Raw genomic sequence first — 236,957 nt, forward strand, 5'->3', positions numbered from 1 at the left:
AGACTGTGTTTCTCAGACAGCTGTGCTCTTTGAATGATCAGGAATGGTATTTCCAGTATGCATCCCTTGATTCATTTATTCAACAAATATTTATTGAGAGTCCACTGTTCCAGGTTCTGAAAATACTGCAGTGAAGAAAACATAGCCCCTCCTGCTGTCCATCTTATAGTTTACTGCCAGCAGAAAGACAATAAACAAACATATAATTATAGGTCAGGGGCTTTGAAGAATAAGGATCAAGAAATAGAAAATAATTGAGCCCAAATTTAGGTTAGATGATCAGAGAGGTCTCTGAATGCAGGGATAGAGGAAGACGTGGGGCAGTCAGAGCAAGGACCATTCCAGACAGAGGGAACAGTAAACAAACTTCAATTCTGACTCAATCAAGAGCAGTATGTTGCATAAAAACTCTGATCACTTCTGTACAGCACTTATTTTACTTCAAAAAAGAGTTTTTACAATGCATTGACTGGCGCAATAGAAACTTAAACTCATAAAAATATTGTATAAATTATTCTGGCACTTTTCAGAAGCCTTAAATGGACATTATCATACTTATATTTAGGGAAATATCTTAGTTTATGCATACTTATGCAAAACAAAGCAGAGCCAAAAAATAATCCCATGCCAAGTTACATATTAAAGTGCAAAATATGAAGTGCTTGTTTTTCAAAACCATGATTAGTGACAAAATGAAATGAAACATGTAGAAACAGTAACACCTCTAGAGATAAAATATCCTTTCTGCTGAAGCAGAATGCATGTAACTGGCACACCAGCAATTGTGCAAACAGGTTACCACGTCTGTATCAGGAGGACAGTATTCCTGAGAGTTTGGGCAAATCCATGCTTCATTGTGTCAGTCTGAAGACAAGATCTGAATGCAAGTTTTCTGAACTAGAAATTCAATTTAAAGAGATAAAAACTAACCATGAAGAAATTGAGAGCACAGACTTACTGAATTCAAAAAAATAACTGCAAGGTCATGCTTAAAAAGACACATTCTCTCTCTCATACACACACACACACACACACACACACACACACACTTCCATTAAGTAAGCCCAGCTCATCAAGTAACCTTATTTTGTACTTGGTAGACACTACCTGGAGGAAAACTGTGGCTGGTCTCAGGACTTTTTAGTCACTCACAGGTAATAAAAGTTCTTAGATGAGTAATAAAAATGTCCAGTCCTGCATAATTGTCAAAACTCTGCATGTGACTTAACATTAAGGCTGTTCTGTTTCACAGTGGTTGGGCCTCCTGAATGCAGGGAAGCCCGGAGTCAAGCAACCATTAAGAAAAGCTTGCAAAAAATAAAAATAAAAAAATAAAAAAAAAAAAGAAAAGCTTGCGTTTTCATTCCTCATCATCCATTCATGTTTCAGTCTTATTGATTGCCTATGTTAGGATCACAGGAAAGGATGGGGGTTAAAACAGGACAGTCTTAACTTGCCTGGTATGCACCTCCCAGGTGTTTAAAGCAGCCCATTCTCCAAAGACCAGTCCACTCCATCCAGTGGGGACTTCTTACCTGCATTGCTCTGGATGCAGGTGGCACGTTCTCCTCAGACCTTTGCTTATGAGCCCCTAGGCATCAAGTGATCATTCTCACTTCTCTCTGCAGGATATCAGTGGTCCTCCTGGAGAGAGTTATAAATGACCCACTTTCTCTTACGTTTTTGCAAGTCCCATGTCAGACCTATAGAAACGCTCTTTCATCCTTTGCCCTGCCACACTGTGGGAACGCAGGACAGCCACATGCTCACCTCTCTTTGGCTCAAACACCAGCAACCCACCAGCCTAACAATTGCACTTCTGACTCCTCAGATGGAGTAAAAAACCAGCCAACTGTGTCCCCAGCTGCAGGGACCCATTGATGTACATCTTACCAGGTTTGAAATGATAGTCAGGGACTGTCAACAGACATTATCCAAAACCTGGAAATAAGTTAAAGGAATAATTACATGTCTTTTCAGATACACTCTAAGAGCCCACTCAAAGGTTATCTTATCCTCTAGGAAAATGTACCTTTGTGTGATCATCTTTTACTAACCATAAAGCTCTGTTTCTGTGAAGTTACATGTTAATCGGTAGGGTTTTTTTCATCTACAATTTTCACATCATTTGCATCTAGATTTTTGAACCATCCTGGTAGTTCCGTCCTCAATGAATAAAAGAAACATGTAAATTCTATATTCATAGAACATCATGTTCGTAACTCTTGAAATTATATTTTGATAGTAGGTACCAAGCCTTCCTCTTCTGAAGGGAGATGGGACACAAGGCAGACCAGAAACTGGCCAAAAGCACTCTTTCAATCTTCACTCCACTCTTGGCTTCTCAAACTTTTTTATAGTTAGAAGTTGATGGTCAGTTCAGGATTGTAAAACAGTTTTCCACCATCTCGCTTTTACACATCCTGAAATTTAGCTTTACTTTGAAATGGGGCATCTACTTTCTTCATGCCCCGGCAGACACTGACTATGTGTCCTATTACATATGTACGGGATTTTTCATATTGTCAAGGATAGCCAAGTTTTAGAGGCAACATAAAATTACAAAAAGATTTCTCAAAAATATAAATTAGTATGATATAAATATATTTAAATATATCTTAAGGACTAAACTTAAAAAGGAAAAAGAAGAAACTTGTAGTTAGGAGGTGAGATTGTCCTTTTATAATTTTTCTCAGCATTGTAATTTCTGGCTGTCACCTATGACACAGAATTCTTCAGCAAATAAATTTCCATAACACAAGGCAATGATCACTGATGTTTCAAAAGTGGAGGAGAATCATCAGGGCATATGATAAATTCCTGCTTCCTGCAATGTGCAGTCCTTTCCCAGTTGAAAAATAAATGTATAAGCTTTTTGGATGGGCATAGTGTTTTTAACCAGCATTTATTCAACACCAGCTCTATTGCAGACACTGCCCTTAAGAGGGACACAAATAGGAACAAAGACTGTATCTCTGCCCTTGAGGAATCCATTGTCTATTGAGGGAAGTGAGAGATAACAAATAATTAATATGTAATGTAGCAAGTATTATATTCACAAAGTATGGGAGCAAGACGTGTGTGGCATGGCCAGAAGTTCTGGGTGGTTCAAACATACCATGTGTGGCAAGGAGATAGGATAAAAAGCTGTGCTGGGGTCAAATTTAAAAGCACCTCAGACATTACACTGTTCACAATGGAAATTACAAAATTGTTTTTAAAACAGAAATTAATCATCTCAGTATGCTTATAACAGCATCTTTTAAAGATAATTCTGGTGGTAATGTAAAAATAGAGCCAAAGGAGAAAATGGAGACAAAGAGACACGCTTAAAATATGGTTATATTAGTCTGAGATAGAAATGATGAGTCTGGAATAAATCAACGCAGAGGGCACAGGCCAAAGATAATAGATTCAAGGGGATTTCATAAACTCCAACAGGATTTGAAGACTGAAGAAACGTGGTTGTCGAAGAACAGGGAACAGTTCACAGAGTGCGGATTGAAGAGATGGCACAGAAATGAGTTCAGTTTTGAAGTTTTTACTTTTGAGATAGCAATTGGAAATAATAAAAAGTAAAATATAGGTCAAGTTTTTGGGAAAGTGATGGGGTTGGCCGTGTATATTAGAGTGTCATCAGCGTATAGAGAGTAACCAAAGCTAAAGGAGGAGTTTTGAAAACGTCCCAGGAGCCTTCAAAAAACTATGGAGGAGGGCTTCCCTGGTGGCGCAGTGGTTGAGTCCGCCTGCCGATGCAGGGGACACGGGTTCGTGCCCCGGTCCGGGAAGATCCCACATGCCACGGAGCAGCTGGGCCCGTGAGCCATGGCCGCTGGGCCTGCGCGTCCGGAGCCTGTGCTCCGCAACGGGAGAGGCCACAACAGTGAGAGGCCCGCGTACCGCAAAAAAAAGGGGGAAAAAAACAAAAAAAGAACTATGGAGGAGGTGGTTTTGAGAGAGACATTCATCCAACATTGCTAAAATAGATGGGTATGAAACTCATACTTGGCATGTTTTATCCAGCAGTGTTCATTGCAAGGTCCTCACAAATGAGCATGACACCCTGAATGAATTTATTAATGTGATCCTCATTTATTCTCACTGTCATTCATATATTTACCACTGAGAAGCATGGACTACATAAGTGGTAAAAAAAAAAAGAACTGGCATTGGTCCCTGAAACATGTGTTGCCAATACAAATACACCTACATACAACTTAGGTAAACAGGTTCAGAGTAGATGAAGATAGAACTCAGATGAACTAGAAAGACACTTTATTTGAACATAACATTATGTTCTTTCTTTTTTTTTACTATATCCTCTAATTTAATATGAGGTTAGTATTTCTTGGTACCATCCAGAGATGAATAAACACCTATAGTGCACCAATAATCTGACCCTCGTTTCCCTCCCTTTGCTTGGCAACAATCTGTGAGCTTTGGCAGCCATGTTTTCCTGCACTACCCAGCCCACTCTTGTAATGATTTAGTGGACAGAGTCCATAAATAAGTGAATAAATTCAAACAACATTCTTTCTCGTGAGAATGTATATTTGAGACTGAGAGAGTGATTCTTGGGTTAACGATATTCTGCCATGTCGACTAGAAAAAGAAAAACAAAAAAAAACGGAAGGACAAAAGTAATTTTAAAAAGGAAGAAGGGAGAGAATTTTATGGAAGCTTTCCCTTTCCTGAGGACTAGCTACATTCTAGCCTTTGGGTTCCATGATACACTCTTATATCCTTAAAATAAATTTCCCTTTGTTACTTAAACTGGCATGGCTTGATTTCAGTTGTACAGAAAAAAGAATCTTGACTAAGACGACTGTCAGAATTGTAATATTAAAGTAACTTCCTTTATAAGGCAAGTCCAAAGTTAGATTCCCAGAGAATTATTTTAAACAATGGTTGAACATTAATCTATGTCTCTCATAATTTTAAATTAATATTCCTACATATACAAAGATAGGAAGGTCATTTGGCATTCTTTTGAAGCCATTCTATTAAAAAAAAGGTAAAATCTCTTGTTTATTTTTTAATCAGATTAATTTCTTAGTTTATTTACTTTAAGTGTAGCTGTGCTAGTTTTGCTAGCAGACAGTTATTTATAATTGATGTAGCTTTAGGGAAAAGCTAACCTTAAAAAGAAAAAGGCTGGCATTTCAGAGAAAAAGACATTCATTTTGATCCTTGACAAGTTTTAATAAGTGTATCATACTGTCTTCTTGAGATTTATGCACTGTTAGCTGTAGTTCATTTGGAAAATTTGCATTTTTTCTCTTATGCACTCAAGCTGGGAGGCACAAAACAAGAGCTATAAGGTTTGTTTGACAAGAGATGTCTAACAGTAAATTTCTTTCATCAACTTTATTCTACAGCTCTGATCCCCAAGGGCATATTTTTCAGCATATTTTGTGAAATATTTTATAACAGCCTTACCTTTTGCAGAAGTTGCTCCCAAAGCATTCCAAAGGAGCTGTTACAACTCTCTCCACTATAGAACAAACTAGATTTACCATTCTTATGCCCACTGTGAGTTAACATGACCTATGTATCCATCTTCACATTAATTCAGAAAACCATACGCATCTAATGTAGCCAGCTTTCATGAAGGTGTAGACATTCACCAAATACTTCTTGAGGACCTATCATGTCCCAGTTACTTGGATAAATAATGGCTACAATGATGAACAAGACAGATTTGCATTCTGTCCTTGCAGAAAAGACAGTTTAGATGGGAGGTACAGACAAGAAACTCAGAATATTAACTACTAAAACTGTATGAGAAATAACATTCTAGAAGCAAAGAGGAAGGAACCTAACCCAACAGCTGAGGTTCAAGAAAGGTTTCTTAGCCTAAGTGATGCCCTATCTGGTTTTGGCCCAGTTGTTGAGTAAGAGCTCCAGACTGGTTTGGAGAAATGGGTGAAATTAGGGGGTATTCTGGGTAGAAAAAAAAGCATAGGCAAACATCCCCACGATGAGTTAGAATATGGTTAAGTTTAGAGAATCTAAAAACGTCCAGCATTACTGAAACTTGAAAGGGACTTAGGAGAAGTGGGGAAGAGGGAGAAAAATAGTGACAGTCACACAACTTTGGCAAAGGGGAGAATAAAAGCCCATTGCTACAGTCAGGCAGATACTAGTGGCCTAGGACAAGATAGCACGATTAAAAGAAAGTTTAAGGATTCAATATTTATATGAAAAATTCATCAGTGGACTTGGAATTGATTAGATGAGAGGCTGAGGAATAAAGGGTGATCCTTAGTATCTATGGACCTGAAGATAGGATTTTTGTATTTATGTTCATGAGAGATATTGGTCTGTAGTTTTCTTTTCCTGTAATGTCTTTTTCTGGTTTTGTTATAAGGACAATGCTGACCTCATAGAACGAATTAGGAAGTATTCCCTCTGCTTCTATCTTCTGAAAATAATTGTACATGATTGATATAATTCCTTCCTTAAATGTTTGGTGGAATTCACCAGTGTATCCATTTGGGCCTGGTGTTTTCTGTTTTAAAAGCTTATTAATTATTGGTTCAGTTTATTTAATAGATATAGGCCTGTTCAGATAGTCTATCTCTTCATATGTGTTGGCAAATTGTGTCTTTCAAGAATTCAGTCAGTTTCATCTAGGTTATTAGATCTGTGGACACCGAGTTGTTCTCATTTTGCCTTAGGTGGCTTGGATAGAAGCTTATTGATTTTATTGATCATTTCAAAGAACCAGCTATTGGTTTCATTTATTTTCTCTATTGATTTCCTGTTTTCAATATTATTGATTTCTGCTCTAATTCTTATTTCTTTTCTTCTGCTAACTTTGGATTTAATTTTATCTTATTTTTCTAGTTTTCTAAGGTAGAAACTTAGGTGACTGATTTTAGATCTTTTCCCCTAATGTATGTATTCAATACTATAAATTTCTCACCTTAGCATTGCTTTCACTGTCCCACAAATATTGATAAATTGTGTCTTCTTTTTTATTTCGTTCAAAATATTTTTTCATTTCTCTTATATTTCTTCTTTGACCCTTGTGTTATTTAGAAGTGTGTTGTTTAACCTTCAAGTATTTGGAGACTTTCCAGCAATCATCCTGTTATTGATTTCTAGTTTAGTTTCATTATGATCTGAGAGCAGACACTATATGATTTCTATTATTTTTGTTACTGTGTGTTTTATGGCCTAGAATGTGCTCTATCTTGGTGAAAATCCATGTGAGCTTTATAAGAATGTATATTCGGCTCTTGTTGGATAAAGTAGTCTATTGATGTACTTTATATCCAGTTGATTGATGGCATTGATGACTTCAACTCTGTCCTTACTGATTTTCTGCCTGTTGGACTTGTCCATTTCCAATAGAGGAGTGTTGAAGTCTGCAACTATAATAATGAACTTACATATTTCTGCTTGCCATTCTTCCAGTTTTTGCCTCACATATTTGAACACTGTTGTTAAATATAATATATAAATATTAAGAATTGTTATGTCTTCTTGGAGAACTGATCCCTTTATCATAAGGCAATGTCCCTCTTTATTCCTGATAACTTTCCTTGCTCTGAAGTCTGCTCTGTCTGAAATTAATATTACTTCTGCTTTCTTTTGATTAGTGTTAGCATGGTTTATATTTTTCCATCCTTTTACTTTTTTGTATATGGGTCTTTATTTTAAGGTGAGTTTCTTTTAGACAATGTATAGTTGGATTTTGGTTTTTGATCCACGCTGACACTCTTTTAATTGGTCCATTTAGACCATTGGTATTCAAAGTAATTATTGATATAGTTAAATTAATGTCTACAAATTTGTTACTTTTTTCTTTTTTTTTTTTTTGCTCTTGTTCTTTATTATTTTTATCTTCCACTTTTTTCTGGTTTTAATTGAGCACTTTACATGATTCCATTTTCTCTCTTCTCTTAGTATGTTAGTTTACCTTTCTTAAAATGCTTTTTAGTTGTTGTCCTAGTATTTATCATATACATTTAGAACTAATCCAAGTCCACCTTCAAATAACACTAAACTGCTTCACAGATAGTATGAGTACCTTATAATAACAAAATAATCCTAATTCTCCCCTCACCTCTATTATATCACTGCTATCATTCACTTCATTATATATACATATGAATATATATATATATATATATATATACAACATTGAATACATTGTTGCTATTATCATTTTGAACAAACTGTTGTCTGTTAGCTCAATTGAGAATAAGAAACATAAAAGTTTTTCTTTTATCTTCACTTATTCCTTCTCCAGTGTTCTTCCTTTCTTTGTGTAGATCTGTTTCTGACCTATACCTTTTTCCTTCTCTCTAAAGAACTTTTTTAAAACATTTATTTCAAGAAAGTCTACTAGAAACAAATTCCTCAATTTTTGTTTATCTGAAATATTCTTTACTCCTCCTTCCCTCCTGAAGGATAATTCTATGTTAACTCTTAAATTACAGAATTCTAGGTCAGTGGGATGTTTTTCTCAACACTTTAAATATTTCATTCCACTGTCTCCTGGCTCACATGGTTTCTAAGCAGAAATCTGTCTTTACTCCTCTCTAGGTAAGGTGTTTCACCCTCTGGCTTCTTTATCTTTGATTTTTTTTATAATTTGAGAATGATATGCCTAGGTAAAGTTTTTGGCATTTATTCTGCTTCATCCTCTCTGACCTTCCTAGATCTGTAGTTTGGTGTCTGACATTTATTTGGGCAAATTCTCAGTCATTATTGTTTCAAATATTTCTCTCTTTCTTCTCCTTTTGGTATTCCCAGTGCATGTATGTTACACCTGCTGTAGTTGTCCCATAGCACTTGGATATTCTGGGTTTTTTTAGGCTTTAATCTATTTGTTTTTCAGTTTTGGAGGTTCCTATTGAGATATCCTCCTGTTCAGAGACTCCTTCTTCAGCCATGTACAGTCCACTAATAAGTCTATCAAAGGCATTCTTCATTTCTGTCCCAGTGTTTTTGATTCCTTGATTCTCCTTGATTCTTTCTTAGAATATCCATCTCTCTGCTTACATTGCCCATCTGTTCTTGCATGATGTCTTTTTTATTCATTAAAGCTCTCAGCATATCAGTCATGCTTTAAATCCTCTGAACTGATAATTCCAACATCCCTGACATATCTGGGTCTGGTTCTGATGCTTGCTTTGTCTCCTTGAACTATGCTTTTTGCCTTTTAGTATGTCTTGTAATGTTTTTCCTGAGAGCAGGGCATGATGCACTCGGTAAAAGGAACTGGTGTAAGTAGGCCTTTAGTAATGTACTGAAAGGTGTGGGAAGAGGGGAAATGTTCATTTTATGACTAAGTCTCAGTCCTTTAGTGAGCCTGAGCCTCTGGACTGTGATCTTCCCATATGCTTCTCAGTTGTTCCACCTCCCCTTCAGCTGGGACAGAATGACTGAAGCAAGCTGGAGTTGGGTATTTCCCTTCCCCCAGGTCAGTTAGGCTCTGCTAAAACCCCAGCAGGTTAGACTCTGATTAAATAATTTTTGCTAAGGGTGAATCTTCTGAAGAAGAACAGAAAGCTCTGGTATATTTAAAAACAATTTTTTCCCCTCCCTTTGCCAAAAGCATAAAGGGTTTTCCTCCAATATTCACTGTGAGAACCTGGTAGAATTTCAGGAGGCAAAACACACAAAAGTGTGCGGTCCCTCCAATGACTGGGTCCTTCTGGAGTTCTTAACTTTGTGAGTTGTCTACACTGCACCTCCTTCAATTCTTCAATTACAGTTCAGGTTTCTTGGCCCTGGCACTGGTTCCCAAGGACATTTCTGGTCCAGAAAGTTGTGATTCTCTGTATTTGCCTATGGGTCTCTATAATTTGGAGGCAGTGGTTGGCCCTGTGACCTCACTTCTCTTGCGGATCTAAGAAGCACTGCTGATTTTTTCAGTTTATTCAGCTTTTTACTTGTTGTTAGGACTGAATGGTGACTTCCAACCTTCTTGCCAGTAGAAGCTCACCAGACCAGAAACCAGAATCCTATGTTTGTTTTTTTAATAGTTCATATGAGACAATCATAAAAATTTGCAAATCTTAAACTTGCATTTACTTCATAGTGAGTTTAAACATTTTCTAATGGCCATTTGTATTTCTAGTTCTGCAAAGTGCTTCTTTTCAACATGATTGATTTTTAATTGTTACCATTTGGTCTCTACTGTAAATAAGGTCATCTTTTCTTTCACCCAAATTATTGAGATATATACTTAAAATGTAATACAATAGATTACACACATTTTAAGTTTACAGCCAATGAGTTTTAACAAATGTGTACATGTAACTACCACTAAAATCAAGATAGAGAAAATATATATCATCCCCAAAAAGTTCCTGCTTGCCTCTTTGCAGTTAATACCCCCAAACAATCACTGGTCTGCTATCTTCCACTGTGGAATAATTTTTCCTGTTCTAGAATTTATTATAAACATAAAGTTTGTTCTCTTTTGTGTAAATCTTCTTTCACTCAGCATAATGTTTTTGAAATTTTTCCATGTTGATGTGTATATGAGCAATTTGTTCCCTTCTGTTGCTGAGAACTATTTCACTGGATAGATATACCACAATCTGTTTATACACTCACCTTTTAATGGATATTTAATTGTATCTAGTTTTTGTCTCTTACAAATAAAGTTACTATAAATACTTATGTGAAAGCATGAGAGTTCAATTTGCCACCACTTCTTTTATGGGCATGACCTGGAAATTGTACGTATGCCTTCCGTCTATATCCCATTAAACAGGGCTTGGTCATGTGACAACACCTGGCTGTGAGGGAAGCTGGAAATATAGTCTGTATCTGGGAGACCAGGTATCTGTCTAAAACTCAGGGTTTCTATTACAATGGAAGAAAGTCAAGATGGAAATGTCAGGGATTGTCTTCATGCAAAGGGGAGAAGTCTAATCTGGCTTCTAGATTTTGGATGGGTGTTGGTGCCATTATCTGATTTGACATTTAAGTGGATGGATGAGTAAACTGTTCACTATAACACTCTGATATATTTCCAGCGCTGATCAAAGCTGAGAATATAAATTTGGGCATCATCAACATATGGATGGAATTTAAAGCAATAGGATGAGATAAGAGTCCCTAGGGAGTAAGTGTAAGATATGGTTTCTATCTGATGATGCAATGATTTCACCAACTGCTTTCAGAGCCCAAAATATAACTATCGCTAGCAGAAGACTAGTTAGCCTAAAACAAAACAAAACAAAAAATCCTTTTACCTGGTAATATAGTAAACTACTTAAGGATTACATTTCCCAGACTCTCTAAAAGGTAGGTGTGGCTGTATGACTAAATTCTTACGAACAGAATGTGAGTGAATCTCCAGTCTGGATGCCCATCCCCAGACAGACTCTTCTATAAAAGGAAAAACTAACTTCTTTCCTATTTAAAGCCACTATATTTGAATTTATTTTTAGCAGCTTAAGTTTTTATCTTCAGGATCAGATGGCCAGATTTAATAAATAATATTAAAATTTGTCAAAGGCAACGAGTAAAAAAATTGGGATACTGACAAAAATTCACTATGAAGTCAGGAAGTTGTAGACCTGGTGTTTCTTTTATTAAGTTCTGAGGACCTTTTCCATCAGGATCACCACAGATCCTTCTTATTTTTTCCAATACAGATTTTGGGCGTCCACCTTGGATTTACTGAATCTGTCTCCTAGAATCTTCATTTTAGTAAGTTCCATAACTGACTTGATATAAAATTTTTGAAAATCAACTTTATAGAAGGACATTAGAGCACTATTTTCCTCCCTCCTCAAGTAAATTAAATATAACTTTGTAGTAAGGATTTGTCCTTGGGGTAGAAAATTTATTTTACTGTAACAATAGTCAGGAACTGGTCTATCAGATTACTGTAGCAGCTTAATTTTTAACTGATTCAAGAAGTATATCCAATTATTTCTTATGCTAAACTAAATGAATCTCCACTGCCACTCATTTTATTCATTCTTATTGATTTTATCACAATCTTGGGATTTTTTTTAGCATTATTTATTTGGGTTTGGTTTTCAAAAAGTATCAGGTTGCTAGTATTTCTAAACTGCTCCAAGAAATAAAGAATATTACTACCTTAAAGAATATTAATGAATATTTTCTTCATATACCTGCAATTCTTTCCAGTCATTGCCTCAATTAATTTTTGATGCTAAAGTTTAATAAATAATATTAAAATTTGTCAAAGGCAATTAGTTTAAAAAAAGATAGCTAATGTGGTTGTCCTCATTTCACTGAAGAGGAAACTGAAGTAGAGATATAATTTGCCTATAAGGAAACCAAATTAATGGAGAAGGTGGAAGTAAAATGCAATTACCTCACTTCTGTCTTTATTGAACTATTGAATTACAAGTCACAACCAATTAAAAACATGATGTAAGAGCTAAGCAGTATAACCTGTTTATCATGTAAACTATGGGCCCCAAAAAACTGCCCATTAGCAGTTTGTAAAATGTTTCTTTTAGTGAATTTTATTGACCTTTTTCACTATTAAGTTTACATAGATATACATAGATATAGACAGACAGGTGAAGATGTAGAAACTATTTTTAAAATAGAAAATATATTCACTCCAAATTTTCCACACTTATCAAATCTGTTTATATCTGGATGTATTTTTTCCAGCCCTTTCTCCATCCATATCACTAATCATTTAATTTTCACATAATTGTGATCAAATATAAATTCAGATGGCATCTAAAAAACATAGTGTTTCTCAGCACAAGTGAAATTCAACAGAAATCCATTGGGTGGAGTTGTACAATAGCTTAACATTTCGAAGTATTTCTCAACTGTGTCTTTTTAACTTTTTCTCCAGTCTTTATATAGCTTATGGCTAAGCAATATTTGCTATTTGAAGACCTAAAAAATATTTTATTCCAACTAGAAATTGTTTGGAGATTATTGGTTTAGGCATTATTCTCTTTTCTGATTGTGTCTAATACAAGTCACATGCAATTTAGAATTTAATAATCCTGTCAAAGAATATAGTTGCTTATTTTCCAAAAAATATGCAGATTAATGAGATTAAATAGAAAATAACAACTGGCTTGGTAAAAAAAAAAAAAAATGCTGCTCTGTCTTTTCACCTCTCAAACTCATGTTTTTTCTGCCATCAAAAAAGACAGGTAGGGGCTTCCCTGGTGGCTCAGTGGTTGAGAGTCCGCCTGCCGATGCAGGGGACACAGGTTTGTGCCCCGGTCTGGGAGGATCCTACATGCCGCGGAGCGGCTGGGCCCGTGAGCCATGGCCGCTGAGCCTGCATGTCCGGAGCCTGTGCTCCGCAACGGGAGAGGCCACAACAGTGAGAGGCCCGCGTACCGCAAAAAAAAAAAAAAAAAAAAAAGGTAAGCATCTGATATTCCAGCTCCTCTGAGACAAAATGCTACGTACCCCAAATAGGCAAGGTTTCATTAATGTTCATCCATTCTAATACATGCTACAGAAAGTTGCCAAAAGTTTTACATATTCTTGAGGAACAAGCTCTCAAAAAAGTTTTGTACCTGCATACACAATCAGGTTAATCTCTCTCTGGCAGAATTTCGGACTTAAGTGTGCATTAATATCAAGGACCCAATCTTAGAAATTCTGATTTAGCCATAAGAGGTGGATCTCAAGAATTTCACAGGTACCTGCAATAGTCCAAGGATCACATGTGAAAGCACCACCCTGAGGGAAGAACAAAGAAGATGGGGACTTGGCCTCAGTTAGTTCTCAGTCTTGAGCCATGGGAGGAAATAGAGGCATATTAAAACTGGCCTGTGACTCAATTAACCCTCCAATTCCGTTCATTCATCTTCTGAAGGAAGAAATAAAATTTTCTCACTTGCTCCCTAGGGTTCATTCCCCAACCCTCTCAAAAATGCACCAGCTACTTAAGTCATTTAGAAGAATGAAGGCCAAGATTGTAGTGGGAAAATGATGAGATATAGGAATTTACAGATTGTTCTAGATAAGCATTTTCTTTGATTCGTTAGGAATTACTAAAATTCTTTCTTAGGAAAAGATAATGTTCTTGAATATTCTGCTTTTTTTTCTCACAGTTTGTATATAATGGTTATCAATTTTGGTCCTAGCTGATTTCACAAGTAGTACTGGTCTTTTTATGCAGGAATAAGGTTGTGAATTTTCTTTTGCTGGGTATGCAGTAAGTATAGGCAGGATTACTAGTGTTAGAAAGCAGCCTGGCACCATGGAAAGATCATAAAGGATCCTGAGAACTGAATTTGAATCTTAATTCCATACGTAGTAGCTGAGTAAAAAAGGGGTAGGTTCTTGACACCCATGAGTTTCAGATTTGTAAAATATCAATAATAGTGCTTTAACAACTTCGTCATGATGGTTGTGATGAAGTTCTCAAGAGAGTAAATAATAAAAATACTTTGTAAGCTGTGAAATATTTTGAAAATGACAATAACCTTGTTTCTAACAACACATTCACACTTACAAGTCATTATCCAAAAGACCACTGGCTGTAAACTATGCATATGAATTGAAGGCTGGGAGTCTGTCAAAATGTTCATCAATGAACAAGTAAATCAACACTGAGCACCCTTTCTGTTTTCAGTGCAATGTCAACTCTGATACAGCCATTAAAGATATATTCCTCATGGGCTTTCCTGGTGGCGCACTGGTTGAGAGTCAGCTTGCCAATGCAGGGGACACAGGTTCGAGCCCTGGTCTGGGAGGATCCCACATGCCGCGGAGCAACTAGCCCCGTGAGCCACAACTACTGAGCATGCGCGTCCGGAGCCTGTGCTCCGCAACAAGAGAAGCCGCGACAGTGAGAGGCCCGCGCACCGTGATGAAGAGTGGCCCCCACTCGCCACAACTAGAGAAAGCCCACGCACAGAAACGAAGACCCAACACAGCCATAAATAAATAAATAGATAAGAACCTATTCTAAAAAAAAAAAAAAGATATATTCCTCATGGTCCAGGTGATTACAATAGAATTACAGAATATTAGAGTGAGAGACACCTTATAGGTGTGTTTCTTGATCATAAGACTCACTTGGGGTGTTTGTTAAAATCTCCAGTTTCCTAGCCCCACATCAGATCTAGTGAATCAGAATCTCCAGGAGACCTGAGAATCTGCATTCTGTAATAAATACAAGGATATTGTTATGATCAGAAACAAAAACCTAGGAAACTGTTCCTAAGCCACTTTTCTCCGAACTCCTATACAATGTTAAGTATTGCTGAGACAATACCCTTTAACATTTTGTTGACTTAAAAAAAAATACATGCACTACGTGAGAGCTGCGAGTTAAGTTTTTTGGGGGCAAAATGAAGACTGCAGCCCTGGAGAGCGCGTTTCAGATAACTCTGAAAAACTGCTCCAGGTGAGCGGTCGAGCCGGGATATATAGGAGGTTTTCAACAAAGGACAGGTAGTCGGGGACGTCAAAAATTATTGTTAATTGAAGAAAACCAGATATCTCAAGTTGAGGAATTTAGCGCTTTTCTATGTATGGGAAGATGCAAGAGTCTGGGCTCACTGAAATCATTCCTCTGATGTGCACCTCAGCTCTCTGGGGCCAGTATCCTGACACATCCTGAGTTTCCTCAGGGCCCACTACAGGGAGTGGTTGCAGTCTGATGGCTGTTAGATGGCAGGGATTCTTTTCAGCCCTGAGTTTCCTCGTCTCATGTTGGAGGGTTGCAATCATTGATGATGATGATATCCTTTGTTTATTGATATGGCAGGAAATATTTCATTTCTCGGTTTCAAAGGGTAATGTATTCTATCATTAGTCTTTCAGTCAAAGAGTTGGAAAGACAAGATCACATACATGAAACAGCAGCAAGCACTGTAAGTGGCGAGTTTTGTGATGAGACACACTGATGCTATGTGCTGGACACCTTTGCTCCGAGTAATGTGGACAAAGACATACCCCAAAAATAAAAGCATCTAATTTGGTCTGGAGAGCATGACATATGTGCTTCTACAGTCATAAATATTCAAAAGGAGTAAGGTTTTTACTTTCTTATTTTTATGACAACATCAATTAACCTATGAGTGACATCTTTAGAGCTCATACCACACCCACGCCAGACACTGTAGAAGGAAATAGGAAAAATTACATGTTGGTTTCCTCCATTCACATGTGGCCCTGAGCTTCCTCAGAGCAGGCACCATGCCTCATTTTTCTACCGGCCCCCTTTGCTCTGGGACGGAGAAAGAGCTGCACCTCCTTTCCCAACTCCAGCGTATAGAAGACCAACTTGGGTCATGTTTTAAGAGGCTTTGAAATAGCTAAAACGTCAACACCTTGCTTTACGTGCTCCCACCTTCTCCCTTCTCCTCCACTCAGTACAGGCTGGACGAGGAAAGCACCAGCGCCTGCCCCCTCACCATGACGCTGCCATCCTTCTCACCCTGCCTTGCCGACATAATTGTGAAGTTTACATGTACTGGCCCGGCCTGAGGCTCACCTAAGAGGCAACTTAAACCAGCTTCACCGTTATCAGGGTGCACACTTTTTTCCCTCTTCCTTATATCTCTCTCTATTTGATTCTGGCCCATTTTGCCTTTCTGCCCACACACATCATAAATTACCAGTTTGGAGGCGCGAAGGCAAAAGTATGGAATTAAGAGAGAAAGCCACGTGGCCTGCTTTGGTTTGAGGGTTTGGCTTACTTGGTATATAAGGAGGCTTATTGCTTTCTGAACCATCTGACATTGCTGCAACATCCAATCCCCACGATTAGTGAACTTGTCTCATTGTGCAGAGCATAGAACAAAAATGTCAGTCCTCCACAGATTAAGGAAAAAAAGGACCTTCATCACACAGAGTTTAGGAAGTCCTGATCTAGATAATTCTGATGCAGATAGATCACGCACCAAAATTTGAAAAAATATGCCATTAGGAAGTTCCATGAAAATCTTAATTCGGTCACATTTGAAATGTATTTTATGTGTATAGAAAAGAAATATTGTGTGTGTGTGTGTATTTATTTAGTTATTTATTTATATATCCAAGTGGTATCCAAATGGACTCATAGCTTTCAAAAGGTAGGTAAAATTGAGATTCACAAACCTAGAGATTTTTGTTATATCTTTATACCTAGATGTGACCTATCTTAAGAAGTAGCAGCTCATTTTGTTTTCTTTTTTTTTGTTGAAACAGGTCATGAATGCCTGGGCATGTTATAAATATTTATGATATATGACTGAGAGTGTGCAAATGACAAAGTCCTTGCAAAATAAACACAACGATCATGATACACTAAAGTCTAAAGGTTTTGTCAATGAACACTTTAATTGGAAAAATTGCATTAGCAAATTTTTTGTGTCCTTTTCTTTCGAAGAGCAAAAGGTAAGGAAGACTGAGATATATCAAAATGACCTCAGAGAACTTAAATGATCACGATTTGTCTCTGCTTTTCGTAGGACTTAAATAAAATACCACCACAATGTCAGATTTGGTTGTTGTCACTGGAGAGGAAAGACCAGGGAGAAAGGCGATGTGCCCTAGTCTCATATGGTAATCATGACACCGCCTACCTGTTTTTTTCTCTTTCTTAATCATTAAATCCTTTGAGTATCTCATTTATAAACATGCAGAACTCAGTTACTCGCCTGCAGAATTGTTGAGATATTCGTTAAGCACAGAGATTCTTGGTGGTAGAAGGCTGGCTCCTTTCCACAAACTCTTTTTCTACATCTCACTTGACTTCCCTCATTTCCATTTCTTTGCACTTTTCAGGTTTTTTCTTCAGCCACCAGTTGAATTGCTAAGTTTCATTTGACTGAGGAAGAGCACTGCCCTAGGCTTGCAAAGATACACAAGTCACCTCATAGACACTGTATGGATGAGACATGAAAATAAATAAATTACTCCCTATCCCATTTCAACGTAAGTACGCACGCGCATGAGTGCGCGCGCACACACACACACACACACACACACACACACACACTTTTCCTCTTCCATGTCATGAGAAAATTATCAGATACATGTTATTTCCTTACTTTATCTTCCTTGAAACACTGCTTAGTCTCATATATTAATATTTCATTCCCAAATATAACATGTCAAAGTGGAGAGTTGTGTTGACCAGCAAGAAGTCAGAAGGTAAGAAATTGCCGTGCTACGAGAAAAACTATTGTTAGTACAGCAGACAATAAATAAAAGGGAAAGGCAGGAGGGAGCCTTTATGCTGAGAAAAATGCAGACGATGACAGAACTTATAAGGCTAAGAAAAAACAAATCATTTTTAGGAGAACTTTCACTCAAAATGGTTTTGCCTTTCAAAAGGAAAAATGCCCTGCTGAATCAGCAGCCTTTGGGGGGGGAAATCTTATGCGGTTTTCTAAATACTAAACTTAAACTCACTGGCAAAAAAGAAGGTTGTGTTTGTATGTAAAGTGAGAATGAGTTTAAGCTTGGCAAGTTTCAGATGAGGACAATCAAGCAGAGGGGTTGGGGAGAAAAGAAACAAAGCACTTTTGGGCTGGTGGCATCCTGACGTACAACAGAAAAATCCACATAGTTGGGAGTGGGCCCATTTCACCCTTGCACTTTGTTTCATGGGTGTGCTACAAGATAAAAAATGAATGAGTTCTAATTCTTGCTCAGTCATAGAGCCTTTCAGTCAAGCAAGAAAACAGATAATGGACCTCTACAATGGAAAATTGATTTGTGGGCTCTCAAATTCTTCATTTTGTTTATGTTTCAGAAATTTATAGATGTGTAAGGATGTCTTACTAGGTTTTTTCCCCCTTTTCAATATTTTATCACAGCAAAAAGGGATAATTTGACTATCACTGTGAAATGCAAATTTATTTTATCTTGAAATGTCAGATATACTATTGTCAATCTACAACAAACATAAAAAGGAATAAGATTCTCTGAAGGACTGGATAACATAGGCAATAATATGCTTTTACTGTGGAAAATAAACCCCCCCCTCCTTCAGAAAAATATTGTCTGGATTTTTATGAACTTTAAAATTACAGGCCATAAATTGTGATATGTATGTTGTATTAGCTAAGAAATATTTTCTATATCTAGTGAATTTATTATGTAATATGTACAAATCAAATATATAAAAATTTAATGAGTGTTTATAATCACTGCTGGTTGGTATTTACTCTAAATCCTTCTCTTTTTTGTCTAAAGAATTATGATAGCACATGAAAGAAAGTTTAGTTTTAGATATCTGATATTTGCAACCTTTTAGCAAAATTTAAGGACATGTGAGACACCAGAAATATATTGTTCTTAAATAGGGTATTATCGTAGGCCAGTGTGGCTTCATTCCAAACCTTGTACAGGAGTAGATAATTAAGAACCATTGTTAAACTGATGAGAATGAGCAAATATCAGACACAAGAAAAGGTAATTTACAGAGATAATCCACGCAAAAGCTAAAGCTGCTGAAAGTTTGATTAAATCACGACAGCTGTTGTTCATTCACTCACTCAGGAACTCATTCATTCAGTCACTCACTCAATAAGTCTCTTGTGAATACTTCATCACAACAACTATTTTGTTAATACAGCACAGGGACAGTAACTGCCATTTATAGAGTACCGGTTATGTGTCTGGAGAACAGGAAAAAGATCAAGTTAGAGACAATGGCAGCGACTGAAGTCATTGGAATTGTTGAAATAACCCAATGAGAAAAGGTAGATGATACAGAAATCTTGAACTCTGTCATAGAAAAGGTAGACAAAGGATAAGCACCCTGAGAGGGAGACTGAGAAGGAAAGAATGAGACGATGACCAGAAAAACTATGTCACAAAAAAAAAAAAAAACAAGGAAAGAGATTAATTCGAAATGAGGATAGTGTCCAAGGGAGCTAAATGCTGCAAGAGAATGAAGATTGAAGCACATTCATTGCACTTGGGGAATAGAAGATTGCTCCCGAACTCTAATAGGATATTTTCATGAAGAGGTGGGATGGAAAGCTGACTGCACTGAATTGCAGACAGAATGAGAGATGAAGGTGAAGAAAAAATTAATATAGATTTTTCTTTCCTGAACTTCTAAACTGAATGGGAACTCCTGACCTGAAATTAGTAATTGAAGAGGATATTCCAGTGAGTCGTTGTCACCAACAATTAAAAAGCCTATGATGTAGCACAGGGAGATCAGCTCGGTGCTTTTTGCCCACCTAGAGGGGTGGGATAGGGAGGGTGGGAGGGAGACACAAGAGGGAGCAGCTATGGAGATATATGTTTACGTATAGCTGGTTCACTTTGTTATACAGCAGAAACTAACACACCATTGTAAAGCAATTACACTCCAATAAAGATGTTAAAAAAGAAAAAGCCTATGATGAGAAAGATGCAGTAAGCACTTTCTCCAACTTAAGCAACCAATAAATTCTTCCCAACTGGAAAAGAGATGATCATAGCTCCCTTTATGTTATGTTGATTTGCAACCTAAGTGACATCTTCAGAGATAATTAGCCCTTAATAATATGCTTTTATGAGCACCACTTCTGTGTGAAGGGTCTAGGTAAGGCATACATTTATAAAGAAGAATATCAATAAACGCTTAAAGGCAATTTGGGCAAAAGCCAACTTACATTTTTCCCAACAGTGGAAAAGTTTAACACATCTTTCTTAGTAATTTATACAATGGAGACACTTTCCAGGGAGCTCATGAGATCGAAAGTGTGTATGGAAAAGATGTAAATGTTAAGGGAAAACTAAACTATAGGCCCATTAATAAGATGTTTCTTAGGATGGTCCCCAATGTGAGCACCATGGATATATCTAGGAAAATGTTTTACACTTCAGATTTCACTGCAGATTAGTGAGCTCTCTCCGTTTTTCTACTGTGATCTCTAGGAAGGAAGGAGAAGGGAGAGGGAAGGACCTTGAGGTGTGGTAACCAAGAACTAAGCCCTAACATTATTCCTGAAAAGAAGGCAAGGAATGGAAATTGTGGAAGGTGGAAAAGTTCTAATTTTGTGGGTAGGACTTAGCATTTGAAAAATAATAATCTAACTCAAGAGATCAGTTTTCTCCTAGTAGCTCCTCAGTGGCCTGTCTGCCTACTGACACAGGAACGGGGAGGACAGGCTATTGCTTGCGAAGCTGGAAGCTTTCCCATTCAGTCCACCACTAGGAGCGCCTTCTGCCTGTTTGCTCCACTCTCTGTCCTAAGTGGCTACTACGTCAATGTTTACTTGATCTGCTGGGTGGCGCCAGATCACCACATAACTACAGAATCCCAGCAGCATCAAGCATTTCAAAACTTCAAATGCATAAGTATAAATGTACAACTTTCACTATATTTAAAAAATGTTTCCAACAAAATCCAAATAACGATACCAGAAAGAAAGAGTATGAAATCTCTCAAGTGTAATACATTAATTTAAAATAGTTTTTTTCTAAAGTTAATGCTAAAACATTTTTATATAGAAGGAATGCCCAAAGGTAATGTCTGTATCTACATGACTTTTCCAATCAGAGAGGCAAATAGAGGTGCAATATGGTTTATGAAAACAATATCCGAGTGTTATAATTACTGATACGCTCTCAGACGGTTCTGGGAAGATCTTGACCTGGTCTTACCACAAGCTCAGTGTAACATCTCCACTGTGCCCCAGTCCCTCATAGTGCCTCCAAGTTTATCTTTGGCTACCATATTCTCCTCCAAACTTATTTTAGGCAACTGTAAACTCAACTCCATATCCAACTCATAATCAGGCCCAAGTAGCCTACAGAGAGGGCTTATTCACTCTCTCCCCATTAAAAATATTCTTGTCGTATGTCCCATACTTTCAAGTTTTCACTAAAGCAATAGTTACTTTATTGAATTAATTATGAAGAAAATGTTCTGAATGATTCTATGGTAGATACTGCTACTGGTCTATCAAAATCCATACTCCTGTTTTTCCATAGTAATAGGGTTCAAACTGGATATGTGGCTGTCTAGCTAGAGACTATGTTTTCCAGATTCCTTTGCAGCTGGGATGTGACTTAGTTATCATCAAGGGACTGTGCATGGAAGTGATAAGTGCAATTTCTACCTCACTGGTTTAAAATAAAATTGCCTGTCTTAGACTTCAGCCAGAACATGGACTTGTGGCAGTTCAGCTTTTATTGCAGAGATGAAGACATTTCCTAGGAACTGACAGATCTTTTAAAGTCATTGTATTTAGGACCTACTTTTTTTAAATAGCAATTTAGCCATTGCTTAACTAATACAGATGTTAATAGAGCAGTTAGTTTCATCTCCCACGTTTGCATTTTTGACACAGGTGGCCCAGAGACCTATTTACTTAATGACAAATAGCACCTCTACTACAAGAATTCTCCACACCTAGCAAGTCAACCATGTCCGCTACTCTCCCAGCACTAATGATTCGAAGGAAAAAACTATGTCTTTCTAGCTTTAGCATTTAGCACAGGTTTTAGTACAATGGTAGGTATAGAATAGATGTTTGCATAGAATAGATGTTTAAAAATATTGGGAATAGGAAAGGTTTACAGCCTTTAAAGTCCTGCCACATTGGCAGCCACCTAACCTACTTACACACAGGGTGAGCCCTGAAAAGGTTAGGCTTTATGAGAACTACTACTGCTACATTGATGGATATAATATCAAGCCAGAAAAAAGACCCTACGGCTAATGCATCCACATTTTGACCTGCCAGAAAATGTGGCAGCTCATCAGAAGATCAGCAGTAATATTGACATTGCTAACTTTACTGACCTCTGAACTGTGCTTTAATATTAGGTGTCATAAAATTACAGGAATGGTGAGATACCTATAGGCTTAATTAAAAAAATACTGTGGAATTAATTTACCAGATGAAAGATAATAAGAAATTTGAATCTTTAGCATTCATGTCACTGTCTGGATGCTGTATTAAAGCAATCATGGCTCTCCCTGGTGCCCCATCAAAGGCTGTGTTTGGATAAGTTAGGACACACCTGGGCAACACTGACCTCATTTAAGCATTATTCTCTAAAGGACACTGCTTAAGAGCATTTCTTAATCTGCTCTACACAATAATCTTAGCTTCAGTTGTGTATTTGGTCTGCCAAGTCTAGGTACCCATCTATAACAACCCTGGAAAGTGATTTTTGTTCTGGACTTGATAATAACAGCAAAATAAGTCATGAAAGAATGTATTCAACCTATAGTTTTTTGACTTAATATATGCCCAAGAAATACAAATAATATCTTGATGGTAATTTTCAATGCCTCTTCACTAAAATCAGAGCCAAGTGTAGACAGAGAAAATGTCTCTCAGGACCCAGGATAAGTCTAAGATACAGGATGGTCCTAGTCTACTGTTCTCTGAGTCTTAGAGTGAGCCCTTTCTCCTTCACTCTTCTTTGTCAGGCATTTTTTTAGATTCACTTTCCCTTGCTTTGGAAGATTGAATATAAAAGGGATGACAGGTAGCTCTGGGCTTGGGAGAGATATAAACAAGCTGCTCTGCCGGATCTGATTCCAGTTGAAGCTGCCCTATCATAAACCAGAGGATTTCATTTTCGTCTCTTTCTGTCCAGTTCAGCCTATGAAAAAAATACTTTAGAGTTAAGGCTAAAGGTCATTATTAATAAAGCATTTGCATTTTCCTGGTCTGGAAACTCCTAAGAATCTGGGCATGCTGACCGCTAATATTTGCAAGTCCTTGGGAAGAGTCAAATGGAGGCCCACATACCATATGTCCAAGTATTTAAAAGTTATAAATCCAGCCAAAAATTTAAAGGAAATATGTCTATTCTCTTACTTTAATAAATAAAACTTCAAAATAACCTGGAAGGCCAGATTTGAATTTAGAATTCTTGAATTAATTGGGTTCCTTTAGCAAAATAGGGCAGCATAAAGACAGCCAGCCCCTCATCCCCAAAAGGAAGTAACCCACACTTTTCTCTTTCACCCTGCCTCTGGCTCACTCTGGAAGGAGTCTGGTTGCATGCCCATCCCAACCTGTGAGTCCAAGCTCCATCTACCACCCTGCAAATACCAGTCCTTTGGCCCTTTCTTGGGTCTCAAGATGGTCCCTCTAGCTGTGCAACAATTCTTAGAGGGAACAGACGCTTGGGAGTGCCCTACCCTAACGTTGAAAGAAGGCTTGGGACTGTTTGGGAAGTGAATTCTAGGATTTCAGGTATCCAAAGCATGATCTAAAAGATCTAAAAGAGAGAGTTCCAAGCTCTGGATGGACTCATTCCCTTGGTTTTGCAGATTTTTAGCTCCTTGGTCAAAGGAGGTTTATAACAGGGGACCCAAACTTTCTTGCCTGGGACTAATTGTGAATCTAGGGCAGCAGTAGGCAGTCAGGAGAAGATTTGGAAGTTGGGTTCTGGTCCTGTTTCCTAATACAGCCACCTGATTTCAACATTTGGGAAAGGATCCTTTTGAGTATATCAGTTGTGAGCTGTGTTATACAATGGCATGGGGATTGATCACATCAAATCAGGTTCCCAAGACTGGTGAAAGACTAGGAAGAAATAATTTGAGGCAGAGCTATGATAAGCATTGGAAATGAGAATTTTAGAATTGTTTACAAAAAGAACTATTACTAAAGCATATGTCATATTGCCCTAGTTACTAAATTAGTCTAATTAAGATCTAACTCTCTAGTCCCAAGTGTAGAGCTATAGAAATGATTTTTTTTCCCCTTTAATTAAGTGGGTACTTACACAGGGACATGTGTAAGACAGTACTGATAAGACACAGGCAAGCCTGAATACCACTTCCAATTTCTCCCTTTAACTAGAGGAATCAAGGACAGTGCATGGCCAAGGAAGAGATTTGGGTGTTACATTTTTTCAGCATTCTCTAGGCAGGATTGAAGAGGAGTAGATCGCATTCGTAAACAGTGTTTTGGCTCTTCCAGGAGAAGCCCATGGTTGCATGTCAGACCAAATTGTTCGTGTCCTGCTGACTTAGGCTGTAAGGGTAGGATGGCATTTAGGCCTTCCATTTTATGAGTGGAATTGGGTGTAATTCTAACATCACCAACAGTGATGAGGCACTCTGACAAACAGCGTTCTGGACAGAGCACTTTAAAAAGGGATGCCAATGCTAAAAGTCAACCACAGGCTCCCATTTCAGACTTACAGATATCACCAGTTATTTTCTCAGGTTGCATCAGCCCCCATTTATATATAGGTTCTGATTCACTTAAGTGAGAGTCTGGTGCCCAAAGAGAGAAAGTTCATTATAACATAGCAATTGCTTAGGGAGGCCCAAACTTCATAAAGAGAACTGTCCAGGGGACTTAACACCAAAACAGATACCTACAATGATATGTAAAGAATGTGGTTTATGCCAGTTACTAAAACTGCAGTGATTACGTGCTGATATCATGATTGACTGAGACTCTGGGTAGGGTAACTAAGTTACTTAGATATAAGTAGAAATCTGTACCATATAATTACATATCTCTTATTTCTAGTGAAAGGCAGTGTTTGTCCAGCTCTCAAGGCACTCCTCTGAGACCTAATTTATATTCCATCATGAACATCAGCCTCTAAATACCTGTAAGCAATAACTATGTTAATCAGGGCTGAACATATAACCCAAATTGGGCTAATCAGATTATTGCCAGCTGGAATAATCTGGAATCGGAATTCAGTGATGCTAGCCAGCCTCTGCTGGTGGGTTGGCTTGTAAATGTGGAAACTTACGTGGGAACTTACTTCATACTTAACCATATGCATAAAGCAGCAAAAAAGCTGATCTACAGAGACAAATGAATTTATCAGGATCCCAATGAGAAGCAAATATGAGAAACCATAGTGTTCCAAAAAAAAAGGATAATGCTTTAATAACCTCCTGAACACTTGATGTTGGTTACTTCCAGTTTCTTGTCCTTCCTGAAACTTGGTTGCAGTTTCTCCCTTGGTAATCAAAATATCCCTATATCCTCAAATAAAACCTCTTTCCTGTTTCAGCATGGTAGGTTTCTGTAGCCAGAGAGCCTTGACTAAACATTACTTGAATTTCTAATTTACCCTGTAAAGAACTCCGCAAACACTGGGTAGATAAAGATGAGACTTGCTCTTCTTTTAATGCATGTTCTCTACAAAACAATTTCGATGATGTTTTATTTCCTCAGAGGAAAAAATACAAACACACACACATACACACACACACGTAGTTTTTTTAATTGCATTAACGCTCTGTTGCCCTTCCTATGCCTATATTCTGCTCTGTAGTCATGCTCTGCAGTCCATCTGTCCTGCAGTCATGTAAAGGATTTTATAGCTATTCTGTTTCTTTTTCTGGTATGAGAAAAAATTGGGGGGCTGGGGCACAGTAGTACTTGAAATAGTTACCCACATTATGTAGATATCTCTATGATGTGCCTATCTCACATTACCATACACTCCTGGTTCCCAGACTTATGCTGCTACTTCTTCCACCCATCAGTCATCTCATTTTTTTGTTTTTGTAATCTTTAACCATCTCATATCAATGTGGCCTATGTAAATATATACTAGGGGTTTACAAGAATTTTGGTCTCAGTGTATCTTTCCACACTTAAAAATCACTGAGCACACCAGAGGTAAATATTTTTCATACTAAAGAATAAAACTGAGCAATTTTTTTAAATATTTATATTAGTTCATTTTAATATAGCAATAATAAACCTATGACATGTTAACATAAATTATGTATCTTTATTTTAAAAAACTACATTTTCCAAATTTTAAAACAATCAAAGGGAAGAGTAGCAGGTGTTTATATTTTTCATATCTCCTTTTTATATCTCATTTAATAGAAGACAGCTATAGTTTCGTATCTATCTGCATTCAATTTGTTGCAATATCATATATTTTGCATGTAGCCTATTGAAACTCCAGTCCACGCTCATGAGAGACTGAGAGTGAAATGGGCAAATACCTTCATAATATTATTATGAAAATAGTTCAGACTCATAGAGTCTCAGATACTTTCAAGAGTTCCTAGACCATACTTCAAAAAGTGCTGCCATATACTATAAAACCACAATATTAATCTAACAATCAAAAAATAAAATATTAAATATTTTACAAAACATAAATCTTTCTGTTTTGGTTTTTAACTAAACTAAAAAAATTCACATATTTGTGGCACCTTATACCACTAATTTCTGAAGGGAAAATTACTTTCCTGTTATAAATTTGCTAATGCATAAAATACTTTCGTGAAATTTAAATTGAGTCTGGAAAAGCTTATATAATCTATCCATATAGTGGACTAGTTTGTTAACTTTTCATTGTCTGATAGATAGAATGAATAAATTAGTAACTTACTTTATTAAGTGTCTTAGAAGTCTAACATTACCTTTTTCCTTTGAATGCCCACATACAGAATTGGACTATTCTAGCATTTTTCAATTTGATATATTTTTTATCCTAACCTACTGGTACAATAAGTATATAAATAAATATACTAGTCAAAATCGAATTGCAGAATTCTATAAATCTCTAAAAGGAAAATGTATGCTGTGATTTGGTACATCTGAGAAAGCTCAAACACCCCAACTCCCAAATTATCTTTCTTCAATAATCTCTAGATAATTTGATCCAACACAATTTCCTCTCTTAACAGTCTTTTGAAAATGCACCAGAGTAGAACTCCCTTAAATATATTCTATCTGTTCTTAGATGATTAGTTCCATGTCAAATTCAATATTTATAAAGATATAGAAAGTTACCGCCTATTCTTTTCTCCACTCTGGGCAGGTACAACACTTCAAGGTGATGTTAAGGGCTGGGAAATCAATTTAAGAAGTAGCTTACCTGGATTGCAGTGAAACATTGCACAAGACATGGAGGAAAATATGTATCTACTTTTTCCCTGTTGAATTCTAGATTTTTTTTCCAAGGTGGAGACAAGATGAGAAAATATGGATACTAAACTAAATAAGTAACTCTTTATGTTGACTTTAACGATCAGCAGGGAAAGCAATGTCAGCAGCTTCCAGTTCCTTTAAGACTTAACCCTTTTACATGCAAATCATATTCTTCCCTTTCATTTTCTGTATATAGCTGAATTTTCTGTCTTTGGCCTTGAAAACTTCAAACTGATCTGCAAGTCATTTATGGCTACTAAAATAAAACTCAACTCTCTTTAAAGTCAGGCAACAAAATCCAGATCACAGCAACATAATAAAAACGTTAACAATGACCAGCACCTAATCAGAATCACTACATACGCAAAGAAGCAGAAATGTGATCCATCAATAAAAGGAAATCAACCAAAATAACAGTGATAATGGATTTAGTTGACAAGGGCTTAAAATAGCTATTATAAATATATTTAAGGATCTAAAGGAAAACTTTTAAAAAATTGGAGAAAAAGGAAGGTTTTTTAAAAATAAAACTTCTAGAGCTAAAAATATAATATAATAAAAATTTTACTAGATGGAATTCAGTGAAGATTAGACCCTACAGAAGAAAAAACTAATGAACTTTAAATATATTAAAATGGAATCTATGCAAACCAACTTATAAATAAAAACATAAACAAAGCTACAGTGTCCTGTGGAGTGATGCAATGCAGTTACCATACATGCAATTGAAGTCCAGGTGGGGAGAGGAAAAAATGTTTGGAAAAATAATGGCCAAAAATTTCCAAAACTGATATTAACTATTAATCCATGAATCCAATAAGGACAACAACCCCAAGCAGAATAAACACAATGAAGATAACATCACAGCACATTGTTATCAAATTGCTGAAAAGCAGTTAGAGAACAGGGCCACATTACCAAAAGGAAACACTTGAATTGTGCATTTCTCAGTCTCAAGAACTGTGAGAATTAAATGTCTGTGTTAAGCGCACCCAGTCTATGGCATTTTGTTGTAGCAGCCTGAGCTGACTAAGATACAACACCATAGGGATGGAATTACTGAGGGAGATTGAGTCTCTGATAGTCGTGGGACCTCTGTTCCAGCCATGGACTGACAGCCCCCAGTCAGTGAACTTTTGTTATTTTAAGTCACTATTTTTTGAGTCACTGTTATTCATGGTTGAAACAAATTCTACCTTACACAATTATCTACAATTTTGGGGTCCTCATACTGTCTGATAAGGCAAACATATACCTGAATTGGTGACTAACAAAGTTCTTTAATAACTTCGATTTGATGACGCCCTCACTGAGCAACTGCCAGGACGCAGCAGAGTCCTAGGTCCTATGAGAAACAAATGTGAATAAGGCTTTATTATGATGCAGTTAAAAAACACACAACTCTTCCTGGGCCCATTGTTATATGAGCAACTCAAATAACTCTTAGGATACAGGGGAGAATGTTGGAGGGAAGAAGTAGAAATCAAGAAAAACTTGGATGGCATTTTTAGGAAAGGAAATATTTGGACTAAGTCCTGACGCTCAATTAGAGCTTTGACAGACAGAAGAGTAAAGCATTTCCAGTCAAAGGAAGTAGCTTTAGTAGACACCACCCAAGGTGAGAGATCAGAGAGGTGCTGGATGACCAAGCACAGATGAGTGAAGCTTAGTCTAGAAGCTAGACTAGTCTAGAAGTCTTAGTCTAGAAGTCTGGGATTAAATTATGAAAGACTTTGAATATTGGCTGCAGAGTCTTGGTTTTATTCTTCATGCAATGAAGAGTCATCACCTTTGTAATTTATTTACCTCCTTTCATTTGGATTCTTTTTTTTTTTTTTTCCGTGTCGGGTCTTCGTTACTGTGCGCAGGCTTTCACTAGTTGCCACAAGCGGGGGCTTCTCTTTGTTGCGGTGCCCAGGCTTCTCATCTTGGTGGCTTCTCTTGTTGCAGAGCATGGGCTCTAGGCACGCGGCCTTCAGTAGTTGTGGTATGTGGGCTCTAGAGCACAGGCTCAGTAGCTGTGGCGCACAGGATTAGCTGCTCCGCGGCATGTGGGATCTTCCTGGATCAGGGCTCAAACCCGTGTCCCCAGCAGTGGCAGGCGGATTCTTAACAACTGCACCACCAGGGAAGCCCCCCTTTCATTTGGATTTTAAAGTAATCTTTTCTTATTGGCCTTTTTCTTCACTGAATCTTGTGTTCTGGTGGCTTCTTTCAAATCGTACTGATTATTGGATCATTCTAATTATAGCAAAAAAAAAAAAATCATAGAAGAGAAGCAGTTTATCTTATTTCAGTGGTTCTCAAAGTATGGTTCCCAGACCAGTAGCATCAGCACCATCTGGAAACTTGTTAGAAAGGTAAATAGTTAGGACCCAATCCAGACCTCCCAGGGTGGTCCTCACCTACCCTGAGGTAGGGACCAGCAATCTGTGATTTGACAAGCCCTCTAGGTGATTCTGATGCACAATGAAGTGTGAGAACTACTGGCTTAGTGATTAAGATGTGAGGTCTGGAGTCAGAGAACCAGAGTTCAAATACCAAATTTATACTCCATGCATGCCCTTAAGCAAAGTATCTAATATTTCAGTTTCAATTTTCTCATTTTGCAAAGGGTGGGGCAGAAATGTGAGGATTATGTAAGATGCTGTATATACTTTACTCAGTGATAGTAGGACCTCTGTAAATATAAGGTATAATTAATTACAAAATTGAAATTTAATTGCCAGAAATTTTTCTCTGTATTCTTTCATGGATACAAAGAATATGAATAATGTGATACAGGCCATGACAAGCCAAAGAATTCAAATCTAATATGTATAGAGAATCCAAAAGAAAATCTGTTTTGATCTCCACAAATGCTTGTTGAGATCTTCTAAAACCAGCTTTTTTTCTAACATTTTCTGTGAATCATTGAGCACATGCTTTTAAGAATCATTAGCGAGGCCACATCTGCATCCCTTGCAAGTAGGCATAATTTTTTATATAAGTCAAAAATCTTTTCATGACAAATCTTTAAAGATACCCTCAACCACCACCTCCCACTTCCACACACACACGCACACTACACACACACACACACCACACACACCACAGACACACCACACACACACCCCACACACACACTACACACACACCCCACACACACCACACAAACACACCCCCCACACACACCACATACACACACACCACACACACACCACACACACCACACACACACACATACCCCACACACGCACCACATACACACACCACACACACACACCACACACACCACACATACACCATACACACACACCACATACACACACCACACACACCACGCCCCCCACACACACTACACACACTGCACGCACACACAAACACACCACACACACTACACACACACACCACACACACCATACACACACACCACACACACACACCACACCACACACCACACACACACACCACACACACCATACACACACACCACACACACACACCACACCACACACCACACACACACACCACAAACACACCACACACACACCACACCCCCACCACACACACCACACACACACCACACACACCACATACACACCACACACACACACACACCACACACCACACACACACACCACACACACAAACACCACACACCACACGCCACACACACCACACAAACACACACACACCACATGCACAAACATACACCGCAAACACACACCACACCCCACACACTACACACACCGCACGCACACACACACACAACACACACAAACACCCACCCACACACGCACTATACACACACAACACAGACACACCACACACACCACAAACACAACATACACACACACCACACAAACACAACATACACACACACCACACAAACACCACAACACACCCACACACCACACACACACTACACGCACACACTCCCACCACACACACACCACACATACCACACACACACACTACACACACACACCCCACACACACCCCACACACACCACATACACACCACATACACACCACACACACACACCACACCACACACACATACCACAGCACACACACATCACACACCACACACACACCACACTCACCACACATCACACACACACCACACACACACACACACACACCCCACACACACACACACACCCCCCACACACAAACACACACCGCAAACACACACCACACCACGCCCCCACACACACACTACACACACTGCACGCACACACACACAACACACACAAACACCCCACACACACAACACACACATGCCACACACACACTACACACACACACCAAACATACACACCACATCAAACACACACACAGCACACACACAGCACACACACACCACACACACACCACACACATGCACAGACACACCACACACACACCACACACACACCATACACACACACCACACACACCACACACACACCACACACACCACACACACACCACACACACACACCACACACACACCACACACACACATACACACACACACCACAGACATACACCACACACACACACCACACACACACACACTACACCACACACCACACACACACACCACACACACACACCACACACACACCACACACACCCCCCACACACAAACACACACCGCAAACACACACCACACCACGCCCCCACACACACACTACACACACTGCACGCACACACACACAACACACACAAACACCCCACACACACAACACACACATGCCACACACACACTACACACACACACCAAACATACACACCACATCAAACACACACACAGCACACACACAGCACACACACACCACACACACACCACACACACACCACACACATGCACAGACACACCACACACACACCACACACACACCACACACACACCATACACACACCACACACACCACACACACACCACACACACCACACACACACCACACACACCACACACACACCACACACACACCACACACACACATACACACACACACCACAGACATACACCACACACACACACCACACACACACACACTACACCACACACCACACACACACACCACACACACACACCACACACACACCACACACACCCCCCACACACAAACACACACCGCAAACACACACCACACCACGCCCCCACACACACACTACACACACTGCACGCACACACACACAACACACACAAACACCCCACACACACAACACACACATGCCACACACACACTACACACACACACCAAACATACACACCACATCAAACACACACACAGCACACACACAGCACACACACACCACACACACACCACACACACACCACACACATGCACAGACACACCACACACACACCACACACACACCACACACACACCATACACACACACCACACACACCACACACACACCACACACACCACACACACACCACACACACCACACACACACCACACACACACACCACACACACACCACACACACACATACACACACACACCACAGACATACACCACACACACACACCACACACACACACACTACACCACACACCACACACACACACCACACACACACACCACACACACACACACACTACACCACACACCACACACACACACCACACACACACACCACACACACACCACACACACACACCACACACACACACACACACACCACACACACAGAGTAACTAGGAGGTAAAGCTGGTTTTATATTACGAAAAGAGTCTCAATCAAGAAAGCTATGTGGCAGCCAGCAAAGCACCCCATTAGCGAGCTCTCTGCATTTTACATCCTTTCCTCTCTTTTGGTGAAGATACATTTTTACCATGGAGCTGAGCAGCTAGCATGGGAAAATGCAGTGGATCATTCCTGAACTTCTTTCACAGAATTAGCCAAAATGAAATAGCATTCCAGAATCTGGTCTTACCAGGTGACAGCATCAGGATGAGAAAACGTACAGTACAGACTAATACATGGAAAACATGTATTAAAAACATAGGTGTACTACTTACTTGAGCACTAGGTACCTAGCTCCTGTGGCTTAACATCACATGGTATATTTCTTGTTCCTAGTAGAGTCCAGTATGGGAATCCCTGGTCAAGGGTGATGGGCAGAGAACAGAATGGTTGTGATCCATGTAATTATTCAGGAACCCAGGCTGATGGAGATTTGTCATGTTCCAGATGCCTTGTAAGGCTTTCCACGTCATCCTTGATGTTGATATGCAGCCAACAGAGTGAACAAAAGAGAAAGAAAAGTAGGCCAACTTGCTTCCTCACCACTGTGGCCAGAAGGGACACATAACATTTCTGCTCATATGCCACCTGGTGAAGACAGGTCAAGTAGTCTACCAAGTTCAAGTTCAAGAGAGATATGAAATGTAGTCTCTAGCTAGATACTGGGTCTGTATACACATGGTTTACTTTCTAGGTTATCACAGGCAACAGTTACCAAATAGTTCCACAGCTTAACAAACTCTGCTGCTTTCAACCTGCTCTGTCTGTGTTCTTATTGTTGTTGTCATTGTTTTTGCTGTCCAACTACAAATTACACCACATACTTTCCATACTTTACAAAAGCATCCCATTAAAGGTACCAAATTAACACCCACTATTGTCACTTAAAAGCTCTTAAATTTCAATGAAAATGTAACTCTTCCTCACATCAGTCCCAGGCCGGTAGGTATTCCTGATCGACTTTGGCCCCAGCAGCAGAGAGAATCTGGACACACGATGACAGAGGAACCCAGGCTAACAGAGGCTCTGTCATCTTCTAAATAGAGCTTCCAGGGTGTCCTTGAGTATTGGCATCTAGCTGGTACAGGAGAAGAGAGCAGTTAGAGAGGGACATTTATTTCTTAATCATTTGGGCTCACAAGTGACACACTCACCTCCACTCAAATTCCACTAAGGAGAAATAATTACAAGGGTCCACTTAGATAAATGCAATGGTAGGAGAAATGAAGTCCTCAGCTAGGCTGCCACTGCCCAGCAACATCTCTGCACCTCAAAACCACGCTCAAAAGTCTTCACTAGATAGGGGTCTCTGCCACAATGGTAAAATTGTTTTATGTGCGTTCTATTTTTAAAAATTAAATCTCAAATTTATGAAGAAACAACTGTATCATTTTTTATAACCTATATGAGAAAAGATCCGAAAAAGAGTTGATATATGTATATGTATAACTGAATCACTTTGCTGTACACCTGAAACTAAAACAACATTGTAAATCAATTATACTCCAATGAACTATTTCTTTAAAAAGAAACAACTGTAAATAGTTAAAGATAATGTCATGGATCAAAATTCTACTGAGAGATACATCCTGGATTTTTGTTTTGTTTTATTTTATGAAAAAACACTGCTTATAGACAATATTGACTCAAAAGACATTTTTCCAAATGTATCTTTGTTGAGAAGATTTACAAACATAGGACTTTGGGAAAAGGACTTAAATAGGATTTGTCCAACTTTTCACTGTACAGGTGAGGACATTGAAGTTCCAGAGAATTGAGGTGACAAGCCAAAAATATAACGTTAGGCAGTGAAACTATATATCATCTTTCATTTCCTTTATATTATATGCCATCAAGGTGGTGACTTGAGGCATCAAAAAGAGAAAGAAACTAGACTTTTGACCTCTTGAATTTTAGGCTTCAGATTTAGAGATGATCAAACAAGGAGCCAGAAAAAAAAGGAATGGCAGGAGGAAAAAGTGCTCTGACAGGGCTTCCCTGGTGGCGCAGTGGTTGCGAGTCCGCCTGCCGATGCAGGGGACACGGGTTCGTGCCCCGGTCCGGGAAGATCCCACATGCCGCGGAGCGGCTGGGCCCGTGAGCCATGGCTGCTGAGCCTGTGCGTCCGGAGCCTGTGCTCCACAACGGGAGAAGCCACAACCGCAAAAAAAAAAAAAAAAAAAAAGAATACAGACTTTGATACCTAAGACAGGAAGCTGATATCTAAGCTATCTTAGATGGATTGTTCTACCATATTAATATTAATATCTTATGTAAGTTCACTACTTTTGATTCATGTATACTCTATAAAAATACAGAAAGAACAAAAACATTTAATGCATAATTTCATTTATTTATGAATACAGATTAATAAAGGCACAGTTTAAAACAGAAAAAGATATATAGAAAATATTTGATGATATTTTGACAATCAACTATTTTCCATATTCTGAGGCTGTGATTTTCATTCACAGTGAATCCAAATCTCTTGCCTTCATCTTCTGGGTGTCAGGATTTGTCACCCTTCCCATAAACAAAATTGAATCTAGGAAAAGAAAAAAAAACTTTCGGAATTTCTGGAGAAAAAAATGACAATAATATTTCTTAATATTTTAACAAATCATTGTCTTTTTTTCTCTATATGGTAAATAAGCAATGTCTAATAGCAAAACCCACTCCTTTGTCTAAAATAGATAATTATATCATTATTAATCATTTTCTGATAATTTATGAAGTAAATTAACACCCACAACAGCTTGTCATGGAAAATGCATTAGTCCTGTTTTTCATAAAGGAAAGCAAAAATAAAGTGACAGAGAGGTGTTCTTCTAAATATAGAGACTCAGTCAGGCAAACTTAGAATAATAAAATGGTCATGAGCATGGACGCATTTTAAATTTAAGGTATTAGCAGTCATCTCTTTATGCATGTAATATAAACTACTGGGGTTAAAAGTGCAGCTTCTCACATCTCTTCCTTCAGCTCTGAATCAAAGCTTACTGCTAAAGACAATATTTTCACATCTCTAGTGCTTTCAAATCCTCACCGGTGATATAGTATAAAGCATAAATGTAAACACGTAAACATCTATTTCCAGCCATTCTGTGTGTGCAAGTGAAAAGGAACTAAGAACTAGAGGACAAGACAGAAATAAATATGTTAAAATGCATTCACCTTTCTTTTCAACTAGGGTAAGGGAAGTGGCTCTATGTCAAGCGTTGCCTTGAGTTATGTCCCTTAAAGTCATATGTAATAAAGGTTTATTTCAAAAGTGATAAAATAAAATTTTACATAATGTTAAAGCTTACATGTATTTGAAATAACAATGGCAGAAATGAAATAGAAAGGAAGAACACTTTTTCATTAACTCCTTACTGTTCAGTCCAAAGACAGACACAGTCTTAGAAGAGTCAATAACATGGAAATAGACATAAACTCTAGCAGATTTTTTCTTTTTATGATTATAATTAATAATACTTTGCCTCAAAATTCTCAGAATAATTCCCAAAACACAAGAAAACAAATACTCTATTTTTCAGATAGAGAGAGATACATAAATAACTTCCTCAGGATGTATACTACATTTAGCCACAATAGGAATCAGTAGTAACTCTTGTGTCTTTATAATTCTATGGCATTAAAATGCTTATCAGAATTGCTTGCTTGGGGAATTTTTCGAGTAACTTTCATAGCAACTAACCTCATACATTGAAGTTAATAGTTTAAAGTTTTAAACACTGAGAAGTGTAGGACATTACATAAAAGCCATTTGTCCCAGCCTTTTTAATCTGTTTTTTTGACCAAGAGAACCACATTTTGAGTAGAGTCTTCATGCAATCACCAATCTACTCAGTACTAAATTGGACAGATTAGTGAAATCTTCCTTGACATAGTCACAGTGGACTCACAGGCAGGCTGAAGCAGAAATCATTGTTGTTTCCACATTTCTTTTCATGCCCACTTCTTAAAAAGTGTCCCTCATATTTAATCAATATAGTTATAAAACATCTCCATCAGATGGAAGCAGTTTTTACTTCATAATGTAAAAATACAATAGCATAACCAAAGCTAATGACCTAGATAAAAAGATTTCTTAGTGAATACCCTGCAGTCTGCTTCTCCCTTCAACCCACGACCTGAAAAATTTATAAACACAACATTTTTTTATTATGTATGGAGTACTGTCAGTTTCAAAACCATGATTCACTACTTTCTGAGAAATGGCACATTTCATGTAGCATCTTTGACAATTTTCTTCTGAAAGTCTCTAACGCTGGCCTATACCCGCAGCCTAAAAGAAGAAAAATTGTTCTTCATTTCCCTAGAAGTTTGGCTTGGTAAGAGGTTTGGATGAATATACTGAAATATATATGATAGGAAGTCAAATACTGATAGGAAAATACAAGTAATGTATGGATTTTGCATAAGAGGATTGTTTGACCAAAACAAAATTTAAAATTGAGGTAAAATTGGTTGTACTAAATCTAAACTTATTCACCCTCATACTCCAGAAATTGTCAAATGAATATATTTTATATAAATCATTAAGCCATTTAGTAGTTTACTACACCATGCTAAATCACCAGCTTCATTAATCCCAATGATTTCTTCAGTTCATTTGTGAGACGAAAAATAAATAAATCACTGAATGTGTATTGTCTTAAGGTAATAACCCATTCTACATTTTATATGGCAACAATTTACAGCCTCCAATAAATGAGTGACCATTCATTTTAAACAATACTTTAAGGGAGTAACCCTAGTTTAGAAAGTCTCATTACAATAGAGATCATAAAACAGTGGAAATAGCCATTAAGGGTCTGATAGTTAATTATTATCATAAATAAATAAATAAGTGAATTATTTTGGGTTTTGAATTTTCACTGCTGTTTAACTGATAGCTATTACATGTCCATAGTCATCAACTTGGAAAATAAAGAGTAAAACATCATTATGCTAAACACCATTATTTCCCAGTGTATTAATGCCCAATGAGCTTCATTTCTTTCTGTTCTCCATACTCAGTAGTTACACACTGATGGCAAGAAGTTAGAGTTACCCTAAGGTTAAAGATGTATAGATCAAATGACATACTCAGAATATCTCGTAACACTGACGTCCACTACTAGAATTGAAGTTGTGTTAATACAATCTCAGCAAATCTGAAACTGTCCCATTGTTTCCAAGATATAACTTTTAGAAAGGTCATTCAGCATTAGTTTCATGGAACTTAAAAAAAGTGACTGATATATCCCTTAGGGAACCAATAATATCAGTATTGCTAGTTAATCTAACAGATTCAGATTCTGAAATTAACTCTGTCTCTTCTCCACGTAAAACAATTTATATAGAGAAAATTTCCATTTTTCTTCCTTCATTTATTCAGTCGTTCACTCATTTACATTTATTGATGTATTCACAATGAACACTATGTGCCAGGCAGTGTCACAGGTTTCATATATTCTTTTATTTAACTCTATAAGTACTAATATTATGTTCAAATAGGAGGTGGGGAAAATAAGGTTTAGAAAGTATGTGACTTGTCTTACAACTATTAGTTCATTAAGCTGGGACTTGAACCCCAAGTCCAAACCTTCAATCTCTAGGGGCACTGATATTAAGTGCAAGGCACTTTGCCAAATACTGGGCTGGATAAAGAAATGAATAAGATATCATCTATTTTCCCCTGGTTTAGAGTCCTCACATGGCGTTATGACTCCTGAGAAGTCCTAAATATACACTTAAAGAAAGTTTCCTCACTGTATCCACATTTCTGGCCTCTCTTTCTCATAAGAGAAATTGCAAAAACATCTACTCGGACAATCTACATTTACGTTGCCATCGTGTCTAACGCCAGTCCAATCGACTACTACCCCTACCTTTTGTGCCCCTACCTTTTGTGTATTATCTTTCACAATTGCCCAGATTGCAGATTTGGAATAATATTTGACTCCTCCATCCCACTCAGAGCCTATAGCTAGTCACTTATTCTTTTAGAATCTACCTAGGAAACCTTTCACAACCGTGCAACTTCCAATTTCCACTCCCACAGTGGCATCATTGAAAGAAGAGTTGACTTCTGAAACAAAAATGTCTTATTCTCACTATGCCACTTTTCAGTTGTATGACCTTAGACAAACTACACAACCTCTCTCTGAGCATCTATGTCTTTATTCATCAAATATCTAACTTATTGGAATGGTGTTAGCTGTCGAGATTGGTATTTAAAATCACCAGCACATATAGTAACTATCTCGGCAGCTATCACTACTATTGCTCTATTTTAGGTAACTGTCATCTCTTAACACACAATGCTTGGTACAGAACAAGCACTCAAGAAATAGACACTAAAAAAATTTTGAAAAAAATTAAATTCAATAAATTGAAATAACAAATGATCTCAGATGTATAGACTGAGATTAGCATCTAGGACTAAGTCTATTTAACTTAAGCAGTCCCTCCAGGGAATTCTCAAAAAGGTACCTGTTGGGTTATTCTTCAGAATAAACAGAAACGGATGGTTTGCTATAAATTGGTTTCGAGGCAGACTCATGATCACAGGGACGTGTATGCCTATGAAATAGAGACAACAGTTATTTAGATGTGCACATTAAAAGATCAGTAAAGAAATATATCCATAATATCCGTACTATTTTTTGGAGACAGAAAAGGTCATTTTGTTTGAGAAATTAACATGTGGAAAAATAACCATTTTCTAAATACAAAGAAATTTGGAATAAATGTAAAGATCAAAGATCAGAAGAATAAATATTGGATTACTCACTGAATAATGCTAACTTCACATTTATGCTCAATGAAGAAGAAAACCAAAACTTGTTTCAGTTTAGTGAAAGCAGTTGAAAATTTCATCTGTTAAGCAGTAACTTTCTGCTCACTTTTTATTTGCATTATATGATTTATCTCATAATTTTTCAACTCCTAATTCCTAACCAGGTATGTTTGTACTTTATTTCTATTCTCCAGGCTTGTAGTAATCACATCTGACTTCAAATTTATTTTTTTTAACTTTTCCAAAATTATTCTGTGAGCTCAGAACTTTTAGGATTTGCGCTGTGAATGTGTATGGGATTTTTATTATGATATTAGAAGTTTGCTGCCTTGACAATTATTTACTATAATAATTTGTATCATGCTTCTCCATTGTGGCATTTATCAGTATTTCAGAGTGGATAAATTTAAATGGCTGGATTGTTTTTCTTTCTAGATTAAGTATTTCTGCACTCAATTCAGATGTTTTATTTACCAGTAATGTAATAATTTTGTATAATTTTTTCAGACCTACGAAAACGGTTTTTAAAATGCAACACGTGATCAGAATTGAAAAACAAAGGTAGAGAAGGAAAAAACTATCCCTCTACGCTTTTTGTTTGTAACTGGGGTGTGCAAATTACACTGACAAAAGACAGATGAACAAAATCAATGGTTTTATTTTGTATCCACACAGGAGCTTCACAGAAAAGAAGTGAATACCCAAAGAAGGGGTTATATCATTTTAACAAAAAGTGGTAAATTGTGGAGAAGTGACTACACAAAGGAAAAGGGGTTTGAGTGTCAAGGGGTGGTAAACTGTGGGAAGGTAAATGTATGGGGAAAATTAATGGTATATAAGGATTATTTAGTAAGGTTTTCTTATGCAGACTTACATCAGTGCCCACTTTCATCTCCTATGCCAAAGGGTCCTTCTCTTGGCATGGAAGACAAGAAGGGAGATACCTCCACAAGGGAAATCTATGCCCTGATTTTAGACATGTAGGAGGAGGGTAGAGAGCTCTTTTTGTATCTGCTGTTTCTCAACTGCCTCAGCTCAAAATAACTCTTCTGCAAAAATGGCATATTTCGGGGTGGTGTATTCTGATCCCCTGCACAATCCAAAATAACCTTAGTAATCATAAACGCATGGCATTCTCCTACCTGAAATAACAGGGCTATGGTAACCAAATGACCAGTGAATATAGACACATGTCTGAATTAATGAGATAATACAGAAAAGCATAGTCAGGATCACGCCCATTCTCATTTGGGCGAATACTTGAGTTCTTTTGTTCCTAAGCATCCATTGAGTAGATGCCTGAAAGTCAAAATACTCACACTAACTATTTAAGTGTGATACATCAGGGTCACTGCTGATCCCTTAATGATGGTTACATCCTCTTAGAGAGCTCTACACTTAAAACAAGAGGCATCAGGTGATAGCAGAAAGAGTTCTGAACTTGAAGTAAGGGAACCTGATTTCAGTCCAAACCCTACTGTCTATTATTAGCATGACCTTAGGCAGACCACGTCACACGTGTGCCTGTTTCTTCACCGACAAAATGAGAGGTTCAGACAATGGTCTATAAGGACTCTTCCAATTCTGTGTAAAAGCAAGTGGAAAATTTGTCTACTTGAACTAGCAACTTCATCCCAAAGCCACCTTTGATTTCTCCAAGGATTGTAATAGCTCATCCCCTCCAATCTAAGTTCCTTGAGCACAGTAATGCAAAGTCCTTCAGGAGATGACAAAACAGTAGTGGGAGTCCAGTGTGCCCCACCCAGATGTCAAAATCCATCGCCATTACATAGCATTATAAATTAATCAAGAAATTAATAATGTGGATATAAATTTATCAATATGACTATTTAAAGGATGCATATCTTTTACATACAGGTTAAAGTCATGGTCTGAAGAATTAAAATAGACTTATGAGGAATTCATTAAAGTTGCCCTTCCATTTCTAATTGAATTTAAGGCTTTTCTCCAATTATTTTTTGAGTATTACTTTTACGCAGCACAGATACTATTCAAAATGTTCAAGGAAATATATCATTTGTTCAAGGAAATATATCATAGAAGTGGTTCTCAGGCTGTAATATGCACACAAGTCACCAAGAGACCTCGGAAAATGCTGATGCTGGATTAGTAGGTCTGGAGTTGAGCCTGAGGTTCTGCATTTCTAATTAGTTCCCAAGGGGCACTGATGCTGCTGGTCTATGCATTACACTCGCAGTTGCAAGGATAGGCTCCAAGTCACTGGACAGCAGTGTTTCTCAAACTGGGATTCACATTGTTATCACTTAGGGAAAGGTAAGAAAATACTGAAGGCTGAATCTCATCCGCAGAGATACCGATCTAATTATTTTGGGGTGCGGTCTGGGCACAGAATTTTTAAAAGCTTTTCAGCTGACTCTAATGTGCAGCTAAGTTCGAGAGCCATTGCCATAGAGATAACAAGAGTCACATTAGAAAAGTAGGGACTAAGAGTGCAAAGGAAGAATGAAATTAATACAATTTCTTACGAGTGAACATTCCTGAGCAATCATGATTTCAGGTTTGAGCCTACAGTTTTCTCCACGGGTCCTATCTGCTAATGGGCAGGTAATCCAATTGACAAATAAGTAGATATCAGTAGATGAGCCTCAACTCGTAATCAAGTCCCTTCCCTTTCCTTTTGCCTTAAGCTCCAGCCGCACAGATGCATAAATAGCTTCTATAGCCATTTTTCCCTTCCTTCAGTGTACTGGACAGCAGGAGGAGAAAAGCAGATCAGAGGACCACAAAGTGGCAGCATCCTCACGCTCATTTCCTCCAGTCCTTCCTCATGGCTTGCTGTGACATCATTTGTCCTACCGGTTGATGTTGCAGCTTCACTGCCATCTTCGTTTATCTCAAAGAAAACTTGTTGCATGACTTGGGAAACATACACCTCAGAGGAATCTGTAGGAAAATATGAAAGTGCATTGAAGGGTTAAAACTCCGGGCTATTACTTATTGGATCCCAGGTGAATTACATTTTCAAATGAACAAAGAAAAGGAAAAAATTCCAAACTCTTTCCAAGTTAGTTAATTTGCTAGAGATAAATGTGGTTTAGGTTTAGCTCTTGCAGAGATGATGTAGAGAAGATATGGAGAGACCAAGTTTAGCTCAGATATAAAAGATAAAGATAGAAGGCGATAAGCCTCAAATCAGGTACCCCACTAAGTGAAATATTTGAATGGACAAAGGGTTTTGCCTGCCTTAGTCATGATCTACAAGCAAGATGAAAAAGGCTTTACAGATTTGAATTAATCCCACCCTATGTCTTCGACCTCAAAGCCAACTTGCCTTTTAAATTCCATATTGGGTTTTGATCTGAGTTTAGAACAAAATTTACTTTCCTTCAAGACTGATGAGGCGATAAAAGTCTAAAGAGCTTTTGTGTCATCTGTTACAAAATAGCTTCAGAGCTATGCTTTAAAACCTGTCAAATTTCTAGTGTAACATAGCGTCTTAATAACGTTTTGTTCTGCAGTGGAAACAAGCTGAGAGAGAAGGCCCCTCTCCTCCCCTTGGTGGAACTGATGTATGTGTGAAGCGTTTCTGGTATAGTGACCTGTGAAGAGTCTCCTTGAGAAGGGGGAGTGAAACCATGAGTTCAGAAGCCACCTGCCACCCCCCTGTGTCCAGACCAGATAGATCTGATAGTGTTCCTCAGAGAGACAACGGAAAGGTGGTCGTGAGTTCAGTGGTGGCGAAAGGGTGAGGAAAGGAAGCGAGCCTTGAAACTTGAAGAGAAAGGAGCTTTGTCCCTCATGAGAGAGAAAGCTGATGTGATGCAGGTGGACTCCACCAAGACGACCGAATTTAGAAGGATTCATGAAGAAATAATTTAGTCAAGGGGAACCAGCTCTGACAGCTTACAGAGAAGTAAATCCCCTCAGGCAAGATAGAGAGACGTCATCAAAGGGTTATTTGCATAAAAAATGGCTTCCTAAAAATAACTCCAAACTGCTTGTAATGACTCTGTCTGGGCCCCTGATTACCTCTCATCCTCATCTACTACCCTCCTCTCCGGGTCCAGTAGCTCCAGCTACAAGGTCAAGCATCAAGACTTTAGCCCCACCTCTCCGTCTGCTGAAAATCCCTTTTCCCAGAACTTTCCCTGATTGGCTCCCTTGTTACTTAGGTCTCAGCAAAATGACACTTCCTCAAAGCAATTGTCCCTTCTCACCATGTCTAATTCTGCTCTTATCTGATCTAAATCTCTTTATCCCATGACTCTATTTTAGTTAATCCATAACATCTATCACCTCACCATTTAATTAATTAATTACTTATTAATTGTCCATCTGCCCTAACAGATGTAAACTTCATTAGAAGAGGGAATGTGTAGATTTCATTCAACTCTAGAAAACTGCCTGGCACATAGTTGGCTTTCAATAAATACTTACCAAATAAATCAATCAATGGATAAGGCTATGTCTAGTGATAGAAACATGTAAGATGGAGAAAAGGGGGCATCCACATCATTAGTGTGCGTTAACTAAAATGCAGGACTGTGGTTTTTTAAGATCATGCAAATAAGCCTGTTCTTTTCCCACAACTGCCTGGAATAAGATGGGATTCACATATAGAGCACAGAGTAGATGACCAAGGGACTCATGCAAAGAATGAAGACCGAAAAGCAGGTTGGGGTGGAGTGAAGAATTTCACGCATGCGGTTTAGCACTGGCACCAGACCAAGTGACTCCCTGGCCATTAGACTGAGCAATTTGGTCTTCTGTATTCCATCTTACAAAGAGGGGGCCCGGTCTTGGAAAAAGAACAGGACTTGGGAGATGATAGATTAGAACAAGGGATCTGAACTTCATAAACTCACTGGTTTCTACATCTTTGCAATAATTCTTTCCCTTAATTTCCTGTGAAAATTCCAAGTATGTCTTTGTCAAGTTAAGAGGACAAGAAACTTTCAATAGCTTTGCTAGAAGATGTGCAAGTAAATATTAATGTGCCCATTTACTCACTTTTTTTTTTGTATTTAACATTTACTGAGTGTCCACTATATAATAGATGTTGAACAAGGTGATTTACATATATTCTTTTTTTCCACCACTAGGATATATTATCTCATTTAATAGATTAGAAAGTTGAAGTTCAGAAAGGTTAAATATTTTACCAAAGGTGACACAAGAAGTAATAACAGTTAGAAGTCAAATATTCATCGTAAAGTTTCCAAAATAACTCTTTTGAAAACATTTCATTCAAAACTTGTGAATGACATGAGTATAAGATAGTGTCTCTTTTGTGTAACTATCACACAGCACTAGCATTGGACTGGTTCACAGTAGCCTTTAGCAAATGTTTATCGTCTACTTATAAATTGTAAGTAGGGATGGCAGGGAATTAATTCACTATTCTCCTGAAGACCAGAAATAGTGCCAGTCTTGACCGTGGTTGTTCTATTTCAGGCAATAAGACAGAACCAAAGAATCAAAGTAGTTAAAACAACTCAAATAGGCAACTCAGAGCAAAATATGTTGGACATTTATTCTTTTCTGTTCAGGGTTATTCTCTTGCACAAATTCTTTTATAAAGCATTTTGGAGGTATTTTCTTGATAAATCTTCTTGTAAAAGGAGATTTTATAGAAGTCACAAATTGCTGGGAATTTAAAGAGTGAGTGGCTGTTTGAAAGTCTGAGATATAGCAAGTGAGCTTCCGAAGCCAGAAAGAAATCTAAGGGGAAGAGGTATTTAAAAAATGGCTTGGTTTATTTCAAGTTGGTGAGGTGTCTGCATTCCAAGACACACTTAGATAGCATCCTGTTGCAGTATTTAATTTTGACTGTCTCATTCCTGATGCTGATGAAATTGTCAGAGAAGTCAGATCTATCTGGCAGCGTGAGAACAGCAGCTAAATCATGCGTGAAGGTGATAATGAACAGCTATGTCACCTGTGTACCCCACCCACCTCCTCCGCCAGGAAAATTCATTCATTCTATTCATTTACTCACATAATTGATGAGTGCATAAATTAATGAATACCTCTCCAAAGCCCAAATGTTATATAGGAATACACAATAAAGCTGGGTTATGATATCCAACCCCATCAGACAGACAAGCTTGTATCATTAGGACTGTTGTGTGTTTTTCTTTAAATATATAAAACAGAAGACTGAATTTAAAAAAGCGTAGATAACTTAGGACATATTGGCCCTCTTCATCCATTTTTTTTCTCTTTAGTTATTTTTGAACTAGTGGGTACTGCCAGGATGAGAAAAATTAAAGACTGTCTTAGGCTTTGTTGTGTAAGTAAGTGTCTTAACTGTACACAATTTCCCAGGTGCCAGTTAGCATAAAAGCTCCCTCTCCTCAGATATGTTGTCAGTCTCAAGCTAAATCTACAAACGGCAGCATTACAATTTCTAGATTGTGTTCATCATCCAGCAGCTTGTGGATGTCTATTTCATGGCCTCTAATATTACCGAATTAACATTTGCTAATTGGTTTATAAAAGTTTTATTAGCTCTGCTTAGATGAGAGCCTCAAAGTTGTAATTCCCATTATTCAGATAAGGAAATCCAAACAGGGCTGGAATAAAAGCCCATATAATACTTTTCCTACACAGTCTCACTGTAAGCGTGGTTAGAAGTTATCTAACATTCTATAATGCTGTCTGACTTTCATTAAGCAAAACTACTTAAGTGCAAAATAGAGTGCTTGTTTACAGACAGCTTGACATGACTATGACATTTATTCTCTGTGCATGTATCTTCTGGGGCCAAATGCTCTCTCAGTTTTAAGATCAGTCAGTTAACATCATTACTAAGAAAACATATTTACATGATAATATAAGAATAATTTTCCATATTACCTGTTATTCCAGAAAGGTCACAGCCAGCACTAAATATCTCAGTTATATTCAATGAATACAAAGCTTCTTTGAAGTCTAATTTTTGTTCTACTTTAAATCTGTTTTAAAAAATGAAGAGGAAAATTTTTGGAACACTGTACACATTTTCTATCAAAATGATTTTTATAAAATGGATGACTTGGAAGAGATTTTATTGTGAAATATTTTGTTTTCATTATCCCAGTTACGTTTCCTCACTTTTCACACCATTTTTCCCCAGCTCCACTGAGCAGTTCTGAGTTGCTAATAACTTGTTTCCCAGATAAATGGTTGGCTGGGAAGGGAGAAGCAAATACTCTAGTTTTTGAAGTAACACCTAACAAAACGGTGAATTCTAGCTAAGTTTTCAATTATTTGCTTCTTCGCTAGAAATGTAAAGCTTCCCTCCAGCAACTATACACACTCAGATTTTTCACATCATCAATGATGGTTCCTGGCAGGCATCCAAGAGACTATGAGCCGGAAACAGAAGCCAACGGTCCTTAAAGAAGATTGTTGGCTACTGAGGTACAGAGAGGGGGCATTAGTAACCTATGAGCCTTCCCATCCATTGTCACAGTTGATGTGACTTCCTTCAGTTTACAGACACACCTAACATCTTTCCCCAAAGCCCTGTATTTTACAGGTAAAAGATTGAAAGGGAACTAAATTCCTTTCCAATAAAGTAAAAATTATAGGAAAAAAAAAAAGCTGGCCAACACTTCTAATTCAGGGCCCTAAGTTAGGACTCCAGATTCTACGCAAGTCTCCAAGCCTCCATTTGCCTGAAGAGGGAGCTTCACCAAAGAATCTCAAAGATTCTCTCAGGTACTGATCTTCTTTGATTCCAAGTCAACAGCAATCAGTGACCCTCGCTTTCCTATTTCAATAATAAGGGGGGCGGGGGGGGGGGGGCGGAAAGAAGCTAGTACTTACTGGCTTTAGAGATGCTAAAAGAATCCATTTACATTTTACAACCAGGTTGGAGAATTTGTTTCTGAAAGAAAAGAGTCTAAAGTCCTCCAACAGGGGGCTACGTATATTTCCTGCCTCAGGGAAATCCCAGGACAGCTCCTGCCCAAGGAGCTCTGTCTGTGCCCTAGCTGGGCCTTTGCCCGCGTGCTCTCTGGTTTGGATGCAGACACGATTGCCCAAGCACAGGATCCTTGCTTAGCTAACAGGTAGGCCCACATCTGGGGCTAGAAATTAGCTTGTGCAATCAGTCTAATTAGATCATTGTTTTAATTGCCAAATACTGAACAAGCTTCTTAATTATAGTTCTTCCAAACAAGGAACATGCTGTGGCAATAATTTACTGGCCCTAAATTATTTCTTGGTAAAATATTATGCCCTTTTGGAAGATGTTTATTCATTCAGAACCCTAGCTAACTGGAGATGGGCACAACTCAACATGCACATTAAAACCTACTGATAATGAAAATAACTTGTTTTATGCCAATCATTTTCAACTTCTTCCTTTTAACTTCCTGCTAAGAAAGATAATATGCAGCATGATGGCTTTGAGGCTTTGGGGTTGTTCTTTTTTTCTATTTTCATTACCACACTTTTTTTTATACTGAATGGAGTATGGGCTTCTAAAAGGTTGAGGAACAATGCTCTAGTCCACCCATAATTTGGCTATTTTTAGTATAATAGTGCAATGATTTTGGATTAATGACAAGAATACTGCAAGACTTATTACAACCTCTAATAAGGTCTAATCATACCAGAGAGTCACTTAAGTAACAGTCTTTCTCATAACATAGTCCAATGAAACCTACAGTGATAGAAACCCATTCAACCATTTAATAAAAGTATAATCTATGGCCGATTTCTAATTAGCCATAATTATTGGAGCCATGAATAGCCAGGTGTGAAGTATGCAGGTCCCTTCCCAGTCAGAGCTAATGTGCTAACTTCCACTGCCTTCTAATCTAAATATAATCCAAAATCGTAATCTCGATCAATACAATATGTGTAGTGTTAATTGTGTCCCTCTTCCAAATTTTGTGGATCTTAATATTTATTCTAGATGTGGTTCATTTCCTCTTTTCCTTGACTCTCCTTTAAAATTGTCAAAAAAAAATACAGCTAAAGGTAAAAGAATGAGTAGCAAAAGGACTGGATAGACAATGACCAACCAATGATGAAATGAATGTTTTAGCATCTGTAAACATTATCTGCCTCCTTAAAAGGCAGCAATTTACTGCCACAGGCTACCATTGTGCTTAAAGGGGTCTCACACAGGTTAAAGCTGCAGAAAACGAAGGAACACAATTCCGAATTTCTTTTTTTTTTTTTTTTTTTTTTGCGGTACGCCGGCCTCTCACTGTTGTGGCCTCTCCCGTTGCGAAGCAACAGGCTCCGGACGCGTAGGCTCAGCGGCCTTGGCTCACGGGCCCAGCAGGGGGCACGAACTCATGTCCCCTGCATCGGCAGGCAGACTCTCTACCACTGCGCCACCAGGGAAGCCCCAGTTCAGAATTTCTGTTTGAAGAAGGAGTCACTCCTGGTCTGCAGGCCCTACTGTGGATTGGTGTTGTCCCTTTCTTCTTTATACCCAGGACTCTTGTTTAATGACAAAATGTCTTCAACTGATTTCCCTCAAGGTTCCTGTCCTTATTGTTTGGAATTCCACTTTTGATACAGTGGGCTTGAGTCATCTTTGGAGGGTTCAGGCTTAGAAACAACCAAGTCTTAGGGCTGCCCACAAGGATAAAAATATAACACAATCCTTGACAGTGGTGGGCTTGGACTATTATGTGAGTACATAGTAGTTTCTGGTCACTTGTGTGTGTGTGTGTGTGTGTGTGTGTGTGTGTGTGTATGTGTGAAATATTCCATTGGCCTCAAGGGCTGAATTAAAAATGCTTTCTGTCACATAGGAAACATATCTGGACAATGCTTAATGTAAACTTGGATTCCAATTTGTATCAGTGTTTGATAGGCTAAAGTGAAAGAACATTTAGAATCATCATTGCAGCTGGTCATGACTTATCTATTCTCACACCCAGCCTCATTTTCCCTGAGGTCACTTTCTCTCACCCACACACAGTTCACATTCACACACTTAGAGATCCAAAGCTGTTTGTTTGGGATTGACGTATATACACTACTATGCATGAAGTAGTTGGCTGGTGAGTGCCTACTGTATAGCACAGGGGGGAAAAAAAAGGTACAATCTGTTTGCAGGACATATATTAAGTTAACCTGAAAAATGCATTCAAATATACATTAGGTGCAGACAAATACTGTTTGATTCCACTTATTTGAGGTACCTAGAATAGTCAAATTCATAGAGTCAGAAAGTACACTGGTTGATGCCAGGGGGCGGGGTGGGGGGGCAGGGGAGAGGGGGAGTGGGGAGTTAGTGTTTAAAGGGGACAGAGTTTCAGTTTAGGAAGGTGAAAAATTTGGGAGATGGATGATGGTGAGAGTTGCACAACAATGTGAATGTACTTAGTGCCACTGAACTGTGCAGTTAGATATGGTTAAAATAGTATGTTTTATATTGTGTGACTTTTACCACAATAAAAAAAACATTTAAAAATAAAATAAAAGAGTAGTATTTTGAAATACAAATAGTTACAGCAGCTAATAATCGTAATTAGCTACCATTACTGACTGCTTGGAACTATACTAAGCTTTTTACATATATTATATCATTTAATCCTTTAAATGACTTTATGAGGTACAGAGTAGTATTATCGATTTGCAGATGTGGAAGCTGAGGGTGTGAAAATTTAAGTAACTTTCCCAAGCCTAAATAGTTGCTCAGAGGTGGAGCTGGGATTTAAATCCAGAACTGTCAGACTCTAAGATCATGTTCTTCACCACTGTACATACCCCTTCTGAGTGTGTCTCAATAATTGTGCAAAATAGCACTCACAGTCAGTAGAGAACTTCCCAGAGATGCTTCCTTGTAGGAGCAAATGGCTTTGCTCAGTGGGATCTACCAACTTGCTAATTACATTGCATACAACATCCTGAGGTTAAGCAGGGGTACTGATCAAAGAACAGAACAAAGCCCGCCAAAGACAAAGGCCACTGAGCTAACAAACCACCAATTCCCAAGGGAATCCTGACTTCTTATTCAGTCCCACCCCCCTGCCTAGAAATGAGCTGGTCTCTGGGGGAATCTCTTAGAACTAGATTTCCTGGGATTATTCCAAACATCCTAAACACTTCTCTCTTCCCTTTCGGTTGTTGAGGTCGGATAGCATCGGCTAATCCAGTGCTAGAACCTCTAAATCACATGGGATAGTGCAGGAGAGAGACATCAGGTAGACATCAGACCCACCCCTCACCACCACCACACACAGACAGGGCCATGTTCTGAGTCTGTGGATGAAGAATTGCACCCAGAAAATGGCAATGGGGCCCCCCAGGACTTTGCACAATCTTTAGATTGCATTATTTGGTCAAGTGAACCCAGTACCTTAGTAGGTTTACATTTTCTACACCTCAGCAGCTATCTAGAAAAGCAAGCTCCTAACTCATTCTCATGTATTATCTTTTCTATTTGGCAGGCAAGCAGGGAGGAGAAAGAAATAGAAAATATAGAAAAGGAAAAACAAAATGTTCATAATGCCATAACCCTATTACAACTAATGTTAACATTTTGGTAAATTTCCTTTGTTTCTTTCTGTAGATTTGTTTCTTTACATAGCTGTAATCATTGTAAAAATTTTTTAATCCAGTTTTTTTTCTATTAAAATATACCATAATTTTTTCTCATTATCACAGCCTCCATACCTATCATTGTTATTGGCTAGGTTACATTCTACCACACTTTTCTTAAAATTCGTTTACTGTTGAACTTTTACATTATTTCTGTATTTTTTCAAAATAAACAATGTTGTGATAACATTGTTTGGAATTTGTTTGGAAAAGGTGGTACAACTACCAACTAATGTTTCTGCTTCCATATAACTGAAGATTCGATTTCACCTTTTAAGGCAAGTTCTTCATTTGTTTGGGAAAAGCAATGTAGTGAGCTTTTTTAATGCAAATAGAACCCCTGGGATGGAGATGGAGAAGTTTGAGATGATGAGAGTGGAATCTATTCTACCCCATATGAAGACGCTGTTTTCAGTAAGGGTTGAAATCTACTGTTATAGATTCCTATTACAACTAGGAATCTGGCCTTAGAGGAGATGGAAGAAAATCTGTGTTACCTTCATTTTATGCTAGGAAAAGTTGGAGGACTCTGGATGCTGGGTAGGATGGAGATGGGAAAGACACCCCTTTTGGGTGAGTGGGCCCTGGCACCATGACAATGGCAGGCTAAGGATAATAATGGACAGGGGAAGACTCCCTGGTACAAGAAATGACCTACATTCCAGGAATACTCATCCCTGAAACCTGGTTTTAAATTTCCTTTCACCTTGTAAGCCCTTTTTATTATTAGATTTCAGTAAAGTTTGGTTAAACATTGAAGTTGCTCTTACTTGTAGTAGCTTGCCAAGGGCTACCTTAACAAATTACCACAAACTATATGGCTTAAATAACAGAAATGTATTGTCTCACAGTTCTGGAGTTTAGAAGTCCAAAATCAAGGTGTCTGCAGCATTGGTTCCCTCTGAGAGCTGTGAGGGAAAGATCTGTTCCAGGCCTCTCACCTTGGTTTGTAGATGGCCATCTTCTCCCTATGTCTCTTCACATCATCTTCCCTCCCTGTGTATCTTTGTATCCAAATTCCTCCTTTATATAAGGACTCCATCCATACTGGATTAGGGCCACTCTAATGACTTCTCTTTAATTTGATTACCTCTACAAAGACTCTATCTCCAAATAAGGCCACATCCTGAGGTAGTGGGAGTTAGCATTTCAACATACGAATTTGCAGAGCTCATAATTCAACACATAACAGTTGTTCCTGGGCAAATTAAAAGCAAAGTCTGTGTCCACACTATGGGAGAAGTTGTATGAGAAGTGTGGCTACAGTTTGGAGTGGCTGATAACAGGGCCAAGCAGTTTGGAAAAGCTGTCCAGACTACAGTAGTCTAGGCAGATTTGTGGACTGTGAACCATTCCTGCTGGGATTCCTAAAATGTTGGAGAAGGGAATTCTGAAAATGCCTGTATTTCCTATTGTCAATTCAGTTTGGAACTTATACATTATTATCTAGGCATTTGTTACCTAGGCTAATGAAGATGAAGATACCTTAGTTATAGGTACCATTATCCCCATTTTGTACTAATAAAACCACAACTCAGGACATTAAGTGACTCTCCTAAGACCCCACTACTAGTACATAGCACAGACAGTTCTCAAACTCAGGGGTATTTTTGTGTGTGACCCCAAATATTAATCTTTCCAAAGGGAAAAGAGAGAGAGAAGTAAATTTGAAAGTAACCAATTCCAAAAATGATTATTTCTATGATCAATAGGTAAACTATCTATCACATACACCATTATATCCCTGGTGTTTGGCACATAGTAGGAGCTAAAAGAAATACTCTTTGAAAGACTGAATAACATCCAAGTAGAGATTTACAGATGGTAGAGAACTGGAAGAGAGATTGGAAAGAGAGAGTCGATATTAGAGACATGAATAGTAAGGAACAAATAAAAGAGAGAAGAAGAGGAAATTTCTGAAAATGAAAGTCTGGTAAATATTATCTGGGGACAGAAGGAAAAAAGGTATAAGTCAGGGAGAAGAAAATTTCACAGAAAGAGAGAAAAATAAATAGAAGTAAGTAATGCCATAGGGGTTAAAGAAAGAAGGGTTTTCAAGAAAAAGGGGATGGTTAAAAATATTTGGATCCAGAGCCCAGAGTTAGGGTGAGGGAATCATAGGATACCTCTTTCTCCAGGATATCAAGGAAGACAGAGGAAGAGAAGTTTAGCAAAAATGTACACAATTTTTGACGCGAAGGGTAGAGAGGTGAGTTTGCACGCTAATATGTTTTCTTTAAGGAACAGGTAGTTGAGACATACATTGAGAGTAAGAGAATGAACATGAAGCAGTGCCTGGAGAGCAGAGGTAAAGTCTTGGTGAGGTGTTAGAAGAGAAAGTTCTCTGAAGAGAAAGACTACTAAGCTCCAGCCTCAGGGAGACCAGAGTGACTGATTTGGAGAGTTTTGCTTAACAAAATCAGTAGTTGGGAAGCAGGAGTACCTTGCTGAGGAGAGAACTACAGAAGGACAAAGACAAGGTGACAGAAATATTTAAAACGTTTGGTGAGAGTACAATTGAAATAACTGGCTGGATCCCGGCTAAGTGGGAAAGTCAAGAGGGTGGAGAGGTGGAGGGCCAGGAAGGCCTTGATGAGTGTTTGAAGAAAAGTTTAGAAATGAAGGGACAGAAAATAATCTATTAGACACCTGTCTCTTTTTAGAAGTTCAGGTAGAGTGTGATTTATTTGGGCACCCCTTACTCTCTGAAGTTTCTCTTGTCTCCAGGAACCAGGATATCAAAAAATTAGTGTTTATAATTATGGCTTCCTGAGATATACCTTTGTGATTTCCATTTTGTATAAACTATCTGAAATGACCCCAATATTTCATAATAGCTATAAATGGAAAGTAACTTTTAAAATTGTGTAAAAATAAAAAAATTTTAAATATGTATATAAATATATATACCCCAATAATAAAAAATGACCCTAGGATTTATATTTTATATTTTAATGACTCTTACAGCACTATCTGTCAAAGGCACTTTTACATATCTTTTAATTGTAGAGTATCGCAAGAGTCTTGGGGATTATATTTTCCTTAAACACAATAGAAGACAAAATATTTTAAATTCCAATCAGGAAAAACAAGTTAGAGAAAGATAAGTTTGTATAATAAAAAGAATAATAATTCCCTTTAATCCCAGCATTCTGTTTTGAAGACTTACATTTCTTCATCTCTTTCAGAGAATACTGAGTACTTAAATTCCATCCTTGTCATGGCAAAGCAATGCTGGCAATGTTCAACCTGCCTTTGTAACCATAGAGTAGAGTAACAACTCCAAACGGGTTGTTTTCTTTTTATGTTTGTCAATAGACTTTTTGAGCATTGGCTATCTTTCAGCCGGCTATTCAAGTCCCTCTATAAGTGAAAACATAAGAAAAAGAATGATAAAATGACATTACCAACCTAGGGAGGCTTATTTCCACTTCCTCTTCTTGCATCTCAGAGAACCACTGCAGGATTTGATGAGCAGTAATTAGCTTTTCCATTTCTTCTATGTTCACATCTTCTGCAGGAAGTATGATAATTAAACTGAACTCATCACCTTTGTAAGGTAATTCTAAAACCTGGTAGTTCATGGAAGACTCAGAAAAATAACCTGGAACAGAGAAAATAAAATATTAATATACTTGGCAATTCCCAAAATAGTGCTTTAGAGTGTGATTTTGTTCATATTACCATATTTTGTTCTCAGAAGAGTCTTCATCATCGGAATTTCGACTGCTGCACCATATTTCTGAGTGAAATCCATCAGCCTTGTGTCTTCTTTTCTAAATTTCTGTTTCCAATCCCCCTTGAAATAAATAGCGTTCACCAAAACAAGCCGAGTCAGAGGGCCAAATTCTTCCCCTGAAAATATGTCTTTAATTTTTCCTGTGAAAGGAATAGAGGAAGAGGTGGGAAGAAATATGCAATAGTTATTCAAAGGAACTGCTTGAAATAGAATTAAAACAAAAATTTATTTTGCTAATCAATTAAAAACAGGGTGCTTTATCATTTAAACTTGGCAATTTTGACAACAAAGGGGGGCTTTATTAAATATTTCACTTAGAAACAGGTACAAACAGGATTTCACTAGGAAACAGGAGGTACAGGATTGTCTTAGGCAAATTTGGACAGACCTAGTAATGGCCTCTCGTTAGTGAGATTATTTGTGTAAATTGTTTTTCAGACAGAAAGAACAAAACCTAAGTATCTCTTCCTGCATATTTGTTGGTAATTTTTAAACTTTATTTCAAGGTTCTTCAGCAGGTCAATCAGAATTAATACATTAATGGTTCACTCAAATTCTCCACTCTTGCAACTGCAGCCACTGACCATTGGGAGAAGACAAGAATAAGGTTGCTAGTATGATTTTCCTCTTTTAAAAAACCAGTCTCCTGGACTTCCCTGATGGTGCAGTGGTTAAGAATCTGCCTGCCAATGCAGGGGATGTGGGTTTGATCCCTAGTCCGGGAAGATCCCACATGCCGCGGAGCAACTAAGCCCGTGCGCCGCAACTACTGAGCCTGCACTCTAGAGCCCGCCAGCCACAACTACTGAGCCCGCATGCCATGACTACTGAAGCCTGAGCGCCTAGAGCCGGTTCCCCCACAACAAGAGAAGCCACTGCAATGAGAAGCCCACACACCGCAAGGAAGAGTAGCCCCCGCTCGCCGCAACTAGGGAAAGCCCGCACATAGCAACGAAGACCCAACGCAGCCAAAAATAAATTAATTAATTAATTTAAAATAAATAAAAATAAAAAACCAGTCTCCTATTTCTATGTCCAATGAGTATTTCCAAGCTGTGAGTCAACAATGATTAGGTGCCATGGAGCTGTCTAGGGATGCGTATCATTGTGTATCCCAATAATAGGACTTTCCTGTGAACACTGCTTGCAGCACCCATCTCATATTTTCAACTTATGCTTCCCCATGGGAGGCTCCCCATGAAAAATATAGTGGCGTCTTACACATCACAGCTTTTTGTAACAGAACGAATGAACAAAGAAACAAGCTACTATTAATTGAGGACCTGATATATGCTGTTCACTTCACATACATTTTTTTTAACCTTCCAATAATCCTGAAATGTTTTAATAGTATCCTCATTTTAAATGGAGCATAGTGTAGAACCTGCAGAATTTGAACTCACATCTGTATGAGTTTCATCTTGTGTTCTACTATGTCACTCAGTAGCACCTTTGGAATTTTTGCCAGCTTACACTTAAAGTTTAGATTACAACTTTATGACAGAACTATCAATATTTATTATGAAACATTAACACATCCAACTAACATGAGTTAATTATTTACAGTATATGTGGGAAAGAAGGCATCTGAGATGGACAGATCTAAGTTTTACCTGGCCAAAGATATTATTCCTGCTGCCATACTTAAAAATCCTATACTTAAACAAAAATTATTATTAAAATTCTTCCATCAAGAATTCTACAAATAGGTGTCTCTCTCAAACAAAAAATAATAATCTGTATACCTTTCAAAGCAGCTTACAATTTCTCTCTGTTTTACAATTTAGTATTAATTTGAATAACAGGAGAGCAAAATAGGAGATTTGATCCCTCTGAACCATAATTTAATAGGAAAATATTCAACCATTCTTTGCTTTAGGATATTAAAAACCATGAATACAATGGCAAATAATGACTTTATGAAAATAGGAAACTTTACCATCTGTTTTGCTTTCTACCCAGGTACTTATTGTCTCTGCACAAGCTTTTGCATTCTGAAAATCCACCAGTTTTATGGCACTCTGAAAAAATTCCTTGTTGCCATGGAGATACTGTTCTTTCACAGTGAATCCTTCTTGAAGGTAGAGGGCATTGGCAAGATTAAATGTAAATTCTTGTTTTTTCTCTGAGATGGCAGAGAAAAATGACTTCAGCACAGAAAATTCTTCTCCTAAAAAATAATTATAATGTATACTGACATATTGAACAACATAAGAACAACAGCTTCTCATCTTTGCTTCTAAACACTCTGATTCATATCACCAGTTTTTGCACCCTTAGGTATAACTAACGATCCTTTATAAGTTAGTATAAATATTTTAAGCATTTATCTCCTGTGGAATATGCATTTTGTAGAGAAATCAGCTCTCATACAGGAAACAAAAATGTCCATGTAAATTTGAAGTTTGTCAAAAACAAGAATATGCATTTAAACAGGCTGAAGGAAACTCCCTCTTTATAATCAAATTTAGCTCATTCTTAGTTGTTGGAAAGGTATCCTTAGAATCTCATTCTTTGCATAACATGCAATATTTATGAAAGAGGAATACTAATGAATGCTGATGGGGGCTAAGACAGTGATGAGCAATCCTTTTCACTACTACTTTTATTTCAGCTTAAGAAAGATTTGCTCTCTTATGAGCAACTGTGCCTGTCCAAGTTTTGAAATTTATGAGGTACCCCTATAATTATCTCTGGAGATGCATAAGAATCAAAATTACCTATTTCTTCAGGTTCATGAATCTATATACTTTGGCTGTCTTTGTGAACAATAAAAATCTTTAACCATTCCAAATATAACCACTAGCCAAATGAGTCTGTCAGAGTCAGCTACTAATCACTGTTGGCCCATTACTTATTTATCACTGGGTCGTTCTGACCACCATGTTTTCAGGAAGCTGTATGTGCTGTGAGAGAATTCAGCTCTGATCTTTACTCAGTGGCTTCCTATTTATTACCAGAGGGCACCAATATTTTTCATTCCTTTCTGGCTTAATTCTGGAACTCAACTGTTGAATCTGGGAACTGCATTTCAAATCCAAGGTTCCTTCAGAGCCTTTGTTTATTTTGAGTTAAATACTGAATATACCGCTTTCATAACTTAAAAGTTGATTGCATGCAATTAATCTCTATTGAAGAAAACACAAATGGTTCATCATTGGGAGATGTCCATTGAATAAAGAGGGAAAATAAAGACTGAGAGGAATTTGCTATGAGGTGTCTATTGGAAATAAGGTGTGTAAGTGTGTGTGTAAACCTTTTGTCAGAGAGCTAGCAGTCCACAGGGCATTTTTGCGCAAATAAGAACTCATGCCCTCACTGAGTGGTGGTGGTAGGCTGCATGCCCATACCTTGTCCAGCTGAGTGGAGACTACATTTCAGTCCCCACTTGCCTCTTTGTCCTGGTGCTCTTGTGCAGATACAACCTACATAACCATAGAGCAGGCTTGGAAGGTATATTGCATCATATTTCAAACTCCATGATTCTCCATTTGTGGCGATATAGACACAGACATAAACAATTTTAGTTACAAAAACTTACTTCCATATGATTGGATATGAAGAATATCAACAATTCTTTACAACCCAGGAATTCCTTACATAAGGAAGAATGTTAATCTATTTTACTTGTTTATACAATGATTTCAGATGCAATCATTTCTTGCTATTGGAAGCTGAGAGAATATCTCAACAGCTGAGAGCCTACAAAGAAGACTTTCTGAGGGAAGGCATAGAGCTTCTCCAAAAGAATTAAGTAAGGTCAGAAATAAAGTGGCAGAATTTGAAACCAATTTTCAGAAGTTTGTAATTTATGAACATCTTTAAAGGAATGGGGAAAAAAGGAGAGGGGGAGAAAAAAATAGTTCCAACTCATTTGTCAGAGCAAATAAATTTATGTCATGTACTTAAGGTCTAAGACTGTTTGACAGTCAGCTGCCCTTTGATAAATCACTGGACTCAGAAGTCAATGAAAAAATGTCACCAGTAGCACAAGTTTGGAGAATATAAAGTTATCTGCCTTATACATTTGATTTAATTTACAGATTAATAGTTTCTTTTAGCACAGATCAAAAAGAATACATATCCATGGCTCCTAGTAAGCAATGAGAATAAGTTTATTTCATTTCCTAAAATAGAGCCATGGAAAACCTACCAGTCATGGAGTGAATGTGACTTTTGGTTTGGTTGTACCAGACCTCCAAAAAAATGTTCTAAAATTTAGTACATGTTTACTTCTCCTGCTGTTAAAAGCCCAAAGACCAACCATGTGTACAATGTGAGAGATCCAAAGATGAAAACAAAGGCAGTCATAGAATTATAGATTATTTTAGCTGAAAGGTCCAGAGAAATCATCTAATCCAAACTCCTCTTTTTATAATGAGGAATCTAAAATCCAGAGAGAAAAAAAAAATAAAATTAAATAAATAAATAAAATCCAGAGAGATAAGATAACTTGAAAGGTGCCCGATCACAAGGTCATTTGTATGCTTAACTGAGACAGGAGTTCATGCTCTTCTCTTTCTATAACCCTCTTGGAATAAAGAAGCACCTTTAAGTTAGTCTTCGATTAATAAGCAGCATCATTAGAGGCAAAGCAAAATGGAGTATTATCAGATGCTCAGTAAACTGGAGAAGGTAAATTCTGAGCCGACGCTTTGGCAATGGGGAAAGAAGGATAAGTGAGGATACTGAGAGCTCCAGTGGGGGTAGGGTGCTAGGAGTTGTATGTCCATCTGAAGAATAAGCAGTTTAGATGTGAAACAGTTGGTAGCTGGAAAAGTAAAATATAGCCTGACTGAACAGATAGCACCGTTTGACAATCAGAGGGAACTGAAGGCAGGGCCAGGACCAAGATGGGTCAATGAGACACTCATTTTGGCATAAAATTTAAGGAGTTGCCAACAAATTCAGTAATCAAGATAAATAATATTTTACTGCAATATATTTTTAAATCAATATTAACACAAAGAAATCCATGATGAATAAAATATAAAAATTTTAAATAAATAAAGACAGGCTCATTGTTACTGATTTTTCTTTTTGTCTTGGGTTCCAATATGGCTCTGCTAGGCACTACCTTCTAATCTGTCATACCCTTTGTTCTACCCTTAACACCATTTTGCTTTTCTTTCTTTTCATTTTCCTGCACTTTTTCTCTCTGTTCCCTTCCTTAACTCTCTCTTCTTTTTCTTTATTTCTTAATTTTCCCTTCCTTTTTTTATTTTCCAGAGTTTAATATTTCTGTTTTCTCCCTTTTTGGTTGGTCTTCTTTTCTTTTTTGTACTTATCCTCCATCTGTGCTTCTTTCTCCCTCCCTTAACGAAGTATAATAGAAAGCAAGTTTGGTAGATTTTGTTATGTGTGTTAAAAGGTTAATGTTTAATTGTCCATATATACTCTTTCAAAGAAAATATTAAAATGTTCATTATTGCTCTTGTGACCTATAACCCTCAGGGAATCATTTTTAGAATTAGTTCTGGGCAAGTTACTCAACCTTTCTCTGACTTGGTATCCTCATCCGTATAGCAGGGTTATGTCTGACTCACAGAGTAATTGTGAGGATTAAATGAGATAAGCACATAAAACAGTGACTGGTACACTATATATATATGTTTGATAATGTCATCATTATTATTACTATGATTATTTTTATATTCACAATCCAGAGTTGTTAAGACTCCCATGTTCCTCTATAAGATGGATTCATTTAAAGTAATTTAAATTTCGGAGGCTCTAATTTTGCTAGTTTATCGTGGAATCAACTTTACATATCTTCATAAATCCTCTATTACTTTCCAAAGCAGTATCATGTGATATAAATGTTTCCGGGACTGGGTAGTGGGATTTGCTGAAATTAATACAGACAATGAAGACTAGATCTGCAACACAGTGGCTTCATTTTACATTATCTACAAAGGAAAACTCTTGCAATTAACTTCACTATCACCAACTTCTTTTCTACATAAAATTGCCTTTATTTAAAACGAAGCAAATAAAACCTTGTAAATAGTTTATTCAGAAAAACAATTTCCTAAAAATAACTACTCTGTGCTAAGGCAAACATACTGCAATTGGTTATAGTTACAGTCACTAAATGTCCAAATCAAAAATCTGGAAGTCACCTCTGATGTTTAGGACACAGTATCTGACAGTGATATAAACATTTTAAACTAAAATGGAAATTGGAAGCACAGGATAACCAGGGAGATGGAAAACTACCCCCTGAAATGGTATACCAGCACTAAAGCATCAACACAGTATCTCAGATAGGCCTTTGGGACACTAGAAAACAACTACTCACATGCAATGGGTTATATAAATGCTTCTTTTTTAAAATTTTCTTTAAAAACTATTAAATAAGCTTTTAAAAATATAAATGAATGCTTTTTCTTGGTCTCACTTAAGTGAAAAGGTTAAATTCTAATTAAAAACTAATCTTTAAAAGCTTACACAATAATAAGAGATGCACACAAAGATTTCTGGGTGAGGGTACTCACTGAAGCATTTTTATAAGAGAAGTATTGGATATTACCTAATGAAGAAGGGTTAGGTGAGTACGCAATAATGTTTTCATCAGAGGCAAAAAGACACAGCAATTAAAAACTACATTCTGAAGCAGTTGCATGATATGAAAAAATGATCAGGACACAGTAAGTGCTAGTAGAAGAATATGTGTATACAAATATATGGGTGTATATCTACTCATACACATACACATGTGCACATACAACATAATCTCACTTAAAACTGGCTAAAACAGGCTAGAATAAAATATACAGACATAGTCACAATTTTTATGTGTATAGAATTAATTTTTTAATAAATTATTTTGGTAATATTTTCATTAAGAAACAATTATAATTATTTACATTGACAATTATTTGCATTTAAAATTCTCCATTTTATTATAATTTCATACTTTTCATAACTTTTTATATTTATTAAAGTTCTATGACCCTGAGCTTCTCTGATAGTTTAAAAATAAATTTGGCCAGATCTTATCCGGTATAAATAATCATATGTAAGAATCTCACCAGTTGAGGTTTCTTGAAATTTTAAACTTTGTCTTATCTGCTGTTGTGTTTTTCCTTTTGCTCCCAGTTGTACCATTCCAAGGGCCAGAGTTGTTCCAAAAGGGGAAATTATGATGTTGTTCTTATGAGCTAAACAAACAGCTTGATAAAGATCCACTGCAAATTCGGTATTTCTTTGAGCCAAGGGGCTTGAGGCTTGACTTCCAGAAAAAGTCAACAGGAGACTCCACAACAAGATCTTATCCATTTTGACCTCTCTGCATTGGTTAATTCAAAATTTGTTAGTTTTCAAAATAATCAGAGTTTACCATAGTAAGCTCAACAGAAAGATTTCTATCTATTAGAACTTTCTGTCTTATTAGAACAAACTACCACAAGAAGATTCTAATGTCAATTTTCAGACTAAGCATCTTCTATTAGGAGAAATAGGCCATGTGCTAATAGCATTTTTAATATGCATTCAGGAAGCAGTACAGATGTACTGCAGTTTTTTTAAATTAAAGGAGAAATTATAATGCTGGAATATTATCAATAGCAATACTATCTCTGAATAGCTATGTGATAGTTTTTTGCATCTTTTCCATGGTTTTAAATGGGATATTTGCAGCTCTGATATCAAGGGAAATTTCTGTTCAGACTACTCTAAAATAGTTTAAAGAACAAAAGGAGAAATGGAATAAAAACCTAACACACTCCAGTGTGGTTTTGAACCTATAATATTAGGAAATTCAAGTATTCTAAATCAGTTGAGTAATCTGGCTAACTTCTTACAGCAACAAGTCTCACACTTTACGGAATGGTGAAATAACCTCCAAACCCACCTCGTACTTTTCCAAAGAGAGGTTTTAAAAACTCAGAAAACAATTATAAAGAAACAAAATTACAATCAAATATAAATTGTACAATAACAAGAAATGAAGAAAGCAATTTTTTTAAAATCAAAGAATAATTTGACAAATAAATTAACAAATATAAGAAAACTGCAACTGAAAACTGTAACCAGTTCACAACACTAATGACACCGTATTAAACTGCTCTCCACTAAAACTCCAGGAAATTCAACCATCTCATTACCTCTGGAGCAGAATGAGTTTTACAATATTACTGCAGACTTAGTAGAATACTGACTCTGAAGTATTTTAAATTTTAAGTACTTTAAACGAATAAATTTAAAATAAAATTTCAAAGTATTTAAAATTTTAGTAACACTAGTTTTATCTTACAAATAATCCATTTTAGTCACTTTCAATAACTCCTACTAGTTTAATAGGTTACTAGGAAGTAGCCCTTTATTGGACGTAAATATGAAAACCTCCGGAATAATGTTTTGTTAGCCTTAAAGAAATGAAGAACTATAGTTCTAGTGTGTTTTGCAGATTATTAGGAAGGCTTCCATGACCCCTAAATGGCTAAGAATCACTATTATACATAAAGATTACTAATAGTCAATTATTTTCCAAAACTAAGTTGTAGAGTCATTATCTAGATATTTCCATTTCTTTTCTAATATGTGTAGTTAAACTTAGATATACAATTTACAAAGGAAAAAAAACTCAAAACACAATCCAAAGCAATTGTTAGAAAATAATGTGTTGATAAACTGATAATATAAATATATGTTATCAAGCAAATGTCTTATTGAAGATTAAATTAGCACATAAGGTTGTGAGTGGTAGTACAACAATAGTAAAAGTAAAAGTGTAAAAGATGTTTTACGTGCAAAATAAATTTCTGAGTATCATTTTCTAATATATTCAATATCTCAGAAGATTTCTGACCAAAATATCAGTTTGTAGATATATAAATAGTCAAAATGTTATCAAAAATTTTAAGTCAGCAAGTGGCAATTCATTTGGCCCATTTTTAAGTACTTGGTTTATATTAGAATAATAAGCAATATTATGAAGGATGTAATTTTTCCCTAGTAGTAGAATCTGGGAGTTGCCTTATCATTATTAACAGTCTTAATAATCAAAATGTATATTCTTTGAGCATCCATTTCTCCCAGGAAATTTTTAGGCCCTTAATAAACTACAAGCTCATGCAAAAAAATTGTTTTAAAAATTCACTTACCTCATTGGGTTTGGGATTGTGTCTCATCAGAAAACACAAAGCACTGGTGAACTAAGCAACCTGATGAATAGTCTTATAAGAATTTGGCCTTCAAATTTGTAGTGAAAATTTAAGGAAAATTTAATCTTTTAAGGAAAATAAAAGTAATGTGTTAATTTGATACATTTAAATAATACCTGCACCAGAGTGAATTGAAATGCCATTCCCTTACTCTATTAAACACTCATGGTCAATGTTGTTACATACATACTTCATTCAAACACTATTTAATTTCAAGGTACTTACCCGAAATTGGCTTCTGATTACTCACTGTAATGTTACAGCTAAAATGTGCCTGCTGGGAAACACTAGTACATGGAGCACCTGATCAGTCAAGGCCAACTCTACTTATCTTGAACACTGCTCGATTAATTCCTCTAAAACCAAAGCAGGTGTTCACATTTGTACAGAAGAACTAACATGACCAGGTTAATGATCAATTATGAAATATGCAAGAATTGAGGGAGAAAACAATAGAATTTTTTAAAATAATTAAGTTTGAATTATTATCTCATCCATTATTTCACTTCTTTTTTAAGTAGAAACAATGTGGAAGAATGTGCTAGTGGTTGTAAATCTGCTAGTAATTAGTTCTTGTTTTTTACAGAACTCCCGTATCAGATTACCAATGTATTCCATCATAAATATTTCAAAATGCCTATAAGAAAAAGAATAAAGTTAAATCAAGTCCAAACTGCAGAGACAAATTACTGCTGCGTTTATAGAGTTCTCAACAATTCATCAAATTATACAATAGTCAGAGGAGTTTCCTGGGGATACAAGGCCCATTTGAATCCTTAGGAAACAGAGAGAATATTGAAGAAATATAGTCTTTATGTTGAGCAAAAACACCAGATTAAGATTATTGTCTTACCAAATTATCAGGATAATATCAAGATATTATTAAATATGAATAATTTGATAATAAACATTGGTGTTACTTGTATATGCTTATAAAATTCTACATGATTTTCTCTACAAACAGGTTATTAATAAAAAATGGATGTACAATTGAATGGGTTTTGATCTCATTTTTCTAGTTCAAATCAATCACCTCAGGGACTTCCCTGGTGATGCAGTGGTTAAGAATCTGCCTGCCAATGCAGGGGACATGGGTTCGAGCCCTGGTCCAGGAAGATCCCATATGCTGTGGAGCAACTAAGCCCGTACGTCACAACTACTGAGCCTGCGCTCTAGAGCCTGCAAGCCACAACTACTGAGCCCGCGTGCCACAACAACTGAGGCCTGCACATCTAGAGCCCGTGCTCCGCAACAAGAGAAGCCACTGCAATGAGAAGCCCAACACAGTCAAAAATAAATAAATTAAAAAAAAAATACTATAAAAAAATCACCTCAATGACAATCAGATATTAAACACATTGTGTTATTCATCAGAGGCCTCTGAGAAGAGAAGGGGAAATTTTGGACCAGTTTCAATTAAACAAATATTCACTATTTTTTTTTTTTTTTTTTTTTTTTTTGCGGTACGCGGGCCTCTCACTGCTGTGGCCTCTTGCGTTGCGGAGCACAGGCTCTGGACGCGCAGGCTCAGCGGCCATGGCTCACGGGCCCAGCCGCTCCGCGGCATGTGGGTTCATCCCGGACCAGGGCATGAACCTGTGTCCCCTGCATCGGCAGGCGGACTCTCAACCACTGCACCACCAGAGAAGCCCCAAATATTCACTATTGATCACTAAATGTAATATTATTTCTGATAAATTTATGAGAAAGAAATAAAATTAATGTAGATACCTTTAAAAAAATTCATTAAAAAAAAAAACTTTTGCAAGGACCCTGTTAACCTCTTTCAGTGTCCTAACAGGGCTATAGCTCAGGCCACAGAAGGCTGATGACAGTCATAGGCCATAATCTCTTAATTTACTAAAATTCTTAATTTCCCATCTAGGTATCTCTAAATGTTTTCTAAATCTTGGGTTATATTCTAGTATTACTTACTCTAACATAAGCAAACTCTATTCCAGCTTCAACTTAACGCTGTTGGAGATAACTTTCCAAACACAGAATTATACAACACGAGAACATTATCATTCCTCTTGTTCTACTCGGCAATTCATAAATAAGTCTGAATGCCTAAGACTATCATTCAATCAACGCTCTTCTACCCATGCAGTGACACCAGCAAATATCCATCACAAGTACCCTTGGCTTCCAAATTATTATGTCTGTACATTACTCAGATCATAATGTGACTTACCCAGGGAAAGGCCATTACTTTTCCTTCCAATGACAGAGACGGACACTCTGTCTTAGTAAGATCACTTAATGAAGTTGTTCGGTAAGAACCTCACGTTACAGCAGTTCCAGCAGAATGTATACTTTCCTGTCTCTTGGGTAGTAAAAAGCAATGGCCATGAATTTCTCCTCCCTGGTTTAAGCTCTTTAAACTGACAGTAAAGATACCATGATTGTCCATAAAATATTGCTGCAAACCTTTCAAATATTTTCACAAATCTGTTTTCTCTATAACTCTATTTGCTCCTAGATCATCAAGAAAAAAAAACATTCATTAGTGAGAGCCAAAGCATCCTGCTATAAATTTGAGCACCATCACTACCGCCACTGTAAAAAATACACTTGAATGTGTATAAAAATAATAGCAAGGGGTTGCAGCTTCAATCTCATTATCTTTCTTAGCGTTTTATAGTTTTTTTTTTAAGTAAAAATGTGTTTAATTCCAAACTAAAAACATATAAGCAAGCGCTCTCATTTGTAAAGGACATAGAAGTTAATTCTTCCATCTGAGTATGGATTAATTTCAGGCATTCTTTCCTTTGTCAGTTTGCTCTATATATTTTGAGTGATAAGAGGAAAATGTTCTGTAAAGAGAACAGGCTAAATTATATTTAGTGTAAGTCTACACAATACAAACAAAGTAGCCTATTGAAAATTATAGCACATGCTATTTTGCCATTTTTCCACTGCAGAAAAATGACTCTTAAATAATTGAACCTAAATGTTAATTTCAGAAACAGCTTATAAAGTCTTCTGTTCTATTAACATTTGATAGGTGAGACCCTGCTACCTGCCTGGCACAATTAGATGCTGTAAGATATAAAAGAGTTAAGACATAATAACTAAATGTCTTTTTATTTTTTCCTTTTGTGAGTGTTTTTGTTCCACATTATTAGAAACAGTAACATTAAAAGAGACTTTCATACACTTAAAAGTTCTATTCTCATTAAATATAGAGAATAGACAGCTCTATTAATGAGCTGTCTGACACAGCTCCTCTTAATTCCTTTTACAAGGAAATTAGGGTCACACACAGCATAGTGCCATGCACATGTAGTAGGCCACAGAGAGAAGTTCTGTCTACATGAACCAAGCTATTTCAGAACAATCACTTCAAACAGAGTCGTCTCCAGGGCTAAAAAAATATAAAATAGGTCTAGTAAAAGAATTTCCAAATTATAACAGAAAAACTAGAGGGCTCATTCAATCTTTACTTTAAAACCATTGCATTTTATGTGCCTTCACTCCAGAAAGCTGATGGCAGGAGAAGTGTATTCTATTTATATGTGTATGCTTGGTATCTAAAACAGTCCCTTGCATATGCCTTCAATAACTGGTGGGAGAGATGGATGGATGGATGCAGAAAAGGGCCTTCACGAAGTATTTGGTAACCATATTACATCTCTTTAACATCTTAATATTCCTTTAAATTTCTGGAAATAAGGCTCAAATTTCACTCCACTGTACTGTCACCAATCTATGATTCATAGATCATATGCTCTAAGTTTGAAATGATGTATTGTCCAACCAAACCTGCCAACTAATCCAAGAATTCTCTTCAATATCCCTGTGAGAGTTATTCAGCCTCTGCTTTGACATCTCAAGGAACCCTTTGGATTAAGGCAAAATTTTTCATTTTTTAAAAATAATTTACTTTAAATACCTTAAAGTTACAGAAGAGTTGCTGATATAATACAAAGAACTACCATCTCCGTCTCTCCTTCTCTCTGTTTCTTCAGTTGTTAACATTTCACCACATATGTGTGCTCTATCTATATACCTATCTCTCTTTCCCTCCCTCTCTCTCTTTTTCCTTTCATATATATATATATATATATATATATATATATATATATATAGTGTGTGTGTGTGTGTAGATAAATATATGTGGTGTGTTTGTTGTGTACATAAATATATATAAACATTATAATTAGTATTTTTTGAATCATTTGAGAGCAAGATGCAATCACAATTTTCAATCACTCCTAAACATTTCATTCTATCTATCTATCTATCTAAAATCATGAGTTCACACTGTTATGTGTAATCCCAATCCCAAATCTCAGGGTTGTTTCTAGTGTTCTCCCTTTCAAATTTTATAAATACCTTCTATAACAGTGAGATACTCGGCTCTCATTATCCTCTATATATTTACTAATTTATTCATTTATTTACTCAGTATTTATTTGTACAATATGACCAATCTCCCAACTATGCTGGTCATCTCCACTCACCCCTCTGCCTTCCCACCCACTAATTCCTCTCCCATGGACCCCTCCCATACTCTTGGGTCCAGTAAGCTTATTTCTGCTGGGTCTTCTCTCAGCTCTTCCTATTTCCTTCCCTAGCTGTACAGTGGGCCTGCTGCCAACAATTCTGTACCAAGGTGAGAAGTGAAGATGGGAAGGAAAGGGAAAATAAGAAACCTTTTCAAGTTCAACAGGGATTAGGAAGAAATTCTAGAATCTGCCTTCTTAGCATTGTGCCTGTCAGTTCTACTCTCTTTCTTCCCTGCAGCTTTGAAATATTTGAGGATAGTTTGTATCTCTGCAGCTTTGAAATATTTGAGGATAGTTTGTATCTCCCATGAATTCTCTTTCTTAAGCCAGACCTCCCCATTTCTTTATTTGTTCCTCTAGAATATGGTTTCCAGGACCATTACTGCTCTGACAACATTCTCCAACATTTGTTGAGATTGATTCTTCCAAATATCTTTCTCCTACATTTTTCCCATATGTGACTGTCATTCAATGAGAAGGAGAAGGATATTCATAGAACTCACAACGTCTGACTCAGGATTCACTTAAATGTAGATGAAATAGGCAACTGTCTTCTGAAAATCTTTCTTCTGCCACCCTCTCTACCAAGCTAAATCATTTGCTCCACCGATGCTGAAAATTCTACAGTTAGAGTTCATTCCACTGACTTTATACTAATAAGAAATGTGTGAACAGAATAGTGAAAGGTGAAAACCATGGCCTTTGGAGTAAAACAGATCTAGGCTCCAATCCCAACTCTGCCATCAATAATTGGGCACTCTCCTAATGTAAGCAAATCTCAGATTTCAACCTTAAAATAGATATATCTTATACAATTATTGTGAGGTTTAAATATGATAAACTTTTACAGTAACTGGACAGAGTAGACCATAGACCCTTACATATTGTCAATTTCTTTACTTGCGTGTGTTACTGCAAAATTCTTAAAAAACATATTTTTAAAGGAGTCTTTAAAATACAAAAAAAACTAAAGTTATGTGAATGAATTGATTAATTATTCCTACAGGGTGCATTAGCTAATGTTTTATAAGAATACTGGTTGCCTAGTAGATAATATTTATAAAGAAAAATGGATCAAAAAAGTGATGTGTTTCAGAACGAAACAGTCTCTACTTGACCTTCCACATAAAATGAAGCTTTTACACAGCCCCAGTCCCCTATTTTCCCCCAAGGCTATTCCCTCTTTGGTGTGCCATGCCTCTCAATTTTAGAGTATAACAAAGTATAGAAGTAGAACATATGCAGTAATTTCTCAAGAAGTACACAGAAGGATAAATAAAAGTCATTAAAAATTAATAGTAATAGCTGCTATTGACAAGGTTTAATTGCATTATCAGAATCATTTTTTAAAAACCTAGAAAGTGCATGTAAGTCTGAATGCTTTTCTAAGTCAAGTTTATATAGATATTCACTGTGTCAGTACATGTTTAATTTCAATGCAAATTGATTTTACAATGAAAACTGACCAAAAATATTTATCTATAGGAGCAACAAGAAGTGTGACTGGTTAGAACACTTTGTTCTGGAGTTGTACATTTTTTATATAAAAACACTTGAGAATAGATAATACCAATTGCTATTGCTCCCCTCTTTAGTCATATTTTTCTATTTAAAATGCAGAGAAAGTGAAAGGTGATGGATAAAAGCAGCACTAAAACATTGTTTCAAAATGAAGCTTCCTGAAGTTCAAATATAAAGTAAAAGAAAGGAACAATATTTTTGATTCCATTTTTTTTGCATTTTATATACATACTTTATGTGACCATGAAATATTTATTTTTCTTTCAATTATAATGGCTTCTTATTCCTTTTAATCTTTACGTCACTACTTGTGTCTTGACATAATTGCCTGGCTCTTCGTTCACGATCCAGAATTTCTTTGGGGAATAGGCTTTTCTCATCAAATACTGCTTTCAGTGCTACAAAATGATGAAGAAAATGACATATAAATTACACTTGGCAAAAGATCCAATTAAATGAAATAGTGGGGAGAAATGTTCAAATTTCACTTCTCAAAATGTGGATGTTCTTAAAACCAAGAGTGCTCTGGGAAAATTTCCTCTTAAGCTTCTGCTCTTCCTTTTAGTTCAATTTAAATTTAAAAGTTAAATTTTAACAGAGTTTGTCCTAGTAATGTATTTATAACATGATAGAGATCTACCATTTCACAGGAGAAGTCTGAAGAAGTTTGTGTTTTCCATTTTTGTTTTTTAATCTACCTAACAGCTCTCAAGGACTCATAATAAGCAAAGAACAAATTATTCTGTATTGAAATAAGACAATTAAAAGCATCAAAACACAGTTTGACTGTCTGCATGACTAAACAAGTACATCTGCAATCACATCCTTATAAGATAGTTTGACCTGCAGGGATCTGTGGCTTCAGAAGAAAAAGAGACAAATTATCCCCATGAATGGTTATATGTGCATCAGTGAGAAGTGGAATGAAACTGTGCCATGCATTCAAAAAAATAATTTTGGCCTTTTGCTAAATTTTGTCATTTCAACAAATGTTTATTGAAAATATATTACGTACTGTGCTCAGGCATAGTGGGGCACAAATATGACTAAGTCACAGGCTTCCTTCCAACTGGTAGAAGGTGGGAGCAGTAGCCTAATAACCAAAATGTCATCTATAATATGATACCATTCTAAGAGAATATGAGCAATGTAAATTATGTGGTTAAACATATAAAGAGCTTATAACAATACGCAGAGATCAGAGAAAGAGCTTGAAGAATCAGATGCTATTTGAGATAGATCTTGAAGACCAGAGAGGATTTTCACTGATAATGAGGACTATGGAGATGAGGAAGGGTTTGCAAGGGGGAAAAGAAATGTCAACTAGAAGGAACAAAGTAAATACAAGTATGGAGAAACAGAGCTACTCTTCAGGTAACTCTGAGTAATTCAGCACAATTTAACATAAAGGAGAGGAAAGTAGAATGAGATTGGAGCTGGACTGAGGGGCACTTTAAATACCAAGCCAAGAATTATGAAACAAAGAAACTACATGAACATTGAATAACCTCACAGTATAGAGGCATCTTTATATATTTGGATTAAAAAACAACAACAAAACTCTCCACTTCTCGTACAAACATAACTATAAAAGTCAATATCTTGCCCCCTTTGCTCTTGGATATTATACAAGAAAAACCAAGAAAATGAGGGGAAGTAACTCTGCGAATAAATTCCACGTTCAGCAAAACCCAAAGGTAGATGTAACCTGCAGCCTACATAATGTGAAGAAGGGTAGCCAAACAGCTGAGCTTGGGCAGAAGTTACACAAGATAAATCAATCCGCATGGAGAGTATAAAAAGGCCAGCAGCAGCTGCAGCATTTCAGAAAGTGCTGGCAAAGAGATGCTCACTAAAGATGAGGGGCTCACCCTGCGGTCCAAATGCTGTAACTTTCATTTCTATCTATGGATGCTACACGGGGTGAAGAAGGCTGGGAGCAAAAGCTCTCCCCAACCTCATTTGGTTCAGCGAAACATATGAGGCGGGACTATATAAAGAAGCACACCCACGAGCCATCTTCTGCTAAAAGCAGTCCGCCTCTGTAGGTTGTAAAACTTGAAGGCCACACTGATCCCATGTCCCAGGCTCTCACCCAGGGACCTGCTACAAATTTCAAGTCTAAGAAAACTAAACTCATTAAAGATAATTGATTAAAAGGGTAAATTTTAAAAACGGGCATAACATAGACATAAATGTGTTACAAGCAAAATTAAAAACTAAACAAAATGAATTTTAAAAAGAGCAGCAAAACTAATCAATACATAGATCGCCACCAGGAACGTGTTGCCATTGGACAAATACTGTTACTAAGCATTTTGCCACAAATTAAATTTGAAAATTTGAAAACGCTCCTGTCTCTATGAAAGAAGATCACAGAGCAAAAGTCCCTTCATCTCAGGGATGAGATGAAGACACAACGGGAAGTGATGAAATGTCAGGTGGCAGAACTCAGGAAAAAAAATATCACAAGTGAGAATAGACTGCATGGTAACACAATGGGAAGCGTAGAGTGCATGAGTAAGAAAAACAAATAAGATAAAATTAAAAACAGAACAAATTAGAAGGAAATGATAGATATTGGGGAAAAAAAGACCCAACAAATACAGAAATGGGCTGAGTCCTTAAGAAAGAAAAATTAAGCAGAAAAATTATAAAGTGTCATCTAATAAAACTTTCCTCAAATAAGAGACAACCTGACATATATAAAAAGGACATACTGTTAATTACCTCTTTAATGGACCTATCTTTAATGGTGTCACGTTATACGATGCTGTGGGGTTAGGAATTTGGGGAAACACAGTTCAGCCCATAGCATATATTTTGGAACTTTTAAATGACCAGTGAAGCTGCAGGAGCTTCAGCCGTGCTTCTGCATTTTTGGTAACTCAGTTCCAAACACAATCACAGTTTTATTAATGTGTCTTCACTTTTCCAAAATCCTGATCCTTTTATTTCTTGGTAAATTTGGTATTTCTTGGTATAATTTATGTCTTGTATAGCTTAGAGATAGCCAATCTTTGTTACTGGCCTGAGACAATTTTTAAAAATTGTGGCAAAGATGGAGTTTGGCAATATCTCTAGTGGAAAGAAGGAGTTGGAGGCAAAAAGGATATAAATAAAAGACCTAACTTTTCTTGCTCTGGGGGAAAAAAAAGGACATAACTTGTGCCAGGAATAACAGAAGAGTCAAAAACAAGGCATATCCCACTAAAGTTACTAGACTTTAAAGATAAAGGCAGAATCATTTGGCAGCCAAGCAAAATGATCAAGCCACTCAAAAGAAGAGAAATAGGGCTTCCCTGGTGGCGCAGTGGTTGAGAGTCCGCCTGCCGATGCAGGGGACACGGGTTCGTGCCCCGGTCTGGGAAGATCCCACATGCCGCGGAGCGGCTGGGCCCGTGAGCCATGGCCGCTGAGCCTGCGCGTCCGGAGCCTGTTCTCCGCAACGGAAGAGGCCACAGCAGTGAGAGGCCCGCGTACCGCAAAAAAAAAAAAAAAAAGTAAAAAAGAAGAGAAATACATGTATTGCATTTGATATCTTCATAGCAATGATCAATACCAGTAGACAGTAAAGAGAGCAACTCCCACAAGATAAGTAAGGAAAGAACATGTGAGGTACGAATACTATAAACATCCAAACTGCCCATCAAATCTGAAAACTTCCAATAGTTTCAACGTGCAGGGAGTTCATGGACTATTGTTCCCAAGAGTCCTTTTTGAGGAAATTACTACAACATAAACTGAGAAATGACTGAGGAAAAGATTTGGTGGTGAGCACCAAATATATTTTAACGTAGAAGTGAGATTAAAACAACATAAAGTTTAGGATGACAAATTAGAAGGCAAATGCCACATGCCTGACAACGTAGAAATGATACAATTAACAAAAATTGGGAAAGTAAGAAAGAAGTTTCATTCATGATAGATCAGTAACAGCTGAGAGACAAAGGACTTAAACCAACAAGTCAAGTAATAGCCGTATAAGCAAATTTAACAAAACAGAAGCAGAAAGAAAAATCATATTATTGAACAAAATTGTGTGGTGGAAGAGGGGGAGCGGAATGAAGAAACATGTTCATTTATCATCAGTCAGCATGGATTTAATTGTTACTGCCCTAGAAAAATAAAGGGTGACAACAATTATAATTATATGAATCTATAAGTATAAAGGTACTACCAGAACAAACATATAACACCCACCCACCCACCCCCCTCAAATAAAACAAAGAAAAAGATTACAGGTCCAGTGAAAACTTCAAAAAATATATAAACAGTAAATAGCAGAAAAGAGTATGAGAAATACAAAACCAAACTGTCTAATAAACAACAAATTTAAATGTGTTCAATTTCATGATTTTAAAAAATTGATTTTTTAGTTGGATCAAAGGCAAAAACCCAATTCACGTCTAAAATAAAATGATACCAAAATTTTGAAATAAAAGGATGGGAAAAGTATACCAGGCAAATCAAAATCAAAAGAAAGCGGGGATCAAAATCTAAAATCATAGATGCATGAAGAAACCCTCAAAGGATACACAGACACTCGCAGTAGTGGTTGCCAGAAATAGGTGATAGTGGGAACTGGACAGATCAGCATCATGGAAGGGAGGTAGACTTCTCACTGAATAATTTTTTATATGTTCTAATATTTGATCAGTGTGAATATATGTTGTTTTTCATATAAGAAAGTATATGAAAAACAGCATATTCTGTTTTTAATAAGACAAAAATGCAACCTGGACCTACCTCATAAGCAAAGTTACAAATGAAAACCCTTTCCACTGGCCTAATACCAGGGGTACAAGATAGTGTGGATCTCTGCACATTAGTTGATTCTGTCCTCTGTTGTCTGAAGGTAAGCACATCAGAATCACAAGGCATTCTGAATGCCTCAGAGCTCTTCTGAGGTCCACTGTGAAAGACAAAATGTTACTTCTGAAATAAACCCTAGCTGCTTTACTGAGATTTGTCTCTCAACTAGACAAGGAATTTTCATTGTAATTGACTGGGTTTCAGGACAATTAAACCAATAACTAACCGATAGGCCTTTGCAAGTTCTTTGACAGGGATAATCTTTCTGGGATAATTTATTTTTCTGAGTTAAAAAACAAGTGATAAAAAATTCATATGCAATTCATATGCAAGGGTAGATACCTGTTTCCTGGGCCCGAAGCTTACAATTTGGGGAGCTTTGTTTAAGAAAATGAACATAAAATTACAAATACAAAAGTATTCATAAAAGTGGTTATGTACTTAGAATGAGAAAATAAATCTCAACAAATTACTGGAGTTTTGTAGAGCTGAATCCTTTTCTTCTCAGATCTCTTTCAGGAAAGTCACCTGAAATGCTTACCTGGAAATGATTCCTACTTGCAACCTGGCTTCCTCTCTTCACCCAGAACACCCTAAAACTCCCAGCAACTCCTAATACTCACAAGGGACTTTGTAGATAAGGCTCATAAAACAACCTACATTAGCTTCACTAGCAATCTCCTTTATGTGGCGAAAGCCATGTCATTAACCTAACACCTTCTAAATGAATAATGGTCATCAATTCCTCTCACTATTCAGAGTAACAGCATTTGCTGGGTTAATGGCATAATGTTTGCATATAAGTGAGTCTGCCATGGATTTTGATACATGTAAGAAACCATTAACCATTTATTGAACCTGTTTAAGATTATAAAAGCATGTCTTTAACCTTGCTGTGATGACTTGTTTTCTTGATGAACTTGGCAAGGCTCTTCCCAGTTATTCAATCAAACACTAATCTAAGTGTTGCTCTGAAGAAATTTTGCCTATATAGTTAAAGTCCCTAATCAATGGATTTTAAGTAAGGAGATTATCCTGGATAATTTGGGAGAGCCGGACTTAAATCAGTTGGAAGGCCTTAGAAGCAGGACTGAGGCTTCCCTAAGACAGAAAAGAAATGCCAACACTGGACAAAACTTCTGCCTGTGCCCATGGAGTTCAGTCCTCTTCCTTTCACTGCCTGTGGACAACAGCTTTAGCCTGTGCCCAGTCTGCGCTGATCTTCCCTCCTGGCGCAGCTCTACTGCTTTTGGACTTGCTCCACCAGCCCTCACAGTACCATAAGGCAATTCCTTGCCATAAATTTCAATACATGGTCCTGCTCGTTCTGTTTCCCTGCACCCTGACTGATACACTTGCCATAAAGTGCATTGTTTAACGCAGAATCATCGTGAAGGGCGAAGCATTCTTATTGAGACAAATAGACTGGTTTGTCAAGGTTCCTGCGGTTTGTGACTGGAGTCTGTCGGACACTCCTTGAAAAGAAAATTTACGTTTATTCAAATATACAGCTTATCTTAAAGCACCTTCAAGTTCCCACACAGGTGTTATGTGGGACCTCAAGCCTTAAACTTCTTGCCTTATGGGTCCAACAACTTACTTAGAATCTTGGTGAGTAGTTCACTCAGAAGGGTTAGTAACAGCCAGTGTATTTGGACTCATTGCGTCCAAATGGACCCATCTTTAAACCTTCTAAAGGCTTCCTTCTCACTTAAAAGAAACCCAAGTTTCTTGCCCAGGCTACCTCATCCCACATGAACTGATCCCTAATTCTTCCACCCTCATCTTGGGCTCTCTGTGAGCATCTCTCACACTCTACCCTGGCAACGCTGACTTTTCTGTCCCTGGAATATGCCAACCTTTTTCCCACCTCAGTAGCTTTACACTTCTGCTCCCATCCTTGGAATGTTCTGTGCCCATTTGTTTGTGGAACTGCCTCCTCTTATCTTTCAGGATTCAGCCCAACAATCAGAGAGAACTTCACTGATGCCCCTCCTTAGTCACGTTCCATCACATTGTCTTGCTTTATTTTCCTCATACCTTTTATCAATATCACTATCCAAACGTATCTTCTTCTGTTCAGTTATTTATTTATTGTCTATCATGATCCTAGGTGATAAATTCAATGACAGCAAAGACCTTGTTTGTCTTTATACCCCATATACCCTTAGCACCCAGCATTGTGTCTGGTATTTACAATAGAAGATGGTCACAAAAATGTATTTGTTGAATAAATGAGCAAATGAATGAAGATACCTCCAGGCTTGTAAAGGATCCCTCTTCACACTTTGGAATTCCTGCCTTCCAGAGACCCGAGGGACTCTATTATGGTAATAGAAGGCTGGTCCGCCGTGTCATTTATCTATATATCCATCCACTTACCGCAACCCCTGCTCTTAAAAATTAACATCAAGTGTTATTGGTAACCATTTATGTTCCCTATTTCCTACTTGGGAAAAGATGACGTTATACATTAATCACTTCATTTTATAGTTGGCTGCCCAACAAGGCTTGTTATAATGATAACCAAAAGTGTTTTAAAAGCGATGAAAATGAAAGATGTGGTAGCCATGAAGCATTCAAACATTTTCACTAAAATAAAATGATTCAGTGATTTTCATAAAGCAAAGTTAATCTTTATCATCTGATCCCTCCCTTGCCCTGTAATTGGAGACTAACTATATATCAGATGAACAACAGTGGCAAACCTCACAAAGGCACCCTGGCAAGAAGGGACTTAGCGACTATGTCAACACAGCACTGCAATGACCAGCTGTTGTTAGTTTATGAACATACGGTATTCTGAAAACTTTCTCTTCAATTCACATCCTCCATCCTATTCTAAGTCCTCTAGGTAAGTGCTTCTCAAACTTTAATGTGCATAAAAATCACCTAGAAGTCTTGTTAAAATGCAGATTCTGATTCCATAGATCTGAGTTGAGGCCTGTGATGCTGCATTTCTAACATGCTCCTGGGTGACCCCAGGCTGTATCCACTGCCCACATTTTGACATCAAGGTTCTAATTCCTAAATATAGACTAGATCAGGATGGCCAGGCTGTCATTTAATTTCAGCCATCACTGTGTAACAATCAGGTAACAAAGCAACAGGTTGTTGGCAGAGTAGTGAGAGTTTATCAAAATGCTTTAGTGGTCTTCACATGGCTCTTAAATGATCGTGCTTGGGACCTGTTCAACCTTTTTTTTAAGACTTTTTTTTTTATGAGCCATTTTATTTTTACAAGAAAAGTAAAAGGAAGGTACAAGTATTTCTTATATATCCCCTGCCCGCACACATGCAAACCCTCCCCTGTTATTAACGTCAGTCACCAGAATGGTACATATATATATATATATATATATATATATATATATATTTTTTTTTTTTTTTTTTTTTTTTTTTTTGCGGTACGCGGGCCTCTCACTGTTGTGGCCTCTCCCGCTGCGGATCACAGGATCCGGACGCGCAGGCTCAGCGGCCATGGCTCACGGGCCCAGCCGCTCCGCGGCATGTGGGATCTTCCCGGACTGGGGCACGAACCCGTGTCCCCTGCATTGGCAGGCGGACTCTCAACCACTGCGCCACCAGGGAAGCCCGGAGAATGGTATATTTTTTAGTAAGGGTGAATCTACACTGACACATCATTATCACCCAAACTGCATTGTTTACCTGAAGTTTCACTCTTGGTGTTGCACAGTTTAAGGATATTTAAAGGATAATGACAAATATCCTTCATTATAATATCATACCGAGTATTTACATTGCCCTAAAAAAATCCTCTGTGGTCCCCCTATTCACCTCTTCTCCTCCTCCCCTGGCAACCGCTGATCTTTTTATTGTCTCCATAGTTTCGCCTTTTTAGAATCTCATAGAGTAGGAATCATACGGTGTGTACCTTCTCAGATGAGTTTCTTCCACTTAATAATATTCATTGAAGATTCTTCCATATCTTTTCATGGCTTGACAGCTCTTTTTTTTAAGTGCTAAATAATATTCCATTGTCTGGATAATAAACTGTACCACAGTTTATTTATCCATTCACATGCTGAAGGACATCTTCGTTGCTTCCAAGTTTTGGCAATTATGAATAAAGCTGCTATAAAGATCTGTGTGCAGGCTTTTGTATGAAAATAAGTTTTCAGGTCCTTTGGGTAAATACCAAAGAGCATGATTGCTGGATTGCATGTTAAGAGTATGTTTAGTTTGTAAGAAACTGACAAACTGTCTTCCAAAGTGGCTGTACAATTTTGCATTCCCACCAGCAATAAATGAGAGTTCCTGTTGCCCCACACTCTCACCAGCATTTGGTGGTGTGAGCATTCTGGAGTTTGGCCATTCTAATGCGTGTGTAGTGATAACTCATTGTTCTCTCACTTTGCATTTCCCTGATGACATATGATGTGAAGCATCTGTTGACTCTTTTAAAAAAATGTTTTTCACATGTTAATGACTTCTGTTTTATAGGACTCAAATTATGGTGATATGATATAAACAAAGATATAAAATAATAGGAAGGATTTTTTTACTTCTAAGATATCTCTGAGTTTTGTGCTCAGTCTAGATCTTCAGTTATCTAAGACTTCCTGGCATGAATCATGTGTAGAAATCTCTCATTTCCTACTAAAAATGAATATATCTATAAATGCATTCTTCTTGTATTTAATTATTTGTTCAAGTAAGAAGATTTCCATAATATTTGATTCTTTTTCTTTACTGGTACTAGATTTAAGATAGTACTTTAAAGCAAAGATATATAAGGTTGATTTTCCTAAAATCCTGTGTGTATACTTTCTACCTATAGCTTAAGAATTATAGAGAGTAAGTTTGTATATCAATGAAAAACCAGTATTGTCTCTAGCACAGCCTTCTGAGTAGGCAGATTCTGGCTGAGTTCACCATTTCTGAACTATTTTGCCTCTCTTTGTAAATTGCAGGTTACCATGGATATGCAAACTCCGTCTCATCTGGTAGAGTGTTAACTGACTCGCTCCCCTTCCTTGGAAGCACCGTTTTTGTACCTACCTGCAAATTGGGTCAGGGACAGTTATCTTGCACAAATTATCAATTCTCACCAAATTTTCAATCCTCCCACTTTTCTTCAATATCTGACCACAATCTTCCAAACTTTTTCAATTCTCACGTCTGTCTAAAACTGAGAACTAAAACCTGACAGCCCAAATCTTTATTCAGACTCTGTGCTGCCTTGCAGCTGTCCTTTGCTCTCAGGACCTTCAGGACACCAAAACAACTGACCTTCCCCCCTCCTAACATCTGGTTCTACAGAAGCAATGCCAACAAGAATCCCTGAGAGACACTTCTCAGACACTGTTCTGCCCCACCCAGAAGATTCATGATCACCTCTGGGCTGTTCAACAGTGAGCGGTAATCATTTGTCTTGAACAAAAGTAAGGGGGCTGACAACATTAACCTTTACCCTGTGCAACTAGAAAGTGGAGGCAGTTAAGAAATGGCCCGACCCTCTTGCGTTCCAGAAACAGATAGCAGCAAAGGACCACTCTTCTCTCTCTCATTCTGAGATAAGACCCTCTTCACCCTCCTCCCTAGTCTAATAAGACTCATGGATTCATTGACCTGTCTCTACAGTAGCTCAAGCCCCCTTCCTTTTTTTGAGATACTCCTCTTTAATGACTATTCTCCCTGTTGCAATAGCTTGAATAAAATCATCTCTTTAATTGTCCCGCACATTTTATCTTTGACAAACAACAACAACAAAACAATTCACCTGAGGTGTCACTAATGCAGCATTTTCTCTACGCTGGAAGTTTTAAAGATTTTATATGTACAATATGATGACTTCTGGGAAATCTATGAGCAAAACCTGACCCAGAGCCACTTCTAAGTAGATTCCAGTTTTTTGAATAAAGCATATCAAAAAGGAATTTCAAGCTGTTTGAGAACCCACGGGGAACAACTTGGAAGCTAAAGAGAGAGTGTGAAAGATGTTTCAACTTGAAAGGGAAAGAAAGAAAATACAAAAGGACATTAAAAACACAGTAGGTAAAACTAAAAAGTCACCTGGGGCTTAAGAAGTGTTTGAAACTGTCCCAAGTTCCAAAGCGGTAGTTTAGAATGTTGAAAGTAAGTCTGGCAAAATGCCTCTCATCGTACAATTGCCAAAGAACCTTCAGCACACTGTAATTATGGAGATTTCAGGAATGTGTGTAAAATGCAGTGCAAAGACTTAAGGTAGACTCTGTAATGACAGTGTGGAGGAGGGCATGTATTAGTAATTGAGATTTTTTTTAAGTGCTCATTTATAATAACAATTTTTAAATTCAGTAACCTCCTACGAAAAAGGAGATGAACAATTTTAAATGAAAGTGTTAAAAATAGGTAATATTATAGTGAAATAGCTGGTTTTAGAAAGCCGCATAAGAATAGGCTGCCTAAGGACTATGATTTCAACGTTATCTGAACAAGGGAGGCTGTACCTAGAAATATTAATAACATGGACACCTGTAAAACAGGGACACTTCTCAACTAGGGTCCACCTTTTACTAGCTATGTGAGACTAGGTATATTATTTAAACTCTTTTTTCTCTCCCACAGAGTCTATGCCAGAGACTCTTTATATAGTAAGTAGGGGCAATAATAATTCCTGTAACAAAGAGCCATTTAGTGGAATAATAATAATAAAATACTATCAATAAAGAAATGTATCAAACTCTTATTAGGTGAAGGCTCTGTGCTAAGGGCTTCACATGGGTTATTTCACTTAATGTTCACAGCAACATTATGAAGACGGTAGCTTATACGATGCCCATTATTAGTTGAAGAAACTAAGGCATAGAGAGTTCAACTGACCTGCTCAAGGTCATATAGCTAGCAAGTGGTAGAGTCTTGATTTGAAGCCAGGTTTATGCTTGAAATTTTGCCCTTACTATACCTTTATTGCTTTGAGTCTTCCAAGTTTTATTCATTCTATAAATGGAAATTCTCCAAAAGACAACCATAACCGTTAACACCTTATAACTGAGTAGGAATCATGACTGTGATTTCAAAGCTTATAAAATAATGTAAAGGACCAGGAGTGGGATAAAAAGCATGAATAGCCAGGGAAGATGGTACTATGCCAATGATCAGTGCATTGCCCCTGAGCTCCAAAGCCACTCTTCACTGCTCGCTGCGTGATAATGGACCAGAGCCTTGTAAATGGTTCTCCTTTGACAGCTGGTACAATGTTGAGCTCTGTCACTAGAGGGACGCTGTAGGGGAAATGGGTTTCTCTCCAAGCGGGTGTTCCCCTCACCAGGCTCCTGCAGGGCAGTTCCTCCAGCACTAGACTCCTACAGCATGACTTCCCCAGGACCAAGCTCCTCCAGTGCCTTCTGCAGCTCCAGACTCCTGTGATGCAAGGATGGCTTTTCCAGAGCCACAGCTTCCCTTGCCACCCTCCCAGGTGACTTTGCAGCAGAGCGCCACCTGTCTGCCAGCATGCAATGAATGACTTTCTGTAATACCCCAGGAGGCAAGCAGAGGGCCACCAGTGTGACTCCTCTCTGTGAACAGCCTCCCCTGCAGCCCCTTGATGGCTCTGCAGTGAGTTCTGAGACACATCACCTCCCTGTGGATGGCTTCCCCTGATGGCCCTGAGAGCAGATTTCTGCAAGTTCCATCTGCAGCAGCTCTGCCAACTTGCCAGGTGGCAAAACAGCGATAAGCCCTCTTGCACAAGGTCTGGGTCTCCGCCCTAGCTTAGGTGGGCCTATTCCTTGGTCTGTCTCAGGCCTGGGAGTAGTGGCTTCTCTTTAGATCTTCTATTCCTGTGTTCTTTAGAATTCTCTTTGCTGCTTACTAGCCAATGTTCTATAATGTGCATATATTATATCTAAAATCGGAAGAAAAAATGAACTGAAAAATAAAATTAATTCTAAAACATGCCTTGACTGTAGTTGCTCTTCAGTTACCATTCTTTTTCTTTCCTCCCTACTATAGTCAGTTTCTTGGAAAAGTGTTAGCTTTTCTTGGTAGATGCCCCACAGGTACCTCCGACTCAACATATTCCGAAAACTAACTCTAAATCATCTTCTCCTCCTATATTCCCTCTCTCAGTAATTGCCTCTCTTTGACACAGTTATCTGGGCTGGAAACCTGATAGTCATACATGTCTTAACATCTCATCAGGGCACAAAATCCTTTAAATTCTATCTCTGTAACACTTCTCAAATTAATAGTTACTTCCTTTCTAGGGTCCCCTTATCTTCAAAATAATAATAGTTACCATTTATGAGTGCTTATTATGTGCTAGTCATTGTGCTAAAATTAACCCACACAACTTCAAGAAGCAGGTACCATTAGCCCCATTTTACAGATGAGAAAACTGAGACTTTGTAGCTTATTTAATTTATCCAGATATAAACAACTAGTAGAAGGCAAAGTGAAAATTCAAAAGAAGATAGCTGCGTCATACAACAAGTTCCCACCACTCTAATACATACACTGCCTTCAGTCTAGCCCCATTATAATGCATCAACTACACAGTTTCCAGAAAGCTTTCTAGAATGCAAATCTGGTCATGTCACTTGCCTGCTTAAACATTTCAACAGGAATTTTGTTTCTGGATAGGATTTAATAAGTAGTGGGGGCTTCCCTGGTGGAGCAGTGGTTGGGAGTCTGCCTGCTGATGCGGGGGACGCGGGTTCGTGCCCTGGTCTGGGAGGATCCCTCATGCCGCGGAGCGGCTGGGCCCGTGAGCCATGGCCGCTGAGCCTGCGCGTCCGGAGCCTGTGCTCCGCAACGGGAGAGGCCACGACAGTGAGAGGCCCGCGTACCGCAAAAAAAAAAAAAAAAAAAAAAAAAAAATAAGTAGTGGCAGGTCTTCCTTCTCACTGCACCAGATAGGAAAAAAAAAGGTAAATTACAGAAATAATATTCTTAAAGCCTTCAGAGAGCTGTGAAAACAAATATTATCAAATTAAAATTCATGAGATAGTAGAACCATTCTCAGATGAGCTGAGATTGCCAAATCTTTTCTTCCCTTTGGGGATTAATCATGTCTGGGCATTGCTAAGAAACAGGCTTGCCATAGACAGATTTTCTAAGGGAAGGGAAAATCAGAAGAGCTTTTGATGACTGTGTGGGTTGGTGTGATGAACTGCAATTTAGAGACACTTTGTAACTGTGGCCAGGGTTCCCCACAGGACATATTCTGCGTGCTGGGGTAGTGTGGCAGGCTATGGATTGGACTGGGGAGGCAGATTAATGTTTTCTGCGGTCACAATATTCCACTACAGGGAGAGGCCTAAAACAAACATTTGAAACTGAAAGTAAATGAAGTCTAACTAAAGCCATAACCCAGCACTGACCGAACTCCATCCCTAATTGGATTAACATGATCCACCCTTCATGCTCTCTGTCCAGCTAAGGAAAGGGTGCACTGCCTCAGAGAAAAAACGCTAAGTTCATTATCTGTAGATCTTTAACACATAATTTCTGCCATATAATAAAAAATTATACAGAAATTACAGGACTTGCAAGAAAGAAGGAAAATGTGACCAATGACCAAGAGGAAAAAATAAACATTAGAAACAGATCCAAGGATCACCCAGATACTGATGTTAGCAGGCCAGGACTTTCAAATTATTATAAATATGTTCAAGAAAACAGAAAATTTGGACAAAATGAATGAAAACAGAAGTAATTTCAACAGAGTATTAGAATATATATAAACAAGATTCAAATGGCATTTTAGAAATATATATACATATATATATATACACACATATACATATAAAATCTGAAATTGGGAACTGATATCATGGGTTTAAAAGAGACTGGCAAAAGAGACAGGACTAGTGAATGCAAAGGTAAGTCAATATAAAATATCCAAAATGAAGCCCAGAGAAGAAAATAAAATGGAAAAATGAGAAGAACATAAGAAATGTTTGTGATATAATGAAAATCCAACATATGTGTAATTGCAATCCCAGAAGGACTGGAGAGTGGTAACTGGAAAGAAACAATATTTGAAAAGATAATAGCTGAGAATTATTCAACATTGAAGAAAGATGTATTCAAGGATTCCTATCAACCCCAACCAGTATATATACAGAGAAAAGTGTATTTATGCCCACTGTGATAAAACTGCTAAAAAACAAGGATAACGATAAAAATCTGTAAAGCAGCCAGAAAAAAAATTACATTCAAAGAAACAACAATAATATGAAGAGTGGAATTTTAAACAGGAACTATAGGAGCAAGGAAGCAGTGGGATGGTATCTTTAAAGAGTTGAAAAAAACTGCTATCTAGGGTTTTAAACCCAGTGAAAAAATCCTTCCAAAGTCAAAATGAAATAAACGCATTTTTCAGACACATAAAGCTGGGAAAATTACTCATCAGCAGACCAACATTATAAGAAATACTGCAGAAATTTCTTCTGAATAAAGGAAAATAATCTCAGATGGAAGCCTAGTACCCCAAAAAGAAATAAAGTACTGTAACCTCTAGAGTAATCACTAAAAGGCTAACACAAAGAGGTCTAAAAACTGAAGAATTAATAGAAGAGATAAAATGGGATAATTCAGAATACTTGCCTAAAACATTCCAATGTTCCGCATTTCTGGTAAAATAAATACCAAAGTCCTTAACACAGTACACCAGGTGCTCCATGATTTGGCCCCCATTTACCTCTCTGGCCTTAATTCTCACCATGTCCCTTCAAGAACCCAGCCATTTGGGACTACTCATAGCTCCCTTAGCACACCATCCACATACTGTTCCTTTGCCAGAAATATCATCCCCCTTTTTTCTTACCTAACTAATATCAATTTAACTTTTAATATCTAGCTCAGGCACAATCTGGTTTCTCTGAAAAATCATCTATGAACCTCCACGTGATCCCACAGTACCCAGGGCTTATCTCTATTATAGCCTTTGTTGTAAAACATAATGATTTGTTTCCTTATCTAGCTCCCCAACTAGTCTTCAAGAGCTTTGAAGGCTGTGCCTCTACAAGTCAGCTCTGCGCCTCCACCACCCAGCACAAGGGCCAGCACAGAGAAGGCATTCAATATTCACCAGGAGGGCTAAACAAACACATGAGCAAACACGATTTCTGCATCAGCTATTTGAAGACTGCTATTATGCAGAGCATGTTACCATCCTCTTCCATTCTCCAGACCCTTATTTCTAAATAGCGCACCAGTACCTCAAACTCAACACATTCCAAACTCAACCCTATTCATCTGTGTCAAACTCAGTCAACGTGGCACCATCTGAAGTCACCCATTGCAGCCGGCCTGGAATCATTTGGACTTGTGCCCTACTTCAACCACAATGCGTCTTTCCTTATGTTTCCTTGATCTTGACTTCCTCTTCTCCTCCCTCACCCTTTGAACGCCTACTCATTTTAAGTCCCAGCTCAGAGCTGACTTCCACTTATTCCTTCTTATGCCCCAGGCAGAGTTAATCTGCCTTCTTCTCTGAGGCGTCCACAGAACCTCATTTGTGGTGGCATGTGTCATGCATTCTGTTGTCCTCAGTAGTTTACATCTGTCTCTCCCTCAAGCCGGTGAAACTTTTTAAAAAAGGAACTATTTTCACTTGCAGAGAAGGCAGATGAGTGGAAATATTTTAAAGGGAGCAAAGAAGAAAAATAGAAAAGCAAAAGAGAGAAAACATCTTTTTTAAACGGTGTGGAAATTATAGAAAAATTTTATATTAAGAAATCCAGGAGAAAAAATTCTCTTTGAAAATGTATTAGAGTTTTTTTTGTATTTCCAACCAGCCATTCACCCCCAACTTCCCCTACACGTCCTCCCTGCCCATGAGGAGAATTTATCTGCCGATGAAGGAGAATTCTCCTGCTGCAGAACGTGCAAGGCTCCTCACAAAAACAGGAGCTCCCAGGGCTGAGGAGAGGCATTTGCTGCCCTCACCCTTGCTATCTCCCAATTCCTGGCTCTCCAGCCTCTGCAGTCTTCTTCTCTCCTATTTCTCTTGCCTCTATTCTGACTCCTTGCTCCATCTTGCATGTTCTATGTCTGGACCGTCTTTACACTTTGTTCTGGCTCCCTGGATCTTGTCTTACTGTCTGTTCCCCACACTCTCTTCCGTCTGTGACTCAGCAGGACAAGATAAGTCCTCCCCATGTTTATTCTTGAAGATGAATCATCCTGGGGAAAAAGCAGTAGGCTGATAGACTGAAAGCCCAGTCAGATGCACTATAGGTTATTTAAAGCCCTAATGTTTGTGGATTCATGTTTTTAGAAGAAATGAGCAGATATCATAGATGATCCTCCTGAGAGCAAATGAACTATTATAGATTTAGAAAAGAGAAACTGAGAAAAAGCAAAGGAAGCTGATAATAATTAGACTGGAAATATAGCGGTGAGAAATGACAGCTGTATCTTGTTTACAAGTGGAATTAAAAAAAAAAAAATGTTGACCAGCTGTTATAGGGAACCAAGCAGAGACAAGAGGCTTAAACTTCCCCAAGCGTAGACATAAATGCCTCTCTCCTACAAGGGTTATTATTTCTCAAGGATGATGTTGAACCCCCATCTCAGAGGATTTGAAAAGTTTAGAAACCACAGATCTCAGATGGTTCGAGTGCAGTTCTGATCTTTTGACTGTTACAAGTTGAAAACTTCTCTTTTCATTAATTATTTTAAATGAGTTCCCTGCAGTGTCCATATGCTTTCTGAGTGCCTCGCTGAGTAGCAGGTTGTGTTGCCTGCACTCCCGTCGGGTCCCTCTTTGCGGGTAGGATGCTTGTACAGAAGTTACTCTTCAAATTCTTAGACACTCGGAAGCCTATAACAGTCCGAAAAATAGAGCATTCTTTTGCACATCTTGTTTCCAATTCCTCAGAGATCATTCACTTCTGTTTTCTAAATTAAGCTTTCTTGTCGACTCATCATATTAGCCTAGCACAACAGCTGGAAGGCTCTAAGACAATACACTTTAAGTAGCTGCTATTTATAGTGTTTCACATGAAAAGAACAAAACCAGATTGTCAGAGACTCTGTTCTGAAGCTGCCTTAGGATATCTCTTTCTCTGGTATCAGATCTGAAAATTAAGATGATTGGGGGGAATGGGTTCTTATTCATAGCAGACTCATTATATATATTCATGGCATTCTGACTTCAGAAAGATGGCAAAACAAAAATATTCCTCTTATGTATTTTGGCCTGTTGGCTGTCCTTTCTGAGAACACAGATCGGCAGCTGAGCTATAAATCTTAGCTGTCAAACCATACTTCATTTCACTGCAACCTACAAGGCGAACAGTGTTACTTTCGTGCTTTTCTACTTTGTTTTCTTAATTGGTTGAGTTTCGTGGGGAGAGAGGGTGGACGTGGTATGATGGTTGAGGACTTACTTTCAGGAAGTGATGGAAGCTCTGGAATTTGGGGACATTCCTCCTCTGGCTCTTCCCTAAAGTATTTCTCAGGGTCTAGAAGAAAAGCTGGTTTATTGACTTCAGGTAGTTCTTTCAAGTTTCCAATGCTTAATGACCTAAAACTGCCTTTACAACAGCAGGTTTTAAGGGAGGATGGAAAAAAAAAGTATAATATCATTAATTCCTCAGAAAGGGCTAGCACATTTCCAAGTTAACTTTTTTTAAAAAAAAAATCTAACCTCCCTGTTACTCAGCTGTTACAGCTGCAGATCAGCAAACCCTATAAACACAGCTGTTCAAGATAAATCCATGTTCCTTTTATGCAAAGGGACCAAAAGAAACTCAAGGCTCCCCATTCATTTATTTTTCATTTTGTATTCTTTGCTATTTTCCCTTGAAAATGAATATTCTGCAGTTTTGGAAAAGCTCCAGTTTCTCTTTTATCTGCAAGAAAACTGTACGCTTTGTGAGATGGAATCTATTTTTCAGCGTTTAACAACATATCTAAAATTTTGAGTTTGCAGGTTCACTTTCATTTTGCTAAAATGTAAACCAGATCTTTATTATTGTATCTATGATGCACACAATGAGATAATGGGAAGGAAGACTCTTAATTATGCCCTTACAGGCAAAGTCTTGGACAAAATTAAAAAGTTTTCCTTTTGCTTCATGGGATAAATGGATAATGGAATGGAAGTCTACAAAAACTTAATTCAAGATGTGATTCTATGTTTGTTTAACTGTTAGCTCTGTGAAGGTAAAAACTGTCTGTGCTTTTGTCATTGTGGTAGCTCAGCATCTAGGAAAAGTAAACTAACAGGTAAGTAGCACCTGCTCAGAGACAAGTCATGTGCCATGTCAGTGGTTCTCAAACTGTACCAGGCATCAGAATCATCTGCAGGGCTTATCAAAGCATAAACCACTTGCACCATTCCCGTTTCTAACTTAGTTGGGTGGGGATGGGGCCCCAGAATGTACCTAAATTCCCAGTGATGCTGATGCTGGTAGACCAGGGAACGTACTTTGGGAACCAATGTGTTATATTAAACCAAAGGAGAAATCTTCACAACCCTTAAAGTATCATTATGCCCTTTTGACAGATGAGGAAATCAAGGCTCAAGATGCTTTAGTAACTTGCCTGAATTTACATAACTGGTAAATGGTAGACCTTGGACATCAACTCAAGTATATTTCACTCTAAAAGTCATGCTCCAAGGTATAATAATAATAAATAATATTACTAATAAAACTGTACTGAGTTTCTACAATATGCCAGGCACTAAGTGCTTCACATATATTTTCTCATGTAATCCTGACAAAACCCCTATAGAGTAGATTAGTTTATAAATATGCATTGAATACTAACAAATAATAATGTACCTTTTGACAGCAAAATTTCAACAGAAATGAGCACATTTGCTCTGGGAAAGTGCAGCTTCTCCTTGGACACAAGTTGACAAAAGATTCGTAGTGAGTGAAATATTCTCGTCATATGATGGAGCTTCGAGAATGATTCTCACTACTCTTCTAAACAACACACTTCAATATGATAACAATTCTTTTGTTTCAATTACTTTTTTTTACAGTTTTTTTCTGGTCAGCCACAACTAAACAAGTACGTTGTTCTGTGTGGCTTTGGGCTTTCTGAGAACAAAAATAGTTTTAATTTTATTTTTATCTTTTAAACACTTAGGAGAGAGAATTAACATCCTGTGCCAACTCTGTTTTGGAAACTATAGTGGGCACTTTCCACATGTTTTCTGGTTTAGACCTTATACTTCTGCCTATTGTACACTGTGAAGGCTTGGACAAGTCACTTAATATCTCTGAGCCTCGCTTTCCTCCTTTGTTAAAATGAGATCACAAGAGCTTACTTTCAGATTTATTAAGGAACACCAGCATTCCTGGCACATAGAGTAGTTACTTGTTTTCTTCACACCAATCTATAAAATAATAACATGATAAAAATATATCAACAGTGATTACTTACTGAATAATTCTTTTATAACTTCACCATTGTAAAGGTTATGTGTTTTTTTGTTATAAACATTTCTTTCCTTATATTCATACCTAAATTTATAACTTCTGATGGTCTGACATTGGAAGAAAATAATTTATGATGAAACAAAATAACAACCACAAAGGATGAACAGACACTTTCTGGCTATAAATATACACCTTTAACAACAACAACAAAAAATCTCTATCCTGTGGACCTAAGTAGTGACAATTGTTTACACTAATCAAGTTATATCTTTGAATAAAATGCCTACTAGCCAGGTGATGGTATAAAAGGGTAAGAGCCACGAAGGAGGAGAAGCTAGTTAAGCAAAGGTCCTGTCCCCATAAAAACTGGAAGGTCAGAGAAAAAACTATGAAGAAGAAAATGCCACAGAAACGCACACTATCCTTGCCCTGTGTGTAAACTATATGGACTAATCAGTGGTATGTGTCAAAAGCTCTTTTATCCAGTGTTATGCCTGGATCTTCATTTATGGTATCCAAAATGCAAAAAGAAAAAAATAGTTCAGTGCTTTTGAGGCTTGTTATATGAATCGATAGATTAGCTTGAATCCACAGGAAAAGTTTTTATCAATAAAACACAGGAAGTGAAACCAGTCCATAGTTGTATATAATTCCAGTCAGAAAACAGGAAATGGTCTCAAATATATTTAACATTCACTGTCACAGACCTCAACCTTAACAGCTACAAGCCATGTTTCCAAAAATTGTTATTATTCTCTTGGAAGCCTCAGGCCAGAAAACATACCTATTTTTCACAAAATCATTGAGAGCCATGGGGTCTGCCCTCTCCCTTCTGCCTCCTTTCCTTGCACCCTTTGACCCTTTGTGATTACTGCTGCCCTTAACCTTTATTCCCTATTTTGCTACACATTAAGCAGCTATAGAACCTTGAGATGTTTCCTATACTCTCAGCCTCAATTTCCTGCTCTGTATGAGATTCTTACTGTGATTTTAAAGGAGATAAGATGGATGAATGCTCAGCGATGTGTCTAATAAATAATAGTATTCAATAAATGTTTATTTCCCTCCTCCCTTTTCCTCTCCCCTACTTGACTGTATCTCCCAAACCCAAATGAGCTTAAAAGTAAAAGTTTCATTTTAGAGTAGTTTTAGAGTTACAGAAAAGTTGCAAAGATAGTACAGAGTTCTGGTATACCCTTCACTCAATTTTCCCTGTTGTTAACATCTTATATTACCCTTTGTCACAATCAATACTGATATATTATGATTAACTAACCTTAGTATTTTATTAGGATTTTCCTAGCTTTTCCTAATGTCCTTTTTCTATCCCAGGATACCACATTACATTTAGTTTTCTGACTCCTTAGTTTTCTCTGGTCTATGATAATTTCTCAGACTTGCCTTGTTTTTGATGACCTTGACACTTTTAAGAAATATCAGTCAGTTTTTTTGTAGAATCTCCTTCAATTTGGGTTTGTCTGATGTTTATTTATGGTTACACGAGGATTATGGGTTGTTGGGAGGAAGATAACAGAGATGAAGTGCTATTCTCATTATATCTTATCAAGGGCACAGGCTATCAACCAGACTTACCACTGTTGATGTTAACTTTATCACCTGGCCAAAGTTGTGTTTCCCAAGTTTCTGTAAAGTTACTTTTTCCCTTCCTGTCTATACACTACTCTCTGGAGGCAAGTTTCCAAGCACATCTACACTTAAGGAAGATGAAGAGGAGAGTTAAGCTCTACATCTTTGATTGGGAGGCATATCTACATAAATTATTTGGAATTATAGATTTTTTTTTTTAAGGAAATCTTTGCCATCCGAAAGACTGATGGTAGGTAGCAGCTTTTCCCCAAATCACACTGGAATGATCTCCCTCACAACATACTATCTCCCATGAATAAGACATATTATTCAACCCTCAGAATGGGAGAAAATATTTTCAAACAAAGCAACTGACAAAGGATTAATCTCCAAAATATACAAACAGTTCATGCAGCTCAATATCAAAAAACAAATAACCCAATCAAAAAATGGGCAGAAGATCTACACAGACATTTCTCCAAAGAAGACATACAGATAGATGGCCAACAAACACATGAAAAGATGCTCAACATCACTAATTAATAGAGAAATGCAAATCAAAACTACAATGAGGTATCAGCTCATATGAGTTAGAATGGCCATCATCAAAAAATCTACAAACAATAAATGATGGAGAGGGTGTGGAGAAACAGGAACTCTCTTACACTGTTGGTAGGAATGTAAATTGATACAGCCACTATGGAGAACAGTATGGAGGTTCCTCAAAAAACTAAAAATAGAACTACCATATGACCCAGCAATCCCACTCCTGGGCATATACCTGGAGAAAACCATAATTCCAAAAGATACATGCACCCCAATGTTCATTGCAGCACTATTTACAATAGCCAGGACATGGAAGCAACATAAATGTCCATCAACAGAGGAATGGATAAAGAAGATGTGGTACATATATACAATGAATATTACCCATCTATAAGAAGGAACGAAATAGTGCCATTTGCAGAGACGTTGGTAGACCTAGAGACTGTCATACAGAGTGAGGTAAGTCAGAAAGAGAAAAACAATATTGTATATCACTTATATGTGGAGTCTAGAGAAATGGTACAGATGAACTTATTTGCAAAGCAGAAATAGAGAGAGAGGTAGAGAACAAACGTATGGATACCAGGGGGGAAGGGGTTTGGGATGAATTGTGAGATTTGGAATTGACATATACACACTACTATGTATAAAACAGATAACTAACGAGAACCTACTGTATAGTACAGTGAACTCTACTCAGTGCTCTGTGGTGACCTAAATGGGAAGGAAATCTAAAAAAGAGGGGATATGTGTATACATATAACTTATTCACTTTGCTGTATAGCAGAAATTAACACAACATTGTAAAGCAACTATACCCCAATAAAAATTAATTTTAAAAAAAGACATGTTTATTCAGCCACTATCCGGGCTTTGAAGACAAGAATGATGGTACCTTTAGAGAGTCATTTTAAATAGTAAGAGAATCTGTAAAAATAAGAAGTTGGTGGTGGATGCAGGAAAGGTAGATTACAGTGCAGTTAGGTCTGGCAGTTACTAGGTTAAGAATATATTTTTTTCCTCAGAAAAGTATAACTGAAATAAACTGAGGTGCAAAAGTTTGAGGGAGGTCTATCTTTGGACTAGTTAACACCAGACCTTAGTTTTTCTCCAAACACCCTGAATGGTTTCCTGCTTTTAGACTCTTTGTTTTCCAGCTCTCTCATCCAGTGGCATTTAAACTGAGTATCTTTTGTATGAAACGAAAGACTTTGTCTAGCTCCACTAAAGAATTTAATCCACAGAGGGAAAGAGGAAGGCGGACAGTAAGAGAAACTCTTCTAGAGAGTCATAACAATCTGCACTAATTAGATGACTGCCTAGGAAATGGAGCCATACTGATAAAACTCCAAGACAAAGGGCAGTTCTATGAACAACTAGACTGTAGAATCAACTTCGATTTACAGGCCAACCTATTGCTTCTTTTCCATAGACATTTGACTTCTTGGAAAGTGGTTACTATGAAAATGTACAGGGAAATGGAAAGAGGTGAATATTCCTAAGAGTCCAATATTCCTAGTGGTCGAATACAAAAAAGCTAAAGAATGTAATAAGGAACACAGATAGAGTTTAAAACTTTTCCAAAAATGTCTTATGTGATGATGCAAGAAGGGAGCCTACTATGGGCTCTGGCATCCTTGCCATCAATTCTATGAGAAGGAAAGACTCTAAATCTGCCATCTCTCGGTTCTGGATGTAGGAAGTAGGAACGATGTGTGACAAGTCCCCAAGTGCCCTAAAGGAAAGTGAAGGTGCCTAGAGTAGTGGCTTACCCATAGCAGGTACTTGACAAAACATTTGATCACTTGACTCAGAGACCAGCAACTTTTCAATATGGTCACATGTTGCTTGTCAGACAGGCAGAATAGAGCAGTGGCAAAGTGTACTGACTCTGGAATTAGAATGCCTGCTTTGGGGTCCCTGGCTCACCTCTTGTTCATTGTGTAAATCACTTAACTTTTTTCTGTCTTGTTTCCTAGTTATGAAATAGAGATTATAATTGTAGATATCACCAAGGATTATAGTGACAATTAAATGTTAAACATAAAAAACCCTAGAACAGTGCCTGGAATATGGTAAGAACTCAATAAGTATTGGCTACGATCTCTTTAAGAAAGAATAATACAATATTTTTCACTCAAAGCAGGAGTTCCAACACCACCTACAGACAGTTCTAATACTCTTATTTTATTTTATGTTTGTATTTTTTATATTTATAATATTCCTATTTTATTTTCTCACATAAGCTCTACTGGCAGAATAATTAGATAATCAACAGCTTATAAATGATATTAAATATCAGTTCCCATCTAATAATAATATGGAATTTAGAACATAATTATTTCATATTTCTAAGGAACATTAATTTTAAGTGTACCTTCTGCCTTATATAAACTTACAGAGAAATTAATGGAATTTATGTTTCATTTCCCATCTAATTATTTTATACTGGTTTCTAATAATCATTTCCCCATAAATATTTTTTTAATGGTAGCAAAAGAAAAATTTGTCAGATAGTAGAAGATGGGGTAGATTTGCTCTTTGTTGCCCTAGAATAAGATGAAGATGGATGAGAGCATGTCCTACAAATGGATAGATCCGACCTACAATTAGAGCCCTTCTATAACAGAGTGGTTGAATAACAGAGAAGGCTATCTGCACAATGGTGAGTGCAGCCCGTAGGATATATTCAAGAAGAGGCTGGGATGTGCTTCTCTTAAGGCCTCAAGAGGAATTAGTCTAGCAGACATCAGATACCTCTTTCAAGTTCATTATCGAATTATTAAAGATTAACAAACATGAAAAAATAATTAAAAAATAAAACTGATGATTTATCAGAGTGGCAATTTAAATTAAAAATAATAATTTTTTAAATTTTTAAAAATTTAAATTTTTTTTAAATTTAAAATTTAAAAAAAATAAAACTGATGATTTATCAGAGTGGCAAGTTTAAATTTTTTAAAAAATAAAACTGATGATTAATCAGAGTGGCAATTTTAAGACAATGACAACAGTCAGGGCTGGTTCAGAGACAGCCATTTCTATATACTGCTGGTGGTGGAGCCTTCACACCATTGGGATGGCAATTTAGCAAGACTCAGAGGCCTTTAAAACTTTGACTCAGCAATCCAATTCAAAGAATTTATTGTAATGATGAATTCAGTCAGGTACTCTTAACACGTGTGCATGAAGGTATTTCAATAAATGTTTCTCAGTTAAAATTTGTAAACAGCGTAAATAATTTAAAAGAAGAGAATGTTTAAAAAGCTACGTGATAAATTCCTAAGAGGTCATTTCGAGTACTGATGTCTGTAGATACTCATATTAAGTAACTCGGAAGTGTACTGGCTGTATGTTTTTAAGTAGTAAAACAGGTTATAAACTGTGTGTATTATATCCTCACGTTTATAAAATGTATATTTGTTTATTTGTATACGCATGCTCAGAACCAGACCTGAAGAGTGAAATGCCTGTTATTGGTGGTTTTGCTGCTAATGATTTCTTGTCATCTTTTTCTTCTTGCTTGTCTGTATTTCTAATTTTTCTCCTAATGAACATGTACTATTTTCATAATAAAGAAATACTCTAAGGTTATATTGTCTAAATTATTCATTCTATCTACAATGTTTCTAGATTACAATAATTTTGTGTTAATCCAGAAACCAAATATTGCCATAGGTTAAGAAAAATGTATGTCCACTGTGGTTTTTGTTCCCCCATTTACTTTTTTCGATTTCTTTTTTTCCCCACTTTCTAGTGGTAATATGACTTTTGCAGAACCTACAGAAGGAGAAAAATCTATTTCTTTGTGTCAATTTTTAACTCAGCATTAGGACTTCCTATTTTCTCTTAAATTCTATATTCATCTGCATATCCCCAGGACTTAAACTGAAGGCGACATTTACCACCTACCTACTTCTCACACACAATACTATAAGATACCTTAAGCACTATGAAAACCTGGTATTTATGTATAAGACAGAACATCATAAATGCCAAGCTTTTATCCTGGAAAGAGAATCTTAGGAGTTAAGGTGAGAACATGGCTTTAAATTATTAAATTTTTCCTTCATTTTTCATGCTTCTTTCATTTTCCATTGGCTTTTTTCTTTTTTCATCTCTATCTTTCTTACTCTTCCTCCCCTTCCATTTAAACATCCCTCCACCCGCATACACACACCAAATGTGCTTTTCCCCTTTTAGTCTCTCTAAATTCTTTCACATATTTACTTTTCTTTCATACTTTTGCATACGGACAACAACTGGCATGATTTTCTCCTTGGATTTCCTAATCTGATTAGAAATAGGGCACATTCTTCAGAATAAAATTTTCTTAGGGAAAAAGTGATCTGTAATCTCTTCAGTACTGGATGGAGGCCACAAGGGACATTCTACATCTGACAAGTGTATTTCATTTGTAGGTTTTCTCCATAGGATTCATGGACATGTTTCTGGGAGAAGTGAGGGCTGTACCTGCCAAGTCAATTCTGAGGATACGTTTTTAACCTTTTCCTTTCAAATAGTTCAAAAATTCCAAAATGATATTATTCCCTTCTATCTCATTATTACAGTCTTAAAATTTACTTCAATTCACTCATTTGAATTAAAGGCAGAAATTTTAAATATCACAGGTATTTTGGGATGTGTTGTCACTTGAAAAGATGTGGTATAAACAGAGATAACTTTGCTTTTTACTGCCAGAAACATCTCCCAAGGCCCACAGAAATGTATAACGAAGGTGAGATGATCACTCTGCTGTAGTCTTATTTCCTCTGGCAGAATGCAAAGCTCTAGTTTTAAGAGAAATCTGTGAAGTTAGGAACCTATATATCAGCACTAATTTTCAGAAGACAAGCAAAGTGTCATGGAACAATAGGAAATGAAATAAGATGGATAGAAGTCAGGAAAGAAGTCAACAGTTTAAAGTGCCAATTTTTAAATCTAAGGAAAGGCTAATTTAAAAAAAAAAAGAATAACTGAGATTGTCATAAGTAATGGGAAATTAATATCTTGGCTGAAATACTCAAACAGGAATCTGTGACACTTGCATTCACTCTTCTAGAAGTGTCACAGGAAGAGAAACAATGATCAATCTGTGTTACCCTGGGGTAACTTTATCTCCTGATCTGTACAATTGAGTTGGGTGACTGGGTGGGGGCATTTTATCGTACACCAAGTCTTTCCAGTCTCAGCCCTCTATTCTCGTACAGGGTCGGTCATGCTGTATTTCTAAACTGAAAGATTCTTCTGCCTGAAAGTAAAATGCCACTTGACATTTCAGCAAGCCATAATTCAAGGAAATGGAGGAACAAATACCAAAAGGTAATTTAGTGTAACAGGATGTTTAAAGGGGAATTTTTTTTTCTCTCCTACCTCGTCATCAGAGGTCCAAAAAATCTGAAAGCAAAGTAATTAATTAATTAAGAGGTAAAAAGTATTCCCACATTCCAAAGTGAGGTGCTAGATCGATTCCTTGCGCAGGCCCACTTTGTCAAGGAGGTAGCATCTTGTGATGCTCAGGCCAACCACCACTCTACGATAGAAACAGACTAAGGATGCAGCAATCCTAAGAGAGGACTGCACTGGAGAGAGTCGTAGGTGTGCACTGAGAACCACTCCCACGGGAGAGGAGGAATGCTTCCCCTTCAGTTCTAGCTCCTGTTCACATAAACCAGGCAAAGAGTTTAACACATGCTCCCTGGGGTAACCATTAGAAGAACACAGTGAATCAGTGACTCATTAATATCTGAAAAAGTCTACTGTGGTTGAAAGTACCCCAGTGAGAGGAGGAGAAGGGGTAGCTGTGGAGCAGTTGGTGTAGCAAGGACGTGTGAGCTTCCTATTGGTCAAGAAGAAGTTAACCCAAGAGAAGCTGTGCAAGAGGCGAGGCTGCCAGTGTGAGGGGACTGGAACAGAAAAACCCCAACTGGTGGGTTTGAGCCCCAAGAGTTTAGCCAAAGAGTGCATTAATTTAGAAAGGTGCAGTGCAGAGGTCTCTGCCTGGTGTCATCAGAGAACCCTCAACTGTACTCCCTTAATGTAAACTATGGACTTTAGTTAACAATAAAGTATCAATATTGGTTCATCAATCATAACAAATGTACCACACTAATATGTTTGACACTGTGTGGGATGGGCGTGGGGTATGTAGGAATTCTCTGTGCTTTCTATGCAATTTTTCTGTAGACCTTAAAAAAAGTAATATAGGCACATGGTAATAAAAATGCCAATTGTATCAAAGAAAATACAATGAACAAAATTGTTTTCTCAAAAGATTGTTTAATATGAAAGGTGAAATTATGAGAGCATGAGTTAGCAAGAATATGGGAAACAAAAGAAACAATTAAAACTGCCTGGCATTAGAGTTAGAGGAATGTAAGGATGGGATCCATCAGAGTGGCATGAAAAGAAGAAATGGCTGAACAACAGGAAGGAAAGGCTAGAAGTCATAAAAGGAGAGTGATATCCAATATTCAAAGTCAAGCTCTTTGAACTTCTGACATATATACCTCTGTGTGCCTTACCAAAACCAGAAGTAAAATCTGACATACATTCTAAGATGGACAGGTAACTAGCTAGGTAGATACATACATACACATATACACACATATATTGCTTTTAAAGAAAGGGGTTAATTTCCAAAATTAGGTTGATAATGGAGTAGAAACAAGAGACTGGAAGACACAGAACAGAAGTCAAGCATTCAACAGAGACAAGAAGTAAGAATCAGATATCACCCTGAGAACATACGTTCTCCCGTTGCTACACACACAAACCTACGAATAACCTAAATGTTAGCAAAATCTTGAAGTAGTCATTGAACATTCCACAAAGCACAGAAGGAATTTGGGGCCAATTTTACTCCTTACAGGTAAGATGTACTTACTTGTATGTTGACTCTTTGTTTTACTTATCAAGTAGAGAATGTTTTGATGGGTCTAACCATGATTCCTCCTTAGAAAGCAAAGGAATTTCCTTTATGCTTTTCTCTTGAATCTTATCTTCCATTAAATTAGTATTTCTTTTAGGAAGGGAAAAACAGTTCTCAAGTCGCCAATGCTTTGCCTGTAAAAACAGAGATTTACTTTTATAAAATGTATTTTCCTTGAACATTTATATGTGTCTAACATGTGCTAGATTATTAATTGAAGTCTTGGGGACACCAGAAATGAAGATGATATGGTTCCTGAACTCAAGGAGCTTACAGTCTTCTAAGGGAGATGGGACATATACATGTAACTTTAATAAAGTTAGAAAGTGATGTATCATAAGAAACAAACAGATATTTTCTGAAGAGATAATAATGAACTGCTAAAAAGAAATTAACATTCCCACTTTAAAATCCTGTATAGCAAGATGTATATTAACTAAAAAGAAAAACAAAGCTTTGGTTGAAGAACTGTCTGAATTTTTCATACTACTACTTTCTTTGCATCTTCCCCTCCCAAAATCTCAAAAGCCAGTCCAATTACTGAGTACTTTTTCCTAGAAAAATATATGTGTTACATGATAGTTTTCACAGATCTTGGCTACCGCTCTTAATGTGTATCCATCTAGCGAGAGCTCCCCATTGACAATTTATGTTTTAAATACAGAAGCAATTTCCTTGTCTTCTATTTGTTCACACTGTATCCACAGGAACGCAGCAGGGAACACAGCCTGTGTGAGATGAGGGAACGTTAGGGATCCCCAGCATATCTGACTGGCCTATGAATGATCAACTTTTGTCAGAGGATTTACAAAGTACAATGCCTACAGGGGTCAGGAAGGCAAGTCTTGTATAAGATGATAAATAGCAAATGAAAGTCAGCCTCAGTGTTCATAGGCAAAAGGAAAAGAAAGGTGGCATTACACTGACTTAGAGGGAACCTATTTTCCATAAAGGGGGCCACAGCTACTCTCAGGGAATGACATGTTCTTTTCCAAGAGAAGCAAGAAATCTGGATATTATATGAAACCTCTTAATGTTTAAACATGGGCAACTAAATCAAATTTTAAACACTGGGTGAATAGGCTCGATCAAAGTCACTGGCCATCAAAGCAATCAGCTGAGGAGGGGCGCCAGTACACACTCTGCCCAACACAACAGTGGTCAGTGCTGAGATGGACACTGAAGAAGCACAAGCATCATCTAATTTCTTTTTATACCACAATCATCTGACAGTTTCTTGGGATAAATGTATCTCCACAGATAAACCATCCCTACCCCTATCTCTCCAACTCTAGAAATAGACATAGCACACCACATACTTTTAAAACTCTAACTTGAAAACCAACCTCAGATCAATAGCTATGTTATAAAACTGATTCACAGTTATTAAAAAAAAACTTCTTTTTTGAAATATACTGAATCACACTGCATTAAATTTTGAATACTTTAATCAGACTGAATGTGATTGGAAAATGAAGCCTTAGTGTATGAAATTAAAATACACGATTGCTTTCCCTTTTGTTTTTATAACTGCTAGAACAGAATTAATTCCACGAAAAGACAAATGCAACATTCAAATGTAGGTCAAAAGTCACTACACTGTACAAATCAAGCTGGTTCAGGAAAAATTGCTCTGATCTGAGCTATATTTAAGAATTGAGTCTCTTCTTATCTCTGTATTTCCGTCTGCCTCCCATATCTTTCTGTTCTTTCTGTGAAAGGGTGTCTCATCTCACACTATGAGAAGGACATTCACTGTTGCTTTTTTCCAGTATCTGCTAATTTTCTCTCTTTCTTCCTCCCCTCCTCTCCATTGCCCTCCCCTCCCACTGCCTCCTGTGGCCCTTGGAACTAACAGCACCCATATCCAAGACAGCTTGACAAAAGTGAGTTCTTAAAAAACATTTAAAGCTCAAGCAGAAGGGACTAGAAAACGCAGCTGTCCCCCGCTTTGCCCGCCTTTACTTTCTAAAACTACCCAGCTCTGGTGGCTCTTTTCCTATCTCGAACAGAAGGGGAAAAAACCAAACTATTTTCACGCAGGCTTTCTGAGGCTGAGTTCTTTGAAATACAAAAGCAGAGATGTGGATGGACCTAGAGACTGTCATACAGAGTGAAGTAAGTCACAAAGAGAAAAACAAATATCGTATATTAACGCATATACATGGAACCCAGAAAAATGGTACAGAAGAACCAGTGTGCAGGGCAGAAATAGAGACACAGATGTAGAGAACAAACGTATGGACACCAAGGGGGGGAAAGTGGCAGGGGCGGGGGGCAGTGGTGGGATGAATTGGGAGATTTTGATTGATATATATACACTAATATATATAAAATGGGTAACGAATACGTGATGACCTATATACATGATGAAGTTCATCAATTTCATCAAATAGCTGATTTTACTGTTGATTTTTTTTCTATCCATCCTCCCCCATCCCCTCCTTCCTTTCTTTCCACTTCTCAAGTTAGTTAAATCAGTTAGAAACCTTTTTTTGAACGTTCATACCATTTTCCTAACCTCTGTTACCATGAGCTGTTCTTTTGCATTTGTATCACAGATTGCTGTTCCCAAATGTACCTTTTTCAATTTCCGTATCAGACTTTAAAAAAAAGTGTTACATCACTGCAATCATTTAATATTTGCACATTTTAGAATTCTGGCATTTCTGTTCATTCAGGAGTATTGTCTTAATTCCAGTTAGAACAAACTCACAGAAGCCCCAACTCTGATAAGATCGCTCCGACCTCATGAAGACTGGATAAGTTCCGTAGAGATGTGTGAGCCAGGCGGCCGCTTACTGGTTCTCTCCGCCTCTGAAGACTGCAGCATTTGTGTGACTGTTGTCTGTGGTGCTCCTGTCCAGATCTTTGGTCAGGTAGAAATATCATTTTCTTATTATTCTAATATTTACTTGACATTTATTATGAGCTAGGCCTGATTTCCATTTGAATCTCATCGGCCATTCAAGTTCATTAGTCATGAAAGAACTGACTTCCATTTCTGGAACTGTAGCTCCAGGCCTCCCTTATTAACCAAGGCAGTTCTATCAAGTGGAGGACACTGGAGACATGAAAAGTTTGGGGCCTCAACGCAGCTCAAAATGTACCAGGATTTCTGAGAAAAATTTCTCCTCCAAAATAAGTGGATCCCTTCAGTTTCAAAATTTAGTAGAAACACACTACAATGTGGATAGATTTACTGCATTATTATCAAACAGATGACTATGACAGCCAAGTAATCATCAGGTAATAATCAAATACAGAAAAATTTAGGAAAAAAACAAACTCTTCTGTTCATTGTCTGATTTATTCCTGCCTAAATAACAATTGCTAATGTTTGCTGAGTTTCTCCTGTTCTAAGGTCTCTACATGAATAATTTCCTGTAATCTTCACAATTGCCCGTCCCATGAGGGATGAATGCTCATTATTCCCATTTTATAGATGAGGAAACAGAGGCACAGAGAGTTTGAATAAATTGCCTGAGCTCACAGAAGCTAATAAGTGGTAGAGTTTGGCGTTTGACTCAAGCTGGCTCATTTCAGAGCTCATGCTTTTAACCCCTTCCTCCCATGAAACTAAGCTGTGATTTATACCTGCTTATAAAAAAATAGAAGAAAGAAAATATTTATTGTCTCACATTTCTTTTCTTTTTTCCATTTATTTTCATGGGAACTCAGCTCCTGTTCCCTTTGTACTTTGGGGGACAAAATATCATCCCGATCTGTTTCAACCAGCACTGTTCAGACATGGTGGTGTGAGCATAGCCTGGAACCTCAGTTTCTATCTGGCCAGTTAACATGGTCCTATTCAGCAGCCTCAGGTGCCACTCTCATGCCCCGAGTATGGCGATTCTCTTCATGCTGGAAGACGAAGTCTGTTGTTGCTCCCTTTGTGAAGTCGGCTTGAGGATATCAACCTATGCTGACAGAATTCCGTACAGCCCTTTAGGACACGGAGGGTGATGGTAAATCAGAAAATGATGGCAAATTGTGCAGGTAGACCGTTTTGGGCCGGGTAATGCGGAAGTCTCCAAGAGCTGTACAGCCTCTTCTGCTCTGTAAATAAGGCAAGTGCTAGACTCTTCTCAGGAAAAAGAGTGTCTGGGTGGGAACTCAAATCGGTGTGTGGGCAGGTGTGATGAGACAGCGTGGGGCAAAGCTGGCATTCTGAACATGAAAGGAGTTGAAAAGCTGCTTCTGACAGTTGGAGAAGTTAATGCGATGCTGACATTGCTATATGGCCATGCCACATGGGCTCTGGTGAGATGAGGTGCAAAAAAAAAAAGAGTGTCTTCAAGCGGGTGTTGTCTGGAGTATAAGTCCTTTAGATGGTGCTGAAGCAAGAAATAGGGCTGTTCCAGGTATGCGTGCCATATAAACTGTGTCCACCAAACACAATCTGTACTGCAATTTTATTTTAATTAAGAAATATGTGCTAGTAAAACTGTTCATTTTATACCTTTGATAGTTTTCCTTAGTTATTTCATAAAGATTTTTTCTTGTATAAAATACAAAAAATACTACTATTTTATAGTATTATTAGAAAATTGAGCAGGTAATCAGTGACACAAAAATCCCAAACTAACTCAGGAGGACAATAATGTTAGATGAAAGGCCAGGACTCTATTTAAATTATGTTTACGGTCTCATTTCAAATAAGGCATATCTTAACTGTTTATTCTCAAACAATGCATGGTATATTACTGACAATACTGCATTCTTAAATTGGGGGATTGACTTGACGATATATTAACAGAGGATTTTCAATATTGAGAAAAATCTGTTTTTCCCCACGAATTATTTAAAAGAAGTCTGATCAATACATATGTTTTCTTTAAAATACTCAGATTGATCGTGTCTTCCTTTATCTAGAAAACAGACAAGACCTGATTCATAGTTATCTGTAACAAAAGGCAGTCAAAAATTATAAAGATACTGTTAGAATTTTTTCAACGTACCTCTGTATTCCAGATTTTCAACCACCCCTCAAGATCTCCTGCGGTGAGGTATCAATTTGACTTATCAGTAGACACAATAATGGAACCAACAACGTTATGAGCCAAAAATTCAGCCAGAAGGTGCTTCTTAAATGTATCCCAGAATCTGACATACCCAGATCCTCCACATGACACCAGGTTGGCACCCCCTAATATGTAAGAGAACCCCTAATTAGGAAACTACAAACACAAGAAACAACTTCCTCACTGGTTTGCCCTGTAGAAAGCATATGGATGTTGGAGAGGTGAGTAGCCCCCAAATCAACTTCCAGCACTCTGATTCTCTCAAATATAAACTGGAAAAAACCCTATGATACATTCACTGGTTTTTGTTGAGTATTAAATGAGATAGGATGTGTAAGATGTTCCATTAAATCTAGTTACCACTCCTTCGTTCATTGTTTTGATATTATTTGGGTTTTTAAATTTTTTTTTTTTTTTTGAGTTCGCGGGCCTCTCACTGTTGTGGCCTCTCCCATTGCGGAGCACAGGCTTCTGACGCACAGGCCCAGTGGCTATGGCTCACGGGCCCAGCCGCTCCGCGGCATGTGGGATCTTCCCAGACCGGGGCACGAACCCGCGTCCCCTGCATCGGCAGGCGGACTCTCAACCACTGCGCCACCAGGGAAGCCCCGGGTTTTAAAATTTTGATAAAAGTAATCTGTTACTTCAAATAAACTTACAAAATACTAATTTCAACATTATAATAATATTTCAATTACGTAAAACACATCTTTCTTAATTACCCGTGGGACACATATACCAAAGAAGTAAAATTCCTCTTGCACAGAGCTGGATGCGTATATGTAATTATAGCAGCATAGCTATTGATTCCTCTACGTAGCTGTATGCTTTGAATTCTACTTATGAGCTTGTTTTTTAATCTTTCATCAAGAATTCATTGTAAGTCCTTATGGAACACTTTCTTGGTTCATAGGCCTAGAACTAACCTTTTCATTTTCCATTTTTATAGGCTTGTAGAAGCACTTTACCTAAATTATTCTTCTGTGGCAAAGTTCCTATTATTATTTGATAAATCTGTAGACTTCCAATTTGCTTCACAAATGTGCTGCCTATTAACAATCATATCTGTTTAAGGTAGAAATAATGGTATGTAGCCGCTTCAGTGGAAACAATTTGGGAATACTGATAACAGTAAGAAGAATTAGTGTTGAGAGCAATTTCAGGATAATAGTTCATTTTGTAAGTATAAGTGCGTCCTGGAAAATAGAGAGCTTTAGAATCTGTTTCAAGGTCTATTCTAAATATTTCACAATGGTTCTAAAACTCTATAGGGGTATACCTTTATTGACTTTTAATGCAGAAAAATTATATAAGAAAATCATGCAGATTTTCCATCTGCAAATTGAATATGCGAGAGTGAATGTGGAAAACATGGTTCAGATTTCTTTTTTCAATCATATAACATATATATGTCTAGATTCCTATTGTTGAGGAAAAATATTTTCTAAAATTTAAAACTTACTTTTTTAGGTGAAAGGTCAAAACTACGCCTTGTTCTCAGGAGCAGATTTTTACTCTGGGAGCACATAGGCTGCATCAACACCACACTAACACAGCCATTGAAGACAAAGGGGAAATTAAGCAGAGTTATTCAATCTATTATAATATCAAATAACTACGGTAAATAATACGTTAGCATACATCTTAGAAGAAGCTCTAACCAGAACTCTGACTTATTCTGGAAAGGATTCATAGTTGGTAAAGACACCCAAAGCATTACCCACACCAAAAATATTAAGACAAAGAGCAGGCAGCTCTCTTGACCTGGGATCAGCAGTTAGCAGCAGCTATTTCAAATTTTGCTATTGCCCCCAATCTCCAAGTTTGTCACTATTTTCTCATAGCCCACTTTGATAATAAGTGCCAGTGTGGTCATCTCAAGACTCAACTCTTCTACCCCATGCAGACCTAAGCTTTGGCTCATATATTTGGAGCATATTTCTTGCTGTGCCCTCTACCCTACCAAATCTCTATGCCACGGCTACAACACCAATTCTGATTGTTGCCCAGAGTTTTTCTCACTCTGATCCTGACATACGCAGCACTGTATAAATTGCTTGTGGGGTCTGGTCTAGCTCCTGTTCCTGGACCCATCCTCCTGAATCCTAACCTCGTCTGCCACGGCCTGTGGCTTCCTGTGACCTGGTGCTGACTGTTCGCTAGACACAGTCAAACTCTACAAGACCTAGATCGGATTAGATTGAACTTTCTTTATTGTTCCCTGCTCCAACACTTCACAATATATCAAAGCAGTCTACAGTCAAAATATAAATATATATCTTACCTGTGGCTGCAATGTTTTTTCTTGCTTCAAGGAAGCAAAGCCTCATAACAGCTTTATTGCACTCAGTGTCTGTCTCAAAGGAATAGGCTCCCAGAGTGGCCTGGTCAGCCATGGGGTGGGTGAAGCAGCTCCTCCCGGCACCAGGAAGCTTTTGAGGCTCTCTATCTGAGATGGAGAGAAGCCAGGTGTCTTAATGAAGAGACATATGCTTTTCAAACAAAACACTTATGAAAAACAATAGGCTCACCCCCATCACAGCCTCCAAAGACTCCAGCAAACCTCATAATGTTTCCAGTCAACATCTACGGAGCCTTGTGCTGTTCACTTCCTCAACCCCAACTACAAGGATTGCTTGATTCCATTTTTATTTCTCATACTCCGTACAAGCTTACTGTGTTTTCCCTTGATGTGAATTAATAGGGACTTCATTTTATAGTCCCTGCTAACACCTTAGAGATCCTGATATGTTCAAGACAAATGTGATTTTAATATCATGGCATTTTCAACTTATTAATCATTAATATTAAGCTTGCAAATAATTTAATGAACATGAGATACGACTGTGTAATGTATTTCAATGATCATTCTTAAGCAATATTATTTTAGTGAGTTACCCTGGAAAGGATATTCCTAATGGTGCTTCAATGATCTAATGATATCATCTCCAAGCCACACTAATAAAAACTGGGGATATCCATCCCAGAATCTATAAACAGTCTGCACACAGTTATGAAAAACCTATACAGAGGTGTCTTCAAAATTTCAAAGCAAGAAATCTATAGCAATGCCTCTTGTGTCTTTTATACATTTGACATTATCTGCTTTTCTCTCCTATCTGACTGTCTATTTTTAATCATAGCCACAATTAGGTTCACTATCAGAACAAGACTGTGCTCTCCTGAGGACTAATGCAGACAAAGACGCAGAATTCCACCCTCTCCATGGAGAATTCAGATGAACCCTCATGATTAGCTCTTTGGACATAAAGCAGGTCAGAGTTTTGTGCCTGCAGCCAAGTAAACTCTAAATCTCTTAAGTTAGTCATCTTCCTCCTAAAAAATTACTCCCTTAGCTTTTCACACACACACACAAAAGCTGTATCTGATGACCAGTCCTTTCATAAGGTCTAACTCAGCCTCTGTGAGTTTATCCAGTTGAGACAACAGAACCTCACTGGGCCCTGAGGAATGACATATTCATTACCCAAATAAATTAGTCTAAGGAAAAACCTTTAGTATCTAAAGAAACTAAAATAAAATGTGAAAAGCAATTGTCAAGACATTTTGCTTAAGTATAAAATATTCATCTGCTATGCTAAACTCCCACCAGACACAAGTTACTCCCATCTCATGCTTCTCACAGGTTTCTAAAGCAAGAAATAATTTAAGATTTCCAGGTGGTATAATATTTAATACAAGCTCTAGACTGAGCCTGAGCCGCCTATCAAGTGAACACGAGTTCCCATCTTCCTACCAAGGAGCGCCCAAGGTTCAGCCAAAGGCAATTTGGCAAGGTTTATTGGCAAAAAATAAACTAGATAAAAATGAGAGGCCTGCTCCCTGCTGTCAGTAATTCAGAAACGCTGATATAGCATAAAGAGAAGGAACGGCAGCCACGGAGAATTTGCTAAGCCAAGTAAATCTCAAGGTTCTTTTTAGTCACGTTGACGAGACGACATCACTAATCCCTTGTGCTGATAGCCAATCATCTATAATTTAGGAGCAAGCTGCAGCAGGTCCATGAACAAACAACCAGGCTTACTGTGGCTGAACCCAGCCACATTATTTTAGTTGCAAACTTAGGCTCACCCGATTTGGATTTTAGCAGCCGCTGATAATCAGGGTGAAGGATATAGTGAGCATTTTCTGTGCTACTGTTCCACAGGACAGTTTCTCCATCATAGCTCCCTATATGAGCCAAGACAGAGAACAGAACTTGCCTGAAAGTTAGATAGAAAATATGAGCAACAGCAATTAGAAGAAATCATTATCGAAATAACTTACACGGAATCTGGCGCTTCGTAAGTTCTCACTGCGTATTTGGAGACATGAACAAATAGTAATTACTAGTGTTTTTATTAAACTTTAGAACTTAGAAACTTCATGAAATATCTGTTCAGTAAGTGTGACAGAAATTATTGTTATATCTTTTTCATTTTATAGTAATAAAGCATTCAGAATAAAAGCTTTGTAACTAAACAGCTTGAGTCTGAGTCCTGGTTCTACCACCTACTAGCTGTGTAACCTTGGGCAAGTTATTTAACTTTACCTGATGCCACAAGTTCCTCACCTATAAACCTTGGTTAATAATTTTATTTTTTTCATAGGGCTGCTGTGAAGAATGAAAAGCACTTAGTGCTTAGCATATTACAAATACTGAAAAAGTGTTAATAATTTTTGTCATATTTGTTTATTATTGAGGGCAAACAAATTAAGTCCTTCTTGGTTTCTGTTTCCTACAGTCTTCGTGTGTGTGTGTGTGTGTGTGTGTGTGCATGTGCGTGTGTGTGTGTTCTTTTTTTTAATTGAAGTATAGTTGATGTGTGTGTGTTCTTTCAGTTCCTTCTCTTTTATGTCCTTTATTGAATGCTGCTTTCTCCAATATTAAAAGTTTCCCTACACAAAGTCCTTCCCTACTGCTCATTACAGAAAACATAGAAAAGCCCAAATAGCGAGGCTAAGTCTGACCAAGCCTGTCTCGGGAGGAGCAGTGCATGCCCAGACCACTGCTCTCAGCAGCCCAGTGAGGAAAGCTCCCTAGTGAGCAGAATGCCAACATCAAGTGGAGAGCAGAAGACCAGAGCTGAGTGGGCTGTACTGATGGTGTCTTTCTTGGGATTTGGAGAGAGAAGAGAGTAATACATGCTGAACTCTGTAAACTGCCCGAGGATGATGGGTTTCCACGGATTACCTGTCCATGGGAGTAGACTTCCAGCAGCTACATAGCAAATTCAACTGCAGAGTTGGCCCCCCAGAAGATAATCAGGCAAGTTCTGAAAACAATGAAACTGTAAATGTAGATAGAGCAGGAAACCTTGTATTGTAACACTTCATAGATATCCAAGCTCTTTTCCTGTAATTTTTCATTCTTCTTAATTGATGACATTTCTGGTTCTATAAAAAAAAATTAGTCTGTCAAAATACAGACTTGATAATTTCATGGTGCAATCTGTCTCTATAAATTTATTTCTTTGGCTGGAAATGATTCAGCAATTTCTGATCCTTTAATATATCATGTCAAAGTATGCCTGTAGATCCTTTCAAGAGCTTGGATTTATAGACGTTTCATGAGACCAGTCTTTAACCAATGTTATTTAGACTAAACTGTGCCACAGGGTTAATGTGTTCCCATTATAAAATATCTGAGTACCACGGAAGTGTGATTTGTACCCAACAGCCTTAATGCTGCTCCTCAAAAAAGGACAATGAAAATAAAAGCTTGTATTTACTGATGAGCTTATTGTGAGCACTGGGTTAAATCCTTACACAGATTATCTTGTGTAATCTTCACTATAAACCAAGATACTGATTTATTATTATTAATCAGAAAAAATTATAATTTAGAGTTTAAATAACTTTCTCCATATGAGGTAGTGGCAAGTGGTGGAACCATTATCTGAAGCCAGGTAGCCAAGCTCAGGAGCTGACGGTCATAACCATTATCACCCAGCCCTAGAAATAAAGACCAAGAGTATCTCTAAGGGCAAGGACTGCTTCTTTAAGAAATCTTTTCATTTTGCAGTTGAGAAAAGGCTTTTTCAAAGTGAGTGAGGCAAAAAAATACAATTTTCACAACTGATGGTCAAGTGAAGGTTCAAGTAACCTGTAACAAGAATTTGTGGAGGTAAAAATGCAGTGCGTACGATATCATTACGGTGTTGTACTCCTCCCTTCCATTCTTCAGGCTGGATGAAAAACTGATTGAAGTTTTTACTTAGAGTAAAACAGAGTAATAGCCCTAGTAAAAAAGGATATAGCACTTAGCTGTGGATATAAAAGTGATATAGATATTGAGTAGCCATCATGCACTTGTATAGTGTGATTTGAGAGGTCTAAAAGATGCTGCTGCCCAAAATTTTATCCCTACTTGTCATCCATAAGGCTGAATCCCCACACTGAACTTGATTTTGGATTCTCTCCTGAATTCTCTGGCAAATTATAAATATTTAATATCAGAAGGTTAATCTTCCTTTCATAATCATCAAACCAACCATGCATGCATCTATCAGATTAATTATCCACAACCAAGACCCTAAAACAAAATTTCTCCAACATGGAACCACCAAAAGGGTTTTGACAGTAACAATAAAAAAGGGTAGAGTCTGTGGGTCCTTTTTCATATAGCATCTTGAGGAACTATATTTGTGAAACACTTGAAAATGCCACTTCAAAGAACTGGGATGGAGGACAGATATGTTTTCAACAGAAACAGTAGTTTTGAAAAGGTCAGTATTCTGGGGCACTTCTGGTGAATTTGAGGACAGACCAGAAAAGACAGAGAATGAAATGTCTTGTGCCTGGTAGGGAAGAGAGGAGCCTAAAGTTAAATTGGGGGGGCATCAAAATATGGGGCCACCGTGTTTCCTCTTGATTGTAACTCTGGCTCCCAGCCTCTGGTAAGCCTCTCCCTCCTTACAGAGCCACACACATTTCAAAGGAGCATTTGTAACCCCAGGCTTGATGTCTCCACCCACGTTCTCTCTTCACCTTTCTGAAATCTTGCTTTCTATTCCGCCCACGCTAAAGGTCTCCCAACTGCCCTGTCAGTGTAACTAACTCCTCACCCTCTGATGGATGTGAGTTTGTTCCTGGAAACTCTTCTGTTTCCAAACACTCTGCTTCTCTTCCTGTCTCCCCAACCTTTCATTCCTTGTACTCTACTTCACCTCCCTTTTCTCTATTTCTCTTGTTAATATGGACATTACTCACTGTCATTCCTCCACTCCCCTCTCACTGCTCAAAAGGGCTTGTTCAGAGATTTTGTACACCATCGTAATTTCCCATCTCACTTCTGTACAAATGGCTCTTAAATTTATCTACATTTAGAACTTTTTCCAGTGTTGGGTCACTCCCACTTGACACCTGACAGTTCCATTATAGTTTCCATCATCAACACATCAAAAATCCAAATGTTTCATCTTCGCTCCACAGGAGGACTCCCTAAATTCCCAAAATTGGTTAATAGACCAGAATTCCACCTTCCTGCATGCCTTTCTCTTCTCTAGTCAAATAAAATACTCAGATTCTTCCTCTGTGATATGTTACATATTCATTCCTTCCTTTTTATTTTAAATAACCAATGACAGCTTCCTAGCTCAGCACTCACTAGCTCATGGTGGAAAATTTTTAATAGCCTCTTAACCCATTTCACTGTTTCTAGGCCACACATCTCTGGTACATTCTTCATCCTGCAACCAGATTAATCATTCCATTCAGGAGCTCTTAATATACATTCATTCTACAAGCATTTCTTTTCTCCTTGGAAGTCCCTGTTCATGGTGCTGCAGGGGACAGAGCCGTGAATATAAAGTGATTAAAATGCAAAGTGAAATGTGCTAAGTGCCAAGGAAGTACTGACCAACTGCCATGGAAATCCAGGTGTAGAAATCACAGAAGGCTGAGTGAAGGGGTTATTTTTGAGCTGGACCATAACGGATGGGTAAGATTTGGAAGAGGAAGTCGCTCTAGGCAGAGTGGGGAAACAGCATGATCAAAAGGTAAGGCTAAGGCCCTGTTAAAAACCATTTCTTAGTTTTTTCCATTTCCTACATGACAAAATTCAAATGTCTGGGGGCCTGTTATTCAAGATCTAATAATATTTGGATCCAATCAACATTTTTAGAGTTTTTCCCTTTATCCTTCTATCCTTGGTTTTCAAAGTAAAATGTGAATGTCCAGCTATTTGAGAGGGCTACTAGAAGCCACAGGGTAAATATGGCATGACTTCCTAAGTGTTCATTTTACTCAAAGGGTTTTAGGGAAAATATTTTTATATTAAAAATAAAGATACATCCCACTACTGGGCATATACCCTGAGAAAATCAAAATTCAAAAAGTCATGTACCAAAATGTTCATTGCAGATCTATTTACAATAGCCCGGAGATGGAAACAACCTAAGTGCCCATCATCGGATGAATGAATAAAGAAGATGTGGCACATATATACAATGGAATATTACTCAGCCATAAAAAGAAACGAAATTGAGCTATTTGTAATGAGGTGGATAGACCTAGAGTCTGTCATACAGAGTGAAGTAAGTCAGAAAGAGAGAGACAAATACCGTATGCCAACACATATATATGGAATTTAAGAAAAAAAAATGTCATGAAGAACCTAGGGGTAAGACAGGAATAAAGACACAGACCTACTGGAGAACGGACTTGAGGATATGGGGAGGGGGAAGGGTGAGTTGTGACAGGGCGAGAGAGAGTCATGGACATATATACACTAACAAACGTAAGGTAGATAGCTAGTGGGAAGCAGCCGCATGGCACAGGGATATCGGCTCGGTGCTTTGTGACCGCCTGGAGGGGTGGGATAGGGAGGGTGGGAGGGAGGGAGATGCAAGAGGGAAGAGATATGGGAACATATATATATGTATAACTGATTCACTTTGTTATAAAGCAGAAACTAACACACCATTGTAAAGCAATTATACTCCAATAAAGACGTTAAAAAAATTTTTAAAAATTAAAAAAAATAAAGATACATGAATTCATGAAATAGAATGTAAAATTCACCTGGATTTTATAGATAGAATGCAAGTTTTCAAATAACTTTCTTGTTTGTAGGAGATGTTTTGAGCTGTTAGGAGTATTCAGAGGCTGTTTCTGAAGCACATCTCAGGTTCAAGCCAAGCAATACTCTTACTGCTCTCTAAGTCTGCTTTGCATTTCTAGCTGCCTTTTTTTTAAAATTTATTTATTATTTATTTATTTATTTAATTTATTTTTGGCTGCGTCAGGTCTTAGTTGTGGCACGCAGGATCTTCGTTGAGGCATGGGCATCTTTCGCTGTGGCGCGCAGGCTCTTCGCTGTGGTGCGCGGACTTCTCTCTAGCTGTGGTGTGTGGGTTTTCTCTAGTTGTGGTGCACAGGCTCCAGGGCACATGGGCTCTGTAGTTGTGGCATGCGGGTTCCAGAGCTTGTGGGGTCTGTAGTTTGTGGCACGGCGGGCTCTCTAGTTGAGGTGCGTGAGCTCAGTAGTTGAGGCGTGCAGGCTTGGTTGACCCGCAGCATGTGGGATCTTAGTTCCCTGATCAGGGATAACCCGCATCCCCTGCATTGTAAGACGGATGCTTTACCACTGGACCACCAGGGAAGTCCCCTAGCTGCTTTGTTTTTATTCATGATGGGTTCTTCGATTCCTCCATAGATTTCCTTTCACACACAGACCCACATCTACCTGTCTACACACCCATTTGTTAAGTCTATCTTGTTCTGTAGTCTTTCTTAATAACTAGTGTTGAAAGAAATATTTCCCTCTTCTGACCTCTTACATCATTTGCAGTTTACTTACAACATTTAATTAATATTATATAGTCTCTGCTCCTCTGCTAGATTGTAAGCTCTCAGAAACCAGGGATCGTGTCTTATTCTACAACCCTCAGTGGCAATCATAGTGACCTACACATATTAAGTATTCAATAAATATTTTTCAAATGAAGGAAGGAAAAATTCTCTGCTCAGATGTTACCTCATTGGGTAAGCCTTCCCTGACCACCCAAGCTAAAGACTCTTCCTTGGGTTTCTCATTCTTCATCTATATCATTTTTCTTTATTACATTATCATTATGTGATATTGGGGTCTTTACCTATTTGTCTGTTTCTTTTCTGTCTCTCCTACCATAAATAGGCTCTAGGAGAGCAAAGACTTTGTTTCTTCCCCTCAGCATCAGTAGTGCCTAGAATAGTACCTAGAAAATAATAGGCATTTCATAAAAACTTGCTGAATCAATATATGAATTATTTTATTTTTAAATCAATAATTTAATGTTACCTTAGTATTAATATAAGGCTTAGCAAGAAAAGATAATATAAATAAGGTAATTTGCAGTTCTGAAATTGTCATTAATCTCATAATAGCTTTATATGCATATATTTTTAATTTTCTCTCTACCTATTGGTAAGTTTGGTTGAAGAGGTAACCTTTTGGGAATGGAGAATGTGAGGGTGGGAGTGAGAGAGAAGTGATCAGTCCATATCTCTTCTATTATCTCTCAGACAAAATACAATGTCAGATGTCTTCTTTGCCAAGCTATCCATATTAACTAGGTATATTTAGGGAGTACCACCCAAAGGCACAAAATCCCTTTCATAAGATGGTATAAAAAGCCCTTCTGATATTTGACCTTGTGTGTCAAAATGGTGAGAAACTAATTAGCTGCCACCTTTCCCTTGAAACCTAACCTGAAACTTTCATTTGAAATGAGTTATCCTTAAAATACCTTCAGAATCCACACTGTATTTCTTACTTTGTACATTTCCAAGATAACTATTTTTTTTAAGTTTGTACTTTTGCCAAAAGTAAAATTGAAGTGCAGAATGAGCCCATTTTTAGGCCATTTTAGGAGTCTGAGAGATTTGTTCTTTCTGACATCGAAGGAGTTTACTAACTCCATTCCACACCTCACATTTGAAATCCTGGGAGTACTGCTACCGAGTCTTTGTGTCTTCTTGTGATGCCAACCTTATCTCTAATTCAGAATTTAGATATGATGACCAACTCTGTGAAAGCAAAATTAGTTTACCTGTCCAGGGCAAAATTTTTTTGAATGTTTTAAAAAACAATCTCTTTTAGGATGAATGAGATAGGAAAATAACTTTTACCAAAACTTATCATGTAGAAATTGTCATGGTGAGAACAAAAGAACACAGTCAACTATTTGTTCCCTCGGAGATTAATTGTTCACGTTTTGTTAGTCCAATGATCATAAGAACGTATCTGTGTTCAATCCATTGCTTTTTAGGCCAAAAGGATTATCTCAAAGATAGAGAATGAGGTCAAAATAAATCAGTTCATTTTTATTCTTTTTCCTAAAATTTGCGGAGTCCAATTTTGGATACTGAAACTGTCACAAAATTAGTTTTGAGGGTTACTTGTGAATTTCAAACATACTCGCCCCCTCCTAGCCTCCAACAATATTATTCAGAATAAGTCACAACTTTGGAAATTTTCATTCTGATTTTTATCCTAATAATAGAAACTGACTGAGTCATATATAAGATTATGTATAGTTCCCTAGCAAGGCAATTATTAAGAATTTAATATCTTGTGATACATAAGTTTTATTGTTGAGGAACTTCAAATCCCTAATCTCATTTCCCTTAAAAATACTTTTAGAAATAAAATTATATCAACAGCTATTTACTGACCATTTACTTTTTAAAGGACGCTACTATCAATCATATTTTCAGAATTATTTGTAATTATATGAAAGATTCTCTTTTTATTTGTATAAGTCTAGATATTTTAGAGATAAAACCTTCATAAAGAGAGGTTTCTCCTTTAACTAAAAGAAGAGAAATAAAGTGGGGAAAACAAAGAGCTTGAGTTTATTTCTACAGAGAGTTGCAAATACAGAATCATGGAATTTGAGGGCATAAAATTAAGATAAAAATAAGATCAAATCTTAAACAATTATGATTATTTATTTGATTTCACCAGAACTATACATATTAGATGACTACTTTTAACAAATGCAAAGGTAATTGATCATCTATTCACTTAGTTTTACCAACATAAATACAGCTAGGTATTTAACCAGGTATTTTTTAACTGACCCTATGTCAATTCACAACTTTGTCTCTAAGCATATTTTGCTTAAGGTGATAAGAAACATATTTCTAGAAGTTCTGAATTTGGGGCTTCTTTTTTCTGATGGAAATATTCTCTAGATATGAAAGGTCATATTTCTAAATAACCAGCATGGGCTCTCTGATTCAGGCTTTGCTTAGGCCCATTTCACAGCGACATTTTCCATATCTTGCCTTGTATGCTTCAACTCCCCAACTAGAATGTGATGCCCTTGAAGGAAGGAATCCTGCTTCTTCACTTTCAGTCCATCATTGTTCCTAACTCCATGTTTTCCATCTAGGTGCAGTTTAAAGATATTTGTGGAAAGGAAAGGGGAAAAATCATGGTAAGCTAAAATTCTAAGGTATTGTTAAGTTGATAAATGTGTGGGTTTTTATGTGTTTCTTCAAGTGCACAAAACTGATTCATTAGCTTTGACATGACCAACCTACTCATTCATATTATTTATTTAAAAGAATATAATTGATCTCCCAAGATTTAATGACTCCGTCTGTAACTCAGGAATGGTGGAAAGAGCATGGACCTTGGCCTAGAATTCTAACTCGGCTGCCTGCTAGCCTTGGCCAGGCTACCCAACTTCTTCAAGCCTTGCCTCCCGCTTTGTGAAAGAGAATTGGTAATACTTAGCTTTCTGGCTTACTGTAATGAGAGAATAGATTTGAATAGCTAGTCTGCTTTCCTCTAATTCAGAGTGTAATTACTGGGTAATCAATCTCTCTAATCCTCAGATTCCCTGTCTATTCAATAAACATTAATTAAGCCATTCAACAAATATCATTGAGCATCTAATGAGCTCCAGAAACTATATATATATAGCATATGTATATATATATGCTTATTAAATGCTCAGTATATATATTCTTAGGTTAAATAAAGTACAGGAAACTAAATAACACAAAGACAAAAGGGGGCATATTTCCACCCTGGGCGTAAAGAGAAAGGTTCTGATGGAGAAGATATATGAATGAGACTTGAAATAGGAATAAACATTAGCCACATGAAGAATATTGGAGAGAGTTCTAGGTAAGGGGAGAGAATAAAAGCATGGGGTTGAGAAACAGTACAGTTTGTATGGAAAGAGTCTGACAGCAAGTTGTTATTTAAGTTTGGAATGTACACAAGAATGGGTGAGTATGAAGCTCAGAAAAGTCCAGGCCAGAGGGCGTTTCGTGGGTTTTCTTGTAGACACTTTAAAAAGCTTTAAACAGGGAAGTGACATAGATTGCATTGTAGAAAGAAATCACTGTAGAATTCATTAAAATGAGCAAGTCTACTTAAGAGGTAAAAGGGAAGCATTACTAGAGGAAAGGACAAATAAGAAGGCTGTGACATTCATGTATGTAGAAATGATGCTCTGAATTATACAGTTTAGTAGTGATAGGAACAGATTTGAAAAAAATATTTAGAATATAAAATAGATAAGGCTTAGAGACTACTTGGTTGTGAAGTTGAGTGAGAAGGGAAAACCAAGGTGGATGAACAGGGTGTCTAGCAATTAACTGAAGTTCCGAATCTAAGAGAAGAAGCAGATTTGGGGAAAGGGAATGAATAATACATTCACTTTAGAATATGTAGAATTGGGGATTGCAGTCAGACGCATCCAGGAAGCAAACGGATAAGTGAGCTTGGAGAGAGAAGAGCTGAAGATAGAGATTTGAGATATCTATAAAATATTGCCTACCTTCCGAGAGGAAGCTAAGGATTAAGTTAGATAGTGTACGTAAAGTGGGTAATGCTACAAAGCACTATGAATAAAATAAATTGGATGGCATATTTATGCACCTAACTCAATAAATGTAATTTCTATTCCATCTTGGGCAGAATTATCAGATCAATTTCTTTATTTAAATAGAGCCTAAAGTTAAAGTTACAGTATAACTTAACAGCCTCCTCTGGGTTTTAAAGAAAGCTTAATAAGCTGACGGTCAATCTTCCAGTTATTTCTTCTCAAATCACTAAACTATTACGGAGTTGGCTTAATGGACCATCCTCCCCAAGCCAGAACCAAAAAACCGACCTGTTCTCTTGCCTCTTTTGCTAAATGCCTCTTGGTTAAAAAAAGACCCTGCAAAGATCCTGCAAAATCCATCCTAACGTAAGACCTTCTACTTAGGAAATATAATTTTTAAATTCATCAACATGAAAGTAAAACAGTATAATTGAGAATGCATTCATTCAACTTTCAATTCCAACCACAGGGATCCAAGTCCTGACAACCTTGTGGAAGATGGAAAAGATGGAGGAAAATGAGAGGAGTGGTAAGTTTTCCTCCACTCATTTCAATCCTCCCAAAAATTCCTCCCCAAGATTATAGAAAGTGACCACCCACCATGTTGGGGAAGCTAGTAAAGTAGTCTTGTTCAGGCTTCAGAGGTGGCACTAGGCCTCTCTCTGACCAGACAATGACGCTAAAGCTGGCTGCATGCCAAACTGTTGAGCTACACCCAGGCCAGCAGGGGTGGCACCAGCATACATTGTAAACCATTAGATAAAACAGGGGTAAGTCATGGGACTTCTTGCACCTTGAGGGTCTGGCCAGCCCCCGGGGCTCAAGGACATTCTCAGACTTAAGAGTTAAGACCAAGGCATTTATGACAACAACCAGAGCTGCAAACTTCCACGTAGGCTGATCGTTATCAGCCTGTGGCCTGGTGCTAAAAGCTGGGGTCCTTTGAGTGGCAAACTGAAGTCTCAGCAATGGAGTGGACGCACCGCCTGGGACCTTCCCAAACGGGACTCCAGATTGCTGTTCAAGGGACTTCCCAGCGCTGCTTGGATCTGGATGTAGCTGCTTCCCCAATTCGGTGATGTGTAAACCTGTCTTTACCATTCTTTCTTAGTTAGTTATACTATTCTTTTCTTAATTAGTATACTGTAATCTCTGTTAATTCAATAAACTCTCTCTAAATTCTTGTTTGAGTGTAGAGCGGTTATTTTGCCAGCGAATCCTACTAACCTTGAAACCGAAAGTAAGGCTTTCAGCAAAACACACCAATACAGATCAAATCATTGGGTGTTCTTTTAAACCACTTTTGAATGACTCTGTATATCTAATCTTTAAAAATGTCCCCCTGTAACCAATTAAAAAAACTCACATTTGATGCTATTTCTAGCCATGGATGTATAAAAAATTAACTAAGAAAATGGTGTGTCTCCATAGTTTTGACTAACATTGATTAAGTTTTAAAGTTCTTTTCTGTTACGTTCAAAATTTAAAGTGGCTCAGCTGTATATTACACATTTCCCCTGCCATGATATTAGAGAACTTCACTTATTCATTGCCATAGGCTAATTATAGAGATCATTAGGCCGTAGTCTGCTGGAGTGGTTATGACTCATTGACGGATCATGATTGCTCCCAGGGATGTGAAGAAGCTGTGTCTTTCAAAGGTGGGGATGATTAAATTAGTTCTTAATAGCACATAGAATATACATCCTATTAAGTACTATAATGAATGAACTATACTTTCTTTACTTATAGTCAAACCACCCCTGAAAACTAAGCTGTGTGTGTGGGTCACTATATTTTCTAGTCTGTGTTTACATTTACATTAGGCAAAAGCCTTCCCTATGACTGATAAAAATCCCCAAATAAATACTGCTGGTTTTCTAGGTATAAAATCTGATTTAGTCCTACTTCAAACCATTAAGATCATATTTCTATAGTGAATAATCTTGTGTAAATTACCTATTAGAGCAATATTTTGTGAACTGTCGAATTTATGGACAATATATTTTCAAAACACATCACACTTTAATTTTCCTAGTGCTTATACAATGCCATAGAAAAGGCCATTTATGATCCCTTAGTTCTCTCAGGAAAAGAGGAAAGAAAAGTAATTTTCCTTATAATGAATGGAAAAATTGCTCCTTGAGAACAGTAAGTGGGCTGTGAAAGGCCCTTCTCTGCACTGATATGAAGGAGGTGCTAACATAGATTTCAGCAGGCTGTTCCCCTCTTGTGCTGTCATTTAAACTAAGTAACAAGAGAAGAAGGAATGAGTTCCTTTTACAGTTGAAGGAATGCAATTTATACATTAAGAATTTATTGACTACAAAATTTGGGAAACTTTTGGATTTAATCCCCAGGAAGTGGTATTATGTTTCTATCTGGAATGGTTAAAGAAGAAGATTCCCAAAGCCAGGAGAAAGCAATGAAACACTTCTCAAAGCCACTCAAACTACGTGATCATAGAATATTTTATTCACAAGCATTCAGTCAATTCCAAATAGAATTTCACTCACCTAGGTCACCAGCAAGTTAAAGACGCAGAATCAGTCAGGATTTCTATGTTCTTTTTTCCTTTAGATTTTGATTTAAATAAAACTTTCTCCTTTTACCTTCCTACAGTTTTGCATGAAGCACATCATACCTGTCCCAGCCTGTAACCAGGATTTTCTTCTTAAGAACCAGGATGTGTGCAATATCCACAGCTCCCTCTTGCCCAACATTTAGTGTGTGGTGATGATAGCCATTGAGGTCCCAGACCTTCAAGAGAAATAGTAAAATCAGCTTTGAGACAAGAAAAGAGAACGTCTTCTTCAATGAGTACATTAACAGAGTGCAATAGGATTATTTTACACGGTTTTGTTTATATCCTGGACTAGGGTTGATTCACTTGAGATACATAATAATTAAAGAAAATCCTCTCACCATTTGAATTTAGCTATTATATTTATTACTCATTTTGTAACCTTATCAGTCTATTCTAATATTGTTGATTCAAAGGCTATAAATAAGTGTATATTTTTTAGGGGGAGACAATACAAAATCATGAAAAGCCACATTTTGGAGTCTGTCAAAATCCTGGTTCTTTCTCAAAGTGTCTTTCTAAATTTTAGTTTCCTCATTTATGACACAGGGCCTTTACTCTTCAGGCATGCTTGGAATTTTAAACATCTAATACAGAGCCTGAAATACAGTCATCATGTCCTAGGTTTCCTATCTTCTGCCAATAAAACCTCCTGTTGACAGTGCGTGCCAGACCCAAGCCCACAGAAGCACAAGCAATTCCAGTTTACCTCCTCAGGCAGTGGCTGAGGACGTAGACCTGATGGGTATACTTTAAGAGAGAAGGTCATTAGGTCACCAGCAGCTAAAACTAAGCCCTGCTATGAAATATTATTGTTCATCATCAAAGAGCAAGTTGGCACCTTCTATCAAGATTAAAACACATATACACTTTGCCTCAAAAATTCAACTTCTAGAAAATCATCACACAGAGACACTCATATGTATGAAATGACATATTTTGAAGGATATTCTGGATGCTTTGTTTACAAAAGCTAAAGATTTAAATCAACTTAATTGCTCACTAACAAGAGACTGAACATCAGAATATGGAATATCTACAGTAGCAATATAATGTAACTATTAAGAAGAATGAGTCACCTCCAAGTGTCCAAGCTTTGCCCAGAGTCAACCAGCTATGGAAACTTAAAGCAAGTTGCTTTATCTCCTTGGGCTTCAGTTTCCTCCTCTGGTATAATAATAGTACCAACCATGTAGAGGTGTGTGTGTGTAAAGTGCTTAGCACAGTGCCTGGCTCATAGTAACCATGTGATAAAATTTAACTAACATCATTATTGCTGTTGTTTGCATTCATATGAATCAATGTCCAATACAGGAAAATGCAGAGCAGCATGGACAGTGGACTCTGCCACTGAGAAAAAAATGGTGCTCATGGTCTAGAAAGATGTGCAAGAAACTAGTACCACTGGTAGCCACAAGGGAGGAGCTGGGAACAGGGGTAAGAAAGAGACTTTCTCTTCACTGTATATCCCTTTTATGTTTAAAATCTTATTGTGTGCATACATTATTCAAAAGAATTAATTTAAAAACAGACACTTCAAAACTGTGATAAATAGGGCAATACTTTTAAATCTTTGATTGCATAGGTACTGGGTTTTAGATTCTAAATTATAAATGAGATTGGAAAATATCATTCATTCTTGTTTCTTCATAGAATATGGCCAGCGCAGCTCAACCTTGATTTATGCATCCGACATACCTACACTGAAATTGTCAAAGTTCAGAATTCTGTTGTGCTATTGTGATAAAGATAAATGTACCTTCAAAAGCTGTGACTGTAATACTAAATTCACATTAACTTCTAACATGTCAAGGCTTGAGCTGAGACACTGAGGGGTATACATGCTCTTCACCCACATCACTTTTTTCTCCTCTAAATATGGCTCTTACCAAGTCCACCTAAAATAATACCCACAAAAAAGTATTGTAAAGACCTGACTGTCTCCAGATCCTATCAAGCTGTGACCCTTAGCTGGGACCATTTTTGTAACCATCTACAAGTCTGCCCTACGCTAGACTCTATGACCAGTTATTCCCAAGATAGGGATAAAAATAATCTAATCCATTCCCTTCATTTTTCACTTCAGCCTTGTATCCAAGGACTGGTAAGTGGGATTCTCACTTGTTCCTTTTGCCTAAGCCACTGTCTAATACTCCAGTTCCAGTTATTCTTGTTTTATTCTACCTTGACTTATTAGGATTGGGATTATCCCATTACCTTCCCACATTTTACCAGTTCTCCCATGAACTAGATTACTTTACTTAAACACATTCTCCCAGTCCATACCTCATGCCATTACCCTTCCCAGAGGCCACGTTCTGCTGATTTCTAGAGGTTCTCACTGCAACATGCTTCACACTGACCTTTGCAGCCTGGAATCTCCCGGAATACTTGCCCCCAACTTCCATAATGTTCTACCTACATATCTAGGTAGCTTTCCACTACCCTCCCATGCAGCCTACCTGAATGCATCTTACAACCTAACACAAAAGGTACATCTAATTAACAGCCTTCTGACCCCAGTTAGGACAGAAATTTGAGAACCATTCAAAGCTTATTCAAGAAACTGCCTTCTGTTGCCTCAGACTGTCACAAGTCATCTCTCATCCAACACTGTCATCTCTCTTGAAGCTGAGAAGAACAGAGAAGATTCACTGGTAAGCATGATTTCAGATTGTAAGTATCTAGTTTCGCCTGAAATTTTGATCACCTTTGCAAAGTAAAATACCACTTTCCTCCCAGAAGAAATTAATAATAGTTACAAAATTTAAAAGCTGAGAGGATGAAATAGTGTTAGTTTAGGATGGATAATAAATAAAATTATGATTGTTCTTCCTACTTTCCTTCTTTACTGTCTTATTACCTTCACATAAAAATGCAGATTACAAAATGGGTAACTTCTAAATATTCATTTTCCAAAAAATTTGCATCTATGCAATTTTTAAAGTTTACTTACTTGCCCTGATTTCTCATTTTGTATACCAAAAAAAAAAAAAAAAAAAACAGAAAGAAAAATGAAAACTAGAGACATTAGCTGAAGCACATGAAAATTATTCAGGCTTCTTATTCCCCAGAGTGGTCCTCTATGACTTTCTGAAATAAGTAAGCCAAGTTGTGTTTTGATTCTAAATAATTTATTCAGAAAAACCATTTATTCATTTTTCCTCAGAGGTTTATTTTCCTAACAGCTTTGTTATTAGATGGTTTGGGTTATTTAGCTCTTCTTATCTTCTCATCTCTCTTCTTGAAAGGCCAAAAATACCAACACAAATATAGCCAAAGCTGTGTCTCCTCACACAATATTTTAGCCCCCTCATATCTGGATAGAAAAGCGTCACTGTGTTCGCACCTTTACAGTCCCATCTGTGCTGCCAGTCAAAAGCCATGTCTCATTTGCATCTAGGGCCATTGTGCTGATTTCTGCGTTGCCATGGCAACCAGTAAACTGTTTGATTTTCTGCCCAGTGTCTATCATCCAGAAGGAAACCGTCGACCCCGCATCAGAACTGATTACCTACAAGAAAATAACACTGTAGAGAAATTAAATATAGTTCCAGAATCCACCATTTTTATTTAAATAAAATATCCAGCTTGTGCATTTCCACCAGTGAGATTCCCCCAACAGTGACAATTTCGTAATGTATTTGCTTTCTTTTTATTAAGCTGATAACATTTCAATTTCTAGGCCAGAACTGAGGTAATGAAGTCATGATTCTCTTTATCAGAGAAGATAGGAATCTTCTTTCCTTACCCAGCTTAGTGTCTAGAGGCCATCCTAAAATCGAATCCTACTGAAATAAACTTATAAATCTTTCACATTTAGATGAGAAACTTGATTTTATCAGTCATGATGTTCCGACACTATTTACTATATGAAAAGAAACCTTTTATTATATATTAGCTTCCATTTAGCATTCGGAAAATAAAGCACTACCAGCCATTATGGGGAAAAGTTCATTTCAGCAAGTTGCTAGAGTTACTGCTTCTAATGCCATTAGTCCCTTTTTTTCCTCAAGGTACTGTGTATATTTTTACAACTAACACAATTTTTGATGGGTCACTAAAAACAAAGAACACAGGAAGGTTAAATATAAATCTGCATATACACTCCAAGAGGAAGGCAACCAAACAAATGCAAGAAGGGATAGGATTATATATAATAGTTCCATAGTAAGAAATTTAATAGTGTCAAGTAGACTGCTAATTTCAGCTCTAGGTATTTAGGCATCCTTTAAGAGATTTATAGGTTAAAACTACCTTGCCCATATGACTTTCGGACCCAAAGGCATGAAAGAAAAAACAAAAAAAAACACTAAACATAAAAATGTGTAGATAGAAAGTTGCCTGAAGCAATATCTAGATTTTAAGAAAATTTAAAGTGCATCTTTACCCACTTAGGTATTGATTACCAATGTATAAATATAAATGTATTAAGAATATGTTAAAATGTCACATTTTCATAATTAAGTGGGTTAAAGTTTATCAGATATATGTTCAGAAGGCCTGGATAACTGGCTGTCATACATGTATTCACTCATTCATTCACTCATTCATTCACTCTACAGGCATTCACTGAACGTCCACTGGGTGCCAGCTCCATGGGGGCAGTGGGGCTTCACTGATGCATCCCTGCTCTCAAGGGGTCTATAGTCTAGGCTTGTACACTAGAATCACTTTAAAAATCACAGTTGTGTACCAGACCAGAGACTCAGACTTGATTGGATCAGGCAGTGGAATTTTTAAAGAGCTCTGCAGGTTATTTAAGTATGCAACCGGGTCAGGTACTACTGGGCTAGAGGGAGAAACAGACAAGAAGTAAATCAATGCCCAACAATCCTACAAGTTTAGAGGTATCACTCCTGGGTGATCTGGGGGCACAGAGAGTAAAACCACAAATCCATTCATTGGAGTGGGGAATGGGGATAAAATGTGAGGAGGATCCATCAGGGGTTGAAGATAGGAACATGTATTTATTGAGTGCCAAGCCCTTTACACCCACTACCGCATTTGATCTTGAAAGAAACTCTGTAAAATTATGTTATCACCCTCTCTCTACCAGTGATGAACTTGAGATTCTAATCAGTTAAGTACCATTCCCAAGCTTATATAATGAGGTTTGAATCCTGGGCCTTCTATGACAGACACATCATAAGGCCTTCCTCTATTTCAGCACCCTACCCCAGATAATTAAGAGTGATGAGAAGACAGAACTTGGAGGCTATTCCAAGCATGAGAAACAGTAAGAAGTGTAATGGAGCCAGAGTACAGACGATGAGATAAATGGTGGAATATCAGGTGAAGAAGCAAACTGACGACAGATATTTGAAATCCCTAATGAGCAATGCCAGAGAATAATGGGTAGTGTGTATTGTTGTTGTTTTTTTAAACTGGGAAAGGGTTCATGGCTTTCATTGGTTATCAGTGGCATGTATGACTCAAAATAAAATTAGGAACAATCTCTTTGTTCTTAATAAGGAGGAGAGAGAGATTGTATTTTTGTTGGTTGGTTTGTGAAGGTACCTCTGGCAGCAGTGTGGAAAACGAACAGGTTGTGAGAAGACCATTTAGAGGCTGCTGTATCAGTCCCAGTGGAGATGCTCACCTGAGACAGTAGTCCCAGAGGTAAAAAAGAAGAGGAGGGATTGAATGAAAGTGGCACCGTTTAGCAATCTTTATGCCTCAGCAAAGAACTGATCGTGAGTGTGGGAGCTCTCACAGACCTTTTCCCCCTGATATTATAACTGTTAATCAGACAATTTCTTAAATGATGTAAAACTATGTCTATGCCACACATTTTCTCTCTGTGAAATCAAAAGTAGCTTCAAAGTTTAATTACCGTTATTAAGCTACAGTGCAATTTCTAGAACAAAAGACCTGGATCTTCATCATAATGTGACCTAACACTTTAATTATCATTCCATGTAACTGTGTTTCTATTTGTTTTGGTTTGTGCAATATGTATGGTGGTTAAGCACTGGCTCAAGCCAGCATGCCTGAGTTTAAATGTCAGTGTCTGACCTTGGATTCATTACTTAATCTCTCTAAGCTTCAGTTTCCTCACCTATAAACCAGAGAGAATCATTGTCACTACCTTAAACCATTTTTAAGAGGTTGAAGTAAGCTAATATTTGTAAAGCATTTAGCACAGTTCATGGCATACAATAAATGTCATAAAAGTTAGCTAGTGTTACTATTCTATTTAAGCTTAATCATCTGACCTTTTATTTGGACTCATATCCTTTTTCATATCCGAATCAATTTAAGAAAAACATTTAATGTCTTGTTTTCTTCCAACCATGAGAGTGAATGTAGACAGCTACATTTCAGAAACCAGCTTTTAAGATGTACGTTGAAATTTAAAATTATATCACACTTGGAATTTTCTCACATAACTATTTAAGAATTTGGATTGTATTCATTAAAGATAAAGCCATGAAAACATAATATTCCAAGCATGAGTAAAAATTTTGATAGTCATCTTTGAAGAAAAGGTTAGGGGATTTTATGATTTCAATTCAAAAAGCGTTTATTGAGCATCTATTATATGCTAGGCATTTCAGTACTAAAAGATGGGTATTCCCTGATAGAAACAAAAAAGGCAAAATAAAGTAAACAATGTTCAAAGAAAGACTTGCTTACTCGTTTAAGACTGGCATCACGCACATTACAAAGCATTTCATCATCCACTCACCACTTTTATCTAATGTAGACATTCGATCAAGAATTAGTAACCTTTGCTTTTTGCTATTTTGCACTCTCCCTCCTCTGCCTTACCTGGCTAAACCCCAACATACTGTTCATCACTTTTCAGCACTTTACTCATTTCACAATTTCTCACGAAATCGGAATCAATAATGACAACAGTGTACAGCCAGTCAGATTTCATTTTATGGCAATCTACCTTAAGGCGCAGTCTTCAGGAAGACAACGTGTTGAAATACAAGGACCGACTATGTCACAAACACACACCTGGTATTAACCAGAATCTGCTCAAACTATGACAATATCAGAATACAAGAATAACAAGGCAGGTGAAAAGATGTTCAAAGTCAAGTGAGAGAGGAGGGCGTTTCCCATCACTTGGCAGATGAAGTGGTTTGACTACAGGACCGTGAGGACCGTGTTTTTAGCAAGCTGTTTTCATCTGCAATAAACTCCAGGAATAAGTATTGGCATCATATTTATATGCCACATTTTGATGATACCAAGTCCCTTTGGGTTTTCAGTTTCCTCTTGGCTGCTTCTTATCAGATGAGCCCTTAACCTTTGAGGACAGGGCCTTGGCGTCTGCAGAGCAGAAGCGGCACTTTCCTAATAACTACACTTCAGTGCAAACGGACCCTGTGAGCAAATCGTTCTGATGGAGGCACGCTCCACCTTATGTATCTGAGTTAATAACCGTTTAGGAACATATGGGTCTTTTTTGTCTCTCTCATCTGAAGCTGTCACAGCCAATCAGACAATTCTAAGATATGTGAGGCTCTATCCATGTCCCCTAATTGTCTTTTTGCTATTCCAACAACAATAAGCACTTCTGTTCTCTTTTATATGCATCTCAAATTCTAGGTCTAAGCAAGAAAAACCAAAAATTGCAGCAGCAAATATTGCTGGCTACCAAGGGATCAGGACGTTTGACTTAATTGCTGTTTATAATTTTATTTTTTTAAGTCAGTGCTGTTTGTGGTCCCATAATATAAAGCAGGTTGTCTCCTTTATTTCTATTTCGCATCGAATCTCTAGAAGTTACTTACCAGTAAGTAGTGAAGCGAGGAGAACGATAATGTCTCAGAGTACTGGTACAGACAAAGAATTCAAATATTTTAAGGCAGCCATTCTCTATTTATAAATCTGATTTGTCAGAATATCACTTCTTTGTAGATTAATTTGTAATTAGATCTTTCAGACTCATTCCTTTAGTTTGTCAAACGCCTACCGTATGCAAGGCACAGGATCTAGGCATTGGGGATCCAACAGTAAAATATTCCTGCCCTTGTATTTAGTGAGGGAAGAGAGGAGGGATGCAACTAAATGAGAAAAAAAGCATGCGCGCACACACACACAAACACACACACACACACACACACACACACACACGATGTTTAGCAGTGATAAGCGTTATAGAGAAAAATATAACCAAGAAGGAGGTAGAGATCACTGAGAGTGGGTGAAAATCTGGGGGCTCTGGGAAGGTTTCCCTGAGGAATTATTTGAAGAAAGACACAGAGGTCAGGGAGGGAGCCATGCAGATATCTGGGTGAAGAGAGTCCCAGGAAAAGGAAACAGCAACACAAAAGCCCTGAGACAGAGTGTCCTTGGTATGTTCAAGGACTAGAAAGGAGGCCAGCAAGGCTTAGGCAGTATGAATAACGGGAAGGACCACAGGCTGTGACCACCTGTGATCATTATACAGGTGCTCAGAACACTCCCCCAATCAGTAGGCACCCACAGGGATTAGGGTATGAAGTCAGAAAAGTATCACTTCCCTTTTTTGGGGTAATTTTATTTAGCTTTTACTCCCACTTTTTTCTATGTATCTTTATACACAATATTCTTTGTCTTTCACAGAAAATCTACACAGGAGGTATTATAATTCTTATTTTACACATAAGAAAACATTGCTTAGAGAAATTCAATTACTTGCTCAATGGAAAGCATTAGGAACTCTGACTTTAAAACTTTACCATGTCCCTCCTTCTAAAAAATTGCTAAGAAAAACTACTTCAAAAAATAGTTGAGACTGCATTGGACTTGCAGGTCCTGGCACGGCAAGCTTGGAAGTTGTCACTCCATCCTAACAGTGAGTAAAAACCCGGAAAAACCGAAAGATCAACAACTCCTCTTAGATCAGTAAGAGAAGTGAGGTCACAGGGCAGATCACTGCCCTCCAAACTGGAGAGACCAACAGGCAGATCGAGAAAATCACAACCTACCAGAGCAGAAACTCATGAACTGAAAGCTCCCCAGGAAACAGAGCCAAGAGAGGAAAACCTGAACTGTAACTTACGAACCACTGGAGGCTCAAAGTGGATAAGTCTGAGAGTTAAAAATTCTGGGAGCTGGTGATAGGGGAGCCTCCACAAGTTTATGAGTTTTATTTTGAGGTTATGGACCAGGTTCTCCCTATAAATATTAGAGAAAAATCCCCTCATGCTCTGGCAGGGTCAGAGGGAAGGAACAGCTTCAAAATACGTCAGACAGCTCTGTTCTTCTTAACAAGGTCTGCCCTCGGGGGAAAATGTTTAACAGAACCTAACTTGCTGGGGTTTCATCAGAGCCTAACTGATATGGGAAAAGAAAAGACAAAATTCTAGCTAGTTCTAGCCTTCTTGTTTCGCCGAAGGGTGGAAGACAACTGAGAAGCGTAGGTGAAGTGCACAGTCCAGAGGCACAGGCTCACTAAAAGACTGCAACCTAATCACAGAACTACAGAATACTCCCACCCCCACCACCTGGCCACCACATCTCGAAAGGCCTGTTTACGTCAGTCCCTTTGGCCCAGCACAACATGTCCGACTATCAAGAAAATTTACAAAATATACTAAAAGGCAAAATAACACATAGTCTGAAGGAATAGAGCAAGCATCAGACTCAGACATGGCAGAGATGTTAGAATGATCGGATCTGGAATTCAAGACAACTAATGTTAATAAGCTAAGGGGTCTAATGGGTAAAACAGACAGCTTGTAAGAACAGATGGGTTGGGTAACATAAGTAGAGAAATGGAAATCCTTAAGAAGAATCAAGAAGAAATGCTAGAGCTAGATCAAAAATATTGTAACAGAAATGAAGCATGCCTTTCATGGGCTTACTAGTAGACTGGATATGGTTGGGGAAAGCATCTCTGAGCTTGAGGATAAATCAGAAACCTCAGAAACTGAAAAGCAATGCGTGCAGAGACTGAAAAAAAAAATACAGTATCCAAGAACTGTGGGAAAATTAAAGAAGGTGTAACATTCACATAATGAGAATACCAGAAGGAGAAGAAAGAAAGGAAGAGAAGAAATACTTGAAACAATAATGACTGAGAACTTCCCCTAATTAGTGTTGGACATCAAACCACAGATTCAGGAAGCTCACATAACACCAGGAAGGATACATGTAAAAAAACTACACCTGGGTATATCATATGCAAACTACAGAAAATCAAGGATAAGGAAAAGATCTTGAAAGAAGCCAGTGGAAAGATACCTACCTTACCTACAAAGGAACAAAGATAAGAATTACACCTGACTTCTCAGAAAACATGCAAGCAAGAAGGGATTGGAGTGAAATTAAAGTGCTGACAGCAAAAAGTCACCAACCCAGAATTGTGTATCCTGCAAAAACAACTAAAAATAAAGGAGAAATAAAGACACTCTCAGACAAAGAAAAATTGAGGGAATTTGTTGCCAGTAGACCTGACTTCAAAATAGACGTTCTTCAGAGAAAAGAAAATTAATATAGGTCAGAAAATTGGATCTACAAAAAGAAAGGAAGAATATTGAATAGGAATAAGTGAAGATTAAAAAAACTTTTGTTTTAACCTTAATTGACTTAATAGGTAACAGTTTGCTCAAACCAATAATGGCAACAATGTATTAAATTATATATTTAATATGTATTATATATATACATAATATGTAATTATGTATATAATTAAATTATGTACTTAAGGGAAATGAATGACAGCACTGATACAAGGGACAAGAGGGAGGAATTATATTATTTTATTAGTATAAGGTAATAACACTACCTGTGAAACAATATAGTGTTATTTGAAAGTAGACTTGGATTAGTTATAAATGTATATTGAAAACTCCAGGGCAATCTAAAGAAAGTTTTAAAAATATATATATGTGACTGATAATGCTAAGAAAGGAAAGGAAACAGAATCATTTAAAATACTCAATTAAAACCACAAGAGGCCAAAAAAAAAAAATGTAAAAGACAAAAATAGGAGCAAAGAATAAGGGCAACCAACAGAAAACAGTAACAAATATGGTAGATATTAATCCAACTCTATCAATATTAATCCAACTGTATCAATAATCACTTAAAATGTCAAAGGTCAAAATGTACAAATCAAGTCAAATTGTCAGAGCAGATCAAAAATAAGACCAACTATATATATGTAGTCTAAAAAAAACCCACTTGTGGGTCTCTTGTAGATAGTATATATATAGGTCTTCTTTTTGTATCCATTCAGCGAGCCTGTGTCTTATGGTTGGAGCATTTAATCCCTTCACATTTAAGGTAATTATCGATATGTATGTTCCTATTACCATTTTCTTAATTGTTTTGGGTTTGTTTTTGTAGGTCCTTTTCTTCTCTTGTGTTTCCCACTTAGAGAAATTCCTTTGGCATTTGTTGTACAGCTGGTTTGATGGTGCTGAATTCTCTTAGCTTTTGCTTGTCTATAAAGCTTTTGATTTCTCCATTGAATGTGAATGAGATCCTTGCCGGGTAGAGTATCCTTGGTTGTAGTTTCTTCCCTTTCATCATTTTAAATATATAGTGCCACTCCCTTCTGGCTTGTAGAGTTTCTGCTGAGATATCAGCTGTTAACCTTACGGGAGTTCCCTTTTAAGTTATTTGTTGTTTTTCCCTTGTTGCTTTTAATAATTTTTCTTTGCCTTTTATTTTTGTCAATTTGATTACTATGTGTCTCAATGTGTTTCTCCTTGGGTTTATCCTGCCTGGGACTCTCTGTGCTTCCGGGAGTTGGGTGGCTATTTCATTTCCTATGTTAGGGAAGTTTTGACTATAAACTCTTCAAATATTTTCTCAGGTCCTTTCTCTCTCTCTTCTCCTTCTGGGACCCCTATAATGCGAATGTTGTTGCATTTAATGTTGTCCCAGAGGTCCCTCAGGCTGTCTTTATTTCTTTTGATTCTTTTTTCTTTATTCTGATCCATGGCAGTGAATTCCACCATTCTGTCTTCCAGGTCACTTATCCATTCTTCTGCCTCAGTTATTCTGCTATTGATTCCTTCTAGTGTATTTCTCATTTCAGTTATTGTATTGTTCATCTCTGTTTGTTTATTCTTTAATTCTTCTAGGTCTTTGTTAAACATTTCTTGTATTTTCTCAATCTTTGCCTCCGTTCTTTTTCCGAGGTCTGGGATCATCTTTACTATCATTATTCTGAATTCTTTTTCTGGAAGGCTGCCTATCTCCACTTCATTTAGTTGTTTTTCAGGGGGTTTATCTTGTTCGTTCATCTGGTACATAGCCCTCTGCCTTCTCATTTTGTCTATGTTTCTGTGAATGTGGTTTTCATTCCACACGCTGCAGGACTGTAGCTCTTCTTGCTTCTGCTGTCTGCCCTCTGGTGGATAAGGCTATCTAGGAGGCTTGTGCAAGTTTCCTGATGGGAGGGACTGGTGGGTAGAGCTGGGTGTTGCTCTGGTGGGCAGAGCTCAGTAAAACTTTAATCTGCTTGTCCACTGATGGGTAGGGCAGGGTTCTGTCCCTGTTGGTTGTTTGGTCTGAGGCAACCCAACACTGGAGCCTAGCCGGCTCTTTGGTGGGGCTAATGGCCAACTCTGGGAGAGCTCACACTAAGGAGTACTTTCCAGAATTTCTTCTACCAGTGTCCTTGTCCTCGTGGTGAGCCACAGCCACCCCCCGCCTCTGCAGGAGACTCTTCAACACTAGCAGGTAGGTCTGGTTCAGTCTCCTATGGGGTCACTGCTCCTTCCCCTAGGTCCCAATGCACACACTACTTTGTGTGTGCCCTCCAAGAGTGGAGTCTCTGTTTTCCCCAGTCCTGTTGAAGTCCTGCAATCAAATCCCACTAGCCTTCGAAGTCTGATTCTCTAGGAATTCCTCCTCCCTTTGCTGGACTCCCAGGTTGGGAAGCCTGACATGAGGCTCAGAACCTTCACTCTAGTGGGTGGACTTCTGTGGTATAAGTGTTCTCCAGTCTGTGAGTCACCCACCCAGCAGCTATGGGATTTGATTTTATTGTGATTGCACCCCTTCTACTGTCTTATTGTGGCTTCTCCTTTGTCTTTTGATGTGAGATATCTTTTTCGGTGAGTTCCAGTGTCTTCCTGTTGATGATTGTTCAGCAGTTAGTTGTGACTCCGGTGCTCTAGCAAGACAGAGTGAGCGCACATCCTCCTACTCTGCCATCTTGAACCAATCTTCAAAAAAAAATTTTTTAAATCAACTCCAACAATGCATCAGAAGAATTTGGTTGGTTCAACTTCTGAAAATTAATTAATGTAAACCAGGGGGCCCCAACCCCTGGGCCTGTAAGGAACCAGGCTGCACAGCAGGAGGCGAGCAGCGGGCAAGCAAGCAAAGTTTCATCTGCTACTCCCCATCGCTCCCCAGCACTCACATAACCACCTGAACCATCCTCCACCCCCACCCCCACCCGATCCGTGGAAAAACTGTCTTCCACGAAACCAGTCCCTGGCGCCAAAAAGGTTGGGTAATGCTGATGTAAACCATCATATCAATAGGCTTAAAAAGAAAAATCACATGATTATATCAACAGATGCAAAAAAAAAGAAAACCCATGACAAAATCCAACACCCACTTATGATTAAAAACTCTCAGTAAAATAAGAATAGAGGGGAACTTCCTTCACTTGACAAAAAATATCTATAAAAAACATGGAGCTACTATCATACTTAATAGTGAGAATCTTGACTCTTTCTTACTAAGGTCAGGTACAAGGCAAGGATGTTCCCTCTCATCACTCCTTTCAACATTATATGGAAGCTCTGCCTAATGCAATAAGACAAGTAAAGGGGAAAAGGCATAAAGGTTGGGAACAAAGAAATAAAAGTGCCTTTGCTAGCAGATGACATGATCCTCTATGTAGAAAATCTTAAAGAACTGACCAAAAAAATCTCCTGGAACTAAGAAGCGATTATTGCAGGATTGCAGGATACAAAGTTAATATACAAAAATCAATCATTTTCCTATACAGCAGCAATGAACAAGAGGAATTTGGAAATAATACCACAATACAATTTACATTAGCATTCACAAAGCTGAAATAATATAAATCTAATAAAATATGTAGAAGATCTATATGAGGTAAAGTAAAAAACTCTGATGAATGAAATCAAAGACTAAATAAATGAGAGATAGTCCATGTTCATGGTTAGGAAGAATTAATATTGTCCAGATCTCAGTTCCTTCCAAGTTAATCTATATGCTTCATGCAATTCAAATCAAAATCCCAATACGTTACTTTGTGGATGGATATCAACAAACTGATCTAAAGTTTATAGAGAAAGAACACATACTCAGATGTAGCAACACAATATTGCAGAAGAAGAACAAATCAGAGGATTGACACTACCTGACTTCACAACTTACTATAAAGCTGCAATAATCAAGACAGTATGATACTGGTAAAAGAATAGACAACCAGATCAGTAGAACAAAATAGAGAGCACAAAATTAGACTACATAAATATAGTCAACTGATCTTTGACCAAAAAGCAAAGGCAATACAATGGAGAAAAGATAATCTTTTCAACAAATGGTGCTTGAACAACTGGACATCCACATATAAAAATATGAATTTGGACACAGACTTTACACCTTTCACAAAAACTAACTTGAAATGGATCACAGACCTAAATATAAAACACAAAACTATAAAACTCAAAGAAGATAACATAGGAGAAAATTTAAATAACCTTGGGTTTGATGATGAATTTTTAGATAAAACACCAAAGGTATAGTACATGAAAAAATAATTGAAAGCTAGACTTCATTAAATTTAAAATTTTCTGCCCTGCAAAAGACACTGTCAGGAGAATAAAAAGACAAGCCAAGATCGGGAGAAAATATTTCCAAAAGACATATTTGATGAATCACTGTTACCCAAAATACACAAAGAACACTTAAAATTCAACAATAAGAAAACAAAAAACCCCATTACAAAAATGCGCCAGAGACATTAACAGACACCTCACTAAGGAAGGTAAACAAATGGCAAGTAAGCATTTGAAAAGATACTTCCCATCATATGCCATCAAGGAAATACAAAGTAAAACAAAAATGTGATACTACACATCTATTAGAGTGGACTAAATCTAGAACACCGACAACACCAAATGCTGACAAGGACGTGGAGCAACAGGAACTCTCATTCTTTGATGGTGGGAAAGTAAGATGGTACAGCCACTTTAGAAGGCAATTGACAATCTTTTTACAAAACTAAATATACTCTTACCATATAATCCAGCCACCATGCTGTTTGATGTTTACCCAAAGGGGCTGAAAACTCACGTCCGCACGAAAGCCTGCACACAGATGTTTATAGCTGCTTTATTCATAATTGCCAGTACTTGGAAGCAACTAAGATGTCCTTCAGCAGGTGAATGGATAAATAATCTGCGGTACATCCATACAATGGAATATTATTCAGTGTTCTAAAAAAATAAGCTATCAAGACATTAAGATATGTAGAGGAAATGTAAATGCATACTACTGAGTAATAGAAGCCAATCTGAAAAGTCTACATACTGTATTCCAATTATATGACACTCTGAAAAAACTAAACTATGTAGACAGTAAAAATATCAGTGGGTGCCAGGGGTTAGGGGAGGTGGGATAAATAGGTGGAGCACAGAGGATTTTTATGATGTTATAATGATGGACATGTCATTATACATTTGTCTAAACTCTTAAAGTACATAACACCAAGAGTGGACCCCTTATATAAACTGTGATTACACTTGATGGTAAGGATGTGTCAATATAGTTTTATCAAGTGTAACAAATATACCATTCTACTGGGGAATGTGGATAAAGGAAGAGGTTATGCATGTGAGGGACAGGAGTATACGGGATATTTCTGTACCTTGTTCTTAATTTTGCTATGAACCTAAAAATGCTCTTAAAAAATTTTTTTAAATAGTCTTAAAAAAATAGCTGAGGGGCTTCCCTGGTGGCGCAGTTGTTGAGAGTCCGCCTGCCGATGCAGGGGACACGGGTTCGTGCCCCGGTCCGGGAAGATCCCCCATGCCGCGGAGCAGCTGGGCCCGTGAGCCATGGCCGCTGAGCCTGCGTGTCCGGAGCCTGCACTCTGCAACGGGAGAGGCCACAACAGTGAGAGGCCCGCGTACCGCAAAAAAAAAAAAAAAAAAAAAAAAAAAAAATAGCTGAGACTGTGTTAATGAGAGAGGCTGAGGAAAGGGTCATCTTTTACCCTGCTGATGGATTTAATGCACCTTTTATGCAGAAAATTTGACAACATCTGTCAAGGTTACTGTCTTAAACACTCTCTGACCCACTAATTCCAGTTCTAGAAATTTATCTCACAGATATTTCCTCACTAGTGCCAAAATTTGTGCATTCAAGGTAAAAAATTACTACATTAATTGTAATACAAAAATACTGGAATCCATCTAAATGCCCATAAGAACTGATTAATAAAGTTTGGCACACCCATTTAATAGAATACCATGCAGCTGACAAAAAGAAAGAGGATACTCTGGATAAGGAGATAAATAAAATGATCTTTCGGCTGTATTGTTGGGTGGAAAATCAATGTACAGAGCAGTGTTTCTGTGCAAAGAGCAATTAAAGTAATAAATATTCTTAAATATTGAGAATTATTATATACATCTATTTAAAAGTGAGTATACATATTTACTTGTATATGAATACAACAGCCCTTAAAGGGTTGCTCATGGATCTCATGAACTGGTTGCCTCCAGGGAAGGAAACTGGTAGGTAAAAACAGGGATAAGAGGAAATTTTCACTGTATACCCTTTGTCCATTTGAGTTTTATAACACTGAAATATATTACTCCTTCTAAGTAACCACATTTAAATAAGTGTGTGTGTGTGTGTGTGTGTGTGTGTGTGTGTTGGTTTAACCTTAAGGCTAGGGTGTTTCCCACAACTCCATCAAGTGACCAGAGCTCATAGCCTCAGTATTGACATGTAACCAAGGACAGCCTTAAGCTGACCAGTGAAGAAAAGCCACGTTAACTGAAGCCTGGTCACTTGGAGCCCAGCAGTAAGCAGGCAAAGAGAAAGTTTTCACTAGTGTTCATCCAGTTCTGTTCAATTAGAAGCTCATTGATTTTGCCTTAAATACAAGCACTGAAGAGGTGCTTTGTAAGGTGGGGATAAATTTCCCTCAAGCTTGTCCCCTTCCCTCTGCTCAGATATTACATTTCCCACAGGAACTACCAATTGAATTGGTTAGATTCTCAAATATCTCAATTCCCCCAAAATCATGTGCAGAAACGAGGACAGGAGATGCACTGTCACTAAAAAATTATACCCCAGTCCCATTTTTAATGAATGATTGGCATCATGTTACCTGTGAGAGTGTGAGAGTTGGTCCTCAAGAAAAAACACTACTCTGGGTAAAGTAGAGGTCTAATCTTCACATTTTCAAAGCCAACATCCCATGCTGAATTACAGGAGCCCTGTCAGGGATCTCAGGAGTCCTGCTGGAGGCCGCCAGGCAGCCACTGTCTGACAGGTCTTTTTACGTATGTATGTGATTAATGTTTCTACTCTTAGAGATCAGGTAAAATGGGAAGATTCAGGAAGCCATTTTTGTATCAAATTGTCTCATATGCATATATTGCAACCTAGAAATTCATTCTCAAGATTTTACCTTACAGAGATAAAGCCATGAGTGTGAATATATTTATGCATAAAGAAATGCATAAGAGCAAAATGCTCGTCGAGGCAAATGGATCAGTAAATTATGATACATACATACAATGAGACACTGTGCTGACTTTTTAAAATGATGAAGTAGATCTACATTTAGGTACAAGGAAATAATTCCACTATGTTTCAGAATAAGAAAGTGAGTTACAGAACCATATTCAGGTGAAATAGTCTATGCACAGAGAGACATTTAGATATTTTGATGATGTTTCAGCAATATTTAATTCTTTACCTGAACTTACTGCGTTGTTTTAATTTCTTATAATAAGCAAGTAATGTTTTACAAAAAATAAATTATTTCAATGAGAAAAATAGTAAATATCATTGTCTGTCAAGATTTGATGATACTGATATATTTAGCCTGACGATAAATATGTCTAGATGCAAAACACACTGAAACATGACCTATTTTACAAAAACGCATAAACCCACATCATTAGGATGAGAGCCATGGTGATAAGTCAGAAATTTTATCTATTCCAGTTTATATGTTACCTACAAATACATTTTTAAAGTTCCCCAGCATTCATGGGTTTTTAAGAAAAGCTTTATTTAAGAATTCTATGCAAAGACAGTTCCTTAGAACTACCTCCAGGATACTGAGTGACTTTGATTCTTTCAAAATTGTGCATTCCAGGGACTCCCTCAACCTGTCCCAACTTGTTCTGCCACTAGCTGTGAGGGCAAGCTTTGCTGGTGAAATAAAGCATAAGGTTCCTTTTCAAAGGCCCTGTGTGGCTTAACATCACTTTCTTAGATTAGGATGCGAGGGTACCAAAAGGCAGGAAGATAAAGAAAAGTCACAGAAATATGCCATGTCACTTTCATATAGAAATAATGGTAGGTTCCCACTGATGACCAAATAGAATGAAATAATAGTAAAGTGTCAGCAACATGTTGAAATGACAATGCAAGGGAAGGTTTTCATTAGATTCAGATAAAAGGAAAGTCTTTCAAAAAGACACCAAACCAAATAACCAAAGAGCAAGCACCAGTGGACTGAAAAAGCATGGGTTTGTTTTGAACTTAGAATTAGAAATAGCAGTAAAAGGAATCGAACATCCATTGGTGCTCAGAAGAGTGTTGGGAGTTGTAGGAAAACACAGAAGGGGAAGACAAGGATCTTTCCCTTCCATCAAACATGTGAGGGGAGAAAGTGAGAATTTAGCCAATTGTTTAATTGGAAAACAACTAGAAATGCAACCGACGCGCAGAGAGGGGAGAGAGGTATGGTAGGAGATGTCCCTGGAGACCTCGGATGTCGAGAGGACCAGAGATGAGACCCGGAACTGAATGTTTACCAGCAGGAACTTCAATGGCAGAGAAGAGAAGGGGCAGAAAAAAACTCTTCCTCACCTCAAGGGACCAGAGACAAAGCCCAATTCAGGGGCCCCTCCGCCTTTCTAACTCTTCCCAACATCTGCTTTCATATGACACATGGGTAAAATAAAGAGTAAGAAATATCAAGATGTTAATAAGAAAAAGAGGTGTCCTAAAGCACCACCCTTCAACCTGAGAGGTATGGGGGAGCCGGGGAGACTTGCCAGGGCTGGCCACCTGGGAGGAAGGAGGACGACTTCCAAGAGGCAGGACACAGTAAGGCAATGCTGCAGAGATACCTGTTGTTACCATTATTACGTCTATGCTCACACCACCCCCGCCCTGCCACACACACACTTTTGAAAGTCAATAAACTGAAGCTTAGACACGATAAATAGTCTGCCCAACATTTGAACTCACATTTCTCTAACTCAGCAGTTCTCAAAACTTTTGATCTCGGAATCCCTTTATACTACTAAAAATTATTGAAGAATCCAAATAGCTTCTATTTATGTGGGCAATAGAGACAGAGACAGAGGTAGAGATAAAGACAGAGACAGACAGAGAAACATATATATTTACCAAAGTAGAAATTTAAACTGAGAAATTGTTAAAACACAGGAATACAAAAGCACATATTCCTTTAGCCATCAGAGCAACGATGTCCTCACTCATCATAGAGCCTCTAGAAAGCTCCCTTGTACACTCATGAAACAAGAGAGGAAAAAGTAAACAGCAAGTTAATATTATAATGAAAAGAGCTCTGATCTTGAAGATCCTTTGAAAGGATCTGACTTCCCCAGGGATCTGAGATCACGCTGTGAGAACTGCTGTTCTAACCTCAAGTCTATATTTTTCCAAGACTAGACCTTGGTACATTGAGTGAATGACCTTCACAGTCTGGCTCTAAGCTCCCTTCACTGCCTCAAGTCCCACAGTTTTTGCTAAGTCTCCCCAAACTAGCCATACCAGAATAAACCCTCTCCCTGAAAAAAAATGTAGAGTCTGTGCCCAAGCTTCTTTGCAGGTGGCCATGTTGTACCTTCTGTCTGGAACTACCTCCTTCTCTCCTCTTAGGGGTTCCCACTCTAGATTTTAGGGCTCTGCTGAATGTCACCCACCCCAGCCCCAGCCAGATTTGATCACTTTCCAAGGATAGCACTTTGCTTTTGCCCCATTCATTTCACTCTACTCCACTGTTTCCTTGTGAGCTGGTCATGTGTCTACTTCCTCTTCTTTCACCCCACCATCCTATAATGAGCACCTACCCAGCAATGAGCTCTTGGAAGACGCCCAGAACCTGAGTCTCCCTGAACTACGGGGGCAAAGAAACTATGTGGCACGTGAATCTTTGATCCCTCATTCTTGGCACCTGAAACTTATTCAAAACTGTTTTATTTGCTTTGTCTAATTATTCTGAAATGATAAATTATCACTGGCTGATGGGACTGTGGGTGATATTATTTTCTTTGCACTTGACTGCAACATATTTTTACAATTATAAATGTTATACAACATTAAAGTGTTTCTCTATAACTTAGCTGCTAATAGTCAGGAAACACTTATGTATGACACACAGCTCTATGTGCTTTATATACATATTAATGCATTTAATTATTTATACTTTTAACAGCAGAAATAAGTAGAGGCATGAATATCCAACTCATTTGTACAGATTCTTTCTATATGATATTCCAAATGTGCATAGTCTATTGTTGCCTATAACTTGCATATCTTTGTGTTATCTTGGCTTTATCTTCATGTTCCAAATGGAAGATTCCAGACCTTCTTTGTGCCCCATTTCCTGAATTCCTCATGGAAGATTGCTCATTTTATGGTCAGGCAATAGCAGATCGTAACATCAACACACAAACCTAGCACTTTAACTTTGCAGATCTCAATTAGCAGAATGTTCTCCTGGAAACAAATACATCTCTCAGTGGCCACCAGGGAGTCGCATTAACTGGTTGTGTTCATAAAGTTCAGTAAAACATTTACGAGGGAATGTTCTCCCTGAAGATGGAATTCAAAATGGATCGTTTTGTAAAGGATTTTTATCTCCTAGAATAACCGGAAAACAGAGTGTTTGAAGTAGTGACATGACACACTACTCAATACTAACAAAGGGCTCTCCTCCCCTTGCACCCAATCTGAACTACTCATTTCTGTGCAGATGCAGAAGCTTCGGCAGCAAGGAAAGATAGAACGGGCTAGAGTTACTGTTTAATTGGCCACAAGCTGGATACTGGCTGTCTGCTTGGCTCCAGCTGTGCTGTGACTATCAGGCCTGAGGTGATCACGGTCGCAGACTAAGCTCCATGGGTGCCCGCTCGCTCTGTGATATCCACAGGCTGGCCCTCCCTTTCCTCTAAGAAGGCCTGTGGTCCTTGCGGCATCTCCACTCCGGAGGAGCCCGCTTCCTCATTGACATGCAGGGAGCGCTCCCATAAGCAAAAGCTGCAAAGCATCATTACCGTGGTCGGGAGACAAACAACACTCGCACTGCATACCAAGTGGCACCACATTTAACTGAATCATTTTATTATGAATACATTCCGGGCTGCCACTGTGAGCCACTTGCCTAAACTATGCCGGCAAAATGGATCTTTGCTAATTACATTTCATGCATATTTCAGATCTTTCCATGGGGATGCAGGAGGATGGTGTTCATAAAAGGGAATTTTACAGCCAGGTTCACTTGCGTTTGGCATCAAAACCCAAACTAGCGGGTAACAAAGATAAGTTCAATTACATTCCACGTTGTGTTTGTTTTAGCTGGAATGTTTCCTCCTAGTAACTCTATCAGTGCTGCTGTGGTCACTGGTTGAAAATGAAATCACTCTTCAAATCCACCTGAATACACATTATTGCAGAAATGCAACAGTTATTAAATCATTTCTTTTCCACATTTCCTTTTCTATATTTGTCCTTAGATTGAATTAAGGAAATAAGCCTCTGGATGTGGGGACATGTCAGGAGAGTGACAGAAAAACATCATTACCTGCTTCAAGACTGAATTGTAAAGCACACAAGTGACTGTTTTCTTGTGGCTTTTCACCCTCTTGCCGGAATCACTTTTCACTGCCAGCAATGCTAGCTGGTTATTAAATGAGATGAAAAGCCGTCCGTGGGCTTCATCAAAGTGGAAGAGACATCTGAAGTCCTGACTTTTGGAGAAAGAACAAGCTATCCTCTGGATGGACAGCTGGTGCCGAATATCCCAGAGTCTCAAAACCTGCATGAAACGTAACAAAGTCACAGGAGTATGTCAAGAATAATTCTAATTTTTTAGCCAGATTTTCTCTAGCTCACCCTCGATCCCAGGCAGGCTCTGCATAGTGCTGTAATTGTTCACACTTCTCTCATAGCACATATTTTTTGTATTTCCCTTCTCTGTTTCAGTATCTCCTCAACTGTAATCTCTTCTAGGGAAGGGACTGTGTTTTGTCTCAGTCCCCAGAAAAGTGCGTGCATTTAGTAGGTGCTTACGATAGGCAGAGTAATCATCTTCAAAGATGCCCACGTCCTAATCCCTGGAAAATGTGAATATGCTATCTTACATGCCAAAAGAGATTTTGCAGATGCCATAAATTAAGCCCTTTGAGATGGAGAGATTATCCTGGTTGATTTGGGCAAGTCCAATGTAATCACAAGGGAGATCAGAGTGATGGGATGTGAGATGGACTCTACCTAATGTTCCTGGCTTCAAGAAAGGAGAAAGGGGGGGCCATGAACCAGGAGAGCTGGAGAAGGCAAGGAAACGATTCTCCCCCCAGAACCTCCAGAAAAGAAGACAGCCCTTGGAGTACCTTGATTTTAGCCTAGTGAGACCCAGGCTGGAATTCTAACCTACAAAACATTAAAGGTGTGTTGTTTCAAACCACTGAGTTTGTGGTTATCTGTCACAGTAGCAATAGAAAACGAATACAACCTCTTTCGATAGATAGATAGATAGGTAGACAGATAATATATGTATATATTTTTTGATGAAATAAAAGACTTGTTATTAAATGAAATCAAGTTTAGATAAAACACAGATAATTAAGACACAAAAAATGACATGCAGATGGAACAAGATAAACACTGAAGGAAATGGGAAGAGCAGCTTTGCAGATGCAAGTGTTGCCACTGTCAGTCATGGTGCAGAATTAACACAGGGCAGTGAGGGAGAGTCAGAGTGAAGACAGCGAAAATCCTCTCCAATAGGGGCCAGCGGGCCAGCTCTAGGGCCAAACTTTTGGGGTTCTGATTTTGGCTCTATCCCTTACTGCAGGGTGACGTCTAGTAAGTTTCTTTGTCTCTCTGAGTTTTTGATGTGGTACCTACCTAATCTGATGCTATGAAGAGTGAATGAGAGCCCATGTCAAGCATTTAGCATGATGACCAGTATGTGGTCAGTGTTCAGTAAATTTTTTTTTTTCATTATTAAGTGTATTTTATTCTTTTTACTGTATAAACATTAGAACCTAAGAGCAAAAAAGTTTCTTTCAAATAAACTAGTGCATCTTATCCAGTATGAGAATTATTTTAAATTATCTATAAAAGATGACCTCTGTTTACACGAGTGTTTATTACTCCATAGGGCAGGCTACCCAGTAGTTTTTAACCTATTTTAAATCATATACTCCTTTGGGGGAAAAAAAATCATTTGAAAACGATGGTCCATCCCCTCCTCCTAAATGCATATACCCATACATGCACACAATTTTCCACATAATTTCTTTGGATACATAGACACACACATCTCCCATACAGATCCTGATATCCCATGGGATAGGAATTCCTAGAGTAGTCATTATGATTAGCCAAAGATGTCCTCTTCTACCTTTTGATTCTATCCTACTCTCTTTTCCTACATAAGCCTCTTCGTATACCTCTTTATCCAGGGTAAATGGCCCCAGTTCTTTCAACATCATAACATCATTTTTAGATCCCCCTCCACCATGGCAGCCTCTTGATTCTCTCACTTTGTCTTTTTTTTTCCATTTTCTCTCCAGGGGAGGATGGTCATCCAGGTTTTGTTTACCTTTTTAAAAATATAATAAGATATGTCCATGGTGTAAAATGCAATAGCACCGAAGGGATTTTTCTTCAACCCATCCCTCTCGGCCTCAAGTCCCACTCCTCAGAGACAGCCTCCTTTAACTTCTTTTGAGTTATGGTTTTCCCCGTAACACCAAATAATAGCTGTGTGTGTGTGTGCGCGCGCACGCACATGAACACAGCATATATTAATCATACATTGAATGACATTCTCCTCTGAAAGTAATGCAGTTACTTACACTCATTTTCTCCCTTTCTCTTCCATTGCCCCAATCTAAACATTGTCTTTTTTTAGTCCTATTGTTACTATGCTTTAAAATAATACACTTACACATTAATTACTGCACTATCGATATAAGACAGTATCTCTCTGCTCACTAATATGTAAAATGAATACCTTAGGGTCCTCAAGGACCTCTTTAAGCAAAGTGCTCAGAATTGAGCCAATATTTCAGGTGTGTTCTAACCACTGTTACAGGCACTGTGACTTCTTTAAAGCAGCCTACTTTTACGTGAGCTGATTAAGCCACTCCAACATGCATTGCCCTTACCTTGGGGTCCTGACTGAGCAAAACTCTAAATCTTATTCCCATGAACAAATAATCAAGCCAGACATCTACCATCCTACCTTCAAAAATCTGATGTTGTAAGCTAAAACAAGGATTTTTCTAGTTTCAAAGTGTAAAGATATAATTTTGAATCCTAATTCTATTATATTGATAATTCCTCCCTGATGTGTCCACACATCCCATGGAATACAGTAGATGGTCAATAGATATTTTCTTAATTTGTTGAAGGTTGTGGTTCATTTAACAACTATGTTTTTATCCCACTCACTGTTAAAAATATTAGCTAGGATAAGTCCAAAAATATAACACTTCCATAAAAAAGCTTGCCTCACTTCTACATGGTTATTTACCCAATTGCAGATCTCATCTAATTCACATTGAAATTTTATGAGACTTTTTCAAACATCTTGCAGAAATGAGTATGCTTGATGTATAGGGTAACCTCTCCATTTACTAACACTTATAACAAACTTAAACTGACCTAGTCAAATTCTACCAGGTAAGCAGCATTACCAATCCCTCTAATCCCAAGAATATATTTATAAAGTAAATTGGGTTTTCTTGGCAAGAATTTTTTATTAAACAACTTATTCTAGTTCTTAAACCTTACTATTTTTATTTAAAACATTCTGGCCACTCTCCAGAAAATGTTTATCCTCAAAAATATAAACTCTATAAGAACTAAGACTTGCAAATATATTTCAAAGTGTTCTAAATATAAATAGGATTGATAAGCTATTATTTTGAATGTTAAAACCACATAGATTAGATGCATCTAAGATTAGATGCATCTAGATCATTCTCAAACACTCATATAACTTACAATAGTCATATCATCATTGTTCAAAATCCTGTCTTGTTTGGTATGGACTCCTTCCTAAAATACTGAAATTAACTTCATTTCAGAAAAATACTCTGGGGCATGGTTGAGTATAGATTAACAATAACTCAACAGTATTAATGGACTATAATTTCCCCAGAATCATTTTCTGCATGTTGTTCAAATCATTTATGTCAACTTTAATATTTCATTGACATTTAGTCACATAAATTAAATGAAAAATTAAAAATAGATGAGTGATAACCTCTACTCTATGACAGGTGAGTTCTTGCTATTAGCAATTAAAATTAGAGGTGCGTTTTTTAAGCAAAATGTGTATATTCATTAATTTTTCTTAAAATTAGTTTTTACTTTTCTTCTTTCCCTTCTTCCCTTGAAGAACCCTTGACTCTCGTAATTAGTGATCCTACTAAGTCCCCTTCCATCTTTAATTCTCTAATTTTTCTTTCTGCTGAGAACCAAAGCCAACAACATTTATATACTGTCATTAATGTATAAAACAGTGTTTCAGCATTCTCCCAGAAATCATATCATGGTAGGTGACCTCCCATATGGTTTTCAATTTTTTCTACACTTCACATTCTATACCAGTGGTTCTTAATCTTGACATTAGAAATACCTATGCTGTTTAGAAATTGCTTATGTTTGAGACTTTTCTCAAACCTATTAAATCAGACTCTCTGAGGATGGGGCTCAGGTATTAGTTTTTTGGTTTTTTTTTTTTTAATTTCCCAAGTATCTTCATTGTATTGTACTTTAACTTCTCAATTTGGTTTTAAGATCAATGCTAATCTCCTTGAAAAAGACATCTTTCTCTCAGCTTAATCAGTAATACCATGTGGCTTGGCTTTAAACCAGATAACTGTACTCCCCTATTCAGTCTATATCTTTTTAATCAAGAAAAAATCTCACATTAATTTTATTTTATTAATCAAGTCCTTTTGCAAAATATCACTTAAATATCTAGTTAATATTTGAGAGTCCTTGATTTTCCTTTTTTTGTATTCAAATTGACTTCTGAAATAGAATTAGGTCATATTTCAGAAAGGAGTATATTTAATATCATTTTCCATTCCGATATCCTAGAGAAGTTTTCTTTATTCTTAGTAGGAAAAATAAAGAAATTGGTAAACACCCAGGCTTAAAAATTATAATTGAGGAACTGATTATTTTTTAATTTCTATTTTCCATATATTTTTATCTAAACTGTACTTTCGATTTTCATCATGATACCTGAGAACTTGTGATGCTTGTCCAAACTCAGACTTACTAAGCCTAGTCCTTGAAATGCTGTATATAGGGGCTCTTTACTTCATCTCCATGTTTATAGTATTAGGAGGAGTAAGCATCCAAGTTTGTGATTTTATATCAAGGCAAAATTTAGCTTTTCACATAATGATGAGGACTTATTTTTCTACTTAATCTTTATCTTGTTTCAACTGTTACCCAGTTAATAATGCAGGATTATAAAAGCAAATCCTGTGCTATTCATATACACTAGCACTAGAAACCAGTGGATTGGGACTCCAGACTCCAGTCATCTCGATCCTAGTTTTAATATTCCTCAGGTCTGTCAGCTTAGGTATATTATATTACTTCTCCATTTTCTCACCTTTATACGGAAGGGGACGCCACCAGCTCTAAAATTCTGTTAATTTTGTCTAGAATGTACTGAAATTGCTCAATCCATTATCTATAGATTCCAAAATAACAACAACTGAAGCAATTTCAAGAAGGTGTATTGTGAAGATTGGGCTAAAGAAATGTAGTCTAATTTTACAAAAAAGTTCTTCCTGCCCCCTGCCAGAGATGGACAGAATCACTTCACATAGGCATAATAAAACTATAATAAATAAATAATAAATAAATTAACAAAACTTTTCTTTTATCCTATAAATATTAGAATTATAAATGGGTAACTTCATGGATGGGTGGGTACAAAAATATATGTATGGATGGATACAGAATCTGTTTTCAGTGCACTTTTTAAAACCAAATCAGCATTATGTACATATTGGCAACATGTCCAAATTTAATTCAAAGTAGTTAGGGGGAGAAAAGATTCATAATTTCCAATAATGATATAAAAGTGAGGGAAAAGTAGAAGACAGACTTAGAGAACTGCATCAAAATGAGATTTGTTTGGCTGCATCAAATATTTGCTACTAACTCCTACCACCCTGTAGGGCATAGATATAAAATGACAATAAGAAAAAGAGAGAAAGAGTATATATCGCTAAGGGGATTTTGAAGACAGCAGTGCAGCAGCCCAGCTCTCTGGGATAATCCACAAAAATGGATAGCCTACTTGCAGATAATAGGATAACAGGAACTGAGGGCATTGGCTTTCCTGAATATACCTTTATGTATTAACAAGTCTATTTATTTAGAATTTAAGCCTTTGGATAATCCACAAAGGCATAATCAGTGAATGCTTAAAGGCAATTTTGTTTGACATAGCACACATATTCTACTGAATAGCTCAGCTAATGTTTTTATCTTGAAGTAATATAACAGATCTTCCTTTAAGAAAGATTTTTGCTATTTTTGTCCTCAGGATTGAGGTCCACCTTAAAATATTAGTGGAAGGTTAAAATCTTCTCTTGTGCTATTCATTGTTAAATTGTTACCATAGCCATTATCATCTTTTTTTCATTCTTTTCAACAAAAATGAAAGAAGACATACAGCTCTAGGACACGGATTTCTATTGTGTGTGTGTTTGTGTATTCTATCATTGACCTTGAAAAAGTCAAAATGTTTCTTAATGCTATGAATTGTTCTGCAAAAATCTCATTAATTTCCCAGTTGAAGTTCAGCAATAAATTTAACTAATATCAACATTTTATTTAATTGGCTTTCTTTTCAGAACAAAAGTCCTTTGGGGAATTTTTAAATTTCAGTTAAATTGATTTTTTTGCTATTATCATTGCTCACAAACACTGAAAAACATAACAGAATTTTTCGCAGTCTTTAAACAAAAGTTTTCTAACTGCCTTTCAAAGATCACTGTTCCTCTTTTACTTCACAAAGTAAACCTAAACACTTTAAATTTTTTTCTTTCTTTTTTTAACTCAATATTTATACTAACAACTGCTTTGAAGAAAGTAAGCGAAAACCAGCTAGAACAAGGGAATCTTGGTTCAATTATCATTCCAGACTAGGTTTCTGTGGGGGGCCTTCCTGCTTCAAAGAAAAACAACTCTGAATAAAACATAATTTCTGCTGCCTTGCTGGACCTTCAGGGATTGGAGACAATCTCCACAGGTCCAAAAGAAGAAGGAGGAAAAAAAGAAGCAAACTTCACAAGGAGACAGTGAACAGTAGGCATAAATGAGTAGACTATAACCAGGAGAGCGGGCAGACAGCAGAAGCAAGAAGAACTACAATCCTGTAGCCTGTGGAACAAAAACCATATTCACAGAAAGACAGACAAAATGAAAAGGCAGAGGACTATGTACCAGATGAAGGAAAAAGATAAAACCTCAGAAAAACAACCAAATGAAGTGAACATAGGGAACCTTCCAAAAAAGAATTCAGAATAATGATAGTAAAGATGATCGAAGACCTCAGAAAGATCGAGAAGATGCAAGAAATGTTTAACAAAGACCTAGAAGAATTAAAGAACAAACACCTAAAAGAATTAACAAACAGAGATGAACAATACCATAATTGAAATGAAAAATACACTAGAAGGAATCAAAAGCAGAATAACTGAGGCAGAAGAATGGGTAAGTAACACGGAAGACATAATGATGGAATTCACTGCCACGAACAGAATACAGAAAAAGAATGAAAAGAAAAGAAGACAGCCTAAAAGACCTCTGGGACAACATTAAATGCACCAACATTAGCATTATAGGGGTTCCAGAAGGAGAAGAGAGAGAGAAAGGACCTGAGAAAATATTTGAAGAGTTTATAGTCAAAACTTCCCTAACATAGGAAATGAAATAGCCACCCAAGTCCAGGAAGCACAGAGAGTCCCAGGCAGGATAAACCCAAGGAGAAACACATTGAGACACATAGTAATCAAATTGACAAAAATTAAAGGCAAAGAAAAATTATTAAAAGCAACAAGGGAAAAATAACAAATAACATAAAAGGGAACTCCCATAAGGTTAACAGCTGATATCTCAGCAGAAACTCTACAAGCCAGAAGCGAGTGGCATGATATATTTAAAGTGATGAAACGGAAGAACCTACAACCAAGGATACTCTACCCAGCAAGGATCTCATTCACATTCAACGGAGAAATCAAAAGCTTTACCAACAAGCAAAAGCTAAGAGAATTCAGCACCACCAAACCAGCTGTACAAAAAAATGCTAAGGGAACTTCTCTAAGTGGGAAATACAAGAGAAGAAAAGGACCTACAAAAAGAAACCTAGGGCTTCCCTGGTGGCACAGTGGTTGAGAATCTGCCTGCCGATGCAGGGGACACAGGTTCGTGCCCTGGTCTGGGAAGATCCCACATGCCGCAGAGCAGCAAGGCCTGTGAGCCATGGCCGCTGAGCGTACACGTCTGGAGCCTGTGCTCCGCAACGGGAGAGGCCACAACAGTGAGAGACCCACGTACCACCAAAAAAAAAAAAAAAGAAAAAAGAAACCTAAAACAATTAAGAAAATGGTAATAGGAACATACATATCAATAATTACCTTAAATGTGAATGGATTAAATGCTCCAACCAAAAGACAGAGGCTCACTGAATGGATACAAAAAGATGACCTATATATATACTGTCTACAAGAGACCCACTTCAGACCGAGGGACACATACAGACTGAAAATTAGGGGATAGAAAAAGATATTCCATAAAAATGGAAATCAAAAGAAAGCTGGAGCAGCAATACTCATATCCGATAAAATAGACTTCAAAATAAAGAATGTTATAAGAGACAAGGAAGGACACAACATAATGATCAAGGGATCAGTCCAAGAAGAACATATAACAATTATAAATATATATGCATCCAACATAGGAGCACCTCAATACGTAAGGCAAATACTAAGAGCTATAGAAGAGGAAATCGACAGTAACACAATAATAGTGGGGGAATTTAACACCTCACTTACACCAATGGACAGATCATTCAGACAGAAAATTAATAAGGAAACACAAGCTTTAAGTGACACAGTAGACCTGATAGATTTAATTGATATTTATAGGACATTCCATCTGAAAACAGCAGATTATACTTTCTTCTCAGGTGCACACGGAACATTCTCCAGGATAGATCACATCTTGGGTCACAAATCCAGCCTCAGTAAATTTAAGAAATTGAAATCACATCAAGCATCTGTTCTGACCACAACGCTATGAGATTAGAAATCAATTACAGGGAAAAAAAAAACCATAAAAAGCACAAATACATGGAGGCTAAACAATACGTTACTAAATAACCAAGAGATCACTGAAGAAATCAAAGAGGAAATCAGAAAATACCTAGAGACAAATGACAATGAAAACACGATGATCCAAAACCTATGGGATGCAGCAAAAGCAGTTCTAATAGGGAAGTTTATAGCAATACAAGCCTACCTGAAGAAACAAGAAAAATCTCACATAAACAATCTAACCTTACACCTGAAGGAACTAGAGAAAGAAGAACAAATAAAACCCAAAGTTAGTAGAAAGAAAGAATCATAAAGATCAGAGCAGAAATAAATGAAATAGAAACAAAGAAAACAATAGTAAAGATCAATAAAACTAAAAGCTGGTTCTTTGAAAGGATAAACAAATTGATAAGCCTTTAGCCAGACTCATCGAGAAAAAGAGGGAGAGGACTCAAATCAATAACATTAGAAACGAAAAAGAAGTTACAATGGACACCGCAGAAATACAAAGCAACCTAAGAGACTACTACAAGCAACCCTATGTCAATAAAATGGACAACCTGGAAGAAATGGACAAATTCTTAGAAAGGTATAACCTTCCAAGACTAAACCAGGAAGAAATAGAAAATATGAACAGACCAATCACAAGTAATGAAATTGAAACTGTGATTAAAAATCTTCCAACAAACAAAAGTCCAGGACCAGATGGCTTCACAGGTGAATTCTATCAAACATTTAGAGAAGAGCTAACACCCATCCTTCTCAAACTCTTCCAAAAAACTGCAGAGAAAGAAACACTCCCCAACTCATTCTATGAGGCCATCATCACCCTGATACCAAAACCAGACAAAGATACTACAAAAAAAGAAAATTACAGACCAATATCACTGATGAATATAGATGCAAAAATCCTCAACAAAATACTAGCAAACAGAATCCAACAACACATTAAAAGGATCATACACCATGATCAAGTGGGATTTATCCCAGGGATGCAAGGATTATTCAATATACGCAAATCAATCCATGTGATACACCGTATTAACAAATTGAAGAATAAAAACCATATGATCATCTCAATAGATGCAGAAAAATATTTTGACAAAATTCGACACCCATTTAGGATAAAAAACTCTCCAGAAAGTGGGCATACAGGGAACCTACCTCAACATAATAAAGGCCATATAGGACAAACCCATAGCAAACATCATTCTCAATGGTGAAAATCTGAAAGCATTTCCACTAAGATCAGGAACAAGACAAGGATGTCCACTCTCGCCACTATTATCCAACATAGTTTTGGAAGTTCTAGCCACGATAGAGGAGAAAAAGAAATAAAAGGAATACAAATTGGAAAAGAAGTAAAACTGTCACTGTTTGCAGATGACATGATGTTATACATAGATAATCCTAAAAATGCCACCAGAAAATGACTAGAGCTAATCAATGAATTCGATAAAGTTGCAGGATACAAAATTAATGCACAGAAATCTCTTGCATTCCTATACACTAACAATGGAAGATTATAAAGAGAAATTAAGGAAACACTCCCATTCACCGTTGCAACAAAAAGAATAAAATACCTGGGAATAAACCTACCTTAGGAGGTAAAAGACGTGTAATCAGAAAATTATAAGACACTACTGAAAGAAATCAAAGATGACACAAACACATGGAGAGATATACAATGTTCTTGGATTGGAAGAATCAATATTGTGAAATATGACACTACTACCCAAACCAATCCACAGTTTCAATGTAATCTCTATGAAATTACCAATGGCATTTGTTACAGAACTAGAACAAAAAAGTCTTACAATTTGTATGGAACAACAAAAGACCCCAAATAGCCAAAGCAGTCTTGAGGGACAAAAAAACAGACCTGAAGGAATCAGACTCCCTGACTTCAGACGATACTACAAAGCTACAGTAATCAAGACAATATGGTACGGGCACAAAAACAGAAATATAGATCAATGGAACAGGATAGAAAGCCCAGAGATAAACCCACGCACATATGGTCACCTTATGTTTGATAAAGGAGACAAGAATATACAATGAAGAAAAGACAGCCTCTTCAATAAATGCTGCTGGGAAAACTGGACAGCTACATGTAAAAGAAAATAATTAGAACGCTCCCTAACACCATCCACAAAAATAAACTCAAAATGGATTAAAGACCTAAATGTAAGGTCAGACACTATAAAACTCTTAGAGGAAAACATCAGCAGAACACTCTATGACATAAATCACAGCAATATCCTTTTTCACCCACCTCCTAGAGAAATGGAAATAAAAACAAAAATAAACAAATGGGACCTAATGAAACTTAAAAGCTTTTGCACAGCAAAGGAAACTATAAACAAGACGAAAAGACAGCCCTCGGAATGGGAGAAGATATTTGCAAATGAATCAACAGACAAAGGATTAATCTCCAAAATATACAAACAGCTCATGCAGCTCAATATTAAAAAAAACAAAGAACCCAATCCAAAAATGGGCAGAAGACCTAAATAGACATTTCTCCAAAGAAGACATACAGATGGCCAAGAGGCACATGAAAAGCTGTTCAACATCAGTAATTATTAGAGAAATGCAGATCAAAACTACAATGAGGTATCACCTCACACCAGTTAGAATGGGCATCATCAGAAAATCTACAAAGAATAAATGCTGGAGAGGGTGTGGTGAAAAGGGAAACCTCTTGCATTGTTGGTCGGAATGTAAATTGATACAGCCACTATGGAGGACAGTCTGGAGGTTCCTTAAAAAACTAAAATTAGAATTACCATATGACCCAGCAATCCCACTACTGGGCATATACCCAGAAAAAACTATAATTCAAAAAGACACATGCACCCCAATGTTCACTGCAGCACTATTTACATTAGCTAGGTCATGGAAGCAACCTAAATGTCCATGGACAGACGAATGGATAAAGAAGATGTGGTACATATATACAATGGAATATTACTCACCCATAAAAAGCAATGAAATTGGGTCATTTGTAGAGACATGGATGGACTTAGAGACTTTAGTACAGAGTGAAGTAAGTCAGAAAGAGAAAAACAAATATTGTATATTAACGCATATATGTGGAATCTAGAAAAATGGTACAGATGAACCAGTTTGCAAGGCAGAAATAGAGACACAGATGTAGAGAACAAACATATGGACACCAAGGGGGCAAAGCGGCGTGGGGAGTAGTGGTGGGATGAATTGGGAGATTGGGATTGACATATATACACTAATATGTATAAAACAGATAACTAATAAGACCGAACCTGCTGTATAAAAATAAAAAAGTAAAAACTATAACCAGGAGCCTAAGCCTTGGACCAGCAGTGAGTCGGAGGCACTGAGGCAAGACTGTTCAATTAAAAGGACAACAGGGGCTTCCCTGGTGGCGCAGTGGTTGAGAATCTGCCTGCCAATGCAGGGGACACGGGTTCAAGCCCTGGTCTGGGAAGATCCCACATGCCGTGGAGCAACTAGGCCCGTGAGCCACAACTACTGAGCCTGTGCGTCTGGAGCCTGTGCTCTGCAACAGGAGAGGCCGCGACAGTGAAAGGCCCGCGCACCGTGATGAAGAGTGGCCTCCGCTCACCGCAACTAGAGAAAGCCCTCGCACAGAAACAAAGACCCAACACTGCCAAAAATAAATAAATAAATAAATTTAAAAGGATAACAAATAAGGAAAATGCAGTAGCCTCAGGACAGTAGCTTTACTCATTTTCATTCTGCAGAAGCAAACACAAATCTTCTCTGGAGGAAAGCATTTTCAATTTCATTCCTCAGAATGCCTATAGTTTAGCAATAGCAAAAAATGAGGTAACAATAAAAGATACCAAACATAGAAAGGAAACAATAAGGAACAATTCACCATGACGAAGAATCATCAGAATAGTAAATATCTAATTTGGATCCCCAAGGACTCCAGGTATTAGAATTATTTGATAAGAAAATGCAGTAATTGATATGAAATTAAAGAGCTAAAAGTCAAAATCCCCTAAATGAGCAAACAACAAAAGAGCATACAAAATTACCAGGCAGTTAAAAAACGTTTTAGGAAAAAATTGTTACATTTTAAAACTAAATGTATAGGTTATATAGAAAGTGGGCACATCCCATTATAAACATTCCCATAAAAGTCAAGAATATGATAAGATGCCACCTGAAATGTGCAGGAGAAACCTCAATAAGGAATGGGACATTTTTGTACAACTTTTCTGAAAGGCATTTAAAAAAATGAATAAATGGATAAATACAGGGTGTACTTTCTCAATATTTTAAAGACGTCACCTATCAAATTCAATGTAAATCCAATCCAAAAATTAATATGGTTTTTCATGAAACATGAATACTGATCCTAACATTTACTTAGAAGGATAAGATGCCAGAGGATTGTTAAAATTAAAAACAAAAAAACCCCACAGAAGTAGGAATTTCTCTACCAGATTATCAAAACATACAATAAAGCTATGCTGGTTAAAGCAGTGGTGTACTTACGCAGGAAAAGGCAAATAGACTAATGGAAAGAATAAAGCATCCAGAAACAAATTCATGTATACCTGGAAATTCAAATGATAACAATGGAACTTCAAACCAGTGAGGGAGAAAAATTTTTCAAAAGAAATTATTCAAAAAAACCTTGGATGTCCATTTGTAGAAAAAAAAACATTTTACACAAAAATAAACTGCCAAGTTAAATGCAAAAAATAAAATTCGACAACAGAATAAGTATTAGCAGAAACTAAAGGAGAACACCTCTATAAATATGAATTGTGGAACATGTTCCAGAGCTAGATACAAAACCAGGGCCACAAAGAAAATCATTTCTTAGACTCAACTTCATAAAAATTTAAAACTTTTGAATGATAAAAATCACATAAACAGGGCTTCCCTGGTGGCGCAGTGGTTGAGAGTCCGCCTGCCGATTCAGGGGATACAGGTTCGTGCCCCGGTCCAGGAGGATCCCACATGCCACGGAGCGGCTATGCCCGTGAGCCATGCCCACTGAGCCTGCACGTCTGGAGCCTGTGCTCCGCAACGGGAGAGGCCACAACAGTGAGAGGCCCGCATATCGCAAAAAAAAAAAAAAAAAAAAAAAAATCACATAAACAAAGTTAAAAGATGTATGCTTGAAAGAGACAAGATATTTGCATCATATATAATAAAGGATATTCAATATATTTTTCAAACTACTACTATTGATAGTATTCCCGAGTCCAGTTGATAGGATAAAGGGCTTGATCAGATAATGCACAAAAAACAAGAAATATAAATGGCTAATAAATAATTGAAGAAATTCATCCTAATTTTTTGTCCATTAGATTCACAAAAGAATGAACACATTAGTGGTATCTATCATTGACAAGAATGTGGGGAAAGAAACACCTTTACACACCTCTGACGTGTATACCAACTGGAACAATATTCCTGCATCTAAACCATCCTTTAAGAATTGAATCCCTGTTGACCCAATAGCATCACTTCTAGAAATGTATCTCAAAGAACATATCACAAGAAATTAGTTATGTGGTCTTAAAGATGTGTGTGTGCATGTGTGTGTAAATGTGTGTGTGTATGTGTGACAGTTGGTTAGAGATAATATCTATTATAATCAACAGGTGATTGAATAATTAAATTATGACCATCCATACTATGAATTACTATGTAGCAGGTAAAAATTCAGGTCTATGTATACTCACATTGAAAGATCTCCAGGAGATATTGTTTAGGGAAAAGCAAGTTGCAAGAAAGTATGTCTCACGTGATGCCACTTACATAAAAATTAATAATAAATACTACCTTGTATTTGTATACACACATAGGATGGTATACAGTATATAATAATAAATTATAACACCACATATTATTATAACACAATATGTTATAGTATGTAAGTATGTGATATAAATATAAGACAATACACATCGTGTTAATAATAGATATTTCTTGGAAGAGGGATTGATTTGAAGGGGGAGTGAAGAAAAGGGATATTCACTTCTTGTACTACATGCTTTCTCATTTGTAATTTTTACAGAAGAGCATTCATCTGTTTACTTGGCATAATTTAAACAAAATGAAAGTGGCTTTGTCTCTGGATGGATAGAGGAAAGTTGAGGAGAGAGGGTACGCAGAAGGGGAATGAAGACACACAGGTAAGAGCTAGTCACCAGCACAAGAGTCTTTGAATTTTCCTTCCCAACCTTGGGTGCACAATACAGAAACCAGACTCTGAGAAAAATCAAAACCTCAAACAAAAGATTAAGTTACAAACTGATCTGATTCTGGTGGCCAAATCAGGATAAGTAGCCCAGGAGAGAAGAGTTAGGAGCGATAGAAAAGCCTAATCAGATTCACTGGTTGAGATATTTCCCAGAGGCTTTGAAAATCCTTTTACTCCCATGGTGATTCCTCCTCTAAATGACCAAGTTACTGGCTCCCAGCAGGGCCTTGCCATCAGTGATTGCCATCTTAGGAGACAATTTAGGAGTCCAAAGCAAAATGCAATTGGACTATTACTTATACCAAATGCTATAGGGATAAACTTATTGTTTAATAATCACTGGAAAGCACAATAGAGAAGTTTTCCAAAAAAGAACTGAAGTAAGTCTCAGGAAATTATTTGGATCTAAATTACTTTGGTCTGAAAATCCTCTAATTTAGCAATTCATAGACCAAAATATGGTTCAATCAAAGGCCCTTTGAAAAAAGAATGCTTTCTCTCATTTTCCCTGTTCCCTAAATTAACCCTAGTCCTATAAAATATCCAAAAGAATTTTATGCAATAAAACAAAGGCTTAACCTGGTAGCTGAAAGCTCTGTTGTTTGTCGTGAAGACATACAGGCTAAGATTATTATGCATTTATCGAAGTGAAATGGATTTAGACTAATGTGAAAGACGGCATGACAAGCTTCATTACAATGTAATGGTTTAAAAGTCAAAGCAAAAATAGGATGATAAAACTGACTTGAAAGAGGCCATACACAATCAATTCTGACTCTAAGAACATTTTTTTCACTTGCTTTTAAAGTTATAACACCTTTCAGGGAATTCTATAATGATAATATATCTGTTATTTCTTTCATATTTAGCTTTGATAAAGATTTGTTCATTAAAAAAAAAAAAAAAAGATTTGTTCATTTAACTAAGATTTATTGAGGACCTACTATGTATATGGCACAACCCAAAAAGAGAGTTCCAAACCTCGTGAATCCTGTCGGTTAGTTGATAGTTACACTATTTTATATGCTTTATTCAACATGTATTTAATGTATATTAATATGTGCTAGATACTGGGAAACACAAAAATGAATTCAACAAATAATCTTTGTCTTTAAGCACTCAAAATACAGTGAAAGATAGAGTATACATATACAGCCTTCAAGTATACATGTCAGGCTGTGTTAAATTCAATAATGGGGGACTTCCCTGGTGGTCCAGTGGTTAAGAATCCGTCTTGCAGTGCAGGGGATGCCGGTTCGATCCCTGGTCAGGGAAATAAGATTCCCACATGCCGTGGGGCAACTAAGCCCGCAGGCCACAACTACAGCAACAAAGAGCCCACACACCACACGGAAAGATCCTGCACACGCAACTAAGATCTGAGGCAGCCAAAAAAACCCCACAAATAAATAAATATTTTAAAAAACAAATTCAATAATGGGAGTTAGAACAAAGTGCTAAAAGATCTCAGAAAATAGAACAACTAAAAGCTAAGGCATCAGAAAAGTCTTCATTCTGACTTTCTTTGGTATTTAAGATTCACAGTAATATGTATTCACTTCAAACTGTCAAAAAATAATCACTGGGGCTTCCTGATGGTGCAGTGGTTAAGAATCTGCCTGCCAATGCAGGGGACATGGGTTCGAGCCCTGGTCCGGGAAGATCCCACATGCCACAGAGCAACTAAGCCTGTGCACCACAACTACTGAGCCTGTGCTCTAGAGTCTGTGAGCCACAACTACTGAGCCTGTCAACCTAGAGCCCGTGCTCCGCAACAAGAGAAGCCACTGCAGTGAGAAGCCCACTTGCCACGACTAGAGAAAGCCCGCGTGCAGCAACGAAGACCCAATGCAGCCAAAAAAAAAAAAAAAACCACTGAACAAACACTGCAAGGTGCCAAGCACTGTGACTGATACCAAGTGTACAAGCTGAAAAGACACTGACCCTACTTAGGAAAGTTAACTACAATTTCAGTACAATAGAACACATGTTCTAAGGAGGGACACACAGGTGCAATGGGAGTGCAGAGAAAGAAACACCTAGGTCTGTCTGAAAGACTCCAGAAAGTCTGAAACTTCAAGCATAAATAGGCTTTTGCCAGTTGAGAATGGAGGAGAGGGAACTGAAGGCAGAAAGAAGGGCACGTGGCAGAGCCATGAGGCAGCATGGTGGAAACAGGCAAAGTGTGATGCGGAGCATCAGATGAATGGAAGAGAAAAGCAAGAAGTGAGGTGGGCCTGGTAGACTGGGGGAGGGCTTTATATAAAAGCTTAAGAATTTTAGAGCTGATATTTAGAATGAGGGTAAGAGGAGGTATTGAAGATTTTTTCTTAGACACCACTTAATTAACAGGACGAAGGGCAGATTGGAATCAGACCCGTATGCAAGAAGGGAGACATGTTAGGCAACCTTGCAATGTTTTGGATGAGCTAACTCGAAAAATAATTCAAAAGAGGATGAGATTTTGAATTAGAGCAATGGCAGTTGAGAGGGAGAGGTGAGGCTGATAAATATATTTGATGGTAGAATCAACTAGCATTGGCAGTTGAGTGGTGAAGTTTCAGGTGAAGGGAGGAGATTTACGGTCTGATAGGTAATTCAGTAAAATAAGCAAGTTTGGCAGGACTTATGCATAGGGTGAGGCTAAGGATTTGAAGATGAATTTCTATTTTTTCTATTTAATTTTCACATATACAAGTATCACTTTAGAATAGAATTAAAAGTCAGAGTCACTGAAAAAGTCTCAGAGGCTGTTCCCAATAAGCCTATTGCCCATCCTTCTTCTCTTCATAGATTTCTGTTCTTGAAATCTATCACATGTTAACTGGATCTATATCAGGCATTATGTAAAACAGAAGCTTTACAGAGGAACACATGATGAGATTATTAGAGATAAAGAAATTTTTCTGGGAGATACGAGTAGTGAATAATGTGATCAGGATACAACCGGGACTACCTGGTTTTGGTACAATGTTTTTTCCACCATATTTAGAATTTGCACCAATATTGTCAAATAGAATGGGCTAATATATTTAACTGAAATGTTATTAATGTACTTGATATTCTTCAGATTAACTTTGATTTCTAATTTACTGAGTCTCTTCAGTGGAAAAGCAACAATAGTTAATTGGCTGTGCCAATTAACAAGAATTCTATATCTTATCAAAGCAACATTTTCTCATTCCCATTTCTGTTTTGTATTTTTATTGGATTAGTGAGTACTTTGGAAACTCTCAAGATGTGGCCTATTGAGAACCCAAAAATAAGGATTACATCTATGAGTACATGGTTTAAAACAATTTTTTTTAATGAAACACCTTGTCCAGTTGCCCAGGACTATTCCTAAATTACCATCAGTATCATTTTTAAAATACAGATTTCCAAAAACATAGTAGTAAGTCACTATATTATAAAAATCTATACCAGCTCTAAGAGGAATTTCAGACCAAAGATAGATTTGGATAGGAACTGGGGAGGCAGAACTAAATAAATTAAATGCACACTGTTACTAACTTTATCTTTAGAGAAGATGAAAAGTTTTCTTGCAGCAAAGAATTGGACAGCTATTACACTGGCTGAGTGACCCCAAAGGACACCAACCAGCTTAGAGACAACATAGGAGTTCCAAAGGCAAACTTCATTGTTAAAGCCAGCAGTTGCTAATCGGAATTAGAAAGAAAAAAAATGTTTTTAATAACTTGAATACTCTACTTTTTTTTGAAACGAGTATATCACATCCTATATCACCGTAGGTAGATAAAAGTCTTCTGAGCACTAATGCACCCTTGTCTTGAAGGAAGGAAAATCTTATCATTGTCCAATAGCCCAGGCTAATGCATGAATGCTATCACTGGAAATAGCTGAAATGCAGGGTGGAGGGGAGAAGGAGTCTGCATGGGGTGAAAGGACAAGACAGTTCCATTAAGAGGCAAGCAGTAGCCCAACCCGGAGGGCAGAAAATCCTTCTCCCAGTCCCAAAGTTCCCCCTCTACAGCCATCACAGCCTAGGAGTGCAGACCACGTTAAAATTATCCCAGGGGTAAGAGAGAACTAAAACAATATTTAAAGTTCCCAAATTAATGAAAAAGTGTAAGGAAATCAATTATTTTCACTGTCATGTAAATAATCAAGTATTTGCAAGCAAATAAGCAGCCGAAATATATGTTTGACCTGCTCTATTGAGGCAATAGTTTTGTTTTGTTTTGTTTTAACACAAATTGATTATATTCAGGGAGCACATCAAAAACTGGGAGCACAGTGCTTCTTCAGGTCTGGGGAAACTCAGCAGAGCCCTCTTTGTCGTTCCCTTGTTTAGGGCCAACTGTGGAGCTGAACTTATTCACATTTATGGAATCGCCATAAATGGCAGACCCCTATTTGGATTAATACCCAGTGTAAGGGTTATAGCAATAAGAGGAAGTGAATCCACTCTTGTTTCAAGTCTTTACCCCATAGTATGAAATTAGTAAGACAACTGATAAATTTTACCCTGAGTGTTACTGCATACCGTAATATGTAATACCAGCACTGTGCCAGGTACAAGGTAGCGATCAGTATAAAGGGGCTGAAATAATCCATGAATCAACGCAATGGTTGATATTTGAGTCCTCCCAAACTCAATTCACTAACTCCTCCAGCTTTCTCTAATAAATCTACAATCCTCCTTGAAAGTCTGATGTTGGCATATTCCTGAGTTCAAAGTCAAGGTCTCTTTTTACCGTGATTGTCAGCTGTGACTGTTGGAAATTTTAGAGACTCTGCTTAGCTGATATCAATACTCTATATGAATGATAATTTTTGAAAGAGGGTTAATATGACCCATTCTGTAGGCCATGTATGTTCATTCTCTGTACTACCCTATTAATTTTTAAAATAATACCTCACTTTTTTATAATATTTGAACTAATATCATATATATCAAATTATCAGCTTTCAAAATACCTAAATATTTTATTTAAATAGATAATGCCTGAAAACCTTTATCGCTTATTTCTTCAGCTAAAATTTACATCAGAAAAAGAACTCTCCTTTAGTATGCTAAAGGACAAATCTGAAAATTTTCAAAAACCATTAGAAGTTGTATTCTGAAAATACTGACTGAAAATTCTGACTGAAAAACATTCTACATTTTGCATTTCTCTAGTAAGTGAGTGTGTGTGCGTGTGTGTGCGCACGCACATAAGAAAATGATGTATAGGTTGAGCATTTGGTTAGGAAGATGGCAGAAGGCAGACACTGCATTCTTTCTCTATGTCATTTTACATTCCCCACCAATTCTGATAAAAAGACTCATTAAAGCACTGGGGAACTTTCTCATCTTGTCACCCCAATGTAGTTCATATACGCTACACATCATAATTCATCATTGTCAGACGTAATAAAATGTGAGCTGCTCAAGTTGGTCTCTCTGGCGATAAAGCAACATGGCGAAGAGGCTCCATGTGTGCGGATATGCATCCCAGACTATTGATGAGTCCCTCATAGTTATCATGATTTATTTTACATACCAATTAACTTGAGACATAGTTATCATGATTTATTTTACATACCAATTAACTTGAGACATAGTTATCATGATTTATTTTACATACCAATTAACTTGAGACGAGAGTGGTAATCAAAAGCACGAATGCCCTGGGCAATGTTGAAGGACGTCATTTTAAGATGCTTTTTTGATTTCTCTCTCCATGCCAGCACCCCAGTGTTTGTATTGCTGGTTGTACTGGAAATAATAGCATCTAAGGACGCACTGTAAGTAACTGATTAAAAAAGAAAAGAAAAGAAAACAACCTTTAGTCGATTTCTCAAAAGATACAGGCAAAATAAAATTGTTTTAAAAGACAAAATTAAAACTTAAATTCAGATTATGATGATGCAACCTGACACTTAGAAAACACCTCACTAAACCCTTCTCTCACCAAAGAACCCACAGTGAAAAGTTACATCAAAGTCTGCCTCCAGACTTTTCCTCCCCCCCAACGATAACTTAAACATTTTTTTAATTAGAACACATGACAGGAAACAATATTAATCACAAGAATCATGTGGGATTCTCGAGATATAAGCATCTGGACAAAACACTGGATTCTTCCTCCTGGGCCGAAAGCAGGCAAACAGGAACTCAGCAGCTATCTGCTGCTCTCAAGGTCCGGCTCACGCCCAACCCATTGTTTTGTTTATGTTTTGACTGGTCTAGAATGTTTGAAAGTGCGGTGTCCTGGACTCAATGCTCTGCCTAGAGTCACAAACACAGCTAGAAGCCCAGGCTGATTGGCTGTCCCCCTGTTCCTGATTATCTAGTACTAAACGGGCAGCAAAATCCCACTTCCCAAGCAACAAAAGTGATCCTGCTGCCTTTTGTCAGAACGACCTGTGCATTCCTATCAGACTCTCGGGCTCCAAAAGACATAGCTACTCTGTCACCAACTTCAAACCACTAAGCCCTCCACGGTTAGAGGGCAGTTCTCTTTTGCATTTTAGTAAGACAATGATTTGTGCCCCAAGGTAAAAGATTTCTAATTTGACCTCAAGCCCAAATTTCAGCCTCACATAAAGAGGGATGTTGGAACTTTGTACAGCTTAAGAAAAGTTGCTTTAATAGGACAGCTCTTGAAAATGTTTCTGATCTGTTTATTATACAGAATCAAGAATAACACTCTTGGAATACAATTCTTAATGGATCGCTAGCATTCCTGCACTTCTTATGAAACTAATCCCTGACAGCAGTTCGTCCCACACTATCTTGTTAAAGACGTTTACATAGAAAACAGCCTTAGAATGTAAGATCGCTTCTCCCTTTGCAGCAAATGATAGACAAACTTACTACTAAGAACAACTCTGGAGCAAAAGATAGCACGCGCCTGCGCACTGTAGAAGACTCAGGTTCTCTAAACTCAGGGTTCCTCTCCTGTAACATGACCCACTGCGCGTGCACGCATTCATCTGCAACTGTCTGCTTTGCCTCTGTGGGACTTGGGGGTCAAGGGGAACTGACACAAATATGCGGATACTCATGGGGCTTGCTGTGCTGGAAGTAACGAAGTCTTTTTGCTCTAACACAGGAGTCTTCTGTCCTCTGTCATTTTAAGATTATTTTAAAAATTCTTTCTCCAAGTGAGAACCACAGTATTTGTATTGTTAGCTGTGCTGGAAATGGCAAGCTAACTTATTAGTAACTAACTTGGAAATAGTCTTACTATTTTGGTGAAAGAATTTAATTTGCTTTATATAGATGTGTGTATATGCATATGCATATATATATACACACATATATATGAATACATACATTTCCGAATTACTAAAGACAAGGAAATTCTGAGAGGCAGAAGTATAGCTCAATACATTCTTTCCTTTGAGGTTATTCTATTAAGATGATTGCTTCTAAAAGCAACTGGGGCTTATATGTTTTAACATGACCAATTTAAAACTAAGGAGATTGGGGCTTTTCATGTGTCACATATAGATGTCCTCTCTCAAAACACAGCCTCCAATCTTCAGAATTATTAGGCGTCTACTACATGCCCTGTGCTATGATACCTTTAATAAGAGAAGAAATAGACATAGCTTGGATGGTCTCAAGCTTGGAAAACAAGATATGCAAATCAAACAATTACAGAAAACTTTAGTATACAATAAAGGGATAAATTGAGTAGTACAGAAATTATAATAGAAGTTCAAAGATGAAAGAAACCAGTGTGGGCTTCAGGGTTTGGAAGACATTTGGTGGGCCCTGACAAAAAGAGAGCATTTCAAGAGGTAAGTGGTGACAAAACACATGTGTGGGAAACAAAAGGGAAATTCAGAGCTCAAAGAAGATGAATCTACTCCTTTATTTTACAGGCTAAGAAATAGAGACCCGTGCAGGTTCAGAGATTTGGCCAAAGTCAGCAACTGACTGCTGTCCAGCTCAGAACTAGAGCCCAAGCATTCTGATTCTGAGTTTGGTAGTTTAATGTCATATAATGTGCAATATTAAAAATCCAGTCGGGATTGGACATTAGCGTTTGGCAGAGCCAGAGTACAAAGTCAAATCTGATCTCCTGACGCCTGGAACAGGGCTTCTCATATTTTAATATGCACAACTGTCACCTAGAGATCGGTGTTAAAACGCAGATACTCATTCAGAAAACCTAAGGTGCTGCATTGCTGACGATCCGCAGTTGTGGCTGTTGATGCTCTCTTAGGACCACACCTGGAGCAGCAAGACACTAGAGTACATTCCTTAGAGAACTGCCATCCTTCTATAGTCTAGAGAATTAAACCATAGTTCTTAAAACTTGAGATATTAAATGCTCCTTTGGGAATCTGATGAAAGATATAGACCTTCTCCACCAGAAAGATGTGTATACACACAAAATTTTGTATAAAATATCAGGATCTGGGGAACCTCCCCCCTTCTACTCATGAAGCCCAACCGTGACAGATCTGAAGAACTCAGGTAATTAATCCCCAGCTACCAAGTAATTTGGGATCGCAAAACACTTCACCTGCTTTTTCAAGGGATTCTTCAAGTTTCTGTTACTAAGGATGGGTATGCTTTGCTCTTTTCAGGGAAGAGCCCTTTGCAGGAAGCAGCTCTCTGCAGGAGGCCCCTTTTGTCTTGTCACTTTAGCAAAGCTATATTGTAACTAACCTTTAAACTAGGCGCCCCCATGCTCTACTCACCTCCTGCCCAAGCACAATGCCTTGCCTAACCTGTTGACTCTTTCCTTAGATCAAAGAAATAGAAATGAAGACTAAGTAATTAACAGATGACTCGATCTTTTCCCCAGCTTCCCCTTCTGTAATCCCTCAAGCCAACTGTGTGAACAAGACAGCATTTAAAGAAAGATCACAAGGAGTCCATAAGTCTGCATGCAATGGGAGATGGTGATGAATCTGACCCCCTACCTCAATGATTAAATGAGTTTACTCCCCCTTTTTCCCTTTAAAATCTTTCATGGCCGAGCAGAATCTTCTGAGTTGGTTCTAGAACACAAGTCCGCCTTCTCCCCAGGTTGCAGGTCTCCTGAATAAAGCAACCTTTCCATTCCTACCAGCACTTGTCTCTCAAGTATTGACTTTCAAGTGGCGAGCAGTCCAACCTAAGTTCAGTAATGCCCACTTTGGCGCAGCTAAGGAGCCCGCGAGCTGCAACTAAGGAGCCCGCCTGCCACAACTAAGACCCCACGCAACCAAATTAATTAATTAATTTTAAAAAAATACCCACTTTGGGTTTCTCTTTTTAGTTTCTACTTCTTTAAAATAAATGAGTTTAACTGATCTTTGATGCCGGGGTTCTACAAATCAATTCCAGAAAACAATTTCTAAGGAAAAAAGGAGGAGGTGCAATAATGCAAAGGAGACTTTCAGAAAGGAGAGCTCACAGAGCTCTAGGCAAACAGAATAATTCACTGAGCAGTGTACTGTGAAATATGAAACACAAAAAGACTGCTAAGGGCCAAACTGGTCTATTTCTCCACTCTGCCCAGAATTCACCTGGATGGTACGTTTCTTGCTCATCCCCCATCATGTGATCTCCCTCAATCTATGGATTACTTATAATAATTATGTGGGTAATTTTTTGAATCCCTCCCATTCATTACCAGGTATCATCATGCCAGATGCCCTCACCCTGTAGTCATCTTTAGTGGGCAGATATCCCAAATTTACTGATGAGGAAATAGTCCAAAAGCCATATCACCCAAAGGCATGTGGCTAATTGGAGGTGGAGATGAGATTGAGCCCAGTCCTGTCTGGCTGTGAGCTTTCCATTTTGTACTACTGCATCCTTATTTTTCACTAAGCCACACTGCTGTATGTATGCCAGGTTCTTTCTATTACATGGTCTGAAGTTCTTTCTATTACCAACTACATTTATGTTCCCCATACTCTCAACCCTAGACCAAACTCCCACTTCATCTTTAGTTTTTCCTGATCTCTTCACTTTTTTATTGCTACTTATCCCCCTAGGACATAGTATTCCTATGTCCTCTTGTTTTCCATCTTTTTCTCATCTACTCTTTACTTCTTAAAAAAAAAAAAGAAAGAAAGAGAGATAAATGAAGGAAGGAAGGAGTAATCAGTTCCTATAAAACTGAGTTCTTTGAGCCTCATTGGGGAGCAATTAATTTTAGGAGCATAAAGGTTGCTGATCACTTTTACACTAACACCGCTACTTTACTAGACGGACCAACAGTATAAAATCTGAGGACAAGTATCCTCAACAGGAGCAACCTCAATGAAAATATTCCCTTTGTTTACAGAAAATGCTAAGAGTTATTATAACTTGACTTAATGAAGCAATATTATAATACATAAAGTATACAACACAGCACTATAATTATATCTTCAAATCCATGGAAATTTCATAATATCATTACACTACAATCAAAATAAAGGATTTCTACCCAGAAAATTGCTTTGTCATGTGTTTCCACATTATATCCAAGTATCTTCTTTAGTTTTGAGGCTATAAAGAAAGACATATAAAGAAGTACATTCTGCCCTGGTATTTAAAGTATTGCTGTAAGATTTGAACCTCGAGGTTAGCAAGTGACATTCATGGGCCTGTAGTACATATTAGAGGCTCAACAATTCACACTTTATTTCTAAACCAAGATATAACCCGTTTCTGATTAAATTGTAAAATGCCAGAGCTCCTGAAAATGCCTGAGTAAAAGGTGAAAGTAAAGCCATTTCCTTAAAATCAGATTACCTGATATATAAAAATGTGTCAATGTGTTCCTCCCTTCTTGAAGAGAGGAAAGGAAATAATGGGTTATGATGAAAACGTTTTTAAAATATCAAGCTAGGGAATGGGATGAACTGATAAAGTATATGAGTTGTTTTTAACATTCTCACTGAGTTTGGGGATTGGTAAAGAAACATTTAAAAATTACTTTTCAATAATATTTGAGAGGATAAAAGACAATTTGATCATGCCTGTCCATTACGATGCTAACTTTCAGCTCTTCCACTGTCTTGCCCCTTAGTCATTAAAAGGCATTAAGGGAAGCTGTCATGGATTTTTGTCCTCATGTTGCTGTCAAAATAATCCTGTGTAATAACAATTAGTTAATGTGAAAAAAGTGATTTGAAAATGAAAAGTGATGCCTAAAAACTAAGTAAGTAATTCTATTAAGTACCCTTAGAATAAGCTAGAATGAGGCCGCTCTTTTATCATTTGCCAACAGATGAAAGCTATAGCAGGGTAGAAAATCGGGCCATTTCTAACTAGGAATTCTTATTATCATTTTTCAGCCTTTTACTTTATGAGTCACATGACTTAGGAAAACTCCCTACCTTGAACTTTCTTTGATGCCCTCTTGTGTGAGGGAGTTTATTTTCAGTTGCATTTCTTATTTTGAAGTTGGAGTCCCATTCTCTGAGACCACCACAGGGCTCTCTACATTCTGAGCAGCTGCTATTTCAAAGAGGAAAGATAAGAAAGAATAATTCTATCTATTCCATTTTTAAAAATCAAAATACATCTAACTCAGCACTGGTAGGTACATTGAAAATAATAATGCAATTCATTTAATGAATTTTCAGAATACTGATTAGACCTAGGTTCACAATACAATGGATCTTACCCTTCCACCACACTGTGGAACGAGCTGCAGGAAAAGATCTTTTACTTCAAACTGAGGCCAGTGGCTCACAGCTGATTTCAACTGCTTTAAACCCAGTGAGGGCGCTGGCAGGAAGGGCAGCGTATTCCAGCTGACTCAGTGGTGCACCATTTTTGTCTGGAGGACTGATTTAGATGCAGGGAAGTGGAAAAACACACCAGCAAGACACTAAATCTGGCTTCTCTTCCAAACTTAGTCCCATCAATTATGAAGGCTCCCGAAGGAAACGACCTGCTGCCTGGATTCTAAATTCCCTGGCACAGTTCCATTAATTAGCTCAGCAATTACTGATTTTATCAGTTCAAACTCGCAGCCGTGGTCAAAGAAAGGGGGCGAAACACCTTTCAACATAATAAAAAGTCAATCATTTTCATTATTGGCAATTTAGTATTCACTCTTTCCGGAGCTGTACTTCAATCTCTGGTTTCCAAGGTTTCCAATGATATTGTCTATATGAAAAGGCAATTCTTTGGGACCAAAAAAAAAGAGAAACTTCTTTGAGGTTGAAGACATTTATGTCTTGCCGCTACTGCCCAAAATCACTGTACTTACTTTTCAAGCATTTCAGAAGGTAATTATTTTTCCATTAACATACACCACAGAACCACTCAGACACAATGAAAACATTTTCTCCTTCAAAGTTTTAAATAAGTATGAACCTTACCTTAAAGCAGTAAGCTAATATTCGCATGTCTGAAACTGAGTTTTTCTTTTGACATTTCAGTTTTACAGATATTTTGTCATTAGCTTCAGTGAAACATTATCACCAAACTTGCCATGTATTAGTTTCTTCCTCAATTGTACATTCCCTCCTCACACTAAGAAGGAAATCAGTACAAATATTTCTTTTTTTTTTTTTTTTTTTTTGCGGTACGCGGGCCTCTCACTGTTGTGGCCTCTCCCGTTGTGGAGCACAGGCTCCAGACGCGCAGGCTCAGCGGCCATGGCTCACGGGCCCAGCCGCTCCGCGGCATGTGGGATCCTCCCGGACTGGGGCACGAACCTGTGTCCCCTGCATCGGCAGGCGGACTCTCAACCACTGCGCCACCAGGGAAGCCCAGTACAAATATTTCTTGAGGAGGTCTAAGAATATCAATTCATATTGCTGGGGTAAAAAGAGTATCACATGGATGCAGCCATTGTTGGCTTGCTCCCGACACAGTAAGTCTTGCAGACCAAGGAGCACAATCACTACTAAGCCCACTGTCCTCTACTTGACTCCAGCCTGCCTTCTTCCTTTTCCTGGCTCCTCATTTCAGCCTTCTTGCATTCTCCTCATAGGGAAATAACTGACCTGCAAGCAAACCCAAAATGAAAAAGTTGTATTTAAGCTTCGAGTCCCAGTGACTAAATCTGGGAAAAGGCAGTCATCCACTGCTTAGGACGGAAGCCAGTCCCCTTTCAGAGGTACCTGAGTTTTAAATCTAAAACTTGAAATAAGACAAAGTCTTATATAGATACTTCACCTTTCCATATTCTCTACTTTCTCCTTTTTGAGTTATCTTCTCTTCTACTGCATTTCTTCAACAGCCATTCATAGAGTATTACACTATACATTATCAGTAAATATATTTTTCTCACCCTGACCATTTTCTTTTTACCATAAATAACCCCCCTTAAAAAAAAAAGTCTACCAATATTTGCAAGATTTCTTTTGGTTTCTCTTTTCTTCTGAAATATTTTTAATAACATTTATTCAATGTCTTAGTCCAGGCTGCTGTAACAAAATATGGAGACCTAGTGATTTAAACAACAAACATTTATCTCCCACAGTTCTGGAGACTGGGAAGTCCAAGACCAAGGTGCTGACAGATTTGGTGTCTGGTCAGGGTCTACTTCCTAGTTCACAGATGCCCTACTTCTCACTGTGCCCTCATGTGGGGAAGAAGTGAGAGAGCTCTCTGGGGGTCTCTTTCTGTTCACAAGAGCTATACCTTCATGACTTAATCACCTCCCAAAGGCACCATTATAAGGGAGTAGGCGGTGGGCTTAGGACTTCAACATATGAATTTGGGGAGGAGAAGGACACAAAAATCCAGTCCATACACTCTGCCCCTGCCCCTCTCCCCAAATTCATGTCCTTCTCACATGTAAAATACATCTCAACAGTCCTAGAAGTCTTAACTCATTCCAACAACAACTCTAAAGTCTAAGTTCAAATCTCATCCAGATAGCTAAATCAGACATGGGTAAAACTCAGGATACAATCCATCCTGAGGTAAATTGCTCTCCAAGCTGTGAACTTGTGAAATCAAACAAGTTACACGTTTCCAAAATAAAATGGTAGAACAGGCATGTGACAGGCATTCCCATTCCAAAAAGAAGAAAGAACAAAGAGGTGATAGGTCTCAAGTAAATATAAAACCTAACAGGGGGAAACTCCATTAAACTTTATGGCTCAAAAATAGCCCATTGGTCTGATAATCTGCCTTCCAAATGTACTGGGATAGCAACATCACCCCCAAAGGTAATGCCCACGCTGTGGCAACGGCCCCACCTATGCCGCAGCTCTCTGAAGTAGCCCCACTCTTGTCAGGGCTCCATTGGCTGCAGCCCACACCACAGGTCTCTGCAGGGATGCCCCCAAGTGAGGCACTAGACTGGGGCACGCTAGCCCACCTGAACCACAGAGGCAGCCTCACTCACCCTTTGAAACCACTCTGCAATATCTCAGAAGAAAAGATCCAGGAACTTGAAGACATAGAAATAGAATCCAACTCAACTAAAGCATAGTGATTTAAAAAAAGAACCAGCTGAATAAAAATGAAAAAGCCTCCATAACTAGTAGGGCAATATCAAGCATCTTAAAAGAAAAAAAAAAAGAGGGGGAGACAAAAAACTTCAGAAAAAATAGCAATAGAAAAATTTTCAAATTTAATGAAAATCCAAGAATCACAATGAATTCCAGTCAGCATAAACACACACACACACACACACACACACACACACACCAAGAAAACTGAGGCACATCACAATCAGATTGCTTAAAATCAGTGAGAAAGGGAAAGTTGTATGAAACATTATACTACGTGTTATAAAGGACACTAAGAGAATAAAGGACATATTTCCTGCCCTAAGAATATTGTTTTAATTTTCAATTTATGTATAAATGTGATTTGTATGTGAGATATCCAAATTTGGGACATCTGGGATTGGGAGGGTTATGACAGGCAGAACCAAAATTCTGATGTGGGTACAGAAATTTGTAGGAACCCAGGAGCAAAGCCAAAATTGAGAAGTTTGCAAATTACACAAGGAAGAGTCCATCTGAATTAGATGGTTGAAGAGACAAATATGAAACTTGGCAAAGGGAAGGGAAGTATCAGAACAATACTGGTAAGAAAGATTCTTCTTTTGTGGCAGATCAGGAGTATCTCAGAATAAAGAATCCTAGAAGTAGTCAACATTGAGAAAGTGAGCCGGTGAGAGTCTGAGCATTGGGCCCAAGAGGGCATCTGTCAACTGCAAGTAGAACATTCCCAACCTGGGAACAGAAGTCTTTGTGAGATATTCTAAAACGGCTCATCATTCCACACTTCAGACCTCAAGTCCTGAAGATTCCTGTTTCAAAAGGTTGCTTGTTTGTCTCCTTGCTTTATCATTTCCATTTTCTCATGATCCCAGCTAGCCAATCCAATTGCAGTTTCTTTCTTTGTCCTCCAATCTATGCTGGACAGAACTACTAAATAAAATTTTCCCAAATGCTGTCTACATCAGGTCTGCCCAAATTTCCTCAAAAACCTTCAATGCTTCACTGTTTCATTTTTTCTGTTAAATGTGAACTTGGCCTGGTTGCCAAGATCTTCCAACAGACATCCTTATTAGACCTAGGCACTGTTATGTCCTGAATACTCCATCTCTGATCTAGTCATGTCCGTCTCGCCCTCCATTATTGTGCCTACTTGCCTACCTTTATTTATGTTCACCATGCTCTCTTTTTTTCCCTCTACCCATCCATCCTTCGAATACCACCACTCACCCTTGAAGTTCTTCCTCATGTCTTTTCCTGCTTAAGAATTAAAATAGGAGTCAAAATCTTGTTTATATGATTTAGTAGTTAATTTTCAGTACCATTGTACAATGTTCAAATACATGCTTTTATATGTCTTTAATTCTTACTTACCTATTAAGTTTTTTGAGTTAAGCCTATAATTTATCTTTCTTCCACTGCCTCCAATGCCTAAGACAGTTTTAAAGCACATAAAATATAAATAATTGTCGACTGATTTAAATAAGTGGACTAAAGTAAATATATTCTTTCAGCTATTCTTCCAAAGACTATTCGCTTGATTATGAGTTTTAATTCAAAGAGCTAAGACATATATAATCCAAATTAGGTAACAAAGATCCCTAATTTTTTAATATATATAAAACTTTTCTGTAGCCAATTCCTAATTGCCGTGGTTTAGAGGCTAAACTCCAAAGGTGGATTCCTTAGGTCATAAACATGAATATCTACTGCTGATACTAAACTAAGTTCGTATATTCTTTTGTCAGTAGGTAAAAGAACTACAAATCAGAATGATATGTTGGAAATATGATGGGCAATGAATTCACATTGACCTAGAGAAAAATTCTTGTCCTGCAACTTAACAGACAAGAGCTCATCAGCAGATTACTTCACCAGTAGCATTGGTTTTTGAGAGGTTTAAATGAAATTGTGACAGAGTCTAGAGTGAGAGCTTTTCATTCTCTCCCTGAGTGTGAAGAGAGTATTTAGACACTATTCATATTCAGACAAATGATCTCAATTTTAAAACCTTGTTACATCCCCAACCTTTTCAAAAACAGAATTCTATTAGCTTTTTCTCTGTATTTATTCATATTAAAGGTCATGGAACTCAAACTAAACTTCAGGGAACTTACTACAAGCAGATTTCAAGAACTATAACTTTACTACTGTGGTCTTTTTAGTCTTTAGTTTATGTATTAAAATATCATGCTTGTTCGGAAGCAGCTGTAATACCTCCCTCACTTTCAAGGACTCTCTTCACTTTCTAGTACTTTCTTGTTTCCAAGTATGAAAACATAACACATAATTTTGTGCCTGTCACACATAGTGGATGACCAAAAAATTTTATCTTTTGGTTTTCCCACAATTTATATGATGCCAGAATTACAGGATAGGTAGAAAGTACCAAAGACATGGTATGATTTATACTGAAGAAAAAAGTGCAAAACCTATAGCTTATCATGTGGGATATTATTATTGTAGGTCATGCATTAAGGAATTAGTTCCAAACTCCTAAAACTCAAAGAGGGAAAACTATCATAAAAGCCAACAGTTGGGTCCATTTTGACTACCTCGTCTTCAAAGAATATTAGGAATATACCTACAATACAACAATGAGATTGACAGTTTCCATTCCAATCATTATTGGAATGTAGCATTATTTAATGTAGCAGCTTAGAAGTGAGAAAAATAACATAGTCCTTAGTGTCTGGACCAAAGGAGGTATCAGAGCAGAAACTGCACATCTGGATCTTGAACCATCAGATGCAAATTCTGTAAAAAAATTAGGCATATTGTGAAACTAACAAACTCATTGTTGACTAGGTTTTAAGAAAGTCCTGGCCTTCCATAGATGCTGTTTTATAACATAATCCTATCACACAGAAAACTGCCACTCAAGTACTCTAGATCAGAGCAACTCAGTCATTATATCAAAAAAGAGAAAAAAGAAAAGAAAACTGAGAAGAGTCCATTCTGAAGGCAGTCAAACTAATACACTTGCCATGAGAATATAAAGAAAGCAAGGGAGTGTTTTGAGGGTACCTGTTAAATTCTTTTATTAAGTAGGCCCAAATGTGACTAAACAAAATTAGTTTGGATCAGAGTTGGGGTGAAGTTAAATAGATTCTGTGACAATTTTCTTTCCTGTCTTGAGATTTCTTGACTGCACAGCTCGCCTGAATTAATTGTATGAGGCATAAATTTTGGAAGGAAAAAAAAGAAAGAAGTAATTCCTGCTAGTGTGCAGGGGATAGCAGAGTCCAGGTCAAAACCTCCAGGGAATCAATTATTAGTTTCTAGACTTGAACACTGTGTGTGAAACATTTTCATTAAGAATGTAAATGTAGAAGTCTAAGGTGACTGTTTCTTTCATTGTTGTTTAAATTCAGTACCTTGTCTGACCCAGTCTCCACAATGAAGTTTGTGCGCTAACGTATAGCAACATTTGTGACGTCCAGAGCACGGCTCTGCCCAGTTAATGGTCACAGTTGCTTCTTCATCTTCACATGCACCAGCAGGATGCTCAAAAAGGGAAATCAAGGCCGTTGTGAAAGCAATTACTTGAACCTTGAGAGAGACATTACAAGAAAAACAAACATGGGTAGGGTAACTGTTGCAAGAAGATTCTATGCTCTTTATGATTAATAAAGAATAGGTATTGAATTAACAGGCATTTCTTTAATATTATTTAAAGGTTGCAGGCAGTTATATTGAAAGACATGACACTACAAGGTTGCTAATGCAATTACCAAGGGCATTTTATTTGTTTGCTTTTATGATCTATTTGTCATTAAAAACAGTAAAGATGAGGGCTTCCCTGGTGGCACAGTGGTTGAGAGTCCGCCTGCCGATGCAGGGGACACGGGTTCGTGCCCCGGTCCGGGAAGATCCCACATGCCACGGAGCGGCTGGGCCCGTGAGCCGTGGCCGCTGAGCCTGCGCGTCCGGAGCCTGTGCTCCACAACGGGAGAGGCCACAACAGTGAGGGGCCCGCGTACCAGAAAAAAAAAAAAAAAAACAGTAAAGATGAAAGACTTACATAATTATGAGTGGAAATTGTTCAAATTAGACTATTTCAGCATTCACAGGCATATTCTACTGTCGTTCAGTAAGAAGTCATTTTTCAGAGGTCGGGTGGAATTTGATGGGAAGACAGAAATCATTGTATGCAGTGTCTGGGGCTCAGTGCTGCTCTCTCTAATGCACCTATTCCTTTGTCACATGGGACAGGAAATAAGCATTTCCCAGGAGCTTGCTACTGAGAAGCCTGAAATCTTATAAATGAAAATGTGAACAATTTGAAAGAATTATTAGAGATAACTTTAGACACAATATTAAATGTTTATTAATATTGGGGTCTAATAGATTAAGCATCTTACGGTGAAAAAGTTAGCAAATACTTTTTTCCTAAATAAGGAAGATGAGACTATACACAGGCAAGAAAACCATAGGGCAGATTGGTTTTCATATGCAAGGAGGGGAATTATGACCTAATCCATCTTTTTCATGTCCAAGGTGTGTGGCCTTGTAATCTATAAAGTAGTTCAATTAGGGGGTCGCATTCATTGTACTCTATTTCTATTTTGAGCTAAGCTTTGATGATTAAATCCATAGTGTTCAACCTTATCCTTCCCTCACTTACCTTTCCGGTTATGTCCCCAAGAGAAAGAATTGACTCTTTGGCGTCAAAAGGGTCGTACCAATAATCCATGCAAATTGGTGTTCCTTTCAGGCCTTGGAGTTTATATTGACAAGGAAATTCTTCTTTGGCCAGCAGATCATAGAAACAAATCTCTTTTCTTGTAAAAGCCACCTGCTATCTAAAGTAGCAAAGTAGAAAATCAGAAAATATTTCTGATGGATTTAGTGAAAACAATATGAAAAGCAGACATGCAAATCTTAGCACCAAATCAGACATTTTCACCTGAGGATCCTTAATGTATTACAGAAGTATAGCATGGTGGCACAAATGTGCTTTATTCTAACCAAGTATTCTAGGCAAGATAAAAACTTTCCCATTTGAACACACTTTCTTCCCTATCGCTACTTCACAGACCCCCAACTTCTTCCACCCATGGGAGACTAGGCAACTAATCACAGGAAAGACAAAGACATAGAGGTCTACAGTATCACACAACCATACAGAAACTTTACAAACCATGTTTTATGAGGCAAGCAGAGGCTTTCACAGAAATAAATTGATAAAAATTCTGTAAGTAGCCTTCCTAAGTCAAATAAAATCCTAAAAACTATTTAAGAAAGGGTAAATACATTTGTAAATAAAATTGACAAAACTTTAGCTAGACTAACCCCCCCCAAAAAGAGAGAAGATACACATTACTAAATCCAGAAATAAAAGAGTAGATATTACCATCAACCTTACAGAAATTGAGAAAAGGATTCTAAGAGAATACCATGACCAACTGTAAACCAACAAATTAGATAACTGAAATGAAAGGTACAAATGCCTAGAAACACAAAATGACCTAAACTAACTTAAGAAGAAATAGAAAATCTCAGCAGACATATAATAAATAGAAAGATTGGATTTGTAATCAAAAAAATTTCCCACAAAGAAAATCCCACGCCTGGATGGCTTTTCATTAATAAGTTCTAGCAAACATTTAAAGAATTAACCCCAATCTTTCTCAGACTCTTCCAAAAACTAGAAATGGAGGAAACACTTTCCAAATCATTTTATGAGGCCAGTATTTCCTAATACCAAAACCACACGAAGACATCACAAGAAAAGAAAACTGCAGACCAATATTCCTAATGAATAGAGATGTAAAAATCTTCAGCTAAATACCATCAAAGAGAATCTAGCAACATATAAAAAAGGTTACACACCGTGACCGAGTAATATTTATACCAGTGTAGGGAAACAAAAGTTGCCACCTCAAAATGTGTCTATCTGGCATGAGGATTAATTTAGGTTGATTATTTTTAAGAAACAGAAGACTCAAGAAGTTTTTCTTTTTACCTCCCCCCTAGCTGCCTGAAGAATTTGGATAAAGGGCCTGTTCCTAGAATAGAGCTATCACCAGAGATATCTGCAAAGACCATGGGCTAGATGCAATGGCAGAAACTCAGGGTCTAGAGTCCACTCTGAGTCCCAGCATCTCTGTACGGCCCAGCAAATATTTGTATACCAAATATTTGCTTTTCCATCCTCATGTAAATTGCCTTCATCCCCTTTGAGATCCCAAACCACCATCCCAACACCCTCTTTTGTCTTTGTTAAAGATGATATTTAAGGTGAAGACTTTGGACACTTTGGTGAGTTACTCAGTTTTCCTGGGTCCCTTCCATATATACATGTTATTAGACTTTTGTTTGATTTCCCTTGTTAATCTGTCTCATTTCAGTTTAATTATTGGACCAACCTAGAAGGGTAGAGGAAAATTTCTTCCTCCCAACACCAGGAATACCAGGTTAGTTTAACACATACAAATATCAACTAATGTAATACACCATATTAATAGAATAAAGGAAAAAGGTGGTATGATCATCTTAATAAATACAAAAAAAGCATTTAACAAAACCCAATGCATTTTCATGATAAGAATATTCAACAAATTAGGAATAGAAAGAAACTTGATAAAGAGCATGTACAAAACAAAACAAAAATACAACCTACAGCTGATATCATACTTAATGGTGAAAAATTGATTGTATTCTCCCTAAGATCAGAAATAAGACGAGGCTGTTCACTCTCACCACTTCTATTCAACACTGTGCTGGAGTTTCTAGCCAGGGAAATTAGGCAAGAAAAGTAAATAAAAGGCATCCAGATTGGAAAGGAAGAAGTTAAACTAACTCTATTCGTAGATGACACGATCTTATATACAGAAAATCTTAGGGAATCAACAACAACAACAAAACCAATTAGAACCAATAAGTGAGTTCAGCAAAGTTGTAGAATATAAGATTACTTTTTAAAAACTATTTATATTCACTAGCAATGAACAATCTTGAAAATGAAATATCAAAGGCAGTGTAAGAGAAAGAAAAGACAAAGCACAAACTGGGATACAATATTTGTAAATTATCCATCATATAATTGCATATAACCAGAATATATAAAGAACTCTCAAAACTCAATAATAACAAAATAAACTCAATAAAAAATGGGCAAAGGATTTGGACAGACACTTCACCGAAGAGGATAAATAGCAAATCAGCACATGGAAATATACTCAACATTATTAGTCATTAGGTGATTCAAACTATCAAACAAACAATTAACAAACTATTAAAAAAATCATAAGACACAGAAATATGTACATGAGTGGATATTTGATGATATTAAGGAATTATTGCTATTGATATTAAATGTGATATGGTATTATGGTTATGCTAAAAAGACTTTTTTCGAAATACTGAAATATTTACAGATTAGATGATTGGATGTTTTGGATTTCAATAGAGGGGAGATGTAGATGAAACAAGATTGGCTATGAATTGTAAATGGCTACGGGTGGATATTGGTTCTTAATGGGATTATCTCTGCTTGTGTGTAAGCTTAAATTTTTTCATAGTAAAATTTACCATCTGCTTAATGTAAAATACTAAGAATATGGATTTTTTAAGCTGCATTCTTCCCTCACAAATTGATTTTCCTTTCAGTATGTTATCTTTCTCATAGGTCTAGTTATATGAGGGTATTTGGGCTGAACGGGCCCTACCCAACAAAATTAAGAAACTGACTAGTACAGTGGTCAACATCAGATAAGCAATTCCCTGAAATTGCACTGAGCTGTGCTATGCACTGATATAGCCTCTCAGCTCTGCGTACAGATCCAAGACTCTGCTAAAAACTACAGTCATAAAGGTCTTATCAGCTAGTAATGCAGCATGGCCTCACTGGGGACAGAGCCAAGAATCTGAGTCACTACCGGCCTTGCTATTTAAAGGCACAAAACAGAACAGTCTGTGAATTGGAGTAACTCACTTGGCTTTACTTGCGTTCCTTCCAGGTGAGACGAGAGGTACAAAAGAGTGATGCAGCTCTCTGTCACTGCTCGTGTTATACTTGCTATTGATCAGGAGCCCTGTCCTATCATTTCCCCCCTTTTACAAGCAATACATTTATTTCTAAAGACTCTGTACCTTGTTTACATTTTCCAGAGAAGCCATACTTGTCAGCCACAGGTGTTTAAGCTTGTTGGCATCTGAAGTGATGGGAAGCATTTCTTGCAGCTTTAAATTCTCTCCCCAGATTCCTACTACACCTTCCTTCCTGATGATCAGATAACGACTTGAACTTTTTAAGAAAATTACTTTTTGAATGGTGTCCTTGCATTTCACTGGGAGGCATTCAAGGTCTTTCCACTAGGGAACCACCATTGCCTTTGCTTGTTCATCTTTCTCATAAAGTGTTAACAGCATAAATGAAGTCAGCTTGTCCCAATTAATACAGCCATCTTGGGCCACATCCACTTTATCAAACAGCTCTCCATGGGCTTCCCTGGTGGCGCAGTGGTTGAGAGTCTGCCTGCTGATGCAGGGGACGCGGGTTCGTGCCCTGGTCCGGGAGGATCCCACATGCTGCGGAGCGGCTGAGCCCGTGAGCCATGGCCGCTGAGCCTGCGCGTCCGGAGCCTGTGCTCCGCAACGGGAGAGGCCGCAACAGTGAGAGGCCCGCGTACCGCAAAAAAAAAAAAAAAAAAAAGAGCTCTCCATATTCTTCCTTTGTGCCCCAACCAACAATCTCTGTCATCCTCTGCACAAACTCTTCTCTGGACATACAAATTGTTTGACTTGGCTCTGAGGGCTAGAAACAGGAAAAAAAACAAGACATCAGTGAAAACGTCCTAAATACCAGAGCACTGTGCTACCCCCAAAGGTGGATCTAATCAGCGATTCTTCCAAGATGCAAAGAAAAACATCTACTTTATAATGGTGCTATGCTTAAATGAATTGGGGCTGCAGAGCAAATAACTGACAGACCTACAAGCTGACATCCTCAATCACAGATGTCCTTATAACTGGCAGAGGGAGATAGGAGAGTCAGAGGTTTGATATGATGATGGATGCAGAGGTCAGAGTGATGCAGGGCTATGAACCAAGGAATGCAGATGACCTCTAGAAGCTGGACAAGGTAAGGAAAGAGATTATCCCCTAGAGGCTCCAGAAGGAAGACAATCTTGACAACACATTGATTTTAGCCCTGTAAAACCCATTTTGGAATTCTGAGCTGTAGAACTGTAAAATGATCCATTTGTGAGGTTTGTGCTACTAAGTTTGTGGTAATTTGTTAGAGCATCAATAGGAAAAAAATATAGTGGTTTAGAGAAAATGGGTGAATCCCTGAAGAGAGCTTAGCATAGCCAGTAAAATGATATCCCAGTGACACTTTAATCCAAGGGCAAGAAGTCACCTCTATGAACACACCATTACAAAGACAGTGAAACCTTATAAGCTGATTTTCTTTATTCATGGTAGTTATGTTCTATAAAGCCTTTGCAAACACTAAATTAGCAGATACTGAACCATGGCTTTTATGAGAAATACAACATTAGGTTTCTGTGAGCCTCTGGTCACAATATTTTCATCGTCAATTCATAATTTGTTTTATGTCTGTTTCCACTGAAAGACATTTTAATATATATTGTTAATTCATTAACAGTGAATTCATGGCCAACATTACTATAAGTCAAGACACAGTGAAGCTTATCTAACACACATATTTTCTCCATAAGGCACAGCACAACCTTCTTGCACTTAGACAGAACTTTACACTACACTTGGGGAGCCATTTTAAACAGTGAAATCACCGAAATAAGCACAAAATGCAAAAGCTTGGCACCAAGTGGAGCACAAATAGGACACTTGCTTACAGTACGAGAGCTGGAATAAGAAGGTAGGGTGTCACTGAGTTTGACCTCAGCACTGAACCGGCACACTGGAAGACTGCAACTTTTTGCCACTCTGTACATATGTGTGAATGACCATGAAGGTGCCCTGAGTATTGACTTGGGGGTTACAAATAAATTTTAGCAAGTAGGCAAATTCACAAATACAGAATCCATGAATAATGAGAAGCATCTGTATTTCAAATAAGTATATAGCTTAATATTGATAGGCTGTTTAGTTCGGTGAGCTTCATGATGAGAGAATCTATTTTTCTACTACCTCAGAGCCAAAGAGTCAGAATTGACAGTAAGCACAGGGAGGCAGCATATTGTAGAGCAGGTCAAACAATTGTAGGTTTAATCCTGGTTCCACCAGAGACTGTGGGAACTACTGGCAAGTTACTTCACTGTTGAGGCTTAATTCTCCCATCTGTGAAGTGGATATAGCAAAATATCAGTCTCAAGAAAATGATTATGAAGGTTAAATGACATATCAGTAAATGCAGAAAAAGCATTTGACAAAATTCAACACCCATTCATGATCAAAACTCTCAGTAAACTAAGAACAGAAGGAAACTTCCTCAACTTGGTAAAGAATATCTGCCCAAAACATACAGCTAACATCATACTTAATGGTGAAACTTGTAGCATTCCTACTAAGGCTCAGGTACAAGGCAAGCAAGTCTTCCTCTCACATTGCTTTTCAACATCATATTGGAAGCTCTACTTAATGCAATAAGACAAGAAAAGGAAGTAAAATTATAATGATTGGGAAGAAAAATAAAACTGTCTTTGTTCACAGATGACATGATCATCTATGTAGAAAATCTGAAAGAATCAACAAAAAAGCTCCTGGAACTAAGAAGCGATGATAACAAGATTGCAGGATACAAGATTAATATACAAAAGTCAGTAGATTTCCTATACACCAGCAATGAATGAGAAGAATTTGATATTAAAACCACAGTATCATTTTACATTAGCACCCTCAAAAATGAAATACATATAAATCTAACAAAATGTGTATGAGATCTATATGAGGAAAACTACAAAATTCCTATCAGCAAAGTCAAGAACTAAATTATTGGAGAGATATTCCATGTTCATAGAGAGGAAGATTCAGTATTGTCAAGATCTCAGTTCTTCCCAAGATAATCTATAGAGTCCATGCAATTCCAATAAAACTCTCAGCAAGTTATTTTGTGGATATTGAAAAACTGACTCCAAATTTATACGGTGAGGCCAAAGACTGAGATGAGCTAACACAATGTGAAGGACAAGAACAAAGTTGGAAGCCTGACTCTACCCAACTTCAAGATTTATTATAAAACTGCAGTAACCCAGACAATGTGGTTGGCATAAGAATTGGCATAAGAATATAGAACCAGATCAATGAAACAGAATAAAGACCCCAGAAACAGACCCATATAAACACAGTCAACTGATCTTTGACAAAGGACCAAAAGCAATACAATGGAGAAAAGATAAAATCTTCAACAAATGGTGCTGGAATAACTGGACATCCACATAGCAAAAAAATGAATCTAGACACAGACCTTATACCATTCACAAAAATTAACTCAAAATGGATCACAGACCTAAATGTAAAACACAAAACTATAAAACTCTTAGAAGATAACATAGAAACAAACCTAAATGACCTTGAGTTTGGTCATTTAGGTTTGTTTTTAGATGCAACACCAAAGGCACAATCCATGAAAGAAAGAATTCATAATCTGGATTTCATTAAAATTTAAAACCTTCTCATGAAAAACAATTTCAAGAGAATTAGTAGACAAGCCATAGACAGGGAAGTATTTTCAAAAGATACATCTGATAAATAATTCATCCAACATATACAAAGAATTCTTAAAGTTCAACTACAAGAAAACAAATAATCCAATTAAAAATGGGCCAAGGACCTTAATAGATACCTCACCAAAGAACATATACAGATGGCAAATAAGCATATGAAAGGATGTTCCGTATCATATGTCATCAGGGAAATGCAAATTAAAACAACAGTGATATATTACTACATACCTGTTAGAATGGCCAAAATCTGGAACACTAACAACAGTAAATGCTGACACAGATGTAAAGTAACAGGAATTCTCATACGTTGCTGGTGGCAACGTAAAATCATAGAGCCACTTTGGAAGAGAGGTTAGCAGCTTCTTACAAAATTAAACATACTCTTACCATATGCAGATCCAGCAATCACACTCCTTAGGATTTACTCAAAGGATTTGAAAACTAATATCCACACGAAAGCCTGCACACTGATCTTTATAGCAGCTTTATTCATAATTAGCAATACTTGGAAGCAACCAAGATGTACTTCATAGGTGAATGGATGAATAAACTATAGTACATCCACAGAACAGAATAGTATTCAGTGCTAAAAAGAAATGAGCCCTCAAGCCATGAAAAGACATGGAGCAAACTTAAATGCATGTTACTAACTGAAAGAAGCCAATCTGAAAAGGTTACACGCTGTATGATTCCAACAACATGACATTCTGGAAAAGGCAAAATTATGGAGACAGTAAAAAGATCAGTGGTTGCCAGGGATTAGAGAAGTGGAGGACGATGAATAGGCAGAGCACAGAGAATTTTCAGGGCAGTGAAGCTACTCTGTATGGAACCACATTAACGCATACATGTCGTGATACATTCGTCCAAACCCATAGAACGTACAACACCAAGAGTGAACCTTAATGCAAACTGTGGACTTTGGGTGAGTATGATGTGTCAAAGTAGATTTATGAGTTGTAACAAGTGTACTACTCTGGTGGGGATGCGGAGAATGGGGGAGGGTATGCACGTTTCAGGGTAAGGGGTATATGAGTAACCTCTGTACGTTCCCCTTAATTTTGTTGTGAACCTAAAACTGCTCTAAAAATATAAAGTCTTAATAAGAACGGTTAACTGAGATACCACGTGTGTGAGAACTAAGTAATCAAGTGTTTAATAGAAGTTAGTCTAAGCTTTTAATTAATTAAATTAACTTTCTGAGAAATAATTGGTATTTAGCCGTTTGAACTACTCAGAAGTCCATCATTCTTAACTTTGTTACATTATTTTTAGACTAAAAAGTTTAGATGATGGAAATTTTTCAGTGACCCAGATTTTGAGTACGGAAAGAAACCTGATCTTAACAACACTCCATTTGAGCCCAAACTGCAAACTGTTCCTGAAAGCTAAGTCAAGTTGATCTTGTATTTTAAACTAGTATGTAATGACATCAATCAGCCTCTCAAATCTATATCATTATCCCTTTAACAAAAAGCATTTTAAAGCCAAACCTTATTTTCTTCCTATAAGTTTGTAATTTATTTTTATTTCTACGAACAAGAAACTGTTCTGACAAATACCAAGACAACTTCTTTTTTTACATTCTAGAATATGGAATGGCAAATAGACCATAAACAAAGAAGAAAATAAATTTTCTTCCCCAAAGTAACATATACAATCACCTTTATAATTTTCTGCACATGAATAATGCCAATATGCACCGGGGGGAAATTTGAGAAATACTTCCAATTTATGAAATGTGACAGAGAAGCACAATTGTATGACATACTTGGCAATTCTATTACTAATTGTTCACTCAGTAGCTTTTTTTGCTTTTAGTTTTAAAATAAAACCATGGTTTTACCATGAAAATCCTTCATTCTAAATAAATATGCACCAGGGAAGTCCCACATTAAACAATTTTATTCAGACAATATTTATTATTGTTGAAGACACATCCACGTCAAGTTAAATTCACAAGCATATATTTAGTCTAGCTAGGGAAATATTAAGAATTTATGAAATTGGATTTCATTGTAAAACATAGAGCATAAAATAATTCTCAGTCCCTTCAACTGAAAATTTAATTAGTATAGCTTTAACAAAACCTTCTTCCCATAGACAATTTGTTCTAATTTGAATGTAGGCCTTCCAAATAAAAACTACCTCATAATGTTTTAAAGTATACCCTTTCACTCCTATTAGTCATGATTCTCTGTCTGGTCTTTTTGAGCAATAATTAGTACTCCTGCATCTATTAGAACTCCTTTTCTAATAAAATTGAAGAGTGAATGATCCATTAGAAAACGTATTCTCATTCAGCTCCCTAAGATGATGTTAACAAATTTATTTTGCTATGTCTAGGTAACTATGAGTAAGAAAATAACCAGCTATGGCCTCTCATTGTTCTTGCAAGGAAGCTAATATACTCAGAATGTCTGGCTGATTATCTCAGCAAGCACGACTTTAGACCTTTAGAAAATCTTCCTGTCTTCTGAATCCCTTTCAAAGAGTATTCTAAACATCATCTCCTTTTGCCTATAAAGCATTTTCTGCAGCTACAGTCAGTTCTTGTGAGCTGTCTTTAAGAAAAAAAAAAAAAAAGCATGAACTCTGTTACATACTCTTCAGTTTTTGAGCTTTGTTAAGATTTGGATTTCACTGTAACTTATATAAAAACTGAGCACTAAGGCTAAGCGCAAAATTCTGAAAATATACCCTTTCTAAGAAACTTGACAGCCCTTTTTTTCACCAAGAAGAGATCACGTACTTTCAATTAGCAATATATGAGTGTGTCAACACATTTAAAAATTATTTATTTTTGCATAAAATAATCCTTGTTTACTATAGAAAAGGCAAAATATAGATAAGCCAATAATTAAAATCCTCCGTAACGCCAAAAGCCTACCAGACTTGTTCCTAGGCAGAAACAGAAATACCTGTGCATTACTTACCAAATGGTGTCATGATTTACATATCTTTGTGCGCTGCTTTTTCCATCATACCATGAAGCTATGCCTTGTATAATATATATTGGTCTTTAACATCATTTTAATGGCCACGGAATATTCTATGGAAAGGCATAAAATTTATAACCCCTGTTAATAAAAACTTCAATAGTTCCCAATGCGTTCCCGTTTCATATAAACCACCCTGCAACATACATCTTTGCTTGTTTGTCCAATTATTTCCTGAGGGAAATTCCCTAGAAGCAGAATTGCTGAGTCAAAGAATTTGCACAAGTTTTTGATATATTTTGCGAAATCTTCCTCCAGAAGACTCAACAAATTTACATTTCCATTAACAAAGTATGAGACTGCCTATACCTCACCAAGCTGGGGTATTCTCATTCTTCTTAAGAGTCACCAACTGGTTTCTAAAAAATAGTTCCAGTACAGCTGAACACCGACATACTTGCTGGCAAAACAGATCAAACATTCCCAAAGCAGACACAAATCTTTCCAAATCTGCCGACTCTTAGAAATGTTGTTTATCTTTGTTTTTTCCTTGACTTTTTCCTATAGCAATATTTTATAATGAAATGAGGGGAAAACATTTTTCTTTTTTTTCCTACTCTGTAAACATGGACGTTCCCAAGACAAGAATACAAGTCCTACTTTAAAACTACAGAGAGATCACAATCCAATTTAGTCAGAAATCTGGGTATTTTCTCCTTTGTCAAAGCTGATAGTGGGTTAACATGTCACTGACCTAAGTTGCACTGCCTTTATCCATTGCTGAGTATTTACTTTCAGATTCTGAAAATTAATGTCAAATGGCAAGTTGTAAACCACTTAGAGAAGTACTTCCATCCATTGATCTATTTATTAATAAAAATATATATTGAACATGTACATCATACAAGGTATCATGAGGTAGATTTATTCATTCATTCAACAAACACTTATGAAGTGACTTCTCCATGCCAAACACTATTCTAAGCCCTCAGCACCAGCTCTGAACAAGGTAGTTGAAGTCTATGCTCTTCGAGTACTTACGTTAGAGTGGGGAGCCCAGGGATGCTGATCCCATTGAATGACACATGGCTCTAGGTTACCAAAAGTAAAAAAATCACAAGAATCACACTAATTATTGCTTTTCCTAATTTCAAACTGAATTTAGGACTTAAACATGGCAAAAACATTCCATGAACTGAAATCTTGTGTGGACCAGAAATCTTTCTTAAGTCTGAAAAAAAAAATTTTTTTTTAGATGATTAAAATTCTGCAGTGCTTCTTTTTCTCTACATAAAAAAATAGTTTCTAATAGGATCTCAGAATCTTGTTTTCCCCAGAATCTGCTGGTTTTATCAAGTACTTAACCAAAAATAATATTTCTTCTGTCAAATATGTAGCATGATTTTTTGGTAGTGCTCCATGACAGCTGGATGAAGATATACTATCTCAGTGCATCCTTCCCCCCATCTCTATAATTAAATTTAAAATTGGCATGCTGCTTCCTCACACTTCCGTTGCACTTGCCTCAATTTCCCTTGGTCACAAAGTGTATTGGTTATGAATATGTATTAGAGTTTGCTGTCAAACCCTGTGAACATCTTCTGGAGCAGAAGATTAGCTATGTTATTTCAAACAGATGCATCAGTTTATATCATCCCTTGCAATTTTCATTTACCAATGAACATTCATGAGAGACTGAACAACAGAAGAGACTAATCTGCCAGCCAAGGTTCATACTGCTATCTTTTCTTGCTTCAATGGATTTTAGTTGGTTTTAATTTTCATTTACATTATGATATCAATGATTCAAGAGCTCACCAATCTAAATGGAGTTAAATTTTTGTGACTAACAAAGACACAGGCCTTGAAACCCCCATACTGAATTTAAGGTTTAGAACTAAACTCTCACAAACCAAAAATTCAACAGTTAGATTTCCTATCCAACTGGTAAATTAGAATTGAATGGCAGCTGCAGGATAAAAAGTCAATAAATCTTTAAATTTTTAAATTTTTAAAAAATTTAAATTTTTGTGACTAACAAAGACACAGGCCTTGAAACCCCCATACTGAATTTAAGGTTTAGAACTAAACTCTCACAAACCAAAAATTCAACAGTTAGATTTCCTATCCAACTGGTAAATTAGAATTGAATGGCAGCTGCAGGATAAAAAGTCAATAAATCTTTCTCTTTTAAATAAAGATCATATTCCCTGAGAAGTGTAAGTGTCATAATATTTTTCTCTAAGTCTATGGAAGTCTTTAATTTTCTGCTATGGACCTAAACCATGTTTATCACTATCATCTGTTTTGCCTAAGCTTAAAAACTTGGAGGGATGAGCCTGACCAGTGGAATGGTATAGCCAAGAGATATTTGAGCTTCATTGATCTTCATTTGAAAATATCCTTACAGTAGAATAAACACATACTGTTTTTAAAAACAATTGCTCTCTCTTCAATGGAAACCACAGACGGAGTCAAAGAATTGCACACATCCATGAACTTCAGGCATGTTAGAGCTGGAAGAAAGTTTAGAGAGTCTACACCAAACCCTTCATTTAAAAGGAAGAAACTGAGGCCCAGAGAATTAAAAAGACTTCTCTGAGGTCACATAGCTCACTGTTGGCAGAAATAGGCTTAGAACCTAGGATTTCCAATTCCTAACCACTTTCATCATGTCACAAATATGTTGACTTCAACAAAATCTGATTCTCTCTAGGATAGCACATTCATCAAAAAAACAGAAAAGTATGAGGTTGGAATGTGTATACCCAAATGGTCTCATGCAATTTTGCTAAAATCTATTTACTTAGAACCCTAAAGCTTTCTGTTGGTCTACTTAAAATTTACATATGAACTCTGAATCAATAGAGTAAGCAGGAAGTGACTAAACAGTCAGAAAGATTCCAACCCAGGTTCCAGAGGAAAATTTTTTAAACCAAATTATCAGCTCCTTCTTGCTCTTCGTACCCTCCTCAAACCAGAAATCCAACACTTCACCCAATCTCTGGCCATTATACTCATTCCTTTTCTCTGTCACACTTCCATCCCAGGTGTCTAGCGAAACACTAGCCCTGGAAAAGCATCTTCTCCATGCCTACATCCAGGCTGCTGAACAAATATCACAGAAATGGGCAGAATGGTGTCACAGTAATAAAATGCATGATCTCCAACCTCAAAAGGTCCCTCCTATGCTACTAGGAACGCTTCCATGTTTCCTGGCTGAACTCTTACCCTTATTTTCACTTGCTTCAAACACCTACTTGATCATTTCCCTGTCCATTCCTAACAGAGAAGTCTGACTACTAATTCACAGCAATGAAGAAGGAAAATAGAGAGGAAGAGGAAGAGGGGTAGGGGACATCAAGCAGATGGGAACTTCCTCAGTTTTCTGCACGCACATAGAGACTGACCTGCATCGGTAGCCATTTCCTTCCTCCCTTCCCGTGGTAACAGAAATCCTCCTGTTTCCTTCCCCTACCACCTCAGTGAACTCTCTTCTCTTGCTCTCTATTGACTCCTTTTCATAAGCATTTCAACATAATCAAATTACTTGAACTGTTAAAAATCTTCCCTGACATTCCCATCTGCTTTCAGCTACTGGCCCACCTTCTTTCTCCTTTCAAACAACCATCTCAAAGGAATCACGTTCACACACTGTCTCAATTTCCTCTCCTCCAATTTACTCAACCTTTGCAATCCAGCTTCTTTCCCTTTACCTCCACTGAAATGGTTCTTACCAAGAAGATTAAAAACCATTAACTAAATCTTTTAGTGGATTCTTTCCAGTTCTTATAAGGTGAAAAACGTACCAAGTTAATATTTGATGCCAAAATATCTTTGTTTGAGAAAATTTCTTGAGACTTCTATTTAGTTAGAAAGTGAAACCTGAGGCCCATGAAAGACATCGATCAAGAAAGCAAAAGGTTCAAGCTGCTCTAAAGGAGAGAAGAAGAATTTGGTATTTGTTTTTGTTGTTTGTTTAAGCAGACGGGAAGAGAATAGTGTCAGAAAGGGCAGGTGGACAGGATGGGAGAGAACAAGAGAGCAGACGGTGACGTGGCAATAAAGGGCCATTGAGAAAATCCCGTAGGCAACACAGCCATTGATAAAATATAGATATGAATACTTGTTAGTTTTTCATGAACCTCCCTCCATGTGGCTTCAAGCCACTAAGATATAGCCCCCACACACACACACATATACACATCCTTAATCTCCTCCTCAGCTCTTCTGCTGAAGAATTTGGCCTCCCATGCACCTACGGTCACCTAATCTATGACATAGGAGGCAAGAATATACAATGGAGAAAAGACAGTCTCTTCAATAAGTGGTGCTGGGAAAACTGGACAGCTACTTGTAAAAGAATGAAATTAGAACACTCCCTAACACCATACACAAAAATAAACTCAAAATGGATTCAACACCTAAATGTAAGGCCAGACACTATAAAACTCTTAGAGGAAAACATAGGCAGAACACTCTTTGACATAAATCACAGCAAGACCTTTTTTGACCCACCTCCTAGAATAATGAAAACAAAAACAAAAATAAACAAATGGGACCTAATGAAACTTCAAAGCTTTTGCACTGCAAAGGAAACCGTAAATAAGATGAAAAGACAGCCCTCAGAATGGGAGAAAATATTTGCAAATGAAGCAACTGACAAGGGACTAATATCCAAAATATACAAACAGCTCATGCAGCTCAACATCAAAAAAACAAACAACCCCATCAAAAAATGGGCAGAAGACCTAAATAGACATTTCTCCAAATAAGACAATACAGATGGCCAAGAGGCACATGAAAAGATACTCAACGTCACTAATTATTAGAGAAATGCAAATCAAAACTACAATGAGGTATCACCTCACACCAGTCAGAATGGTCATCATCAAAAAATCTACAAACAATAAATGCTGGAAAGGGTATGGAGAAAAGGGAACCCTCCTACACTGTTGGTGGGAATGTAAATTGATACAGCCACTATGGATAACAGTATGGAAGTTCCTTAACAAACTAAAAATAGAACTACCATACGACCCAGCAATCCCACTACTGGGCATATACCCGGAGAAAACCGTAATTCAAAAAGATACATGCACCCCAATGTTCAGCGCAGCACTATTTACAATAGCCAGGACATGCAAGCAACCTAAATGTCCATCAACAGAGGAATGGATAAAGAAGATGTGGCACATATATACAATGGAATATTACTCAGCCATAAGAAGGAATGAAATAGTGCCATTTGTAGAGACGTGGATAGAACTAGAGACTGTCATACAGAGTGAAGTAAGTCAGAAAGAGAAAAACAAGTATTGTATAATATCACTTATACGTGGAGTCTAGAAAAATGGTGCAGATGACTTATTGGCAGCAAAGCAGAAATAGAGACATAGATGTAGAGAACAAACATATGGATACCAAGGGGGGGAAGGCGGGGGTGGGATGAACTGGGAGATTGGGATTGACATATATACACTATTGATACTGTGTATAAAGTAGATAACTAATGAGAACCTATTGTATAGCACAGGGAACTCTATTCAGTGCTCTGTGGTGACCTAAATGGGAAGGAAATCCAAAAAGGAGGGGATATACGTTTACGTATAGCTGATTCACTTTGCTGTACAGAAGAAACTAACACAACATTGTAAAGCAACTCTACTCCAATAAAAAAAATTTTTTTTAAACTCATCAAACTGAAAAAAAAAAAAGAATTTGGCCTTTATGACAGGCTGCTTTGGGGGTTTTTCCTTCCCCAGAACTTTACAGTAGTCTAATCATACCACATCAATGGTGGGAGAAGCTCCAGTATTTTTTCTGGCAGCATTTACCAGTGTCTGTTCACTGACCAAAGTCCACAGTTGTTTAAGTTTGACTGTTAATGCAGAAGCTCTGCCAGAAAGCAAGGAAGTGATAAAAGATTGATGGAAACATGTAAAAAGGATGCAGGAGCTGGCTTGAAGGGGCTCACACTGTCCAAACTTCGGCAATTTCAGTATCAGAAAGAATAATGATGGTAATAGATAGTAATGCATTGAATAGAATAAATGAATCCACAAGTCTGTAGTAACACCCAAGATACAGACAGACAGACAGACAAACAGACAATAGAAGGAAGAGAGAAAAGGGAGTGAGAAAGAGGAAGCCTCTTTATTACAGAGGAATCTTACATTGAGAATAAACAAGGATCAAAAGAATTTAAAAGTCACCATTTTCCAAGCCTATGTAGTCATTGTTTCAAGCAAAGATCATCAATTAATGCTTAAACTAATGGGTGAAAGATACTGAAGAATACTATAACACAATATCATAGTACCACGCCACAGTTACCTTTAAAAGGTAGAACTCTAGTGGACCCACTTTATCAAGCAATCCAACTTATAGCATCACCAGTAATAAGACAAACTGACATGCTGTGCCTCTGGTGTCATTCAAGAGGTGGACATAACATTTCTTACGTAGTATCCTTTCCAAAAATGGTGAACCTAAATCTAACAGTGAAGAATCAATAAGAAAATCCAGATTGTGAGATGTTCTAGACATCTGACATGACCCTTCAAAAATATCTATGTCATGATAGATGAGAAAAAGTAAGAGAATGCTTCTAGATTAAAGGAAACTAAAGGAAATGTGTGATCCTGGAAAGGATCTATAATTAAAAAAAAAAAAACATGAAAGACATTACCAGGGCAAACAGGGATATTTTAATGCACACATTTTTATTAGGTAATATATGGAGTTAAATTTCCTGGGTAAGATAATTTCATTGTTGCTATTTAGAAGAAGACCCTTGTTCCTAGGAGACATATTTTGAGTTAATTGGGGCAAACTATCGTCATGCCTGAAATAACTTTTAAATGACTGAGGTAAAACCGTGTGCTATGTTCTGAATATTCGTGTCCCTCCAAAATTCACAAGTTGAAACCTTAATGCCCCGTGTGATGATATTAGGAGGTGGGACCATTGGGAAGTGATAGGTTATGAAGATGGAGCCCTTATAGATGGAATTAGTGCTCTTATAAAAGAGACCTCAGAGAGCTCCCTAGCCCCTTCCACCATGTGAAGACACAACAAGAAGTCTACAGCCTGGGAGTGGGCCCTCACCCACCCAAGCTGGTACCCTGATCTCAGACTCCCAGCCTCCAGAACTGTGAGAAATAAGTTTCTGTTGTTTATAAGCTACCCAGGAAGCAAAATATTAACAATTGCTGAATCTGGGTGGAGGGTATATATTCACTGCACTTGTCTTTCCATTTTCAAACTTCTGTAGGTTTGATATTTTTCAAAATAAAAAGTTCAAGGAGAAAAAAAACAATACTCATTTCTCTTCCTGTGTTCCCCAACTCAATGTATGTTACCGCCTTAATCACTCAATCGATCAACGAGTTCTGCGCACCATCACTCCCGCATCTCTCCACTAACCTCTGCTGTGCAGGCAGGCCACTGTACCAGCCCTTTAGTGGCCTCTCCGCCTCCTTTCGGTCCTGCTCCCACCTCCACCCCCCCGAACCATTTCAAAAACTACAGCCTAGTGATCATTTCCAAAATGTCAATCCCATCATGTAATTCCCATGATTAAAACATGTCAGGGGCTCCGTACAGTCCCCCAATACCTGCCTCTTTATTTATTTGTGTGTGTGTGTGTGTGTGTGTGTGTGTGTGTGTGTATCACTTCTTCTTTATCCATTCATCTGTTGATGTATGTTGCTTCCACATATTGACTATTATAAATAATGCTGAAATGAACCTAAGGGTGTATACATTTTTTTTCAATTTTATTTTATTTATTTTTTATACAACAGGTTCTTACTAGCTATCTATTTTATACATATTAGTGTATATATGTCAATCCCAATCTCCCAATTCATCCCACCACCACCACCACCACCACCCACTTCCCCCCTTGGTGTCCATACATTTGTTCTCTACATCTGTGTCTCTATTTCTGCCTTGCAAACCTGTTCATCTGTACCATTTTTCTAGATTCCACATACATGCGTTAATATACGATATTTGTTTTTCTCTTCCTGACTTACTTCACTCTGTATGACAGTCTCTAGGTCCACCCACGTCTCTACAAATGACCCAATTTCGTTCCTTTTTATGGCTGAGTAATACTCCATTGTATATATGTACCACATCTTCTTTATCTGTCTGTCTCTTTGTCCGTCTCTTTAACACAGCTCTCTAAGGCCCTCTAGATGGTTCTGGCTTGATGCTCCAGCCTTATCTTTCCTTCCTTTCCCCTTTGCAGATGAGTTTTCTGACTTCTTCAAAAAGCATCATACTGCTTCTGCTCAAGCAAACTTTGTACTTCCCATCCTCTTTCTAGAAAACTACTCTCCCAAGCCCCATTTACCTGCCTGAGTGATGCCCTTCTGTCAGATGGCAGCCTGGATGTTTCTTCCTCCAGGAAGCCTCCCCGGAGTCCCCTCCCCAATGTGAGCTATGTGCTCCCCCAACATTGCTCTCTCCTCAGAGCACTGAGTGATTACACAATAACTCCAAGTTTATTTGTCAATATAGCTCTCCGTGAGGGAAGGTCTGGGTCTAGGCAGTTTTCAACTTCCAAAGGGTAAACATTCAATAAATATCTGTTGTAAGAATCAGTAAATGAATGAATGTATTGTTAATATTCTCATCTATATTGTAGAAGTGGTGCTCATCTGTTTTACCAATAATAGCCAGGTTGGGGAGGGGGTCAGAGTAGTGAACAATGGTCAAGTTATAGAATCATACTGTGTAAAATAATGTTGGAAGATGAGAAATAAATTTGAGTAAAGTTTAGCATTGTTCACTAAGAGAAAAGAGACAAAAATGGAAATCAGACCACTTTGGGTGATGTTCTGGTTTTGCCAACAACTCAAATGGACAAATCCCTTCATCTGGATTTTTGTTTCCTCACCTGAGAAATAAAGGCAACAATGCCTCTCTATAGTCTCTCTCTTAATGCTAAAGTTCAATGAAAGGAAGGGGATGGAGAAAACTACTTCATAGAGAGACAAAGTATGTATAAAAGGTGCTGCTTTTAAATTCAGCTTCATTAGACCATACATTTAGAAAATAGTAGCACCGAGTCTTTAGGCTGTTAAGATATACTGACACTTTAATGACATTTACCTTTGCATTGAATTATGGTATAGATAAGGAGTCCACAAAGCCATTTGCCATACCTTACCCTGCTACAAGCACAGTTCTATTTTTCCATAATTGAGACCTTGACACACAAGGTCTCAATTATGGAAAATACACACATTTTTCATTTTAGAATATGATTATGCACTGTTCTGCAATTTTCTTTTTTTCACTGAACAGTAAATCTTGGCAATCTTATGTCTTCCTTATTCTTTTTAATAGCTGAGTAGTAGAAGTAGACCATAATTAATTTATCCATTAATTTATTGATGAATATTTGGGGTGTTTTAAATACTCCATTTTATTGACAATATTACAATGAATATTTTTATACAAATTTTATTTCTGTACCTGTCATAATTTATTTAGGATAGTTTGTAGAATTGGAATTGCTGGTTCAAAAAGTATGCATTTGATACATTTTACATTTGATATATTCTAGAAAATTGCCTACCAAAAAAGCCTTCACAATTTACAATCTTAGTAATAGTGTTCATTTCCCTGATTCTTCGCCAACAGTAAACATTATTGATCTTTTTAATCTTTGCCAAGTTGATGAATGAAAAAGCATGTCTTCTTTTTTGATTAAAGTTTCAAATCCAATTCCTAGTGAGTTGGAGTATATTTTCACATGATTAGCAGCTAGTTATGTGGCACTCTTCCTTGAATGCACAAAATAAAATATGTAATATATATTATATGTAAAATACACTGTATGTAAAATAAAGCTACATGTGATATGTGTACATGCATATATGGGTAGAAATGAATGAAAAATACACTAGAAGTATGCAACATTAAGAGTAGTTACCCAGGGTACTGTAGTTGCTAAGAGTAAGCCATGGTAAGAGGAGACTTTCATGTGTAACTTTGATTTTGTACAATGAAAATAATGTATTCCTTCTTTTTCTTTTAATAATAAAAGAACTCTGGGCTTCCCTGGTGGCGCAGTGGTTGAGAATCCGCCTGCCAATGCAGGGGACACGGGTTCATGCCCCGGTCCGGGAAGATCCCACATGCCGCGGAGCGGCTGGGCCCGTGAGCCATGGCCGCTGAGCCTGCGCGTCCGAACCCTGTGCTCCGCAACAGGAGAGGCCACAACAGTGAGAGGCCTGCGTACCGCAAAAAAAAAATAATAATAATAAAAGAACACTTAAATAAATAGGAATCATAAAAATTGTATATGACTGACTGCACCCCTTTTTTCTGTTTGTTTCTCCCCCCTCAACTTCCAGGAAATAAACCTGCTTCTTTATTTATGGTATGGACTCCAGTTGTGTCTCTACCCCCTTGAAGGATTCCCCTAAGATCCTGTCTTAGACACTCTGCTCTTTCCTCAAGATAATCTCATTTGCACCCAGGGTCGCCACGCTCTGGGGTCTCACACCGATTTCTCTCTGCCAGCCTGATCCTTCTACATGGCTCTACTTGTACTTAATCAGAGCATCTGCAATTAGAGAAAGAAAAGAACACACAGGAGCTATGAAGACAGAAAACAGGAACAGGATAAGGTGCTAACCCAGCCTGGGTAGTGAGAGAAGACTTTCTGGGATGGTGATATTTAAACATGAAGTATGAGTGAGGAGTTGCCTGGAGATTGGGGGGAGGGAAGCGGGAATATTCCAACATGAGGCACCAGCATTTGATAGGTCCTAAAACAGGAATACTGTTAAAGCATTCAAGTAACTAAAACACCACCAGCATGAACAATTTGGGTAATGTGCCAGTGTCAGATAATTTTGTGACTGACTTGTTGGAACCATAAATCCAGACTGAATACCGGTGCCGACGGGAGGGGGCCTTGAAGGAGGAGGTAAGGATTCCCTTGGAAGAAATAGATGTTCCCATTCTTTACAGCCCTAGGAAAGCGGAGAGATGGGTCTTAGACTAAAGTAAAGGAAAATATTTTCTGGTATCTCTGGGGCCAATAATCAGTTTGGCCTCCAGGCTCTAAGGAATGAGCAGTCTGGTATATTTCCAGGGGGATTAAGGCGCTGAAAGTAGCCCCTTGGCCGTATAAATGTGGCCAGAAGTGAGGAAGGGGAACAAGTTAGAAGGATACCAAGAGAAAGGTCTGACACAGCCTTATCCAATAGGACTTTCTGTGATGAGGAAAATCTTCTGTTATCTGCACTGTCCGATGTGATGCCTACAAGCTACATGAGCTCCTGAATACTCTAGATGTGGCCGGTGCTTGTGAGTAACTGAATTTTTTATTTTATTAAATTCTAACTTTATTTCATTTTAACTTAAATAGCCACATGTGGCCCATGGCCACCATATTGGACAGATCTGGAGGAAGACCAGTGTGACAACCTGGCCTCAGGGGTGTTGAGAGAATTAGGGAGGGAGAACATGGGAGGCGATGGAGTAGAGGAAAACCGTGTCCCTGGAAGTCCTCAGCAGAGAATGCTGGCGCCCAGAGAATCAATATCTCACAAGATGCTTATCTATAACATGGCGGTAAGACGTGAGGAGGGAAGAAAAGACCCAAGGGATTCGTGTCTGAGCAAGCATGAGGCAGAGCTTCAGGCAAAGGTCAGAAATCAACAAGAGACAATTCAGAGGATTCCTATTTCTAGCAACAAAGTTGGTGGGGTCTCGTCTCATCATTGGGTGTGCTATACTTGTCAACACAGGACAAACGTGAAATCAAAATGGCACAAATTATAGTTCTCCAGTTGTCTTTCTTCATGTTGCTTTTTTTTGGTACGCGGGCCTCTCACTGCCGTGGCCTCTCCCATTGCGGAGCACAGGCTCCGGACGCGCAGGCTCAGCGGCCATGGCTCACGGGCCCAGCCGCTCCGCGGCATGTGGGATCTTCCCGGACCGGGGCACGAACCCGTGTCCCCTGCATCGGCAGGCGGACTCTCAACCTCTGCGCCACCAGGGAAGCCCCATGTTCCTTTTTTAATTTTCAGGAAATTACAAAGGTAGGCTGTGCCCTAGGTCTAAAGGTCTGGCTAAGTTGATATACTACAAATGAATAGCAATAGGCATCTTTGCTTTCTTTCTTTCTCGTTTATGACCAGTTTCTTGGTTGCCTTCTCTGCTCCAGTCCTGGCCAAAGCTTAAGGTTAAAATATCTGTCCCCCAAAAGCACTCTTCACCACCCTCTCTGACCAAGATTAATTTTTATAAGCACCTGTTATGAAAGCACACAGAAAAATTAGAAAAGGCATGAAGCCGTTAGAACTTGTCACAAAATTTAGCACAAAGGCAGCAGTGTTCAGGAAGACCGATTTTTCGTATGTGTTGACAAAGAACTTCACTTGCTTGTGCTTTGGTGATGGCATCGTTTGTTAACCTCACCCATGAATTCTAGCAACTCGGACAAAACCACCAAAAATTCCTCTGTCGTTTCCAGTTGTGCCAGCTGCAGGGCTGTTGGATTTGTCTTCATGCTATCACCTTAGTGCTGAGGAGGGGTGCCTGCAGGGTTCACTGATTTTCTACTGCCATCCAAAATAGGTTTTTTGGATTCCACTAAGGGAGTTGGGGCGAGAAGTGCTCTGCCCTGCTGCCTTTGTTCAGCAGGTGATGGATTGACTGAGATTGCTGAATGCACTCTGCACTATGGAATAAAGTTATAGATTAAGCTTTACCTGTTTACTTTCTCTCAAGCCTCCACTGAATGCCTTTAGAAAGGAAAAAATAATAATAAAAAAGCAATGAGTTATTCCTATCTTTCCCTTTTATTCTTCCACCCTTCTCGGCATTGATTTTATTGTAGGAAGTGTTGATTATTTGCTGATGGTGCATTAATTCCAAGTTACCAAGGCACAGTGCCTGTGTGCTACTCACTGGACATGCTCGTTTTGTTAATGAAGTCCTTATCCTATCGGATTCCTATTCCTTAGAGCAAATCTCAAAGGGAGATTGCCTGGTGGCCAGTGGTAGCCATGCCATACAATGGGCTGGGAAGTTGGCAATCTACCACAGAACCCTGGCTCTGCCCCATGGGACAACTCAATTAAATATCTTTGAGCTTTATTCTCCTTATGTGTAAATGGGAAATAAAAATATCTGCCCTGCTTACATTTCAGGCTGGTGAGAGGATCAAATAACACGATACCTACAGAAGTGTTTTATAAAATCTTACTGAACTTCAAAGATATTAAATTTTTATTCATCATTTTTACCTCCACTGATTTCTAGAAAGAGTTTTAGTTCAGTTACAATAGAAGGTACATAGGCAGTTGGACCATTAAAGCAAAGATAAAAGAGCAAGGATCATATAATGAAAACAGAAGATAATTGTTCCAGAAAAATCTATGTTAAGAATAGTTGTATCAGTTGAACTCTGAATTTAGCTTTGAACTTCCTGGCAGCTAAGGCGAAACACAAAACACCATTAGGCACACGACTTTCCTTAATTTATGAGATAAGTATGCTGGTTTATTAGGAGAGATGGAAATTTTCCTACCATTCACTCTAAGGATTGTGGGTGAGACTGTTTTCTGGGCACACACCTGCCTACACTTTCCAGATGGCCTTGCAATTGGGACGGGAACCTGGCCCACAAAACCTTTCCCCATGTGCTCCTTCATGCTCTTTCCCCATGACTAGCTTGACATATGGCCACTGTGGAAGGAGGAAGATGGAAGGAGCCTGGGGACCAGAATCCCTACTTGGAGCTGCCTGCCTATTAGAAATATCTGCTCTCTATATGAGCAAGAAATAAGTCTTTATCACGAATGTGCTATTATATATTTTACACAGTTTGCACACCCTATAAAAATAAAGATTTTCTAATTTTGGAACTTTATTGGATTCCATAATATACAGTTTTTAACTATCAGTCTTATCTTAAAAATGTATTTTTTAAATGATCTTCATGGGCTGTCTCATATTTTGACAGAGGCAAACAAAATCTAACAGTTCTGAGGAAAGGGAATGAAACAAAGATGGGTGATTTTATTTATGTGTTTGGAATGGTGATGTCTGGGGTAGAAAAGAAAGAAGCAAGAGGTAAGAATAGTTCTGGAACATGAGCCATAGCCAGGAAGGCCTGTCCATTTGGGTAACTTAATAGTGAAGATACAGTGAGCAATGAGAAGGCGGGTCCCTAATGAACTGGGAGAATCCTGACAGTTCGGAAAGAAGAATAAATAATGGAAAGGTGGGAATCTGATTGTCTGTATATTTTTTTTCAATCTCATAGCCTTTTAATAGATTAGCCCCACCTCACTTTAAAAATACAGACCAACACTGTCACCACCAAGCGGGTTCCTCATTTCTCCTTCTCATCCCTGGGAGAGGTAAGGATGGAAGGGGTGGGGCAGGAGGTCTTGGGTTTTTTTTGCGGGGGTTAATATGATTTATTTAATTGTAAATGTATGTAATTAAATTTTTTGTAACAGTTACTGACTGTATTCCCTTAGAGTCTAGCCTGCCCAGCAGGGCATCAGAACTCTCAGGTTGTCCTGTTGGTACAAGGAAGCGTTGTTCATAGGCCCTACTGTAGACGGGAATCTTGGGAATTTTATAAAGACAATCAAGCATGAAGATGTCATACATTCTGTGGATTTAATCATTTACTATACCTTAAGCACAATTTTCAGACCTGCAAAAGTGCCTTCTGAATTTCTCTGGTCTTTTTAGATTGTCAGCACAAGTGTGTTGTGTTTAGATTCCATTCAGCTCCCCAAGACAAGTTTGTTCAGAGAACCTTCCCCTAACATCTCTGGGGACTTCCCGTTAGGATTTTTATTCTTCCTTTCTCACACTGAACTGTCCTGGCCCTTCCTACTTTAAGCAGAAATAGTTCACCTTTTACATGCGGTTTAGGAGATTTCATTTCAAGCTATTTAACCTAAAGATTTAGTAGGACTTCGGCAAACAGCAGCATGGAGTAGACAGGGTAGGGCCAGGCCATGGCTCTGGGCCAGAAAGAATGTACCAGGAGGTGATACAGACACAGTTGCTGACAGAGGCAGGTCAGGACCCAGTCCAGTGAGTCCAGCAGTATAGGCAAACTAGATACAGGCCAAATAGGCAACAAGGCTTCCAAGATCAAAGAGCAGACTGTCCTGACATGAAGTGGTCAACGATGGAGAAATAAAGAAAAGAAATATTCAGGAACCTACATAGCCACAGTCTTGGAAGAAAGTCAGTATACATCAAGTCTCAATGCGGCTTTTCCAAAATTCCATTTCCCTTGGACCATAATTTCTATTGCTCAGAATTCCTATAAAATTAGCAAATCACAGCCATCCTTCCTCACACAGTAACTGACTTCTGAAGTATCTAAGAAAATGTAAAATGTTTGACATTAAAACAATATGAATATCCAGAGACCACATCATTTCTCTAAGCGTTACAAGTGCTACAGGAAAGTTTAAGTAACAAGCGTTTTACAATTCTATGAATAATACAAGTTTCATTCCCTGCGAGCTGATATATGACTTTTTGGGCACCATCACTTGAAAGAAAAAGAAATGCACAAGTTACTTTTCTAGTACTTCTATCCAGATAACTTCTTTGTTCTAAAGAAGAGGATCAAGACATCACTTAAAGTCTTTCACATGCTAATAGAATATGAAGACAGGGAAAGACGATGCTTTTGTGCTCTCCTATGTGAATTTGTGTCTTTGCGACACATTGCTTCCATTTCCTACCCCAATTAAAAGGAATGTAAAAGCATAGTTGTGTTATTTAAAGCTTAATTTTTTTTAGGAAATGCATGAGTTAAAATTAAGAGAATGTTAAAGACCATATTGTTCAACCTCTACTCACTGAACATATAATACCTATGTTAATTGAGCACTTTTTCTGTGTCAAGCACTCTTTCGAGTGCTTTCCGGATAATACCCCATTTAATGCTCACAACAACCCTATTATTCGCACGTTAGAAACAAAGGAAACTGAGGCTCAGAGAGATTAAGCAATTTGCACAAAGTCTCATTGTCGGTGGCAAAACTGGGACTCAAATCCAAGAAGTCTGACCCCTGACTCTTATACACTAAGTGATTCTGACTCATATACCATCATGCAATAAACATAAGCATTACTCACTTCATTCCTAAATGTTACTACTAAGATTTATATGGTAGGTAATATCTCATTTGGAAACATATGTGAAACATTGACTACAGGAAGACTCAGCTTCCCATTTTTCAATAAAGCATTGCTACTGCTATTTAAGGACATGGACTTTACCTACTGTCTGAAAACTCTTCAACCCCAAATAAGCAATCTGAGTACAAAAAACAAAATAGGAGATGAAAGGATCCAGTGCCAGAATCGTGGCATTCCAAGAGCATGTCTTTAGTGACTGGACTACAAATCACTGACTTTGGGGTTCTGTGTTGCAGGACAGCCCCTGAGGGCAATTTTTCTTTTCACAACAATCTACACCTGTGGCCTGCGGGTCCAACGCTCATGGCAGATGGAAGAGAGTCCACAGAAATCATCTAGTATATGATTCTTCTCTAGGTGTCCATGCTGTGTGTGGAAACCGTGTTGTCTCAAGGGCCTAACTTTTATTCCCGGTTGTACATTTGCCATTGGATCGTTCCATTCTGTCTGTTGAATCTGGTAAAAATCGATGGACTTCATTTTTTCTTGAAGTATGCCTGCAAAGCTCAATTTTTTTTTTAAATTACATTTTTAAAAAAGATTGTAATTAGATTGTCTAGGTTCATGCAAGCCCTGAACAGCAATTTCTTTCTCCCTTTTGGTCCATCAGTGGTACCTGCTGTTCCAACTGGTTAATTTCAAAATAAGTGATCCAGCCTTTGAAACATTTAAAGTTAAAAATATATATATCTTGAGATCCAATTTTCCTATTTCACTTGGGTTCACTCCAGACTAATTGGTAATTTGAAAAGAACACCCACCCCTAACCTTTTATAGCAGTTTCACTTTCTAACACATTGACTTTATACAGTTGACCCTCCTAATAGACCCTAGCATTCAACTTTGTGTTCTGAACACCAGAAAAAAACTGCCACATTTCTGTTCATTCCAGAGTCAAAGCTGTCCTAGTCTGCTGTTACGTTTTTCTGAATGTCCTCAAGCTGTCAAAATGTTTGCTATGTCTATCAAACTATGCCAGATTCATTTGGGGCATTGGACATGAGCATCACTAAAATCTTTCAGACAAATGGGTTTGGATGAACTGCAAATACATGAAGATTAAAATGAGAAAAGTGTAGGGCAGAGCATGTCTTTGCTACTAAATATGATAGAGTCTATTAAAAAGAAATGATTGATACTATTGGGACATTCTCAACACAGGTAAAATTTAACTTGTTATACAAAACACGGTATAGTAGAGTATTGCAGTGGTTAGCAACTCTTTTTTTTTTGGATAGGTAAAGATTAAAATTTGTACCAACTACAGACCAATATAACGGTGAGATTTCATCATGCTTTATTAATTTCAAGGTGGTATTCCCAAACATTGTATGTCTGTTTCAAATTAATATGACACTCTCAAGCACCCCAGAGGACATTCTGAAGCCCTGAGATCATATTTTAGCAACTGTAATGCAGCAGGAAGGATGGAGGCTCATGTCTACCTAAATTCCACAGCACGGAAGAGCACTTCTTCCTATCAGCATGAGAAGCTAAGAATCATTTTGATATATGCTGTTCATTAGGCATAGCTGCAGAATTCAAAATTAAGATAGAGAGAAGGAACTTACTCATTTACAGTTAAAATTCTTATGGTAATTAAAATTTTTAAAATTTTGTTTTCATTGGTATTGCTCCAATATTTGCAAAAAGAGTGGCAGACTGGTCCCTCCCATGGGATCTGGGACAATAAAGTGCCACAATCTGCTTTGAAAAGGAGCTGCGTCGCTGGGGTGAGGCAGGGGAGAATGTTTGCACACCGGGAAGTGGCTATTTGCATTTCCAGAGGGATACTTCCATGTTACCTGCAAGGACAGTTATTATTGGGAGTCACCCTAGAGGTCTGGCTTCCCCCTGTCACCGTCGTAACTTTCTGTTTTCCAAAAATATGTTGATCTCTAAGAAAAAAATTTGTCCAAGAATTCATTTTCCTTCCTGGATGGTAATGATATTCAACAGCAGCAATTTCATACTAAATAATATTATTTGTCCCGAAGAACTGAGGGATAAAGTTACTCTGGTGTTAAATCCAGGTCTGACCAATTCTTTTCAGTTCCCTGTTTTAACCATTAAGCATATTAAAAAAAAAAAAAAACTTTTAAGAGAAAATCTGTTTCATCCTGGTCTCCTTCATGAGCAACTCAAAGTCTCCAGGAAATAAGATTAACGCTTACCTCAAAGGCTCTTTGTATTTGGACAAAGTCGCCCAGGCTGAGTTGGTTTTCAAGCAGGGCTATGCAGGCATCTTCCTCTGCAGTTTCACCTTGTGAAATTCTCTCTGCGTTCTCTGGCCCGGGCTGGGATCCTTTGTTCAACTCAAGTGTAGCATTCTGGCAACTCATAATGGCTTTACCTCTTTTTAACAGCCGTCATTTTAAGAGCAGTCAACTCTCTAAGTATTTTTCTTTTTCTTTTTCTTTTCCTTCAACAGGTGCCTTTGAAAAGAAACAACTTAGCAATCGAATTCCAGAATCAAATTACATTTCAAGGTACTCAATTAGGAGGCAAAAAGTTCAAGCCCAGAGGTAGGGAATGAAAGCTCCCAACCCCCACACTTCCTTAATTCCGCAGTTTATTTTCAAAACCCACTGTTGAATTGTTTTAAAACATCCCCTCCTTATACTCTGTTTAACCTGGCTTGACTTTAAAAAGTGTAAAAGCTTCCCCTGTGTTTATAGAAACTGACACAGAATGCAACATCTAATACTCATTTTAAATGCATTAGAAAAGCAATTTCTCAAAATCTCTTTGGCTAACCTTGCTTCTATTCACATGTTGTGGTTTTAAAGTCCATTTTCTTGTGTGGAGGCGTGAGGTAACACAGCTGCAAGGTTTCCGCCCCAGTGAAGCGCTTGCCTCTGAAGGCCACCTTCCCAGCAATGTGGCCTTGTTTGTTTCAGCCCTCCCTGCTGCCTTTGTGTGCTTCCTGGCAACCAACATAAAGCCCTTCACCTCCCCAACTAATGAATGACCTGAAGGTTGGAATATACAATGTAAACATTGCGGCTTTTTTAAAGGACAATTCAGCGCACTCATTTTTTATTAAATTTCAGCCCTGCATTATTTAATGACAACTTTTATAAATACATTTTCTATGAAGCATGTTATGTATTATGAAACAAGATGATTAGCCAAAGAAAAGAGCAATGAATTTAGGAATGTTACATTTTCCATATAAAAAAATGTTTCATTCTTATTTAATAAGAATCCATTCCTATATTCTCTTTGTCTTAGTTTCTATGTATATAAAATGGGGATGGTTTAGCATAGGCTTCCAATTCATTGAAAGACGTGGTGGGGGGGAACACAGCATAACATAATACGATAAACCTTATAATAAAACTACTTACAGTACCATCACTGGTTCAGCTAATATTAATGAAAAGGAAGGAAAAAGGAGAAAGTTAATATTTTGTTTTAGTATTTACCATATGCCAGGCACTACACTAAGCACTTTGTAATTCCTTATCTTGCTAAAGCTTCACAATAACCCTGCAAGGCAGACAAGACCACTCTTCCCACTTTACAGATGAAGAAGCAACGTAAAGGCCAAAGGCCATGCAGTCAGTAAGGCGTGGAAAACGACAGAGTGGCTCTGCCTTCGGAGCCTGCCCTTTAGATGGAGGCCATCTCTGCACTTTATTTTCATCTCTGTAAAACTGAAAAGTTGTCACTAGATATTCTCTAAGTTCTTTTTCCTACAATTTCATTCAATGAGCTAGTGTTCACAGGCACGTGGTGGTACAAAGCACACTCCCTACAACACAGAGATGCAAGTATCCCAAGGCTTTCCTGGACCAGTTTTGGAAAAAAAAATGAAATATCATTCATGCAGCCATTAATTCATCAATTTCTCTGTCCATCATTCATTCCAAAATCCATTTACGAAGGATCTGGTGCCTACTCGTGAGGGGTTTACAGTCTTATAGGAGCTGTTACCTGTCTAGTTCATCTTTCATGCCAATCCCAACCTCTTGCTGTCTATAGTGCTGTGTTGAGAAGAATCGTGAAGTTATATGTAGGCTCAGAGGAAAAGAGTGGCATTATAAATTACGGATGTGTATCATGGGGACAGAAGGGCTGAGGGAAGCATATTTACCACAAATTTGCCTTTCCTGGTTTAGTCCTTCATGTAAATTAGAAAAACAACTTTAAGCCCTAATATGATAAATTTCCCTAAATCATCTCACATAGGGATAAAATTTGTCTTCTTACCATCCTAATTAGTAAATTAATAATAGTTTAGTTCAGCCACATCAGTCCTATAAATGTCTGTAAAATGTTTTATGGTGATAAGTTGAGGAGTTGGGCTTAAATAACAGACACTAACGAGGGAAGGAAGAGGAAACAGAAAAAGTATTCTGTGAAGCTGCACAGGGAGAGGTAGGCATCCCACTGGATGACGATGCAAAATTCTCTAATTATTCTAAGACAGTCAAACTGCCTGGACTACTTAGTTTTCATAAAGATGCAGCTCTAAATGTTTTCATTAGTCAAAACAGGAGAGTATAATGAACAGCTAACAAATTACTGTAGAAGTTAATTAACTGACAGTTTTCTTTCGGTAAAATCGTGGCATTAGAAATCATTCTTGATCATAAAATCTTCGATGGCTTTCACCTTCTTTGTAACTGTGTGGTTAATTTTCAGGTTAAATTTCCACTGCTCTGAAAAGTCCACAACTAGCCTCTTGCCGATACTGAAATTTTCCTTCTTGCCTGCCATGAATCAATTATCAGTTTGTGAAAATCTGCCACGTGCCCAGTGCCATCCTAGGCTCTGTGGGGAACGGTGCACTGATGAAGACAGTCTGTGCTCTCAAAAAGTGGAAGGTTCAGGACTTCCCTCGTGGCACAGTGGTTAAGAATCAGCCTGCCAATGCAGGGGACACGGGTTCAAGCCCTGGTCCAGGAAGATCCCACATGCCGCGGAGCAACTAAACCCGTGCGCCACAACTACTGAACCCACGTGCCACAACTACTGAAGCCCACACGCCTAGAGCCCGTGCTCCACAACAAGAGAAGCCACCGCAATGAGAAGCCTGTGTGCCACAACAAAGAGTAGCCCCCTCTCGCCGCAACTAGAGAAAGCCCGCACATAGCAATGAAGACCCAACACAGCCAAAAATAAATGACTAAATAAATAAATAAATAATTTTTAAAAAAATGTAAGGTTCAGTCTGGAGAGAAAGCTGACTGACTGACGGACACTTGCTCTCTTCTCCGGTAGGGACCAGCCAACAGCTTCTAGCATAGCGGAGCACTCAGCACCCAAAAGGACAATGCAAGCAGATACATCCACTAGCTTTTGCTTTTCTTGGAACCTTGGGACTGAATCATTCTCCCCCACTGAACAGACACTCCCATACGTGTCCTTGTCACAACTCGCAGTCCACCCCCAAATCCCTGCGCTCTTCCTCCCCCGAAATTCATCCGCACCAACACAAATGCAGGCCCTGTCTTTCCTCTTAATTTCCCTTCCCTTTTGTTCTTCCTCCTGTCACCCCGGACCTGTTCTTACTAACATTCTTAATCTTTGCCTAGAATTCTCCCACCACCTCCTTCCTATAATAGAAAGCCGCTTCCCCTTATAAACCCCATTTCCCACCAAACCATTTCAAGCTGAAGCTCCTCCTTGGCCCAGGCTCCATCCCTCAGTGTCAGTGGAAAGGTGTCTTCTCAGGGTCTCTTCGCTTCTTGAACCCACACCTTCCCAACATGGTCCCAGTGGCCAAACACCCCTACAGCCCTCCCCTTTCAGCCCCCAGCTCACTTTAAACATCACCTGCTCCCAGAGCCTGAAAGCACCAGCCCAGCCTTTGGCACCTTTATTTTTTAATAGATCTTTATTGGAGTATAATTGCTTCGCAATACCGTGTTAGTTTCTGTTGCACAACAAAGCGAATCACCCATATGTATACATATGTCCGCATACCGTACCTCCCTCTTGAGCCTCCCTCCCACCCTCCCTGTCCCACCTTTCTAGGTGGTCACAAAGCACGGAGCTGATCTCCCTCTGCTATGCAGCTGCTTCCCACCAGCCAATTATTTTACATTCGGTAGTGTACCTTTTAAGCCCTCAATAAATTCTAGTTTCTTTCCTTCCTTGTTCCGGATCCTCCTGGTTCAAATTAATTCCTCCTTCCACTCTGCAACCACAGCATCGTGTTTACACTTTCACTACAGCAGTTTTTCTTTCTGCCTTGCAATATAATTAGTTGCCTTTGTATCTATCTCTCTCCCACAACATTAACTCCCTGAGAACAAGGATGGTACCTCACTAACGCCCATAGCCCTACATTGCCCAACGCAGAACTTTGTATAAACTACACAGTGGTATGGTCATGTGTACTCATTTGTAAAATAGGATGGGCTGAAAGCGAAATTCTCCTATAGTTTTGAGTTTTCAGTGCCAGGTCCTGGGAATGGGTGGCACTGAGTCCGAAACGGAGGCAGAATTCCACACAAAAAAATTAATGAGGGAAACAAAGTTTGAGGTTGTATCTTCAAGGCTCTTAGAATAAACTGTTCAAGCACTTTTGAAACAAAGCATTTGTTTTTTTTTTAATTTTTATTTATTTTTTGGCTGTGTTGGATCTTCATTGCTGCATGCAGGCTTTCTCTAGTTGCGGTGAGCGGGGGCTACTCTTCGTTGCAGTACACAGGCTTCTCATTGCAGTGGGTTCTTTTGTGGAGCACAGGCTCTAGGGATGCAGGCTTCAGTAGTGGCCCATGGGCTCAGTAGTTGTGGCTTGTGGGCTCTAAAGCACAGGCTCAGTAGTTGTGGCGTACGGGCTTAGTTGCTCCGTGGCATGTGGGATCTTCCCGGACCAGGGCTCGAATCCATGTCCCCTGCATCAGTAGGCAGATTCTCAACCACTGCGCCACCAGGGAAGCCCAAGCATTTATTTTTATACACGCAATTTCTACGTAAGATGCTCCCGTGTTGAGGCCCTACTCTGTCCCAGGCACTGCTTTAGACACCAGAAAAGCAAAAATGAATTAGACACAGCTCTGTGCTCACTGTTGCTCAGAGACATATAACAGTAAACGCTGGTTTTAAGTTAATTTTACCTTTGGACAAAGCAGGTCCCCTGTTAACTCTTAGGCAACAAAATATTTCCTTTTTTTGATCTGCTGAACAATGTCTAAAGTAAGAAAACTATATTTTTATAACAGCATTTCTCAGGCTGTTCAAGTATTTAAACACTGAGAATTCATGAAATAATGATATCCTGAAATAACTAAATGTATATTTTGCAATAAATTGCAAATTGATATATGTCAAGTTCTAGTCTAAGCAAGCAGTTGTAGACAAATTTTAAAATATATGGAAGTGGGGCTTCCCTGGTGGCGCAGTGGTTGAGAGCCCGCCTGCTGATGCAGAGGACACAGGTTCGTGCCCCGGTCCGGGAAGATCCCACATGCCGCGGAGTGGCTGGGCCCCTGAGCCATGGCTGCTGAGCCTGCGTGTCCGGAGCCTGTGCTCCACAACGGGAGAGGCCACAGCAGTGAGAGGCCCACGTACCGCAATAAATAAATAAATAAATAAATAAATAAATAAATATGGAAGTGGAAGGTAAAATTAGGAAAATCCTAATTTTTGACTTAAGCATTCCTACTCATTTGAAAAAAGCAACTGCGATTTTTATATTATCAGTAGATACTTAGGATCCACTGAACTGAATATTGAGAATAAGTGCTTAAAAATATTCTCAAATTCAATCTTTTTTATGCAAATTCTGATAGGCCTTCCCAACAGTTAATCACTTTTTGAGCCCTCTTTGCTTTAACATAAAAATCCTTGTCTTTGAAATCCAGTGTCCACGTTCAAAGTCCCACATGGGCTTGTTGTTTGTCAGCGGGATTTCCACGAGGGAGCCACTTGCTGGGCAATTACTCTGAACTACCAAATTCCTTTATGTTTCCGATCTAAGAGGACAATGCATTTTATTCCATTTGGAGATTGAGAACAGTTTGTCAAAGTCACCTTGATATTGAGCACTTGCATCCATGTATAGAACCACTAAAAAGTAGTCACAAAATCATTGCATGAAAGGAGTCACCGAAAATCCAGTAAACATTTATTGATTTCTTCCTTGAAGAAAGAAGGAAAGCAGGTAGGTGGGAAATTAACAATTATTGAGTCCCTAGTATATGCTAAACACTGTGTTAGGCACTTTCACAAATGTAATTTTATGAAGCCTCATGATATCGCTGCAAGACACTTGATATCTTCCCAATTTTGTTTTACTGATGAGGGTACCAAACAAGATTAAGTATCTTGCCCAACTTCACACAACTTGCAAATTATATAATATAATAATATCATAGTATGGTCTCTGCTAAGACTTGACACATTTTTTCATTTAATTCTCTTTGAAACTCTATGATGTGGGCACCATTATGGTCACCATTTTACAGATGAAGAAACTGAGGCTTAGATGGATTAAATAACTTGTCTAAGATCACCCAGCAAAGCTGTAATTCAAAACTCGGATCCTTCTATGTACTCCACAGTGTAGAACTCTGTAAAGAGTAATCTGCTAGACACCATAGTAAATTCTAATCCAGTTTGGGAGCTGAGATGTGTGAAAAGTGGGGAAACGAGAAAGCATATATTTGGTAATAAAGTCAAAGGAACTTAAGAATTTGGACTCAGTACACCGGGCTTAAGTCTTAATTCTCTCACTTTCAATCCTTTATTTCTTGGGCAAGCTGAATCATTTCTCAAAATGAAGACAGTAATATTGTTTATTTCAGAATAGTTTTAAGGTTAAAATGAGATAATATGATGAAAGCTGTATGTAAATTGTAAAACTTTATGCACATGAATTAGCATTAATGTTAGTACACAGTCAGAGAAAGGGAAATTCCCTGCAAACTCAGAAAGATTGGGTAGGAGTTCACAGAGAGATTGGAATATTGTAATTGTAAAACAGAATGAAGCAAAATCATCCATGTCATGACATTTTCTATTGAAGCTGAGATTCTATAACCATCTTCATTGCTCCTAGGAAGTTCTTACATTTAAATCCATCCCAGAGAGATCAAAGCCATATCAATATATTCAAGGTTAGTTATTAAAAACAATGCTTAGGGGCTTCCCTGGTGGCGCAGTGGTTGAGAGTCCGCCTGCCGATGCAGGGGACACGGGTTCGTGCCCCGGTCCGGGAGGATCCCACATGCCGCGGAGCGGCTGGGCCCGTGAGCCATGGCTGCTGAGCCTGCGCATCCGGAGCCTGTGCTCCGCAACGGGAGAGGCCACAACAGTGAGAGGCCCGCGTACCGCAAAAAAAAAAAAAAAAAAAAAAAAAAAAAAAAAAAAAAAAACAATGCTTAGTGTGTGTGTGTGTGTGTGTGTGTTATACTTAACACTTTGAAAAAACATTTTCTGCCTTAGAATTAGTTAGAGATAATGGCAGCTACAGAAGTCTCCTCTAATGGATCTGGTCTGATTGGCACTGAACCTACTCTTTTTTTCTTTAACTTTTTTTTTTTTTTTTGTGGTACGCGGGCCTCTCACTGTTGTGGCCTCTCCCGTTGCGGAGCACAGGCTCCGGACGCGCAAGCTCAGCGGTCATGGCTCACGAGCCCAGCCACTCCGCGGCATGTGGGATCCTCCCGGACCGGGACATGAACCTGTGTCCCCTGCATCGGCAGGCGGACTCTCAACCACTGCGCCACCAGGGAAGCCCTGAGTCTACTTTTAATAACAACAGAAATAGCTCTTCACCATCACCAAAACAGTGTTACCACTATCCGTCATAACATGAGCCTCTTACTCTTCAAGTGCCCAAATCCCCAGAATCAGATGTTTTGTTTATAAAACTCTGTTTTAGAAGGAAAGTACTCTCTAGATGGCTTAGCCTCAAGGGAGGATACATGCATGCATATACATATGCATATGCATATAGGAGAAGAAAGACAGAGGGGGAGGAGCCACGTAAGAGTGTAAGATTGGGAGCTTCTAGACAAGTTGTCTCAAAGCAAGGGAAGGTCATGGGCAGTCACAGCACTGGTCACTACCTGGGGTGGCAGAGGTGTAATTGAGAGATAAAAATATCTCCAGAAGAGACAAAATGTAAGGGAAAAAGAGCTCTAAGGTCAGAGTCAGGAGACCTGGATCTTAATGTAGTCCTACCATGTCCATGTAACACTGGACATTTACCTTTGGGCTTCAGTTTCCTTGGTCGTAAGTGGGGATAATAATTCCTACAAACCCACTTCAAAGACTCACTTTAAGCCTCCAAGAAGATCATGTATGTGAAACATTTGCCCACCAGAAAGAGCTATGTAAATATTTATTTGTTGGTTGATTCATTCATTCGTTTTATAATACTTTTATGTCACTTAACATGTGTAGGGCATCATCGTCATGATACCAATGCTTATCAGTCATGGGTCTTAACAGTAAAGGGCATAAAGTCTAAAAAATGAATCATGTAGGTAAAATAAATGTTATAGATGAAGTACTACGTGGATTTGGTTAAGAAAGAGATTGCTTAAATATATTTGAAGGGGCATTGTGAATGGAGCAAAGATGGCTTTGGAAGAGGTGGCACTGGAGTTGCTGTTATGGCTTGCTTCGTATGTTGAAGTCTTAAGCCCTGATACCTCAGAATGTGACCTTATATGTTATAGGGTCATTGCAGAGCCAATTAGTTAAATTAAGATGAGGTCATATTGGAATAAGGTTGGCCGCTAAGCCAGTATGACTGGTATTCTTATAAAAAGAGGAAATTTGTACATAAACACACACACACACACACACACACACACACACAGTACCACGTGAAGATTAGAGTTACTCTGCTAGAAGCCAAGGAAATACTAGAAGCTAGAAGTGAGGGCTGGAACAGATCTTTCCTTAGTGCTTGCAGAGGGAGCATGCCTGCTGTCACCTTGATTTCAGACTTCCAGCCAGAACTGTGAGATAATAAATTTCTGTTGTTTAATGAAGCCACTCGGTCTGTGGTACTGTGTTATGGCAGCCCTTGGAAATTACTACGATTGTTTATATGGTAATACAAGAAAAACTGTTTATGTATAGAAATGTATGTTATTAATATATTTATTATTTTTATTAAGCTAATAAAAATGTAAATATAATCATTGTAATACAATAATATGCTATTATTATATAATTATATCGAATATAATATACTATTATAATATTATATAATATTAAGCACCTAGCACAGTGCTTGGTACATAGTAGGCACAAAATATTGATAAATACTTATTGAGTTAATTTTTTTATATTTATTTATTCATTTATTTGGCTGCGCTAGGTCTTAGTTGCGGCATGCGGGATCTAGTTCCCTGACCCGGGATCAAACCTGGGCCCCCTGCATTGGGAGCATGGAGTCTTAACCACTGGACCACCAGGGAAGTCCCCGAATGAATGTTTTAATAAATAAAAAGGAGATCGCAGAAAGAGGAATGGATTGGCAACAAACATATATTTTTTATCTGTTTCATATTTTCTTTTCCCCCCCTGGACCAATCCTTTACTTATCACACACAAGAAAAATCAGAAAAATCCACACTCCTATGAAAAATGCTGCCATTTCACCTTTGTTTACTCTAAGAAATTCTGTCTAGGAAAGCAAAGAAATAGAAAAAGTCAAAACTTGTAAAAATCAAAGTTCTGAGACAAACTGCACTTTAAAAGATTGAAAGCTGTGATCCCCAGAGAGAACACTGCCACAACAATATTTCTCACAGAACATAATGCTCCCAGACACGGTGCTCTGATGAAAGCCCTGAAGACCACAGGCCTCTATTTTTCTGCAGCAGAAACAGCAACGGTCAAATTAATATCAGAAATACACTCCTAAATCAATTGTTGTACGTGTACCCATAGAGAAGGCATCTTAGAAAATGCAGATGGAATGTTTGCAATCATTGCCTAGACCAAATGCTGTCAGAGAAAATGGATCTTAATTTACTCAACATATTTTGGTTTTACAATTTTCACAATTAATTCTTGACAATGTTTGAAAAAACATGAGGCCCTTAAAGGCAAGCTTTAAAAATGCACTCTGGAATGGGGCAGGGAGTTAGGCATGTTCAGAGCAGATGGCAGGAGGTTTGATTACTCTGTTCATGACCTCTACAGATGTGTGTGTGTGTAGGGGGCCAGTTAGCTCAGGAAAAAGCTTATCTACCTATTGGGAAAATACAGCAGTGATAATGGTCAGGAACACAGATTTACCAAGTGGGATGCTAAATTTAGGGAAGTGAGTCAGATTTTCAACTAAGGAGAAAAATGATACAAATCTATGATCATAACCAGCTGCATGACCTTGGGAAAGTTACTCAACTTCTCCGGTTTCAGAATCTTCATCTGTAAAATTAAAAGGTTAAATCATATGATCTTTAAGTTCTCTTCCAGTACCTAATTTTAAGAAAAAGGAGAGGGGAAAGCATAAGAGCCCTGTGAGCTCTGCAGGAAGAGAAAATATTCCATGTCCTAGGTAATATTATTGCATTTGTACCCACAGTACCCAGGACACGTCTTTTGACATCATAAATACTTTTTTGATGATAAATTAAATTATCATATGGACCAATTAATGGACCTGTCGGTCAAGCATTTGCCCACCTGCCACACTCTGAGCCCAACACTACCTGCTTCTCTCATTGGATTAGCAGTGGAGATTTCAGCAGTTGATTATGGCAAATGGATTCTGTCAAAAGAATACAGTTCAAATGGATTTGTTTATTCACACATTTATTTCCCCAGACACTGACTGATAGTGTGGGCCACGCATAGTGTTATGCACTGGTGCTATAAAGTGACGAAGAAAGACTGGCTCCTACTCTCATGAAGCTTACAATCTAGTAGGGTAAGAGGTGGATTCAAGGAAGAACATACAGGGGCTCCTAATCATGAGTTGGAAAGATGGCGAAAGGAAGATGCATTGAAAACAAAGTCATAGTTATGATAACTCCCAAATGATGAGTAGGTATTAGCCATATAAAGAATAGGATGAAGGGGGTTTAAATAGAAGAAACAATATGTGCAAAGGTCTGGAGGTGACTGAGTTCATGGTGGATTCCTGGGGATAAAAATAGTTTAGTTTGGATGGCTCATACAGCATAGGGAAGGAGGGCTGGGGGAAGGGGTGGGAGTCTGGCTGGAGAAGTGAGCTGGTCTAGATCATGACAGCTGTGCTGGGGAGCCAGGTGGTCATGCTGAGGGCAGTAAAGCTATGGAAAATTTAAGCAGAGGATGTAACATGATGAGATGTGCATTCATGGAAGATCACTGATGCCCAGTGGTTCTCATCTAGGTAATTTTTAAGTGATCTAGGCAGCTTTAAAAAAATTCAATGCCCAGTTCCACTTCAGAACAATTATTTAAAATCTCTGGAGGTGGGGAGCTTCCCTGGTGGCACAGTGGTTAAGAATCCGTCTGCCAATACAGGGGACACGGGTTCGAGCTCTGGTCTGGGAAGATCCCGCATGCCATGGGGCAACTAAGCCCATGCACCACAACTACTGAGCCTGTGCTCTAGAGCCCGCAAGCCACAACTACTGAAGCCCATGCACCTAGAGCCCGTGCTCTGCAACAAAAGAAGCCACTGCAATGAGAAGCCCTCACACTACAGTGAAGACCCAACCCAGCCAAAAATAAATTTATTAAAAAAATTAAATCTCTGGAGGTGGAATCCAGGTACCAGTAATTTTTCGACTTCCTCAGATGATTCCATTGTACAACTAAAATTCAGAACTACTGGGTCAAAAAGAGGCAGGGGCTTCCCTGGTGGCGCTGTGGTTGAGAGTCCGCCCGCTGATGCAGGGGACACGGGTTCGTGCCCCGGTCCGGGAAGATCCCATATGCCGCGGAGCGGCTGGGCCTGTGAGCCATGGCCGCTGAGCCTGTGCATCCGGAGCCTGTGCTCCGCAACGGGAGAGTCCACAACAGTGAGAGGCCTGCGTACCGCAAAAAAAAAAAAGAGGCAGGATCAACTAGGAGACAATTGAAGTAATAAAGCTGACAGCTAATGATGGTTTTTATTTATCCCAGAAAAGTATCAGAAATACAAGAGAGAGTATTTGATAAGTGTGGAGGAGAGAAAAATCCAGAATAAGCATCAACACAATTCTGAAACCTCTTGTTGTATGTTTTAGATTTCAGAAATCATTTTAATAGTTTAAATATTTTAAAAAATAAAAATAATTAAATAAGATGGGGGAAAAAATGAAAATTGAACACAAATAGAAACAAGTATACCTAGCCAAATGCATAACATAACCACAAGGAGAGAAAAAACAAAACCAGTCCAGAGAATGCTTGAGCATAGGACCTTGACTATATAACCTCAATTTAAGGACAAAAAGAACTACAAAGAATCTTGAACTCTAATAGTTTTCTTCATTGCAGTGACATTTTGAAACTATTCTGAAACTATTTTGTGTGTATTACAGGGTTGCACAAATAAATGAACATTGATTTTGTTAGGAATCAGGGTTTTCACTGTAGCAGAAGGGAGATACAAATATGGAATGGGAAGAGGCGAGAAGAACTCTATGCTGTTGCATTGGAATTAGAAGATATCAGTATAAACTAATTTCTCTCTCTCTCTCTCTCTCTCACGCACACACACACACACACACACACACACACACACACACACTTATTTCCTAGCTCTGACTGCTGAGACAACTCAAATGCAATAAGCACATTTAGCCCAGGTCTTCATTTCTAAATATGATTCTCCTTGGAGAACTAAATGATTCCAGAACCAGGGCAGGAGTAGTACAAGACAAACCTTGGATATCTTGTTTGCTAGAAAGTAAAAAAAAAAAAAAAAAAAAGCTTTAAAAATGATAGACACATCAAAAAGAAATCGGTGAAGGCAAAAAGGGACTCACACTGGCCAAACTGGAGTCAATTTGAGCAACAAAATGAATAATGACAGGAATGGGTAACACAAAGAACTTTTAAGAAGGGTCCATGATTCTATACTGATACAAATATATATATATATATATAGAGAGAGAGAGAGAGAGAGAGAGAGAGAGAGAGGAAGAAAGTGGAAAGAAGGAAACAAGGAAGGAAGGAAGGGAGGGAGGAAGGGAGGAAGGAAAGGGTGGAAGGAAGGAAGTGGACAGGTAGGGAATAAAAAGAGGTAAAAAATGATAGAGTTAGAAAATCACTATTTCACAACCAACTTTAGTAATAATTGATTCAGGAGAAGATCATCAATTGATTAAAGTTCTTAAAAAATAAAATATTTACACAATTTCAAAGTATCTTCCTCACAGATTACTTACATTACAGAAGCAAAAGGGGTACCTTGCAGTGGAGTAAGTTATTGGAGTTAATGTCGCCAATAATGGGACAGGCTGACATCATGTGCATCTGGATGTGATGTGCCGAGAAGGACCCAGCATCACTTCCACAATATCCCTGCCAAACCCAGAACTGAATCTATTCATGAGTAAACAGACACATCCAAATAGATAGAATTCCATAAGACATCCAACCATCCTCTTCCCAAAATGTCAATGTCATGAAATGATAAAGAATCATTGAAACTGAAAACACAAGGTAACTACATGCAACTCATAATCCCAGACTGGCTCCTTGAATTGGGGTTGAGTGAAGGGAGGGAACAGCATTGGGAGGAAAGGCAACATTTAAATATGGACTGTATATTAGAAAATAGTATTGAATCAATATGAAATTTTCCAAATTTGATAATTGGCCCGTGGTTATGTAAGAGAATGTATTTGTTCTTAGAGATAAATGGCGATGTAGTTAGGATAAGGGTCATGATGCCTGTAATGTTTGCAACTGGCTCAACAATAATGATCATATATAACAACTCTAAATACACACTTACACACATCGATGGATATTATTGTACTCTTCTTACAGCTCTGTAGCTTTAAAATTTTTTCAAGATAAAAGTACAAACTTCAGGATTTGAGCTTCAGCAGGGGAAGCACCCACTGTCACCCAGCTGAGTGTGTGAGGACATCCTCACTTAGGGAAGCCAGTGGCTTTGGGGTCACTTTGGCTTTTACAGCTGGGAGCCACCCAGTACCCCTCCTCCCACCCAGGTGCCCAAGACCGTGTCTATTCTCCAGCACAGCCTGCATCTCATAGTACTGAAGACACTATGAGAATACCTCGTTAGGAAAATAAATACGAGTACCTAAATATCAATACTCCACAAAGAGAGCTACCCAAACACTACCATTAGGCAATGTAGGTCAGGCTATGTGGGTCATAAAAACCAAACTCACTTACATAGTCAAGTAATGGGGGTTTGTTATACAGTGTGATTAAAAAGAGGAAGAGAGGGATACGCTGGGCACTCCTGGAGAAGTAATGAATTACAGGCGTACCTTGTTTTATTGTGCTTCACAAATACAGCATGTTTTACAAAATGAAGGTTTGTGGACACCACAGTTAGCTGGTTCCCAGAAACCTAGGTCCAGCAAGTCTAAAACTGTGCTTATTGCTTTTAACCTTGTGTATTCTCCAGTATTTTCTAACAAGACAAATGTTATCATCTTCCTAATTGTTTGTATCTATTAGGAATGTACTAGCTTGCAAGTAGCAACAGGAATTGTTTTGTTTTTTGTTTTAATATAGCTAGAAATCTAGAAAAAGGCAGTTGCTGATGTTGGTTAAGTGACTCCAGTATGAACTTCCTGAGGATGAAGGGAAGAGGGAACGCGTTTCCTATTTTATCATGTAAAAACAAAGGCCTTTCCAGAGCCCCAAACAGTCTTCCACTTATGGTTTCATTGGCCAGAATCGTGTCATTTGTCATGTGGTCATTTCTGCCTATGAGGCAGTCTGGGAAATGCAGGCTATCTTGCCTGGTGTTGGGTACAATGTTCTTCTGTATGAAAACAGGGTTTTGTTACCAAGGAAGAGACAGGGAAGGGATGCTGTGTAGGAAACCCAAACTGCTTGCAAGATGGCTAGAAAAAAATTAACGGCCGTTTCAGTAGGATTTCAAGTGAATCGTCCTTGCCATAGTAACTCCAGGACTTATAAGGAGTTTATGTATACTGGACCTAAGAAAAATGAGAGTCTGACTAAGGACTGCCACAATTCAAGCACCTGTACTTCCCTGTTGCAAATGACTTTGGAGAAATGAATAACCAGTACTATGAGAGGCAGGCTGTGCTGGAGAATGGACACGGTCTTGGGCACCTGGGTGGGAGGAGGGGTGCTGGGTGATTCCCAGCTGTAAAAGCCAAAGTGGCAACCCTGTGTTGAGCAATTTTTCCAATAGCATTTGCTCACTTTGTGTCTTTGTGTAATTTTTGTAATATTTCAAACTTTTTCATTATTATTATATTTGTTATGGTCACCTGTGATCAGTGATTTTGACATTACTGTTGCAAAAAGATTACAACTCGCTAAAGGCTCAGATGACAGTTAGCATTTTTTAGCAATAAAGTATTTTTTAATTAAGGCATGTACTTTTTTTTTTTAGACATAATGCTATCACACACTTACTGGACTACAGTATGGTGTAGACATAACTTGTATATGCACTGGGAAACAAAAAAATTTTTATGACTTGCTTTATTGTGGCGATCTGGAACTGAACCCTCAACACCTCCGAGGTATGCCTTCACAGTAGTGCCAAGTCTGATGCAGTACTGGAAGGTTATTCTGGAACAAAACCAAGTCTGGGAATTGGATTATCTTATCTCAATAGCAGTCAATTGAATTTTCACCTAAATGTAACTCGAGCAACTCTTCTGCTGTTTGTTTCTGTGTTTCTACACCCTACTTTTTCACTACAAACTGACAACTTATCCTCTGATCAATTTTCTCCACCTCATCCTTACTGGTGGTCTCTGTTTCCTCCTAATGTTGGCCCATATGTCTTCTGCTTCATGGCTTCATTGTATTATTTTAGTTTCCTCTCCCACTGCCAAGCAATTTTCAGAATTACCTAGTTTAGAATTTAGAGCAAGGGTCTGAAGTGGCCCGGCTTATCATGGTGGAGCACAGCTGTACTTCAGACTGGCTATCTCAAAGGCCAACCCCAGTAATTTTTGCCATTGGATAAGCTTTCCACCCCTGTTCCAATCAGTGTTGATAGGGAGGGTCACATAAAAATAGCCAAGATCCCTTTCCTTCAGCAATGACCATGGCTGGGGCATTCCTTCAAGAGAGGAGTCTGGAGGAAACCAAGTAACTCATGTAGGGTTACTATCAGAAAAAAAAGGGAAACATAGGAAATATGTTAGTGCTTTTTGTGTCCAGGAGTCCCACTGGGTCCTGCTTGGCATTTTACATGCACTTATCCTCCCAGCAAAACAGACTGCTAACCCTGACTCTGCTTTGCAGATAGGGAACAGGTTCAGAGAGTGTGTATGTGTATTCTTCTTTGTGTGCTTTTGTCTGTATAGTTTTGTTTTTACCATTTTTCTTAGGGTTCTGTCTGTCCATTTTATTTTTTGTTTGTTTGTTTGTCTTTTAGTATAGATTTTAGCGCTTCTTATCATTGGTGGATTTCCTTTCTGGTTTGGTTGCTCTCTTCTTTCTTTTTTTAAATTACTTTTTAATTTTTAATAATATTTTTTAAATTTTTTATTTTAATAACTTTATTTATTTTCTTTCTGTTCCTTTCTTTTCTTTCATTCTTTTTTTTTTTCTCCCTTTTCTTCTGAGGCCGTGTCGCTGACAGGATCTTGGTGCTCCAGCCAGGTGTCAGGCCTGAGCCTCTGAGGTGGGAGAGCCAAGTTTAGGACATTGGTCCATCAGAGACCTCCCGGCTCCACGTAATATCAAACGGCTAAACCTCTCCCAGAAATCTCCATCTGAACACTAAGACCCAGCTCCACTCAATGACTAGCAAGTTACAGTGCTGGACACCCTATGCCAAACAACTAGCAAGACAGGAACACAACACCCCCCATTAGCAGAGAGGCTGCCTAAAATCATAAGATCACTGACACCCCAAAACAAACCACCAGACGTGGACCGGCCCACCAGAAAGACAAGATCCAGCCTCATCCAGCAGAACACAGGCACCAGTCCCCTCCACCAGCAACCCTATACAACCCACTGAACCAACCTTAGCCACTGGGGGCAGACACCAAAAACAATGGGAACTGCGAACCTGCAGCCTGCGAAAAGGAGACCCCAAACACAGTAAGTTAAGGAAAATGAGAAGACAGATAAATACGCAGCAGAGAAGGAGCAAGGTAAAAACCCACCAGACCAAACAAATGAAGATGAAACAGGCAGTCTACCTGAAAAAGAATTCAGAGTAATGATGGTAAACATGATCCAAAATCTTGGAAAGAGAATGGAGAAAATACCAGAAACATTCAACAAGGACATAGAAGAACTAAAGAGCAAACAAACAAAGATGAACAACACAATAAATGAAATTAAAAATTCTCTAGAAGAAATCCATAGCAGAAGAACCGATAAGTGATCTGGAAGATAAAATAGTGGAAATAATTACCACAGAGCAGAATAAAGGAAAAAGAATGAAAAGAATTGAAGACAGTCTTAGAGACCTCTGGGACAACATTAAATGCACCAACATTTGAATTATAGGGGTCCCAGAAGAAGAAGAGAAAAAGAAAGTGATTGAGAAAACATTTGAAGAGATTATAGTTGAAAACTTCCCCAATATGGGAAAGGAAATAGTCAATCAAGTCCAGGAAGCACAGAAAGTCCCATACAGGATAAATCCAAGGAGAAACATGCCAAAACACATATTAATTAAATTATCAAAAATTAATTACAAAGAAAAAATATTAAAAGCAGCAAGGGAAAAGCAACAATTAACATACAAGGGAATCCCCATAAGGTTAACAGCTGATCTTTCAGCAGAAACTCTGCAAGCCAGAAGGGACATATTTAAAGTGATGAAAGGGAAAAACCTACAACCAAGATTATTCTACCCAGCAAGGATCTCACTCAGATTTGATGGAGAAATTAAAACCTTTACAGACAAGCAAAAGCTAAGAGAATTCAGCACCACCAAACCAGCTTTACAACAAATGCCAAAGGAACTTCTCTAGGCAGGAAACACAACAGAAGGAAAAGACCTACAAAAACAAACCCAAAACAATTAAGAAAATGGTAATAGGAACATACATATCTATAACTACCTTAAATGTAAATGGATTAAATGCTCCAACCAAAAGACATAGACTGGCTGAACGGATACAAAAACAAGACCTGTATATATGCTGTCTACAAGAGACCCACTTCAGACCTAGGGACACATACAGACTGACAGTCAGGGGATGGAAAAAGATATTCTATGCAAATGGAAATCAAAAGAAAGCTGGAGTAGCAGTTCTCATATCAGATAAAATAGACTTTAAAATAAAGACTATTACAAGAGACAAAGAAGGACACTACATAATGATCAAGGGATCAATCCAAGAAGAAGATATAACAATTGTAAATATTTATGCACCCAACATAGGAGCACCTCAATACATAAGGCAAATGCTAACAGCCATAAGGGAAAATTGACAGTGACATAATAATAGTAGCGGACTTTAACACCCCACTTTCACCAATGGACAGATCATCCAAAATGAAAATAAATAAGGAAACACAAGCTCTAAATGATACATTAAACAAGAGACTTAATTGATATTTATAGGACATTCCATCCAAAAACAACAGAATACACTTTCTTCTCAAGTGCACATGGAACGTTCTCCAGGATAGATGGTATCTTGGGTCACAAATAAAGCCTTGGTAAACTTAAGAAAATTGAAATTGTATAAAGTATCTTTTCTGACCACAACACTATGAGACTAGATACTAATTACAGGAAAAAATCTGTAAAAAATACAAACACATGGAGGCTAAACAATACACTACTTAATAACCAAGAGATCACTGAAGAAATCAAAGAGGAAATAAAAAAGTACCTAGAAACAAATGACAATGAAAACACGATGACCCAAAACCTATGGGATGCAGCAAAAGCAGTTCTAAGAGGGAAGTTTATAGCAATAAAATCCTACCTCAAGAAACAAGAAACATCTCAAATAAACAACCTAAATTGACACTTAAAGCAATTAGAGAAAGAAGAACAAAAAATCCCCAAAGTTAGCAGAAGGAAAGAAATCATAAGTATCAGATCAGAAATAAATGAAAAAGAAATGATAGGAAAGATCAGTAAAACTAAAAGGTGGTTCTTTGAGAAGATAAACAAAATTGATAAACCACTGGCCAAACTCATCAAGAAAAAGAGGGAGAAGACTCAGATCAATAGAATTAGAAATGAAAAAGGAGAAGTAACAACTGACACTGCAGAAATACAAAGGATCATGAGAGATTACTACAAGCAAGTATATGCCAATAAAATGGACAACCTGGAAGAAATGGACAAATTCTTAGAAAAGCACAGCCTTGCAAGACTGAACCAGGAAGAAATAGAAAATGTAAACAGACTAATCACAAGCACTGAAATTGAAACTGTGATTAAACATCTTCCAAAAAACAAAAGCCCAGGACCAGATGGCTTCACAGGCGAATTCTATAAAACATTTAGAGAAGAGCTAACACCTATCCTTCTCAAACTCTTCCAAAATATAGCAGAGGGAGGAACACTCCCAAAGTCATTCTATGAGGCCACCATCACCCTGATACCAAAACCAGACAAAGATGTCACAAAGAAAGAAAACTACAGGCCAATATCATTGATGAACATAGATGCAAAAATCCTCAACAAAATACTAGCACACAGTATCCAACAGCACATTGAAAGGATCATACACCATATTCAAGTGGGATTTATCCCAGGAACGCAAGAATTCTTCAATATACACAAATCAATCAATGTGATACACCATATTAACAAACTGAAGGATAAAACCATATGATCATCTCAGTAGATGCAGAAAAACCTTTCAACAAAATTCAACACCCATTTATGATAAAAATCCTCCAGAAAGTAGGCATAGAGGGAACTTACCTCAACATAATAAAGGCCATATATGACACACCCACAGCTGACGTGGTTCTCAATGGTGAAAAACTGAAACCATTTCCACTAAGGTCAGGAACAAGACAAGGTTGCCCACTCTCACCACTACTATTCAACATAGTTTTGGAAGTTTCAGCTACATCAATACAAGAAGAAAAAGAAATAAAAGGAATCCAAATCAGAAAAGAAGAAGTTAAAACTGTCACTGTTTGCAGATGACATGACACTATACATAGAGAATCCTAAAGATGCCACAAGAAAACTACTAGAGCTAATCAATGAATTTGGTTACAGGATACAAAATTAATGCACAAAAATCTCTTGTGTTCCTATACACTAATGATGAAAAATCTGAAAGAGAAATTAAGGAAACACTCCCATTTACCATTGCAACAACAAAAATAAAATATCTAGGAATAAACATACCTAAGGAGACAAAAGACCTGTATGCAGAAAACTATAAAACACTGATGAAAGAAATTAAGGAGGATACAAACAGATGGAGAGATATACCATGTTCTTGGATTGGAAGAATGAACATTGTGAAAAAGACTATGCTACCCAAAACAATCTACAGATTCAATGCAATCCCTATCAAATTACCAATGGCATTTTTCACAGAACTAGAATAAAAAATTGCACAATTTGGGCTTCCCTGGTAGCGCAGTGGTTGAGAGTCTGCCTGCCGATGCAGGGGACAAGGGTTCGTGCCCTGGTCCGGGAAGATCCCACATGCCACAGAGCGGCTGGGCCCGTGGGCCATAGCCGCTGAGCCTGCGCGTCCGGAGCCTGTGCTCCGCAACGGGAGAGGCCACAACAGTGAGAGGCCCGCGTACCGCAAAAAAAAAAAAAAAAAAAATTGCACAATTTGTTTGGAAACAAAAAAGACCCCGAATAGCCAAAGCAATGTTGAGAAAGAAAAACGGAGCTGGAGCAACCAGGCTCCCTGACCTCAGACTGTACTACAAAGTTACAGTAATCAAGACAGTATGGTACTGGCACAAAAACAGAAATATAGATCAATGGAATGGGATAGAAAGCCCAGAGATAAACCCACACACATATGGTCACCTTATGTTTGATAAAGGAGGCAAGAATATACAATGGAGAAAAGACAGCCTCTTCAATAAGTGGTTCTGGGAAATCTGGACAGCTACATGTGAAAGAATGAAATTAGAACACTCCCTAACACCATACACAAAAATGAACTCAAAACGGATTAAAGACCTAGCTGTAAGACCAGACACTATAAAACTCTTAGAGGAAAACATAGGCAGAATACGCTATGACATAAATCACAGCAAGATCCTTTTGACCCACCTCCTAGAGAAATGGAAAAACAAAAATAAACAAATGGGACCTAATGAAACTTAAAAGCTTTTGCACAGCAAAGGAAACCATAAACAAGATGAAAAGACAACCCTCAGAATGGAAGAAAATATTTGCAAATGAAGCAACTGACAAAGGATTAATCTCCAAAATTTATAGCCAATGCAGCTCAATATCAAAAAAAGAAACAACCCAATCCAAAAATGGGCAGAAGACCTAAATAAACATTTCTCCAAAGAAGATATACAGATTGCCAACAAACACATGAAAGGATGCTCAACGTCACGAATCATTAGAGAAATGCAAATCGAAACTACAATGAGGTATCACCTCACACCGGTCAGAATGGTCATCATCAAAAAATCTACAAATGAGAAATGCTGGAGAGGATGTGGAGAAAAGGGAACACTTTTGCACTGTTGGTGGGAATGTAAATTGATACAGCCACTATGGAGAACAGTTTGGAGGTTCCTTAAAAAAACTAAAAATAGAACTACCATATGACCCAGCAATCCCACTACTGGGCATATACCCTGAGAAAACCATAATTCAAAAAGTTTCATGTACCACAATGTTCATTGCAACTCTATTTACAATAGCCAGGATATGGAAGCAACTTAAGTGTCCATCGACAGATGAATGAATAAAGAAGATGTGGCACATATATACGATGGAATATTACTCAGCCATAAAAAGAAACGAAATTGAGTTATTTTTAGTGAGGTGGATGGACCTAGAGACTGTCATACAGAGTGAAATAAGTCAGAAGGAGAAAAACAAATACCATATGCTAACACATATATATGGAATCAAAAAAAAAAGTTCTGAAGAGCCTAGGGGCAGAACAGGAATAAAGATGCAGATGTAGAGAATGGACTTGAGGACACGGGGAGGGGGAAGGGTAAGCTGGGACGAAGTGAGAGATGCCATGAACATATATACACTACCAAATGTAAAATAGATAGCGTGTGGGAAGCAGCCGCGTAGCACAGGGAGATCAGCTCTGTGCTTTGTGACCACCTAGAGGGGTGGGATAGGGAGGGTGGGAGGGAGACGCAAGAGGGAGGAGATATGGGGATATATGTATATGCATAGCTGATTCACTTTGTTATAAAGCAGAAACTAACACACCATTGTAAAGCAATTATACTCCAATAAAGATGTTAAAAAAAAAATGAAATATGTTAGTGAGTATAATGGTATTCAGAGAATAACTTTATAACTATACTTGCAAAGCCAGACTCTGTAGGATAATTTCAGATGAAATGAGATATTAAATATGCTGTTATGAATAGCTGATTTGATTTAGAAGGATGAGTGCTATTTCTTGGCAGTGGTATCAAATGACTGGGTTTATTTTCTCAAAGTCCTTAGTAACACATGCTTGAAAAAGCTTAGCCCTTTTGCTTGGAATGTAAATGTCAAACTGTCAAAATCATAAAAATCTCTCAAACAATTTCTGGAAAAAGCTTAATAGAAAAGAGAAATGCATAAACATTATAAAAGAGGTCAAATATAAATGCCAACCAAGAAAATAGGTGAAATAGATCAGTATTCAGCTATAATTGACGCCCTCCCCAACTCTTAATTTCATTTGGAATTCAATCTATGTAATTTCTTCTTTTTCAAATTCCATTTAGAATAATATCCTGTTGATAATTTGTAGCTTTTCATGCAGCGTGCCCAGGTGATGAGATCTTTTCTGAAGCACTCTTTGCTCTCTTATTTAGCATCTTTACAAAACAATAACATATATCTTTATTATTTCATACTGAGTGAAACATTTCAGCACATTTATAAGGCAATGTTACTTAGAATCATCTTCCAGGCCATTTTCCTTCTTCCTCTAATATCTTGTAGCTGAAAGCCACGGTATGCAAATTCATTTTTACATTCTTGTGTGTTTTTTTCATGGGGTCCCTCCCTCCTTTCTTTAGTATTAATTTTAGCAAGTGAGACCATCTATCTTAGGTCTTCCTTAACATAGCTGCAGTTCAATAGTTTTACTTAGCATTCTCTTCCCTGATTTTATTTTCTGTTGCTAATCTCAGACTTCCAGCCTCCAAATCTGTGAGAAAATGAAATTTTGTTGTTTAAGCCATGCAGTTCATGGTATTTCATGACAGCCAGATTAGACTAATACAAGTGGGCTTATCCTCATTAATAACACTAGGCTTTACTCAAAATGCATGCTTTTACATTTACCACAGTTGATTTGCATAGTTCACTGGATGGCTGGAAACAGTCTTTGGACTTTCTAGACATATTATTTCTTAATTTGAAGCCCAGGAGTATCCTATTTTAGCCAACATGAGTATGCCAATTTAGAACCTTCTCAGAATAGAAAATTGTCTCCCAGGTTAACCTGACAGTTAACAGCAAGAGCACCAAGACTGGGGAAAAGAGAAATGGAGTTTACTTCCTACCAGTGCTCCCTGTGGAAGAAGGGGACTGGGAGGATTGAGGGAGCCCACAGCTTTCCCCTGAATCTGTCCTCCCAAAACACAGGGTCTTCATTTACCTCTAAAGCTCAGTCTTTTCAGTACGTGGGCCTCTCACTGCTGTGGCCTCTCCAGTTGCGGAGCACAGGCTCCGGACGCGCAGGCTCAGCGGCCATGGCTCACAGGCCCAGCCGCTCCGCGGCATGTGGGATCTTCCCGGACCGGGGCATGAGCCCGTGTCCCCTGCATCGGCAGGCGGACTCTCAACCACTGCGCCACCAGGGAAGCCCTAAAGCTCAGTCTTTTAATTCATAGGTTTCAGGAATTTTGAATTTCACAAACCAGCAAAATTATTTGAAATATTGGAAAAGGAAGTTCCAGGTTTGGAGAACAATGGTGGCTCTCTGATTCTTAATATCCCACACATTCTCCTATTTGAAACGAGAAATTCAGTAAGACTAAATGAAACCTTAGCTGACTTATGCCTTCAGTATTACTAGGAGACAGCAAACACTGCGACCTTCAAATCACCTGTGATTCGAGAAGAAAAATCCAAGAGTTCTTACTTCTCTCCTGCTGCTGGCAAGCCTGTGAGCAGGGAGAACAAGTAAGGGGAAGTTTAAGAGAGCCTCTGAAAAGGAGCAGAAAGGAAAAGAGGACTTAGAAAAAGCAAAGGTAAAATCATCTCTAGAAAGAGAAAGTGCAACATTAAAGGCCAGTATTCTGAAAAGAGGTGGGTACTTGATAGAAAGTTTGCAGCACGAGTTGCAGGGAAGAGGCAGGACTGGATGTGACTTTTTTTTTTTTTTTTTTTTTTTGCGGTACGCGGGCCTCTCACTGCTGTGGCCTCTCCTGTTGCTGAGCACAGGCTCCGGATGCGCAGGCTCAGCGGCCATGGCTCACAGGCCCAGCCGCTCCGCGGCACGTGGGATCTTCCCGGACCGGGGCACGAACCCACGTCCCCTGCACCGGCAGGCGGACTCTCAACCACTGCGCCACCAGGGAAGCCCTGGATGTGACAGCTTTGATGAAGCACCGCATCCAGAGAAGAATGAGGCAGAGAAGGAAAGAAGAAAATGAGAAGGGGAAATTAAGTATCTGGTGGTAATAGAAAAGAAACAAGGCACACTGGGCTTCCTCTTTCCCCAACAGCAACACAATTCATTTTCGCTGCTGAAAATCCCCCTACCTTGAAAAAATAATGAAAAAAAAAGAAGCTGCTAAAAGAAAACTGAGTCAGTATACCCCAACTAAATAAAATATCCTCAAATAAGCATGTGATATATGAAAAAGTAGACTAAATCAGAAATACAAGTACTAAGGACTCAAATGCATGCAAATAGGGAGATATGAGAGTTGGTTGAATGTGGGAAAGAAATACAAAAAAATTACACCAGAAATAAAGGTTAACATAATTCAAAAAGAGTCATCTATCACAAGGTTCATTGCAGCTCTATTTACAATAGCCAGGACATGGAAGCAACCTAGGTGTCCATCGACAGATGAATGGATAAAGAAGATGTGGCACATATATACAATGGAATATTACTCAGCCATAAAAAGGAATGAAATTGAGTTATTTTTAGTGAGGTGGATGGACCTAGAGTCTGTCATACAGAGTGAAGTAAGTCAAAAAGAGGAAAACAAATACCGTAGACTAACACATATATATGGGATCTAAGAAAAATGGTTCTGAAGAACCTAGGGGCAGGACAGGAATAAAGATGCAGACGTAGAGAATGGACTTGAGGACACAGGGAGGGTGAAGGGTAAGCTGGGACGAAGTGAGAGAGTGGCATGGACTTATAAATACTACCAAATGTAAAATAGATACCTAGTGGGAATCAGCTGCACAGCACAGGGAGATCAGCTCTGTGCTTTGTGACCACCTAGAGGGGTGGGATAGGGAGTGGGGGAGGGACACGCAAGAGGGAGGAGATATGGGAACATGTATATGTATAACTGATTCACTTTGGTATAAAGCAGAAACTAACACACCATTGTAAAGCAATTGTACTCCAATTTAAAAAAAAAAGAAATAAAGGTTAAATTACAAAGTGCCTGAGAGAGTAGATTTGGATAAAAATTTAACAGGATCTTGAAGAAAAGCAGGAAAATAATTAAATAAAGAAGTAAAAAAAGGTCACAAAGGAAGTGGAAGACAAAGCACTGAGCTGACCTCCCTGTGCTATGAGGCTGCTTCCCACTAGCTATCTATTTTACATTTGGTAGTGTATATATGTCCATGCCATTCTCTCACTTTGTCCCAGCTTACCCTTCCCCCTTCCCGTGTCCTCAAGTCCATTCTCCACGTTTGTGTCTTTATTCCTATCCTGCCCCTAGGTTCATCAGAACCATTTTTTCTTTTTCTTTCTTTTTTTTTAGATTCCATATATATGTGTTAGCATATGGTATTTGTTTTTCTCTTTCTAACTTACTTCACTCTGTATGACAGACTCTAGGTCCATCCACCTCACTACAAATAATTTCATTTCTTTTTATGGCTGAGTAATATTCCATTGTATATATGTGCCACACCTTCTTTATCCATTCATCTGTCAATGGACACCTAGGTTGCTTCCATGTCCTGGCTATTGTAAATAGTGCTGCAATGAACATTGTGGTACATGAATTTTTTGAATTATTATTTTCTCAGGGTATATGCCCAGTAGTGGGATTTCTGGGTGAGGGGTGGGATAGGGAGGGTAGGAGGGAGATGCAAGAGGGAGGGGATATTGGGATATATGTATACATATAGCTGATTCACTTTGTTATACAGTAGAAACTAACACAACACTGTAAAGCAATTATACTCCAGTAAAGATGTTGGAGTATATATAAAAAAAAAAAGACAGTGGATGACAGGTAAGGAGAGTTCAACATGTTAAATGATGTCCCAGAAAGACAAAACAATGGAATAGAATTCATATTTAAAACTGTAATCCAGGAACACTTTACAGAAATAAAGGAAGACCTCAATCTACACACAGAAAGGGCATATTAGTTATCAAGAAAATTGACCTGGAATGACCAACTCTGATACATATCTCAATAAAACTACTAGAGTCTGAAAATAAGGAAAAAATCCTAGGGTTTCCAGGCAAAAAAGACAAAACAATGTAAAGGCAAGAGAGATCAACACCAGACATCTCAGAAACAACATACAAAGCAAGGTAATAGCGAAGCTACAATTTTCAAGAAATTTAAGGAAAGAATATGTGAACTAAGGATATTATATGCAACCAAGATATTCTTTTAAGTATCAAGACTATAGGAAAATAATGTTGAACTTGCAAGAACTCAGAGGATACTATATAAATATATAGCATAAAAGCTACTAGAGGATGAGCTTCATCCAACCAGCAGACAACTGAGAAAACTTAGGCAAAGGGACAACTTGTGAGCATTCATATATTTAATTGTAGAGTTCATTTAGACTGAAATGATGGTGGAAACAAAGGTAGAAGAAAACCATGTAGGTATTCTGTGTTCTGATAAAGTAGAAAAATGTAATTAGAAATAAGAGAAGGGAGAGAACAAGGGAAATGCAGAAAAAGAACACTGACTCTCATTTAGGTAATAGGTGAGTGTTAAAGGATATGATTTAAAACTGACATAGCAGATAATGAAAATTTAAGTAAGAAAACAAGGGGTTAGGGCTTCCCTGGTGGCACAGTGGTTGAGAGTCCGCCTGCCGATGCAGGGGACACGGGTTCGTGCCCCGGTCCGGGAAGGTCCCGCATGCTGCGGAGCGGCTGGGCGTGTGAGCCACGGCCGCTGGGCCTGCGCGTCCGGAGCCTGTGCTCCGCGACGGGAGAGGCTACAGCGGTGAGAGGCCCGCGTACCGTAAAAAACAAAAAAAGAAAAAAAAAAAAACCAAAAAAACAAGGGGTTAAAAATTCTGTAATATATTAATACAAAGCCACCACTAGGATAAAAATATAAACCTTCCTAAATACAAAAGGAATTTTTTTTAAAAAGCAAAGATGGTACAACCAAGTAGAAAAGAATACACAGTAATTATAACATAATACATGCAGAAATTATAATATAACAGAATTTGCCCAAACATAATAGTCATATCAATAAATTGAATGGGTTTAAATCAAGGTCAAAAGACAAATTTCAAAAAGCACTAAGCAAGAGGGAGAAAAAGGACACTTTATAATGTTAAAATCCACATTCACATTTAGGATGTAACAGGTATGAATATCTACACAACAAATAACACAGCAACCACCTATGTAAAACAAATACTACAAGAGATGCAGGGAGAAGCAGAGAAACACACTGCTAATAGATACTTTAACACACACTACGAGACAGGTCAAGTAAGCCAAATAAAATATATGTAAGAACTAAACAACAGGAAGTAATTTGGCGGGGATATATATTGAATACTACATACTAATAATAGAGAAAATACAATCTTCTCAAGTATACATGAAACATTCGCAGGGATATACAAAGTAAATACAAAGCAGATATACTATCTGCTTATAGTATCAGCAGATACTATAAAGTTATTGCAAACAGTACTTGCTGATCACAGTGCAATAATAATAGAAGTTAAAAATGCAACCAAAAATGATCCTCTACTTGGAAATTAAAGATATTCTAATAAACTTAACTCGGGCAAAACGGGATGTATAAACAAAAATTACAGAATTTCTAAAAAATAATGATAATAAATACAACTATGGGATACATTCTAAGCAGTGATCAGAGAAAATTTCATGGCACTAAATAACGTGTATCTATAAAAAAACAAAGATTAATTACATTCCCAACTGAAAGAACTAGAAGAACAACAAAGTAAAACAAAAGCCCAAGGAAGAAAATAATAAATATAAGAGCAGAAATTAAAATTAAAGAAGTAGAGAAGGAAAAACTGTACACAAAATTAATGAATAAAATCCTGGAAAAACAGGAACAACATAGATAAAGGATTATCCAGTTTAATAAAAAAAGGGAGGGGGAGAGAGTACAAATATACAGAGTAAGTAATAATAACAAAGAAATAGCTATTGAGACAGAGAAAAATGTTTAAAAAACAAAAGAGGGCTTCCCTGGTGGCGCAGTGGTTGAGAGTCCGCCTGTCTTTGCAGGGGACACGGGTTCATCCCCTGCATCCGGGAGGATCCCACATGCCGCGGAGCGGCTGGGCAAAGTGATTCAAAATCACTTTGAATTTTGCAAGTGTGCAAAATTTTTTAAGCTTTCTACAGGAGTCAGTTTGTTAAATTACGTTTTTCTAAGAAAGTATCCATTTCCTCTAGGTTTTTAGATGTGCATTTCTATTGAAGTGAGTAAAATAATCTTTTATGGGTTTTTTTTTTTTTTTTAACGTGGCCTCTCACTGTTGTGGCCTCTCCCATTGCGGACGCGCAGGCTCAGCGGCCATGTCTCACGGGCCCAGCCGCTCCGATAGGGAAGGTGAGAGGGAGATGCAAGAGGGAGGGGATATGGGGATATATGTATATGTATAGCTGATTCACTTTGTTATAAAGCAGAAACTAACACACCACTGTAAAGCAATTATACTCCAATAAAGATGTTAAAAAAATAAAATGGATAACCAACAAGGACCTACTGTATAGCACAGGGAACTCTGTTCAATGTTATGTAACAACCTAATTGGGAAAAGAACTTGAAAAAGAATAGATACATGTATATGTGTAACTGAATCACTATGCTGTACACCTGAAACTAACACAACACTATTAATCACCTATACTCCAATTTAAAATAGAAAGTTTTTTTTTAAAAACAAGGCATGTATATAGAGGGACCAACCCTCCCAGTTTGTCCGACTCTCCCAGTTTTAGCACTAAAAATTCTGTGTCCCAAGAAACTTCACAGTCCTAGGCAAACTGAGAGGGTTGGTTTCCCTACATGAATGCTACCTTTTGTGTAAGAATGAAGGGGGGGGAATGAGAAAACACATTTGTCATTACTTTTCTTCACCAAAAGAAACACAGAAGATAAACACCAAAAAACAGTGGAGTTGGATACTTAACTGGCAGGGTGGGGAATGGGGCAGAAGTGGTAAGAGTGTCACTTCTCTAGTGTACTTTTTGGTATAGTTCTGATGTTTAGAAGCATGTTAATGTTCTATGTATTTTTAAATGAATAAAATTAAATTTACAAGGATGGGAAGTGTGTGGGGATGGGCAGGGGGAAGGAACCTTAAACTTGGAAGAAAACTGAAACAAATGAACCCAATTTATTTCAAATAAATAACAATCACAGTGAAGGACAAAAAAGAATTAATCCAAGTAATTCATGAACACAAAATGTAATTACACATTCTTAGTCTTGGGCAGGGTACAGACAGGGAAAGAACTGCAAACAGTCCTGTAGTCTTTTAAGTGTGCTTTTAATAGAGATAGGGCAAAAGAAATTCTAAGACTGTTTCAGATGTACTGTAGGACTGAACAAGTGAATGAATTGATTTTTCAGGGAGCCAGGATTCTGAGGAAGAAGGGACACAGAAACACGGAATGGGGAAAGCAAGAAAGAACCCTATGAGGACAGACTGCAATTGGAGGTACTAGTGTGTACTCATGATTCTGAAATCAAACATCATGTGCCTATGACATGTAAAATGTATGTGTACATGCATATCCGTGTGTATATGTCTGTATATACACATTTTCTAGTTCTGTCTGAATAGGCCTAGAAGCAAAACGACACCCAGTAGCAATGACACGTAGTAGCAATGAGCCTACACAGCAGCCAGCAAATCTATATATCTGTTATCATTCCCCAGAGTTCCTTGGAGAAACTGCTGATTCCAGATCCTGGGACATATTTAAGATAATGTCCTTTAAAAAAAAAAAGGTAGTGGAAGCCACAAGGACATAGAAACAAGATTGAAATGGAAGGTACTCCTAAATGGTCAAATCTCAGACCATTTTAAGTACCAAAGTAAGTAATGAATTATAAGCCATTGAAAAAAATAGAAAAACAGGAGTCCAAAACAACAGTAACTATAAAAATTCATGTGGACAGATATGGACTAATGAATGGAAGGATGGGAGAGAAAGGAGGGTTCAGGCTTACAGAGAACGCTGTGTCAACTGGTACGTAAGAAGAAATGCTGGAGTTGGAAAATCACCATTTTGTAACTGTCAAAGTAAAGACAGAATAAGCAAGAATCATCAATGGATGCTAAATATTGGGGGGAAAATGTTGATGTTAAGCATGGACTTAAAAAGAGCCTTCCACAGATTGCTTATCAGGTGTAAGGTAAAAAACAGTCACTAGGGCTTCCCTGGTGGCGCAGTGGTTGAGAGTCCGCCTGCCGATGCAAGGGACACGGGTTCGTGCCCTGGTCTGGGAAGATCCCACATGCCGCGGAGCGGCTGGGCCCGTGAGCCATGGCTGCTGAGCCTGCGCGTCTGGAGCCTGTGCTCCGCAACGGGAGAGGCCACGACAGTGAGAGGCCCGCGTATGGCAAAAAAATAGAAAAAAAAAGTCACTATACATTGGAGAAACTGAACGACACCTTGACCAGCTGACCAAAATTAACAGTGAGGAGAAGATGGGACACCGTGTAGTTATTCTGACCAAGAATGCATAGCCTGAATCTAATCGTGAGGAAACCCAAAATGAGGAACATTCTATTA

At 37.9% G+C, this 236,957-nt stretch overlaps 2 protein-coding genes across 3 annotated transcripts; both read right to left on the bottom strand.

Annotated features, from left to right (window-relative positions):
* Nucleotides 1-35,845: 35,845 nt before the first annotated feature.
* SERPINI2 (serpin family I member 2) lies at nt 35,846-65,886 on the bottom strand. 2 transcript variants are annotated; one of them, XM_067737227.1, is made up of 9 exons: nt 64,676-65,886; nt 62,603-62,859; nt 57,508-57,738; nt 55,514-55,708; nt 55,241-55,433; nt 47,132-47,229; nt 43,130-43,216; nt 39,985-40,074; nt 35,846-36,046 (listed from the first exon to the last, which is right to left on the bottom strand). In XM_067737227.1, exons 1-9 carry the CDS (start codon nt 64,678-64,680, stop codon nt 35,970-35,972), a joined length of 1,233 nt encoding a protein of 410 aa, XP_067593328.1. In that variant the 5' UTR covers nt 64,681-65,886; the 3' UTR covers nt 35,846-35,969. The 2 variants fall into 2 exon arrangements, 1 of the variants encoding a protein (XP_067593328.1); XR_010943339.1 differs by having other exon boundaries at nt 35,919-36,046; nt 43,077-43,216.
* Nucleotides 65,887-70,948: 5,062 nt separating this feature from the next.
* On the bottom strand, nt 70,949-206,078 carry WDR49 (WD repeat domain 49). Its single transcript, XM_067737142.1, is given in 20 exon segments — nt 70,949-71,165; nt 88,926-89,072; nt 90,937-91,039; nt 98,841-98,904; nt 99,952-100,130; nt 104,958-105,145; nt 107,305-107,469; nt 109,113-109,211; nt 111,127-111,241; nt 111,243-111,261; nt 121,494-121,609; nt 124,783-124,947; nt 143,404-143,637; nt 161,931-162,076; nt 164,009-164,176; nt 176,156-176,330; nt 177,406-177,579; nt 180,876-181,225; nt 181,449-181,539; nt 205,770-206,078. Coding segments are annotated over 20 exon segments (2,997 nt in total). The 5' UTR covers nt 205,938-206,078; the 3' UTR covers nt 70,949-71,034.
* Nucleotides 206,079-236,957: the final 30,879 nt, after the last annotated feature.

This window comes from Pseudorca crassidens, chromosome 5 (assembly GCF_039906515.1).
Source record: "Pseudorca crassidens isolate mPseCra1 chromosome 5, mPseCra1.hap1, whole genome shotgun sequence".
NCBI classification, from domain to species: domain Eukaryota; kingdom Metazoa; phylum Chordata; class Mammalia; order Artiodactyla; family Delphinidae; genus Pseudorca; species Pseudorca crassidens.

Coding starts and splice junctions, on each gene's coding strand:
- SERPINI2 (XM_067737227.1), bottom strand. Junction 55,434..55,513: donor TCTTCTGAGAACAAAATATG/GTAATATGAACA, acceptor TCTCTGTTCCAG/GTTATTTTTCTGAGTCTTCC. Junction 36,047..39,984: donor TCTGAAGAATAACCCAACAG/GTACCTTTTTGA, acceptor TTCTTTTCCTAG/ATTCAATTTTGTTTATGGGA.